General features: G+C 36.1%; 2 protein-coding genes and 1 pseudogene across 5 annotated transcripts in view; 1 reads left to right on the top strand and 2 right to left on the bottom strand.

Moving 5' to 3' along the window:
• Positions 1–49488: 49488 nt before the first annotated feature.
• Positions 49489–83387, bottom strand: LOC100925481 (annotated as a pseudogene).
• Positions 83388–83497: 110 nt separating this feature from the next.
• HPCAL1 (hippocalcin like 1) lies at positions 83498–269786 on the top strand. 2 transcript variants are annotated; one of them, XM_003757869.4, is made up of 5 exons: positions 83498–83772; positions 223058–223149; positions 256000–256402; positions 259927–260032; positions 268809–269786. In XM_003757869.4, the coding sequence occupies exons 3-5, from the start codon at positions 256025–256027 to the stop codon at positions 268904–268906; spliced, it is 582 nt and encodes a 193-aa protein (XP_003757917.1). In that variant the 5' UTR covers positions 83498–83772; positions 223058–223149; positions 256000–256024; the 3' UTR covers positions 268907–269786. The 2 variants fall into 2 exon arrangements, with proteins under 2 accessions (XP_003757917.1, XP_031807160.1); XM_031951300.1 differs by lacking the exon at positions 83498–83772 and adding an exon at positions 178642–178789 and having other exon boundaries at positions 268809–269465.
• A 10865-nt stretch (positions 269787–280651) lies between these two features.
• The window catches only part of ODC1 (ornithine decarboxylase 1), a 7862-nt gene continuing 155 nt past the window's right edge, over positions 280652–288358 (bottom strand). Inside the window, exons 1-12 of one of the 3 annotated variants that reach the window (XM_031951299.1) lie at positions 288120–288358; positions 285081–285213; positions 284402–284534; positions 284042–284215; positions 283721–283893; positions 283313–283447; positions 283139–283220; positions 282812–282895; positions 282132–282294; positions 281933–282045; positions 281631–281845; positions 280652–281132 (exon numbers count right to left, since the gene is read on the bottom strand). The exon at positions 288120–288358 is cut by the window's right edge and continues 155 nt beyond it. In XM_031951299.1, coding sequence (XP_031807159.1) covers positions 280988–281132; positions 281631–281845; positions 281933–282045; positions 282132–282294; positions 282812–282895; positions 283139–283220; positions 283313–283447; positions 283721–283893; positions 284042–284215; positions 284402–284503 — 1386 coding nt within the window. In that variant the 5' untranslated portion in view covers positions 284504–284534; positions 285081–285213; positions 288120–288358 and the 3' untranslated portion in view covers positions 280652–280987. Of the gene's footprint in view, positions 281133–281630; positions 282046–282131; positions 282295–282811; positions 282896–283138; positions 283221–283312; positions 283448–283720; positions 283894–284041; positions 284216–284401; positions 284535–285080; positions 285214–287383; positions 287562–288119 lie in introns of those variants that run through there. The other 2 variants (XM_031951297.1, XM_031951298.1) reach the window with 2 other exon arrangements.

Raw genomic sequence — 288358 nt, 5'->3', positions numbered from 1 at the left:
CACATAAAATGTGCCTCCTCTGCCTATTTTCTGGTGCTTCCTTCATATTATGTCATAATCCTACTAATGGTACCATAATCAATTGCTCTCTAGAATATAGATCATTCTCCTTGCCCCAAAAAACAGAAACAGAAGAAATTGTGCCTGCCTTCCCACTAACATCACTTATTATCTTTTTATATACACCTGTAAACTGTAGATTAATTAAAATATAACCTCACTTCCTATAAAAATATTTGCATGTATAATTAAAGAGGATGGACCATAAAAAGAAAAGGAACCAATGGTCATAAATAGTCACTATGGTTTCATAAAGAACTCTAGACTTATGTTTTTTATAAGATCATTAGATTGGTAGCTATAGATATCATATTTCTTTCTTATATTTAATTTTATTATTTTTCCAATTAATGACTTATTTTCTCTCCCTTTTATACCTTGTCCTCAAGTTAAACAGAAGAAAACCTTAATTATAAATAATCAATCAATAAAAATTTATTAAGTACTATGTGTCAGTCCCATGGTAAGCTTACTATTTGCTAAGTATTGGAAATATAAAAAGGAAAAAAAAAGATAGTCCCTATCCTCAAGCAATGATCTAATAAAGGAGAGAACCTGCAAACAGATAGATAAATAAGAAATAACAGAAATAAGGCACTAGATTGAAGAGTTGTTAGAGAAGACTCGGTGGAAAGTGAGAATTTAATTGGGACTTAAAGGAAGCCAGGGAAGTCAATAATTAAGAGTAGTAGAGAGAGAAAATTCCAGGAATGAATACCAGCAGGATAGTTCATCCATTTCTAAAAAGGTAGCATTCAATTCCATCAAAAGTAAAGTACAATTGAAACTTAGAACCAGGATTCTTGATTCAGTAAGAAGGTAGATGAAATTCAGTTTTATGCTGATAATAACAATCCAAAGCATTTTTATAATGCCTTGAAGACTATTAATGAGCCAAAGACTTACGGTGCATCTCAACTACTTAGTGCTGATGGAGCCACATTGATTAATGATAAGGACATGATCATAGAAAGACAAACTAAACACTTCCATAATGTTCTTAACAGACTGTCATCAATCAATGCTGAAGCTATTGACTATTTACTTCAAGTTGAAATCAATCACTCCCCAGCTGATGTTCCAATTGAAGAAGTAGTTTTCAATGCCATTAGACTACTTTCATATGGCAAAGCATTTGGTGCGGATTCTATTCCATGTGAGATTTACAAGTTGGGAGGTCCATTGCTCATACAAAAGTTGACTGAAATTTTCTGGGTTATATGGCAAAAAGACCCCAGAAGTTAAAAGATGCCTCCATTGTCCATCTCTATAAAGATAAGGGGAATAAATGTCTTGTGACAGTCATGGGGAGGGAGGGCGGGGAGAGTGTCTCTCTCTCTTAGTCATTGATAGCAAAGTTCTTGCCAGAGTTTTCCTTAAAAGGCTGATCCTACACCTGGGAGAAAGTTATCTACCTGAGAGCCAGTGTGGCTTCAGAAGGGGCTGAGGAGCAGTCGATATTGTGTTTACCACCCAGCAACTCCAGGAGAAATTCCAGAAGCAGAATAGATATCTGTATACAACATCTGTAGATCTAAATCTAATCAAGGCCTTTGATGCTGTCAGTTGTGAGAACTTATGGCAAGTTATGTCAAAATTTGGCTACCCAGAGAAGTTCATCAGTCATGTTGCCAAATGTCTTCAATGAGAACAAACAACATCAAAGTCAGCTACTGCACCGATGGTAAATACTTCAACTTGAAAAAGCCACAAGGCAAACCTAAAAAGGAAGGAATATTGTGCATGATTTTTTGTTTGTGAATGATTGTGCACTTAATGCAACCTCTGAAGCTGTGATATCAACAAAGATGAATTGATTCTCTGCTGCTTGTGCTATCTTAGGAAAAAAATGACATAAGAATACTCTCAAGGTCTCTCTCAAGAACTTTACAATTGATTGTATGACATGGGAGAAACTAACACAGGAATACCCAGCATGGCTTGCCTCATCAGAGAAGGTGCTATGCTCTGTGAGCAAAGCAGAATGGAATTAATTCAGAGGAAATGTGAGATGTGCAAAATTAGAGAAAGCACCCCAAATATTCATAGAGACTATTTGTTTCTGAGCTGTGGCAGAACATATGAGCTTGTAGTGGTCTGATCAGCCAGTCAGACAGACTTAACTAAGAGAGTGAGGTCATTTTGGTCCTCTTAGAGAACAAAGGACAACAACCAACTGATAGCCAGAGGGATTCCATAAATGGGTTATTCTGTGAAACCCTACCTCTAACATTTAATAACTGTATAAATTTGGGCACAACTCTGAATCTCAGTTTCCTCATCTGTCATCTGACCCAAGCAGATTGCCTGCCTTGTACCATGCAACTCAAATGAGGTAATAAAACTAAAGCACTTTGTAAATCTTAAAGTGATGCTTACATATCTGTTATTATTCTCTGAGTTACCACATAAAGTGCATTACACCTGCAGTGATGGTGCTCTTATCCACTGTGACAAGTTTGGTAGTTTGCCAAAGTAAAGATATTTCTGTGTACAGCTACATCCTTTTTGTCAAGTATAGCAGCTGCCCTAAGAATGTAATAAATATCTGCCTTTTAGACTTCCTAAAGATTGTATATAGCAAAAGCCTGCCTTGTAAATTTTGGAAACTATAGCTAGACTTCATTTTTTTTAGAACTTTAGGGAAAAATAGTTTGAGATTATTTTTCTGTTTTTGATCTGCCAATTCTGAAGTTCCAATAATTTCTTTTGTAAACAGTTTAGTATTTATATAGCATTTTATGGTTTGCAAAGCTCTTTACAAGTATTATCTCATTTGATCCTTACAACAACCTGGGATGTAGGTATTCTAATTATCCCTATTTTACAGATGGGGAAGCTAAGTCTAAGAGGTTAAATGAGGATCACACAGTTGTGTGATATACACACACACACAAATATATGCAATAGGGAGAAGGGACTACTTTTAAGCAGGGAGATGAAATACTTCTTGTAAAAGATAAGATTTTGGCTGACACTTGAAGGAAGTCAGAGATACTAGGAGATGGAGATGAGAGCACTGCAGGCATAGAAAATAACCAGTGAAAATGTCTAAAGTCTAGAGATGGAATGTCTTATTGAAGGATGAGCAAGGAGGCCAGTATCACTGTATAACAGAGTATATGGGAAGTAGGGGTAGGGGAAGTAAATGAGGTGTAAGAAAACTAGAAAGATAGGAAGGGACCATTTTGAATATCAAATAGAATACTTTTAAAGCTTTCACAAGGTACATTGCAATCTGCTCCCCAGGGGAAGGTACTAAAATGACAGACACTTAAAGACTAAATCATTAACTGATAATTAGCCACTAATTTTTGCCATTTGATTTAGTTTTAACACATTTATGGGATCAGAAGGATTGACTAAGAGAAGAGTAGCAAAGAGTCCCTTCACTCCCAGAAGACAGCCTGATCAAGTTTACTCTAGAGACTTAGAGTCAAGAAAACCCAGTACCTTCTGATTTTGTAGTTCTTTCATCATTCTAAAATTTTAAATGCAAGTATAGTTTAATTTATATCACTTGTCACATATATGTAAAAGATTTGGGAACCCTTTTCCCTCCAAAATAACAAATAAAGACTGAACATTTTTTTCCCCTCCCAATCACTTTAAACAAATTGGGAAGTTTATACAGTACTTTCCTCACAACAAGCCTTTGAGAAACTACAGATAGTACAAATATTATTATTTTCATTCTACAGATGAAGAAACTAAGAACCACAGAAATGAAGTGATTTCATCTAGTAGAATTTGAACCCATGTCTCAAAAAGTCTAGCTTTATTTTCTATTCCACTTCAGACTGAAAGGAAAAGGTATTTTTTCTTTCCTAGAGTACATGCAATCCAATGCTTGATTCCATTGCAGTCTCTACCTAACATCAGAAAGATTTCTAAATATCAATATTCAGTGTTCCAGTGGAACTTCCTAGAATAAAAGACACCTGGTTAGCTTTGTTATCTATGCCCTGTAAAACCTTCATAGAATCACTTGAAGGTCAAGCATCACTATTTTTTTACCTTTTTTTATTATAATAACTTTTTGTTGACAGAACCCATGCCAGGGTAATTTTTTTACAACATTATCCCTTGCACTCACTTCTGTTCAGATTTTTCCCCTCTCTCCCTCCACCCCCTTCCCTAGATAGCAAGCAGTCTTATATATGTTATATATGTCACAGTATATCCTAGGTACAATATATGTGTGCAGAACCAAACAGTTCTCTTGTTGCACAGGGAAAATTGGATTCAGAAGGTAGAAATAACCCAGGAAGAAAAACAAAAATGCAAACAGTTTACATTCATTTCCCAGTGTTCTTTCTTTGGGTGTAGCTGTTTCTGTCCATCATTGATCAGTTGAAACTGAGTTAGATCTTCTCTTTGTCAAAGAAATCCACTTCCATCAGAATACATCCTCATACAGTATCGTTGTTGAGGTATATAATGATCTCCTGGTTCTGCTCATTTCACTTAGCACAAGCATCACTATTAAGAGATCATTTACCCAATCTCATCTCTATGAAGAGAAAACTATGACAGTCTTACCCAATCTTAACTTACGAGGTCATCATCCAGAATTATATTTTGGGGTGTGATTCTCTCTGAACCAATCCTCAAACTAATTAACCAATTCAGATGCTTCCAGACAATCCAGATGCACTCTAAGTTCCAGATAATCTATGAATCTATACTGCTAAAATTATGGCCCATGAGTTCCCATTAATGTGTTTATTTTTTGGTAGCCAGATGATATAATTAGCCTAAATCAAAAGAATTTACTGAAGTGACATAGTATAAAAAGTAATCCAAAAATAATTCCCCCATAAATTTGGGTGGGGTACTTTCACGCAATTATACATAGCATCAATGGAAAAGTTAAATGACAACAGAATTCATGAATGAAGAAGCATAAAAACAAAGAATATGTAACTAAAGCAATTTGTATGTCCACTGCCACTGTCTCTCTGCCTCCCCCTTATGCCTTCCCATAATGCCTTAATTTATCCTCACTAGAAACAGTATTTCTAATGAGTTTCTATAGCTTCCCCATCTTCTGAAACTTCCAAGCGTATGTGTAATGGATAACTGTATTTCTCTCTCAACCCTCAGTAGGTATAAACTAACATCTGAGACCTCATTCTTTGTACATGCATTAGAAATGCTACACGTTGGCTCCATTGAGATCTCTGGTCTAGTTTCAAAGTTTTAAGTATATTCAGCAGGGTGTAGTTGAAATGCTGATTTTGTGAGTCTCCCTGAGGATGGTATGGTATAGTTCTAGACTTGATTCATAGTAAGGCCAATATTTCCTTAATTAATTTGTTTTCAAAATGTCTACCTTGGTCAGAATATATTTCTTGCAGGGAAACCATACACTGAGAAATATTTTTCCCATCACACCCTAGCAACTGCATTAGTTTCTGGTTCCTAGTAAGGCATACTTATTTATATTGGATGAAATAGTTAGTCCCTACATAAGTATATGATTTGTATTCATACTGTTTCCTTCCAGAGACAGAAAGTCAATGACTATAAGCTCCAAAGATTTTCTGTACTCATATTTTCCAGGTAAACATTACAACTTGTTAGCATCTTCCTTTGAGTGCATCAAGTATGGGTAGTCCACTTCATATACATAACATTTGGGGCCAGTATGGTACAATCTAGAATGTGATCAGAGAGGGGAAGAATCCAGACAAAATACTATGAGATATTTGAAGAGGAAGAAATGATTTTTTTAGGAAAGGCTTCATAAGCATGGTGCTAATGAAGGAACTGAGATAGAAGAGATCAAAACGAGGCATGGGAGAGGGAGTAAATTGAATTGGCTGGAAATTTGATTGTATGAAAGGGAATGATATACTTAGACCAACCCTATTCTCCCCAAATCACAGAATCATAAGATTTAGAGTTGCAAAGGACCTCAGAGATCACTTAATTCAATTTTCATCATTTCTTAGAAGAAATAGAAATCCACAAAAAGAAGTGACTTTTTCAAAGTCACAAATAGAAGTCAAAACTGAAAACCATACCATCAGGATTCAAATCTACCATTCTTTTTTTTTTTTTTTTTTTTTTTTTTGACACCACACACTAGTTCCCTTTTTTTCCCCATAAGCCTCATTTATTAAAAAATGCCTTAGTCTCTTGAGAATAGTGTTCATGAGCTCATAGTGCTAAAGAGCCATAGACAAGCAACAGCATCGGGACTTTGGACAGATCTGCCTGGTCATCATCTCTATTATACTTAGAAGAATACAAAGTCCTAATGCAGTAGGGTAGATCTTCTGTCAGTGGTAGTTCTAAATTGTAACACCAATTCCCTAAATGAAAAGAAAGGTACACTTTGCAAGCTATGGGATAGTTAATAGTCCCTGACTTCAGGGAGCTTATATTCAAACACAAGAAACAACATATACACATATATGTACTTAGAAAATAAGTGAAAGAGAAATAAAAGGTAATTTGGAGGGCACCAGCAGCTGGGGTTGTCAGATAGCATAGAAAATAACCAGTGAAAATGTCTAAAGTCTAGAGATGTAGGAGATGGCACTTAAGTCAATCAATAGATTAAGCATTTGTTAAGCACCTGCTATATGCCTAATATCTATGAATCACAGTGGTAGGTGCTTGAAAAAAAAGACAAAATTGAAACAGTCCCTTCCCTCATTGAGATTGAAAGAGAATGTATTTTAAGAGAAAAGAGCAAGGAAGGAGTCCCTTCCAGACATGAGGGATGGCCTTGGAAAGGCATGAACATGGGAGACAGAATGTTGTATGTGAAGGACAATAATCACATGACTTTGGCTAGATCCTGGTGTGCATGAAGAAGAGTGACATGTAAGAAGTCTAAAAAAGCAGGCTGGGGGAAGATGAGAAAGGCCTTAAATGTCCAGCAGGAATTTAGATCTGATCTCAGAAGAACAGGAAATCTATTATTTAACTGGAGTTCCTTAAGCAGAGGAATAACATGATCAGATCATCAATTCCATCTTCCTCATGTTAGAGGCAAGCATCATGGTGTATAGTGAGCTTGTCTGGAAATCTGGGTGCAGATTCTGTCATTCACCCTTCTATTCACGTGACCAGGAGGAAGTTCTATAAATTATCTCAACCTCAAGTTTTTCATCTATAAAATGGAACTAAAAATATCTGTAATTCCTGCTTCACAGAGTTATTGGGAGATTCGAATGAGATATTTATATAAAGCACTTTGCAATTATTTATAGTGCTAGATATATTAGTAATTATTATAATAAGGGGATTGGATTATATTGGATAAAGCTATTTTCTGCCTCTAAGTCCTGTGCTATTATGAAATTCAGGCCCAAAGAGGGAAAATTTATTTTCCCAAAGCCAAACAGCATGTCAGTGATTAAGCCAGGGCTGATTTCAAGCTCTCTGGACTGTCCAGTATTCCTTGCACCATATTAACCTTAGCTTGCACTCTAACATAAGCACAAGGATGACACAAGTAAGTTTCTAAGTAGCCACTAAGTCCTTGACATAATTTCATGGGATGAAAGGAAGAGCAAAGCCTTGATAATTTTTAAGTCTTTCATGGACAACTTGGCAAAAATAGACTCCAAACTAGATCAGGAGGAGCTTTTCTAAGACTGCAAAGGCTTTTGTAAGGAAGATATGACAGATAGTATCCACAAAGTTCCTAAAATTCTCAGTATAAAAGCACTAAAGCTCTGTGAATATTAAGGAATTCTCTTAGTGTTCAAAATCATAGGGCTCCAAGGGAACTTACTGGCTGTGTAATCTTAAATAATCCACTTACCTTCTCTGGCACTTAATTTGTTTAACTGTAAAAATGATCCTTTGAAAATGGAAAATCATCCAGTTGATTCTGATAAGGGCAATATGAAAAAATTTGATATTAATGGAGAAGGAAAGTAATTACAAGATACATACAAGTGCAGAAGAAATAAAATGCACCTATCCTTTTGATCATCAACATTATGGAATGACCAGGTTTTCTTTCACTACCAGGTCAGCCAGATATGGTTATTATTGAGTGGACCAATATTGATTAGCAGTTCAGCCAGAAAATGAGAGGACTTCTATGTCCTGCCTCTTGTCTCTAGTAATTAAATGTTGTCAGAAGGTCTCTGACAATAGATTAAGGCAAATTTTTACAAAGTCCTTTATATAAATATCTCATTTCAATTTCACAACAACTCTACGAGGTAGATATTTTAAGCTCCATTTTGTAGATGAGGAGCTTGAGGGTGGGATAATTTATAAGAATTTCCCATGGTCACAAAAAGTTTGCCCAGATGTTGTACAAATGGGTATTTTTTCAATTAGGGTTAGTTCCTAAGTTGGTTGGTTTATAAAACCATAATAAACATGATTTCATGGGCCTATTATAATGCCCTAGGACTTAGGAGAACCTATTTTTGAATCTCAGTTCTGTCACTTATTACATATATAACTTGGGTCAAGTATCCTTATTTTCTTTTTCTGTAAAACAATAATAATAATAATAATACCTATATTCCCTCCCTCACTGGGCTATTGTAAAGGTAATTCATCCTGAGCGTAAAGCTCTATACAAGTATGATTATTATTTGATCAGCATTAAAGCTTTGTGAAGGAGGCAAGGCAGAGATTCTTAACCCCATTTTATAAAGAAGAAAACAGGATTAAAATCATATTTTACATGACTGGTGCCTGACAGATCTTTCGACTGTAGGGTCAGGAATTGACTGGAAGGTCAGGAATTTTTCTTTCTACTAAACTATGTTGATTCAATAATATGTATACCTGGTCAATTTCTGAATAATTCCCTACAAATTATTTGTGAAATAATAAGCTTCCTGTCACTGAAAATATTTGAGCAGAAACTGGATTCCATTCATCTGTCAAAGATGGTACAGAGATGGTCTCTACCGCATGGGAGAGACAAGATGGTCTCTAAGAAACCATTCAACTAAAGATGCTATGAAATTATAAATGTGCTTTTAAATACTTACATTTTCTTTTTTTTTTTTTAAGTTTATGAGTGGTGTTTAGCCTTCCTGAGTTTTTCTAAGCCCTGTGGCTCAGTCTATCTCTCACAGGAAGCACCTGGTTCAAAGAAAATCCTATTCAGGAATCAAATTGGATCCAATCCCTCTAAAGAAGAAAAATTAAAGATTTAAAACTGCAAAGAGCCTTAGACCTCATCTAATCCAACACCATTTTATAGAGGAGGAAACTGAGGCACAGAGAGGGGAAGTTGCCAAAGGTTGTTCATATAGCAAATAACAAAAGTGGAATTTGAACATAAATCCTCTAACTCTAAATTAATCTCCCCATTCAATCACCTCTTTGATGGAAAAAAATCAGAAGAGGTTTGTCACTTGCTTACTCTGGGCATGCATTGGGAAGATAGAATTTAGGTACACTCAGGAACAAAGCAACTACCAAAAATGAGTTTCTCTTGATACTGATAGTATCTTCATCTTTACAATGGGGGAAAAGTCCCACTCTTCCTCTGAACTGCCCTCTCCTGCCCAATAAAATTCAGAGATGTATGGGAAAAATTTAAAAACTAAAACATTCTGCAAATGTAAGTTAGTATTGTTGTAGTTATAATTATTATTAATAATCATTTCTGTTTCTATAGCATTTTAAGGTTTCTAAATTGCTTTCTCTCTTGAAATAGACAGTATAAGCATTATTGTCATTATATTACAGATGAAAAAACTGAGGCTTGGAGAGAGAGGAGATGACTTACCTAGCACAGTCTAGGCTAATAAGAATCAGAGGAAGGACTCAAAGCCAGGCCTCTTTACTCCACATCTAATACTATTTCCTTTACAAATGTAGGGAAAATTCCTTTTCTGTCTATTCAACATTTAAGTTGGATAATTTTAGAACCCCAGACCCAAGGCCTAAATGTAGCCATCATCAGTCAATCATTTAACCAATAAACAGTTATTAATTACTTAAATCCTAAATGCAGAGAATTCAAAGAAAGGCAGACATAATTCTTGCCTTCAATGAGCTTATATTCTAATGGGGGGAAATAGGTAAATAAATAGGTTCAAACAAGAAATATGTAAAGTAGAAAGTACTTCCTGCTTAGATGAGGACACAAGAAATATGTAAATAAAGAAGAGAAGGAAGGATGGAAGGCTGACCAGTGAGTGCATGTTAAATTCAAATATGACAGTAAATAACTGGGAGAGTTCAGGAAAGGAGAGAAAACAAAGAGCCTCTGTTTCAAAAAAAAAGGGGGGGGGGAATAAAAATAATACTTGTATGCCCTATATCACAGTATTGTTGTGAAGAAGCATTTTCTAAAGCTTAAAGTTCTACAGGAATCTAAACTATTGATTTCATTCATACATAACAGTTAATTTAGTCTTTCAGTTTGAGAAACATTCCAGGATCATAGAATGGATGTTATAATGGAAATACAATGAGAGCTAAGGATCAGGAGACCTGAGTATAAACCCTGGCTATTTGTTGTTATTCCATTTTCAGTTTTCTTTGACAAAGTCACTGGAGTGATTTTCCATTTCCTTTTTGAGATTATTCTACAAATGAGGAAACTAAGGCATAATTAAAGTGACTTACCCAGAGTCACACAGTTATTAAGTATCTGCAGCCAGTTTTGAACTTGGGTCCTCCTGACTCCAAAGCAGACAGTCTTCCACTGTACCCCTCACCATCCTGTCACAAAACAGATGCTGTTATTATCCCCATTTTGCAATAATAATAAGTTAGGAGAGAGACAGTGACTTACTCACATTCACATAGCTAATAAGGGACTCAGGCTGGATGTGAACTCCTGGCCTTCATTACTCCAGATTCAGCAAGCATTCTATCCAGAGATTCTTAAGGTCACCCTTTTCCAGCTCTGACATTCTATAGCTAAAATTAAACAATTCCTTTTATCCAAATAGTTCAGAGACAGAATAAAATATCTCTGGGTGGGTCTGTCCTAGTATCAGAAAATTTTGAAACCATAAGGAATACAGGGGCACAGATAAGGCAGAGACAGGTATTGAGAATGATCCTGGGAGCAAGATGTTTGGTACAGATGCTGAAATGCCAGCTGCCTGCTGCCCCCTCCCTGTCTCCTTCCCTCCCTCCCTCCTCTTCCACCTGTCTCTGATTCAGTGTTTATGCACTGGATCTAGCTGGATATTCAGGGCTCTGTTTATCAGCCCAACCCTTCCTAGGAGAAATTCTTGATCCAGAGCCTGTAAATATGAACTTTCCCAATTCTGGTTCCTAGTGTTTGCCTGGCACTTTTTATGGTCAGAGAAACAAATTTAACCAAGAGGGCTGGGCTCACACTTAGTTTTTTTTTTTTTTCCCCCTGTAATTGAGGGCAGTAAAGCTTCAGGGTAGGAAGGCAGCTAGACTCATTATTAGCTCCTTCCCTGCAATGGGGAGGGGATGAAATTGCCCAGAATCTTTTCTGTTGATAGACACAGAGATTTCCCTTGGAAACCCTTTCACTAGGTGAGGATGGGGTAGTGCAATGGCAGCTGGAGACCAGCCAGAGGAAGCCAGCAGAAAGGTGAAGGGCCCAAAGGCTAAATTAGAATCTGTTGAAAAAATTGAGGATTTCTAACAGAAGAAAAAATATGATCAGGATGAGGGAGATATGACAGGTTCTAGTGTCTAATAAGTTATATGGAAGAAGGATTAGACTTGCTCTGCTTCCTCTCTCCCACACATTCTTCAACCCCTGAAAAGTGAAGAGCAGTATTAGTGCAAGCCAGCAAGAGGCAAAGCTTAAGTGATAGAAGTAAACACTTCACAACAAGAAGAATAATCTAAGTAAAATGGGCTACCTCTGCAAAGGGAATTTTAAGATAGGTCTGGGTGGCTGCAGCCTGGGCTTGACTATATGTAGCCTTCATCTTTAATTTGGTTTGGGGTTAGACTAGAAAAGGCAGAGGAGGTCCCTGTAAATAACAGATTTGGAAGCAAAGAATCCAAGTTGTAATCTCATAATTACTTTACTTCTCTGGGTCTAAGTTACCCTTATCTATAAAATCACATTTATTACATTAGATGATAACATTAGATGATGGGCTTACTTGAGAGGATCTTTTTGCCTTTTTTTGTATCCCAAGGCACTGAACACAGAGCCTGGCACATAAGAGTTTTGATTCATAAATTCTAGCTAAGTGACTGAATAGATCATCTTTAAAATCCTTACAGATCTTAACCCTTCAATTTTCCAAAGACCCTCGGGCCAAAATGTTGGTCTTCAGTGACTTGTTTGCTTGAATTAATGGTACTGTTTAATTTGGACTTTGCATATATCCTAGTAGTCTGCTCCCAGTAATTAAAATGTCAATTTAAAAAACAAAGCATTGTATGTATATATCAGATCTCTGACTTTCTTTATATGAAGCATTCCAAGTGAGAAAGTAATCTTCTCTACTAATGCATATTGGAACTTTCTCTTCAAGTTATTCTTTTTAGAAACTTGCTGAGAAGTTAAGTAAATTGTCTAAGGTCATATGTCCGGTAAGGGTAGTATAGTGGATAGAGTACCCATCCTGGAGTCCTAAAGATCTGAATTCAAATCTAGCCTCAGATACATACCAGGTGTGCATGATACTGGGCAAGGTACTTTACCCCTGGTTGCCTCTGTTCCTTCATTTGTAAAATGAGTTGGATAAGGAAATGTTAAACGACTCCAGTATCTTTGCCAAGAAAACCTCAAATGGGTTTTCTAAAATGACTAAATAAATGACTAAAATAAATTCTGAAATGACTAAAAAAAAAAAAAAAAAAAAAAAAAAAAAAAAAAAAAAAAAAAAAAAAAAAAAAAAAGACTGAAATGACTAAATAAAAACAATGTGCCAGTTAGTGAGCTAAACAAAACAGGCAAAAATAGTCCCTGCCTTCAAGAAACTCACACTCCATTAGGAGAAACAACATGCAAACTGTAAATTCAAGATATATAGAAACTAATGTGTCAGAGATAGGATTTAAATATTACTATAAACTTATCTCCATAAATCACTATACTGACTCTCCTAGAGTATTTCAGGGTTTACAAAGTGTTCACAGGGACTTGTAAGATAAATAGTAAAGGTGTAATGGGTATAATAAAGGGACCCCTTCCCTCAGCATTGACTTGAGCTACATCATTTCCTGTGAAGCTTGCCAAGAGCTAGATCCCTTCCAGTGCTATATTTGCTCTAGCACATATTAGTTCAATGATGGAAGAACAATCGCATGCCCTTCCCCATAAGGAAGTACCAAAGAGAATTATTCAGATCACATGATCTTGAAAGGAAAAAAAAAAAGAGAGCACATTTTTAAGGTTCATCAGGTATTTCGAGTTGAGATCTCAGGCTTCTGTCTGCCTCTCCTGCTTAATATTTCTTTTTTCACCCATACATGCCCCAACAGTGATTCTAAATCTTAGAACCCTATCTTTTTCCTGGCTTGTCAGAAACCTTCACAGAGCTGAGGTGAAAATGAAATGTCAATTCACACACTGTCTCATGATTTGATGTTTTAAATATCAACCTCTTGGAGAGCATAATTTGAGTTACCACTTTATATATGTCTTTATCAATGCACTATAATAAGTATTTTAAGCATTTCTTTGCATCAAGGAAATAAATAGCTTTCCTATAGCTCATTTACATTACACACAGTACTTTTCCACTTCCTTTTTGTGAAGTGCCTAGAGAATAGCATAACCTAAGCTTTAACTGTTTTCCCCCTTTTGGGGTTCTATAGTGGTCTAAAGAGCTAGTGAGTTTGAGAAAAAGAGATTTATCACTCTCCAGGGACCCCCTCATTAATTATTGCTTAATACATGTGAGTCCATGTCTAGGGAATCCTTTCTGGAGCAGAAGGTAAAGAACCCAGCACCCATAAACTTAGCAGTGGTTTTGTTTATTAACCCCATTTTAGAAATTTGCAATCTGAGACTAAAAAGTTGAGTTGAGATGCCCAAGTTAACATAAAAAGAAAGTGGCTGAGATAGGATTCTGAATCACCATCACCTGACTCCAAGTCCAGTGTTCTTTCAATTATATTAGTTCACTGTAGGCACTTATTAAATAAACATTTAACTAACATAGTTTGGTGCTCCCCAACTTTTTTCTGGTGTATTTTTTTCCCAAACTGACTATTGTCTTCTTGTGTTCACTTGGGACTGACCCCTTACATAGTGGCCTGTATGTTGACCTTTCTTTTTTTTTTCCTCTCCCTATAGTCATGTCCCCAACAATGTTCTCTTTCAGCAATTTCACCTTTCCTTTCTCATATATAATCTAAGCCTTCTCAATGGAGAGTGCTTTCCCTGGCATTTGATTCCAAGGATATTAGGAATACATAAGGAAAAAGAATTGTTGGAAGACTGGTTTAGAAAGGAAAGATTGAAGATATTGTAGACAATAAATTTTATGGCCTCAAGAAGTACTTTGAGTATATAGAAGAGGGGTAGTAGTCAGTTGAAGAAGAACAAAGTCAGGATTTGGAATCAGGACACTAAACCTTGAATCCTAGCTCCACTAGCTATGTAACTTGAGCCTCCTGGATATTGGAGTTGTTCATCTATAAAACAAATATAATAAATACTTGTATTACCTCACTTCTGGATTATTGTAGGGAAAGAATTTGGTAAAACAGAGTGTTTTTTTTTAAAAAGGAAATTACAATCAATGGTGATTGTGTATATAAAAGTGCTTTATAGAATGCAATGTAAATGTTAACACTGAAATTTACTATATTATTTAATATTATACTTACTATAATATTCAGATCCATATGAAGACAGTCTAGCAGGCTAAACCTAAGAGCCTTGGAAAGAGCAATGCTTCCAGTCCAGTGTCTGTAGCCACCATTTTGGAAACTGATTTCAAAAACACAGAGTATGGTAACTGTTCTAGTTATGGCTAATGAAGATCAGAAGAGGAGGGTTCTTCTCACCAAAGTCTTTGGCATTGTCAAATGATTCAACCTCAGAAACAGCTATCATTTTATTAGTGGAAATAATGATAAAGAAGAGGCATTACCATCTGCTTTGCCACTACATCCTAAGGACAATGGAACCTTTCCAAATCAGAGTGAAGAAATGATTCGCCAAAGGTTTCACAGGAAATGGCAACTATAGGATTCAAATCTTTCTCTCAAGAGCATTTACAAATTATTTCAAAACTTAATATTTTAAGCAACATAGTGTAGCATGTGGGGGAGGGTGAGAGGAGTTTAATAATAAACTGGCCCATCTCAACTAAGCAGGAATCATTTTGGAATGGAAAAAAAACCCACAATTTTGGAGTCAGAATATCTTGATTACAGTTCCAAATCTGAACCTAAGCTGAATAACTATGGATTACTTTTCTTTGCCCATTGCTGTCAAATTCTTTCCTTTTGGAGGGAAATCAATGCCCTGTTCCCACATGAGGGTTGGAATAGTGATGGTAAAAGTGGGAAAAAGGAGAGTTCTTCCATTTTTTCTGACCATTTTTGAGCTTGACAGTCTCTTTAAGCTCTGCAATCACTTGGAGTGCTTCTGCTTTCAGCTTTAAAAGAGAAGAAGGAATTTGCCAACCCTACTTCAGGTTGCTGAAATAAAAGATTCTGGGAAGAATCTGATAATGAGAGGACCTAGCAATCATCATCATATCCCTGTCTTAAGCTTGATATACTAAAGACTTCAGGGAATTTTCCCTTAGATGAGATGTAGGACTCTTTGTTGAGCTGAGTTATCCCATGCTCAGTGAAAAAGTTTCTTTGCTCTGTATTGTCTGTTATATATTCTCTCATGTATACTTGTTCTGATTTCCGTTTTGCAACCATTTGGATCACTAGGTTTCCTGGCTAAGGATTTTGTATGTTTACTGTGGAACTAATATATGGTGGGAAAGGGATCAAACCTTGGATATAAAGCTTAGGATCCTACTTCTCCTGCTAATGAAATAGAAATCAGATATTAGACTGAATCTGGAAAATCACCACTACCCTCAGACATATAATATTTAAGGGAACAGATAGACTTAATTCTAACCCTGTAACTTCTCTCTCTGAGGAAAGAGAGATATCTAAACTTCTGGTTTCCACATTCTGCTTCCCTTCCTAGCAAAAATTAAAGTCCCTCTTGGAGAATGGTTGGAGAGAGGCAGAAAAGAAACTAGAGATGTCTGTTTCTACCCCACTTCCACTTAAATTTAAAGAAGGACAATCTTCAGCAACATAAGGAAAATGGTTAGAAAAACTTAGAGTAATATCAAAACAACATATTATAATCAAGTGTGTTATGATATGTGAAATAATTTCTAAAGCACTATCTAAATGTAGGGGTTGTTATCAATTTTTTCTGTCTAGCAATCAAGATCTTCCACTCACTAAAACCAACCTTCCTCTCTATCTTTATTTCCATCTCTTACCATCAGACAATCTAAGCTCCATTCAAATAGGACAACCCTCTGTTTTCTGCATGTGACACATGCTATTCTAACTGCATCCTTTTGTTCATATTATTGCCTGGACCTAAATTTCCCTTCATCCTACTCTATTTACTGAATATCTATTTAGCTTTGTTCCATTGTCACAGTCTATATTATGGAAAGCCTTCCTGATCCATTCTTAGATAATAATTTCACATAACACTTTGCTAATGTGCTTAGCCTATAATGGAATATATTATGTTATCCAGATTGCAATCTCCATGAGGGCATGAACTTAGTCATATAAGCCTTGTATCTCATAACATCTAGCATTGTTTGATATAACATAAATGTTTATATAAATCATTACTACTACTAATGATAATAATTTTCACTTGCCTAAGCAGACCATTAGTGTTGGGATCTTAGCTTTAGTCATGAAATTAGTTTTCATGTTTTCCCTCATATGTTTTTTCCTTCTTTTTCTCTACCCCCAGGTAGTTTTGGGGATTAGCTCTTTTGGGATTTCCCCTTTGTTTCTTTCCAAGAGGTTGTCATATCCAGTTGGCAAGTGGGCAAAGAAGACATTTTAGTTCAACAAATGTATCACAAGACTGAGAGCTGGGAGGGCTCTTAAGAATAATTATAGTTTCCTCTTTGGATTAATTTTCTCCATATCTAGTCTTGATTCAGGATTTTATTTCATTGTCTCATTTATTCCTCACATCTCTGCTACTCAGATGTGATTGCCCCCATTTTAGAATAAGGTCAATAAGGCACTGAGACTTTAAATGACCTGCACATGGTCACATTGTTAATAAATCTTGGGAATGGGATTTGACATAGGTCTCTAGCATTTTTTATTTTTTCTGCTATATAGCCTTGAAATCATAATATTGAACTGATTTCATCAAATCCAAATTTATTCATGGGTGATACAACTTCACCCATACAGCTTCTCAGAAGGAAAAAAAAAATCAGTGCCAGAAAATGAAGGTATCTGGGAAACCATCTAGTCTAACCTTTACCCAAACATACTCACTATACCTGTGGTGTCTAACTCAAATAGAAGTAAAGTCATTGAACTATAAAAAGAATTGCTGGTAACAGCACAGACTACACATACATACAAACACACACACACACACACACACACACACACACACACACACTATCTTTCTTTGTTCAATTGCATTTTTATTTATTTTGTTAAATATTTCCCAATTACATTTTAATTTGGTGGCAAATGGGAGTGTTGTAGGCTAGGGTTGGATGTTTGACATTTCTGCTCTTCACCAATTCCAATAAACAGCTGAATTCATTAGGCAAATTTATCACAAAGTAAGGATACCTCCTATCCTAAGAAATAAGAGAAGAAGAAAAAATCAATAGTGATGCTAAGGAATTATAAATATAAAAGGGAAAACTTGCTCTCAATCTGCTCAGTAAAATATGAAGCTAAACTATCAGCTATAAATTGTGGTAAGTCCAGGTAAATTAATTTACCTTTATTCAGGGAAAAGTTTAGCAAAAGCAAAAAAAAAAAGTTGGGAATAATTAGTTTAGGAAGTGAGATAGAAATTAATAAGATTAACAGAAAAGCAAATTTAAGCTAAAAATAAGGGAAAGTTTCCTAGATTTTTAATGTCTAGATCTGCATTTTTCCCTATGTAGAAACTCTTGTGAAGAATCTCTTTCTACATAAGCTTTCTACATAAGATCTTCAACTTATAACTTTAGAGAATTTCTTAGGGTCCCTGAGAAATTGTGATTTATCCAGGACTAATATACAAAATGTAGAATTGAAACTCATCTTCTTGGCACCAAAACCAGATATTATTAGTTTCATATTTCAGTGGGCTGATTGAGGGAGTTATCTCATCTTCCCTTCCTATTTTCATAACTTCTTTTTTTAATTAAAAATAGCTTTGTATTTATTTTTTTTATTATAACTTTTTATTTACAAGATATATGCATGGGTAATTTTTCAGCATTGATAATTGCAAATCCTTTTGTTTCAACTTTTCCCTTCCTTTCCCCCACCCCTCTCCCAGATGGCAGGTTGACTAATACATGTTAAATATGTTAAAGTATAAATTAAATACAATATATGTATACATATCCATACAGTTATTTTGCTGTACACAAAGAATAGGACTTTGAAATAGTACAATTAGCCTATGAAGGAAATCAAAAATGCAGTGGACAAAGGTAGAGGGATTGGGAATTCTGTGTAGTGGTTCATAGTCATCTCCCAGAGTTCTTTCACTGGGTGTAGCTGGTTCAATTCATTACTGCTCTATTAGAACTGATTTGGTTCATCTCATTGTTGAAGAGGGCCACGTCCATCAGAATTGATCATCATATAGTATTGTTGTTGAAGTGTATAATGATCTCCTGGTCCTGCTCATTTCACTCAGCATCAGTTCATGTCAGTCTCTCCAGGCCTTTCTGAAACCATCCTGCTGGTCATTTCTTACAGAACAATAATATTCCATAATATTCATATACCACAATTTATTCAGCCATTCTCCAATTGGTGGGCACCCATTCAATTTCCAGTTTTTGGTCACTACAAAGAGGGCTGCCACAAACATTCTTGCACATACAGGTCCCTTTCCCTTCTTTAAAATATCTTTGGGATATAAACCCAGTAGTAACACTGCTGGATCAAAGGGTATGCACAGTTTGATAACTTTTTGAGCATAGTTCCAAATCGTTCTCCAGAATGGCTGGATGTATTCACAATTCCACCAACAATGTATCAGTGTCCCAGTTTTCCCACCCCCGCCAACATTCCACATTGTCTTTCCCTGTCATTCTAGCCAATCTGACAGGTGTGTATTCATAATTTCTTAATATCATTTTCTCTTTCTTCTCTTTTTTCTCAGAGAAGGTGGTATCCCTACTTTTTGAGAAGGCTAATTAGTTTACCTATGTCTTTGGTGCCATCTCATCCTGCTTCATTAAGGATCATCCCTTCATCAAGGGAATCCTTTAGAGATTTTTCCAGCAGCCATCCTTTCCTTCTCCTGTACTTTCAAGTTCTCTCCTCTGTTTTTTTTCCATTTCCCCACATAATTGCTTAGGTCTCCTCAGTCCTAAGAAATGGGTTTCCTCAAATCTTCATTCAGATTTCTTTCTTCCCCTTCACAAATATAGAAAAATGGTATTTAACTAATACTCTTCCTTCTGCCCTACCAAATCTTTCCTTATCTCATTACAGTCAGACTTCAACACTCCAATGAAAACTCTCACAACAATGACATTCTAATTACCAAAAAACAATGACTTGGTTTCAGCATTAAATTTATTTTGAGTTTCTCTGTAGCATTTGAAACTGTTTACCACCCCTTCCTTACTATTGGAAGGTCTTATTCATTGGCTTCTGAAACACCACACTCTCCTGGTTCTCTTCTTTTTCATAAGCTTCTTGATCTCTTCCAACTCTTTAAGGTGGATATTTCCCTATTATGTTCTCCTTAGTCCTCTTTAATTATTTCTTTCTACTCTTCATTATTGGCCTCATTTCATAACTTCAAGTACCATCCTTAAGGAAATAATTTTTACTTTTAAGTGTATAATTACCACTTCTATGAAGATAAAATATCTATCTGTGGCTATGACCCTTCTCCCAAGCTCTCTATACACCTTCATTTTAAAGTACCTTCAGTACATATCTACTTGAAAATCCCACTAAGAGACAACTAGATGGCTCAGTAAATAGAGTACTGACCCTGAAATCAGGAGGATCTGAGTTCAAATCCCATCATCACTTAATCCCTATTGCCTCACCAAAAAAAAAAAAAAAGTTCTACAAGATTTCCAAACTTAGCAAGCCCCAAACCAAATTCCTTAACCTGATCCTCTTCCTGGTAATTGTTTCTGTCTATGGAATCATTATTTATCCAGCCAGTTTAAAATCTTGAGTTATCTTTGATTCTTCTGTCTCTTTTACATTTAGTTATTAGTTATCAAGTCCCAATAATTCCACTTCTGAACTCTCCATTTCCATGCATTTCTACCTGACCACTTATCTGAAATATTAATAAACATGTATTAAATGCCTACTCTGTGCCATGTGCTATGCTAAATTCTGAGGATAGAAGAAAAGACAAAAGACTGTCTCTATCCTCAAGGAACTCACAATCTAATGGGACAGACAATATGCAACTAAACATATATAAAGCAAATCATATGTAAAAAGAGAAATAATTAACAAAAGAGAAACATTAGAATTAAAAGGGATTGGGAAGGTTTACAGTAAAAGATGGGATTTTAGTTGGGACTTAAAGAAAGCTAGACAGAGTAAAAGAGGAAGAGTATTCCATGAGAGCATTACTACAGTAGCTTCATAACAAGGCTTCTCACCATCACTCTCTTTACCATCCAATACATTCTTCATCCTAATGACAAATTAATTTTATTTATACATAGAACTGAAGTGCCATGAAATTTTTCTTCTAATATTTCATCATGGTGTAGAGGCAATTTTGCATTCTTGAAGGCTATGCCACTGAAATGCAAAACAAAAATGACAGGTCTTTCCAAGCCTGAAGTCTTTCTATCCCCCATTTAAAATCTGGCCCCAAAGCTATCTCTTCCATAAAGCTGCTTTTGATCCTTCCCACCCTAATCTCCTAAAAAGGCTTCCTGGTGACTTTACATAGAATTTTGTTTTGGATCTTTATATTGTATTTAACATGTAATATTATTATCTGAATTTTCCTCACATCCTACTAGTTGTCTGTAATCTTAAGGGTCTTTGTCTTATCTAAATGTTGTTTTCCCTACTGCACTAAGTACAATGCTCTATACATAGTACCTTTACTGAATTTGAAACAGAAGCAGGAATGGCAGCAACACTGGTTAATTTGTGTTGCTGACCATGGTGCTGAATAGGATGAGCTCATTTAGGTTTTGAAAAAATGACTTATTTGTTTCTCTCTTGATTGTGAACGGTAAAAAAAAGTGACTAAGAGAGAATTGAAACTCAAAGTAACTGAGAATATTGTAAGAAAACATCAAGCTCATTCAACAAGTTTAAATTATTGACCATCAGTGATTACATTGTAGATTACTGAAAAAAAAAGCAGTAGATGTGATTGCTGAGGGATAATGTGTAATTTTTGAAATAGTGGATAATAGGGTTGAATAAGAACAAGTATTGTACTAGCTTTTCACACAAAGAAAAGAGTAAAATTGCAAAAAAAATAATAATTTGGTGAAAATGACTTATTCCTGACAAAATTATATAGCAAATTATTAAAGGGATGGTTTGGAAGAATTTAGAAAAATAAAAAGGCAGTGGTCACTGAGAACAAGTATGACTTCATCAAAATTATAATGCTATACTAATTTTTTTTCAAAAGGTCAACTAGGCTGGTAAATCAAAGAGCCACCATAGATATTTTCTCATATTATTCTTGCAGACAAGATGGAGAGATGGAAATCAAGTGAGGGTACAGTCAAGTTGATTTGGAATCATATTTAAAGAGTAGTAATTAATGGTTTGGTGTTGCTTTAAAGAAGAGGTCTTCAGCGGAGTCCACTGTGTTGATTTTTTTTCAGTGACTTGGATGATAGCTTAGACTTGTCAAATTTTCAGATTTAATAGCTAAAAGAGATATCCATCTGAACCAAATCAGTTCCAATAGAGTAGTAATGAACTGAACCAGCCACACCCAGGGAAAGAACTCTGGGAGATGACTATGAACCACTACATAGAATTCCCAATCCCTCTATTTTTGTCCACCTGCAATTTTCATTTCCTTCACAGGCTAATTGTACACTATTTCAAAGTTCTACTCTTTTTATACAGCAAAATAACTGTTTGGACATGTATACATATATTGTATTTAACTTATACTTTAACATATTTAACATGTATTGGTCAACCTGCCATCTGGGGGAAGGGGTGGGGGGAAGAAGGGAAAAAGTTGGAACAAAAGGATTTGCAACTGTCAATGCTGAAAAATTACCTATGCATATATCTTGTAAATAAAAAGCTATAATAATAAAAAATATAAAAAAGAGATATCTATCATATTAGAAAATAGAATCAGAAAGTAAAAGGCTAGAATTCCAATCTGAATATAATAAAATTAAATTTTAAAAGGAAAAAGATAAAGTTTTATACTTGAGTTCATATATTCAATTTCATAATATAACATATTATACATATTTTATTGTTAATTTTATATGATAATATAATATTAATAGGAGGTATGAGCCTATATTATAGTTTATGTGAAAAAATCTCCAAATTTTAGTGGATTGCAAACTCAAATTGAGTCAATAGTATTACAAGACCCCCCAAAAAGGATAATTTTTCCTAGGTTGCATTGAGAGACAGTGATTAGAATTTAACTTGAAAATTTTGCTGTACTTTGAGGAAGTCAGGAATTGATTCTAGATTATTTAATCTTATTGATCAGTGACCTAGAATGATTGCTATTTTGCTCCCAAGCCATCCCTAGTCAGACCATAGCAGGAGTTGGGATTTTTTTGAAATAGTATTTTTTCCAGTTACATGTAAAGAGTTTTCAACATTCATTTTTTTATTATAGTTTTTTTATTTATAAGGTATATGCATGGGTAATTTTTCAGCATTGACCCTCGTAAAATCTTCTGTTCCAACTTTTCCCCTCCTTTCCCTTACTCCCTCCCCCAGATGGCAAGTAGACCAATATGTGTTAAATATGTTAAAGTATATGCTAAATATAATATAGGTATACATGTCCAAACAGTTATTTTGCTGCATGAGAAGAATTGGAATTTGAAATAATGTAAAATTAACCTAAGAAGGAAATCTAAAATGCAGGAGGACAAAAACAGAGGGATTGGAAATGTTTTGCAGTGGTTCACACTCATTTCCCAGAGTTCTTTCTCTGGGTGTAGCTGGTTCTTTTCATTATTAAACAAATGGAACTGATTTGGTTCATCTCATTTCAGCATTCATTTTAAAAAAGATTTTGAGTTTCAAATTTTTCTCCTAGCCCCCAATCCCTCTCCCAAGACTGTAAATAATGTGATATAGATTTTACATATGCAATCATGTCATTATATTATAATGACACATTAGTCATTTTATAGTCATTAGTCATATTATAAAAGGAAAAAAAGAACAAAAGGGGAAAATCATTAAAAGAAAAAAGAATAAAAAATAGTATGCTTTGATTGCATTCGGACTCCATGTCCATAGCCACTTCTCTGGATGTGGATAGCATTTTCCATTCATGACTCTTTTGAAATTGTCTTTGATCATTGTATTACTGAGAAGGGTTAAGCCTATCATAATTGATCATTGTACAATGTAACAATAGGAGTCTTGCATTCCGATTTCAGTGCCATATTTTTGGAAAGCTATTGACGAAGTAAAACATGAAAATTTTAGGACAATAAGGAAAGGAAAAAAATTTAGAAACTGTTTCATAAGAGGATTAGTTGAAGGACTTGATCATATTTAGTCTAAAGGAGAAAAGCCTTAACAGGGACATGAATGTTGTTGTTCATTTGTTTCCATTGACCCCATTGGGGTTTTCTCAATAAAGATACTGGAATGATTTGCCATTTCCTTCTCCAGCTTATTTTACAGAAGAGGAAACTGAGACAAACAGGGTGAAAGGACTTGCCAAGGGTCCCAAGAAGCTAGATTTGAACTCATGAAGGTGAGTCTTACTTACAGAAGATTCAGCACTATATCCACTGCACCACCTAGCTGCCCTCAGTGACACAATAGTTTGTTTTCAAGTATCTGAAGAGTTGCCACGAGTAAGAGAAGTTCAATGATTTCAGTTCAACCCAAGATGGCAAAATAAAGTACACTATATGAAACTTGCAGAGAGACATGTGTCAGCTTAATGTTAGAAAATATTTCCTATCACTTAGAACAACATAAAAAAGCAATGTGCTGCCTCTGAAGATGATAGGCTTTTTCTCCCTAGAACTCTTTAAGAACATGTTAGTTGCCAGTGTTGGATTATTTTATTCAAAGGGGAACATTCAGAGGGGAATTCCTGTTCAGGAAAGGGGTTGAACTAGCTGATCTCTAAAATTTTTCTAACTCTTGAGTTTCTGTGATTCAGTGTCAGTTTTGTAAGCTGTGGCTTTTCCATATAGCTATGGCTACTAAGCTTTGGAGCCTGGACACTCATCCTATCCTAGCAAAAAGATCTTGCACAAAATATCAGATGCTGCTAGTTATCTCTGCCAGTTCACCTTCAGAATGTTGAGCATTATTAAAGGCTTTCAGCTCTGGGTGCATATGTAAGATTCAATGCCTAAAAGAATTTTCCCCATGAAGTATTTGATAATCAGCCTTATTACTTCTAATGGGAGTTCAGTAACTCCTGCCCTTGATCTGGGGCAACTGCTACTATGGAACCAACATTAAGTGTGTACCTGGGAAAGTGAGATCATTTTGTAATTTTCTGATTACTTGTGTATCATTGGAAGCCAAAGGGAATTAATATTTGATTCTAAGTTAATTGAATCACTGACAGATCAGTGGTTTAAAAAGAATGTTACCTCATCTCCTAGACTCTTGTCCAAGAAACAGCATTCTGAGGCCATATTTCATCCACTAATAAAAGGATTTAACATGGAGAAAGTATCAACTATCTCATGGAAGAGAAAGAATTAGAGCATACATGGCTACTTTCTTCTAATATAGAAAGGACAACCACATAGAAGATTTTCAGTTTCATGGGATTTAGCATTAGAAAGACATTAGAGATTACCTAGACCAACTCTATGTATTTAAAATCACTTTGTATATTTTATATTTACTTGTAGGATAGAGAAAATTGGTCCCATACATGAAGAAAGGCCCTCATGTTACAAGAGACCTGCCTTATGACTCCAAGGAAGACAAAATAAACATCTCTAGCTTCTTCTCTGCCTTTGCCCCCCTCTAAGAAAGGGAAATTTTCATTCCTGACAGGAAGAAAAATAGGAGGTTGAAGACATTGCTCTGCTCTTCTCACAGAGAATACTGAACAGGAAGTTTATTTATCTATTCCCTTAAATATTGTTCATCTAGGGAATATGATTGAGTTTGAGCTAGCTTTACCATCTAGGCAAAGTTTCCTTTTTTAGTCCATTTTATAAATGAAGAAACAGGCAAACAAGTGCAGATGACTTGCTTAGAGTCACACAGCTAGTATCTGGTCATACACATCAGAACTCAGATCTTCCTGTCCCTGGGTCCAGGATTCCTTCTTATTATTTGATTATAAGTTAATTAGTTATTTATTCCACTTTCTAGTTGTAAACTTCCATAGAAGCCAGCTCTCCAGCCTGTGAGGGCTTGTACTCTCTGCTAAGTTACCTCTAGCTCTGATTGCCTCTCCCTAAAAACTGAGAAAACTGTCTGTTTGTTTGCTCACTAGAGAATTGCAGCATGTTGCTGTAATTAACATGCCATTCTGCTCTGGGGACTAGCTGTGAAAATGGCCCTGCCTTTCCCTACCCATCTGCTTTGGTGTGTTTCTGGGCCTCCAAGGTTTGTTCCACTGACTCTAAGTGTTGATTGGGTCAATATGAAATACAGCCAGCCATGACTTCTCTGCATTCCCCTGAGGCTCTCTACACAATCCTAGAACTGTCTCTTCTATTGGCCCCTCCAGAGAATTCTTCCAGCCTCACAACTCTTGCCATCACCTATATGCAGTTGACCCCCATATCTGCATATCCTGCCCTCTCTCCCAGCTGTCCTCATTTGTTTCAGTTGTGGGAAATTTAGAGATTTCTATAGAAGAAATGAACTGGCCAAAGATGCTAAAAAGCAAGAGGTTTTTATTTAGCATATTTTAATTCACACAATAGAAAACCTTATCACTTAACTTGAGCTATACAAAGGCATGAGGATTGGGCAAAGGAAGAAGAAGCAGGGATAAATCAGGGTCACAGTGAAGCCAGTGACAAGAATTCCAGGGAAACTCTGGAAATATTAAATTAATCTATAGTGACATCTCATCAGGGAAGTCCAGGCTTTGAGTAGGATAATCTCAAAACCATGGTTGGAGAAAGAAGGGGTCAATAATCATGCTAGGGACTCCCTCTAGACTAAGCACTCAGATTATGTGAGACTCCTGTCTTTCTTCCCAATCCTTTACCTGGACATGCCTTGCTCATCTTACATAATAGGGCTACTCAGTGATAAAGAAGAGGGAGAAGCACTTTAGAGTTAGAGTCAGAATTTTACTTACTCAAGCCTAATTGGTTTTGCACTGCTTATGTCAAAGACTTAGTAAGTACCAATTAAAAGAAATGAAGTTTCCAGATTTAAGGGATCTGGGAGATAAGAGAATAACAAGTAACCAGGTGGGAGAAAGAAATATATGTAGAATAGAGATAGCCTGACAAGAACTATGTGGCCCCAAAGCTCAGAGGATTTTTTTTTTGGACTACTGCCCACTAGTTCAGGATCTAGGTCCATATCTCTAAAAATCTAAAGGGTATCTGTTTCTGGATTCTTGCTGGCATATTTAATTCAATGTGTTTTAAATAAAGCTTATTAATAATGATTGCTTTTCTCTCTCATATATGGGTTGTTCATCTTCTTTCTGCCCTTTTAAAACAGATTCTTTCCTCTGGATCCTTGAACAGATTTCAGAGGATCTGTGAACTTGGATGGGAAAAAATAAATTTTTATTTCAATATAATCGGTTTTCTTTAAAATCCTATGTATTTTATTTCAAATCTTTAGAAACATTATTGTCAGATTTCATAGGCGTCATCAAACTTCCAAAAGTTTCTATGACAGAAAGACAGGTTTAGAAGCCCTTGCTTCCTTGGACTTCTCTTTTTCCATCTATGCTCTATCCTTTGACAATCACTATCACTTCACTTTTACATTCATTATTGGCTTCAACTATCATCTCTTTGCAGACAATTCTCAGATCTAAACATTCTTCTATAGGAAGAGAATTTGCTTCAAAGTCAAAGAACTTGAATTCAAATCCTAGCTCTACTTCCAGAGTGACCTTGAGCAAGTATTCTGCATCCTAAGGCCTTACCTTCTACTTGGCCACTTCCTCCCAGAACTTCCAATTTAGGAAAGGAAGCCCAGGCCTATGATGTTTTTATTAATCTTGAAGTTGCCATTCTGACTATTCACAGGATTTTCTCTGCCGTGCCTCATTGCCAAGTAGCTTTACTTCCTTCCTTTCCCCTTCTCTTGACCCTGCCCATTTTTAGCTCACTTTTATGCGTTATTTTATTCATTAAAATATAAGCTTATTGAGATCAAGAATTGTTTTTCTTTCTGCTTGAATTTGTATTGCCAACACTTAGCACAAAGTAAGGTTTTAAAAAATGCAGATAGAAAGACACTATCACTCTGACTTCAGTTTTCTTTTCTATAAATGAAAGAATTGGGCTAGATGACCTCTAAGATCCTTTTGAAGTCCACCATGACCTATATGTACAATGAATGTCCCACTGTTAACCTAAGACAGAAAATATTAGGTTACAAATCATGATCTTTTCCACAAACTAACCAGTGTTTCCTCCTGACTTAAACTCTGTCTATCTGAGTTTCCTCAATTGAGAAAAAATTGGGTTGTTGTAAGGATCAAATAAAATAATATTTGTAAATCATTTCTCATGGCACCTGCCACATTTGTTGTTCAGTTGTTTTTCAGTTATATCTGGCTCTTTATATCCTTATTTGGGTTTTTCTTGGAAGAGAAAGTGGAATGGTTTTCTATTTTTTTTTTTCTCTAACTTATTTTACAGATGAGAAAACTAAGGCAAACAGGGTGAAGTGTTTTGCCCAGAACCACACAGCTAGGAAGTATCTAAAGCCAGATTTGAACTCAGGAAGATGAGTCTTTCTGATGGCAGGCCTAGAACTCTTATCTACTATGTCACCCAGCTATTCATCTGACACATAGAAGACAACTAATAAAAGATTTTTCCTTCCCTTTCTTTTTCCTACTAACTTATTCATTTCTGTTAATAGTGATATAGTCATGCTCCAAATCATTGATTGTCTCTCTCCCTCAACTCAGCACATTTAACTATTTATCAGGGCCTGTCAACATTTCTTTTTTAGTGACCTTGAAAAAAGAAAGGCAGCAAAGAATATTAGAAAAGGCATTAGACTATGAATCCAAGGATATAGGTTCTAGTCCAAGTTTTATAATAAAAGTTGAATGAAGCTGGGTAAATCATTTAATTTCCCTGAACCTGCTCCTTCATATATAAAACAGGAATACTTATACTGTCTGATTCGGTATGAGCTCACATGAGTGTCAGTGATCATCATTATATGTTATTTCTTCACACTTTTATTGAACTATCTTAGCTCAAGTTTTTATCATTTTAATCAAACTATTATAGTTACCTATGAATTGATTTCTCTGCCTCCTGTTTTTTCCAATCTATATAGTACACTCTGGTTCTATTAACTTTTTTAAAGCATAGCTATCATCTGTCTAGTATGATCAGTAGCTTCCCATTGCCAACAGGTTAAAATACCAATTCTGATATTCAAGACCCTCCATAGCTGTTTCCTTGTCTATGTCAATTTCCAAGATCCAACCCAAATACCAAATCTGTGGTGAAGAGATTTCTCCCCTGACCACTCCAGCTCCAAATAATCTATTATGCCTCCTGTACTTATTGTCTATAAAATGGGATTGGAACTGAAGCTATAATTTCATTGGTTTAGCAAACTTGTTGACAACCTGCTCCTCCATCAACCTCACTATCACCATCACCACCACCACCATGGCAAAAATTCCTTCCCTTTCAACTCCAGCAGACCAGAACTTACCTGTTCTTTAGTCCAATGAGGAATTACCCTCTCACAAACCTAGGTTCCATCACACAGCAAGTACAGAGATGGAACTTGAACCCCATTCTTTCTGACTCAGCCAACTTTGATATCTCCACTGCTCTACTACCTCTGTCTATAATGTTATAATAATGAATAGCTTACACTTCAATAGTGTTTAAAGGTGTTTTGGAGTGCTCTCCTTACAAAAATCCTATGGGAAAATTTATAATGCTACAACAATGAATAACTCACATTTCCACAGTACTGTCCAAAGAGTTTTCCTCACCACAACCACCCAACTATAAACTATCCTCATTTTACAGAAATAAGACTTCCCAGTTCTTTATCACTTTAATATTTATGAAGGACTTTATTCTATAACTCTGTGAAGCAGGGGATGCTAGTATTATTATAAAAGAGATTAGTCCATTATGATCCAGTCCTTAGAGCATATCCCATATGCAAGAAGGACTGAGGGAGGAGCCATTGATCCTTTTTTATACATATTCAGTTCAAGCTCCATCATAAGTTTTTCTGGCACAGCAGCAACCCATCAGTTATTTATGGCTGAAAGCAGTCTAAACATGTTTTCAAGATTTCATGAGCATGTTCTCTATAATTCACCAGGAAGGGCAAATCTAAGTAGAAGAAGTTGAGGCCTAGAAAATCTAGCTAGTTGATTCACCTAAGGTCACTCAGTCTGCAACTATTCTTGATTTCAGATCTAACAATCTTTCTACTATGCTGAAGAAGAAGAAGAAGAAGAAGAAGAAGAAGAAGAAGAAGAAGAAGAAGAAGAAGAAGAAGAAGAAGAAGGAGAAGGAGAAGGAGAAGGAGAAGGAGAGGAAGGAGAAGGAGAAGGAGAAGGAGAAGGAGAAGGAGAAGGAGAAGGAGAAGGAGAAGGAGAAGGAGAGGAAGGAGAAGGAGAAGGAGAGAAGGAGAAGGAAGGAAGGGAAGGGGAGGGGAAAGGGGAGGGGGGTAGGGGAGAGGAGAGAGAGAGGAAGAGGGAGAGGGAGAGGGAGAGGGAGAAAAAGAAGAAGGAGGAGGAGGAAGAGGAAGAGAAAGAGGAGGAGGAGGAAGAAGAGAAAGAGGAGGAGGAGGAGGAAAAAGAAGAAGAGAAAGAGGAGGAGGAGGAGGAGGAAGAGGAGGGGAAGGAGAGGGATGGAGGAGAAGTGGGAGATGAAAGATGGGAAAAGGAAAAAAAGGGGAGGAGGGGAGTGAAAGGGAAGGAGAGAAGGAGGAAGAAGAAGAAGGGAAGGGGAAGAAGAGGAGAGGTTAGGAAGGGGTGGGAAGGAGAGGGATGGAGAAGGAGAAGTGGGAGATTAAAGAAGGGGAGAGGGAGGAAGGGGAGGAGGAGGAGAATGAAGGGGAGTGGGAGGAGAAGAAAGGGTTAGGAGTGGGAGGAGACTTATTAAGTCTTTAGTATGTGCCAGCCACTGTCCTAGGTACTTCTACCTCCTCCTCCTTTTCCTCTTCCTCCTCCTCCTCTTCCTTCTCCTCCCCTCCTCCTTCTTCTTTTTCTTCTTCTTTTTTTTTTTTTTATTAAATTCATCATCTTTTTCTTCTTTTCCCTGTTTCTCTTTCTGCTTCTCTATGTGTATCTCTGTCTCTGTCTCTCTCTTCTAAATAAGGGGTACAGAGGGTAACAATGTAGCATAGTAGACAGTGGAGAGCCTCAAGATATATGAGTGTTAGACAAAGATTGATATATGTATGTGAATCAGTGTCTGTTTTTATCTACCAATTTAAGAGCTTAGGCAAATGACTAAATAAGACTTGAAATAAACCATTATCCTTTGTTGCCTGCTCATGCTTTTCCTGGAGGAGAGGAAGGAATTGGCAAAAAGCCAATGTGCCACAATTCACCAGAAGAAAAAGCTATACATTTTTGCTGCTTGCCTGAGCTTTCTTTGCTACTAGAGAGAGCTAGGGACTTTTATTCAAGGCAGAGGGTAAATACCATTAGTGAATGAACTAATTCATTAATTCAACACTTAACATTTATCTTTTGTATGCAGAGTTGGGAAAAATCTCAAACTTAGATTCAGGAAAATTGCTATCTCCCAGATTATAGTTCATTTAGGAAAATGACTAACAAAAATACTTCAAAAATTGATTTAAAAATACATAAGTGCAACAGAGAAGTGTGAAACAAAACATCGTGGAAGGTCTGCAGGGAAAGGTCATTATCTGGGCCTGGGGAAATCAGAAAAGGTCACCCCGAGGAGAAGCTACTTGAGTTGGACTATATGGGATAAGCAGGAACTGATCATTTCTTTGAAATTTCAGGGTTGTTCATGCCAAGGATAAGGAAGACCCAGCAGTGACAGAGGTATTATTATTTCTCTCAAACAGCCTTTCTGGTGAAAATTGAGGTTCCCCATTTGAGTAGAGAACTATTATTGAGAGCACTTATTGGAACTAATCTATCCAACCCCTGGAGATTGAATTTACCATAGTCCCTCTTATCAGTTGTATAAAAGATATGAATTTTCCTCTTTAAAGCAGATCTTTCTTTAATAGGAATCCCTCAAAACTGTGATAGGCTAATAAGTTATTCATTGGAAAAGAAATCAATGGAAATATAGTTGGCCAAAAAGAGGGTGAAGGATAGATATAGGATTCATAAATTCATTCACTACATCATTTTTACATTTACATCATTTTGTGTAAAACACAAAATAGTGTTTTACATTTTAAAAAAAAAGAATATATTGCTATCGCTTTTTTAATCACTTTATTTCTCAATCTATTCTCACTTTCTCCTCCATCAAGAAAAGTCATCCTTTATAAGAAAGAATAAAAATAGAAAAGATAAAAGTAAAATTAAACAATACATTAGCAAAATCTAACTCTATTTTGTGTTTTACCCTGAAAATTTCTCACTCTTCACAGAGTAGTACCTTCTCATAACTTTTTTATGGGAGCAAATTCATCCATGATAATGACATAGCTTTCAATTTCAATCTTTACTGTTACTTTTTTTTCTGTTATGCTTTTATTGAAATAATTAGAAACAATCATTCATTGGCTATTTTATTTGAAAAGGAGAAAATAATGTTTAGATGGATAGAATTGTATAATGTTGTTGCTACTGCTGAAAAGTGGATTATTTTAAATCAAATGAGGCTATTAAAATTATTTCCTGACATTTTGCAATAGTTATTTAAATCATAGCTATATAGTAAGAGCTACCAAATCCCATGATGAAGTAGGAAAAATTTAAGGCCAGTTAATATTTGTATTCAATTTTTTATGACTACAAGATTTGTAAGACTTTTTCTTTTTTTGTTTCATTTTTTAAAAGCTCAGATTCTTTTTTAATTAATTAGTTTATTTATTTACAAAATATATTCATGGGGAATTTTTCCAACATTGACCCTTGCAAAACCTTTTGTTCCAAATTTTCCCCTCCTTCCCCCTACCTCCTCCCCTAGCTGGCAGGTAGTCCAAAACATGTTAAATATGTTAAAATAATCCAATATATGTATATATATTTATACAGTTATGTTGCTGCACAAGAAAAATCAGATCAAGAAGGAAGGAAAAGAAAAACTGAGAAAGGAAACAAAATGCAAGCAAATAACAGATAGTGAGAATGCTATGTTGTGTGCCACACTCTGTTCCCACAGTTTTCTCTTTAGGTGTAGATGGTTTTCTTTATCACTGAACACTGGTTTGAATCATCTCAATGTTGAAGAGAGCCACATCCACGTCCATCAGAATTGATCATCGTATAGTCTTCTTGTTGCCGTGTATAATGATCGCTCATTTCTGCTCATTTCACTCAGCATCAGTTCATATACGTCTCTCAAAGCCTCTCTGAAATCATCCTGTTGGTCATTTCTTAAAGAACAATAATAATTCATAACATTCTTTTTTTTTTAATTTAATAGCCTTTTATTTTCAGGATATATGCATGGGTAACTTTACAGCATTAACAATTGCCAAACCTCTTGTTCCAATTTTTTACCTCTTACCCCCCACCCCCTCCCCTAGATGGCAGGATGACCAGTAGATGTTAAATATATTAAAATATAAATTAGATACACAATAAGTATACAATTCATAACATTCATATACCACAATTTATTAAGCCATTCCCCAATTGGTGGGCATCTAATCAATTTCTACTTTCTTGCCACTACAAAGAGGGCTGCCACAAACAAACATCCTTGCACATACAGGTCCCTTTTCCTCCTTTAAGATCTCTTTGGAATATCAGCCCAGTAATAACACTGCTGGATCAAAGGATATACACAGTTTGATAACTTTTTGAGCATAGTTCCTAACTGCTTTCCAGAATAGTTGGATCCATTCACAGTTCCACCAACAATGTATCAGTGTCCCAGTTTTCCCATATCCCCTCCAACATTCATCATTATCTGATAGGTGTGTAGTGGTATCTCAGAGTTGTCTTAATTTGCATTTCTCTGATTTGGAGCACCTTTTCATGTGACTACATATATTAACTGTTATTGTTATCTCAATTTATTGTTATAATTACTGTGTATATTGCTTTTCTAGTTCTATTTACTTCACTCTTCATTAACTCATATAAGGAAAGGCAATAGGATTTATCATGTTTGAGGCCCTAGAATAAGTACTAAAGATATAAATACAAGGTAAAAGAGAGCCTTTTCTCTCAAAGAGCTTATATTCTAATAGAGTTGGGTTGGGGATACAACCTATAAAAGAGAACTGAAAAGTGAGCTGAATATGAGAGGGAGAAAGTAGCTGAAGAGGTATAGTGATGAAAATTGAGAATCAGAAGCAAAGTCTGGAGGGGAATGTTCATTTCCTGTGACCCCCTCTAGCTACATATTCATTATTTTTCATGGCACTATAATAATCTTTACGTTCCATATTTTGTTTAGCCATTACTTAAATGATGGACATATTTTATTTCCAGTTTTTTGCTACCACAAAATATGCTTTTGTGAATATTTTGGTTTATATGAGAACCTTCTTTATATTCATGAGTAAATGCTTAGCAAGGTAATCTCTGGATCAAAGAGTATGAATAATTATTAGCATTAATTGCTGTCTTAGCATAATTCTAGGTAATCTCTCAGAATGGTTTGAACAATCCCCAAGGTGCTTACTTCTTAAAGTGTACACAAAATGTCTGTCAACTTTTCTTCCTCTTTTCCCTTTTTCCTTTATCCCTCCATGTCCCTGTACCCCATTCCTTCCTTTTTTGCCATTCTCTGGCTCTGACAAATATATAGAGAGCAAGTGTGTCCATCTGTTAAGTTCTTCAGAGAGCATTCTACTTGAGAATAAAATAAGCCAATGTAATGCTGGAGAAACTGAGGCAAGACAGAGATTAGTATTTTAATAGTGGAGAATTTGGACTGGCAGCCAAACAGGATCCATGTCCAACCCCAGCCTCCCTCCAATCTGGCTGAATGGGACTCTTGTCTCAAAGCATCCAGCCATGAGCAAGTGATTGCAGCGATTTTTATAGGGCTCCAGCAATCAGAGGAAAAAAAAGCAAGGGTGGGGGCAGAGCACTGGGTGAGTGGAAATTCTAGGAAGGACCATAATTCAGTTCTGACAGGTTAGGGGTAAGAAGGATCATAAATTCTGATAAGAAGGTGGTTGAAAAGGAGTCAGTAAGTCTGGGCCAGGAAAATAGAGAGTGTCATCTGGGTATTTGAGATAAACCATCTGTAGATTTATGACTCTTTGGAATGCCAAAGTGGCTAGAGCTCCACAGCCCTAATTATCTCAGTTCTAATGACCAGAAAGGGAAGAGTTGCCACCAGGGAAACTGAGGCAGAACAATTCAAGGAAACTGAGGCAGGGAAGCTGAAGCAGGGAAACTGAGGCATAACACCAAAGAGATATGATTTTGGAGCAACTTTTCATATTTGAACCCACTCTATGTAAGAATAGACTCTATTATGCTGTGCTAAGGGTTATTTGTTTATAAACTGCACTTACCTTAAGCTAGATGTAGAAGGATTATGAGTAAGTAGAGAGGTGTTGACTTGTTGGCTATCTCCCTTGGGGTGACATGTCAAAGAAGAAGCAAGGAAATCCCTGAGGTCTTGAGTGGGGGGCTTTTGGTGAGAAGCACCTTCTGAGAAATGATTTTCAAATAAAGATAGTTACTTTGATCCTCTGAAGGTTCTCATAGAATTTGTAGTTTACCTCCTCCAAATCCATCTAGAGAAGGAAACTGAGACCTAGAAAAGGGAAGGGAACTCCTCAAGATCATATAGAGCTACTAAGTAGGTTTTAAAGGCAATGTTTGAACTTTACTCCACTGACTTTATATCTCTTATGGGGGAAGTACAGAGCTGGGAACATTTTTTACAGCCAGCATTTTTGATAAAAGTCTCATTTCTAAACTTTATAAAAGAACTGTGTCAAATTTATAAGAATACAAGTCATTCCCCAATTAATAAATGTTCGAAAAGTATGAACAGATAATTTCAAATGATTAAATTATAGCCACCTATATAGTCATATGAAAAAAATGCTCTAAAAAACTATTGATTTAGACAAATTAAACAACTCTGAGGTACCACCTCACACCTTTCAGATTGGCTAAAATGACAAAAAAAAAAAAAAAAAAAGATAAATGTTGGAGGGCATATAGGAAAACTGGGACACTAACTCATTATTAGTAGATTTGTGAACTGACCAGACCATTCTGGAGAGCAATTTGGAACTATGCCCAAAGGACTATCAAATTGTGCATAACCTTTGACCCCACAATGCCACTATTGGGTTTGTACCCCAAGGAAATCATAAAAAGGAGAAAAGGACTCACATGTGCAAAAATGTTTGTAGCAGCTCTTTTTGTGATGCCAAAAATTGGAAAATTGCCCATTAATTGGGGAATACTGAACAAGTGGTGGTATATGAAAGTAATGGAATATTATTGTCCTATTAAAAATGATGAGCAAGCTGATTTTAGAAAGGTCTGGAAAAATTTACATGAACTGATGCTAAGCAAAACAAGCAGAACCAGGAAGACATTATACATAATAACAACAAGATTGTGTGATGATCAACTATAAAAGACTTGGTTCTTTTCAGTGTTCAGTAATTCTAGTCAGTCCTAATAAACTTTGGATGGAAAACACCATCTGCATCCAGAAAGAGAACTATGGAGATTGAATGTAAATCAACACATGCTATTTTCACTTCTTTTTTCTGTTTTTTTTTCTCTCTCATGGTTTTGCCCTTTTGTTCTGTTTTCTCTCTCAACATGATTCATAAAGAAATGTGTATTTAAAAAGTTAATATACATATAAAACCAGAAAAAAAAATTTTTTTAAATACATTATGATATTTACTAGATCCAGAGCCATTCTGTAAAAAAAACATTGCCTAAGAAACTTGTTGGTGACATCATGCTGTATGATGCCTCTCCTGGTCATATAAAGCACAGTATGGTTGAGGATAGAGGTGAAAGGGGCCTCTCGAAATGGTGATCATATATCTTCCCAATCAAATTGAAAGAAATAGTCTTTTGTTTTTGCTGTTTTCCTGATCTGTGAATGGCACCAGAAGAATGTATCTGAAACTGGGACTATCTAAAAGAAAATATCCAGGACTTTGATAACAATATTTATAATTTAATTATTTATAGATAAGATCAAAAGATTTAGAGCTGAAAGCAGCCGGAGAAATCATTTAGCTCACTCTGCTTTGATTTGCACATGAGAAGAAGGTTTTCAGTTACTTATCTGATTAATAGAAGTGCTAGAACTATGAACTCCTAAATCCCAATCCAGAGTTCTTTTATTATAACAAGGGGACTCCTTTATCATTCCTACACAAGGGATCAGTGCAGCTAGGTGACATATTGTATAGAGTGCTAGACCTGCAATCAGGAAGACTTATCTTTATGAGTTCAAATCTGGCCTCAGACAGAAGCTGTATGACCTTGAACAAGTCATTTAATGCTGTTTTTCTTGGTTTCCCTTTTTTTTTTTTTAAATAAAATGAGTTGGAGAAGGAAATATTTTTGCCAAAAAAAAAAAAAAAAATGGAGTCAGCAAAAGTCAGATACAACCAAACAACAATAACGACAACAACAATACATAGTACCATAGACATGGTATTAGGAGAAATCTCAAAAGCCTCAAGACTCTAGGAGCCAGGAGAGTGGAATGTGGTACAAATTTGCCTGAGCTTTCCCACATTGTCCTCAAACAACCTTGAAATCATGCCTCAAAACAAAACTTGGAACAGTGAAGCAGTTTTCCAGGTCTGAACAACTTGGAGGGTCTACAGGAAAGGTCTACCTCACTGAGATGGTTTGATGGATGGTACACGAGCACTCTTATAGAAGGTTGCACCCCAGAAAACCAGTAATGAAGCTCCAAGTCACAAGATAAGCCACCAGAGAAATCCCATCCCCATCCCCCTAGCAAGCAGGGAGATCCTGCTACTGAGACAAGCCTACAGTGAGACCCACCTCTGAGGAAAAGCTAGCAACAAGGCCCTACCCCCACAACAAGTAAGTAGTGAGACCCCACTCCAGTGTAAGTCAGCCCAAGGCCTGGTGTAAGCTAGTAGCTAGACCCCAAGCCCTGACACAAGAAGGTCCCAAGATGAAAAACTCCACTCCAGCAGGAGAACCCAAATTTTATATGAAGTAAAAAGTCATGAAATGGGCAGAAAAATGAGCAAAAAGTGAAAAAGAAATCTGACCATAGAAAGTTACTATGGTGATAGGGAGAATCAAGGCAAAAACTTATAAGATTATAATGTCAAAACTGCTACATTCAAAGCCTGAAAGAAAAAAAAAAGTTAATTGGTCTCAAGTTCAAAAAGAATCTCTGGAAGACCACAAAAAAGATTTTAAAAATCAAGTGAGAGAGATAGAGAAAAAGTGGGAATAGAAATGAGGGTAATACAAGAGAATCATGATGAAAGAGTCAAAGGTTTGGTAAAGAGAGAAAAATGGGAAAAGATATGCAAAAGTTCACTGAAGAAAACAACTCCTTAAAAAAATAGAAATAACCAAATAGTAATGGAGATACAAAAACTCACTGAAGAAAATAATCCATTAAATATTAGAATCGAGCAACTAGAAGCTAATGACTCTTAAGAGACATCAAGAAATGAAAAAAAGTGTAAAATCAAAAGAATGAAAAAATAGAAGAAAATATTAAGTTTATCATTGGAAAAACAACTAACATGGAAAATAAATTGAGGAGAGAGACTTTAAGAATTATTGCACTACCTGACAGTGATGATCAAAAGAACCTGGACATCATATTAAGAAATTATCAAGGAAAACTTCTTTGATAGCCTAGAACCAGAGGAAAAGTAGAAATTAAAAGACTCTTCCAATCACAATCTGAAACAGCTCCCAAAATGAAAACCTCCAAGTATATTATGTAGCCAAATTCTCAAGCTACCAGGACAAAGAGAAAATAATGCAAGCAGAAAGAAACAATTCAAATATCAAGGAGCCACAGTCTATATGACACATGATTTAGCAGCTTCTGTATTAAAGGATGACAGGGCTTGGAATATGTTATTGCAGAAGGCAAAAGAATTAGAATTACAACTTAGATTTACTCCCTAGTGAAACTGCATATAATCCTTTAGGAGAAAAAAAAAGAATATTCATGAAATAGAGTCTTTTCAAGCATTCCCAATGAAAAGATTAGAACTGAAGAATTTTGATGTTCAAAATAGAAGACTGAAAAGAAGCATAAAAATGTAAACAGGAAAAAGAAAACATAAGATATTTGACATGGTTTTAAAAACACTGTTTATATTTCTACATGTGAGAATGATATTTATAACTTTAAGAAGTATATCACTATTAAGACAAGTAGGAGTATACATAGACAGAGCATGTAGATATGAGTTGACTATGATGGAATGATATTCAAAAAAACAAAATTAAGGGATGAGAAAGAGCATTGCACTAGGGAAAGAGTGAAGGAAGAGAATGGTATAAATTATCTCAAATTTAAAAAAGCACAAAAGAGCTATTACAGTGGAGAAGACTATGGGGGGAGGCAATGTTTGTATTTTACTTTCATCAGAATTGGTTCAAAGAGGGAATAACATACAATTCAGTTGAATATAAAAAATTTATCTTATCCTAAAGGAAAGAAGAAATGGCAATAAGAGAAGGTGGGGAACTAATAAAATGGAAGGTAAATTGGGGAAGCAGTAGTCAGAAGTAAAATACTTGTAAGGAGGGACATAATTAAAGGTATGAAAGAGGATAAACAGGGGGATAACAGGATGGAGGGAAATTATCATACCTATAAATGTGGATGGGATGAATTTGTCTCTAAGACATAAGTGGATAGCAGAATAGATTACAACCAGAATCCTATAACATTCTGTTTACAAGAAATACATTTGAAGCACAGAGACACACACACATACAAAGTAAAGAGGCTGAAGCAAAACCTATTATGCTTCAACTGAAGAAAAAAAAAAGCAGGGGTAACAAATCATCTCAGACAAAACAAAAGCAAAACTAGATCTAATTAAGGAAGATAAAGAAATAAATTATCTTGCTCAAAGCTACCATGAACAATAAAGTAATACTAATACTAAACATATATGTTAGTATCTAAATTTTTAAAGAAAAAAATTAATGTTATAAGAGTAAAAAGTAAAACTATTCTAGATGAGAAATCACTTTTCCCCACTCAAAACTAGATAAGTCTATCCAAGATGTAAATAAGAAAGAAACAAGGGAGGTGAAAAAAATTTTAGAAAAGTTAGCTATGTTAGACCTCTGGAGAAAACCAAATGTGAACTGAAAGGAATATACCACCTCTTTTTCCTCCTGTTTCTCCATCTCCTTCTCTTCCTTTTTTTTTTTTTTTCAGTACATGGCATCTACACAAAAAATGACCATGTGTTAGGGGATACAAAGCTCATAATCAAATGCAGGAAAATAGAAATATAAAATTCATTCTTTCCCATTAATAATGCAATAAAAATTACATTCAAATAGGGGCAGTAGAAAGATAAATTAAAAATTAATTGGAAACTAAATAATTTAATCCTAAAGTATAAGTGGGTCAAGAAATAAATCACAGAAATGATCAATAATTTCATTAAAGAGAATGACAAGACAACATATTAAAATTTATGGTATGCCGCCAAAGCACCACTTAAGGGAAAATTTGTATTTCTAAAAGCTTATATCAATAAAATAGAGAAAGGGCATATCAATAAACTGGGAATAAAATGAAAAAAATTAGAAAAAGAACAAATTTTAATTTCCCAATTAAATAACAAATTGGAAATGTTAAAAATCAAGTAAAAGATAAATAAAATTGAAAAAAATTGAACTAATAAAACTACAAGCTGGTCTTATGAGGGGGGGGGGAATAAAATAAATAAACCATTGGTTAATTTGACTTCAAAGAAGAAGGAAGAAAGCCAAATTACTAGTACCAATATGAAAAGGGTGAATTCATCACCAAAGAAGAGGAAAGTAAAGCAATTATTAGGAGTTATTTTGCTCAATTATATGCCAATAAATCTGCCAATCTAAGCAAAATAAATAAATATTTACAAAAATATTAATTGCCAGATTAAAAGAAGAGGAAATAGAATATTTCAATAACCCTGTCTCAGAAAAAAATCATCAATGAACTGCCTAAGAAAAATATCCCCAGGACTGAATGGATTCACAAGTGAATGTTACTAAACATTTAAAGAACGATTAATCTTAATAATATATAAACAATTTGGAAAAGCAGACAAAGAAGTCCTACTGAATCCTTTTTGTGACAAAAATATGGTGTTGATACCTAAGTCAGGAAGAACAAAAACAGAGACAAAAAACTACATACCAATTTCTCTAATGAATATTCATGTAAAAATTTTACATAAAATACAAACAAGAAGATTAAAGCAATCATACATTATGATCAAGTGGGATTTATAAATGCAGAGCAAGTTAAATATTAGGAAAACTCAGTATAATTGCTCATGTCAATTACAAAACTACTAGATTTTATGATTATCTCAATAGATACAGAAAAAGTTTTTGACCACAAAAACCCTATTCCTATTAAAAACCCTAAAGAACATAAGAATAAATGGAGCTCTCCTTAAAATGATAAGTAGTATGGGATAAGCTAAAAATCTTCCCAATAAGAATAGGGGTGAAGCAAGGATACTTATTATCATATGATGGTGTATTTAAAGAATCCTAGAGAATCAACTAAAAAATTAGTTTAAAGAATTAATAACTTTAGTAAAGTTGCAGGATATAAGATAAATACATGTAAATCATCAGTATTTCTATGTATTACCAACAAAGTCCATCAGCAAGAAGTAGAAAAAGAAATTCTTAAAAAAAAAAAAAAAAAAAAAAAAAACTGTAGACAATAGGAAAGCTGCTGGTTGCAGGCACTTAGAGAACAGGGAGGTTCTTGGTTTGGAGTTCCAGGTCAGAGGGAAGAACTAAAGAAAAACTGGAAGCCAAAGGCACCATCCTCCCCCCAACTCTAGAAGTAGAAGGAATTATAATATTAAGTTCTTATTTTTTTAAAAAAAATGAGCAAACAAAGGAAAAAGAAACTCAACTACAGAAAGTTACAATGGGAAGAGTAAAGACCAGGATTCATCTTCAGAGGAGGATACTGAAGTAAAAAACAAAAAGCCTTCCCTACCCAAAAGAGTTAATTGTCTACCTTCCTAAAAATAATTTATAGAACTTTTAAAAGACTTTAAAATAAAATGTGAGAGATTGAGGAAAGACTTTAAAAAAAAATCCAAGAAAAAGAAGATTATAAAAAGAAAGTTAACCAACTAGAAAAGAAGATCCAGAATCTTAAAAAAGAAAATGACTTTTTGAAAATAAGAATTGAGCAAGCAGAAGCCAATGAAGATATAAGAGACCAAGAAATAATAAAATATAATAATAAAAATAGAAGAGAATGTGAAACATAAGAAAAACAACACACTGGAGAACAGATTAAGAAGAGCATAATTGGGTTACCTGAAAACTATGACCCCCCCCCTCCAAAAAAAAAAAAAGAACCTTAACACAATAATACAAGGAATAAGCAGAGAAAATTGTTTGGAAATAATACAACAGGAAGGGAAAGTAGAAACAGAAAAAAATCTACTTATCACCACCTCAAAGAGTTCTTACAAGGAAAATATAGAAATATCGGTGCTAAATTTCAAAATTCCCAGATCAAAGAGAAAATGTTATAAGCAATAGCAACAACAAAACCAATTCAAATATGCTGGAGCTGCAATAAGAATTGCACAAGATTTATCAGTGACTCTAATAAAAAACCACAGGCATTATATATCAACAATCAAAATGATTAGGGTTGTGATAAAAAAATATTACATCCATCAAAATTTAGTATAATATTGAATGGATAATGGATATTTTTATGAATTGTAAGATTTTCAGGATTTTATCTCAAAAAACCTGAATTCAATAGAAAAATCAACATAGAAGAGCCAATATCAAAGATCAATTTCAAGAGAGTTAATAAGGACAAATTGTTTATGTTTTATATGTGGAAATATAAACCACATGCCCAAGATCAACATTAGTAATTGAGTAGTCCAAAGGATTGTGGTGGAATATGATGAGTATGAGATGATCCTAAAAGCAAAACCCTTGAGGAAAAGGTAAAAATAGTTATCATGCTATTCAAATGAGATGGAATAGCAAGAATCAACATAGAGGAATTAGGTGGGGGAGGAGGGCTGGTAGTTCTGAAAACCTACTCACATTAGAAATTTATTAAAGAGAGAATCATATCCATATATACATATATACCAAAAAAAGGACATAACCCCTCCAAAATGTATAAGGAAATAAAGGGGGGAGAGGGGGAGTAGAATATAGAAGAGTGTCTGTCAGCAGAGTGGCATAAGATGTGTAAATTAATGGGAAAGGAATTAAAAAGGTGGGGGGGAAGAGGGCTTAGGATAAAGTAGGATATGTAGATTAATAGGAATGAGATTTTTAAAAAGGGGAGGAAAGAGTAGGGGAGCAAAAGATAAGGGAGAAATCCATGGGAGTAGGATGGTGGGGAAGTAAAGTAATAGCAAGGCCAGTTAGCAGGTAGATGTTTTTAGAAGGGATAGGAAATAAGAAATATACACAAACATAATAACAATGATAAGGAGTAGAAATCATTAGAAAAAATTAGGGGTAGTAATTACTGATAACAAAGTCAAATAAGATTCAATCAAGAGAGAAATCTGCATTATATGTCATCCATATTAATAATGTTTTAGGTGTATAAGTATGCATGTGAGTGTATGTATTATGCAGGTATATGTTTGTGTGTATATACACAAACATATTTATATGTGTATGTCTCTGTGCAGAAGTATGTAAGTATATATGTATGTATATATAAATATATCAAAGCTTAATTTCAGCCTGCTTGGGAGAGGTGGAGGTAGGAAGGAAAAGGGAAAAAAAGAAAAAAGAAAAAAGTACACAGCACAGAAAAAAAAAGAAGCAAAGAATAAATGGATAGTTATGAATACAATATTATTATTATATACACTTTCTTGAAATGGAAATTTATTGTTAGATCTTTTGAATCTTCGGATGTCATAATGTTGACAAATTCACATCCTGAGGCCATTGATTTGTTCTTGGAAAGCTGTTTGTTAAGAAAGCATTTTTTCCCCTGTTATTTGGAAAGGAAATAGACCTCTTTGTAACTTCTGTCCTTTGTTTCTAGTTCTGCTCTTTGGGCTAAGTTGGACCAGTTTAAACCCTTTTCCCCAAGCTTTTCCAGTATTTGAAAGCATCCCCATCAAGTGCCCTCCTAATACTTTTACCTCCTCCTAAAGTTGGGATAAACATTAAAAAAAGCTTTTTGTTTCTGCCTCTCTCTCTTATTGATGTAATTAATTTAAGGCACAACATTTCATTGTGTTAGAAGGCAAACTTCTAAAAATCACCTCAGCAGAGAAATACTATACTCCTGTGGCCACTAATGAGTAATTGTGACCTTGATCACCAAGAGATAAAATAAGACATAGCATCATGTAGGCCCTCTAGGAGCTCATAGTCTCGTTTGGAGAGGCACAAAGCACTGGGGAACTATCTCACCCTTGTGCCAAAGACTCTTTTGTGACACAAAAGAGGTCTGGTTCACTTTGGTAGATTTTCTCACTTGAGAAAAATATCCAGATGTAAGAAACTCTGAAAAATGTGCACATGATATTTTCTAGGATACAGAGAGTGACTTCTCGTAAGCATATAGTTCATAAAATCGGAGAAAGTGCTACTAAAAGAAAGATTAAAAAAAATCCAGAAACCCATGGAAACAAAACCATTTATCCCAGAAGTATATGCAAATCTCCAAGTCACTATTAATCCCATGTCTGAGGGCTCTTCTTACAAAGATCACCCCCCGATACACATACACACATATATACATATACATGCACACATTCTGTATTTGTCTTCTGTCCCATGACATTCAAAATAGGAGTGGAGAAATGTCTTTCTCACCTTCTCCCTAGCTCCATAATGCATGCAGTTCTCAGATAAAGTGAAGTCAAGGCTAATCCAAACTTTCAAGATGAGGGCACAAACCAGCCAGGATGATGGAGTAAGATGAAGATGTACAACTACTACATGACAATCCCCAATCACCTTATGACTCAATTCTTTCAGCACAATCACTGTGATCCCTATTACCAGAAGAGAAGGAGGAGACAGTTTAACATCTTAGCCCACAGGGTAAAGAAGAGCTTTAGTATGATAGGTGCTTTATCCAGGATAGGGGAAAAGGGTCACCACAGACTCAACCACAAGACAAAGAAAAGTCTCCCTGGCCAAAGATCTGATCTCTGAAGAAAGGGGCACTTCAGAACCAGCTGTAGGGGAAAAGAGAAGCTCTCAGGGGGAGGAATGAACTTTAACTTAGTAGGTGGAAGAGACCTTGTACTCCATGAAAAGGAAAGTTCCCTGAGGTTAATGTTAGTACCTCAGCAAAATATGATGTCCTGAGAGGGAGTACCTCAGACAGCTGCTGGGCAAAAAAAAAAAAAAACAAAAAACAGTCCTGTGAGGGAAAAGGAAAGGGGCATTATTTCATCCTTTTCCAAAAGGAAAAGCCCTGAGTAAGATTTATATGACCCTGAAATCCATGGAAGAGATCTGTAAGGAGAAAGGCATCAACATCAAAAATGAGTAAACAAAAGAAAAAAAATTAAAGAGCTATTATGATGTTATGAGTTAACAAAATAATCTGGAAGATAAAATAACAATAAAATCTACAAATACAGATATCTTGGCTTCAAGATTAATTAGAATTGAGAGATTTACATGAACTGATGGCTGAGTGAAATGAGCAGGACCAGAAGATCATTATATACTTCAACAACAATATAATGATTAATTCTGATGGACATGGCCATTTCCAGCAATAAGATGAACCAAATCAGTTCCAATAGAGCAGTAATGAACTGAACCAGCTACACACAGCTAAAGAACTCTGGGAGATGACTAAGAACCATTACATAGAATTCCCAATCCCTATATTTTTGTCCACCTGCATTTTTGATTTCCTTTACAGGCTAAATGTATACTATTTCAAAGTCCGATTCTTTTTGTACAGCAAAATAACTGTTTGGATATGTATACATATATTGTATTTAACATATACTTTAACATTTAACATATATTGGTCAACCTGCCATCTGGGGAAGGGGTGGGAGGAAGGAGGGGAAAAGTTGGAACAAAAGGTTTGGCAACTGTCAATGCTAAAAAATTACCCATGCATATATCTTGAAAATAAAAAGCTATTTTAAAAAAGATTAATTAGAATTCCTTGAAGAAATCCTATGTTTAAAAATAGTCAAACTGATATTTTTTTTTAATAAACTGAAATTTACTAATACAAAAGTAAGTTGCTACCCTTGAGTTCAAAAGATCAATAGCATACACACAGATAGGAAAGGTATGGCTAAATAACACTGTATGTGAATACAGACCTGGATGCTTAGTAGACTACAAATACATTATGATTGAACATAGGGGTTTGGGGGGGAGGAAACAATCTTAGACTATTTTGATAGAAGTAAAACCAAAGAAAGCTATAGACACACTGTACTCCCCACTGTTCAATTTATATCAGAACTCATAATAAATTGAGATTAAGAATCTCTTCTGTTACACTCTATAGGGTCAATAGTCAACAATTTGGAGATATTTTGAAAGGAACTTATTGGGTCAAGCAGTTTCTGATTTGTGTATACACTCACATACATACATGTGTGTCTGCATGTATTTTATCTCAGGATCCTATGAACAGGAATCATAACTAGTCATTGAAATCAGTGATCACAGGAATTTTCCTATTTCAGAACTGGATTTTGGTGAAGAAGAATACTGTCCTATCAAATGTGTTTTTTACCATTATAATTCATAATTTGGGGGAGGGTAGTTGTTATGACTCCTGTTTATAGGATCATGGCACAAGATAATTAAAACCACAATAGACTTTGGAGGTCATCCAATCCAATCCTTCTTAATTTGTAAAGGAAGAAACTGAGGCAAAGTCAAATGATTTGCACAGGGTCATACATTTATAAACTAAATTATTAAAGAAATAAAAGAACGGGTGGAAAAACCTAGAAAGAAACAAGATGAGAAACTAGGAAAGATAATTAACTGAAACTCAGAAATTTACTTGGGTAAAGCTCTCTAAAAATTAGAATCAAATAGAAGTTATTAATTCTATGAGACAATAAAAAATATTAAAACAAAGACAAAAATTTGGGAAAAGAGAAAATGAAATGTATCTCATAGCAAAAACAACTGGCATGAAAAATAAATTGGGGGGGGGGGAGGGATTTAAGGATCACTGCACTATGTGAATACCACAATGAAAAAAGAAAAGGTCTAGACATATTTCAAGAAATCTTAAAACTTTCCAGATCTCTCAGAACTAAAGGGCAAAGTGAAAATAATCTATTAGTCATATCTCTAAAGAAACCCCAAAATAGAAATTATCAGGAAGCCAAAATCCAAAGTTTTTTAAACTCTGATATAAGATCTAAGAAAAAAAAAATTAAGCATTAAGAAATAATTCAAGTACTAAGGAATCACACAATTATAATCACACAAGATTTAGCAGCTACCAATGTAAAGCAATATTCCAAAAGGCAAAATATATAGGTTTACAATAAAAAATAGTCTACCTAGAAAAACAATATAATCCTGTAAAGAAAAATATAATCCTTAAATGAAAGAGATTACTGTCAATCATTCCTGATGAAAAAACCGGAGCTAAATTGGAACTTTGAGATACAAACACAAGAGATAAGAGAGCCATAAAAAAGGAACCAAGAAGTGATGATTTAGAAGGAACTTTGTAAGGATGAGCTATTTATATTCTAATGGAAAAGCAATAGTATTAAATAAACCTTTTATTGACCACAATGCAATAAAATTATACTTTAAAAGAGGGATTAGTGAAGAAAGGTTGAAAAATTAACTAGAGGTTGAATAACTAAATTCTAAAGAATTGTTGGGTCAAAAAACAAATCCTAGAAAAAATAATTAATTTTATTTTTAAAATAACAATGAGACATTTAATTTTAGTGCTACAGTCAAGGATAATTAGCAGAAAAGTGATTAAGTGCTTATTTATATGTCAAGTACTGTGTAAATTATAACTAAGGAGATGGAAAAATAACAACAAAAAACAATCCTTACTCAAAAGCTACCTTCTAATTGGGCAAGATGATACATAAAAAAAAGAAATAGAAATAAAAAGAGAGATGCCCAAAAGGGATGAAGGTAAATCACATGGAAATGAAGCAGTCTAGAGTAGACTGGAAAGGCAAGAAGCAGTATGTCTAGGACTTCTGATGCTATGATAGTTTTAGTCAAAGAATCATCAGACATTGAATTGTTATGCCTCAGTTTCCCTAGTGACAACCCCCTCTCCACCTTCCTGGCCATTACGACTGAGATAATTAGGGCTGGGAACTCTGGCTACTCTAGCATTCCAAAGAGTCATAAAACTCTAGATGGCTTATCTCAAATTCTTGACCATCTCCTGAGCCCAGATTTTCTGTCTCCTAGTGTCTTCACTCCCAAAGTGAATTTATTAGAATTTATTATCCCTCCTGCTTTCCACCCCCAACCTGCCAGAATGAAAAAGTTATGGTCCTTCCTGGACTTTCTACTCTACCAGTCCTCTGCCCCCTCCTTGCCTTTGTTTCCCTGATCACTGCAGCCCTATAAAAGTCTCTGGAATTACTCGCTCATCGCTGGGTGCTTTGAGACAAGAATCCCATCCAAGCTGGCTGGTTAATAAAGCTTTGCCAGTCCAAACTCTCCATTATTAAAATATTGAAATCCTCTAATCTCTGTCTTGCCTCAGTTTCTCTAGCACTACAGAGTCAGTCTCAAGATGTAGTGATCCTCAATGAAGAAAAGCAGGAGAAAATTAATATTTCTAAACACTTTCATCAAGTAAAGGAGAAAAAGAACAGATAAATGAATTGGGCATGTAACTAAAAACTACAAATGGACAAATATTTAAATAATTAAATACTAAAATAGATACCCTGACAACCAAAGAGCCTAATAAAATTAAAAGCAATTTTTAAAAATTTAACTATTAACTAATTTGATTTTTAAAAAGAAAAAGCCAAATTACCAGTTCAAAAAAAAAAATGAAAAAAGGAGAATTCATAACAAATGAAAAAGAAATAAAGTATAATATTAGAAAATTTTTGCCTAACTAAATAAATGCCAACAAACCAAAAATCTAAGTGAAATAAGCTAATACTTATATAAATATAAGATATACAGATTAATGAAACAAGAAGTAGATAATTTAAACAACACAATTTCAGAAAAAGAAATTGAACAAGCCATAGATGAACTCCCAAAAGGAAAAAAAAGTAAAACCAAACCAAGTACACTGACAAGAAAATTCTATCAAATGTTCAAAGAACAATTTATTCTGGCATTAGACAAACTAACAAAAGATGGGATTCTACCAAATTCCCTCTATTGTATTTTCATGCTATTATAGAAGCATATTGTTTTGTTTTGTTTTTACTATGTAAAAGGATTAAATCAGGCAAATTTTATTCTATTCTTTGGGAAGAAGAAAATAAGGGAAATAATATAAAATGCCTTCAAGAAATGGTCTTTAAAACTGATATCTCAAACTATTTCAATATTTCATATATTGCTCATACACTAATTATTTAATGCAGCTCATGTAATTTGCTACAACAAATACATTGACCAATGTATAGTTTTCTGTACTGCTAATGTATACAGAACTAGTGAATTACTTCCTTGTATATCATATGCTTCACAATTATTTTATAATCTATTTCACATTTTTTTGTGGTAGAATAGGTATAAATCTTCATTTTATGGAATTTTGTATGTTTGTTTGTTAAATAAACAGTTATTTTTCTATCTAATCTTCCTAGATTCAGCAAAACAATATCCAATAGGTCTAATCTGTTTGTAGTCATGATCATTTTTATTCTGTGAAAAGTATCAAATATATTTATCTGATTCAGTGATTCCATTAGAGTTCTCTGAATTTCTCCATCAACTGAAGTGCACTCACAAAAACAATGGCCACCAATTTCATCCATGAAAATGATGCATGGCTAGTGATCCTTGGCATAATTGAACATTTCTCTGATCAAATGAACACTTTCACCAACATATTTGTCTACAATAGAACTTGATATAATCTTTGAAAAATGAAATCCAGCTGGCTAGCCATAGCTCTTGCCAAAAGTATTTTTTCCTTGTTTCTGGTAGACCTTTGGAGTTATTATCCCTACACACTGGAATAATACAGAATTTATAAGGGGTAATTCTCTCAATTCTCTGATTTATCAGCCAGTTCTACAATCTCAATGTTTAAGAAACATTCCCAGGGTCCTCATGAGATGTAATAAGTCAGTGGATTTTTTTTTTTTTTTTTTTTTTTTTTTTTTTGGCAAATATCTTTGGCAGATATCAAGTATAGTCAAATCCAAAGCAACTCTTGTCCCTGGCTTCAGAATTGTTTTGTTAAGATGACACTGACAACTCACAACATATCTTGGTCTATTTGTTGCTTTAACAATGAATTATTCTTCTGTTTTTTTCTTTAGGCAATACAGACACAATGTTCAACATTTTATAAGACTTTCAGTTCATTTTCAGACTTTTCATATGGCTTCATGAGGTCTTTCAGTTCAGGGGCAGCTAGATGGTGCAATGGGTAGAGTGCTAGTCCTGGAGTCAGGAGGACCAGAGGTCAAATCTGAAGTCATATAATATTGTATGAACCCGGGCAAGTCAAAAAATATCTTTTGGTTCACTATGTCAAAAAAACACCTTTAATCAGAGTTGCTGGAAATGTCCATCAGGTTATCAGGTCATCTGGACATGGGAGGGGAGGGAGAGAGAAGGATAAGGCACAAATATTGTCTTGACTTTTACATCAGGGAGAATGAAAGCAGAGAAAGAAAACTATAGACCAATATCCCTAAAAGCAAAAAAAAAAAATTAAATATAAACAAAGAACTTACAGCAGCATTATCACAAAGATTACATATTACGAACAGAATGTATTTAAATAAAGAATGAAGAGTTGTTCAATATTAGGAAAATTGTAAACATAATTAGCTACATTAATAATAAGAATAATAAAAATCACATTATTCTGTCAAAACTCATGGATAAAAAACTTTTGACAAAATATGATACCCATTTCTGTTTTTTAACATGTTAGAAAACACAAGAATATGTGAACCTTTATTTAAAATGGTAAATATTAGATATCTAAATTAGGAGATAGCATTACAAGTAACAGTGACAAACAAGAGTACCTTAAAATAAAATTAGAGATGAAACAAGAATGTCCATTGTCCCCATTTCTGTATGACATAGTATTAGAAATACTAGCCATAACAATCAGACAAAAAAAGAAACTGAAAGAATAGACATAGGCAAAGAGGGATTTTTTTTTCTTTTTGTAGATGAGATGTATACTTAGAGAATCCTAAGAAGTCAACTAAAATTAATTGAAATAAAAACTTCAGGAAAATAAATACACATAAATCACCAATATTTCTGTGTAATAACAACCCAGCATGAAAATATAGAAAGGGAAATCCCATTGAAGATATCTTTAGAATGTGTAAAATACTTTGGAGCAAATCTATAAAGATATAAACCAGGATTATGTACAACTTTAAAGAATGCTTACAGAAATAAAGACCTAAATAATTGGAGAAATATGCAAGTTATGATGCAGTGGATAGAGACCAGCCCTGAAGTCAGGAGGATCTGAGTTCAAATCTGACCTCAGACACTTAATACTTTCTACTGTGTGGCCCTGGGCAAGTCACTTAACCCCAATTGCCTCAGCAAAAAAAGAAGAATTATTTTATCAAACTAGAGGAAAAAAAACAAAATTAATTTGGAGAAACAAAAAGTCAAAGATCTCTTTTTTCTAAATTTTTATTCATTTTAAACTTAAATAAAAATAAAAATAAAATAAAGAGAGAGGGAAAAAACATTTCCATGTACATAGCAGAACATAAGAAAAATTTCAACAGAAAACAATAAATTTCTAGAAGTGAATAGCATTTTCATAGGTTCAAGGCTTTCTTTCTTCTTCTTCTTCTTCTTTCTTTTTCTTCTTCTTCTTCTTTTTCTTCTTCTTCCTTCTTCTTTCTTCTTCTTCTTTTTCTTCTTCTTCCTTCTTCTTTCTTCTTCTTCTTCTTCTTCTTCTTCTTCTTCTTCTTCTTCTTCTTCTTCTTCTTCTTCTTCTTCTTCTTCTTCTTCTGTCAACGATCTCAAGAAAAATGATGGGAAAAAAAAGTGAGAAGGAAGGGAGACTGGCAATATCATGTCTCAAGCTATATTCCAAAACAGTTATAATGAAAACAATTTGGTATTTGTTTAAAAAAATTAGAGAGAGCAATCAGTGGAACAAATTAACTATGCAACATAGAAAAATAAACCAAAGACCCAAGATGTTGGGATAAGAACTTGCTATTTTGCAAAAACTGCCAGGGAAATGGGACAGCAATCTGGAAGAAATTAGGTTTAAACCAATATTTCATACTAAATACTAAAATAAGCTCTAAGTAGATCCATGGTCTAAATGTAAAAAATAATATCATAAACAAATTAGAGGAACAAGAAACATGTCACTTCTCCGATCTATGGATAAGGGAAGAATTCATGACCAAAGAAGGAATAAAGAGAGCATAGAAGATAAAATCACAATTTTGACACATAAAATTAAAGAGTCTTACATAAGCAAATCCAATGTACCTTAGAATGAAAACAATTATTTGGAGAGGGAGGGGATCTCAAAATTAGAAGAATAAAAGTAATTCCCAAATTGATAAATGATTGAAAGATATAAACAAACTTTTTTTTTGCATTGCCCAGCTCAGACTATTAGAGAACATTATTTCTGGAAAAGACCTTAGAATTTACATCACCTAATGTTAGCATTTAAAAAGGATTTTAAAGCTTAGAAAATTGAATTTCAGAGATGAAAGGGACCTTAGATTCCATCTATTATAATCCCCTCATTTTACAAAGGAGAAAAGTAAGATTAGAATTGAGTAAGAAATTTGCCAAAAAGTCAAGCTAAATTAGTCTATTTGCCTTTTATCACACATGACATTCAATTTCCTGTCTGTGTTTCTCTACAAAGGCAAATTCTTCAGCCCTGAAATGTACCATCTCCTTACCTTTGCCTCAGAAAATTCCTTGTTTTATTCATCTCAGGTACTATATCTTTCGGGAGGCCTTCCCTAACATCCCACCACCCAGTTGCTGATATCCTCCTTATTACCTTTTATTTATATATTTCTCTATAATATTAGCTTTTATTTAATTACCTTGCATATATTTGTATTTGTTAAACTTATCTCAAACCATATATGTACTTATTGCTTTCTCTTCCCATTATAATGTAAAGCCATTTTGAGTAAGGACTTCTTTATTCTTTGCACTTTTTTCTAACTTATAATTTTTTTTATTTTATTTATTTTTTTTTTTTGGCTGAGGCATTTGGGTCACACAGCCCAGGTTCACACAGCCAGGAAGTGTTACGTGTCTGAGGTCACATTTGAACTCAGGTGCTTCTGACTTCAGGGCTGGTGCTCTATATACTGTGCCACCTAGCTTCCCCTCTAACTTATAATTAACATTTAATAAATACTTGTTGATTAAGTGATTGGTTTGGTGTTTATTTTGTTGCTATCTATATGTGTACATGTTACTTCTCCAGATGGAATTTAAGTTCTTCAAGGGACTGCTTTCATTTTTTATCATGAGACACAGGGCTTGGCACATAGTAGGGGGCTTAATAAGTACTTAATTGACTAACAGAAGACACAGGGATAACAAAGTATCTTACACATAAATTCATTTAATAGAATTTAATTTAGGATATCAACAATTGATCAGAACCAGAAAGTACATTCGAGGTACCCCCTTTACCTAATGATTTTTGATTCCCTTTCAAACCAAGTTTATTTCAGGATGGTAAGATGTTAGATAAGACAAGAAGGGTCCTTCCTAGGGGAATCTGAAAGCCTCCTGAAAGCTTCCTCTAAGGTAGTGAGAAAAAAAAGGTGTGAAAATAGATGTTTATTCATCTGGGAAATGGTCTATAAATGAATTATAAGTTCTGCAAAAGATAAACATGATGAATTCAGAGAAGTTTTGAGAGACTTTCATGAACTGAACAAAGTAAGCAGAGCCAGGAAAACAAGATAAAAATGACTACATCAGTGTAAATAGAAAGAGCAGTAATCACAAAACAGTGGAAAACGAATGAGGCAAAATTATAAAGAATAAGTTTGGTCCCAAAGAAGAGATATGAGAAAGCATCTCAGCAAAGGAACAAAAATTGTTGATAACATCAGGAGTTCCACCCTCCTCCATGTGTTGACATTGATTTTTTTTTCCTCTCTTCTCTTCTCTATCCCTTAAAAAGCTATTTTTCATAAGAGATGACTTCCTGAGAGGGGGAAGGGTTGCGGGAAGAAATCAGAGCAATGTAAAAATGAAATATAGCAATTTTAAAAATCTATTAAAAAGAAATAAAGAGCATGTGGGAAAGAACTTGTAAACTCTCCTGAAATTGCAAGCATCTCTCACAGTTCTTGCAATCATCAGGCTGGGGGTAGGGTTGAGCTGGAGAGGTAGGAAGGCAGAGAAAATTCAGAGAAGGGGGCATTATTTTATAGAACTGGAGAGCTGGTTTCAAGCTCAAGTACAAAGCAACATTGTACTCTGTGATGGGCACTAATGGACTTTCCAAGTGAGGCTAAAAACAAGATTGTATCTTAAAAATACTTTGCATCTAATTAAAGTCTAACCCAGCTCCATTAATGGCACACACAGCTACTCAGGCTTGAATAAAGAGCCACACCCCACCTGGAGACTCTCCATTATGCTAGAACTCCCACTGGTGGTAGTGCTAACATCAGAGGACCCCAGATCTGGGACAGATCCTCCGTGGCCAAGCAGTCTACCCAGCCCCATCCTCCCCCTCCAAAAAGGGCTGGATCTATTAGTACATCGTGACATTCACTGTCTCCTGTTCTGAGAGAGAGCTGGAGAGAGGAAAAATACTTGTTATTTGTGCTATTTGTCTGTGGATAAAAACAAGCTTTTTTTTTTTTTTTTTTTTTTTTCATTTCTATAGTACTTTCTCATTTACAAAAAAACATATCTCACTGAAATAAGATATACTCTTAATTCAGAGGATTATAAATAGGGCTCAACAGGATTGTGGAGGTCTTTTAGTCCTACTCCCTCATTTTACAACCAAAAAATCTGAGGTCTGGAAAGGTTAGCACTTATCCAAAGTGTTCTAGGTGACACAGTGGATAGAGCACCAGCCCTCAAGTCAGGAGGACCTGAGTTCAAATTTGACCTCAGACACTTAACACTTTCTAACTGTGTGATCCTGGGCAAGTCACTTAACCCCAAATGCCTCAGCAAAAAGAAAAAAAGAAAAAAAAGAACTTATCCAGGGTCACACAGGTAACAACTTGCAGTCAATCACTCCATAAACATTTATTGAGCAAAAGAAGCTAGGTAGCACCATGAATAGAGTGTTAGGCCCACAACTTTCTGAGTTCAAATCCAGCCTCACTTATTATCCATGTGGCTCTGGACAAAATATTTCCTCTTTTGCCTCAGTTTCCTCATCAATAAAATGAGTTTGGAATTTTGCCCACTTCAACAGGAAACTTTGTCCCTTGACTTGCATGTGGATTCAAATCTACAAATTCTATGACTCCCAACCTTTTAAGTCCCCAACCTCAACAAAACCATCAGAAAACAAATACTAGCTTCTGAGATATGAAATATAAATATAAGAGGAACCCTAAAACAATACAAATTCTGCATAGGTGAGCAATTAATCAGTCATCAAGAAGCATCTATTAAGCACTGAGCCAGACATTGTTCTAAGAGCTAAGAATGCAAAGACAAACATGAAACAGTCCCTGCCCTCAAGGAGTTTACATTCCATGGCAAGCTGGAGAGAAGAACAATAAGTATATAAATAATTATATGCAAATATACTTTTTCTAGGTGGAACAAAGCTCTAGAGTTAAATGCTATTTGAATAGATTGCTAAACAAACTTTGCGGTCAGATCAGTTTAAATCTAGCTTCAGATACTTTTTAGCTGAGTGCTCCTATTCAAATTACTTAATCTGTCTTCACTTTTCCTATCTATAAATTGGGGATAATAATAATACTTACATCCTAGTACTGTTGTGAGGTTAAAATGAAATTATATTTTAAAAATACTTTACAAATCTTAAAACCCTATGTAAATGTTACTTATTATAATTATTAAGCATGTTTAATTTACACTTTGGAGAGATAGGGTTCTATCCCAGGTGATATTTCCTGTTCAATTTACCTCTGAGCCTCAGTTGTCTCACCTACAAAAGGGGCAAAATCATATCTGCACACCCTCCTCATTAGATTGTTGTGAGGAAAATAATTTATGAACTTTAAAGAGAAATATGTGCACATATTCTTTGACCTCTGTGGTACATTGTGGGTTAGTGAATCGGAACTTTCTTGGAATAGATAACAATTGAACAGAGCTTTGAAAGAATGGTGTGGGTTTAGATGGAGAAGATGAAAACTGTCCACAGCCTAGATTACATCATGCATAAAATGCATGAGAATGAGCAAGGTTTGTGGGAGAAAGTGATATAAGACAAGCCTGAATAGAGTAGAGGTTGTATGGTAGGATATTGAAGTGTACAGGAAAGGGCATTGAAATGGGAATCAAAAGATTTCAGAATCCCACAGCCTATGCCAAAGTTTTCATTTTCTCTGAGCTTCCCTTTCTTTTTTCTGAAAAATAGGGACAATAATGGTGTCAATGTTCAGTCCCTTGGGTGGATATGAGTAAAATATTTCATGAACTATAAAATTCTATACAAAATGGATTTTTGCTGTTATTCCTCTCAAACCAAGGATAATCAAAATACTTTGAAATATATAAAACATTTCAATGTTTATCTCATTGGATTCTCACAATAATCCCATGAAGTAAATAGAGCAGAATTTATTACTCTCAATTTACAAATGAGAAAACTGAAGGTCTGGTGTTGAAGTAAGACTTACCAAAAGTCCCACTGTTACATAGCAACAGAGATAGGGCTAGAGCCCTAGCTTTCCAATTCCTAGTTCAAGTGTACTTTCTATTCCATTATGGCATGCCTTTCCTAAGGGTAGTATGCCCCAAACCTTGGAGCAGGAGTACAGAGAGCTAGAACCTATAATAAGATAGAAGGGGGAGGGGGGACATTAACTTGATGCAGATAATCTGACTGAAAATGCTGAATCATTCTGCCTTTGGAGAGATGAAGAAACTTGAAGAGAACAATTGCCCATGGTCACAAAACTGAAGTCAGCCTTTGCTCAAGCCTTTTGGTTGTGTAGTATTTCTTGGCACCGGTTCTAATTTTTGATTCATATCTATCAGCAAGCCCTGCAAACTTTTGTGGGACTTCACCTGAGACCAAGGATACTACCGTTAGCAATTTCCTGGCTCCAATTTAACTCTCTTTAAGAGATTGCATAGAGGGGACATTTAGTTGCCCTAAGGAAACAGCCTGGGATTGAAGGGACTAAACCTTTTATAGAGGTATTTTGTTCATCAAATCAGATTAGGAACCAAATTCGGTAAGAGATATATTGTGTCCATGGCATCTACCATGAACACCGTTTTCAGAAAAAGGGGAAAGTCTCAGTTGGACACAGCCAAGGAGCTTGATATGTATTTATTTGTTCTATCAGTGTCCTTTTCCCTGACTCTGTGCTGACCATTTTCACAGCTCCCGGCAGACACAACCAGTTGCAAGTACACTTCCCACAGGGAACATCTGTTCCAGCTGACTCAAACCTTCAGAGAACCAAGGAAACATACAAAAGAATAAAAAATCTCAGTTCTCATCCTCAAGAAAGACTACTTTCAAACCTCACCCTAATTTGAATTTCTCTGCTCTGTCCTCTGTTCAAGCTGAAGTCAATTACTTTCTTTTCTTTGTTAAATTATGAATTTAACAAACACCAAATAAAATGAGCATTTCCATACATCAAAAACAGAAAGAGGATTCTTCATAAAATTGTGTCTCATATATTTATTTGTCTTGCTTTTACTTTTAGGAATATAATATATTCAATATGTAGCTTTCAAAGATGTCTTGCTTCTTTCCTTCTGTTTTCTGTGCATTAAAAAAAATGCTTCAATGACTCTTCATTTTTTTAAAGTAGCCCTCCTTCCCACCCCACCACCCTTGGAAAAAAGAAAGAAAAAGAAAATCTTTGCATTAAATAAGTATTCTCAAGCAAAAATTCCCATATAAATCATATTTAAAGATATATTCTTCACTCTTCTGACTCCAGAATCAAGTGACATTTCCATGATATTGCAATGAGGAAGTCTGAAAAAGTTAATGGTTCAAGAGCCCATAACTAGAAATCAGCCAACCTGGAATTAGAACAATGGTCTCATGACTTCCAAGTTCCTTTCTCATAACAATGAAAAAGCAAAAATATCAACATGGAAATAAAGAGAGAAAGGGAGAAAGGAGGAGAGACATAAAAGAAGACAGAAAATGTGAGGGGTGTTGGAGCAGTACTTCATGTACCTATTAATAAAAGCTTTCTCATTTAGTATTATGGAACCATACCTTGGATCTCAAGTCAGAATTTCAAAATGATGCATATATCTTTAAATGTGGCCAACGTGGAAATTTGTTTTACTTAACTGTGTGTGTGTGTGTATGTGTATATGCATCTAAGTATATGTAAATTTATAGGTGATGGCGAGAGAAAGAGTATGTGTGTGTGTGGAGGGAGAGAGAGAAAGAGGGAGTGAGAGACAGAGACACAGAGACAGAAAGATAGACAGAGACACAGAGACAGAAAGATAGACAGAGACACAGAGAGAGACAGAGACAGAGAGAGACACGGACAGACAGACAGAGATAGACAGAAATAGAGACAGAGACACAGAGAGAGAGAGATGGATTACTTGATTTCAAATCAATAAACCAGGGGTAAGGAATCGTCTAGCCCACAGATCATATAAGGCCCACAAAATAATTTGCTAAGGCAACCACAGGTGATGATGACCTGAAAACTACATACAACAATTTCTCATTACTTGAGTTCTATAAGTTGATAATTTTGTATGGTCTCTGAATGATGTTATAAATATCCAAATGGTCCGTGGCATAAAAAAACTCCTACAATAAATATTTTAAAAGTACATCTAATACCTAAGACAGAGGTAGTTACAGCATGGTCAAGAGAGAGTTGGTCTCAAAATCTGGGAGACAAGTTCAAATCCCCTCTCTGACATTGACTAGCTATTTGATCCTATGTGAATAACTTAACCTTTGAATTCTCTAGGAAACTGCCTAAGACTAAAATTTGGTTGAAAAAGGGACACTCAGCCTTAGAAGATTATGTTTCCTCAATAAGAGTCCTTATGCCAATGAAATTACAGGTTTTGTCCCCCTAAAAATACGTATAAAGAATCATGACAGGTGCTGGGTATAATAAAAAATAAGTCTCCTAACTAGGAGCTTATCTTTTTATGGTGGGAAGGGGGAAGGAAGAGGACATGGGATATAAGTAGGTAAGTAAATATAATTTGAGGAGGTAGAGTTCTAAAACATGGTCTTTCTAAGATAATATACATTTGTAACATATCCAGGTGACATAGTTGTGCTACTTTTTCTGGAAGCATTCAGCAGCATACAAAATAGTGGATTTTAAGGGTGGAAGAACCCCAGAGATAATATTTGGCAAGTTACAATTGATGATCATATCATAAAAAAGGCAGCAGGAGATTTGAGGGAAAAGAAGAGTATATAATGGAATTGATCAGCCATGGTGTCAAGACTGTGGAAAGAGGAAATTGAGGTCACAGCAGGGGTGCTGGACTGGGAGATTCTGGAGGAAGAGAGGGATGAGAAGATCATAGAGAAGACAAAAATAGGTTTTCTCAAGAGTAGGGAAAGGGGGGCAGCTAGGTGATACAGTGGATAGAACACCAGCTCTGAAGTCAGGAGGACCTGATTTCAAATGTGGCCTCAGACACTTAACTCTTCTTAGCTGTGTGACCCTAGGAAAGTCACTTTACCCCAATTGCCTCAGGGGGAAAAAAATAGGGAAAAGGAGATAGGAGACAATAATAGTAAGTTATGATGAGAAAGAGGAATTTCATAATTCAGGATTATTAAGATAGCAAAATTATGGGTGATAATGAGATAAAGGGGATGACCATTGCTAAGGGTGATTAAAGTAAGAGGGAGGTATAACGTAGAGTGATGAGATGAGAGGACAGAGAACTTGAGAGGATATTAATGTGTATATTAAGATATCCAATTATGAGGATGGAAAAGGTAGGGAAATGACTTGTAAATGTGCCACAATTCCCTTTTATTGTCTTGACTCAGTTTCCCTAATTGTCCTGCATTGATTTCCCTGAATTATTCTGCCTCATTTCCTAATTGTTCTATTCAATCCTGCAACACACCCTTCCCTCCTTATCATGATGATCCAGATAAGAAGACCTTCTATCTTAGACATCATCAGAATGTTGCATGCCTCTCCCCATTCTGTAATCCCAATTTATCAGAATGTCCCATGCCTCCCTCCACTCTGTCAGAACAGGATTGATTCCTGCTCTCAGTGCTCTGACTCTGCCCCTGCCTGGGTCTACCCCTGTAGCTGACCCACTTATATATATGTCATTGAGAACTCACATTGTTTGCTGGATTCTTGGAGATGATGGTCTCATTCAATCCTGGGACCAAACCATGGATCCATTTGGTAAATCTCTCCCTTTCAAATAAAACATTAAAAACTCTCTAATCTTTATCTTGCCTCAGTTTCTCCAGCATTATATAATAATGATGCCCCAGATACTCACAGCCTGTGAGAGCTTAGGCAAGTCACTTAATTTTTATAAACATCTCAGTTTCCTCATCTATAAAATGATGACTGGATTTGATAACTTCTTATAGAGGATGCCTGCAGCACGTTATGTGGCAAGATGGCCAAAGTAGATAGCCAGATAGTATATGAAGCTTGGTCTGGAGCCAACTAGACATAGTGGGCTAGGGATATTTGGACTAATTCTGCAACCAATCAAGATGTTTCAGTCAATCTTCTACACATGGGAACTAGAAAGATCTCAGTATCCAATCCTGGAGATCCTGCAGAAGTTTTTAGTCCCTTTGACAAACTGAGGATAGAACTGTTTTGTGTATATGAGCCCCCTTCAGCACAGGCTCTCTACATACATGACCATTCATGATTTTTTAATAGAACAGTTCTATGTGATTTTTTTTAAACATATGGGGTGGGGAGAGAAGGGTCACAAAGACAAACTTGTGAAGAAGCAATGTCGCAAAGTGGAAATATCCCTGCATTTGGAGGCAGAGTACCAGCTTTGGAACTACTTGTGTGAATATAGGAAAGTCCCTCTGCCTCTTAAAGCTTCAGTTTCCACTTCTATAAAAAAGGTCTGGAACTAGCTGACCTCTGAGGTAGCTTCTAGCTCTAAATTCCTAGGAATTACAAAGTTTTCTTCAAGCTTACCTTAGGCAGAGCCCTTTCATATTCCTTCCCAAATTCAGTGTCAACATGACCTTAATTTTTATATTCATATGAGCTTGTCTCCTTATTCTGAGCCATTTTCATTCTTACCAGTATGTGACTCACAGTCAATGTCATGCAGTCTACAAAGAAATTCTTCTTCCCGAGAAGAAGAAACTATATAAGAGAAGCAAGATGAGAGGTAAAATAGGCTGCAGCACAATCTCATCTAAAAAATAAAGCTAACATCCCCTGGGATCATATTCTGCTGAAATTTTAAGTTTCCCCACATGGATTGTATAATGCTATATTTGGGCACAAAAATGAGAAATAATGAAGAGAAGGCTTCAAACTTACAGCCCAAGGTATTGAAAACAGCAGTGAATGAGAGAAGTAGGGCTGATTTGCTACCAAATCAATCCAATAAATGTTTTATTATGCCCTTACTTTGTGCCAGGCACACAAAGACAAGTCAAAACAGTCCCTAACTTCAGTAAGATTACATTATACTTGGGAAATAAATATGTATATAAACAATTACTGTATAAAAATGGAGGAAAGAGCATTAAATAGGGGATCAGGGTTAGAGGTAGCTCCTAAGTAGAAGTTGAAGGAAAGCAAGGTTTCCTATTGACAGATGAGGAGAATGGGAGATGCCTGAAGGTTAGAAATGAATTTGGGGGTTCAAGGAATAGCTACTAATGCAATTTCACTGGAACACAGTCCATTAAAAAGAAAAATAATCTCTTTTGATCCTCAAACAAAAAGCGAAAATACCATGTTTTGGTCCATATTGCTTCTATAGTTTTTTTCTCTGAATGTGGATGGCATTTTCCATCCCAATTGAAATTAAAATTGCCTTGAATCACTGAATTGTTGAGAAGAGCCAACCCCATCACAGTTGACCATCACATAATCTTGTTGTTACTGTGTACTATGTTCTCTTGGTTTTGCTTAAACGGAGATATTCTTAAAGATGGAAATGAGGAGGGAGAGCATTCCAAGTGAGGGAACAAGTCTGGTAGATAGACACCCTATTGTGTAAGAAGGCCAATTTGACTAAACTGTAGAGTACATCAAGATGGGAGAAGAGGGTAATATGCAGTAAGACTCAAAAAGTAAGTTGGAGTTAGGTATTATAAATAGGTTCCTCTGGCCCCAAGAATGACCTATTCCACTTAAATAACTTTTCTGGATAATTGATGTTTATCCCTTCCAATACTGAATTAGAGTCATCTAGGTGGTGCAGTAGATAGAATATCGAGACTGGAGTTAAAATAGATCTCAGTTCTAATCCATAGTTCACTCTTACTAGCTGTGTGAATCTGGACAAGTTACTTAAGTTTTCCTTAACTGTAAAAAGGGAGATAATAATAGTACCTCCCAGAGTTGTAACACAAGAAATAATATTTGTAAAGCGCTTTGTTGTATCTGGAATGTGGTAGGCAATAAATAAATGCTTATTCTCTTCCCCGTGTTAAAAATAATTAAACTATTTTTCATGGAAAATTTTCTAAAAAGACATAATTTCACAGATTCCTTTTCTTGTAAACAACACAATTTGACCTGTTTTCTTGGTGATTCAGTTATAATTCTGAATATCTATGACTGTTCTGGGCAGTAATCCAGTGGTAGCATCAGGGACTATTGAGAGATGTATGATTGTTTGCCTCATCACTCAAGATCCCCAGACTATTATTGTTTTTTGAGTTCCTGTGAGAGTCTTTTGTCATTCTACTTTTTCCTCTGCTGTCAGCTGTCAGCTGAGGCAAATTTCAATTTGATATAAGGAAAGTCTTCCTAACAATTAGAGCTATTCCGAAGTGGAATAAGCTGTTTCTGGAAGTACTGAGTTTTTTTAGTAGAAGTCTTCAAAGAGAAGTTTCCAAATTTATTTTGCATATACACAAAATAAAATAAAATCCTTCAAAAATTAGATTTTGAAGACAAAAACAGAAATTTTTCCAATTAGGAAGAAAGAAAAGCAATTGTCAATGTAAAGGAATCTGAAGTGTATAAATTAAGTTTTTAAAATATATTTTTTCATAACTGTTTAAATATGATCATTTTCCTATTTAATCTTGTGTTTATTTTATTTTACATATTTTGACACATTATTGTGAGAAGGGAGTCATAGGATTTATTTTAGCTTACTCATTTATTTATTCATTCATTCAATAAGCATTTATTGAATACCTACTTTGTTTAAGACACCATTTAGGCACTGGAGGAGATAACAAAAGAATCTTTAGAATTAAAATATATGCACAAACAAGGGACTAGAGGATTTCACTAAAATGTCTAAGTCATCAATGACACACAAAAAGAGACCTAAAAGACCTAAACCTAGGCCACTCCCCTCCTCAAACAATCCCTGCCTGCTGTATATTGGATTAGTTTTTAAAAGTAATATTATCTAGTTCAAGACATTCTCCAATTGATAAATGGGAAGAGGCAATTTTTAGGTGAAGAAACTGAAACTATTTGTAGTCACATGAAAAGGTGCTCCAGATCACTATTGATCAGAGAATTTAGACAACTCTGAGGTACCACTATACACCTGTCAGATTGGCTAAGATGACAGGAAAAAGATTATGATAACTATTGGAGGGGATGTGGGAAAACTGGGACACTGATGCATTGTTGGTGAAACTGTGAATGGATTCAACCATTTTGGAGAGCAATTTGGAACTATGCTCAAAAAGTTATCAAACTGCATACCCTTTGATCCAGCAGTGTTGCTACTTTGGGATATAATCCCAAAGAGATCCTAGAGGAAGGAAAGGGACCATATGCAAAAATATTTGTGGCATTCCTTTTTGTAGTGGCCAGAAACTGGAAACTGAGTGGATGCCCATCAGTTGGAGAATGGCTAAATAAATTATGGTATATGAACATTATGGAATACTGTTGTTCTATAAGAAACGAACAGCAGAATGATTTCAGCGAGCCCTGGAGAGAGTTACATGAAATGAAGCTGAGTGAAATGAGCAGAACCAGGAGATCATTATACACACATCAACAAGACTATATGATGATCAATTCTGTTGCACATGGCTCTCTTCAACAATGAGAGGATTCAAACCAGTTCCACTTGTTCAGTGATGAAAGCCATCTACATCCAGAAAGAGGATTGTGGAAACAGAGTGTAGAACACAACATAGCATTCTCACTCTTTCTATTGTTATTTGCTTTCATTTTTTTTTCTTTCTCAGTTTTTCTTTTCCTTCCTTCTTGATCTGATTTTTCTTGTGCAGCAAGATAACTGTATAAATATGTATAGACATATCAGATTTAACATGTATTTCAATATATTTAACATGTATTGGACTACCTGCCATCTAGGGGAGAGGGTGAGAGGAAGGAGGGGAAAATTTGGAACAAAAGGTTTTGCAAAGGTCAATGTTAGAAAAATTACCCATGTACATGCTTTGTAAATGAAAATAAATTTTAAAAACCTTCTTTAAAAAAGAAAATAAAAAATAAAAGTAATATTATCTATATTTTATTGTATTTTTATTTTAGTAAATATTTCCCAATTGTATTTTAATAGAGTTTGAATAACCCTCAGGTGTGTTGTAGACCACATGTGACCTCATGTTTGACAACTCTGGTCTAAAAAGATTGCCATAGTTGAACAATTCATATTTTAAAAGGTCACATAGAGATGACAGAGGCAAAGTCAGGTAATGGTGCGTGAATTCAAAAGAAAGGCATGATTTTATAAGATTAATGTCAGGAATGCTAAACCCCAAAATGATGGAGATACAGGATGCAGACAGAGGATAATAAAAAGAACATCTTTAGCTATCTTGGGGGCAGAAGAAGGATCAAAAAAGGAATAGGACAGGACTGATGATGATCAGGGATAATGTTGATAAAATAATGATAATGGTTGACAACAGCAATGAAGTGCTACCCAACTTCTCTTTTTTCTTCCAAGGAGAATGACCTTTGGACTAGGAAAAACAAACTAACTGATAAGGTTTAGGGAATCAGAATTCAAGATATGGAAGGAGATTGTAAGAAAACATCTAACAATATTCAATTAATTATTGTTAGCTCTGATGAACTTCATCCCAGAGTACTAAAAGAACAATATTTTTTTTGATGACTCATTATTTCTCATTTTTGATAAACACTGGAGAATGAGCAATGTGGTCTAGTGGAAAGAACTGATTTTGGAATCACTGACCTGTAAAAATGTCTTCAGGTAACAAAGCATCTCTAAGCTTTGGCTTCTTCATCTATATAGTCAAGTGCACTATATGATCTCAAAGGTCTCTGCCAAAGCTAAATTAATTGCTCTCCAAGTTACCTCAGGATGAAAAAGCACAAATTTTTTTAAATTTTCAAAAAAAAAATAAGAAAAAAAAAGAATATGGAGCAAACTACAGTTCAGTAAATCAGCAAACTATATAGGCTAATGATCTTGGCCTTAATTTCTGATTTAATTAATAATAATTAAGGTATTTAGAAAAATCAGTAAAAAAAAATCACAAAGAATAGTCATAGTTTCACATAGAATAAGTCATGTTAGTGTTGTTTCTTTTTTTTTTTGACAGAATAAATAAACTGGTAAATCAGAAGAATGATGCCAACATAGCGTGCTTGGATTTCAGCTAAGAATTTGACAGATCTCATACTATTCTGGTGAAGGGAACAAGATGGAGTAATATCAACAGGAAGCAAGAATTGCCTACTATGCATCAAATATTGAGCTAAGCACTTTACAAATATTACCTCATGTTTCATACACATCACACCTCTCAGAGTGGCTAAGATGACAGGAAAAGATAATGATAATTGTTGGAGGGGATGTGGGAAACTGAGACTGATACATTGTTGGTGGAATTGTGAACTGATCCAGTTGTTCTGGAGAGCAATTTGGAACCATGCCCAAAGGGGTATAAACTGTGCTCACTCTTTGGTCCAGCAGTGTCTCTGTTGGGCCTGTATCCCAAGGAGATCATAAAAAAGGGCAAAGGACCCACATGTGCAAAAATGTATATAGCAGTCCTTTTTATAGTGGGAAGAAACGAGAAAATGAATGGATGGCCATCAGTTGGAGAATGGTTGAATAAATTGTGATATATGAATGTTATAGAATATTATTGTTCTGTAAGAAATAATCAGTAGGCTGATTTCACAAAGGCCTGGAGAGATTTACATGAACTGAGTGAAGTGAGTAGAAAATGTACACAGCAACAACAAGATTATGCGATGATCAAACTGTGATGGATTTGGATCTTTTCAAAAGAAAGGTGGATTCAGGCCAATTCCAATAGATTTGTGATGGAAAGGGCCATCTGCATCCAGAGGAAGAACTGTGAAAACTGAATGTTTTCATTCAAAATGATCAAAATATAGTATTTTCATCTTCTTTGGTGATGGTGTTTGTTTGCTTGTTTTTCTTTCTTGTTTTTTTTCCTTTTGATTTGATTTTTCTTGTGCAATATGATAAATGTAGAAATATGTTTAAAATAATTGCATCTGCTTAACCTATATTAGCTTACTTGCTGTCTAGGGGAGGAGGAGTAGGGAAGGGAGGGAAAAAAATTTGGAATATAAGCTTTTGAAAGGGTAAAGTTGAAAATTATCTTTACATGTATTTTGAAAAATAAAAAAGTTTTTAGTATAAAAAAAAAAGCAAATATTACCTCCTTTGAATCACCAGAAGCTTGGAAGATAAGTGTTATTATTAGCTCTGATTTGCAGTAGAATAACTGAAAGAGGTAGAAATTGTGACTTGCCCATGAGTTACATACCAAGTAAGTGTCTTAAGACAGTTTTTAAACTCAATCTTGTTGAGTCCAAGTTCAGTGGTCTATTCACATACCACCTGACTGTATCTAAATATGGTAAATATGTACAATTAGATGGATTTGAGATAGATTAAATGACTGGATCTAAGAAGCAGTTATTGACAAGCTGATATCGAGGAAGAAGTTAGAAGCACCTCTTATTGTTCATACCAAGCACATCCATTCAGAAAAATAATGGGCGATGGAGATGGGAAGGCAGGAAACATCTTCTTATAATAGTAAAGAACTGAAAATTAAGGGATTACTCATCATTTTAAGATGTCTAAACAAATTATGGTCCATAAATGTTATGGAATATTATTGTGTTATAAGAAATGATAAAAAGGGGTGCAGATAATCTTGGGAAGTTACCTAGATGAATTGATACAAAGTTAAGTGAACAGAACCAGTAAAATGACTTACACAATGACAACAGCATTATAATAACAAACAACTTTGAGAGACTTAAAAAGTACCAACAACCGTTCCAGAGGAATCACATGCTACCCATCTCCTAAGAGAGAGGTGATGGATACAAGATATAAAGTAAGACATACAATTTTGGATATGGCTCATGTCCAAGTATTGCCTACCTATACCTATACATATTTGTTATAAAGGTTTTTTTTTAAAGCCAGTTAAGGAGGGAGTGAGGGGAAAGAGAAGATGAGGGGGAGAGAGAGAGAGCAAAAAATAATTTTAAAAATTAGATTTGGAAGAAAAATGACAAGCTAAATGTTCTGGCTTGGAATAGTCTCAGGCAAATCTTATTTTATTTGTTTAGCCTTTGGATTTTGTGCCTTAATATTATTTTATGCAACCAGGTTTTCTTTGGATTGCTTCCCTCATCCTTCACTGACATGAAAAAGATGTCAGACCTGCTGTGCTTTGTAGTGTGAGTTCACCAGGCCTTATGTTTTACATATGGGAAGCCTCAGTGAGTCTTGAATGAAGAGCCCATCTCTGCTCTCCTTCAGGACCACTGAAAGTCAGCAAGGGGGTTCCTCTTTCTTCCACCCAGGCACATAAAAACACGAGTTTGAAACCCAGTATTTGGATCACTTAGCTTTGTTGCCATCACCGGTTTTTTTCTCTGGGTTTTTTTGTTGTTGTTTTTTTGCTAGCACTGGCTTGAGTCAGAAAAACAGCCTGTACCAATGACCAGCAGAGAGAGGGAGAGGAAGATAGCTCCAAGCCTTGGTGGGGGATCACCTCACTCTTCTGATGCTCCTGTCATCCCCACCATCTGTCTTCCTTCTGATACTGCCAGCAGAAGCCAGGAAAGGCTCCTTTAAAAAGTACCTGAGAATGAAGCAGTCTTGCCATTTTGGAAACAGTCAGCTGTCTCTGGCTGTGGCGACTTGCAATCCACAAGGCTGTTAGTGGGCTCTCTTCCTGGGAGGCAATTCTTCTCATGGTCACAATGGAAGCAGAATGATTCCCATCTTGTTTGCACCATCAGTGATCTCACATTCCTTTCACCAGTACATCTTTTGTTATGTGTATAATGAGAATGTCAGGCCTGGAAGGGACCTTAAATAATTAGATTTTATAGAAGCAACTGAGTCTCAGAGGTTGTGGCTAGCTTAAGGGCACATGGGAATATATAATATAAGTAGGGCTCGAACTCAGATGTTCTGGCTGGAGATATGTTGTTCCTTCTACTACCTCACACTGCCTTACCTAATTCCTGTTTCATGGCTTATCCTGCTCTCTCCCCACCAAAACCGCAAACTAATTCTGCTAGGATGTGAATAAGTATTTTCTCAGATATAAGACTTTTATTTTTAATAAAGCCTTCTAGAGATATTACCTTATTTCAAAGGAGTGATACAAAGCAAAATCAAAGGGATTTCAAAATCCAAGGCAATCTGAAGGGGGTGAGGAGACAAACCCTTTCTTAGATTATTATAATACATCTGTTCACTATGATGTGAGCCGGATGGTTATTTTAGGTTCAGCAAATCAAGTTTGTGATGCTCAGTTTGAGAAAAACCAATGTGGAACGAACTATAGAGAGTTAATATTAGGCATGATCCATGGTCCCCAGAAAAAATCAGAGATGTTTGAGTCTCTAAATGACTGGTCTATGGGAAAGAACAGAAGATTTTAAGACAGGAGAGAACTGAGTTCAAATAACAATTTTTACATTTATCAGCCATGACCTTAAGCAGAGTTAAAAGAAAGTTTACAGTTATGACCATAAAGATGGATAAAATCATGCAACAAGTCTAATGGTCTATCACAAACTTATGTTATATATGTAATGTTAGCTGGGCCTTCCCTGTTACTAGGAAATCTTAGTACATTCCCATAAATAGTCATTATCTCATCATAGCAGCTCATCCAAACCTTTTCAACCCTCCTCAAGTATTCCAAAGCTTCTGCTTCTTCCACTTTTTCAGCTGAGAAACATATTTTAATTTTTTTTAACAATACCTTTTTATTTTTCCAATACATTCAAACATAGTTTTCAACATTCACCTTTGCAAACTTTGTGTTTCAGATTTTTCTGCCTCCCTTTTCCCCATCTCCTTTCACAGACATCAAGCAATCCACTCTAGGTTAACATATGCAATTCTTCCATACATATTTTCACATTTGTCATGCTGTATAAGAAAAAATCAGATCAAAAGGGAAAAAAAATGAGAAAGAAAAAAAACAAACAACAACAAAAAAGTGAAAATACTATGCTTTGATCCACATTCAGTTTCCATAGATCTCTCTTTGGATATAGAAGGCTCTTTCTATCACAAGTCTATTGGAATTGCCTTGAATCATTGCATTGCTGAGAAGAATCAAGTCTATCACAGTTGATCATCACATAATCTTGTTGCTATGTACAATGTTCTCTGGGTTCTATTTACTTTATTCAGCATCACTTCATGTAAATCTTTTCAGGCTTTTCTGAAATCAGCCTGTTGATTGTTTCTTATAAAACAATAATATTCCATAACATTCATATACCATAACTTATTCAGCCATTCCCCTACTGATTGGTATTCATTCAGTTTCTAGTTCCATGCCACTACAAAAGGGTTGCTACAAACATTTTTGTATACGTGGGTCCTTTTCCCTTTTTTATGATCTCTTTGGGATACAGATCCAGTAGAGACACAGCTAAGTCAGAGGATATGCACAGTTTAATAGCCCTTTGGGCATAGTTCCAAATTGTTCTCCAGAATATTTCGATCAGTTACAACTCCACCAACAATGTATTAGTGTCCTAGTTTTCTCACACTCCCTCTAACACTTATCATTATCGTTTCCTGTCATTCTAACCAATCTGAGAAGTATGAAATGGTACCTCAGAATTATTCTAATTTTCATTTCTCTAGTCAATAGTGATTTAGACCATGTTTTCATATGACTAGAAATGGCTTTAATTTCTTTATCTGAAAATTATCTGTTCATATCCTTTGACCATTTATCAATTAGGAAATTGTAATGTTCTGATTGGTTTTTCTGGAGGTCTCTGGACCTCTGTTTCAGAAGATTAATCACCATGAGAATAGCCAGGTGTTAAAGTCCAAAGTCCAACTTCTTTATTGTCTCCTTGCCTGGGGTCCAGTTAGCTTTCTTGAAGCCGTTCAGACAGGCCTTGGTCTCAGTGGGGGGGAGCAGGAGGACAGACCAGCCACCAAGAGGCTGATGAAGATGGAATGAATGTCTCTCCTTGGCTCTGAGAGCTTGAGCTCCCGCCTCCAGTCTTCTGTCTTCTCCGAGTCTGACCCTAGCTGAGTTTGTCCCAGCTTACATGCTCTATTCTAATTATGTTATCATAGGTGTGAATTTTGTAGAATAGGTGTCAATCTTGTGGAACTATATTAAGTACTAAGTACATGTACTGAACTAGAGAACTATTAATCACCATGCTAAACTAGATAACCATTGTCTTATCAGTTCCACTGAGTTAGTACCTTGTAAGAATCCTTGTTTTAAATACAGAGTTGTGGCCCATAACAGGGAATGGCTTGTATTCTTATAAATTTGAGTCAAATCTCTATATGTTTTAGAAATGAGGTTTTATCAAAACCCTGAATATAAAAAAATTTCCCCCAGCTTTCTGCTTCCTTTCTAATCTTGGCTGCATTGGTTTTGATTGTACAAAACCTTTTTAATTTGATGTAAACAAAATTATCCATTTTGCATTTCATAATATGCTCTAGTTCTTTTTTGGCCATAAATTCCACCCTTCTCCACTCCACAGGTCTTAATCTCCTAATTTGCTTATAGTATCACCCTTTATATCTAAATCATGAACCCATTTTGACCTTATCTTGGTACAGGGTGTTAGGTATTGATAAGAAACATATTTTAATGAAAAATTGAATTGAAACAGTTTGTTGAGAGTTCCCTTTTCTCCCCTTTATCTCATATCACTTGGATTCCTTCTGTCACTATTTCTTTTTTCACCCTACGCCACATGATGAAGTAGCCCTTCTCCTTGTCAACCACTTTTCATACACAAATGATCCCATTCCATTCTGTGTCCTTTAATAAATTGCCTATTTCATAATTCCTACATTGTTACTTACCTTAAATCTCTTCAAATCTATTGACTGCTTCCCTAGTTCTTCCAAACATGCCTACATCTCCTTTATCTTCAAAAATCCTAATTTAATCCATCTATCCCACATCCAATCTGTTGTCAATGCCAATTTCACCTTTGTAACATCTCTTGAATATGTCTCCTTTTCTGATACACACTGATAAAGGCCCTCATCTCCTCACACGTGGAGTTCTGCAATAGTCTCCTGGTAGGTTTTCCTGCCACAATACTCTCCCCAATCCAGTCTATCCTCCATTAAGTGGCCAACATGGTTTCTCTAAATTACTTTGTCAACCACATCACCCCCTACTCAATAAACTCTAATAGTTCCCTGTCATCTTTAGGATCAAATATAAAATCCTCTGGCATTCAAAGCCGTTTGTAACCTAGCTTCACTTCCCCTTCTAGTCTTCTTACATCTTAAACCTCATCAACACACACACACACACACACACACACACACTTACTCTTTGAACCAGTGACACAGACCTCCTTGCAGTTCCTCAAACAAAATATTTCATCTGTCAATTCTGGACATTTTTGGTGGATGCCTCTCATTCCTAGAATATTCCCCCTCCTTATCTGTACCTCTTGGCTACCTTGGTTTCCTTCCAGTACCGGATAAAATCCTACTTTTTACAATAAATCTTGCCAAATCCCTCTTAACTCTAGTGCCTTCTCTCTGTTGATTATTTCCTATTTATTCTGTGCATAAGTTGTTTGTATATAGTTACTTGCATATTATTTCCCCCATTATATTGTGAATTCTTGAAAAGCAGGAACTATCTGTTTTGTCTATCTTTAACACACAGCATAGTGCCTATCACATAGTAGACACTTGAAAAATATTTTTTGACTGACACACATATACACACACACACACAAACACACACACAAGATTTATATTGGGGAGAAAGGTAAAGAGAAAAGTGTGGTGTAACTAATAGAATTTCAGAGTTGGAATAGATTTCAGTGGCTGTCTAGTTCAAGCCATACTTGAGCAAGCATTCTTTTCTACTATATACATGACAAATTTTTATCCATCCTTTTTTTGAAGTCCTGTAATGAGAGATAATTTACTCCTTCCTGTGATTATCCATTTTATTTTGGACTATGAATCTAATTATTATTTTTTTCCTTATATTAAAGCCAAATATTCCTCTTTACACTTTCCAGCTCCTGTCCCCCCAGCATTCTCCTTTCCTCATGAATTCAGTGCTTAATTCAAATTTTCCTCTTTATCTTAACTCTTGTCCTTGAAATTTTTAGGGAATTTTAACATATGTGCTGATACTCCTTCAAACCTTTAACTTTCTAGTTCCTTAGTCTACCTAATTCCTATGACCTTACTCCTTCATGCACCTCAGTTACACATAGAGATAAGATGGTCATCCTTGATCCTTGATCTTGCATCACTTTTAAATCTTCCACTTTTATGTTCGTGAACTCTGAAATTCCTTTGTCTAATCATAACATTTTATCATTCCATCTTTCTCTCTGACTTATGATGGCTAACCCTTTACTTTTTCCTTATAATAATCTTTAATTTCTTTACTTCTTTCCTCTACACTAGTTTCTTTTCCCTTTCTTATCTCTATCCCTTGGTGAAACAATTCATCTCTATACTGTCCTCTTCACTGAAGTCCCTTGATAACTTATCCTATCTCCAATCATATCTTGCCACAACCCAACCTTAGATAGCTCCAACTCTGTCACCTTTATGCCTCTTCACTTGTGCTGAATGCAGGTGGAGAAAATCACCAAACTTTCTGACTACATCCATAACAAATTTGTCTTTTATAATCTCAACTGAGCCATCATTCTCTAACTGAGTCATATCCAAACCATAAATATTCCAATTTTTTTTATTTCTTCTCAAAATTCCTACGGCATCCTCTCTTCCTATTCTCTTAGCTAAAGATTTGGACTCATAATTCATAGGAAAAACTGAGGCTATTTTGGAGAGCTCCCTCTTCTTATTCTCCTGATTTTCTATCCCGAAGATGCCTTCTGTCACTATATCCTCCTTCACTCCATCTCACATGAAGAGATAGCCCTTCTCTTTGCCCATACAAAATCCTCTACACATATAAGTGATCCAATTCTATCCCATTTTCTTCAACAGTTGCCCTATCACTCCCAATTTTTCACTAACCTTCCATCTCTTTTTACTACTGGTTATGTCTTTGATGCCTCCAAACTCAGCCCTTTCCATTACAAAATAAAAAACAAACAAAACCCTACGTGATCCAACTATACCTGCTATCATTCTTAAATCTTTCCTCCCCTTCCTGACTAAACTCCTTGAGAAGACATCTATAACAGGTGTCTCCACTTATCCTCTTCTCAACTCCATGCTGTTGGGTTTCCTATTTCATTCAATTGACATTCCTTTCTCCAAGGTTACCAGTGGTCTCTTAATTGACAAAGCTAAGAAACTTTTATGAATCTTCAACTTTCTCTGCAGATTTTGACACTGGGAATCAGCTTCTTCTGAATATTTTCTTTTTTTCTAGGCTTTTGTGACAATGTTCTGTAATGACTATCCTCTTACTTATCTGATATATCTTTCTTAGTCTCTTCTGTCAAATCTTTCTCTAGGTCATACTACCTGTGGAGGCCCTCCAAGAATATGTCCTTGGTTCCAGTCTTTTGCCTCTGCTTATTATTTTCCTTATTGATCTAATCATATCTAATGGGTTTGATTATTTTCTCAATGCAGATGATTCTCAGATTTATTTATTTAACTGTAACCTCTGTCCTGACTTCCAATCTTGAACTACAAACTGTCTATTTTATACTTACATTAGAATGGTAATTTCACATTCCATATGTCCAAAACAAGTTATCATCTTTCCCCCTAAACTCTCCTAACTTCCTTACTACTCTCTCAGGGTACCACCATTCTGGCAGGCTCCCTTTCTTACTATCATCCTCAATTCCTTATTTATATTCACCCCACATATGCAATCTATTACCAAGCCTACTTCCATATTACTCATTCTTCTCTATCTACTAACACAACTACCACTCTAGAGCATGTCTTTAATATATAACACCTGGACTATTTCAATGGCCTTTTTATTGGTCTCCTTGCTTCAAGCTCCTCCTCACTTTAGTTAGTCCATTCTCCATTCAGTTGCTAAAGTGATCTTCCTAAAGTGAAAGACTGACAACATTATTCAGTAAACTTTATTACTTATAGGATCAAATAGAAAAATCTTTTATTTGGATTTTGAAGTCTTTTACCACTCTATGTCTTCCCACCATTTCTGTATTATACTTTGCTCCCTTCCCTATATACTTTAATTTATTGACACTGGCTTCTTGCTGTCCATCACACCTAACACTTCATCTTCTGACTACATACTTTATCACTGTCTGCACTCCCACCCCAATGCTCTGCTTCCTGGATTTCTTCAAGATTCATCTCAAATATTATCTTCTACAAGAGGTTCTTCCGAGATCCCTCAACCCCCTCCAACTCCCATGTGTTCAGTATATACAAAATTATATATAAGCTCCTTGAGCACAGAAGCCTGGTTCATAGGAAACACTTAAATGAATACTTGTTGACTGAATCCACAATTTGTTCCTAATTTTTCCTTCTGGACCTAAACAGATCAAGGCAAAGTCTTCTTCTATTTCATAACTCTTCAATTTCTTGAAGACAGCTCTTGGGCCATATAAGTTTTCTCTTTTCTAGGTAAGGAGAAGGCCATTCCTTAATCCTTCATCTGAGGCCCATTACCAACTTTATTACCCAGATACTCAAGTTTATTAATGTCCTTCTCAAAGTGTTATGCTTAGAATTAGACCTAATGTAGCCTGACCAGGTCTATTATTTCCTAATAATTCCTGGTTATTAATCCTCTGGGTACATTCTAAGATTAAATTTTTTCTTGGTTGTCAATTTATAAGTTTCATTTTTTTAAACAAAAACATTTTATTGAGGTGCTAAGTACTATGAGGACACAAAACTGAATCATACATACAAATAATCATAATACAGCATATAGGGTAAAAGGGAATGAGAGGCACAGAGTGCTGTTCAGAAGAATTCAGAAGAAGGGGAAGTCATTTCTCATAGCAGGGGATGACACTGGCACAAGGAGAGCTCATAGAGGAGGTAGCTTTGAAGCTGGGCCATGAAAGACAGACAAGACTGGCATGGGGTTTGGAGGGAGAGGAGAATGGTAAGATTTACAGATTTTAGAATTTAGAGTTATAAAGAACTTAGAAATCATCTATTGAGGAGTTCCCAATCATTCTGGTTTTCTTAGTTCCCAGATCCCTTGGCTTTCAGTATAATTCTACATACTCTTTAACCTAAAAGGAAATCAATTCTAAAGTTTATTATTCATAAGCACTTAAATAATACTAAAAATTCAAATTATTTCAATGAGAGATCTTTTCTTTCTAGAGAAAAATAAAACAATACAAGTTTAAGGGTGGTAAGGAAGTCTATGGAGTTAATCATTTCACCCCCACTTAGTTCTGATGCTTTTATTAGGTGACAAAAGCTCTCACTGAATATATTAATCAGAGGTGTAAACTAGGTGTGACTAAACCTAGATACCTCCATTTCATCAATCAAAATCATTTCAACAAAGCATGACAGGAAGTCTGTTCAGATTGGTTGAGGGATTAGTTATGGCCTGTAAGGCTTGATTAAAGCCATCAAGCTAATTTGGAATAGTGGACTGGAGCATATGGCAGGCTAGAGGAAAAAGAACACCTTCAGCCCACATTTGAAGGGAGAAGACTATCTTGCTGCCCCTCCGCTTTTCCAACTTTGACTAGGAAAAGACATTAGGAACTTTGAAGGATATAGAATTTTGGACTTATCTGTATTATCTTAAGTATATCTTTACAGATATACTTATCTGTATATCTAGTGGTATCCCCAGAACAGTTGACATATATGAGCCAAGGACAAACTAGTCACCTGAGAAAAGGAACTTTAGACTTTTTAAAAAGCCCAGAAGTTACACCATGACTAAGGGCAATTTCATGAATACCACAAAAAAAAATAAAAGAACATTAAAGAAATCAAGAACTGTGAGTTACCCATTTGTATGGATATGCTGGCAAATGTCTAATAATTGGATTTCTGAACAACAGCAACAACAAAATATACATGTTATATTATTAAGTTTGATTTGCTTTATTAACATTTTCCCATCATTTTCTTAAGTCTGGATACTAAAATAAATAAATAAATAAATAGATAAACTCAGCTCAGATTTGTAGCTTTTGTGATTTCTGAGGTGTAAATTCTTGCACTGGAAATTTAATAACTGGCTCTTTGAACCCTAACATACTATAAATTTTGTTCTATGTGTTTGCTAAACTTGAGACTATACTGCCTTCATTCTATGTGTGTTAGTTGGAGAGTGATATAAATTTTGAGGGAATGTTTATGCTAACTGTTCTTAGAATATCACCTAAGTAGATAACATCTTTCTAAAACCTAATTATGGAGAGAAGCACATTGGTAGAAAGGCTCATGATTTATAGCCCAGTTTCTTAGACAGTGGTTCTTGACCCTATAAGGGGTATCATAACTGAATATGGGGGTCTTAAAAATATGATTTATTATCAATAGTCTGATTTGTATATCCATTTTATATACCTATATACCCAGTGTTTACATTAAAATTTGTCAGGCGAAAAGAGTCATGAATGGGAAACATTTAAGAAGGCCTGACTTAGAGTATTAGAAAAATACCTCCTTAATTAATTAAGATTTGAATGTTGATGGGAGATAGTGAACCTCGCTCTGAGGACTCAATATACTCCTACATCAGTTGGGGAATGTCTGTACAAATTGTAGTGTATGGTTGTGCCAGTTATTTCTAGTGGGAAAGATGAATATATGAGATAGCTAAGGGGTAACTATATAGTGCAGTGGATAGAACACTGGACCTAGAATCAAGAAGATCTAAGTTCAAATTTAACCATCACTGTGGAATGCTGGGTAAGTCGTTTAACCCAGTTTGCCTTGGTTTCCGTCTCTGTAACATGAGCTAGAGAGGGAAATAACAAAACCACTCTAGTAAATTTAACAAGAAACCCCCAAATGCGGTCAAAAGAGTTGAATGAAACTGAAATGACCGAACAACAAAACAGTTAAGAAGATGTTCTAGATTCATGACACTAATTCCAAGGGCTAGAGGGGTGATCAGTCTCTAAATTATTTATGTGGTTTAGACAAACGCTATCCCTGTGCTATTAAAATTTGAGAAAAAACAACAACACACAATCCATATATTTCTGATATGATTTATTGAAGCATATAAACTATAACAAGAAATGAATACTTTGAACAACATCTTAGTTGTACAATAAGCCTACCGAGGCTACCCCAGCTGGTGCTTTTATGGATAGAGACGCACTCTCCTCTGGACGAATATCACTTTAGTTGTTCCAACAGCCTTCTCCAAACTGATACAATCCTGAGTATTTGCATAAAGATAGAATTCCAAGTTTTTGACAGTAATGACATTTGAGGCTAAATTGCGCTAGCAGAGGGGGAAAAGATCTACTTCTAATATCATTTTTTAGCAGAAAGGTTCCCTTGTTCTCAGGTCTTCTTGAAGTTCTGAGAATGATAAAATCCAGGTGGCAAATGTTTGAGTTTAAGAATGGTATTTTCTTTATGCTAATTGGTCAGGGCACTTGTGGATAATCTTTCTACACACCTGATTGGTATTTCAGACCATCTGGCCTAAGCTCATATGCAAGACTTTCAAAGGCTTTAGATGTAGATGCTTCTGGTTTAGGGGGGGGAACCTAAAATAGATTGGTTCTTGTACAATCCATAATATTGGAAGATGGCAGTTATTTCAGGATGTGGAGTTTTCTAAATTTGCATGCTAATAAATATCTTAGGGATAACCTTGATAGAGGTTACTATTATATCTGAATGAAAAGATAAGTACAGAACTTTTTGCAAGTTGGAAGAAAAAAATCTTATTGCACTTTTGACAAGCAAATTTGTGAGTTTACAAGAGGAAATGCTTCTTAGAAAATAATCGTTGTTAGCTAATAGCAACTAGTGGTGAAGTACAGACTCTGAAGACCCCAAGTTCAAATTTTGTTTCAGACACTTGTTAGTTGCGGAATGCTACATAAGTCAATTAATATCTGTCTATTTTGATTTCCTTCACTGTAAAATGGAAATAGTAGTAGTTATTCTAGAACTAATGAGATATTTGCTTAAAAAAAGAAAGAAATCTCAGCATAGTGATTGGCATATAGTAGGTGCTATATAAATACTTATTCCCTTCCCCATTTGTATAGAACTTCAAGCTTTGCAAAGTGCTTTACAAATATTACCTCATTTTATTTTCATGGCAACCCTGGGAATAAATACTACTATTATCCCTATTATAGTTGAGGAAACCGAGGCAAACAAGTTAAGTGATTTTTGAAGGCAAATAGCTAGTAAATGTCTGAGGTTCAACCTGAACTCAGAACTTCCTGATTTCTGGTCCAGCTCCTATCCAGGACTTTTAACAAGAAAGCATAAAAGGATTATAATAAAACAATATTAATGTTTCTTCAATTTGGGAAAGAACCCTCCCTCCTCCCCCCACCCCCCATTGGAGGTCAAACTTGCACTTTCAATACAGAGTAAGTTGTAATTATAACAATAATAAAAATTAAAATACTGGGTATGAACCATCACTTAGGGGGATGGGGAGATCTTTAAACATTAAAAACTCCTCATATCATGAGATAGATCATAGCACCCAAACTAAGATACTGACTGATAAAGAAAAGCAACCCAGAGCAGTGACTTCATAACGGGTTGGCTGAACAGACTTAGTGAATTGTCATTCATGGCTTGATACCAACCTGTAAGTAGATCTCTAGTAGTGTCCATAGGCTGATTAACATTTTTGTCAGGGACAGAGATGATATAAGCATCAATGATAAACTTCTCAGATTTTCAGATGTCTTAAATTGAGAGAATTAACCAATATGGTGCCTGACAGAATCAGGCTGTGTTATTTGCAGGAATCTAATAACATGAAATTTAATAAGGATAAATGTTTTACACTTGAGTCTGAAGAATTAACTTTACAAAAATAAGATGATATATTTGTCTAGTTAGCAATTCATATTTTTTAAAAAAGAACTAGAGGTTTTAGGAAACAGAAAGCCCAATGTTATTCAATAGTTACTATAGTTGTAAAAAGAGTCTATGCAATCTTAGACTACATTAAGAGAGACTATCAAGGAGATAGTATCATTATACTCTGTCCTGATCAGACCATATCTGTAGCACTGTGTTAATTTCTGGCACCATGATTTTGGGTGTACATTTCTAAGGCAGAGTTTCTGGAAGAGGATATCCAACATAGTGAAGGACTTTGATATCATACCATATGAAAACTGTCTGAAGAAAGTGAGAATGCTCAGTTTGAAAAAGACTTATGAGATATAACAGCTAACTTCAAGTATTTTAATGACTATCAAGTGGAAGAAGATTTGGCCCCAAAGGAAAGAATAAGGAATAAGGCTGGATATTGCCAAAGTAGAAACTAATTTCATAGAAAGAAAACATCCTAGTGATTAGAAGTATCCAAAAGCAGAATGGAATGTTCCAGGAGGGGGTTGGTTCTCTCTTACTGAGGATCTTCTAACAAAAAATGGTTGATCATTTGTTGAGTGTGTCATAGAGTAAATTCTTACTTAAGAAAGGGTTGGGCTAAGTTTACATTAAATCTTTCTTAAAGACTCTGTGATTCTGAAAATATACTGAGTAGAGATGCCATAGATCAATACTAAAGCAGCCACAACCACAGCCATAATATCTGCTAAAGACAAATATCAATTCTTTTTTAAAATTATTTTTATTTATAGCTCTAATTATATATCTGTTCTATAACTGTTTTATATTTATCTGTTCCAATACTATAAGACATTGGAAATAAAAGTAGCCCATGTAAACAAATTGATCACAGACCTTTCCAAATGCTTGGCTTGTGTTTTTTTCTAAGAGCTTCATAGCCTCTTATGATTTAGTGCTGGAAGGGCCCCCTTATAAATCATTTAATCCAAGTTGCTCATTTCCAGATGAGGAACCCAAGGGCTTAGGGATTTCAGGGGACTTGCTGAAGGGTATAGATATATAACTATCTTGTCTCCAGATTCAGTGATTTTTCCATTATATCACACTGATTTAGACTGAGTGAATTTATTGAATTTAATCATAGTGTTATAACTATTTATCAAATAATACTTATTTAGGTGTTTGAGTAAGCTATAAAGAGCTGGGAGCCTGGATTCTAGTTTGGGGTCTGTAGTTATGTCACCCTGGGCAAATCACTTAATTCAGCAAATCAACAACTATTCACGAATATGCTTTCCAAAGCTTTCTGCCATTAAGGATATAAAAATAAACTCCAATCTCCGTTCTCCAGGAGCTCCCCTACTGTGGCAGAGGAGACACAACTCCTACACAAGTGATTGGAATATATCGGCAGGCTACAAAGTCCTATGAGAGTTCAGAGAAGGGATCGAAGCCAGAAGGATTGGGGAGGATTTCATACAAGTAGATCCACACCTTGAAGAATGCACTTAATTACATTCTTCTTTGTATTTCAGTTCTTTATTGTATATCACTTTTTCTCCTCTACAAGACTGTTTGTAACCTCAAGGACAGCAGCTGCTACTTAATTCATCTTTGTATCCATCAGAGTGGATATGAAGGTGACCCAGGGTCTTGAATATAATAAGTCTTTTAATGATTTAAAAATCAAAAAACTTGAGTGTGTCTATCCATCAGAGGCTTTGCAGAAGGAGGGGAGTCTAGTATGATTTTCTCTAGAGACACTAGAATGGTAACTCTGAAGAGGTATCTATCTCATGGAGTGAAAACAGTACTAGATTGGCATTCTTTGGTAATCTTGGTTAGAATCCTGTGTCCCTTACAGTGTGATCCTGGGTAACAACACCTTACTTCTCTAGCTTTCAATTTCTTATCTGTAAAATGAGGGCAGAAGTTTTTCAAGTTTTTGTGTGTATGTGTGCTGTTAATTTTTCAACAATTTGGTGAAGCCAATGGACCCCTTCTCAATATTTAAAAATTCATAATAACTAGGATTACAATAGAAAGCAATCACTTTGATAGAGTTAACCATATACATGTGTGCATCTACAAATTGTATGTATGTATGTAAATCTATACATACATATACACATATGTGTATATATCTAGGTTAAAAAATCCTGAGATGATCTCCAATTTTCCTCGTAGTTCCATGTCCACAAAATTTGAGCTTTTTTTTTTTTTTTTTTTGGTCGAATAATAAACTCTGGAATTGAAACTTTATTCAGAAACTAAGGCAAGGGTAATGTATGAATTTTGTTCTCTCTGAAGAAGACAAACCTAGTTTTCCGAGTGACAAAAGACTCTGGAAAGGATACGTTTTAAATGTCTTGACCAATATTCCCACAAATGACTCATCCATTCCCTTTTCTGGGAAATGGGGAGAAAAGGAAAATTCATCTTCTGAAGACACTTTGCATGTCTCTTAAGGAAGGGGAGATGAGGATGAGAAAGGGGTCAACAGAGCGAGGTAGCATAGTGAATAGAAAGCATCTTCCTACTGCCTTTAAGTCACCAAACGTATTCATAATAGTACACCTTAACATTCACAACAGTCCTGTGAACTAGGTCGTGAAAGTATTAGAACCAATTTACAGGTTAGTAAAAGAAAGGATCAAATTAATCTATGGGGGCGTGTGTAAATATCTGAATCAGGAGTACAATTCATTCATTCACTCCATTCTTTCAAACAGGCAAAAGAACCATTTATCCAGCACCTACTATGTGCAAGGCTCTTAGGGATGGAGTGAAAAATGAAAGTCCGTCTGACTGCTGGTACGCAACGGTCTACGATCATTCTACCTCTTAAGTCTAATAATATAGTTAACATAGAGCGCTTTAAGTTTTGAGCAGCTTTTTAAATCGCTTTTCTTATTGGATCTTATTGTGAAATAGAAAATAAAATGACCTCCGATTTATAAATGAAGACACTAGACACAGGCAGGAGTGATTTGTCCAGGGGTCACGCCGCTAGCGTTGTGCGCTAGGATTTAAACCTGAGTTACTGATCCAAGTTCATGCAGGGCACTAGGGATGCAAACCTGGAATCTGAGGAGGACTGCGCTCCGGAGAGCTCCGCTGGGCGTTCCTTGCTTTCTAGACCCAAGGAAGCCGCCCCTCGCCCAGCTCCCTAGGCCAGGCTGCTCCGGACTTCCTGCCTGCTGCAGAGGCTGGGGACTGGGGCGGGGCAGGGGCGGACCGAGTGACCCGGCGCTACCAGAATTCCCCGATCGCCCCCCCAACCTTTTCCCTTGCCTCTTGCTACCTCCCTCCTCCGCGGTCCTCAGGTGAGGAGTCGGAGGTGAGAAGGCTAGAGAAGGGAGAGGGAAGGTCCATAAGGCGCGCTGTGGTAGGAGGTGTCCAGCCTTGGTGCCTCCTCCATTTCGGCCCCGCCCTCGTAATAGAATCTGGTCTGCGAAGGGTGGAGGCAGGAATGACGGGCCAGTCCCAGGGCTCTCGGCTGGAGGGGCGGGTCACTGAGGGGGATCTCTGCCTGTCCCTTCCTCGCTCCTAGTCCCCTGCCTCCCCTCTCTCCCGCGTCAGCGCCAAACTTCAGCGCAACGTGGTCCATCTCTAGCCTTCTCCAGCCCCCTTAGGTAGCTGCTCGTCTCCCCTATCCCCGCCCTCTCGGCCATCCCTCCCGCCCCGCAGCTGCCGCCGCCTCCTCCTTCCCTCGCTCCCTCCCCCTTCCCCATGCGCCTCCACCTCGTTTCCTCTTTTCTCTCCGCCGGTTTCCTTTTGTTTTCCTCGGTGGCGATGAGCGCAGAGTTGGAGCGGCGGCTTGAGCGGGAGGGGGGCCAACGCTGCTAGCCTGCTGGCGAGGCGCTCAGCGGACGCCGCCTCCACGTCGCCCGAGGAGGAGAGTCCCGGTGCCGCGGTCAGAGAGCCGGAGCCGGAGGCGGAGCGGGAGCGGGAGCCACAACTTGGGGGACCTGCTGCCTCTTCGTTAGGATCCGGTAAGGAGGTGGAAGCAAAAGAGGGGTGTGTGTGTGTGTGTGTGTGTGTGTGTGTGTGTGTTGGTTTAGGCTTCGCTATTTCTGAATATCTGTCACCCCTGTCTTGTCCCTCCCTAAGCTTTCACAGGCTCAGGGGCATCTTTGAGACGGAGGGTTCCCACACCAAAATCAGTAAGTCAAAGATCTGTATCCTCACAGGGTGCATTTCACTGCCTGGGAACCTCGCTAATTCACTCTGCATGAAACATTGTGAATTGGAGTGATCTGCGTCTGTGTCTCATCCCAGGACTTGGCAGTGAGCTTCCCGAGGGCAGAGAGGGTGTTTTATCTGTGGAGAGCTGGATTTAAAGTCAGAGGTCTTAGGTTTGAATCCCTACTCTAACACTAACTAGCCACGTGATCTTGGACTAGTCGTTTCTCCTTTCTGGTCCTCAGTTTCCCCATCCAGAAAGTGAGGATTTGTGACTGGACAATCTCTAATGTTCCTTACAAACATTAACACCGTCTGATACGAACTGAGTGTCTTTCTCTGCTCCCGGTACCGGGCTCTGCTCCCAACAGGCATTCCCCCAGCATTTTGCTGGTGGAACAGAATTTTTTGAACGCCCCTCTCCGGGATGAGTCCTCTAACCTGGCCTTACCCTACTGTTTTGTGCACAGTGCAGAGACTTGAGGGACCCCTCTCCTAATCACCGTTTGCCTAAGCTAGGAGACCAGTGAATCTGAGGTTGCAGCGCAGTTTGGTTGCTGAGTTTGTGCGTGCAGGTTCCCTCCCCTAACCTCCCAGCCTTGTGGGAATTTCCTTAGTAGTGGTGGTGAAAGGGACCGTGATCCTCGGGTGCTGCTCCTGATTCCTTGATGAGGAGGCGATTTTCGCAGATCTCTCTTGGTTTCTTTAAGATTTGAACGCGGCAGGTGGAGAACGATTTAAGATTCTGAATTCTTAGGCAAAGGGGAGGGGACGCTTGACTGCAGTTTATGGGGTCGGGAGCTAGTACTGCCACCTTGCCTTCGTATTCTTGCCTACTGGAGATCTTTGCATCTGGGGGTGGGGATGAGGGAGTTTATCACAATTCTTTCTGCTTCCTTAGTCTATTCCCCAGTGCTCCCATTTCGGTAGGGTATATCTCAAAGCTAAACTTTACTGACCTTTATTCATTATTTTCATTTTTTTAAAGCCTATTTTATTTTGCTTTATGGTGACTGGATGGTTCTGGGATTTTCATTTTTGTTTTGTTTTTATTTGGTAGCTTCAGCTTCTTTGATTTAATGGGAGGGCCCAGAATCTAGGAAACTTAAAGCCCTGGTTAATCTTTTACCTCCTGGTCCACTTTCAGCCTGGGCTTAAAACTGAGAAACTGTCCTCTGGGATTCTCAAAGCTTAGCAGTGGAGTCACAGCGTTGACTCTTCCTGGAGTTATATACATCCCTGGAGTAAGTAAGCCATGCTATCGAGGGTCTGGTGTGTTTTTTTTAGGGGCTAAGTGGGAAAGAGGCTTCCCTTCCGTCTGGAGGGCAAACTGCTGTAATTCAAAAAGCCTTCTAGCTCAATAAATGCAAATGCTTTCAGGCTTGTGAAATGTCTGAGACTTGCAGGGAGTGACTGTAAGTAGGACTGTGATTGCACAACCTTGGTTCCTGGACTCAGCCCTGCCTGAGCCCCTCTCAATTCAGCTTGGCCCTAGTTCTTAATCATAGTTGAATGCCCTTCCTATTTCCTCCCATCCAGTATCAGAATCCTTGCCCTGCACAAAACTGTTGAACAGAAAATTTCAACCTTCTTTCTGTGCTTAGTGACTTTTCATTACTAAAATCTCCTTTGTTAGGAATTGTCTTCTAGTCTACTCTCCATCCCTAAAGCAGGTCTGTCTCACAGCTGATCAGCAAAGGGGTGATGGTAGTGATGACTCCCCCCTCACCACCCATATCTTCATATTTCTTTATGTATTTGTTTTAAATCTTCAGTTTTAAAACCTCCCACTCACAAAATTACACTCTACTGAGTGTGTATGTGCCTCAAACCATTACCAAGATTAGCTCTCTCTCCTCTCTCTCTTACACACACACACAAGCTCTTGCCAACTCTGCTTCACTGTTTCCTACTGTCACTGGAAAGTAAAGCTATGGTAACGATCTTCCTCAGCTTTGAGGTGTGCCTCTCCCTTGAGAACTCCTACCACCTGATGCTAGCAGGGGACCTTCAGTGGCTTTCAGGGATAAACTGTTAATCCCATTTCCACTGGCCCTTCTCTGCCTTCATCCCAACAATTTCAAGACTAATAGCAAAATATTAAAAATCACCCAAATAAATTATATTGGATCCAGGGAACAGCAGACCTTATCTATGTTTGAGACAGCTTCAAAATGATCTGTTTGTCATCTGTTCCATGACAAGTTGGAAACTAACAGCTTGGTTCTGCTGGAGTATCAGATTTGATTCCAGAGTCATAAGTATCCCCATAGTAAATGGTTTCAGGGAAGCTGGAATGCTTTGTGGCTTTTGAGACTGAAAACAAAAATCTCTTCTGTTAGCTTTATGTAGTTTAACTTTGGAGTGGATTGAAAAGCTTTAGACTGTAGGTGATAAATTTGAACCCACTCCTTGATTTTTCTTGCAAACTTGGTGACAATGACATATCTAGAATTCAACTTATTTCCGATTTCTAAAATGATTTTGCATCTTTTTGGAGAAAATTGGGCTTGCATCTGTGAGTCTTCCTTTTCAAACCCATAATCAGATAATCAGATTCAATAATAATAAAAATTTAAAATTAGCTTGTCTTTCATAGCACTGAAGACAGACCAAGGGCTTTTTTCTTGTTTGAAACTAGGCTTTTGTTTCAAGCAAATCAGTATTTTGATCCCAGATCCATTTCTATTCAACTGTAGGCTCTCTTGGAAAAGAACGCGTAATTATAGAGAGGGTTGGTGGTTTCAGTAGATAATGTACCAGATTGAAAATCCAGGGAGCTGTGTTCTATTCTTGGCTTTGCCACTGACTTGTGGTGTGACTTAGTGCCCCTTTCTACCAGTATTCTCTGTCTTAATCAAGTTTTTTCCTCGTTATAAAATAAGAAATCAGCTTGGTTGTGAGGACATTCTAAGAATATATTGAGTGTTGGTCTGCTCTCTATGTGAAAAAGAACAAGATAAATCCCTGTAAAGCATTTATCAAACCTCTCTATAACAAGGTTAACCAGAATCCCACTCATTTTCAGCAAGATCTTCAGCAGTATGGTTTTAGTATAGTCCTTTTGAAATATTGTCACTTTAGTAGAGCTCAGTGCTCAAGTAGAAATATAAAAATCTAGAATATAAAGGCTTATAGTTTCTGTTTGGCCTGGCAGGTATGGTTATATATATTGGAGTGAATGGAATATACTTGTTGATCCAGATCTTTCTTTTGGTTTATGCAAACTGCATCAGGAGATGTTTTCTTGTCACTAGAAATACTTAGTGACTTTGTAGACGAACTTGGTGAAAGTGAAGGTGTTTGTGGGGGATTGGAGATTTACCTTTGGGCAAGAGATGACCTCTAAACATAACTAAGGAGTCTAGTTGCAGTACAGTCAGAAGATCATTGGATTGGCACTTAACAATCCTGGGTTCTAGTGACTTTGTCATTGATCATGTGACCTTAAATATATTACCTATAAATAAGTTTTTGTGACTTTGAATAAGTCATTTCCTTTCACTAAACCTCTTTTTCCTCATATGAAAAATTGCTAGTTTGAACTAGATGATTCTAGGTCCAAGACCCACTTTCCTTTCTTCCTCTTTCCTAGAAGAGGCAGCTCTGTTTTCTCACAGTATGTCTTTCAGCAAGCCAGGTTATGAATGATTTAAGAAATTGGGGAGACATCATTGTGGTGAGATACTGAGCTTAGGTATGAACCAATGATGATGAAGAATCCTTGTAGAAAGATCCACACTCTAACAGGTAAGATACACTTTAAGCTACTTAAGTTAACCTTTAGATTGGTATGCTATTTGTATTAGAGCTGTTCACTCTGAAGTATACCTAAATTGTATGTATTTAATTGTGGAAAAAAACTTTAATTTCATGAGCTGCAAGTATAAACCTGATGAGGATTATATGTTTTTAAAATAATTTGTCGGTACAGTTTGATGCTATTTGTGTCTAAAAGTTATAATGTAATGAGTATGGGCATTTTGTGTTTTTTAGGGATAAAACTCTCCAAAATATCTACTAGATTTGCCACATATTCAGATGTATGTATTTATATCTTTGTGTATCTTCCACAAATCAATGTAATAAACATTTCTTAAACCTCTGATTTGTATACAGAGGAAGACAGGCAGCATGGTATGATGGAAAGGATTTGTTGGAGGACCTGGGTTCAAATTATGGCCCTGCCAATTGTACCTATGTGACTTCAGGCAAGATACTCTCACCTATTTGGTCTTTAGTTATTTCTTATGCTTCTAAAAACACGATGAAAGAAACAAAACAACATAAACAGTGATAACTAATACACTGAGGTCTGGAATATGTATTTGGTCCAGGGAGAGAGATTAAAAGATTGGCAGGTTTATACTTTGGTCTTTATGGTTGATCATTCTCTCTCTCTTTGAGTGTGTGTGTTTCTTTTTCTGTCTCTCTTTCTCCCATCTTTATGTATATCTGTATGTGAACGTACATATATGTATCTATACATATTGATTCATATATATATATATATATATATATATGTATCTCTATATATATAATGAAAAGTTGAAATAATTTTGGCTCCCTAACATCATATCATTAATTCTATTTTAAGTTTATAATAAACTAATGACACAAGAGGTGGCACAGTTGATAGAAGCATTGGGATTGAAGTCAAGAGTACCCGAGTTCAAATTTGATTTTAGGCTCTTTCTAGCTGTGTAACCCTGCATAAATCACTTGCCTCAGTTTCCTTATCTATAAAATTAACTGGAGAAGGGAATGGCAAATCAGTAGCTTTGCCAAGAAAACCTGAAATAAGGTCATGTCACAAGTGAACATGCCAGTCAGTTGGGATAGGATAATAAACTGAACAAATGACTATGATTTCTTTCTTAAATATTATTTTATTTTATTTGTTCCCAATTACAGGTAAACAAATTTTTAACATTTATTTTAAAAATTGAGTTCCATATTTTCTCCCTTTTTCCTTGCCCCATCTTTGAGAAGGCAAACAGTTTGCTATAGATTATATGTTTACAGATGGAAAGTATCATCCGCATCCAGAGGGAGAACAATAGAAACTGAATGTGGATCAAAGCATGGTGTTTTATCTTTTTGTTGTATTGTTGTTTGTTTGCTTGTTTTTTTTTTCTTTCTCATGTTTTTTCTTTCTTTTTTTGATCTGATTTTTCTTGTGCAGAATGATAAATATGGAAATGTGTTTAGAAGAATTGTACATGTTTAATTTATATTGGATTGTTTGCTTTGGGAGGGAAGGAGAGGGAGAAAAATTTGGAACACAAGGTTTTGCAAAAGTTAAGGTTGAAAACTATCATTGCATTATATATTGCATGTATAAAATACTATTAAAAATAAAAATTGATTATATACGTGCAGTCATATAAAACATTTTCATATTAACCATGTTGTAAAAGAAAACAAATACAAAAAACTCAAAGAAATTTTTTAAAAAATATTATGTTTTGATCTGCATTCATACTCCATCATTTCATTCTCTGGCGTTGGATAGTATTTTTCATCATGAGTCCTTTGGAATTGTCTTGGATCCTTGTAGTGCTGAAAGTAGCTAAGTCATTTAGAGTTGATCATAATCAAATAGCTGTTACTGTATACAGTGGTCTCCTAGTTCTGCTCATTTCACCTCTCATCACTTTGTACAAATTTTCCCAGTTTTTTCTGAAACTGTCCTGCTTATAATTTCTTATCGCGTTATAGTATTCCATCACAATCATATACCACAACTTGTCCAGTCATTCATCAATTCATGGATATCTTTTCAGTTTCTGATTTTTTGCTGTTGCAAAAAGAGCTGCTATAAATATTTTTATGCATATAGGGCCTTTTCTTTTGATCTGTTTGGGATACAAATTTAATAATGGTATTGCTAGATCAAAGGATATGCAGTTTTATAGCTTTTTGGGCATAGTTCCACATTGTACTTCAAAATAGTTGACAATTTCACAACCCCATCAGTGGTTCATTCATGTTCCAGTTTTTCTACATCCCTTCTAACATCTGTGATTTTCCTTTTCGATTATATTAGTCAATCTGATAGATGTCTGGTGGTATTTCAATTGTTTTATTTTGCATTTCTTTAGTCATTGGTGATTTAGAACATTTTAAAAAATATGATAGCTTTGAGTTTTTTGTATGAAAAATCATTTTCATATCCTTTGACCATCTATCAGTGGGAGAACAAATTACTACTATTTGACTCAGTTCTCTATACATTTGAGAAATAAGAGTCTTTATCAGAGAAATGTGCTGGAAAAATATAATTTCCCCAGTTTTCTAATTTCCTTACAATCTTGGCTACATTGTTTTTGTCTGTGCAAATCTTTTTAAATTTAGTATAATAAAAATTATTAATTCTTTATCCCATAACGCTATCTCTCTTGTTCTCTAGGTGGCTAGATGATGAAGTTGATGGAATAATTAATGGTAGAGTCAGGAATATCCGAGTTCAAATCTGACCTCAGACATTTACTAGCTAAGTAATCCTGGGCAAGTCATTTAACTTTTGTTTGCCCTATTTTTCTCATTTCTAAAATGGGAATAGTAATAGCACATATCCCAGGATGTTAGGTTAAAATGCAATATTTGTAAGAAGCTTTAAAAATCTTAAAGTTACATATAAATGCCATTATTATTAATCCCTTTCCAGGATTGTTGTGGGGATAAAATCAGACAGTATTTGTAAAGTGCTTTGTTAACTTTTAAGTACCATATAAAAGTTAGTGATGATGATGATGATGATGATGATGTTTGTTGAGGGGTTTGGCTAGAAGAGATAACCAGAATATTTGAGGTAGGGAAGATAGAAGTGTCTTTCATAAGTTGTAGAGCTGCCTCAGGACACATAATTTTCTCTTCCAAAATGCAATTTCTTAGTTGAAACTCCCTAATCCAGATAATATGCTTACAAAGATTTATGGCACTGCTTACATGATAAAATCTCCTTCAACCTGTGCTCAATAGTTATTAAGAAATACTCCACCTGTCAAAATGTACTACTGGCTTGAAGGTATACTAAACCTGCCATTTGAAGGTAATCAGAATTTTCTGAAGTTGATGTGAAAGGAACAGATTTTCTCTATAGCGTAAGGGAGCAAGTAGTGGAAGAAAGACATCTACTAATCTCATCAAATTGGCTCCATAGACACAATATGAGAGACATCTAAATCCAGAGAATAAGAAGGTAATAGAAGGTAAGATCCTTGATGGCCCCAACAGTTTAATGTGTTCTGGTATCTCCTGCCATTTTGGAGAAGTACAAGGGATCATAGATTTAGAGTTGGAATAATTCTCTAAATTTCCCACAACTGTCATTTCTTACTCTCCAGTCATATCCTATTTTATTAATATCCCATAGTTTATTCAGCCGTTCCCAATTTGAAGGATATTGTTTTTGTTGAGTTCTTTCATTTGTGTCTGATTCTTGGTGACCCCATTTGGGATTGTTTTTGGCAAAGATACTGGTGTAGCTTATCATTTCTTTCTTCATCTCATTTTACAGATGAGGAAACTAAGGTAAAGAGGACTTGTTCAGGATCACATAGCTAGTGTCTGAGGCCAGATTTGATTCCAGGCTGTGTGTTGCATGCACAGTGCTACCTAGGTGCTCCAATTTGAAGGATACCCACTGCCTTTTTCTTTTCAAGAGACATTGTGATGTAGTTTTTTAATAAAAGGTTTTTTTGAACTTACAATCAGGAGATCTGTATTTTGAGTCCCAGTCCTGAAAGCTAGCTATGTGATCATGAGCAACTCATTTAATCCCTTTGTGCCTCAATTTTTTCATGTGTAAATTAAGGTTTATAACACTCTTATAGCCTACTTTGAGTGGTTATTTTGTCATTTTAAACAAAAGAGAAATATGTTGTTAATAGTAATAGTAGTAATGATCCATGACATTTTGTGTCTATTTTGTCTTTCAAGAAAAAATATAAACAGTTATATAGATGAGAAAATTGAAGTACCTAAATGAAGTGACTTGTTTAAGGTAATTTAGCTATTGGTTGATTTAGAGAGGCCTCTTTAATTTCTTTTGGGATTCAAATTTACTGTACTCTGAATCAGACTTTGAAGTAAAGTCATTATTTATGGAAACCTAATGACAGAAACTTGCAGAAAGCCAAAAGGGTATCCCAGAGACAGCTTTTATTTTGCACTTTGGAAAGCTGCCATTTTGTAATATAGGAAACTCAGAACACATCTGTGGGTATCTCTGTACTTTTGTCCTTAGAATCTCTCAAAGAGACTTAGAGGAGTGATAATTCCAAATTTAGGTATGGAAATGGAATGAATATTCAAATGGGTCTCATTGTAATTCATCATCAGGAACTGAACAGTGCTCATTGTTATGGAATCTTGATTTCCCTCATTTTGGTGAATGGAGAGCATTTATTGAAATTGTTGTAAGCATAGACTCTTTGGCTAAAGTTAACTCTCAAGGGCTACTCTCAAAATTAATAATCCTACATAGAATTAAGATTAGAATCAATTGGTGGGGAGATTTTTTTAGGATTAGGTTTAGAATTGACAGGCCCATAGTTGTCCTTCCTCTGTGAGTGCTCAGGGCCTCTGCTTTCCTTTCTGTGCATGAGACTGCAGTTTCCAGGATAACAAATGATCATTTTAATGGTGCTCAATCAAGTCCTCCATTTTCCAATTTTAGGTCCTTTCTTCATTACAACTTTATGATCCATTTCTATAGGAAATTTAGTATAGCATTTGCCTGGGGCATTTTACTGTATTTTATGTAGGGAAGGTGTATTCAGGGATGAGTCACTTTCTTTCCCTGGGTCTCAATTTCTTCAATTGTAATTGGAAAGGGGTGGTCTGGATCTTTGAGGTCTCTTTTAGCTCTAAATCCTGAGATTGTAAGTCATATCCATGATGATTGCATGGCACTTTTGCAGCCTTGCTAGATAATGTTATAATAGCTCACATTTTTTGCAGGACTTTAGGGGTTATAAGAGCATGTAGGTGGCACCATAGTGCACAGAGTACCAGACCTAAAGTCAGGAAGATTCATCTTCCTGAGTTCAAATGCAGCCTCAGACACTTACTAGCTGTGGGACTCTGAACAAGTCACTTAACCCCTATTTGCCTCAGTTTCTCATCTGTAAAATGAGCTGGAGAAGGAAATGACAAACACTTCAATATCTTTGCCAAAAAAAATCCCAAATGGGGTCACCAAGAGTTGGGCATGACTGAAATGACTGAACAACAATAGGGTTTAAAATTTTGGCACAATGATCTTGTGAGATGTTATTCCAACTTTACAGAATGAATAAATTAATGTTCTGAGAAGGAAAATGATATATTTGTGGTCACACAGACATTAAATTACAAACTGGGATTCAAACCTAACGTTTCCATGGGATCTAGAGCCAAAAGGATCTTGGAGATCATCTAGCCCAGCTTCCTCATTTTGACTTTGATGGATCTCTGCTCTCATGGCTGTGATAATAACGATATCTAGTATTCATCTATCTGAATATCTGTCTATTTATCTGTAAAAGGACTTTTAGTTTTGCAAGTGTTTTCCATTTGTTATCTTATTTGATCGTCACAACAATTCTGTGTGATGAGTACTTTTTATCAGCCCCATTTTGTAGATGAGAAAACTGAAGCTGAGAGAGGCTGATTGATTTTTCCAGTGTGAGTCAATTAGTCAATATATGGAGTAGAATGTTTGTAATAGCCCTTTTTGTAGCTACAAACATTTTTGCACATATGGGTCCTTTCCCCTTTTTTTTATGATCTCTTTGGGATACAGATCCAGTAGAGATAACTGCTGGATCAAAGTTTGAATAGTCCTTTGGGCATAATTCCAATTTGCTTTCCAGAATGTTCACAAGTCCACCAACAATGTATTAGTGTCTTAGTGTTCCCACATGCCCTCCAACAATTATCATTATCTTTTTGTATCATCTTAGCCAATCTGAGAGGTATAAAAGGCTACCTCAGAGTTGTCTTAATTTTCATTCCTCTAATCAATAGTGATTTAGAGCATTTTTATATGACTAAAAATAGTTTTAATTTCTTCATCTGAAAATTGTCAGTTTATATCTTTTGACTGTTTATCAATTGGAAAATGGCTTGTATTATTATAAATTTGAGTCAGTTCTCTATTTTAGAAATGAGGCCTTTATCAGAAACTTTGGGTGTAAATTTTTTCCCCTGTTTTATGCTTCCCTTCTAATTTTGGCTGCAAAATTTTGTTTTGTTTGTACAAAAACTTTTTTATTTAATATAATCAAAATGATATATTTTGCATTACCTAATATTCTCTAGTTCTTCTTTGGCCATAAATTCCTGAAAGGTAGACAATCTCTTCTTCTAATTTGCTTATAATATCACCCTTTATGTCTAAATCATGAACCCATTTTGACTTTATCTTGGTATAGGGTGTTAGGTATTGGTCAGTGCCTAGCTTTTGCCATGCTCTTTTCCAGTTTGCCCAGCAATTTTGTCAAATAGTGAGCTGGAAGTCTTTGTATTTATTAAACACTAGATTACTAAAGTCATTGGCTATTGTGTCTTGTGGACGTAGCCTATTCCACTGATCAACTACTCAATTTCTTAGCCATTACCAGATGATTTTGATGACCCCTGTAAAGCTTTTTTTCTTATTCTACTTCACAGACCCCTTGAAAATGTTTTATTGATGAACCCCACATTAAGAAATCCTGCTCCAGATATTATTAGGAACATGTAGGCTGCATCAGTTATCCCTTGTTCTTTTTTTTCTAGTCACACATTTCTCTGATGATATCTTTCATGACATTTGTCTTGTGCAATTCTATATTGGTAGCTTACTTTCAGTGGCTAACATGTATTTCTCCATTATTTTCAATGCTTCAGTTTTTTGTAGATTCTTGTATCTAAACTTGCAACATTACCATATTGTTAAACAAATGGTGACTTTAAAGAGATAATTTTTTGTTTGCTTATTGTCATGAAAAATATTCCCTTGTTTCCTGATAATCTAGTCTGCTGTAATCATTTTTACAGACTGATAGATTTAGAGCTAGAAGAGACCTTAGAAGCCATCTACTCCGAAATCTCTTCATTTTACATATGAAGAAAATGAAGCTGAGATAAAGATTAAATCTCTCCACCACAGTCAGGGAGATAGTAAATAACAGAGCCATGTTTTGAATGCTAATTCTCTAATTCTAGAACTAGTTGATCTTTCTCCTTCACCTCACTTCTGGGTTCACTTCAATAATGATCAAGAGCTTCCCCCATTTATTTGTTCATTCATATATTTACTTATTTATTCATTCATCCATCTATTTATTTATTTACTCATTTATTCATCTTTTTATTTACTTTTATAGATGAAGAAACTAAGATCTGGAGAGGGTAATTCTGACTTTCCCAAACTCTCAAGGGTAGGAGCAGAAGAGCCTGGAAGTAAAACCAGGTCTTCTGACGGCAACTGCAGACTCCACCTGGCTACACCCTATGTCTCCTTCCAGGTTGTCTAATTCAGAGTTTACCATCTTTTTTTTTTTTTTTTTTTTTTTTTATTTCATAGCTTTTTATTTACAAGTTATATATATGGGTAATTTTACAGCATTGACAATTGCCAAACCTTTTGTTCCAATTTTTCCCCTCCTTTCCCCCACCCCCTCCCCTAGATGGCAGGATGACCAGTAGATGTTAAATATATTAGAGTATAAATTAGATACACAATAAGTATACATGTCCAAACTGTCATTTTGCTATACAAAAAGAATCAGACCCTGAAATAGTGTACAATTAGCCTGTGGAGGAAATAAAAAATGCAGGTGGGCAAAAATATAGGGATTGGGAATTCAATATAATGGTTCTTAGTCATCTCCCATCTTTCACTGGATGTAGCTGGTTCAGTTCATTACTGCTCTATTGGAACTGATTTGGTTCATCTCATTGCTGGAGATGGCCACGTCCATTAGAATTGATCATCATATAGTATTGTTGTTGAAGTATATAATGATCTCCCGGTCCTGCTTATTTCACTCAGCATCAGTTCATGTAAGTCTCTCCAGGCCTTTCTGAAATCATCCTGTTGGTCATTTCTTACAGAACAATAATATTCCATAATATTCATATACCACAATTTATTCAGCCATTCTACTATTGATGGGCATCCACTCAGTTTCCAGTTTCTGGCCACTACAAAGAGGGCTGCCACAAACATTCTTGCACATACAGGTCCCTTTCCCTTCTTTATGATCTCTTTGGGATATAAGTCCAGAGAATGGCTTGATTTCTTATAAATTCAGAGTTTACCATCTACCTACAGACAGAAACAAAAGACCCCTGAGACGCTCAATCTTTGTTCTCTGCTCTTGCCAAAGAATTTCCCAATCACCCTCCTCAATATAGTTTATTAAAGATTTCCTAATTGTTTAATAGGAAACCAATTGCTGTAAATATAACAACACTATGAGACATTGTAATGTAAACTTAGGATGGAAAGAATAGGAAGGGTAGACACCACTAAACAGTCCTTTTTGTGCTTATTTATTTCCTTTCTGAGTTCTTTGTTGGTTGTATTTTTCTAGGCCCTTATTTGGGGGGGTAGGGGGAAAGGAATAGGGGTAGAGTAGCTAAAGAGAAAATTGTAGCAAAAATAGAAGCTTTAATTTTTAAAAAATAATCAGGATGGCTTAAAGGTCATTGTGGGCCCTAGTAAAAAGATCAGTACTCACATTCTATTAGAAAGATATGATTTGACCTTGAGTAATTATCTTAAGCTATTTTGCCTTCATTTCTTTATCTTTCAAATAGTTTGAACTAGATGAGATTGAATGTTTAAAATTCACACATACACACCTCCTTTAGTTTTGTCTATATTTTTCCAAATCAATTTTCCAGTGTAATGTTTTTCCTCCCATTGTTTTTTGCCAATTCTTTTCACAGAATCTAGTTGTCAGTATAGTCTTCATGTGTATTTCTAACCAGTTCAACTTATCTTATCCTAACATTCCTTAGTTTCACTCTGACACCTCTTTTTCTTTTTGACTTTTTTTCTCATTTGATTATATCTTAATAATTCCTTTAGTATGGAAAATACCAATTTTACTTTATCTTAAGGAAATCAATTGATAATGTTTTGTTTTTGCTTTTCCCCATATTGTTGAAGGTCATCTTTATCAAGAGACAGTTATTTAACTTTTCTGAATCTCAGTTTCTTAATCTGTTAAGAATAATAATACTTATACTATGTCCTTCTTGGGAAATGCACTGATGGAAATTTCTTTGTACATATTCAATCACTTTTGGAGAGTGCATGGTTATTCCTGGTTTTCTTATTCATTTCTTGATTTTAAAACTTCTTTCAAGCATTTATGGCAGTTTTGTTTCTTTTCAGTTTTTCTCTTGCTACTTTTTTTGGGGGGAGGAAGGGGGAATTTTGAAGATATTTATTCCCTCCTGACTTCTCATTCTGCCATAGAGTAGACAATAGGCAGGGTCAGAAAAACTATTCATTTCCTTATTCTGTCTTCTTATATGACCATGGGCAAGTCATGTAATCTCTCTAGGTTTCAGTTTCCTCATCAGTAAAACGAGACAACCTCTCTGTCTTTTCTGATCCCTAATTTCTGGACCTGTGATTTTCATTTATCTTGTATATAGTTTCTTCATACAAGGTTGTGTGTATGTTGTGTTCCCCATTAGGCTGCAAGCACCTTGAAGGCAGGAACTGATTGATTTTTGTCTTTCTTTGGGTTCTCGGCACTTAGTGCAGTGCTTACCACATGGTAGACACTTAATAAACATTGACTGATTGGTGTCACAATTTCTTTCGTCCTTCTGTGCCCCTACTTTTATAATGAATGATATCCAACAATTTAGAAAGATTTTACTGTATGTTTTTCTTATTTGATCTGCAAACAGACATAGTCTGGGTAGGTGGTTTTACTTCCACATTCCAGATAAGAAAACAAGCTGAGATGATAAATAATTTGCTCAGTCACATAGCTACTGAAGGGAGAACTGGGACTAGAAATGAAGCTTTCTGACTCTTATTTAATTCAGTATTATTTCCAAGAGTCTAGAAGATTTCTAAAATATGGAGTCTAAAGCTTTTTTGTATCAAGGACCCCTTTCCCCCCTTCACCCATTCTCAATGATATTTTTGAACATACAAAATAAAATGATTGGATTGCAAAGGAAACAGATTACATTGGAATACTATTATTAACATTTTAAAAACAAGTTTTTAGATCCCAGATTAAGAAACCCTGCTCTGTACTGGTTTTGATGTCAGAGAGCCAGAGTTAGTGTGCTGTATTTGTTTTCTATTGGTTGTGTGATCCTGAGCAAATCAATAGACTTTCTGAGTCTCAGTTTCCTTAAAAAAAATAAGTAAATAAAATAGAGATTATGATACTTTTAAATGAAATTATGGATATAAGGTACTTCTTACCTTCAAGACTCACATAAAATTATTATACAAATATTATATAATATGCAAATTATTAAATTTTACAGTATAAGGTATTATCCTCACTCTTTTTCTATGAAATCAAATAGAGGAGTGATGTATTTATTCAGACTAGAATTCAAAGAAAGTTTGTTGTTAAATTGACCTACAAATGAACCTCATAAATGAGCGACATTCATGTAATGGTATCATTAAGGTGGCATTTAGGAGACATAGGTAAAGGTTTTTTTAATAGAAGTATAGAGCTGAACCCAAAGAAGGAAGCAAAGAAAGTAACTGAGCAATCTTTATGACTTGGCTAGTTGATGACCGACATTTTTTAGCTACATTATTTAAGTGCTGTCTCTTCACTCACGAGGTAGTCTGGTATAAGAATAGAAAGAACACTGGACTTAGTACCAATAGAACAGATTCAATGCAGGCTCTGCTGCTTTCTGGCTATCTGATTCTCCCAATATTAATGTTTACTGTCTAGGTAACCATGGGCAAATGACTTCATCTCCCTGGACCTTATCTAATAAATGAGGGGGTTGGACCAGAAGGCCTCTGAATTCCCTTCCAAATCTAGATCTATGAAACTATGATGCTGTGGGCACTTACTAGTTTATAAAAATGATTCGGTATTTTTACCTCTTATCTAACAAGGTATTAGTGCACTTTATATCCTTAATTTGCCATAGAAATGTGAGTTGTTTCTGTTATTCATAATGATAGAGGAGTCAGTTTCCATATTCCTTCTCATTCTAGTTAGGTACATTTGGGAAGGGGGTCTTATCTTACTTCAATTTTATATCTTCCTCAGCTTAGCATAGTGCTTTGTATGAAGGAGGCAATTACTTCTGTTGAGCAAGATGCCTTTGAGAACCCCGGTGTCTGTTAACTAAGTGGGGTAAATAACTTTGCCCGATTCCAAACCTATCACTCTATCACTGTGCCATCCAGCTGTCACAACCTTTTTTGAGTAAGGTAGCATACTCAGATGCTATCAATGGACAGTTAGTTAGGTCCTGAGTTGAACTAGAGTAGAATGGCAGGGTTGTCTTTAAGAAATTGTTAAAATTCTTTTAATGGTTCTAAATTGTTATTTGAACAATCTCCTTTTTTTTTTTTTTTTTTTTTAATCTAGGCTATGGCAATCCTGTAGTTTAGATATATTTGCCAATATATCTAAACTACAGTTTAATTTAAAAATAACTATTCAAATCAACAAGCATTTATTAAATTACTATCAGTAAGACACTGTATTTATATTATAAACTTGATAGTCAGCAAAAAACAGTCAAATGAGCATTTAAGAATAAAAATCTTAGCACCAGACAGTTTGTCATTAACAAGAAAGGACTGAACAAATTAATTAAAAAATTAAGGTATTCCAGATGTTCCTCTTTGAGGACACCAATATGCTGAATTTCCTTAATCCCTGAACATTGTTGAAGTACCTAAGATGATAAATAATAATGGTATGATAAATTTAAAAAAGCTCAGTCACACCACTACCAAAAGGGAGAACTGGGATTAGAAGCCAAGCTTTCTAACTCTTATTTAGTTCAGTGTTATTTTCATGGGCCTAGAAGATTTCTAGAACATGAAGTTCTGAAGTTTTTTTGTATCAAGGACCTCTTCGCTCATCTCAATGATATTTTAGAACATACAAATTGCAAAGGAAACAAATTATATTGAAATGCTGTTATCAACATTTCTTATACAAGTTCTATATAAATTTTGTATTCACTCAAAAAAAATTGATCTAAACATACAAACAGAGAAAACCAAGTAGATGAAGAATACCTAGTGTGAAGTGTGGGTTGGACAACCTGATTTTGTTCAGTTGTTTTTGAGTTGTGTTCAACTCTTGGTGATCCTATTTCAAGTTTTTATGGCAAAGATACTGAAGTGGTTTGCCATTTCCCTTTCCAAATTATTTTAGCAATGAGAAAACTGAGACAAACAGGGTTTAATGATTTGTCCAAGGTCACACACAGCTAGTAATGTCTGGGGCTAGATTTGAACCCAGGAAAAAAAGTCTTCCTGACTCCAAACCTGGCATTCTATCCACTGTGCACTATAGCTGCTGAACTATTGAGAGAACATTTATGTCATTCAGATGTTACCAGTGGATGAGTTAGGTCCTAAAGTTGGGGTCGGGGTCCCTTTGAAAAATTGCTCAATTCTTTTAATACTTTAATACTTGAACCAACATCTCATGTTTAAAAAAAAAATTACTAAAGCTTTCTATTTTCAAAATATATATAGAAAAAAAACAAAAAAAAAAACCCATAATTTTTTTAGCATTCACCTTTGCAAAGACTTGTGTTCCAAATTTTTTCCCTCCCTTTCCCCACCTCCTTCCCTAGGTGGCAAGTAATCCAATATATGTTAAATATCTTCATTTCTTCTATACATATTTCTATAGTTATCATGCTGCACAAGAAAAAATTTGTTCACAAAGGAAAAAACTGAGAAAGAAAACAAAATGCAAGCAAACAACATAAAGAGTGAAAATACTGTCTTGTGATCCACATTCAGTTCCCACAGTTCTTTCTTTGGGTGCAGATGGTTTTCTTTATCACTTTGGTCCAATAACACCACTGGGAACTGGCCTGAATCATCTCATTATTGAAGAGTCAAGTCCATCAGAATTGATCTTTGTATAATCTTGTTGTTGCCGTGTATTATGATCTCCTTCACTTCATTTAGCATCAGTTCATGTAAATCTCCCCAGGCCTTTGTGAAATCATCATGCTGATTGTTTCTTATAGAACAATAATATTCTATAATATTCATATACCACAACTTGTTCAGCCATTCTCCAACTGATGGGTGTCCATTCAATTTCCAGTTTCTTGCCACTATAAAAAGGCTGCTAGAAACATTTAAAAAAAAATTTAATAGCTTTTTATTTACAAGTGATATGCATGGGTAATTTTAGAGCATTGACAATTGCTGAACCTTTTGTTCCAATTTTTCCCCTCCTTCCCCCCACCCCCTCTCCTAGATGGCAGGATGACCAATACATGTTAAATATATTAAAGTATAAATTAAATACAAAATAAGTATACATGTCCAAATCGTCATTTTGCTGTACAAAAAGAATCGGACTCTGAAATAGTGTACAATTAGCCTGTGAAGGAAATCCAAAATGCAGGCGGGCAAAAATATAGGGATTGGGAATTCAATGTAAATTGAATTCTTAGTCATCTCCCAGAGTTCTTTCGCTGGGTGTAGCTGGTTCAGTTCATTACTGCTCCATTAAAACTAATTTGGTTCATCTCATTGTTGAAGATGGCCAGGTCCATCAGAATTGATCATTATATAGTATTGTTGTTGAAGTGTATAATGATCTCTGGTCCTGCTCATTTCACTCAGCACCTGTTCGTGTAAGTCTCCCCAGGCCTTTCTGAAATCATCCTGTTGGTCATTTCTTACCAAACAATAATATTCCATAATATTCATATACCACAGTTTATTCAGTCATTCTCCAATTGATGGGCATCTACTCAGTTTCCAGTTTGCCTGAAACATGTTTGCATATAATCTCATATTTTTCATAGTCAGATTCCTCTGGTTATATTATGTGACTCTGAGTCAAGCCAGATTAACAGTTGAAAAACAAGCAACAAAATTGCATTGCTTTGTATCTTCCTTTCAGGTCTTTGGCAGTCTGGCCATATTATCGTATATTCTTTTATTTTCCAGTACCTGAACCAGTAGTTTAATGATTAACCTCTTTTTTTCCCCTAAAGGTCCTGCCTGAAAAAAGACCAGCTAAGGTTCTTTTGGAATTAACACATGAATTGATTGTATGCAAATGTGCCATTGAAGCCTGACTCTTAAATACATTTAGTCTCTAATCTTGTTTACACAATTAATTTGCTTAGCAAACTTCTTTCATAAATCCATTTAACGGTAAACTTTTAACCCTCTTGTCCTTTACCTACCAGTTCCAAATTAGTAGTCAATCAGATAGATATTATTTCATAATCTTATATATAAAAGACCTTGCTAATCCATGCTGCGTGTAAGGAACTTTAACCTTGAGAGGAGAAGCCGTAGGGGAAACAGGTCAGCCATCTTCAAGTATATGAAAGGCTGTCCTGTGGAAATGGGATTAGACTTTTTCTAATAAGCCCCAAATAGCAGAGCTAGAAGCAGTGGGTGAAAGTTAAATATATATGGATCTTAATAAATGCTTGTTGAAATATGAATGTATCTGGTCTTTGGAAATGTTTTTGACTACTGCTATTCTTTGGTAGAGAAAAATAGTAGAATTGGGAGCTTCCCAGATCTTCATCAGGTCCTAGTAAATAGAAAGCCTATCTTGGAATATGACTTCAGTTTTTGCCTCTGATAAATATTGCCTGTCAGGCAATCAACATTTATTAAGTACCTACTATATGCCAGACATTGGAGATAGAGAAAGAGGTGAAAGGAAGCATAAGGAGGTTATAAGCTAATGAGGGCAATGAGAGGCAAACACAAATATATTAACAAACTACATACAGTATAAATAGGAAATAAAAGAAAAAGCTGGGCAAGTCACTTAAACCTCTCAGGGTCCCTGGCAACTCTATTAGAGTATTATTATTTTTTAAAATATGTAACACAGTCTTTAATAAAGCATAGTCAATAAAAATCCCAAGCTTCTAAGTTTTTTACACTTATTATCCTAATTATAATAAGAACCGTTACCTAAACCAAGAGTCTATGGCCCTGTATCTACTCATTTTTTTTTTAAGCTTTTTATTTACAAGACATATGCTTGGGTAATTTTTCAGCATTGACCCTTGTAAAACCTTCTGTTCTAACTTTCCCCCTCCTTCCCCCCACCCCTTCCCCAGATGGCAGATAGACCAATATATGTTAAATATGTTAAATGCAATATTTGTATACATATTTATACAGTTATCTTGTACAGAGTATTTTCTATTTTGTGTTTATAGAAAGAATTTCTGTTACTGGGAGTTCCCTAGCACCCCTGAAATCAATGGTCCAGAAGAGAAAGGAAAAAGAGAGGGGTTGTGTGTGTGGGAGAGTCTCTTTTATTTGGAGTAATAGAAAGAGGATTTAATCCTGGATGTAGAAGACTTTGGCCCTAGTTCTGCCCCTCCCTAGCTGCTCTGTCCTTACCTAGCTGCACAACCCAGAAAGGGTAGTTAATTGGTCTTTAGGTTTTATTTTCCCCTGGGGAAAATATTTGTTAGGTTCATTTCAAATCTGAAATTCTTGTAGAGGACCTATATTTGAATTCCAGCTTTGCCACTTACCCTTGTGATCTTAGACAAATCACCCCACCTTTGGGGGCCTCAGTTTTTTCATGTTAAGTTAGGGGGTTTTAGTAAATTACCATTCCTGCTCTAAGACAATGAACATCAAATATTTTTTGTGTTTCAGATACTTTGCTTATATGGAAGGAATAAGGAGAAAAGGGGGTGGGGAGGCATGGGGCAGAGAGTGTCCTATTTAGCAGTGTAAACTGTGACATAGAGGAGAGCCAAATTATCCAAGTCAACAAATATTTATTAAGTGTTTACTATGTATCAAGAATTATGTCAAGGTCTGGGGATACAAAGAAAAGCAAAACAGTCCCTGGCCTCAAGAAACTCATATTCTAATGGGAAGAAAAGCATGTTCATGATACACCTGCACACACACATTCGTGCATGTGTGGATGTGTGTAATTGAGGAGGAAACAGAATAATTGATAAAAATTAATGTAAAGGGGAAGTCTAGGCAAAATGCTATGAATTATCTAAGAAGAAATCACTTGCTTGGGGGGGAGGGGAATGTATTCAGGAAAGGTTTCTCTCTTTTTTTCTTCAACTATATTATTTATTTTTTAACATTCATTTAAAAAATATTTTGAGTTTCAAATTCTCTACTTTCCTCCCACCCTTTCCTCATCCATTAAGAAGGGAAGAAATGTGATATCAATTATAGATGTGAAATCATGCGAAACATTTCCATTATTAGCTGTGTTGCAAGAAAAAGCATGGCAAATAAAATAAAAAATAATTGTTTTAATCTGCATTTAAACTCCATTACTTTTTTCTCTGGAGGTAGATAGCGTTTTTTCATGATAAGTCCTTTGGAATAGTCTTGGGTTATTGTATTGCTGAGAGTAAATAAGATCATTACACAGTATTGTTGTTACTATGTCCTAGTTCTGCTCACTTTTCTTTGTCAGTTCGTATAAGTCTTCCTAGGTTTTTCTAGAAGCATCCTATTTGTCATTTCTTATAGTAAAACTCTATTTCTTGTGCTAACTTTGGTCTAACAATCAACACCAAGAAAAATAGAAGTTCTCTACCAGCCAGCACCACATGGTTCTCATGTGGAACAATTGGTTCTAGCAAATTGAATGCTGTGGAAAAGTTCACTTATTTTGAAAGTATACTTTCTAGAAAAGTATACCTAGATGATGAGGTTGATGCCAGATCTAGCTTAGTGTTTGGGAGGCTCTGGGAAAGAGTCTCTTCTTTCCAAGACTTTCCTTCAGAGCCTCCCAAACACTAATGAACAGATCTATAGAGCTATTGTACTAACTTCATTGTATGACTGTGAAACTGGTGCCAGGCCAGGAAATAGAATTGCCTCCATTTGAATGGTCTTAGGAAGATTCTGAAGATCCCCTGGCAAAAGGAGGTGCCAGAGACTCAGGTCCTTTCTGAAGCTGAACTGCCAAGTATTCAAACTCTATTGCAGAAAGTGCAACTGGAATGGGCTGGCCACATTCTTTTTTCTTTCTTTTTTTTTTATTGAAGCTTTTTTTTTTTCCCCAACACATATGTAAGGATAATTTTTCACCATTGACGCTTACAAAATCTTGTGTTCCAATTTTCCCCCTTCTCCTCGCCCCCACCCCTAGATGTCAAGTAATACAATATATGTTAAACATGGTAAAAATATATATGAATCCAATATAGGCATACATATTTATACAATTATTTTGCTGCATAAGAAATCAGGTCAAAAAGGGAAAAAAATGAGAAAATATAAAATTCAAGCAAACAACAACAAAAGAAATGAAAGTGCTATATTATGATCCACACTCAGTTCCCACAGATCTCTCTTTGGGTGTAGATTGGCCACATTCTTTACATGCCAAATATATATTTACTTAAAAGACTTTTATTGAGAACTCATACAAGGCAAACACTCATGGAGGTCAGAGAAAGTGAAGCAAGGACAACATCAAGGGTCTTTCTGAAGAACTTTGGAATTGGTTGTGAGACATGGAAGAACTTATCTATGGCATGCCTGCAACAAAGAAGATGTTGTATTCTATGAGGAAAGCAGAATTGCAGGAGTTCAAAAGAAATATATGATGTGCAAATTCAGCGACATCTCCCCTCCAAATATTCATATGGAGTATTTTTGCCCTTCCAAGCTCATATTAGTCTGATCAGCTACTGCTGGACACATTGTACTTTGTTATTGTTTTAGATGACATTTTCAGTATATTCTGTTGTTTTTTCCTGAATAGTATTTCATTTTTTCCAAATACATGTAATGATAATTTTTAGCATTCATTTTTGTTCCAAATCCACCCCTCCCCCCATTACCTCCCTCTTTTCCAAGACAGCAAGCACTGTGATATAGGTTATACATTTACAATCATTTTGAATACATTTCCATATTAGTCATGTTGTGAAAGAAAAATCAGAAAAAAAGAAAAAAAAAAACAAATCAAAAAAGAAAGTATGCTTTGTTATGTATTGTTTCCATAGTTCTCTGGGTACAAATAATTTCCATCCCAAATCTATTTATATTGTCTTGGATCACTGCATTGCTGAGAAGAGCTAAACATATCATTATTGATCCTCACATAATCTTTAATTTACTATGTGCCATAATCTCTTGGTTCTGCACATTGCACTTAGCAGTAGTTCAAGTAAATTTTTTCTAAAATCAGTCTGTTCGTCTGTTCTTATATGACATATGAATGTAATTGAATATTATTTCATAAAATATTTAGCCATTCCAAAACTGATGGGACATCCATTCAATTTCCAATCCCTTGCCATCACAACAAGAGCTGCTTACAAACATTCTTTGCACTTGTGGATCCTTTGTTGGATCAGTCCACAACTCCACCAACAATGCATTAGTGTCCCACTTTGCCCATATCAGCTTCAAATTTTTTTGTTATTTTTTCCTGTTTTCTTTGTCAATCTAGAATATATGAAATGGAACCTCAAAGTTATCTTGGTTTTAATTTCTCCAATCAGTAGTGGTTTGGAGCCTTTTTACATTCGACTAGAAATGGCTTTTATTCCCTTCATCTGGAAATTGTCCATATCCTTTGACCATATATCAATTGAGGGGTGACTTATATTCTTTTTTTTTTTAATTAAAATTTTTTTTATTAAAGCTTTTTCTTTTGAAAACATATGGATAGCTAATTTTTCAACATTGACCCTTGCATAGCCTTGGACATACTGTACTTTGATTCTAACATAATTATATTATTTTGGTCCTGTCTGAGAATGAAGGCTAGTAACCAAGCACTTGCCTCTCAAGGTTGTTGGGAAGATCAAATGGGATAAGTAAACTCTTAGCACAGTGCCTGGAAGATAGTAGGTCCTTTACAGCTAATAAATGCTCCAGGCTGAGGGAGACTTGAGTTCAAATCTCATATCTGACTTGCTAGCTATATGACTATGGGCATATCAGTTAACTTCTTTGTTTACTCACTTGTAAATTGGTCATGGGACAGCTACTTGTTGCTGGGCCTGGAGTTTGAATGATCTTAGTTCAGACATTTACAAGTTATGCCCCTCTGGGCAAGTCACTTAATCCAGTTTACCTCAGTTGAGGGAATGACCTGAAGAAGGAAATAGCAAAACACTCTAGTATCTTTGCCAAGAAAACACCAAATGGGGTCACAAAGAGTTGGATGTGACTGAAACAACTGAACAAGAACAGATTGGTCATAATGATACCCTCTTGTGAAAATCAAATGAAAATGTTTAAAAAGCACTTTGCAAACCTTCAAGTGCTTATGTTAGCTATCATTTTTATTGTCTCTTATCAATAGTGTCCTATTACAGTTTACTGGAACTTCTTGGTGCATGGGATAGTAATATTGTAGCAGTGCTGAATACAATACGTGATATATCTCTGTCTCAATAAATTCTACTAGAGGATGATAGAGATACAAAGTTTAAGAAAGTCTCCATCTTTGCCTGAAAGCAAATTACAATTTAGTAAGAGTTAAGGAATACAATAGAAAGAGCCATCCTCATTCAGAGAGAAATATGGTGACTGAATATGGATAAGAGCATAGTATTTTCACTTTATCTTATTGTTGTTGTTGTCTTTTTCTTTCATTTTTGATCTGATTTTTCTTGTGCAGCATGACAAATAGGGAAATATGTTTAGAAGAATTGCACAAGGTTAACTAATATTGGATTGCTTCCCATCTGTGAGAAAGGATGAGGGAAAGGAGGGAGAAAAAGTTGGATACAAAATTTTAGAAAGGTGAATGTTTAAAACTATCTTTGCATGTATTAGGGGAAATTAAAAGTTATTAAAAAGTGTGTGTGTGTGTGTGTGTGTGTGTGTGTGTGTGTGTGTGTATGTGTGAAAAGTTAAGGAAAAAAAACCATCCAATTCAACTCATAGTCATTGATTATCTTAGCCTGGAAGACTAACACCCAGAGAAGGGGAAGGAATTTGACTAATATCAAATAAAAAATTCATAGTAAAACTGAGGTCTGTTACCAGAGATTTACATCCCCCCCTCCAAAAAAAAGCAAGTAATATGTTATGCTAGTAGAATTAGGTCATTTTAAAATTTATTTTTAACATGATTTATATAAATATATGCAAATGTTGTTTATATAGCTGTGATGCTGCTGACATTCAGTCTTAGAAATAGGCAGATTAAAGCAAAGTAAATGGCATATTATTGAGCCTAATCAAGTACAATGAACTGGTCTTACATCTCTAGGTCTAGGCTGGAACAGAAACCACATGTACCATGGTGCTAGAAGAGAACCTGAAGGACATCTAATCTGGTCCACATTAAATGGAGGGCCAAAGAGATGACCTGATTTAGCCAGCCAGTGTGAGACAGAGCTGAGGTTAGAACTTTGGGTCTTCTGGCTATCACTTCAGGGCTCTCTATTCTGAAACACTGTTGAGGGGGAAGGAAGGGGTTGAGGTTAAGAGCAGTGGCTATGTTTAATGGCTAGTTTATTGGGGTAAGTCAAGAGTTTAGTGCAGTTGTGTTTGGGATGTACACCTTTTGTGTCAAAACAAAAACACATCAGGAAGCCATTATTAGCTACTGGTAATAGAAACTTTCTATGCAAGGATGACTTTTTACCAATTGAGAATAGAAACTAAAAGCTGGACAGAATCTTTAGTTGGATGACCATTTTCTTTATTCATTGAAAACTAAATAACAACTTTGAGTTTTTTGGTATAGTAGCTTGTCCCAAAAAAGTGTGACCTTGGACAAGTCATTTAACCTTGTTGTACCTAATTTTCCTCATTTGTAAAGTGAAAAAATGAAACTAGATGGCACAGTTCTGAGAGGTAGGTACTTAATAAATAATTGTAGTTACTTGGCCCACTAAAATGATGCTTTTCAGCATATGTGTCCATTTTGAAGTCATATTGAAAATGTACAGCATTGAGTGAAATGAGCAGGACCAGGAGATCATTATATACTTCAACAACAATACTATATGATGACCAGCTCTGATGGACCAGGCCATCCTCAGCAACGAGATCAACCAAATCATTTCCAAAGGAGCAGTAATGAACTGAACCAGCTATGCCCAGAAAAAGAACTCTGGGAGATGACTAAAAACCATTACATTGAATTCCCAATCCCTATATTTATGCCCACCTGCATTTTTGATTTCCTTCACAAGCTAATTGTACAATATTTCAGAGTCTGATTCTTTTTGTACAGCAAAATAACGTTTTGGTCATGTATACTTATTGTGTATCTAATTTATATTTTAATATATTTAACATCTACTGATCATCCTGCCATCTAGGGGAGGGGGTGGGGGGGTAAGAGGTGAAAAATTGGAACAAGAGGTTTGGCAATTGTTAATGCTGTAAAGTTACCCATGCATATATCCTGTAAATAAAAGGCTATTAAAAAAAAAAATAAACTTCTTAAGAAAAAAAAAAAAAAGAAAATGTACAGCATTTGTCTATTGGTAATTTTGATTTGGGCAAAGTTGGAGCTTTGATTTAAAAATTCAACAGAAGTGGCTACAACAAATTTTCTACATTAGATAATTCTCTCCAAGAGCTTTCTTGAACTTTGATCCAAGATCATTCTTCAAAAGGAAAGAATGTTATGATAAATTATTAGTTTATTAAAGAAGAAAAGAGGAACTCTTTATTTGACTTGGCCAATAAAGAGCTTTAACTTTTTTTTCTCAATCACCTAAATTCCACAAATAGTCTCCAAAACAAGGTACAGAAAAAGATCCAGGAGCTTGGGTGAATTAAAAAAAAAAAAAAAGAATAGTATGTATATGATACTCCCTTTCCCCACTTTCCTTCTGTTTATAAAACATTTTCACTAGCAAGGGGCAGAGTGCCACTCTGTCATTTCTAGTATATTCAAATGTCTAGCAAATGATAATTTCAACAGTTTATCACAGAACAGTTTTCTCTGTTTATGAAAGGATTTTGATGGATAATATGCTTGTGAGGGAGGCCCCTTTTCCCCAAATGGTGGAGAATGGATAGTTGAATCAAAGAAATTATAGAATCCTTGAGTGAAGCATTATATCTTAGGAATATCTCCTGAATCCAGTGATTGAGTTGATGCCTGAATATTGAGTTGATGCTTGTGGTGGAAGCAGAGTTTACATTATGATAATGGGCAAGAAAACATAAAAGGTTTCAAATATCATATAGCACACTAGAATTCAGAATGTGTTTTAGTTCTATAAAGAAGTATCTTGTCTCTGCTATCCAAGATACACACACATACATACACACACACACACACACACACACACACACACAAATGAAATTGATTTAAAAGCATAAGTAGAGTCATTCCCCAATCAATGAACTGTCAAGATATGAACAGGTAGTTCTCAAAGTAAGAACTATCAATAGCCATATGAAGAAAAATTTCAATTTCTAATACTTAGAAAGAAAAAAAAAGAAAATTAAATCAACTCTGAACTTCCATTTCCTACTTATCAAATTGGCAAAGAAAGATGACAAAAAAGGAAAAAACAATTGGAAGGGCTGTAAGAAGCCTGACATCCTAGTGCATGGCTAATGGAACTGTGGATTGGTTCAACCATTCTGGAAAGTAATTTGTAATTATGCTCTAAAAGTCAATAAACTGTGCATACTTTTTGACCCAACAATACCACTCTGAGTATTATGCCTAAAAGAGATCAGGGGGGAAAAAAAGACCCATATGTATAAAAATTCGTCAGTATTTTTTTGGTAGCGTCAAAAAACTAAAAGCGTGCTCTATTCAGAGAATGGCTACAGTATATGAATGTAATGAAATATTATTCTCTAAGAAATGTTGAAAGGGACAATTTCAGAAAAAGAAGTCTGAGAATACTTACAGGAACTGATGCAATATGAAGTGAACAGTACCAGAAGAATAATTACATAACAGTATTTTAAAGAAAAACATCTTTGAAAGAATTAGTTCTGATCAGTGCCATCATTCCAAAAGACTGATGATGAAGCATATTAATCACTTCCTGACAAGGTGATAGATTCAAGTTTCAGAGTGAGATGTATATTTTTGGACATGGCAAGTGTGTAAAATTTGTTTTGTTTGACTATGCTTTTTTTAAAAATTAAAGCTTTTTATTTACAAAACATATGCATGGGTAATTTTTTAACATTGCCGCTTACAAAGCCTTCTGTTCCAAATTATCTCCTCTTTACCCCCACCTTATCCCCTAGATGGCAGGTAGTCCAATACATGTTAAATATGTAAAAATACATGTTAAATTAAATATATGTATATATATTTATACAGTTATCTTGCGCACAATAAAAATCGTATCAAGAAGGGAAAAAAAAACTGGGAAAGAAAACAAAATGCAAGCAAACAACAGAAAGAGTGAGAATGCTATGTTGTAGTCCACACTCAGCTACCACGGACCTCTCTTTGGGTGTAGATGGCTCTCTTCATCACTGAACAATTAGAATTGGTTTGAATCATCTCATTGTTGAAGAGAGCCACGTCCGTCAGAATTGATCATCGTATAGTCTTGTTACTATGCTTATTTTTTTTTAATAAAAATTGTATTTTCCATTCCTTTAATAATTTTATTAACAAGTGATGGTATTGCCAAAAAGAAGGCAATGAAAATGCCCAGAAGATAACAAGGGAAGTTCAGAAAGAAAATACAAACAGATCAGTTTCAACAGCAACATGTTGAATTCAGTATTGTACTTTTAAAAAAGCAAATTGTATGTAATAGAGGTTAGGAGTGTGAGAGTGTGTGTGCATGTGTGTGTGTGCGTGTGTGTGTGTGTGTGTGTGTAAGTAGGTATACACACATGCACTCAGTCTTTTTTCTACTTTGTGGAAATTTTTGTGTCTTCAGTAAATTCAGAAGAAAATTGTTTAAGAAAAAAAAAGGTAAGAAAAAACAAGAGAAGACCCAAGTGATAATTACACATAGAGGTCAAAATAGATGAAAGGCTAACTATTGTAGGTGGGGAAAATGAGGTATCTTATCTTATATTGAATTGTGATACCATCTTAGAGATACTGGGGGATTGTTAGTTTATTAAAAAAAAAAAAAAAAAAAAAAAAGACTAACAGTTAATACTTCTTTCCTCCAAATACAGATTGTCAATTTTCATCAATTTCCTGTACATATGCTACAAAGCTCTAATTATAAACATCATGCTATTGCTTAAAGTTGTCTGTACCCCTTGTTTGACTCTTAGTCCATATCATTTGTATTATTTGCTTTTTATATGCATGTGTAACCCAACCAATGGGATTAGAAACCTTCTTAGGGAAGGGTCTCCTTTGCCTTATGCCATTTTATTTTCTTATTTGTTAGGACAGTGTTGTCTTCATAATAAATAATTAATGCATGCATGTAGTTGTCAGTGATGATTATCAATTGATTTTTTTTCAGTTTCTATTAATATTGAATTGCCTAATGCCACTGAGTTACAGAAAAAAGCTTGAAGGAATCTCATTGTCCATCTGTACAACCATCATGTGAACAAGAATTATTTGTTTTTTAAAGGAATCCCTTCCACAATGTTTGGGAAAAATGATTCTCTAGCCTTTGACTTTTGTTGAGAACCTCCTAGCTCCATAGTGGGACTTCCTATTTCATTTTTACATTAGGAAATTTTTCTCATATCAAGCCTAAAGTAGATTTTTAGTTATGCCATAGTAGCTCATGAAAATTTGGTTCCATATATTTTACTTCCTAATCTGTCATAGATCCAGGCCCATAGATATAGGAAAAGCACAGTGATTTGTTTGGTTTTTCTTTTTTTTCTATGCTGGAGAATTACAGCCTTATTTCTCTTAGTAAAGCTAGTCTAGCTATACTGAAGAGGCTGGGAGAGTTTCTCTGCTACATCTCTCAAAGGAAATGGGAAAACATTTACATAAACTTGCAAGGCTTCCTGGAGTGTGCTATTTCTGCCAGAATTTTTTTTTCTTGATAGTAAATTTAGGCAGGAAAAAAATTACTTTGGGGGTTCTGAGCACCAGCTGGCTAGAAATGTGAGTATTAGATTAAAACACTTGTTCAAAAACCATCCATAGAGTTTTGCTTATTTCAAAGTGTATATTTGGAATGTGGTACTCTGAAATTATATTAAACTTTGTTGCCAACTTTTTATAGAATGGTGGAGACAGGAAATCTTAAAACTCAGTAAAACGTTTTTTACTCCCCATATCTGCCTTATTTACCGGTAGCAGCTGCTTTTATCTGCACGTCTGGCAACAAAATTTGGTAACTTGGTTTGATTATTAGATTTTGAATTGTGGGGAAAGAGGTCTAGTTTTTGGAACATTGTATATCATTATTTTGTAATTTATTACTTCTTTCTTTCTTTCTTTTTTTAAAAGAATTGTGTAATAGATTAGAACTGACAGAGATCTAAAAGAGCATCTAAAGTAAAGTCCTCATGAGGAAACAGGTCCAGAAAAAAGTGACTGGCCCAAGCTCATTTAGCTAGAGAGTAGAACTGAGACTGAAACCCAGAGTATGTGACTCAAAGTCTAGTGTTTTCTGCTGTACCATGTTGCTTTTTTTTCTTGTATTATATTGTTTTTTCCTTACAAATAATACAGTGCTTTAGATTTCAAAACACTTTCATGCACCTTTATGTGCAATTGATCTCAGGATTTTGTAAAGTAAAGAAGGCATCTTAGGTTGTAAAAGTAATACAGATTTTCTTCCCAGGTTATTTTTACCTTCTGAATCCAACTATCCCTGTGCAACAAGAGAACTGTTTGGTTCTGCACACAATATTGTATCTAGGATATACTGCGACATATTCAACATATATAGGACTGCTTGCCATCTAGGGGAAGGGGTGGAGGGAGAGAGGGGAAAAATCGGAACAGAAGTGAGTATAAGGGATAATGTTGTAAAAAATTATCCTGGCATGGGTTCTGTCAATAAAAAGTTTTTATAATAACAACCAAAAAAATGTAATACAAAGTATGTTTGGTAGATACTGAGTGCTGCTCCTACTTTCTTTAAAATCTAGTCTCCTAAGGCTGCCAGCAGATATAAAAAACAAAGGGATAATGGATTTTTCTTTCATAGGTAATTCTGAAAATCTTTATTAATTGCATAACTGGAGAGTGATGAAATGTGTCTTTCTACTGGTATGGGTTTACAGGAGACTTCTGAGAACTAATGATTTGTTTCAGCATTGGTACCTAGGAAACTTGGGATGCTCTAAGAAGCTTGGGAATTATGTATATTAGGGCTCAAAGGTTGTTCTGAGCAACTTCTAGATTCTGACCCTCTTTAGAGAGAGCTATTAGTACCTAAAAGAGCAAATTAAGGGACTGGTAAAAGGAAAAGTAGAATGATATTCTGTAAACTTAAATTCTAGTTTGTCAGCTAGTTGTTGGACCTTAAGCATCGATATCATTCCTCTCTCTTTTTGGGTGATTCTCCATAAAAAAGAGGGAGTTTCACTAAGGGTCCTTCTAGCTCTAATATTCTATGACTTTCAGAAATTACTTATTTTAATTAATAATAGATGATGATGTTATTTCCTCATTTTTGTTTAGGTTTTATGTGTGAGTATGAAAATGTATGGGGAAGAGAGGTTGCATAGCACAGACTTGTCTTCCTGAGTTCAAATCTCACCTCTGACATCTACTAGCTGTGTGAAACCCTGAGCAATTCACATAACTCTGCATCAGTGTCTATAAAATGAGTTGGAGAAGGAAACCATTTCAGTATCTTTCCAAGAAAATCCCCTATGGGCTCATGAAGAATGAGACACACCTAAAATTACTGAACTGAAATAAAACTGTGTCTGATTCTAAGTAGTCATTGCATTATGGGACATCAGCTTGTATGTGACAGAGGTGTACCAGAGTTGCTTACATAAGGAGAAGAAAGACAGCTAGAAGGAAAGACTATGTGAAGATGACTGATTAATCTGCCAGTGACATTTTTTATGAGCCATTGACTTTTAAGGAGGCAGGAATCATTTGAAGGGAAAATTAATTTTTTTAAGGATTAATTTCTGGGTGCCTCAGCTTTTTTGTTTTGGAACTCTCTGATGGAAAACTCACTGATCAGCTTCTTGTTAGAGTACCTTTTCCTCTGGCAGTTCTCCAACATGTTAGGGATGTGGAAAACTTGGGGAAAGTTTGTTGGAAAACCATCAACAAAAACCCCAACCTGACCAACAATCCAAACTAGACTGCTTTTTGTTTCTGTCCACCTGTTTTCTGACTTCTGTGTCTTTTTTTAATATTGTTCCCAATGTCTGTAATTTCCTCTTTTTCTTCCCTTTATTTAATGAATTTCTATTCATTCTTTAAAGACCAACTCCTGTGCTATCTCCTCTAAGAAGCTTTGCCTTGTTGGTAATCACTTCCCCTCTGACCTCAGATTGCACTGTGCTCTCTCTCGGTCTAATGCACTTTACCTGCAATGTGTATTTGGTAGGGTTATATAAGATAATACAGTATTTAGAATTGGAGAGATCTTAGTGTCATCTTCCTGATCTCCTTATGGGGTTAGTGTATTTTGAGAAATCATGTAGCAAACTATGAGAATTAAAAAATTTAATTTAAAAAGGCCTTTAGAGCGTTTTATAAGCTGGCTCCACCAATGCTTACTTTTCTAGGTTTATGGATTGTCTTTCTAATACATTAAGGCACAACTAAACTGGCTTAGTTGCTATTTCTTGTACATGACATTCATCTTCTGTATCTTTGCCTTTGAGTCCTTGATCTGTTGTAGCTGGGAAATTCTTCCTCTTCACCTCTTCCTCTTGGAACTTCTAGTTCCTTTCAAAGTTTAGTTAAATTACCATTATCTTTGACATCTTTTTCCTGATTCTATTTATTCATATGCTGTATCCTGCCAATAGAATATAAACTTCTAGAAGGCAGGGATTGTTTGGTATTTCTTTCTGTATCCTCAGAAATACCTGGCGTACCCCTTGAAGTCATGTTGAATGCCTTGCGCTGAGTAGGCCCCTTAATTAGTGTTTGAATAAAAGACATCACTGAATAAATGGAAAATGAATTTTGATCTTTGTAAAGGCTACCTGAATTTTAAATCCTAAAATAAATATACTTGGAAGTTATCTTGACATTTAATTTTAGAATGGCCCTGCAGAGTTACTTCCTAACACATTAAATAGTTTTTAGAAATTATGTGCTGAACCCTGAAGTGCATATTAGACATCTGCTTTACAAGTGTCAGCATGCTGAGAGAGCAATTTCTTTCATATGTGACTGCTGGACTTGTTCATAACCCATTTATATAGACCACAGAATTAAGCCCAATTAGCATTTCAGTTTCTATTTCTTTTACATTTATCAATTGGATTTTTTTTTTCTTTCCTAAGTGAGAAATGGTCAGTATTCACCTTTTCCCTACACTATTCCCTTCCCCTTCTCCAACAGGATGTCAATGCTGGGAAATGAAGAAGCAGTGGGGGCTGTCTGAAGTTCAGTTTAGGAAATGAATTGTAGCACTTTGATTTAACTCACCACTCATGAGTTTGAAATCCACATGTCTAAGGTAAAATGAAAGTGAAATGATACAGGAGAATGGAGTTGGGCCATTTTCATATTTTATTTCAAGATTCCATTTGGAATTCTAGGTATCTTAGCATCTCACAAATGCTTATTGAGTTTAATGAATCCAGAAGAGCAGAAGATAAAGTAGCAATGAAAAATCAGACCCTGACATTGCTTTTGAATTTGGCCAAGCCATTAATTTAAACATTCTGTTTTTTAAAACTGATTTTTTTTTTTTTAACAAAAATTCATTTTCTCTCCTTTCTCCCTTCTCCTCCAACCTTCACAGGAAATGAAAAAATGAGACCCTTGTAGCAAGCCTACAGAATCAAGCAAAATCAATTTTTATATTGTCTATGACTATATATGTGTGTGTGTGTGTGTGTGTGTGTGTGTGTGTGTGTATAATGTCTCCTCTGCACTTTGATTCTATTATCTGTCAGGAGTCATAATTGTCCTCTAGAATAGTGGAATTATCATGCTGATCAGAGCTCTTAAGTATCTTAAAGTTATATTTGTTTTTACCATATTGTAATTGTATAAATCATTCTCCTGGTCTTCTAATTTAACTCATTAGTTCATAAATTATTCCTAGTTTTCTCTGGAAGTATCCCTTTGATCATCTTATAACATATGGTATTTTACAATATGTATTCTTACTTGTAATATTCTTTCATATGTCATCATTTCTTCTTAATGCATACCTCTTTAGTTTCCAATTCTTTTCTACTACAAAAAAGAGTTACTATAAATATTTTTATACAATGAGGTCCTTTCCCTTTTCCTTTGATCTCTTTGGTGTCTATAAGCATAATAGTAGTATTGCTGAGTCAAATATACAATTACTATATACAACACTAAATATACAATGTAGTGATTTTGGGGGACAACATTAAAAATTGCTTTTTAGGATGGATGGACCAACTCATGGTTTCACCAACAGTGTGTTAAAATTTCTATTTTCCCCCAATAAAATGCCTGTTTCTCCAACAATTACCATTTTCACTTTTGTCAGCTTTACTATCTAATGAGCGTGGAATAGAGCTTCAAAGTGTTTTAATTCTCATTTCTTTAATTAAAAGTGATTCAGAGTATTTTTCATTTGACTATTAATAGCTTAAATTTCTTAGAAAACTGCCTGATCATATTCTTTGTTTATCAACAGTCAGAATTGGGGAATGGTTCTTACTCTTTCTTTTTTTTTCCCCCCTGAGGCAGTTGGGATTAAGTGACTTGCCCAGGATCACACAGCTAGGAAGTATTAAGTGTCTAAGGCCAGATTTGTACTCAGATCCTCCTGACTTCAGGGCTGGTGCTCTGTCCACTGCATCATCTAGCTGCCCCAATGGCTCTTATTCTTGTAAATTTAAATCAATTCATGATTTATCTTATAAATGAAATCTTTATCAGAGAAATACTGGAAAGGTGTTTTTTCTCCCATTTAGCTGCTTCTGATATAAAAGCAATTTTACCTCAATTGGTTTTTTTGTGCAAACCTTTTAAATTTATTTAATCAGAATCATTTTATCTTCTTTGGCCCTTTCTGTCAGAAAGATAATTTCTTCCTTGATCTTTCAATTTGTTTATAACAATTTTTTTGGTCTAAGTTATGTATTCATTTGGAGTTTATCATATTATATGGTATGAGTTGTTATTTTTGTTTCTGCAAAACTGCTTTTTACTTTGCCTAACAGTTTTTGTCACATAGTGAGTTTCTACCACAGTGGGTAGACTTCTTTCAGTTTATTGCACACTAAGTATTTGTATTTATTTGCTACTATAGAGCATTTCTATTTTGTTCCACTGACTGGCCTCTATTTTTGTACCAGTACTAAATAATGTTAGTTTTGTAGTATATTTTAAAATCTGGTATTACTTGTCTCTCTTCCTTCATAATTTTTCATTATTTCCTTTGAAATTCTTAATTCTATTTTTTCAGATGAATTTAGTTGTTTTTTTCTTTTTCCCCAGTTCTGTAAAATAATATTTTGGTAGTTTGATTGGTATGGTGCCGGGGGAAAAAAATCAAACTCATAGGTTCTTTTGACATCTCTTTTCTAAATGGTCATCCTGAAAGTAAACTCCCCTTGCTAATAGCAGAACTATCTTGGGAACAATGACAAATCTTGCATAGCTGGGAAAAGGAGTAGTCCAGGGATGCCATAAAGAACTGTCTGAAGGTTGGAGATGTGCTGATGTCTGTCCTGATTTGACAAAAATTGTTTCTTTTTTTTTTTTTTATTATAGCTTTTTATATACAAAACATGTGCATGGGTAATTTTTCTACATTAACCCTTGCAAAAACCTCTGTTTCAACTTTTTCCCCCCCTTCCCTTTACCCCCTCCCCTAGATGGCAGGTAGTCCCATACATGTTATATATGTTAAAGTATCTGTTAAATACAATATGTGTATTCATATTTATACAATTATCTTGTTGTACAAGAAAGCTCCTATTTAGAAAGAAGGTAAAAATAACCTGAGAAGAAAAATGCAAGCAAACTATAACAGGGTGGAAATGTTATGTTGTGGTCCATACTCATTTCCCAGTGTTCTTTCTCTGAGTGTAGCTGGTTCTGTTCATTACAGATCAATTGAAATTTAGATCCTCTCATTGTTGAAGAGAGCCACGTCCATCAGAATTGGTCATCATCTGGTATTGTTGTTGAAGTATATAATGATCTCCTGGTTCTGCTCATTTCACTTAGCATCAGTTCATATATGTCTCTCTATATTCATCCTGCTCATCATTTCTTATAGAACAATAATATTCCATAGCATTTATATATCACAATTTATTCAGCCATTCTCCAATTGGTGGGCATCCATTCAATTTCCAGTTTCTAGCCACTACAAAGAGGGTTGCCACAAACATTCTTGCACATACAAGTCCCTTTCCCTTCTTTAAGATCTCTTTGGGATATAAGCCCAATAGTAACACTACTGGATCAAAGGCTATGCAATTTGATAACTTTTTGAGCATAGTTCCAAATTGCTCTCCAGAATGGTTGGATCCATTTACAATTCCACCAACAATGCATCAGTGTCCCACCAGTTAATTTGCATTTCTCTTGCAAATTAAGACAACTCTGAGATACCACTACACACCTGTCAGATTGGCTAGAATGACAGGGAAAGATAACATGGAATGTTGGAGGGGATGTGGGAAAACAGGGACACTGATACATTGTGGTGGAATTGTGAACACATCTAGCCATTCTGGAGAGCAATTTGGAACTATGCTCAAAAAGTTATCAAATTGTGCATACCCTTTGATCCAGCAGTGTCTCTACTGGGCTTATACCCCAAAGAGATACTAAAGAAGGGAAAGGGACCTGTATGTGCCAAAATGTTTGTGGCAGCCCTGTTTGTAGTGGCTAGAAGCTGGAAAATGAATGGATGTCCATCAATTGGAGAATGGTTGAGTAAACTGTGGTATATGAATGTTATGGAATATTGTTGTTCTGTAAGAAATGACCAGCAGGATGAATACAGAGAGGATTGGTGAGACTTACATGAACTGATGCTGAGTAAACTGAGCAGAACCAGGAGATCATTATATATGTCAACAACGATAGTGTATGAGGATGTATTCTGATGGAAGTGGATTTCTTCGACAAAGAGAAGAGAAGATCTAACTTAGTTTCAATTGATCAAGGATGGACAGAAGCAGCTACACCCAAAGAAAGAACATTAGGAAATGAATGTAAACTGCTTGCATTTTTGTTCTTCTCCCCGGGTTATTTATACCTTCTAAATCCAATTCTCCCTGAGCAACAAGAGAACTGTTCGGTTCTGTACATATATATTCTATCTAGGATATACATATTTAACATGTATAGGACAGCTTGCCATCTGGGGGAGGAGGTAGAGGGAGGGACGGAAAAATCGGAACAGAAGTGAGTGCAAGGGGTGATGTTGTAAAACATTACCCTGGCATGGGTTCTGTAATAAAGTTATTTTAAAAAAAATTTGCATTTCTCTGATCAATAATAATTTGGAAGACCTTTTAATATGATTACAGATAGTTTCAATTTCTTCATCTAAAAATTGTCTGCTTATATCCTTTGATATCAATTGGAAAATGGCTTGATTTCTTATAAGTTAGAGTCAATTCTCTATATACAAAAATTGTATGTCTGTGATTCTATGCAGTCCTTTCAGCAGCATTGTGAGGTAGATATTTGGATGGCTCTGTGGGTCTCATATATGGATAGTCTCTGAAGGCAGGACATAGGATCATAACTCTGGAACCAAAAGGAACCTCGGAGACAATCTAGTCCAATCCTCTCATTTTATAGTTGAGAAAATGAAGGCTCAAAAAAAGTAAGTGATTTGTTCAAAGACACACAACTATTAAAAATTAGAATCAACTCCTTTGATTCTAAACTCTGTTCTTTTATCCCTGTACTTTGTCCAAATCACAGTCTAGCTGTTTCTGTTAATCTTGTATGACATTGTTGCCTACGATACCCAAGAATCTTCCATAATAGATCTATTTTACATACTAGGGGATCAAATGTGATAATATCTGTAAACTGTTTACCACATAGTAGATCTTAAAACATACCTGTTCCCTTCCTTTCTGTATATCTCCTGATGTTGGATGGATACCATTAGAGCATTCAAGTTTTCCACTGGTAATTCCTCACTCATGATATATGTCTACCCCATATCCTTTTCTAGTCATATGTCTTTTCCCTTCCTTTCTCTAAATTTCTTGATGTTGGATGGATACCAGTAGAGCATGCAAGCTTTCCATTGGTAATTCCAATGGAAATGTGCAATGGATATGTGACTGACCTATATTCTTTTCCAGTCAAATGTCTCTTTAATTTGCTTGCTATATGTAATTCTTAATTGGTAATAATTTTAATTTAGCAATGCTCATCATGCATCTTTCCATTATGTTTTGGGTGATCTGCAACTTTAGCTCACTGGATACTATGAAATTTCATGATTCAAAGTCATTTTTCCATCAGTGAAATGTTTAAAACATGGGGTTTTGTTTCAAAGAGAAACTTGGGATCATTGAAACCAGTATTCACTTTCCTAGAAACAATCCAGTCTGTTCTCTTATTCAATTCTAGGTCAAACCATTGGCCATCTGCAATGTCTCCCTAAGGTGTGTGCACTGATGGATTAGCTCTATGGGCTCTCCATTCAATTACATTCCAAGCTGGGACAACAGGCATTTTTCATCCACTTGGTATTTCCTGTGTATTTGTGTGTATATTTTTATAAGTAGATATCGATGTTGTGTTTTGTGTGTGTGCGCGCACACATGCATACATGTGTATTTCAAAGCTTTAATAAATTAAAACTGGGTTGACTTTTGAGTCTTTGTCTTTATGTATGTGTATACATACACATAGGCAAATAGAGTTGGGAAGAACTCTTGATTATAGCTTTCATTTAAGAAGCTCTGGCGTGTTCTGGTGCTAGATGCAGTTAGAAAATAGCAAAAAGTCACCTGCAAACATCTGGAAAGCCTTTTTATTTTGCATATCCTTCAGGAAAATATGGCTAACCCCTCTGGCTTATGTTTGCTTGTGTTATGCTTTGCTGATTTTAATAATCAGAGTTTATAAAAGTTCTTCTGTTACATATTTGAATGAATCTTATATGGTTTTGACATTTACTTGTGACACATTTTTGGAGAAGTAACCTTAAGATGGCCTTTTTGTCCCCCACTGAACCAAATACTTTTTTATAGTCAGCAAATTGTAAACATGATGGAATTTTGTACTATCTGCAGTTGTGTGATTGTAAAAGTGTCATCTACTCTTGAACATCATTTCTGAAAACTTATCTATTCTCATATCCTTATGCAAGATGCCAGTGTTGAATGTACATAAATATTTTTAGAGGGATGGGAAAGTAAGTGTATGGATTTATGGTTATTTACATTTCAAATACACACACACACCTTTCCCACACACAGATCAGCAAGATTTGTTATTTTTTTCCCCTTAAGTTATTTGATGTTTTTCCTTCTTTCAGTCACCTTGAGAATTGATCAAGCAATACCTGAAAAATTATGCTGTCTCTAATATAGACTTTTTCAATATCTATTGGGTATTCTCCACTTGGTTTTTTTCATTTTTGTTTTATTTCATTTCTGTTTTTTCTTGTAACATATCAAAATCTATAAGGCTAACGTCCATTCTTGAGCCATTTTTATAGATCCTTTCTATTTTTTTAATTTGTTCATTGTCTTCTTTCTGGTTTCATTCTTAAATGATGCCAGACTTGGTTTTCTCACCAATGAATATTTTTAACATGAACTTTTTATTACCCCATGTACTGCCTCTTATTGGATTTTGAGGCAATATTGCTGTTAAGTATTATTTAGGTTCATTTAACAGGAGAGGCTACTAAGTGTGAGCAAGTAAAGTGACTTCCTCGGTCTGACAGCAATCTTTTATAACTTATATTTATAACCTGGATTTTATATAGCATTTTAAAGGCTTCCAGATTACACGGCTAGTAATCAAGTCAGAACTCGAACCTGAGGCTGCTGGTCCTAAAGAAGTCCTAGGCTCTTTTCATTTCCCCATGTTATTTTTTTAGTGAATCATCCATCTTGGTTGGACTTGGTTGATTTATTTTTGGAAATTATTGGTAAATTTTGTTTTTGTACCACTGCCCTTTCCAAATCAATACCCCAATAAATCTTGGTGCAAAGTTCAGTTCCTAAGAAATGGTTAATTTACATTTCTGTTTCTCCATTGGTTCCATAATTCCTGTAGTTAATTTCTGCAGTAGAATAGATTTACATGTTAGTGAAAATTTAGTTTAATGATGGATTAATGTATCCACAGATACTTTATTTAGTGGCCTCCATTTCTCCCTTCCCTTTGTATTTAATTTTTCTTACAATCAAAAGTGCAAATATCAGTACTGAGACATAAATATTTTCCGTATGTTTTGTTCTTGTTCTTCATCATTTCCTCAAAGAACAGAGATGCTAACCACAAACTCTGGCAGATAAGGATCAGTTTCCTAGCTAAGGGAAAAGAAGCTCAGAAAAAAGGCTGACCACTAAGTAATGGAACATTTTAGCTTCAGCAACTTATGAATATTGTCAACTGGAGTAGTACTTGTTATTGGAGAGAAATGTCCACATTGATGAAATCACTGATGTTTTAAAGTATTGTAAAAGAAATTGGTGATCTTACATAGTTGTAAAGTGCTTAGTACGTTATGTGGCACATAACAAGCATGAAATACATGTTAGTTATTATTATTTTTATTCTCTCCTCAAAGTTCCTATTACATCCCTCCTATTTTATTGAGAAAATAGTTTTCCTTGAATTTCCTCTTCTCCCTTTCCTTATGCTACACAAATCTTTGATATCACTTCTCTATTCTTTTCACCTATACTCCAATTTGTAATGAAAAGTTGATCTTTTGGGGAGCTCAAGGCTAACCATTCTATGTTACCTTTGTCCATCATCTCATCTTTTTTTTTTCTTCACTTAATAGTATTTTTTCTCCATTTGTATGTCAAGATAGTTTTCAGCATTCACTTTTATAAGATTTTGAGTTCCAAAGTTTTCTCCCACTGTCCATCCCTTTCCTCCTCCCCAAGACAGCAAGCAATCTGATGTGGGCTATGCATGTACATATTGATCATATTTCCACATTAGTCATGTAATGAAAGAAAAATCAGAACAAAAAGAAAAAGCAAAAAACCATGAGAAAGAAAAAACAACAACAACAACAAAAAAAAAAAGATGAAAATAGTACACTTCAATCTGCTTTCAGACACTATAATTCTTTCTCTGGATGTGGATGGCATATTCCATCTGAGTCTTTTGCCATTGTTTTTAATCACTATATTGTTGAGAAGAGCTAAGTCTATCTTAGTTTTTATGCTTCTCTTGAGTCTTGTATTTGAAGATCAAACTTTTTGCTCAGTTTTCACCAAGAGAGTTTAAAAGTTCCCTATTTTGTTGAATATCCTTCTTTTCTCACTACTAGGTAACTGATTCTTGATTGTAATCCTAGCCTTTCGGAATATCATAATCCAAGTCTTGCAGTTCTGTAATGTAGAAGTTGCTAGGTCTTGTGTATTCATGACTATGCCTCCTTAATATGTGAATTGTTTCTTTCTGGGTCTTTGCAGCATTTTTTGCTTGACCTGATAATTCTTGAATTTAGCTTAAATATTCCTTGGAGTTTCCATTTTGGAATCTGTTTAGGGAATGATTAGTGGATACTTTTGATGGCTATTTTAGTTTCTGGTTCTAGAGTATCAGTGTAGTTTCTTTTGATATTTTCTTGAAAAATGTTGTCCGTGCTTTTTTTTTTAATCATGGCTTTTGAGTACTCCAATAATTCTTAAATAATCTCTCCTGGATTTTTTTTAGGAGGTCAGTTGTTTTTCCAGTAGGGTATTTTACATTTTATTTTGTTTTCATTCCTTTGATTTTGTTTGATTAATTCTTGATGTCTCATAGAGTCATTAGTTTCTACTTGCTTCATTCCAGTTTTTAAGGAATTTTATTATAACGAGTTTAAGGAATTATTTTCTTCAGTTGGCTTTTGTACCTACTTTTCCATTTGACCAATTCTACTAAGCAGTTTCTTCAGTGGATTTTTTTTTCCTGTTTGCTCAATTAATTTTTTTAATAATAGCTTTTTATTTTTCAAAAAATATATGCAAATATAGTTTTTAATGTTCACCCTTCCTAAACCTTATATTCCAAATTTTTCTTCCTTCCTCTCCTCCTGTCCCCTCCCTTAGGCAGCAAGTAATCCAATATAGATTAAATGTGTGTAATTCTTCTAAACATATTTTCATACTTATCATGTTACACAAGAAAAATCAGATCAAAAAGTGAAAAAAACACAAGAAAGAAAAAATACAAGTAAACAACAACAACAACAAAAGATGAATGTACTGTATTGTGATCCACATTCAGTTCCTATAGTCCTCTCTCTGGAAGCAGATGGCTCTCCATCAAAATTGGCCAGAATTGGCCTGAATCACCTAATTTTTGAATAGAGCCAAGTCCATCACAGTTGATCATCACTTAATCTTGTTGCTGCTGTGGATTATAGTTTCTTGATTCTACTCACTTCATCTAGCATCAGTTCTTACAAGTCTCTTCAGGCCTTTCTGAAATCAGCCTACTAATCACTTCTGTAGAAAAATAATATTCCATTACATTCATATACCATAACATTCAGCCACTCCCCAACTGATGGGGATCCACTCAGTTTCTAGTTCCTTGCCACTACAAAGAGGGTTACTACAAACATTTTACATATGCAGATCCTTTTTCCTTTTTTTAATGATCTCTTTGGGATACATATCCAAAGAGTATGTATTTGGATCAAAAGGTATACACCGTTTTATAGCCCTTTGGGCACAGTTCTAAATTGCTCTCCACAATGTATTGGATCAGTTCAAAACTCTACCAACAATGCATTAGTGTCCCAGTTTTCCTACATCCCTTCCAATATTTATCATTATCTTTTTCTGTCAACCTAGCCAATCTAAGAGGTGTGAAGTGGTACTTCAGAGTTTTCTTAATTTGCATTTCTATAATAGTTATTTAGAGCATTTCTTCATATGACTAGAAATGGCTTTCTTTATCCCAATTATAGTTAAGGAATTGTTTTCTTCACTCAATTTTTGTATTTTCTTTTACATATTTTTGACTTTCTCTCAATTTTTCTTTCACCTCTTACTTGATTTTTAAAATCTTTTTTGAGGAGCAATAGATGGTGCAGTGTATAGAGGACCAGATCTGGAGTCAGGAGGATCTGAGTTCAAGTGCAGACTTAGACACTTAATCCTTCCTAGCTGTGTGATTTTAGGCAAGTCATTTAAATTGTCTTGCCAAAAAAAACAAAAACAAAGAAAATCCCACTTTTGTGAGCCCTTCCTAGATGGCTTTTTAATCTTGAGACCAATTTATCTTCTCCTTTGAGATTTTACTTGTAGGAATTTTGACATGATCATCTAAGTTTGTATTTGGATCTTCCCTGTTACCATGGTATCTATGGTCAGAGCTCTTTTCTGTTTTTTGCTCATTTTTTAAAAAGTTGAGCTCTGCTTCTGGGGCATAGAGGGCCCATCCCTTCTCATGCTGGGGGTAACATTTTTATAGTTTTCACTTTTTACTACTGTGTACAACACAGCTATAACCACATTGGTACAAATTGTTCTTTTTAATTAGTTCCTTGACCTATATTCCCAGTGGGATCGTTGGGTCAAAGGGTATGTATGTATATGGGTAGTTTTATGGCTTTGTACGCTGCCAGCTTGGTCTCCCGAAAGATTTTGTCCACTGTGTATGGCCCCCAGCTGTGCAGCCAAGCCAGGCTCTGTGACCTTAGGCAAGGCACTCCACTAGTGGGGATCTGATTCCTTATTTGCAAGTTAAAGTTTAGCCTGCCTGCCTCATAGTGATTTTTTAAAAAACCAAGATAGTGTGAAGGAAAGACTAGAGGATTTGGTAACAGAAGAGCTGTATTCAAAACCTGCCTCTGCCACTTCTTTCTTGTATGATTTTAGGCAGGCCAGGCCATCTCTTTCTTTCTTTCTCTTTAAAATGAAGAGGTTCCTTTTTGCTGTAAATTATGATCTTTTGACCTAAAAGGTCCTATAGAAAAAGACATGTTTGCCTATAGCTCTGTGATGTGGAAAGGGGTTTTGGATTTTGGAGTCAGGGGAGAGGGTTTAAATATTAATTTTCATACCAATTGCCCATACATGTATGTAGGTATATGTATATGTAGCCACATATATATATATGTGTGTGTGTGTGTGTGTGTATATATATATATATATATATATATATATATATATATACAATACATACATGTGTGCACATAATACACATATCTACATTTATGTCTATATCAATAATCAAGTCTTTGTGCTTGGTTTAGCTGTTAAAGCTTAAAATTGATGCCCTATATAATTTTAAATAAGCCACTTAAATTCTCTAAGCCTGTATTCCTATTTGGTAAAATAGAATTAGGCAGATTGTTCTGGGGAAAATCCTTTACAAACATGAAAGTGCTCTAGATATGTGACTTTTTCAGCATTAAACATGGAGAGGAGTAAAAAGATGCCTTTCCATATCCACAAGAAACCATCAACCTAGCTGAGGAGCTAAACTATGTACACATGAGAAATAATACTATGAAAGAGCATTTGCTAAGTGCCATATGGGTGGTATTTCATGTAACAGATTAATAATGAAACCAAGTTTCTGTTGTAATGGGCATGACTATCTACTTCCATATTGCTCAATTCAGAAATCTTGTGACTCAAGGTCCCAAATTTCTTAAGCTGAAGCTCCTTTCTTGTGTTGCCATGCCCCATTACCTTAAAACATTCATGTTTGCTCCATCTCTACTGTGTCCCACCTTTCCATTGTGACTTTTGGGACCCACCTGTCCTGTTGTTAACCAGCTACTCTAATATTTAATTTATATCCTCCCACCTGAATATTACTTTATTTTTAATTTTCTACTTGTTTCCCCTAACAAAATGAAAGTTCCTAAAAGGTGTGATTGTTTTCTTTTTGTCTTTATATTTCTAGTCCTGAGAGAGAGAGAGACAGAGAGAGATAAGTAAGATTTAGTTCTTCCCCCAATATAACTTTGAGGTAGGAGTTAAAAGGAGAAAAATGAGCAAGGTTAGATCATCAGGGAAAGTTTCATAGAAAAAAAAAGGGGGGGGAGATTTAATTTATATATTGCGGAAAATGTTGGATTTAGCTAAGTGGAAGGAAAAGAGGAGAATGTTAAAGAATAGAGGTATAGACAGTGAAAATAGAGGCCCAGAAGTAGAAGCAAACATGTTAGTATATAAAAAATAATAAGTACTCTAGCTGATGAGAAGAAAGCACTTGGTAGGGAAACAGGGAGAAAAGCTTGGAGAAGATCAGACTGAGATGATGGAGGTACTTGAAAGTGTATGTCCATTAAGGAGTAATGATATTTCATTGATATGGATGGTCCTCCTCTTCCTGTGGATTCTCATCTCATATTATTCTTATTTATGTTGGTGCATATATCTTCCATGTGGGACTTACTCTGCTCTGGAGGCCTTGTTATTTTATTTTTTCTTTTATCTTTCATGGCTACCAGGACAGAACTGATCCTATTTTTATAGTGCTTTTAAGATTTCTAAAATAATTTTCTTACAACATTATCCTTCAAGATTTTCTCATAGCATTACCCTTCAATACAGGCAGTGCAGGTATTATTGTCCACAGTAGTTAGCAGAATTGTTTGGCCATAGTCACTCAGCTAAGGAGTGTGGAATAGGTAGTTAAGACATGAATTCAACTCAAGCATTTTTCCCCAAGCATTAACTCTCTTCCTACTCCATCTTTCTTGTCATCTTCACTTTCATTTCCAATCTTCCAGTCTCTTTGACAATGCAGCATAAAATACTTTGACTCTGAGAATAGTAGTAATACCCAAATGGCTATTACTTAGTGAGCATGGGAGTTCCATATGCATTATTTTTTTTTCTTTCAACTTCTCCAGTCTGCTGCTTTGGTTGCAAGTATCATGGTTCCTGGCCAACTTGACTCCTATTAATGATTGCTCTAATAAAATCTATTCAGAAAAGCAGCTGATTATATCTACTGTGTTCTAAATTTGCGAATTTTGAGAGAGCTGTTTTCAGAATAAGTGACAATGCCAAGGGTACAATCTAATTGTGCTAATTGGATGAACATTTCTGTTGCAACATCATGGATAAGATACTGAGAGAATGACTCTTGGAATATTCTTGCTATCTGAAAAGGAATGAATGTACCTGTCACACCCACACAATTGGTCTTGGCAATGCTCAAAACACTTCACATTGTTTAAATCTGTCCTTTTGAAAAATCTTAAAAGCTCAACCTTAGATATTTCTGTTTGAAGACTGGAAGGTGGATTCAGCAATTCATTTTTATTTTCTTTTTCAAAATATATAAATGTTTTTTGTTGTTCCATTGCCTAGATTTCCCTTTTATCCCTTTCCCCTCATCACAGGAATTTATCAAAGAATTGTTTTTAAAAAAAAAAAGGAAGGAAGGAAAGGAAAGGAAGAAAAAGAAAAATTCAGCAGAATTAATGCACATATCAAAAAAAAAATCTAACAATATATAAAATGTTCCAATTTTGTAGACTCTCCCCCACTCTATCCCTTCTGGGGGATAACTTCTCATTTCTCTTCTTTGGGATTGTTTTCTTTTTTTATGGCATTATTGTATTATTGTAATCATTGCATACTATTTTCTTGATTGTGGTTATTTAATTTTTGAATCACTTCATGTAAGTCTTTCCATGCTTCTTTGTATTGATGATATTCTATTTTTTTCATAGCACCATAATATTTCCTTATATTCATGTAACATGACAGTGTAGTCATTTGCTAATTGATGGTCATATATTTGTGATTCAGCAATTCAATATCAAACAGATGTTTGTTACATGTGCCAAGTACTGTGCTAGATGCTAGGGATCTAGAAGCAAAAATAAGGTAGTCCTCTTTGTAGATACTGACTTTTGCTAGGTGGAGAAGGATTGTACATAAATGACTGTAGTATAGGAAAAATTGAGAATGATGTAGGTACTAACAGCTGGGGAAATCGGGGAAGCTGTGGTGCAGTAGAGTTCTAGATTTCGAGTCAGGGGCTTTGAGATCAGATCTTGACTTTGCCACTTACTATCTTTGTGATAGTTTTCTCATCTGAGGCACTATAGAATGAGAGCACTGGTCATAGAGTCAGAAAGTTCCGAGTTCAGATTTGCCCTCAGGTACTAACTGTGGCAGTAGTTGTGTGTCCAGTTGGACGAACTACTTACCCTCTTTTACCTCAGTTCCTCAAATATAAAATGGGGATAGTAGTAACAGCCATCTCCCAGGTTTGTTGTGAGGATCAAATGGGATATTCGTAAAGTGCTTGGTTTTTTCTTTTTTCTTTCCTTCCCTCCTTTTCCCTTCCTTCCCTCCCTCCCTCCTCCCCTGTCTTCTTTATGAATAGTGTTTATTTGATGATTTCTTAGAGTCTCTTTTCAGTTCTAAATCTGTGACCCTTATTGGCCCATTGAAACAGTTGCCAATCAGGTCAAATCTTGAAGGAAGGTAAGTATTCTGAAAGGAGATACTCAAGAAACAATAGTATGTTCCTGGCACGGAAAATAACTTGTGCAAAAACAAAAGATGGAGAATCTTCCTTAGAGATTACATAGTAATCTAGTTGACTGGATTATAGTGTGCATGAAATGCAGTGGTGTGAAAAATGGCTGGAAAAATAGGATGGAGGCTAATTGTGCTGAGCCTTCCATGCCACTTATTTTTTAATCATTTTGGTTGGAAATTTCTCATGCATGGATGGGGGAGGCGGGTAGAGAGAGACAGTGAGAGAGAATATATCCCAAAAGTTTTGGTGCAGTTTTAATAACCTAAAATTACTATGTACAAATATGTGTATATATATGAATATGTACATATATGTTTACAAGTATATGTGTGTGTGTTAAATACTTTCTTGCCAGAGTAGCTAGGTGGTGTAGTGGATAGAGCACCAGCCCTGAAGTCAGGAGGACTTGAGTTCAAATCTGGCCTCAGACACTTAACATGTCCTAGCTGTGTGACCCTAGGCAAGTCACTTAACCCCAATTGCTTCAGCAAAAAAAAAAAAAAAAAAAAGTACTTTCTTGTCCTGAGAGTTAGTAAATATAATTAGCTTTTAAAAAATCATCTCAGGGTACCTTTTAGAATATTCATTATCTTTCTGTATTCTGTAACACAGGAAGGTCCTTAGGTGTATTAAGGCTATTTGTCCCATTACTCAATTTTTCTGGACTGCCAGATTTTGTATCTTGGGGCCATTTTTTTATTTTCCCAATTCCTCTTTTACTGACAAGTTCTCATAACTACCAGGGTCCCAACTTATAGCAGCTGCTTTCACTTTGTCATTTGCTGCTTCTAATCTATGAGAACCTATAGTGTTTTCCTACTAATAATGAGCATGACCATTTAGTTCATGTTCCACATGCAACCAACTCTGGTTCCTTTTTGCTTTTTAAAGGAGAGGCGTGGTTGGTAAATTTAATGAGCGTTTTAATGAACTTCAAGCTCAATATAAGAGACATGTGATAAGGAGGGAAAATGGCAAGGATCCTAGCATGTGCTAAGAGGATGAGCCTAGGGAGTTGTTCACCCCAGGAAAGGAAATGCTGCCCTATCCAACAGGGCAGGTATTCCTCTTAAAAAGAAGAGGACTGCCCTGGGAATGAAGGCTTATGTATCCTGGGGAGAGGAAGTAAAGTGATCTGCAAGTTAAGGTAGGGAGGCAACAGTAGCCTTTGAAACCCTTTTCACCTCCTAACTTTTCCAGGGATGTCATGTTCCAAATGAGACTTCAAATGTCTCCTGATGCTTTCAGTTTATTTACAACATTGACAGCAGTCTTTCATTTAATAAAAAGGAAGGCAATATTTAAAGAGCCCTGGACTTAAAACCAGAAAGCCTGGTTTTAAATCCTGTCTCTGACGATTCGTACTGATGGTTTCTTAATTTAGGAAGCCCCTTATCTTTGCCTTACTTTCCTCTTCTAGAACATGAGGATAATATTTGTTATTTACCTCAGAATTATTATAAGGAAAGTGCTTTGTAAACTTTAAAAGCTTACTCAAATATAAATTTATTAATTATTTGCTTAATAAAAATATTCTTCTTAATCTAGAGAAATAGTGAATGATTACCAATTTCTAGTAAAATGTAGGACTCTCTCTCCTCCCCACACCTTCTGAATTTCTATGGGCTTTTTGCTGTCATCATCCATCCTTTATTCTTCATAGTCAGTTAGTACCTGGACAGCTTATACTTGACAGGGATCAATGCTTTGTCAGGTGGGCATTCAACATTTTGATATGCTAACATCCCCTAATGAACATCATAAACTATCAGCTAAGTAAATAATTCATTAGTCTGGGAGGAGAGTTGTTCAAATGCAGCTTGATTTGGTGACATCAGATATCCTGTAGTCAGATGATTCCCAGCAAAACTCCCAGCAGACATGATGGCGGGCCTCTTTGGCCAAGCTGGGATTGGGCATTGTGGTCTGTAGTTTCTGGTATTGCTATCTCTTCCAATCCTTGGATAGTGTAACAATTTGGACAGGTGTCTAGAAAGAACCCAGTGAGTTCAGGTGACAGGCCAAGTGCAAAAAAGGTAGTAGAATGACCTTGGATGGAAAGTTAAGAGTGTTAGGTACATAATAGGTATTCAGTAAATACTTGCCACTTTAACTCATTCCCCCTCCCCTCTCACTTCAGCCCTGTTTCCTAGTGCACCAAATTCAGTCTAAAAACTGGGTTTAGAGCCCAGTTCAGGATGAATTTACACATATTACTTCTTTCTTGTTGAGTCTCAGTTTTTTTTTTTTACCCATCAAATGAAAGAGTACAACTGGATTATGGCCCAAAGGCTATCTAGTCTAATCCTCTTGTTGGACAGAGTTTTTCATTTTCAGAATATTTCTTCTTAACACTGACTACTTACTAGAGCCTGGCTGGCCCTTTATGGTTTTGCACCACTAAATAAGTATCCTTATTCTAGCAATCTATCTTATTCTATCTATAGTGGTCCCCTACTATATTCTAAACTCAAGTATAGGAGTCCTTAGCATAGACTCCATAAAGTTGTTTTTTTTTTTATTTTGATAACTTTATCTCAATATAACTTTTTTCATAGACCTATAGATGTTATTTTGTGAAACATCATTCAGAGTAAGGCTCCAATGGCTTCATCATATTGCCAAGGAAGTCATGACACAAAGTTAAAGATTCTTGGTTTAGTCAAATGGGATTGCTTTTTATTTTGTGCAAATCTATCTCTTTTCCCTCTTATTTTTTTGTTTATGGTGTTCCCAGCCTCTGGAAATGTGCTACCTCCAAACTTTAGCTATTGGATAAAGGGGGGTATGTTGAATAAATGAGTGAATGAATTTATTAAACACTATGTGCAAAGTACTATGTTAAGTTCTGGGGTTACAAATAGAAATAGGAAGACTATCTCAAGGGTAGATAATGCATGTGGAAGTTTTCAGCTGCAAGTCAGATGGAAAAATCTCATGCCCCTTGGGGTACAACATCAAAGTAAAGGGATATCTTCTTTAATGTCATTTCTACTGATAAAATGATTTCAGTGTCTAATGTTGAGCCCTAGAACAATGCCAAAAGCCTTTGATGATAAGCACTTTCTTTTCTGGGTCTTCAGTAACTGTGGCTATTGAAGTAGTTGCCAGGCTACTTCTCCATAGGTGTCACTTTCCAGGATTCTGTGCTGAAGCTCTCCGCCTGTAAGTTCTGGGCTGTCTCCATCAGGATTTGAGGAGAGGTAGTGGTCAAAGTGGAGTGGGATGGATAGACTTTGATTTTCTTGGCATTTGCTGCTTTTTGTCTCTCCCCCAGGATGCTTCATATAGGCTTACTTTTCTTGTGGCAATTAATATATGGCGGTATGTAGTAGTATATGGGGATGGCTTGCTATTTCTCAGTGAGAATTAATTTCCTGCATGATGATTTTGAGGGCTAGGCTAGAAGCAATATGGGTGGTCTGGAAAATGCTTCCCCTTCCCAAGGCTTTTGTGCTTATTTATTCAGAAATGAATTCAGAAGTGTTATCAAAGCTAACAGTCTCAATAAAAAGTTTTTGAATAAAGAAAGTTCCCGTCTTATTCCCTGCCCTCCTCTTCCTTACCTCCCAGTTCTTTTTCTTTGGTGCTGATTTTGGTGTGCTTTTTTTTTTCTCCTCTTTGTTGCATGTAGTTTTAATGCTTTTGTGGAGACTTGAGTACAGATGGGATTCATCCATCTCTGGCCTCCATTGATCTTATATGGGACCAGTGCTTGTCTAGCAGTGGCACTGGGAAGATTACAAAGCATTATCCTCCTCAGACTGACAAAGGCGGTGCTATATTGGGTTAATCCGTATTAAAGTATCATTGCCCCCTTCTGTTCCAGGGGGGAAACTAGGATTTGCTATTTTTGGAATAACGTTCATGTAATTTCATAAATCCCCTTATTCTCAAGAACTGAGAATAGGCCATTTTAAATTTGTTTATTTGTTTTTAAGTCTGCTTTTCTCCTTTCCCTAGTCTTGCAACACATGTGATGACAGCAGACATTTAAAAAATTTTTTTTAAACCTATAAGCTACAAAGATGCACGGGTACTGTCTTCTGCAGTAGCTAGTGCTTTGCCCTGAGATTAAACTACATGATCCCTTTCTCTGCATTTCTTTCTGACTCTTGGTGCTTGTGCTTTATATTTGGGATGGGGTGATAGTGAAGAAACAGTAAATTCCTTTTGCTGTGTATAGTGTACTAATCTGGGATAAAATTCAGATGCTATTTTCCTTACAGATTTTTACAGTCTAGTATGAGTATAAGATTCTATGTAATAATAGTAATTTGCATCTTCAATCAATATTTAAGATTTTCAAAATGCTTTTCTCACCATTTATTCTGTGAGGGAGGATATTATTCTCATTTTACAAATGAGTAGCTGTGGCAAATTCGATGAAGTGACTTGTCCAGAGTCACACAGCTACTAAGTACCTAATATCACACACACAGAAGTAATAAAGGCCACAGGCATGATTTTGACTGACTCTAAAGCTATTGTACCCTTTGGTGTCTACAGAATTCCTTTATAATAAAAGGGATTTTAAAAAGATTAGTTCTTATCTCACCTCCCTTTGTTGTTTAATAGCATGATATAACTGAATAAATCAGCCCTTACACTTCACTTCACTGGCTTAAAACCCAGTTCTTTACTATTTGAGCATGTGCTCTAAAATTTAAAACTATCTCACATAGATAATAAATACTGAATAAATCTAATAACTCATTTCATTTAAAATAATTCCAGTGATATCTCTTGAAACAGATTTATTTTGAGAAATTTTTAAAAATTGACTCTTCTATAAGATTTATGCTAAGTCTGGACTTTATACCCCAGGGATCTGGATTTAAATGGAAATTCTGAGCAAGCCGGAGCTGCTTTGATGATATGGGAGATACATTTCTAGGATTTGGTTTGAAGAGTAACAATGGTGTTAAATGCTGCCTGGATAAACAAAGCTGGAAACTTTAAATACAAATGAGTCCTTAAATTCAGAAAATTGCCTAGAGATTTTTATTAAGTAAAAGACATTTTCATGTGTTCCACAAAGGCTTATTACCTTTTTTGTAAAATTTGAAAATTACTTCATTATTATAATTTCCAACTTTCTTTATTCTGAAGTACCTTCCAGATTTGAAATTCTGTAACTGTAAATCTTTCTTTGCTTTCCATTTTGAAAGCTTTTTTCTCCCACACATGTGTTTTGCAGTCTTAATATACCTTCTAGTCTGAGTCTTGAAATTAAAGACATACACTTGTATTCATAAAATAAGTTTCCAATTTTGTAAAATGGCAACAGTCCAGAATGGGGAAGGAATTGACTCAAATCTTACAACCCCATGACAGCATGGATCTAGTGTCTCCCTCCATTGATTGTCTCTAGTTGGTCCTGTATATAAATTGTTTGTACATTTTTTTTTCCCCATCCCCTATTAGACTGTAAGCTCAGTGAAGGCAGGGACTATCTTTGCCTTGTATTCCCAGCTCCTATAACAGAATCTGGCACATGGTAGGTACTTAATAAATGCTAATTGACTGATTGATCATCACCCATCAATTTTTGTACCTCTGAAGTGCGTATCACAGAAGATTAATAATCACAGCATTGATGACTGTATCTTATTTAAATTTTCTATCTCCCACAACATTCTTGTACACAGTTAAGTGCTTAACATTTTTTGAAATGAATGAATGGGGACTATGGGAGTTGGTGCTTTCAGAAAAGGTAGATTTTTCTTGCTCTTACCATGTACATGATTACATTAAAGCCAGTATCTCTGGATTTTGTAGAGTGATCATTCTTTTGCTTGAAGCTGTTGGGATTAAGTCTGAGTGTTTTAGGAAAACCAATTGTTGATATCCTATAAATACTGAATTTGGGGATGCTGTTTAGCATAATAGAAAGAACTTTGGGTCAGGAGTTGCGAATCTTGGCTCCACCACTAATTTGCTACATGACTTCATATAAGTCACTTCATTTTCCTGTGACTGGACTAGATAATAAGTTATAATTCTGTGGTCCTTAAAACTTTATCAAGAGCTATTTTTTTTTTTTTGTGAGTAGATAGTGAAAGTATTTCTCTTTTTACAGAAGTTGAAACTCAGAGAGATTGAAGAATTTGTCCTGAGTCACAAAGATAACAGAAGTTTGGAAATTAGGCATTGTGGAAGTAGGTCCAGTATGCTTTAAACTAGACCATGTGTCACCTATGGCTGGATATCCAGAGCTTTATTCTAAGGCATCAGAATTTAGAGGGCAGCAGCAACACTTAAAGTTCCTCCAATACTCTAGGAACAAGTGAGTTTAGCACTTAATTAGCAAGAATAATTAACCCAGAAAGCGCCTTTTGCTGTGTGTTTTCTCCTTTAGGAGCTGCATGCCAGGGAGCTTCTTCCCTAGCTTGACAGACCATCTATACCCACAAGCAGCATATGAGGATACCCTTCATGTTGTTTGCCCCAGCCATAAAAAATTCCAATTACAGCTCTGACCATGCTGCCTCCCCTGGATTATTTTAGCATTCCTTCCAGTTTTAACATCCTCTGAGTCTAATTAAATGGCTCTATGATCTCATTAATTTGAAGAATTTGGGCCAATAAAGTGGATCACAGCCCATCTGTGCCTGCCCATCCTTGTTGGCTCTTATCTATGTTCTCTCCAGTCTTCCGAGGATCCACCCAATATGCTAAAGGACTTCCCTATTTTTTCCCAACATCACAAGGGTCCCAGAGGAGCATGTCGGTTCTCCATCTGTCTTCCATGTGACTGGCTCATCTTTTTTTTTTTTTTTTTTTTTAAATAATACAGTTCCTTGATAATAAATTTACCCTAGTTCTTCAGAATTCCTCATTGGTTGTATATTGCAGCCTGCTCACACCTACCATCTGTTTCTCCATTGCCTTCCATGTGATACTCATCTATAATTCTTTAGAGACAATGGTGCTACATGCCTCAGTGCCATATAACAACACCAGTAAGGTGTTAATACAGTATTGAAAAGAGGCTTTTGTTTTTATGGAAAGCTTGGAGTCAGTAAGAGTATTTTATTACCACACACACACACACACACACACACACACATTTTGCCATAGTAGTCCATTTTACCTTTTTATATTATATTTATTTAGCAGGCTGAGTAAATTATTGAAGGTTTAAAAACAAGGAGAGATGTGAGAGAGCTCTGTATTAGGATTATCATGCAAGTTGAAGGATAGACTCTCAGCAGAGATAAGAGAAGATTGTTGTAAAAGTCTAGGAGAAAATTTGATAAGAAAGAGTCAGTACAGCATAGTGGAAAGAATGCTGGATTTGGAATTAGAGGGCCTTAGTTTGGATACTGGCTTTGCTTCCTACTACCTATTTGACCTTGAACAAATGACTTCATCTTTCTGGATTTCAGTATAGAAGAAGGTAAGCATTTAGATATGTAAGGTTCCTTCCAGCCCTAAATGATGAAATCCTATGATCTTATGACTTGGATTACAGAGCTAGAATTGACAACACTTGGAGAATGATTATATCTATGAGAAAATTGAGGGAGAAGAAAAGTCAGAGCTGTTGTTGTTTGGTTGTTTCAGTCATGCCTGACTCATCGTGGCCTCATTTGGGGTTTTTTTGGCAAATATATTAGTGTTTTGCTATTTCTTTTTCCAGTTCATTTTACAAATGAGGAAACTGAGACAAACAGGGTTAAGTGACTTGCTCAGGTATTCCTTACTCCTTCCCATTAAAAATGATTCCAGTGTTAAAGGCTCATCTAGAAGAATGGGGATGCAGGAGAAAGAAGCAAGGGAAACAGAAAAAGAAAAATAAGTAGCTTTTACGGAGAAATGATCATTTAATCTTAGATAGCTGAGGTGATGGTGGAATCTAAAAGTGGGTATGCTTAGGAGAGAGAAGAGAGAGTCTAGAGATTTAGAGAATCTCTGGGTCAGAAATAGAGATTATAAATGAATGAATGAATAAATAAGTAAATATATGAGATTATTAAGAGAAAGGAATAATACATGTACATATATGTGCAGGAGAGAGAATAAGACAAAAAGAGAGATAATGAGAGACAGCAAGACAGAGAATGTGAGAGAGACAAAGAGATAGAGAATGAGAGAAAGAGGGAGGAGAGAGATGAAGAGAAACAAAAAGAGAGGAGACAACAGAGAGAGGGAGCGAGCCAGCGAGAGACAGAGAGAGACTTAATGACCTTCAAATTAAGGCATGAAGAGAAAGGCTCAAAACAGGAATATGGAATGACCCAGAATCAGGGGGGAAGAAGATAGTAATTTGGCAATATCATGTAGTCTAAAAAGTCAAAGTAAACAGAGAAAAGGCTATTGGATTTAATGATATGTATGTCTTTGGCAACTCAGGAAAGGGTATTTCATTTGAGTGGTAAGGTGTAGTGGATAAAGTGCCTGGCCTGAAGTCAGGAAGACACATTTTCCTGAGTTCAAATCAGGTCTTAGATACTTCCCAACTGTGTGACCCTGGGCAAGTCATTTAACCCTGTTTGCTTCATTTTGCTCATCTGTAAAATGAGCTGGAGACAGAAATGGCAAACCACTCCTGTATCCTTGCCAAGAAAGTCCCAAATGGGCTATGAAAAGTCAGACATAACTGAAAAAGGACTGAACAACAACAACAACAACAACTTAAGTTAAAAACAAGATGGCAAAGAATTGAGGAGTGGGTGATTGGTAAGAAAATGGAAGTAAGAAATTAATAAGAAAATGCAATATTTTTCATAGTTGGACAATTAAGTGGGTAAGATGTTGATGAGATGATAGTTTGAGAAGGTAGAATAATTGAGAGAAAGTTGTTTTAGGAAAGATTAACACCTGACTACGTGTAGACAGAAAGAAGTAACAATTTATAATTTATTCAGTTTTAAAATTTATAAAGCATTTAGTCCATATAATTGCATTTGAGCTTTAGTTGAGTTTTTAACTAACTATCCCCATTTTACAGATGAAAAAATGAAGGCTTTTAGAAGTTAAGTGATTTGACCGTGATAACCTAGCTAGTGAAATGCTAGAGTTAATATCTGAATGCAATTCCAGGTCTAGCAATCTCTCCGAAGATTGTTTCTCTACAAAGGAGTCTCTAAAAAAAGAGAGAGAGAGATTAGAAATTGTCCTTTAAAACTAAAAATGCTTTGTCTTCCAGAAAATGTTTTGAATGGTAGTGAGCTTCCCAGGCTAGTCCACAAAAGCCTTTTATGCTGATAATATAATTGAACTTAGTACCACTAGTATGAGTCTGTATTCTTTGTCCAGGAAACAAGTGACCACTCATTTCAAGAGGCAGGAGGAGGAAGAAGAGTTTCCTTCCCCTTTCTAGGAGGAGCGGGGCCAGCCCATAAAGTACAATTTTAAAATAAGGGAAGTCAATCTTTGGCAACCCGGCACTCCCTCTCTATGCTCCTTCTAGCCTCCCAGTGCTTATTTTCCTTGGCCCCTAGTTTCCCAAGCCCCTACTGCTAGTATACCCCATCCAATCCCATCTTGCTCTTTAAAATGTTTTCTGTCTCCAGGTTCCTGTGCTTTCCCCTTCTTATATACCAAAGTTTGCATCTCCTCTGTTTAATGGGATCATAGATTTAGTCCTGGAAGAAACCTCAGACTTCTACTCTATTCATTTTGCGGATGAGTGCACCAAATCTCAAAAGAGACTAAGTAGTTTAACTCAAAGTCACACAGGTAGCCATGGTCGGAGGCAGGATGGGTGAATCCAGGTTCATTGACTCTCTCCTGCTAAATTCTGGGGAGAAAAGTATTAAGATTAGTATGAGCTAGAGCCCTTGAACATTCCCCAGAGTATTGCTACCACTTTACTGAAGACTACTCTACCTCATACCTAGATTATTGCAATAGCCTGCTGGTGCATCTGCCTGCCTCAAGACTTCTTCACTTTAATCCATCCTCCAGTTAGCCACTAAAATGGTTTGCCCAAGCCTCAGGTCTTGACAAACTCCAATGGCTTCCTGTTCTCCAAAACACTGTTTGGCATTCAAAGCCTTTTATAACCTAATCCTTGTCTACTTTTCCAGTCTTCTCATACCTTATCCCCTGGAAAGTATTGTTCCCTTTAGTTCAGCAACATTGGCCTCCTACCTATTCCATGTACAAGGCACTCTATCTCTCAGTTGTAAGCATTTTATCTGATTTTTCCTCATACCTAGAATGTTCTTTCTCCTCAATTCTGACTCCCAACTAAAATTCCACTTTCTATAAGGGAAACCTTTCCCAACCCTTCTTAATTCAGTGCCTTCTCTCCATTGATTATTTTCTGTTTATCTTGTATATAGCTTGATTTCTATATATTTGTTTTTGTGTTGTCTCCTCTGTTAGATTATAAGCTCCTTGAGGTCAGAAACTGTCTTTGCCTCTTATTGTATCCCTAGCACTAAACATAGTGCCTGACACATATTCGGCAATTAATAAAATGTTGATGTTTGATATTTATTTATAAAGAAGATACTCATTAAGACAATGAATTAGGAAATTTTCAGATCACACTAAATGCGCCAAACACCCAGAGACACTTCTCACTCCCAACATATAAATGAATGGAATTCAGTACTTCTTACAGTCCAGAGAAGATTTAGGAAAATAAACCAGGAACATAAATAACTCTCCTACTAAAGAGAAGATGACAAAATGTATAAAAATACTAAACTAATATCCTGAGAAATTTGAGAAGGTATAGTTTACTTTTTCTGTGGCCAGTTAGGGAAGCAGCAAAAAAGGCCATAGATTTGGAATAAAGAGGACCTGGTTTATCTTTGACTGACATTTACTGTGTGACCATTTCTTCCTCTCTCTCTGGGTCTTTGGATCTTAATCTGTAAAAATGGAGATATTCATACTTTTTATTTTCTGTCCACCAAAGTTCTGTCAAGGAAAACCTGCAAACCTAGAGAACTATGAGGAGTTGATTTCTTTTTTCTTCCCTGATATGGGCTTTAAAGGAAAGAAAGGATTTCAAAATTCAGAAATGAAAGAAAAGATGATAAGAAGGCAAGAGAGCATGCCCAGTATGAGAGATGATTGAATAAAAGCACAGAGATGGGCTGAGAGATGATAAAGTGAGAAAAAAAAATTTGGGGGGGGGTGGTGGGAATGGGGCATTATCTAGACAGGATTGCCTAGAAATTTGTCCCCTGCCTTTCTTCCCACCCATCTCTGCTGATGGTCAGCTATTCTAGGGATACTACTTTTCACATCTTCATTCCCACACACTGACAGTTTTAAAAGACATCAAGATTTTTATTTCTTCCAAAGGTAGCTTTGGAAAGAGCACTAGATCTAGTTTGAATCTTGCGTCTTACTAACTTTTTAGGGCCTCATTTTCTTCATCTTTAAAATAAGGGGGGTAAACTAGATCAAGGGGCGCACTCTCTCTCTCTCTCTCTCTCACACACACACACACACACACACACACACACACATGAAGTCTGTTGATATATTTCAGGAGGCTCTATAAACTTGAATGGGAAATGAATTACATCTTTATTTTCACTAAACTCTAGCTGAAGTTTAGGGCAAACTAAGTGGCACAGTGCTTAGAAGGCTGTGCCTGAAGTCAGGAAGATTCAACTTCCTCAGTTCAAATCTAGCCTCAGACACTTATTAGCTGTAAGACCCTGGGCAAGTCCCTTCACCCTGTTTGTCTCAGTTTCTTTATCTGTAAAATGAGCTGGAGAGGGAAATGACAAACCATTCTAATATCTTTGCCAAGAAAATCCCAATGGGGTTATTAGACACAATTGAAACAAGTGAACAAAACCCCAGAAATTTGGTTGTTTTCTTCAAGTATGAATTTAAAAAAAAAAATATTTTGAAAAGGGGAACATAGGCTTAAAGGAGAGCCCAGGACACCAGAAAGTAAAGAATTCTCAGGCTAGTTATTCTTAGGGCTCTAGAATTCTCTAATCCCATAGATTTAGGAGACCAGGAATTCAAGTCTTATATTTAGTTACGTAAGCTATTAAAGTTATATTGCTTCTCTGACCATGAATGTCCTGTAGTGAGGAGGCTGGACTAGGTGATTTCCAACATTGAAGATTGAGATGACCTTCAAGCAATCCTTAATACCCTGTGAGTCCTAGTTCTCATTGCAACAGCATGCCCCCCCCCCCCCCCCCCCTGCTTGTAGTTTGGGGTAGGAAGGGTTGGGACAGCTATTTATAGACATGTCTTATTTGTAGGTAAATGAATCTCTATAAATCTACAAAGTAGCATTTTTTTTTCTTGTGGAATCATAATTCAGAGTTAATTAGTTACAATTAGTTACAAACTGCCTTTCCCAGATGTCCAGCATGATTTAGGGATTGGAGGAGAACCTTTATTCCTTTCTTGGGGGGGGGGGGAGTGAAGGGGGTATGTTGGTGACAGAGACAGAGAAGGGGAAAAGAAGAAGACAAAGAGACAGAGAGAAGAGAGTGAGAGAAAGAGGGAGACAGAGAAAGACAGAAAGAACTTAAGACTGTTTTTGCCTTTCTGAGGCCTGTTTTCTCTTTTTGAAAAAATGCCAAATTTGTCTTCACAGACATTCTACCCACTCCAAGCTACAAAAAGGATCAGCACTTCTCTTCATTATGAGAACTATCTTTTTTTTTTTTTAAGATCTACTTTAGACATTACAGGGGGGAGAAAAGAGGATGATGGCTTATGTAGCTGCCTCACACAGGGAAGAGTAATGAATCTATTGCTGGTTAACTAGGTTTTTGAGATATCAAAGGACTTGCTGGCTGGGCTGAGAAGAGGTTTTCATGTATTTTTTTTAAAAATTATTTCTTTTGACAACTACTCAGAGAGCTGGAGTGAACCCAAAGACCCCAAAACTTTGATCTTGGAAACTAATAGTGTCTGGCTCCCTGGAGAAGACAACTGATGCTTTTATGTTTGGTCTTTCGAAGCACACTATTATTTCAAAATTGAAAATGACATGACGAATGGTGTCCCTTCACTTGGGCACAGAGTATTAATTACTTAACAGGGCACTGTTCCAGAGATTTTCTTGTGTGCTCTTGGCATGTGCATTAGCAAAACTACACATGAATTTTAACACACCTATTTGAAGTACTGTCAGACACCCTACAGTTCAAACAAGTGTTTGCTTATTTGACAAGAAATTGCCAATGCAAATGCCTTTTTTTTAAAATGAATATTTTCAAAGTTGTATGTTTCTTAAGTGATTCAGTTATGATCTTCATCTATAGCTTCTTATCTTTCACTGTTTGGGCCACTGAAATCGAAACCCATAAAGGAGTTAAGAAATGTTATCCGTTTGTTTGTAACAGCTATTATATCATCTGGAAACTCAAAATATTTTATAATGAAAAGAATGACTCACTTTCCTCCCTCCTAGCACTATTCTATTCCCTTTTCCATTCCCTTCTTCAAACATATAATGTGCTTGTATGCATACATTTTCTATCATTGAGGAAAGCCAGAAAGGTGTTGGTCAAGGAAGTATTCTTTATTCCAGAAGATTGATATTCTAGATCTAAGAAGATTTTATAGTCTTTGGAAGATCTTGGTCTTTTGAAGACTTTTGGATTGATTTGTCCTGGCTTGGACATTTGGATTGATTTATAAACGTTTCAAAACTTACCTTTTTGTTGCTGATATAGACATCCATGGGATCTAGAGTTGGAAGGGATCTTAAAATCAGCCAGTTCAAACATCTTAAAGAAGACCCAGAAAACTGAAGTTATTTGCATGAGCTATATATAGCAAATGGTAGAAGGGAATCTTGAATCCAAACACTCTGACTTCAGATTTAAAGCTCTAGAATTCCTGATTTCATTGGTGTGGGTATTTGGTTCAGCAACAGAGTATCACCCCATTCTTGCCTTAGTTAAGAGAGACATGTTGCAGTAGCAACAAAAATTTATCCCCTGGTGACCAGCTTTCTTGTGTTGAGCCTCTAAAGAGAATTCTATCCTTATAATTTTTTTAAATGTTCCCCCCCCCCCCCACGGTGAGAATTCTACCATTTGATGTAAATCACCTTGGAAAAGTCAAACTTTAATTATTAAGCATGCTCTACTCCATATAACTATTTATCATATTATCAGAGATTAGTCTACAACCCCTTTAAAGCAAGAAGACAGGCCAATAAATGGGCAATGACAGACAGACATTCCCTACCTTCCTTTTTTGCTAAGGGTCCACCCAGCCATGATACTTAGAAGCATCTTGTTGAGCTGTGCTATACATATATATGATAAAGATTTCATTTTTGTAATTTTTATAAGATTCTTGAGAGGCAACTTCAGATAGTAGATTGAGAGCCAACATTGGGAGTTGGACTTAATGATTTCTACAATCTTTTCCAGCTCTAAATGATCCTTTTGAGGTTACTTTCGGTTATAGAATTCTGCTGAATCTCTCTAAACCCTGGTTTAGAATTGGGGCAGAACCTAAAAATGACATTGGTAGATTCATAATTTGGGATATGAAAGAAACTCTAATGGTCATCTTGAAGCATTGTTACAATGGATTTGGAGGCACAGGACCTGGAGTCAAATTCTAACTTTGTAATTTACTTTGGGCAAATTAAAGCTTTTCTTGCCACTACAAAAAGGGCTGCCACAAACATTTTTGCACATATGTGTTCCTTTCCTTCTTTAAGATCTCTTTGGGATATAAACCCAATAGAAACACTGCTGGATGCCCATCAGTTGGAGAATGGCTGAATAAGTTACGGTATATGAATGTTATGGAAAATTATTGTTCTATAAGAGACAATCTGGAGGATGATTTTAGAGAAGCCTGGAGATGTAAAATATCATTTTATTACTTAACCCTGGGCAGTCATTTCATCTGTGAAAGCCCTAACGTTACCCAATATATCACATTGCCATTCTCTCCTAATTCCCAGAGCATCAGGGTATCTCTGGCCACTGACCTTTGCAGTGTGAACTAATTCTACCTAGCTCGCCTCCTTTGAGACCTTCAGAGGTCTCTGACTACGATTTCTTGAATCGTAGTATAATAGCCGATAGTGCACTCAAGAACAGCCATGTGCAAACTTAAAGCCTTTATTATACTTGTTCACATAATGCCCTAACCTGTTAACTCCCTAGTGAATATGTGGTCTGGAGACCCACTTGTTCACTACTAAGCTCCTTATTTCTCTTAGCTATCCATCCACCCAGCTCAGCTACCCCAAGATAAAGAAAGCAACCTGCTGCTTGCAGTGGGCTTAAAAAGGATTTGTGATGTCACACAGCCAATCAGAGAGGAAGCTGTCTCCCATTAAGAAGCTATCTCGATATGACAAGAGACCTGCCCATGGAGCAGTCCTTAGCCACAGAAATTACTTCGCGGCCGCTCAAACCTCCTGTTGCTCTGTAGCAGTCCATTTAAAGAACCTTTACATAGAGAGACTTACATGAACTGATGCTAAGTGAAGTGAGCAGAATCAAGAAATCATTCTACACAGCAACAACAAGATTATACAATGGATGAATTCTGATGGATGTGACTCTTTCCAGCAATGAGATGAATGATGACCTAAAATTCCTCCATCTGGAATGCCAGTAATTACAATTAGGGATGCTTCTTTGATCAATGCCTCTCAGACTAAGATGCGGAGAAGGTACTGACTTGTATTGGTAGAGGGAATTTCCTACACAAACGAATTTGCAGGTCCTTTCTCTATCCCTATCTCTATAAGAACTTACATTTATGTAAGCACTTTATAATTTGTTTCAGGGGGGTAAAAGATAAGTAATCCAGGTGTTAAAATAATGTCCCTGACCTTACACATAGTAGGCACAAAATAAATATTTTCTGAAATAAAATGAAATGAGAGTAGAGCAATGGACAATGGAATGTCTTGAAGCAAATCACTTGATCCTATTTGCCTCAGTTTTCTTATCTATAAGATGAACTAGCAAAGTCCAATATCTTTGCCAAGAAAAGTCCAAATGTGGTCACAAAGAGTTAAACACATCTGAAATGATAATTTCAACAATAATACAGGTGTTATTATACTCATTTTGCAGATGGGGAAATTGGTTCGGGAGTATGAATTCATTTGTCCAATATACAACTAGTAAGTGGTAGAAGCCAGGATTTCTACTTCTGACTTCATGTCCGGTCCTTTTTCTACCACATTAATTGCTACTTAATGAAAATATCCTTCATGTCTGTATAGAGGGAGGCTTTTGAAGGTGGAGTAGTCATTTATATCAAGTAGAACTAAATGTACTGTTGTGTGTTCAAGGTGATAAAAACCTGAAGTACTTCAACATATTTTATCTCTGCTCTTTGCCCACCCCCATCCCTGTGTGTCTCTTCTCCTCCACACCCCCTCTACCCCAACCACCTCCCCCACACTGATTGAAAATAGATTTTTAATCCAAATGAATAAAAGTCCAAGATAATAATTTTAAGTTATGGTGTTGCTTATATTCATGTTGAGAAGGTTACAACCAATTATGTTCCCTTTCCCTCATTTCAACCTGTTTCTAGGAGACTAGTGTTTATTTGGGAAAGAGGGAGAAAATCTTTTTACCCCTAGAAGAATGTGGGAGATTTTAGGGAGTGCCTGAATGAGGAGTTCCTAGAATTGGTTTCCAGAATTCTGACACATTAACAGGGGTACATCTTAGCCAAGACAAGAGTATACTTTGATCAAAGCATGGGACTCTTCATTCTGAATATCCTTCCTTCCTTCCTTTTCTTTTTTCTGATAAAGCACGCATATTCAGACATACACTTGCCCCCTATACTCAGGCATATATAACCTCTCCCTTTCCACCATTTCTCTATCTTTGATGTATTCCCTATCCTTTCCCTCTCTACTCTCTCATAAACACATACCTTTTTCTAGCCTTATTCTTAGCATCTTTTCCTCTGTCTTCCTAATTACATCCTCCTTTACGTATATCTTCTTTCCTTTCCCTATCCCACCCTCAATTGTTGGCACTGAGTTAGGTATTTAATAACTGTTGTTGATCTGAATGAAATATTCAGTGAAAGAGGAAATTCTCTGTAAATTAAAAAAAAAAAAAAACACATGGCTGACTCCCAAGTGAAGGGGTGGTGATTAGCTTCAGGGTCATAAACCTTATCATCAGTTCCAGCATCTTATTCCTCCCTAGTCAACATCCTCAGATGTGTATTGAAGAATGGTATCATTAAAAGCTTGTGGCTGGGAGTCAGAAGACCATGTTTCTAGTCTCAAGTCTGCCACTAATCTGATTTCAATGAAGGCATTTGACTTCTCAGATTTTTCATCTATACTGAGGAAGAAACTGATAATCTATAGAGTGGTTGGGAGCCATTGAATGAATACTTGTCTTTGAAAATGCTTTGTAAACTGAAGGGTAAAATTGCACATTATGTTTGTACTTTTGTACATCTTTATTGAAATCCTTTGTTTTTGTTCAGTAATTTTTTTTAACTTGATGTTCAACTCTCTATGACCCTGTTTCAGGCTTTCTTGACAAAGATACTGGATGATTTACCATTTCCTTCTCCAGCTCATTTTACAGATGAGGAGACTGAGAAGAACTCACAGGGTTTGCCTAGAGTCACATAGCTAATAAGTGTCTGAGACTAGATTTAAACTCATGAAGATGAGTCTTCCTAATTCCAAGGTTAGTACTCTATCCACTGTACCACAGAGCTGCCCATTGAAGTTCATTCATTCTGAACCTATTTCGTTATATGGAGGTGAGCTTGTATTCTTAGAGACTCTTCTAGAAGAAGAAACTCTAGCAATCTTGGAAAGATTTCATGTACAGGGAGGATCACAGATTGAGTGTATGCTATGACCAAACAGCCTAGGTCAGTATGAGAAAGTTGGCTCCTAGATGATGTCATTTAAGCCAAAGCAACTCTGAAAGACTTAAGAAAAAAGAAATTGGCACATGTGTTGATAAAGGATATGTACACACTGGTGAAATCATAGGTTTTTTTTTAAAAGAATCTATCAGCATTATGTTCTACAACATGGTAGAATAGAATGATGGTAATCCTGCCATTATATCTAGCACTGCCAAAAGCTGACCAAGAACTTCCTGTCTAAAAATTGGAGAGAGGCCCAGAAGAAAGTCACATTAGAGCTTTGGAAAATAGGTCCACTAAGACAAGGACAATGGACCTGTGGTTATATATCATAGAGAACACAAACTGAAGAAATATAGAATTATAAGTTGGTAGAGCTAGTGGAGATCTTAGAAAATATTTAGTCCAAATCCTTCAGTTTACAAATTAGGAAACTGAAGCTAAAAGGGGAGATGACTCATCCATATTTCAGACAGTTAATTGGTGGCAGAAGAAGGAGTGGAACCCAGGTTTCTTGCATAATAGTTTAGTAGGGATCTTTCCCTCACCATACCAAGATGTCATATTATTGTTGTTTTTGTCATTTTTAAATTTTTGTCTATTATAGTTTTTCCTCTTTTCTTCCTTACTATCAGTCTCTGCTGTTATTATGCTTACCAATTGTAGCATGAAGCCAAATTGTCTTTTCCAATTGCTTATTTTATGTTTCTAGTCAATGTGGACTGAGAAACTAGGTACTTTTACCTTGAGAGAATTATGTCTAAGACTGAGTACATAGTCTCTAAGGAAGGGCATGAAGGACTAACCTATAAATTTAAAGCATCTTTCCATGTTCCCCTCTCTGTCCCTTAGATAATAGATTCATAGACATAGAACTGGAGGGCTCTTAGAAGACATATATTTGAATACTTCTTTTTATTGATGAAGAAACTGAGGCCCAGAAACTCTAAGTTATTAAGTAGTTGAGCCAGTATTTAAATCCCAAAACTTGCGGTCCTAAATCCAACATGCTTTCCAGTATATTTATTTCACTGTCATTCTGTTAGCTGATGATATATGTGGGTAATTTATGAGGCTACCTTCCATAAACTCTGATTCTATCAGAGATATATAACTTTGAGGTATCTAACATCTATTGGTGTCTAACATACCAATTTTTGGTATTTTATCTTGCCCCTTAGAATGTAAACTCCTTGAGGAGGGAGGACTTGCCTATCTTAGTACTCCCAGTACTTAGCAGAATTCTTGATCAGTAAAGACTTAATTAAATGCTCAATTGAGTGATCCTATGGAACCAAACTGAATAAAATGCCCTCATGACAGTTTATGAATGATTAAAAAACAATTAAGAAGATTTAATCACATTAGAAAAAGGAAAAGTCCATATTGCTTTCTAACCTGATTTTATTTTCATTTCTTTCCACAAAATATTAAATACCTCTTGTGTGAGGTTCATTGTGCTCAAATCCAGCTCAAAACACTACTTGCTCTATGTGGCCCTCCATGATGCCCTGAAATGGTCATCTCCTTCCCCAAATACTCCATATCTCTTTGTTTACCCTCTTCTTTATTGGATTTACCAAGTAATATTGTATATTACTGTTATTTGTTTTTGTGTCTTTACTCCATGAGGCAAAATTGGTATCTTTTGTGATATAAGCTTCTTCCTGACTCACTGAGTATCTAGCTCAGTGCTTGGCAGATAACTTTTGAAAAGTATGAATGAAAAGGTAAAAACTATTAATCTCCCCTCTTTAAAAGTACTATTTTTAATAGAAGAAATGATATGTACAAATAACTATAATGTAAGGTAGATTAGGATGTTTGTAGAAGTCCAATTATAGTAATAAGAGCTAGTATTTATGTAGTGTTTTAAGGTTTGTAAAATGCTTTATAAATATTACCTGATTTGCCCTTTGCAACAACCTTAGGAAGTAGGTACTCATTTTATCCTCATTTTACAGATGAGGAAACTGAGGGAGACAGTGGTTTGCCCAAAGCCATATGGCTAGTAAGTATCTGAGACATGATTTGAATTTTAGCTCACTCCAAGTCTAGTGTCTTTCCAAGGTCCAAGAGAGCAATTTGAGAGAATTTAAGATGGGAAAGATGTCTTCTGCCTGGACAAGGTAGCATTTGAATTGGGGTTTGAAGTAAGAAAAGGACTGGAAGTGAGACATGAACATCCATTTTAGGAGTGGGGGGTGATCTTTGTGAATATGACTGGAAATAAGTATAGCAGGATTTTAGGACAGGTTTTGATTGGATCATTAGAGGATACAAAGAGAAAAATGTGAAATAAAGCTGGAAAGCTATGTTGGATCATCTCATTCACATCACATAGAACATTCTGCTTGAATTGTATTATACAGTAGATCACAAGTACCATGAGGACAAGGATGTTGTCCTTATCAATCTTGTATCTCTTATTCAATTGTATCGCTCAATAATTTGCATCTAGAAGACACAACAAATATGTGTGTGTGTTCCATTGCAAATAATCTTGAATGCCATGCTAAAGAGTTTATATTTTTAAATATACATGATATTATAGATTATTTTAAAGATAAATTATAGATAGTGGGAAAGCACTTAGAATTTTTGATCCATGAGAGTGCCAGTGATTAGAGTAATACATTCAGATAATTCCTCTATTAACCAAATGGTGGAAGAATTAGATTAAAATAAATAAACCAGTTAGGACACTATTACAACAGTCTTAGAGTAATAGCTATTGAAGGGACAGATGCAAGAGAAAATAGGGAGGTAAGATGAGGGCAACTGGAGATGAAGGAAGAGAATAGAATCAAGAAAACTGAGTTGAATAGTTTGAACAACAATTAGCACCCCAGTGCCTTCACATCAGTCTTCCAAGTTATGAGTGTTGTGACTAGACTAAAATCTAGTGGGAAAAACTCTGGTCCCTTGGCCTGGCTCCTCCATACAAAGAAGCTATTCCCTGCTTACTTTATTGGGCTTTAACAAAATTAAGTCATTAGTTTGCCCAGACTTCTGCAGATAAGTGCCCTGTCTGTGGACAAAATTTGCTATGCAGATAAAGAATGACCTCATTAAGCTTTCTTTTGGTCTCTAGCTACACGAAAGGACTTCGCCACAGGAGATGTTTGAAACAAGTTCATATAGTTTCCTCTTATTGGCAGAAGTGGGGATATAACCAGAGAGACTTATTATATTGTTGATTTTTTTACTTAAGCCTTTTGGAATTGTGTTTCTCTTCTCTGGGGGAGGGTGTGTGTGTGTGTGTTTGCTGGAATTTGAAAGGAAAAAAATCAGTCATTTCAAATTAATTAGCTACAGTAATTGCACTTAGCCTGGTTGTCTGCATCGATTTGCTCCATGTTTTTGCCAGATTAGCTTATAACTGGCAACTGAACAGAGCTACAGTGATAATTACCACCCAGAATGCTTTTATATGCAGAGGCACAAATCAGATTCCACTCATGCTGTCCAGTGGATCGAGCCTGTCTTGTTTTTTTTGTTTGTTTTAGAGAAAAGAAAGTGGCCCTTCCCTGCCTTTGGATTCAATTACATGCCCGGGTTCTTGATACTGGGTGACCTTGAAGAAATTGCTTGAGCCTCAGTTTTCACATCTGCAAAATGAGGAATATAGTATTTATACTCTGTGTCTTATTTTCATGGGGTTGTTGTGAGGGAAGCATTTTGCAGACCTTAAAAATTTTTATTAAAGCTTTATATTTTTCAAAACATATGTGTGGACAATTCTTCAACATTAGCCCTTGCAAAAACCTTGTGTTCCAATTTTCTCTCTCTTCCCCCACGCCCTCTCCTAGATGGCAAGTAGTTCAATATATGTTAAACCTGGTAAAATATCTGTTAAATCCAATATATGCATACATATTTATACAATTATTGTGCTGCACAAGAAAAATCAAATCAAACCAGAGAGAGAGAGAAGCAAAATAAAATGCAAGCAAACAGCAACAAAAAGAATGAAAATGCTATGTTGTGAACCACATTCAGTTCCCACAGTCCTCTCCCTGGGTGTAGATGGCTCTCTTCAATACTGAACAATTGGAACTAGTTTGAATCATCTCATTGTTGAAGAGTCACGCCCATCAGAATTGATCATCATATAATCTTGTTGTTGCTGTGTAGCATGATCTCCTGGTTCTGCTCATTTCACTCAGCATCAGTTCATGTAAGCCTCTCCAGTCTTCTCTGTATTCATCCTGCTGGTCATTTCTTACTGAACAATAATATTCCAGAACATTTATATACCACAATTTATTCAGCCATTCTCCAATTGATGGGCATCTACTCAGTTTCCAGTTTCTGGCCACTACAAAAAGGACCGCCACAAACATTCTTGCAATACAGGCCCCTTTCCCTTCTTTAAAATCTCTTTGGGATATAAGCCCAGTCGTAACACTCCTGGGTCAAAAGGTATGCGTACTTTGATAACTTTTTGAGCATAGTTCCAAATTGCTTTCCAGAATTATTGGATCCTTTCACAGTTCCACTAACAATGTATTAGTGTCCCACTTTTCCCACATCCCCTCTAACATTTGTCCTTATCTTTTCTTGTCATCTTAGCTAATCTGAGAGGTGTATAATTGTATCTCAGAGTTGTCTTGATTCGCATTTCTCTGATCAATTGTGATTTAGATCTCCTTTTTATATGACTAGAGATGGTTTCAATTTCTTCATCTGAAAATTGTTCATGTCCTTTGACTATTTATCAATTGTAAAATGGCTTGAATTCTTATAAATTTGAGTCAATTCTCTATATGTTTTAGAAATGAGACCTTTATCAGAATCTTTGAATGTAAAAATGTTTTCCTAATTTATTGCTTCCCTTCTAATCTTCAGACCTTAAAATCTTATAGAAATGTGAGTTGCTATTTTATGCATCCCAGAAGATTGATGTCAGAACAGTATTCTCTGAACTTCAAATCACAAAATAAATATTAGATATTACTGTAACTTAAGAAATTACTTTACCTGCAAAATCTTGCCTTTGAGGGAAGAAGGGCTATGCTACATGAAATCACTCCCTGCCTAGTAATAAAACACCTAGATCAATCCTAGGTTACTTATAGCATTAGAAATGAGGTTTATGGTAAACCTATTTCTGTTGTGGTTCCATTATTCTACAGGGTTTTTTTTTTGTTTGTTTGTTTGTTTGTTTTTGCCATAGACAAGTCATTTTGATTTTCTAAGCCTCAGTTTCCTTCACTGTGTAATGAGGATTAATAACATTTCTATTGATTTCATGTGTTTGTGGGAATCTACAACTCATGATTATATTGTACATTCACTTTTGCTAAGGACTTTCCTTACAACTCTGAAAGCAGACTGTATATGTTGTTATTCCCAAATTACAAATGAGGAAACCTCAGAAGTTGCGCGATACAATATCACAGAACTAAATAGATAGAACATTTGTTAAGTATTTACTAAGTACCGGTCAATATACCAAATGCTGGAAATACAAATAGTAATAGGTAGTATTCATATAGTGCTTTAAGGTTTGCAAAGTGCTTTACAATTATCTTCATGCCTCACAACCACCCTGAGAGGTAGGTGCTATTATTTTCCCTTTTTAATAGATTAAGAAACTGAGGCTGATAGATTAAGTGACTTGCTTTCAATGGGGAAGATAATATCTAAAGGAGAATTATGAGGCATTAGGAGTAGATAGTGAGAAGGAATGATAAAGAACTGGTGAGGAGAAAGATGTTGAGGAGGAGGAAGGAAAGATGTGTGAGAAGTAGAACATTTCTGGTGTCCTCTTGAAACGGTGATTCAGATTGACAGTCAGTCAGGAGCGAGTGAGGTCAAAGTGGAAGTTTCTCCAGGCTATTTTATGCCAAGCAAGCACTGAGCTAAGTACCAAGACTACAAATAGAAAAAGCAAATCCAGGCCTCTAGATGCCAAATCCAAAATTTGCCTCTTGACTTTCTAGGTGAAATAATGTATGAGAAAGTGTTATGTGGTATTCCCCCTTCCCTAGTAGAATATAATAAGATCTTGGGGGCAGATGCTTTTTTTTTTTTTTTTTTTGGTCTTTGCTGTACCAGTAAGTAACACACTCCTTGCAAGGAGTAGGCATGTAATTGGCTAGTAGATAGCTCAAAGCACAGGACTTGGGATCAGGAAGACTTGAGTTTGAGTCCTGTTTCAGACACTTATTGACTATGTGATGCTGACTACTTACCATTGTAAAATGGGGATAATAGCCTCTTGTTTCACAGGGTTAAATGATAACATATAATTGCTAGCTCTTACTAATGATTTTTGAATTGGATTGGATGTGAAGTAGTGTCCTGGAAGAGGATGTGATTTGGAGTCAGTGAATCTACATTCGGTACAATCTTTGCTACTTATTACTTGGGTGATCTTGGATAAGACATTTCCCTGCTTTCAGCCTCAGAACTCTCAGCTATAATGTGAAAGAATTGGACTAAATCAGCGTTACTTAACTTAGTCCATGAGCTTTAAAATTAAAAAAACAAAAACGATTATAATATAATTGATTGCTTTTGTAATCTATGTTATTTTTTGTGTTTAAAAACAGTCTGAGAATCAGTGCACAAAATAAAAAAGGTTAAGAACCCTTGGCTAGATGATCTCTAAAGTCCTAGTTAGTACTAAATTCTGTGTGCTATTACACATGGCTTGCATATAATAGGCAATTAATATTCTTATTTTTCCATCCATTTTTTCTCCTTTTCTTTATTTTCCTATCATCTGTAAAATGGAGGTAATAATAGCAGCTGTGAAGATAAAAAGAGATAATAATTGTAAAGATCTCACCATGGTGTCTGGCATGTAATGAACACTATATAGAAATGTTTTTGTTACTCAGTCATGCCCCACTCTTCACAACCCACTTTGAGATTTTCTTTGCAAAGATAATGGAATCATTTGCCATTCCTTCTCTAGCTCATTTTACAGATGAGGAAACTGAGGCAAACCAAGGTCAAGTAAGTATCTGAGGCTAGATTTGAACTTGAGGTCTTCCTAACTGCAGATCAGGCACTCTTATCCACTGCTCCACTTTGGCTGTCTATTCAGCTTTTGTTATAAACAAGAAACCAGAGTAGACAAATAAAATGACATGCCCAGGATCACTTCCCTTGTAACCACATGAGGCCAGATTTGAATTCACCAAGTACTTTTTTTAGGCACTAAGGGATATAATAAATAAGATGTGTAGTATTTTGTGTGTAGCTGTCCTGGAAGATCTGGCTTCAGGTTCTATCTGTCCCATCCTGGCTGTGTGGGCCTTGTGCAAAGCAAGTCACCAAGATTATCCTAAAAAGTATTGATCTGCTTTGGGAAAGGAAGCTTCCCCTTGAGGAATCCATCATATCAACAAAATCACAGGCCCAGCCCATGACTATGCCTTAAACTTCTTGGTAGAGATTGTAGCTATTGTGTGGCTTTTAGAAAAAAGAGCCTTGAGGCTCCAGTCTTACCCATGAGTGTATTGAGTATCACTGAGCCAGGGACTCTGGCGTGATTAGGAGGACAGGAAGATGTTTTGAGTCACCCTTTGTAGACAGGAAGCCTGATTGATGTACTGGAAAGAAGTCTGGATTCAGATCCTGTCTCTGCTTCTTACTCCCCATATTTCTCATAGGAACAAAGGACCATAAAATGGAGAGTTGGATGATATAGTCGTTTGTCCCAGGGTTATTCCCAGGTACTAAAGAGATGTGTTTCATCCCTGGATTATCTAATTTCACCATGGAATCTTTTTGGATTAGCCACTTCACCTATTTGAACATATCTCCCCAATACAATGCCAAGAAAGCAGCAAATGCCCAATAAATGGCTTAGAAGCCAGTGAGAGAACTAATGAATTCTCCTGGGTTACATTATCACTCAGCTCCCATTCTCATGTCTTTGCCTTAGTCTTTTGTTTGAGTCTAAGTTCCAAATGATCTCTGTGTGGATTATTTATATACCCAAAGCCTGGCTGCCTTGATAAATGAGTCCATTGGCCGGGGGGGGGGGGGGGGGAAATCTCAAAAAAAAAAAAGCAAGAGGGAGTTTTTGTTCTAAAAATCTGGTCTGTCATTTGCTTTTCTTTGCTGTCACAGCATCTCAGAGGTGGAAGAAGCCTTAGAAGCCTTCTCATTCAGTCACTAGCAAGTGAACATTCAACTTCATACTGTAGGTATGATATGTATGTATCATACATATACAGTATGTATCATACTGTAGATCCTAAGGGATGAAGGATCCATTAGCTCCCAGATGATCCATCCTATTATCTACCCTTCCTCTTCCTCATCCCTACCCTCAGCTCCTCAGAGAGGGCATTTTCCCATATCTTGTATCAAAACCTGTTTCCCTGTAACCTCCATTTGTTGGTCCTGATTCTTCTTTTTTAGGACCAAGGTAGAGGAGATAGATGGTGCTTGATAGTGAGTAAACCTGACCTTAAATCAGGAAGACCTGAGTTCAAATATTGCCTCAGAAACTTACTGGCTGTGTGAGCCTGGGCAAGTCATTTCACTGTATTTGCCTCATTTACTTCATCTGCAAAATGAGCTGGAAAAGGAAATGTCAAACCACTCCAGTATCTTTGACAAGAAAACCCCAAATAAGATCATGAAGAGTCGGACATTACTATAAAATGACTGAACAGATTCTAATTCCTCTTCCACATAATGGCCCTTCTAATATTCATTGACATCAATAATATCCCCATTAAGTCTTTTCATAGGATCATAGATTTAAAGCTTATAGCTAATAGTTTTAAAGCTTTAATGTCCTTATAAGGTCATTGAATCCATTCCTTTCATTTCTATAGATGAGAATAATGAGGCCATATTGATCAAGTATATTGGCTAGAGTCACATAGCTCATAGGTATTCAAGGAAATATTGGAATTTACATCTTCCCAATTGAAAGTTTTGTGCTCAGTCTACCAGATTGCTGCCTTTTCTACTTTAGACTTCATTCTGTTTGGGGCACACTTTTTCAGTTTTTTCATCTGTGTCTGCTTGTGTGACAGAATTTAACCCAGAGGTTAAAATGGCAACACTATCCCAGTTTTCATTTCTGGTATCTCCATGCACTAGTTACTGCGTGACTTGGTAAGAAACCAGCCTGAGGTATCAGATGAGATTTGTTGGAAAAGTAGCATAATATTGTAGAAAAGAATAGTGAATTTGAAGCCAGAGGACATGGGTTCAAATTTTGTCTCTGTCATTTACTATTTTTCTGATTTTGAGACATTTGCTTCTCTCTGGGGTTCAGTTTCTTCATGATGAAAATGAAATGAAAACCAGAAAGAGTGGGCTTAGATAATCTCCAAGGCTCCTCTCAGCAATAAATCCTATGAGTCCTTCAGGAAGCACCATTTACTATTAGGAAATGGGCATCAAAGTAATTCATGTCCCAGCCTTTCAGCAGAGAGGACTGATTTCAGTCCCTTTGGTTTCTGCCTAGTTATTGGGATGAGGTGAAACAGTTAGTCTTTTGAACAGCAGTGGAAACTGAGGTCACAGACTAAAATAAGATGACTCATTGCTGTTCTTCTCATTCTAATCAAAGTGACCAGTCTAAGCATTTTAGAGATGGCACAGAAAGCCAGATGGCTCAGTGGATAAAGTATCAGATCTACAGTCAGGAAGACTCATCTTCATGAGTTCATCTATGATCTCAGACACTTACTAACTATGTGACCCTGACAAGTCACTTAACCCTGTTTGCCTCAGTTTCTTCATCTGTAAAATGAGCTGGAAAAGGAAATAGTCAACCACTTCAGTATCTTTGCCAAGAAAACTCCAAATGGAATAATGCATGATTGCATGGGCAGAGCTGAACAACAAAAACAACAGCAAAAGAGATGGTGACCTCATTTACATACAACACAGCATACTTTCCCTTTCTCTTTCCTCTTGTTAGCACTTTTTTTTTTTTTTTTTTTTTTTGTAAGGCAATTGGGGTTAAGTGATTTGCCCCGGATCACATAACTAGGAAGTGTTTGAGGCTGGATTCAAACTCGGGTCTTCCTGACTCCAGGACTGGGTGCTTTTTCTACTGTGCCATGTAGCTGCCCCTGTTAGCACTTTTACAACCATGAAGATATTTAAACAAAATCAAAGTGATGATAGGAATTATGATACAAGAAAGGGAGCACAGGTCTGGATTTTGAGAAATCTGAATCTAGTCCTAAACTTTGTCACTTTCTCAATATGTATGATTTAGAACAAGTCTCTTCCCCTCTCTAGATATCAGTTTTTCTCATCTGTAAAATAGACTTGGATTAAATGTTCTCAAAGAGCCTTCCAGCTCTTATATTTTGTGTTCTATGGTCCCTGGAAGCTCTGTTCCTGTTTCTGCTTTAAGGTCCCTCCAAGCTATGATTTTCTGTGTCCTCAGGCCTCTTCCAGCTCTGACATTCTGTACTACTGTGTAATTCCTGGCCAGCCATTGTACATTCTGAATCATTTGTTTTATGGAAAGGGCAGTTACTCATTTCTGTTTCTGTGTCTATGTAGTATATGTATGCACTTATTCTGTCTACACAGGCACTTTGTTGCTACACAGACAAGTTGCTTGTTTGTACTTCCAGAGTTTCTTAAGTTTTTCTTTTTCCTCATCACAGGCTTAACCAGTTTGGGAACTGAATTGTAGAGTTGTCCTAGTACCTTTCTGCTTGGTACTTATAAATGAGAATATTTAGGATTCAGGAGTGTCACATTCCTAAGAAACTTTGTCATAAGTGCTTTGACTTAAGTAAAACTTTTTATCATCTATTGCTACTTATGAATCTAGATGGAAATGATAGTAAATATCATTTTAATGTTCTCTCCCATCATTCCGGGCAAAGTGGGCTGAATCTTTACGAATATTAAGTGACTTTCCTCCATAATTATAGTGAATTATCTGTCCTATCCCCTCCTTGTATGCCTGCACATGCCTGTGACTCTCTTTAAAACAATTTTCTGGGTTATTTCAACTGAGCCAGCTGGTAAGTTCCAAGGGTGTGGTTTTGGATCTCAAGCTATTTTCTTAGTCACTTGTGTTTGTTGGTGGTTTTTGTTGTTGCTGTTATTGTTGTTTTGCCATTTCAAAGAAATTTGAAACAAACCAAAAAAGAGGATAAGAAATTATAAGGAATCGTAAAATTTGAGAGCAGGAAAGGAACTCAGAGGTCAATCTTGTCCAGTCCCCTCCCTTTTTTCTGAATGTTAACCAAACAGTGATAGGGATTTAAAAACAGAAAGAATAACATTTTTCTTTAAAAAACAAATCTGCATAAGCTTTAAAGCCTGGGTATTGGGTCAGGGATGAGATAACAACAAACCTTCCTGGGAAAAGCAGTTCCCTTGCCTTTAATATATCAACATGCATTTATTAATCCTTTGTTATGTGCCGGGCACCATGCTAAATTCTGGAGATATAGACAAAACTGAAACAGTCTCTGTTCTCAAGAAGTTTACATTCTTCTTGGGGGAGGTACTTCGTACATATGCAGCACCCTTTGTGAAGATGGTCCCCTCCCTCTCCCTCTTCCCCAATTTGTCACTCTTAAGTTCAGGTTAGTCTCAGGGGGTTGGCTATTCAAAAGTCATTTGAGTCCATTTTCTAAAACTATAGCTCATGAGCCTCCCAAATACATTTATCTTTAGTTGTTAACCAGTAGATAAAATTAACCAAAAACACACTTATAAAATTGCATTGTGATGTCCAACTAATATAAATAATATAGATACAGTATCAGTGGAAAGAGTGAATTTGTAACATTGGAAGTGATGCATAGTAGCAGGCACATGGAGAATACATGTGGTCGGTCAATTTATATCTTCAATACTAAAGGAACCTTTTCTTTTCATAGTGATCTGGCACTACTCCCCACTGGGATCAGTGTTTTTGCTGGAAGGTTGGCCAGTTGGGCTCCTGGTACTGCTCTTCTTTATAGCTCAACTACCAACAGCCAATTTAATTTTTTCTTGACTCCTTAGTTGGTTCTCTTTTCTTCTCAGAGCATCCATTTCTTGGAGATGCCTCTATTAAGGAAAGGTACAAAGTAACCCCTTCTCAAAAACTAGGTTATTTTTTTCCCCATACCTCAAGTTCTTCCACACTATTGCCTATATCGCCCTCCATAAAGGTCTCTTTACAGTCTCCAGAATGGCAAGCAAACTTTTTAAAGCCCCCTCAGTTCCAAGCAACGTTTCTAATTTTATCAGGCTTGCTAAAAGTTTTTGGAGTCCTTCATATTTCAAACAAGAGTAACAATGAGCACAAACATTTATTTGTTCTTTATATAAAACCATAATCTCAGTATTACATTACATTACATTACTGATTTAGGAGAATCAATTGAGAGAAAGAGATCTAAATATTGTTCACAAAATGTTAATTAAATAAACATAAGGTAATTTTTTTTGGGGGGAAAGCACTAGAATGTAAACTCTTTGAGGCTAAGGGCTATTATCTGAAGTTCCCTAGGTCTCCTAGTTTCGGATCTTATACATAGTACAATTACTATGTAGTGGTTAAATTCAAATTTGGAAAGTACAGTGAAATTAGGGTTTAGCTTTAGTTTAGTTTTCTTTTTCCCTATAGTAATCTTAAAAATCATCCCATGGTTTATTAAAAAATGTTTATTTTGATAAATCCTAATACTATCAAGTTGGATGGTAAGCTGGGAAAAAGAAAAGATAGACATTTTCCCATCTCTGCACTGTGTTACATGACAGTGATGCCCAGAGGCTACATTTTTGCTTGTCTCCCAGACATAAATCAGACTTACTAATCCCAAATAAAGATTCAAATTAACTCACATGGAAAATATCAAGAAGGCTATAACTATTTGTTATTATCCATAGGATAATAAGATTAAAACTAGGAAAGTTCCCAAAAATCATCGAATCTAGGGGACTGGGGACTGGAGGGTCCCCAGAATCCTTCAAAACTTTGTTATGATTCAGAGCCAGAGTCTTTGAGTCCAAATCCCTTTTTTTGCAGATGAGAAAACTAAGGCCTAAAGAGATTAAGTGCTTTGTTTAAGGTTACACACATAGGAAATGAGAGAACCAAGCTTCAAACTGAAATTCTTTGATACCAAATATAAAATTTCCACTAAACCATGTCCAGAGGGGATAGTCTTATCCAAGTGGTAGCCAGTTATGTTTTAGGTACGTGAGGGATGTTTTCACTAAGTCATAGTCTATGAGACCTGAAAGAAGGGATCTTAAAAGTCATCTACTGTTTTTCATAAATGAGAAGACTTGCCTAAAATCCAGCAAAATAATAATAGAAGAGAAGAGAACCCAGCCCAAAGCTTTTGTGTTACACCTGGCTGCTATCTTAAATAGCCTTCCTACTTCATATAGTTGTATATTTGGCAAATGCATGGGTCAAAAACTTTCAAAAGAATCATTATTAATCTTAGACTGAAGTTTGCTTTATACTTCGTCCAGAATTCAGGGTTCTTAACCTGGATCCATGAACTTTTTTTTAATGTTCTAAAAACTATTTGATATGTTTTTTTCATAATCCCGAGAATTGTGATTTGTGCATTTAAAACATTCTTGAGATGAAATTCCTAGTCTTCACTAGATTGCCAGGGGAATCCATGGCAGAAAATAAATCTAGGTTGCCAGACAATGGCTTTAAAAAAAATGATGATGAACCTGGTTGGCCACAGCCCTGATATTATAGTTTTCATTTGCAGTTAGTCAGAACCTTTGATGTTTTCACCATTATGAGACCACAAAAGTATTGAATAAAATCCTTTTCTTCAAGAAAATTGTAAATTAGGTAGAGAAAGATATCTGAAAAAAGAAAAAAAACAGGTTCAAAAGTCTAAGTTATATGGTTAGCAAAACCCTAGTACTTTAATAATTCAAAGGAATTTCTCAGATTCTAAGGTGACAGAAGAACTATTTAGAGGAGGCAAGCAGACTAATCTAAAAGACTGATTATATAAGCTCATAGAAAGTACATAAGTTGTTTTGATTCTCATTTTAAGACTGAATTGAAGTCATGATTCAGAGCCATAAAGTGTTAACACAGTCTTGGTACTGACAAGATGGGCTCCTGTGCCAAAGAAAGAAATCTAGGATTGTTAAAAAGTATCAGTTTCCTGTATGTGAACCTGCATACCCTCTAAACTTTCACATGTTGATGAAAGTGTGTCCAAACAATTTTTTCAGATAGATTTACTGCCTTGTGTGATTACCATGTTGAAAAGTATTTTATTTGAACATAAATGAATAAATGTAAATAGTTTTTCAGTGGGGTTCAAAAATAGATTTCACAAGTACAAGATGGGGGAGGTTTGACTAAACAACTTGCCTGGAAAAAGACTTGGGGATTTTGGTGGAATGCAAGCTCACTGTGCATCAATATGAGGCTAAAATGGCAGTTGAAAAATTGATCTTGAATGATATATTGTAGCTTCCAGGAATAAAGAGGTGGTAGTCTTAATCTATTCTGCCCTAGTCACATTACATATCATCATCATCCTGTTTGTAAAGTGCTTTAAGGTTAACAGGGTGATTTACAATTATTATTTCCTTTTTCCCTCATACTCATCTTGGAAGATAGGAGCTATTAATATCTTCATTTCACACATAAAGAAACTGAGGCAGATAGCTGTTAACTCCCTTGCCCAGGGTCACATAGATAGTATTTGAGGTAGGATTTGGACTCAGACTCGATCTATTCAATGAATCTCTTCTAATTGTTCCTAACACATCAGAAGTTCAGTTCTAAGTATTATAGTTTAGCAGGGATCTCTATAAGTTGGAAAACTTCCAGAAGAAGAAAAAAGGAATGGTAAAAGGACCTATAGTTTATATAACATGAGGATGGCTGAAATGAATGGGAGAACAAGAGATTTAGAAGGCCATGTGATGGGTATGTTCAGGTGTGAAAAGATGTATTCATCTTGCTCTGCTCAGCACTAGAGGACAGAAAGGAATCAAAGAAACTGCAAAGAGGCAAAATGAGGCTTGATTTCATGAAAAAGTGTTTTAATACTTTGAGCTGTTTACAGGTGTAATAAATTGCCTCAGGAGGTAGTTATTTCCCTTCATATAAGAGTCATTAAGCAGTGACTAGAAGATTACTTACTGAAGTTATTGTGCTATAGATATTTATTTGTTTGTTTTGATGAGGCAATTAGGTTTAAATGACTTGTCCAGCTAGTAAATGTTAAGGTCTAAGGTCAAATTTGAACTCAGATCCTCCTGACTCCAGAACTGGTGCTCTATCTAACACGCCTTCTAGCTTCCCACTGTATATATTTTTAGGGAGGGTGTGTTGGACTAGGTGGTCATTCAGGTCTTTTTGGACTTATAAGTTTCTAGGATTCTATAAATTTGAAACACTTGTATGCACCCACCAATAATGCCGGTAGTTACAGCCCTTTCCTTGGCATATATGTGATCAAGTGCTTTGGATATATTTTTTAAATGAAAAAGTTTCTTTTCTTTATAATTCATCACCATTTCATGATAAAGCATGATAAATAGTAGACCATAAACTTTCAGTAAGGACATCATCAGCTCATATTTATTTATTTAATTTGTTTTAAATTTTATTTATTTTTTTCTGGTTACACATATATATTAACTTTTTTTTTTAGTACACATTTTTTTTTCTCTTGCTGAGGCAATTGGGATTAAGTGACTTGCCCAGGGTCACACAGCTAGGAAGTGTTAAGTGTCTGGGGTCAGATTTGAACTCAGGTCCTCCTGACTTTAGGACTGGTACTCTATCCACTGCACCACCAACTTGTCCCTAGTACCCATTTCTTTATGAATTATTTAGAGAGAGAAAAATCAAAACGAAAGAGAGAGAAAAAAAAAAAACAGACAGAAGAATGAACGTAGCATGTGTTGATTTACATTCATTCTCCATAGTCCTCTTTCTGAATGCAGGTGGTATTTTCTATTCAAAGTTTATTGGGATTGCCTTGGATCACTGAAGCATTGAGAAGAACCAAGTCTTTCATAATTGATCATCACATAATCTTGCTGTTACTGTCTACAATGCATATTTGGCTCTGCTTGTTTCACTCAGCATCAGTGCATGTAAATCTTTCTAGACCTTTCTGAAATAAGCCTGTTCATCATTTTTTATAGAACAATAACATTCCATTACCCTCATGTGCCACGACTTATCCAGCCATTCCCCAAGTGATGGGCATCCACTCATTTTCAAGTTCCTTGCTACCACAAAAAGAGCCGCTACAAACATTTTGCACACATGGGTCCTTTTCCCTCCTTTGTGATTTCCTTGGAATACTGTAATGGTACTCCTGGGCCAAAGATATGCACAGTTGCAAAGTCCTTTGGGGCATAATTCCAAATTTCACCTCAAATTTATTGTTGTTGTTATTATTTTGTTCTTTGTTTTCAAAAAGGACCAATGAGGTAATATCTTGACTTGCAATTGAATTAGATAGGAGTTTCTGCTCACTCTCTCCTCCAGTCTTGAAGTTTAGTTTCAAAACAAAGGTCTAGAGCGCCAGGATGCAGCGCGACCTTGGCCTTTTTGAATTAAAGTTTTTACCAGGTCTCAGTTTATCTGAAGCCATCAGATTCAATGATGGAGAGCTGACTTTTATCCTGCAGTTCAAGAAACAAGGGTAAAAGGAGTAGGGAGGAAAAAGAGTATCTGTGGTATGGGACACAGGAGAATATATTTGGATAATTGAAGGAACTCTAAAATAAATGGGTGGGGGGGGGAAATAAAAGAAAAAATAGTTGAGCTATATGCCTACGATTTTATAAGCTTTACTTGTTTAAAATTATACTAAGACTTTTGGCTGTGTGTGTGTGTGTTTGTGTGTTTGATGTTGTTAAATAATTGATTATTGGATAAGGTAGGTGGTGTAAATGTCAGTAGGTTCAGCAAAGAACAAAGGTGCTCATTGCACAAGTTAAAAAGAGTGATGAGAGAGGTCATTACGAACTGAACACTGGTATCTTATTGCCCATTCTTTCTTCTTTTGCTACTCTGATGAGTGACTCTTTGCTGAGGCTAACAGCACTATTTATTTGTGCTTTTTATTCTGTCCTCTGAAAACTCTGAAAGTTTGTCTCTCAAAAGGCATTCCCTCTTGCTCATGTTCAGTCTCTCTTCTCCTTGCTCTATTCTCTGCTGCCTTCAAACAGACCTGACTCCCCTGCCATCTTTAAAACAAAACAAAACTTTCACTTGACCCCACCACCCCTTCAAGCTGTCATCCTATTGCTTTCTTTCCATTCACAGCCAAATTACCCAAAAAAAAAAAAAAAAAAAAATCATCAGCACTGTACTGATTCTACTTCCTCACCTCCTACTCATTTCCCATCCCTTTATAGTCTGACTTCTGACCCCATTATTTGACTGAAACTGCTCTCTCTGAGGTTGCCAGTGATCTCTTAATTGCTAAATCTGATCTTTTCTCAGTCATATCCTTCTTTGTCTCTTGGAAGCTTTTAACATTGTGAACCATCCCCTCTCCTAAATATTCTTACTCCTTGACTTCTATGATGGTGCCCTTCTTTTAGTTCTTCTGCCCCCTTTACTAGATCATCATTCTTTTTCTGCCCCCTAAATCCATTTATTCCTTAAGCCTCTATCCTTTGCCTACTTCTCCTTTATTCAATGTACTTTCCCTTAGTGATCTTATTCGCTCCCATCAATTCATTTATTATTATTATGAAGGTGACTCTCCAATTCAGAAGGCCAGTATAATTCCTGAATTCCAGTCATACAGAAGCAGTTGCCCATTATGTCTCATCCTGAATGTCTCATAAGCATGCCAAACTGGGTGTACAAAGTAGATATAATTATCTTCTTCTGTACTAATAAATTCCCTCTTTGTTTTTTCAAATGGGCACCACCATCCTCCCGGTCACTTGAGTTACTGTTAGATCTTTCTTTTACTTTATCCCCCACCACATCCATTAATCTCTGATTGGGTCTGTCTTCACAACCTCTCTTCCCTTTTCTCTACACAAACACCATCTTTGAGTAGGCACTTAATGCCTCTAACTAGACTATTAGTATGACATTCTAAATGATCTCTCTGTTTCTAGTCTCTCCCTACTCCAATCCCTGCTCACAACTGCTAAATTAATATTCTCAAAATCTGTCACTTTCCCTACTCAAGAATCTTCTGACTTCAATTCAAACCCTTTTGCTTAGGATTAAAAGTCTACCAAAACCTTCTTCCACTCACCTTTCAGGTCCTGCTTTATAAGACATTAATCTTTATGCTTTTATACAGTTTGTCTCTCATACCTGAAATTTCCTCCCTCTTTGTCTTTGTCTCTAAGAATTCTTACTTTCCTTCAGAGCCTGGCTGAGGTACTAACACTTTGGGAATCCTTTCCTAATTTCCTTAATTGTTAGGGATCAGTCCCTCCTCAAATTATCTTATATTTGTGATCTATAAGTTGTGGCTCAACAGGGATTTACTGTGTTTTGTATTATTGACCCCTTTGACAATCTGATGTAAATGATGGACCTCTTCTCAGAATAATCTTAAATGCATAAAATAAAATACATAGAACTTACAAAGGAAACAAATTATATTGAAATACAGATATCAAAACATTAAAAAAAAACAAAAAAAAAAGTTCCAGGTTAAGGCTCTTTGCCCTAATAGGAATTCAAGCTCCTTGAAGTCAGGGACTATTTTATGGTTCTGTTTTATTTTTTTCTTTATGTCTCTAGTGTCTTGCACAGTTCTAAGTAAATAGTTGGAATTGTTGAATTAAAGAGAGCTTCCTTGAGAATTGGGAATTAACTGCTTTACAAGTTCTGATTTAGTAGCATGGTTAGGGTTAAAGCATGACTTGTTGTTTACAGCCCTGACCTGTCGACAATGTATGTTTTTGTAGTTTCACTTGATGATGTTCTACCTACCTTACCAGGTCCTGAGGCTAGACAACAGTAGATCTCTTCTGTAAGAACAGGTCATGTCAACTCTGAGATACCACTACACACCTGTCAGACTGGCTAGAATCACAGGGAAAGATAATGCGGAATGTTGGAAGGGATGTGGGAAAACAGGGACACTAATACATTGTTGGTGGAACTGTGAATACATCCAACCATTCTGGAGAGCAATTTGGAACTGTGTTCAAAAAGTTATCAAACTGTGCGTACCCTTTGATCCAGCAGTGTTACTGCTGGGCTTATATCCCAAAGAGATCATAAAGAAGGAAAAGGGACCTGTATGTACATGAATGTTTGTGGTAGCCCTCTTTGTAGTGGCCAGAAACTGGAAACTGAGTGGATGCCCATCAATTGGAGAATGGCTGAATAAATTATGGTATATGAATGTTATAGAATATTATTGTTCTGTAAGACATGACCAGCAGGATGATTTCAGAAAGGCCTGGAGAGGCTTACACAAACGGATGCTGAGTGAAACGAGCAGGGCCAAGAGATCATTATATACTTCAACAACGATACTATATGATGATCAATTCTGATGGACCTGGCCATCCTCAGCAATGAGATCAACCAAATCAGTTCCAATAGAGCAGTAATGAACTGAACCAGCTACGCCCAGCGAAAGAATTCTGGGAGATGACTAAAAACCATTACATTGAATTCCCAATCCCTATATTTTTGCCCACCTGCATTTTTAATTTCCTTCACAGGCTAATTGTACAATATTTCAGAGTCTGATTCTTTTTGTACAGCAAAATAACGGTTTGGTCATGTAAAAAAAAAAAAAAAAAAAAAAAGAACAAGAACAGATCATGTTCCATTTCTTGTGCTGGAGGTTCTTGGTGATGACATTGAGGTTAGTGGGGATATTTTACAAACTATCTCCCAGATAGAAAGATAATATCAATGACATGAGAAAAAGTAAGTTATGCTATCTATTCTCATTATTTCAGGAACAAATTCCTTTAAACCTTAAGTAGTTCTCAGCACAAATTATGCTGCTTCATAGGATTTCAAATTATAAGGGCCCTTATATAAGTTATCTATTCCAATCACTCATTTTTCTCATTAGGAAACTGAGGCCAGGGATGAGAAGTGACAAGTAAAATCATCTAGGTTGTAGAGAGCAGAAAATGGAGTTGAGTCAAATTCTCTGGCTCTCAATCTATTTCTTTTTCTACAAAACCATGTCAAAGTATTCTGGAAGGTCTTTAAAATTGCTTTGCAATGTAACCTGTATTTTCTTTGAATTCTCCCTCTTTCTTGAAATAGAGACATTTAAACTTTAAAAATTTATCTTTAGAACTTGGTATTCTTTGTTTTTTTAAGTGATACTCCCAGAATGATCTTACACTTATCTCTCCTACTAAAGTTACCATGACACTGAAGTTATTCTGAGAAAGTACTTTACTAACTGTGGAGACTCCCATGCTATTAAAACCAGATATGGATTTTTCAAACTTTGTGGATGATGTCACTAGAATAAATACCAGTGTGGACAGAGGTCTCTAGTTGAGTACCCAGGAGATCTGTCCTGGACCAAGGTGTTGTACTGTTCAACATTTTCATCAGTGACTCTGATAGCAAACATCTTGGACAATAGAGTCAGGATCCAAAAGATTTTGAAATGACTCTAATTAGATAAAATTTAGTAGGTATAAAATGCTCTTAAAAGCTTTTTTTTTTGAGGGGGTGGGGGGAGGAGGAATCTCTAAACCCTCTCAAGATATCTTGGAGTCTACTGCCTACATTTCTTTCTTAAGAACCATACCTTAAACCAAAACCACTCTGAGTCTCATTTATTGGTCAGAATAGGTCCCTGGTCAAATCATATTTCATCATTATTTGGGTGCTGACTGACTCTGATTGAATGTAAATAGCAATCATTTCTGCTTTAAACAGAAACCCAGAAGGTATTCCACTCTTAGCTTTATTTATTTATTTAGATGATTTAATTTTTTTTTTTTTTTTTTTTTTTTTTTTTTGGCTAGGTAAAAGAGGAGATTCTTTATCTCAGTTCCTGCCGAGACTTAATCTCTGAATGGGTGCTGGCTCTGCCAAACTGAAATCTGTACAAGACGTAAGCTTAAAAAGACTAAGATCTCCTATTGCATCCAGGGCCATTTCCAGTGATGCTGGTCTATATCTGACCACTGGACCCAGATAGCTTTGGAGGGGAAAATGCACAGCCCTCACCCACTTAAATCCAATTCACTTGTATGCCATAATAACATCTTCCTGATGTCATGTCCTCTAAGAGAACAAAAGACAAACAACAACAGTAGGTATAACTGTAAAGTCTTACATTTTGGATCAAAAAATCAATATACAATTCCAAGATGGGGAAGGCATATCAATAGATATATAAGAAAAGAATATATCTATGAGACCAAAAGCTCCATATGAATCAGCTTGTCAGACATAGCAGCCACACACAAAAAAGAAGCTAATGTAATCTTAAGCTATTTTAATTAAAATGTCATATTCAGAATGAGGTAGGGGCTCTGATGAATCTATTTCTAGAACACTATATTATACATTGTGGAATTTTAAGGACTTTTACAAGCTGACGTATGTCCAGAGAGAGGAAAATAGAGAAGCGTACTGGAAACTTTGCCATTCTGCCTCTGTGATTAATTATGATGTCATCTTGGGCAAATTATTTCATCTCTCTGGGTTCTGGTTTTCTCATGAGAGGTTTTGACAAGATGGTCTTTGCAGTCTTTTTCAATTCTATGTTTCTGTGATTCCTCTACTGCTTCTACAGAAAGTCTTTCCCAACCCCTCTAATACCTTCCCTGTTAATTATTTCCTATTTATCCTGACTATACCTTGCTTTGTATATATTTGTTTACATTTTGTCTCTCCATTAAATTACAAACTTCTTGAAGGCACGGGCCATCTTCTGACTTTTTTATATTCCCAAAATTTAGCTCTGTGCCTCACACATAGTAGACATTTCATAAGTATTGGTTGGTTGGCTGATTGACTAGTTACTAATAAAAAGATTGTTAGAAAAATCTGGGAAATTTTAGCCCAGAGATAATAAGGTTAAGGTGGGTCATGCTAACTGGCTTCAAGTGTTTAAACAGAAAGTTGAAACATTCTCTTCAGCAGTCGAGTTAAACAGATTTGTTCTGCTTGTCCTAAGAGCTCTAAGTTAGAAGCAATAGGTTATAGTTTCAGAGGAAAATTTCTGGAAACATAACAAATTCAAGTTGCCCCAAAGTAAAGAGGGTTGACTTGGGAGATCATGTGATCCTTGTCACTGAACATCTTTTAGCAGAATCTTGATGAGTGTTAGTCAGTACAATTGTCAGAAATGAATCCTGAGCATGTCTGAAGTGTCTTTCAAAAATTCTGTGATTCCTTTGCTCACTTTAATTTCTTCCTGAGCCTGAGCTGAATAATATTTAAATTCCATGGCCTATGATTCAAGACCCTCTAGGTTACCTGGCCTGTTAGCCTTATTCCATATTACTTCATTCTATGGACACCTCTCTCCAGGCAATATCACATATTACTTCACTCCATGGGTACTACTCCAGGCAAAGAGGATCCTCTGTTCTCTACATGCACTGTATACTCCCTAGCTTCCTTATCTTTGCTCAAGCTGCTTTCCAAGCTTGTCTTTCCTCCCCCACTTCATCTGTTTAATTACTATTTGTTCTTTGAAGATCTATTCAAATCCCACTCTTTGAACCTTAACTGATTCATCATCTCATAGTAATCTTTCATCTCAGACCTCATATAAGGCTTGGGTTTTTGGTGGTGGTGATAGTGTTCTTCCCTCTCCATGCACTTAATGATGTGACTGATGTAGACACCAGATGGTGGTAGGTACCAAATGATGAGCTTTGGTAGAAGCACCAAAAGTTGGGGTTCGATCATGTGAAGATTTCACAATGGCCATTCTCTTTGGCAAAAGGCAAATTTATTTAGGGAAGAAGTTACTGACAAAATGAAGGAATACAATAGACACTAGGAATGGTAAATATGAAATAGAGTGGGAGAGCATATGAAAGACAAGTTCCTCAGTGAATCTCACAATTACCCAGTAGAAAGGGAGCACCCCATGAAGTTGGGGCTTGACTTTAGCTGGCAGGCTAAATCCTGAAAGGGACTTAGACCCCAAAAAAGTTAGTTAGCTGTAAGGAAGGGAAGTGGGGTTGAGAAGCACAGTGGAGTTACGAGAGATATCACATGGCATAAGGAAGGGAAGCACTCTGTGAAGCAGAGTGCCAGTGGCAGACTGACCCACGTATCAAAGCCATGGCCTATAAGGTGTTTTAGGGGGGAAATTTAGCCTCAGGGACTTGACATAACTTGGATTTCTGACTGAATTATCTCCACAGAGAATGGGACCATGGAACTAAACTGATTTCAATTATTAAATACTTCTTGCTTGCTCCAAGGAACAATTTAATTTTTAACAATTCTTCAGTTTCTCTCTGCTAACTACACCTCATCACTTACTGTGTTTAAGTTATAAATCCCATGAGAGCAAAATCATATCTTATTTTTCTTTCATACCTCCCTTACACATAGTAGGCACAAAATAAATATTTTTAGAAATAAAATGAAATGCAAGTAAAGCAAGGGACATCGGAATGTCTTGAAGCAAAGATCAGTCAATCACCATGTATGTGCCAGGCACTATATTAAGTGCTAGATTTAGGCCATGTAGTCAATCAAAGAGTATTCCTCCTAGAAAGCATTATCTTACTGCTTTTCAGTATATACATTTGTCCTTACATGTATTTTTATATATTCTCATAGTACATTTTTTTTCTCAGTGAAATAAAGCCTATCCTGGAAAACCAGGTCATATATATGGTCACCATAGATTTAGGAAATTGATAAGTTTTTGTTTATAATTGTACCATGGATTGGCCCCCAGACTGTCTCCCCTTGTGCCCTTGATTTTGGGCTTTAAAGCCTTAATTAGTCCTTCCATCTTGAACTCGAAACAATGGCCTTCAAGTTAGTTAGGAAAACTCCAGGAGGAATAGAGTTTTTCCATTCTTTTCCATTCCAGCACATGCAAACATGTGCATGTGTTGGACATGGGGCTTGGCGAACCATTACTGAGCCTGACCAGCTAGCTATGTGCAATGAGAGAAAGCAGACTCCAGAGTTGAAAGGTGAAGAGTATAGAATGGCATGGAATGTGATTTCATGGAAGATAAATCACCAGCAAGATGTGTGTATGGCTGAAGAAGAGTCCAATCAGATAACTTGAGGCAGGAAAAAGCTCTTCCTTGTGTCTTGGGGAGTACGTTTAGTGTCTTTCCATAAATCAGATAAAATGGAGAAGGCATTTCCATGGAGAGTAGGGCACTGGGAATTATTCAATGGAAAATATGCTCCCTCTTCTTTTTCTTTATACTAATTCTACCTGTCTTTTCTTGATACTTTCTTTTCTCCCCAGGTCTTCAACACATTCAAGCCCAACATCTAATTAAGTCCCTATTGTGTGCACAGCAGTGTATTAAATTCTGGATAGAGAGTTAGAAAATTTACTAAAATCTTACTTAATTTACTAAAACTTTGCCCTTGTGGCAAAAGGGGAATAAATTACAAAACAGATAATGGCAATATAAGTTTTACATATAAATGCAGAAATCCAATACAAAAAAGTACTATGTGAAGTCTGAAGTGCAAAGTTGTTACCTGTTTGTGGTTCAGGGAAGAGACAGACTTCCCTCCTTTGAGACAGACTTTGAAGAATGAATAGAAATTCCAGAGAAGAAGGGGAGGGAAAACATTCCATGAATCAGGAACAGTGTAAAACAAAGGCAGGGAAATGTAGGCTATATTTGGGGGGACAGAACAGTCCATTTTAGCTAGACTATAGATTACATAGAGAAGAACAATGTGTCATCAAGTTAGGGTAGAAGGGCAGCAGGTTGTAGAGAAAAAGCTTCTTTTTCTGGTTGGGATCAAAAGGATCATAGAGCCATAGATTTAGATCTGGAAGGCCTTCTAGTCCAACCCTCTCATTTTACAAGTGAAGCATCTGAGAACCAGAGACATTAAACCTCTTGTCCAAGGTTACACAGGCAGTGAGAATCAAAGATGATATTTAAGCCCTCCAGAGCTAGGCTATCTCCATTGTATCATGCTTACTTCCAAAACTCCCTTCTTTCTGGTTAAACACTATCCAAAACTTCTACCTCTTCATAGAGATTTCTCTGAATAAAAAGGAATAGTTTTAATAATAATCATAACCCACATATTCTCTTTCTCTCTCTCTCTCTCTCTCTCTCTCTCTCTCTCTCTCTCTCTCTCTCTCACACACACACACACACACACACACACACACACACACACTTTATTATTTATAAAGTACTTTTGACTTGGTCAGCAAGCATTTATTTCTTTCTTCCAGGCACTGTGCTAATCAAAGAAAAAGTACAATAATCTTGAGGTAGATAGTATGGGGAATGATTACTAATATCTGAAACCTAGGCCCCCTAACTCCAAATAATTCCTTTGTTTTTCCTAGTGTGCCATTCTCCCTCTGTATCTCTGTCTGTCTCTCTTTCTTTAGCAACTTTTACATTCTATTGTGAACCTCAGAATCCCAACTAATTTACAGTGTGAAGATTTCATGAGTTTGTACCCCTATAGTCAAATTCTTCATCCTTTATGAGCTACATAGTTGGTTGAGGATGTGAATTTCCACCCCAAATCCCCTTCAAGATACAGATTCTGATTAAGGAGTCTTTATTCTTCAATTCTATGCCCAACATCTACCTTGTGAGTGCTTGAGCATAATGTGGTTGTTTCTTTTTTTTTCTCAAATTCTCACATTTTCTTTTTTTTTTTTTAATAGCCAGATGGTTTTTGTTTATGAGTCTATAATTGATAGGTAAGTCTAAACAGCTGGTTATCAAGTTTATGATAAAAGAGCTGGGCAAGCTTTATAATCATAGAGTGTCAGAGTTGTAGGGACCCCAGAGACCATCTAGTTCAGGGACATTTAACCTCAGGGCTGTAACTGATTTTCAAAAAAAAAAATTAATATTTATTATATTTTTTTAAAGCTTTTTTATTTACAGAGCATATGCATGGATAATTTTTCCAACATTGACCCTTGCATAACTTTTTGTTGCAAAATTTCCCCTTCTTCCCCTCACCCAATCCCCTATTTGGCAGATAGTCCAATACATGTTAAAATATGTTGAAATACATATTAGATCCAATATGTGTATACATATTTATACAGTTATCTGGTTGCACAAGAAAAATTAGATCAAGAAGGAAGAAAAAGACAAACTGAGAAAAAAATGCAAGCAAATAACAGAATGAGAATGTTATGTTGTGTTCCACCCTCTGTTCCCATGGTTCTCTCTCTGGATGTAGAGGGCTTTCTTCATCATTGCACAAATAGAACTAGTTTGATTCATCTCAATGTTGAAGAGAGCCACATCCGTCAGAATTGATCATCGTATAGTCATCTTGTTGCCATTTACACGTGTTATCTTAATATAATTGGCTTCCTTTGTAATCCTATGTGTTTTGTGAATTTAAAATTATTATTTTATGCACTTAAAATTATTCTGAGTAGGGCTCTGTAGGCTTCATCAGACTGCCAAAGGAATCCATGAAAAAAAAAAATTTTAAAAAACTCCTGAATTCTAGTTCAACTATACTTAAACAGGAATCCCCTTTACAATATCCCCTATTCAGGGATTATCCAGCTTCCTCTTGAAGACCTCCAAAAATGGATAATCCACCAATTTTTAAGACTGCCAAGGCTATGTCTATGTGGCCCATCAAGATGAAAAGTGAAAAAATTCAATCCACCAAGATGTCATATCTATACACCACTATATGTTCAGGAATTTGGAAATAACTGCATGATTTTTTCACTTTTTATCCAGATATTTAGGCATCATGTTGACTTAGCTTAAATTTTAGTTAATCTTTCTTCCCCTTGAGAAGGGGAGTGGGGTGGGGGGGTGAGGGAGGAATTTTGTAGGCCAGCTGCTTTTCTCACACTGCACTGCTTAAGTAAGATACTACCACAGTATGGCTGGTGGAGAAAATAATTTATTCAACTTAATGTTTATTAACCTCAGTAGTGGCAGTGGAGATGTATGTTTTAATGGGAGGAGGATTAAACAAAAGGATCAAGAGACTTGGATTCTAATTTCAGCTCTGCCACTGATTGGCCCTGGAATCTTTAGGCAAATTACTCTGGGCTTCATTTTCCTTAGATGTATAGGTTATTTCTCTCTTCTTTATCCATACATGTTAGTTTGTAAATTCTTTGGCAGCAGGAATTATGACTTTGAATGTGTATATGTGTACACATATGTGTATACATGGGCTAGGGTTGGGAGGGGCCTCCATTTATAGACAATCTTTAGTACCCTCTGACCACCAATCCCTTTTTTTATACCACAGAATTTTTTTCATGGGTTGCCATGGCCCATGATGAATTCATCGCCAACAGGCCAGCTTAGTGTATTGAGCTTCTCTGTAATTCACTAGACTAGTCCTAGAAAAGCAGAGTAATTTCTTGGTGAGTTTATATTTTGGACTTTCCTTGGAATGAACATAATAAATACTAAATAAATATTTAAGTTGAGAATCAAAATAACTTTTATATTATAAGTACACATAAATACACACATGATACTCAAGAGTTGCAAAAATGGGCAAAAGAATCTTTAGCATTCACCTGCCACTGTGGGCTCCCTCCTTGCAGAGGTGCATTCAGTATTTCTCCTGTTTCCAAAGGAAGGTCCACCTGCCCAGGCAAATTGCTTACTGGACATTTAAAAAACAATTGGGATTATGTTTATGAATTTTAACCTAGCTCTAAGCCTTACCCATAGTATGCATTTAATAAGTAGTTATTGAGTTGAATGGAATTGAATCCTGATAGATTTACCATGATCTCCAAAGACAATCTCAAAGGATAGATTTGGCAACAGAGCTCTATCAAAGGTTGTTGAGAGGAATTTTTCAAAATATATCAAAACATTTTAGCATATTTTCCAGTTTTTTAAATGTTACTCTCAAATTGAGACTTAAGAATAATTTTAGTCTCTGAATTAAGTGTTGCCTGTAAGCAGATGTTTATCCAGTTTTTAGAACAGAATACAATGTTTCATTAGACTAGGTTCAATTTATATCCTCCAAAAAATTTTTTTTCTCCCCCCACTTCAACTGATTACCTTTCCAGAGGTATTCATCTATACCTCTCAGCTATACTTGTCAAGGAAGTCATAGAACATTAGAGCACAAAATGATATAGAAGTTGCTCGTCTAATCATCTCATTTAAAGATATTATAGAAGTCATAAGCCAGATTTTAATCCCTAGTCTTCTGATTATACATTTAGCCCTCTTTTTACCTCACCACGACTTCTTTTCTACCCAATTAATATTCATTAAACTATGTGAATACTTCTTCACAACTCAGAACACATTGGTCTTTATATTCTCTTGCAATACATTTTGTTGGTACCATTTCTATAACCTTGTACATGTAGTAATAACAAACCCAATGTCCTTAATTGGTTCCCTTAGGTGAATCAGTGCAGTGCAAGAGAAGGAGGTGAGGACAGCTTCCAACAAGGTGGAATCTGATCCCTTCCACTTTCTCTAGAATGACTTTATAGTGAGATTGGACTAAAAATGAGCTGAGGGGTTGAATTAGAACAGAGACTCTGAGTAACTGGGAAATTTATATAGACTCCACTATCCAAGTGGAAGAGGAAAGGGGAACCATTTTTCCTATATTGCACTTGTAATGTTCCTCACTCTTTCATTATAATAATACTGATGTATATAACATATATTTACATTTGTTTGTGCATGTATATTTATGTGTGTATATATATGCATATATGTATACTATATGTGTATTTTATTTTTTGTTCTTTTTAATTATAATTTATATTTATTCTATTATAATTATATACTTATAAGTTAAATTTTATTTATAGAGCTTTTCCCTTAAAAATTGCCTGGTAAGGTAGAGATGGTAATTAATACCAACTTGATAAATGAGGAGACTATGGTGCAAAAAGGTCAGTTAGTTGATTAAGATTTATTAAGCACTTACTATATGTGAGGCTCTATGCTAAGTACTGGGCATGCAAAGAAAGACCAAAGTCCATGCTCTTTTCTTCCTTCCTTCCTTCCTTCCTTCCTTCCTTCCGGCAATTAGGATTAAGTGACTTGCCCAAGGTCACACAGCTAGGAAGTGTTAAGTGTTTGAGACCAGATTTGAATTCAGATCCTCCAGACTTAAGGGCTGGTGCTGTATCCACTGTGTCACCTACTGCCCCAAAAGTCCATGCTCTTAGGTCTGCTTTGAAAAGCTGGTAAGTAGAAAAGGTAGAAGTGGACTTCAATCCAAGCATTCTTAACTCTTCCAAGTTGCCTTCCTACCCTTGTCCATTCTTCTTTGCCAAGCTGCCAGAGGGCATTCATTTATATAACCCTCAGTACTTAGTCAAAAGACCTTGAACACAGCAGAATTTTTTTTTACTTATAGATTTTAAAATTAAATAATATTTTTAAGTTTTATCCTTGTGTTTTATACACAAAATTTTATAAAACTAAAATTAAAAAAAAAATTCTCCCTTATCATTTGCATTTCCTAAATGGCATTTTGGGAATTGGATTCTTTTAGAAAAAAATTATACTCATTAAAAAAAAAAAAGACTTAATTGATTTTTATCTTTCGAGATTGTCACAAGTGACTGAGTTTTTTTTAGCCAGTGTCTCTGCTCTGTAATCTTGTGATTTTCCACAAGTTCCATCATCAGCCAAAGGAGGCTGATTGTGGGAACTGGCCTGAGTTTTTAGTACCACTTGCAAACAGAGTTCCAAATTGTCATTGTGGTGCTAATCTGGAAGCATTGTGGTCCTGCCATTATCATATGCCCCAGCCCTGCTGTTAGTCCCACTCTATAACTCTTTTAAGCGCTAGACTGGCATTTAAAAGGCAGGTGAAGATGCAGATTCTCTCAGCTCAGCTCCTCTTGGGCTAGGGAACCCACATCCTCCCTGCTGATAAGGAGGCATGTAATTCAATCTTTTAAAGGTCTAAAATGCATTTGGTTTGATTTTCTGTGTCCAACTCTTGGCTTTTAGAAATTGTTCATGCTGGGCAACTACCTCATTTCACTGGGCTAAAGGAATCATCATATCATTATCATCTTCTACCATCACCACCACCATCATCATCACTTACAACTGTAGAACCAACTAAAACGTACTTTTCTCAAAACTATCCTGTGAGGTAGGTAGTTCAAGTATTATTGACTCCATTTTTATATAGTTATGGAAACTGAGGCTCTGAGAGGCTTGCACACAGTTAAATGAGCTACTTAGTGTTATGGTGAGACTCATACTCATGTCTTATGATGACTAAGGTCAGCACTTTTCCCACAATACCTTAGCATGGCAGTGAATAGAAAAAGAATGTATGCTATTTAGTCATGTATATAATCTTACAATACACACACACACATCCATATAGTCTTACATTTCAGTCATTACAATCAGATTACCAAAACAACCAATAGCCTCAAAAAGGGATGATGGGGGAATAAAATGAGGGTCAACTAATCAAGTCTCATCTTTCTTGAAAAAGACATTTCCTTTCTTTGGGTCTTATTTTCCTCTAAAGGGAATGGGTTAAATAAAGTCTAATGCTTATTATAGCCCTTACATTTTGTGATTTATGACTTGTCCCTCACTACCTCATCAAGACCATTTCCTGCCTCTTGTGCAACTTACATTTAAATTCACCCTCTTACATAAAAAGCCTTCCCTGACTACTCTAGACTTAAGTGATCTCTCCTTTTCCTGTACTCCTATACCACTCATTTTCTGAACCACAAAATTTAGTATTCAATTACATATCATCTTTATCTCTGATTGTTTAATGTATGCAAGTTTTGATGCCTTAATAAGATTGCTTCCTGAAAAACATTTATTTGAGGATAGAGAACTATACTTTCTGTCTCTTTATGCTAATATACAATATTACAATAAATATATATAATATATTTATACATAAAATATACATATGCATAAAATATACAATAAACATTTGCTAGCTTGACTTACTGACTCAAAAAAGTATTAGATAAAATAAAGATTCAAGCAGCTCCCTCAGAAGACATGGATTTAACCTTTTTTTTTTTATCACAATGATTTCCTCAGTTAAACTTGAGCCAAAAATCTCTGCGTTATAACCTCTCACCTGAGTGGGTCCTTTTTTCCTTCTTTCTCTATATTTTCACATCCTCTCAGCTCCCATGGATTCAATTATCATCTCTCTGTGTTAATGGTTCTCAAATCTACTTATCCAGTGCTAACCTCTCTGCTGATTTCCAATTCCAAATCTTCAGTTGTCTAGTGGACATCTCAAAGTAGATGTCTCATGAAAATCTTAAACTCATCATGTCCAAAATGGAATTCCTTATCCTTCCTTCCCTTCCCAAACCTTACCCTTCTAAATTTCATTATTACTGTCAAGGGCATATCATCTTCCAGTTTTCAATCAAAATCTGGGTGTCATCACTTCCCACATCATATATGTTGCCAAGGACAGTTAATTTTACCTTGATAGCATCTCACATATGTCCCATCAACCTGGCATAGACCCTTATCACCTAACATCTGGACTACTTTAACAGTCTTCTGGTTGGTCATCCTGCCACAAGTCTCCCCCATTCCAGTCCAGCTTTCATTCAGAGTCAAAGTGATCTTGCTACAAAGCAATTTGGTCATGTCACTTTCCTTCTCAATCAGCTCTCTTGGCTCCCTATCACTTCCAGGATCAAATATAAAATCTTTGTTTGACATTCAAAATCATTCATAATCTGCTTCTACTTTCTTTTTATTCTTTTTACCCCTTACTTATGCACATATTTTTAAAATAGTATTTCATTTTTCAAAACATGCAAAAGATAATTTTCAACATTCACCTTTGCAAAAATTTTTCTCCCTTTCCACTTCTTTCCATCCTCCCTAAGAATGCAAGCTGTCCAGTATAGATTAAATATGAGGCACATATTCTTCAATCCAGTAATGCTGTACTCTTCTTCCTTTTCCATGACCAAAATCTGCTGACTGGGCAATTTCACTGGCTGCTCTCTATTCCTGGAATTCTTTCCTTCCCTTTCACCACCTCCTAACTTGCCTGGCTTCCTTCAAACCTCACCTAAAATCACTGAGAGGTGAAATGACCTGACCATGGTCAAGCCACAGCTTCTGTGTTCCAAAAGAAAAATTTGAATCCAGAGCTTCCTGCTTCTCTGTCCACTGCTTTATACTGTTTATATTTTAAGAGAAAAGACTTAGAAAGACAGGGTCGACACAACATAACATTTCCACTCTTTCTGTTATTGTTTGCTTGCATTTTTGTTTTTTTCTTCTCAGGTTATTTTTATCTTCTTTCAAAATCCGATCTTTCTTGTGCAACAAGATAAATATGTATACGAACATTGTGTTTAACATATACTTTAGCATATTTAACATGTATGGAACTATCTGCCATCTAGGGGAAGGGGTGGAACAGAAGTTTTTGCAAGGATCAATGTTGAAAAATTACCCATGCATATGTTTTGTATATTAAAAACTATAATACAAAAAGAGAGAATCTTCACTTTTGAAATGAATCATTATAGAATTCATATAAATAAAAAAGATGTCTTAGTCTTAAAAAAAAAAAAGAAAGAAAGAAGGAAGGAAGGAAAGAAGGGAGGGAGGAAGGAAGGAAGGGAGGGAGGAAGGAAGGAAGGAAGTAAGGAAGGAAAGAAGGAAGGAAGGAAGGAAAGAAGGAAGGAAGGAAGGAAGGAAGGAAGGAAGGAAGGAAGGAAGGAAGGAAGGAAGGAAGCAAGGAAGGAAGGAAGGAATCAAGCAGTTGGCATTCTCATGTTCTGATTTTTGTCACAAAGAGGAAAATGAGTAGGATTATAAATTACCTGTTTTTGGTGATGAGCCATGAATCTAGGTTGACAAGTTTCTTTGCTATCCTCTAAGAGGCCCAACTGATTTTAATTTTTAAAAATGCAAAAGAAAACCATTAACTAACCTAATGTCTAGTAGACATTTGAATATCCCTTTGAATATCCTTGAAAACTATCTATTTCTTCAAATATGTTCCAAAACATTTTGGAAAAAAACAACTTTCTACTTCTTTATTTATATAACCCTTATCTCAATGCTATGGCACACACCTGGTGTATTATCTTCCAGAAGATATTGAGTTAGGCCCCAGGGGCAAAGAATAATCTAGAGATTAAATACTTTTAATCAGGATATGAGTACTGGATTGTCCTAACAGTATTGGAGTTTCTCATCCTTGGATCAGTGACATTGAAGTGAAGCTTTGAGGACTCTTCCCTCTCCCCGCCTTTCTGTTTTTATTCTTAATTTTCTCCTGCCCTTTTCACTTAACAATAGCCAACCTCCATTTTTCTACTCAGGAAAAAAAAAAATAAAAGCTTCAATTTTAATAGTACTTTCAGATTTATTAAAAAGTTTCCATATCAAACCACTGTAAGATTAAGTAATGCAAATATTATCCTCACATTTACAGATCAGGAAATGAAAGCTCAAAGAGCTTCAAGTTTTTCTCTCTATTTCAGCTCCTGTTCCTCAGTTTCTTAAGATTCTACTTTAAGAGAAAATATATATATTGGATCTTAGGTTAGGAATAGAGATGTCAGACATTTCATTTTCCATGTCCATGCCTTTGCGTAGCTTCTCTGTCCCCCAGGTCTGGAATGTATTCTTTCCTTCCCTCGATTTCAAATCTCTAGTCTTCTTGAAAAGATCAATTTAAATGACTCCAAGACAATGTGAGATAGAGATTTTATTCATAAAAAGAGGGAGTTGGGCTAAATGGACTAAGGCATTTTCTAGCTCTAGCATCCTATAATGAAGTCAAGATCTCTGGATTCTAATCCTGTCTCTGTTCCTAATTTGCTTTCAGTTAGGTCTGTTATTTTCTACCTGTAGGTTCTGGTTTCTTAGAATTGAAGCTATTGAGCTGATGATTCCCAACTTCCTTCCTGCCATTAGCTTTCTATGATTGTTTGCACTGAGTTCTGCTCTTCATGTGATTGGCTTTATCCTGATTCTGTTGAAGAGAAGGGCTGGGATGTGCATGACATGAATATATTAAAGAAAAGTGAAAGGGAAAAACTCAGAAAGGGAAACTAGACAAGAGTGGGCTCCAATAATGATATTCCTGTGAGAAGAGAATCCATATCAGAGAAAGGATGAAAATATGGATCTTATTGATGTTAAATTCATCTTCAGTGGATGTTTTGTAGTTAGGTCTTATAGTGGAGACAGCTAGGTGGAATAGTGGATAAAAGTGCCAGAGTTAGAATGAAGAAGCTCTGTTTTTCAAAGTCTACTTGATTCACTTGCCAGCTGTGCAACCCTAAACAAATCTCAACTTCTCTGAATCTGTTTTCTCATCTGTAAAAGGGTTTATAATAACAAGACCTACCTTATTGAATTGGTTTAAGAAGTAACACATGTGGGGAAGCTAGTTGGTGTAGTGGGTAGAGCACTAGCCCTGAAGTCAGGAGAACCTGAGTTCAAATCTGGTCTCAGACACTTAACACTTCCTACCTGTGTGACCTTGGGGCAAGTCATTTAACTTTAATTGTCTCAGCACAAAAAAAGAAGAAAAAAAAAGTAATACATGTAAAACACTTTGTAAATCTTTGCATGCTCCCAATACAGTGTTTAATCTAGAAGTGTAAGGCCTATTTGGTTAGAGTACTTGAAAAAGCCTAATCTCTATGCTCTTAGAATTAGTTTAGCCCAGAGAGAAAATACTGCCATGGGTGTACCTTTCCTGTCCTAGCCAGACAACTTTCATCTGAGACGGGATCAAAAAGATGACTAAGGTTTTTCCTGATTTTCTCCAACAATCAATCCTTCCTACCCCATATCCCTTTAAATTAGTTGGTAATTTTTTTTTCTATATGTTTTATTTGTGCTCTACTGAAATTTCAGCAAAAGTTTAAGATATGTTTGCATATCTTAAAATGATATTAAAAGACTGAGGCCTTGAAAGGTAAAGAAGAAAGCCTTCAAATGCAAATAGACATTCTCCATCTTTCCTTAAAAGACTATAGTATAGATTCCTGGGCTTAGCACACAGCCTTTGTCCTTTTAGCCTTGCAGCTATGTAATATTCCTCTGGGAGGAAGAGAAGTAAAAATGACTAAACTAAAAGAAAATATCCTGAGGTAATGGGGACTTTTAAATGATGCAGAATTTGTTTTAAAGCTAAGGGTCTTTACTTCAGTTAGAGTCAAAGAACTCAGAAACTCCTGAGAGCCCACTTTCTCTAGCACAGCCAGTGACTGAAAGTGAGATGAAGACTACCTCTGCCCAGAAAAAGTGATCTGGGAAGATCCAGGTTTTCATCCCTGCATTAGAAATGCCATGAACTGAGAAGAATACAGAAGAATCCAAGTCACCCAGCTTGGCCCTGTGCAGCAGCGCTGGAAACAGGTGAAGAACTAATACAAGTGACCTGCTCTACGCAGCCTAACAGCAGGTGGGCCCAAGAGATTGCCCTTTGGGAAGAAGCTGGGAGATATAAGTGTTTTACAGTCATGTCAGGTAAACATCGGAGCAATTCATAGCAAAGATGCTGGGATACTACAGAGAAAAGACATCGAGGTGCACTAATGCCTCAGTACTATTTTATGTCTGCTCTTTCCTATCTTGGACTCTATTTATTTATGGGAGAATGTGCCTTTAGTGTTGGGGAAAATGCTTGGTAACTATTCTTCCTGATTTGGGTGGTTTTGTTTTTGTTTTTGGTTTTTGCTATTCTTTGTTTCAATTTTATCCAATTCTTCATGACCCCATTTGGAGGTTTTTGGCAAAGATACTGGCATGGTTTGCCATTTACTTCTCCAGTTCATTTTATAGATGAAAAATTAAGGCAAACAGGGTTAAGTGACTTGCCTAGACTTTATCCCAGGCCAAATTTGAATTAAGATCTTGACTCCAGGCTGAGTGGTCTGTACTTGCACCATTTAATTGCTCCTTGCATTTGAAGAAATACCTTTGTTAATTTAGTCAGTGTTGATTAAGGGGAGGCTTACTGGTTGGAGCTCTTGAGCTATCATTTAAAAAGATAATTACCCATTGAGTTACTTCTACAACTCTAGGACCCAACCTACTATTGCTATGAGTTGGGCAAGTTAGCCATAAGGAGATATTACCTGTGTATGTTATTTTATCTTATAGTCCCTACCTTCAAGGAGCCTACATCACTTAATTTTTTTGATTCCTATGCCTTGAGTGCTTGGCACAGTGCAAGGAATGTTCATATCATTTAATTTTTTTTTTTTGTCCTTGTGTCTTGAGTGCCTGCCACAGTGCAAGGAATGTTCATTTAGTATGTGCTTATTAAGTGCTTATTTCTTGATTTACTGATTTGCAGGAAACCAGTCCCACAATAATTCACCAGTGGTTGGTCAATAGCATGGTCTTTGTATCTTTTGGCAACATGCCTGAAGCCTCTTTGGATAAGGGCCCCCTTTTCTTCTCAACTTTCTCTCTTAAGTCTGAAGATTTAATTGAACTGATATATGAGAATTCAAGTATTCTGAGTGTCTCCTGTCCTAAATTCCCCACTTTAGTCCACTCCCAGCTAAGAGTAAATTTAGAAGCGATCTCAGTTAAGTCAGGATACTTAGCACTCTTGGAATTCAAAATAAAATTTCTGGGCAACCTTAGTAACTTTGAGACTGAGTGTTGGTTTTGTGACTGTTAAGAAAAATATCCTTAAAGATAATTAGGTAATTTCAATCAACAAGAAACCCCCTTTGTTTAACAGTCTATGATTAGGTTGTTTAGGGTTTTTGTTTTGTTTTTCAATTCTTAAAACAACCAAAGAGGGATGACCATTGTATATTATTCTAGGACTGGCTTAAGTACAGAGAATATCATCTGCAAACTTGAGTTGCAAGGTAATGGATTTGGCAGGGGGGGTGGGGGTGGGATAGAAGGAGGGGTAGGAGGGGGAAGGGAGGCACTGTGATTCACGAAGGCCTGACTCCTAAGGCACATAGTGAGTTATAATCTGCCAGGATCGTATTGATCATTTGAAACATTGAAATAAGAGCAGTAACTGCTCTTTGACTTTTTGTTTAATGAATACTGAAGTGTTGTTATTTGATTTTTAAAATTCATTTTTATTGATGATGTTTGTTTATCATCACATACATTTCTTACGATCCCTTCCTACTCTACATTTATCTTTCTATAATCCCTTCTCTCTTTAAGAGAGCCATCTTTCTTATAAAAGATTTTTTTTAAAAAATGGAAAAAAAGTTAACCAAAGTTAATCAACATATCAAAAAGTTTTTTATATACCATACCTATAATTCCACACTTTTTGCAAAGAGGATTATCTTTTCATATTTCTTATTTAGAGCCAAGCTTCATCATTATCAATAAATCAACCACCATTTTCTAAGTGCCTGCTATGTGATAGGTATTGTACTCACTGCTATATTGGTTTTTTTTTCATTCTGCTTACTTCAATTTGAGTCAGTATTTATCTTCCTCAGCTTTTTTGTATTCATCATTTCTATCACAGTAATACAGTAATATTCTGTTATATACATGTGACACAATTTAGCCATTTCCCCAGTAAACAGACATCCTTTGTTTCCAGTTCTTTGCTACCACAAAAAGCACAGTAATAAATATTTTAAGAGCAGATAGGTGGTGCAAAGCATAGAGTGCCAGGCAGGCCTGCAGTCAGAAGAACAAGTTTGAATTCAGTTTCAGATGCTTACTAGTTGTTGTGTAACTTTGGACAAGTCATTTAAACCTATTTGTCTCAGTTTCCTTATCTGTAAAATGAGATAAGAAAGAAGTAGCAAGCTATTCCAGTATCTTTGTGAAGAAAATCTAAATTTAAATACTCAAAAGAGATCATTATGAGTCAGACGTGACTAAAAATGAATAAACAGCAATAATATTTTGATGTATATGTTTTCTTTATTTTTGTCACTTGACCTCTTTTAGTAATGGCATAAAAGAATATGGACATTTTAGTATTCTAAATGTATAATTCCTAATTGCTTCCTAGATGATTGAAACAATTTACTTGTACCAACAGTGCATTAGTGTGCCCACCAGAGAAACATAGTGTTTTCTGTAACTGCCCAAAATTTTCTTAAGAGATGAACTAAACACTTCCTTCTATATGATAGCTATAATATTTCAGAAACATTGCATGTGTTTAATTATTATAAATCAAATCCTATTTTCTCATTGACTTGCAATAACAAAAATGGTTTATCTCTAGTTCTGATTCAGTCTAAAAAATATTCATTAAGTGCCTTCTATGAGCAAATCTTTATGTCAGGTGATTTGGAAACAAAAGGATGAATGGATCCAGGGAGATACAATTGTCAGATACAATTGTAGCAGACCACCAGCATTTGCAGAAGGCACTGTCTTGTGGTATAGTAGGGCAAGAATGAAATCTAACTGATGGAAGCTTGAAAAAGTAATTATCCACTTTAGAATCAGACAGAGGTAGGAGGAGCTTTGTCTTGTTCAGACTCTTCATGTTAGAGAAGAGAAGTCAGAGATTCAGAGAAAGGGTGATTGAATTTAAGACTAGGGAAAGGAAGTTCACTGACCCCTACTATAGGAGATATAATGTAAGGGACAGGGGAGAGGAATACAATTAGCTTACTACTTACTTAGTCCTGGATTTGGGCTCAGAAAATCCAAGTTCAAACTAAAACTTTGCCACTTACTTAATATGTAATCTTTTTATATACTTCTTTATGTCTGAGAATGTTTCTTTTTCCCCCTTCATAATTTATCAGCCTCATTCCTTTCAGGCCACATATTGCCCATTAGTAGAAAAAGTACAGACTTTAGGAATTAGAGTCTGAAGATCACAGTTAAGAGTCATGAATTTGCTACTAATTAGCTGGTGACCTTGGTTGCCTGCCTTGACCTTTCTGGGCCTGAATTCTTATATGATTTCTAAAGCCCTTTTTTGGCCTTAATATTAGATGATTTCTTTCTTTCCTCAAAGATAGAGGTTCATTGTAACTTAATTTTGCCTGCATACATTTGGGGGTGGGAGGAAGGGAAAAGAATTTTAGAGGTGTTAGGAACCATATGTCCCAGGCTTTACACACAAGTCATTGAATGTCCAGATTTATTCATTCTTGGGTCTGATGATTTTCCCTCCCAGTTTGTTAGTTGTAAAGAGGAGAAGTGGGGTTAATAAGCCTAGTGGAATTAAGGGAAATACCACATGACATGGCGATGGGGAAGGGGAAAGACACTGAGAGGCAGAGTGCCTTGGAGGACTGACCCAAAGGAAGGCAGCAGCTATGGAATGGCCTATAAGTAGATTTTATGGGGAAATATAACCTCAGGAACATGACAGAGATTTTTGATAGGACATGGCTCTGCTCTTGAAAAAGAACCAGAGGAAGACATCAGGTAGATTTTCTAAAGGAGGATGTATGAAAAGAAATGGGTAATAATTGCATAAGATCAAATATGTTGGATTTTCCACACCAAAGGAGTCAAACTCCTGACGTTACCACAATAGCAAAACTATCCATATTAAAATATAACTGGGAAAATTGTTAGAGACTCCTAAGAGGGTGGGTCTCAGGGTTTTGACATAATTTGGATTTCTGACTGGATGACTTCCTCAGAGGGTATAACCATGGAGCTAAACTGATCTTTATCAGAGTTTTCTCCCTACTTACTTCAGGGATCAGTTCTTTAGTTTCTCTCTGTCCAACATATCATTCAAGACCTCATCAAACAAATAACTTTCTCCTCTTGGCTAGAGATTGGGGGATTAAGGAAATATTCCAGATTTGGCACAACTTGATTTCAGTGATTGTGTGATAGAATAGTTAGATAGATCCATAACTGGTTAAACATCTGAAAGTTGAAAATATTCTGATTGATCTAATGATATCATGTTGAAGGGAACTCCCTAATGGAATTCTATAGGTTAGGACTCTTTTACTTGGCTCTATTGGTTCAATGATTTTTATCAGTTATGCTTTTGTTCCTATTATCTTTCCATAATAACAGAAGATGTCCTTATAGAATTTATAAATAACTTGAAGCTGGGAGAGGAATAGCTAATGTATTAGCTGAAAGAATTGCTATCTCATAGAAAGCCTATAGATAAAGCTGAAACTAAAGCAAAATAATTAAATGTAAACTCATAAATCTGAAGTTTGATGATTCCAGATGCAGGGTTCTTTCTATATTACCTCTAATATACTTAGGCTAAGCAAAGGCAGTTACAAATATATGAAGATGTACAATCACTCCAGGTCTTGCCTGTCATCCACTTTAACAATTCAATCGATCTGTCTCAATATTTTGGACCTCTCTCTATTGGCATAGAACTAGTATGTCAGACTTAAATAGATGAATATCCCTGTGGGCTTTAGGTTAACATAGAAAAACACAAATTAACATTATCTATGTTTTCTCATATTTGTATTTATTTTGTTAAACATTTCCCAATTATATTTTAATTTGGGTAGTTTTGTTATTATGTTGGTCAGGAGTTTGACTCCTGTGGTGTAAAAAATCCAATATTTTTAAAGTTATGCTATTATTAACCGTTTCTTTTCATAAATCCTCCTATAGAAAAATCTACCTGATGCCCTCCTCTGGTTCTTTTTGGGGAGCAGAGCAAGTACATATCTTCTCCTATATTCTTTTTTTTTTTTTTTAATAGCCTTTTATTTACAGGATATATACATGGGTAACTTTACAGCATTAACAATTGCCAAACCTCTTGTTCCAATTTTTCACCTCTTACCCTCCCCTAAATGGCAGGATGACCAGTAGATGTTAAATATATTAAAATATAACTTAGATACACAATAAGTATACATGACCAAAACATTATTTTGCTGTACAAAAAGAATCAGACTCTGAATTATTGTACAATTAGCTTGTGAAGGAAATCAAAAATGCAGGTGTGCATAAATATAGGGATTGGGAATTCAATGTAATGGTTTTTAGTCATCTCCCAGAGTTCTTTTTCTGGGCATAGCTAGTTCAGTTCATTACTGCTCCATTAGAAATGATTTGTTGTTTCGTTGTGAGGATGGCCTGATCCATCAGAACTGGTCATCATATAGTATTGTTGTTGAAGTATATAATGATCTCCTGGTCCTGCTCATTTCACTCAGCATCAGTTCGTGTAAGTCTCTCCAGGCCTTTCTGAAATCATCCTGTTGGTCATTTCTTACAGAACAGTAATATTCCATAATTTTCATATACCACAATTTATTCAGCTATTCTCCAACTGATGGACATCCATTCAGTTTCCAGTTTCTAGCACTACAAAAGGGCTGCCACAAACATTCGTGTACATACAGGTCCCTTTCCTTCTTTATAATCTCTTTGGGATATAATCCCAGTAGTAACACTGCTGGATCAAAGGGTATGCACAGTTTGATAACTTTTTGAGCATAGTTCCAAACTACTTCTCCAAAATGGTTGGATTCCTTCACAACTCCACCAACAATGAATCAATGTCCCAGTTTTCCCACATCCCCTCCAACAATCATCATTATTTTTTCCTGTCATCTTAGCCAATCTGACAGGTGTGTAGTGGTATCTTAGAGTTGTCTTAATTTGCATTTCTCTGATTAATAATGACTTGGAGCATCTTTTCATATGACTAGAAATAGTTTCAATTTCTTCATCTGAGAATTGTCTGTTCATATCCTTTGACCATTTTTCAATTGGAGAATGGCTTGATTTTTTATAAATTAGAGTTAATTCTCTATATATTTTGGAAATGAGGCCTTTATCAGAACCTTCCTATATTCTTAAAATATAATAAATCCATCTACTTTTCTAGAATCACCTTGGAGCCAGGAGTTTCTAGTCATCTCTGAGTCATATTGGTTCAAGCAGACCCTCCTGCCCCCTTCCCTCTCCCCCCCCCCCCCAGAAGCTCTGTAGCTAGAAATTGTACAACAGTTGCTACCGTCAGTTTCCTCTCCGAGATTTTCCATATAAAAGAAATATTAAATGATGATAATGATGATAATGATGATGATGATGGCTTTACTTATGTCTGTGTCTGTGTGTATCTGTGTATGATGGTAACCATCTTAGGACCAGGTGGGAGGAGAAGGATGGGGGAAAAGAGGAAAAAGGAAAAAGTATGATAACTTTATTATATATTTAAAAGGAACATGTACATAATAGAAAATAAATAAATTTAAAAATAAAAATGATGATGATAATTTATATTTTAATAGTGCTTTCAACTTTACAAAGTGCTTTCTTTACTCAAAGCAGCCCTTCTATCTTGAAGATTCCAGATGCTATATAGACATAATATTTAATCACCATGAGCAAACCTTAAGGATTTTAATTTGCATGAATGCCTAGAGCAGTAAGATTTGAAGAATTTGTTCTACAGCAGTTGGGTAAAATGTTTATTTGCAGCTTTCACTTTGCAATATTAAAGAGAAATGAAATCTAGCTCTCAAAAAGTGTCCAAGTAAGTACTTCCTGGAACCAGGTGCTCCGAATGTATAAGTACAGTGACTAATTTAATTGCTTATGAAACTGCATCTGTGTTCTATGGGCTTAAACCTTGAGTGAGTTTGGCTGGCCAGGGTGCTTCTGCTGGTGCTCTGTGAGAACTTGTAGAAATTATCTTAATTGTATTTATATAAGATGATGAAAGCCTGGGGGAGGGGGCTGTTTATTTTTAATTGCCTCCCTTAAGTCTCCTGTAGCTTCACTATGATTCAGAGGTGACACTGGGTTCTCCAATGCAAGTTCTAGCAGGTCCTACCCAACTAGAAATTCTTCAGATTGGGACCCAGTGACACACTTTATGCCTGTTATCCAAATTATCCTAGCTAAGTGGTGAGGGGTTCATCACCAGCAGTTTAGACAACCAATCTACCAATCCATCAAGATCTATCTATTGAAATTCATAGAGGGATTGCAATTTGCACTATTGGAAGTGTTACTGAAACTAACGAATCATGAGCTTTTAGGAATATTTTTAATGGCCAGCCCCCTACTTCTTTATAATCAAGTCCAACTGACTATAAATGTGCCCTGAACACCAGTAAAATCATGGTCTGTTTAGTTTGATTTAGTAAAATTAAAAATCTTGAATTTGGATTCAGAAAATGTTCAAACCTCAATCTTGCTCTATGGTCTGTGTGACATAAGGAAAGACATTTCAACTTCTTGGTCCTTGATTTCCCAAATAAAAGTTTTGCTAAGAATCATATTGAGGATTTCCACTAAGACAATATAACAGTAAGTAACGTTAAGTCCACTGGTGATCTTGGGCTGTTATTACACCCTCATCAAAACAAAGGACTTAAATTTGATAATGCCTAAGGATTCCTTCTAGCTATTAGTTATATGGGCTTTATAATTTTTCATTGAGTTTTTTTAACCTTTCTTCTTTACAAGAGCTCAGGAGACCTGTGTCCTCAGTTGTTCCTATAGTTAAGACCGATGTCCAAAAAGCTTGTGTCTAGCTGGTGCTGTTGACTGTGGTTTCCACAACAAATGAGTCATGAGGTATTTTACCTCTTCCTGTTTTCCAATAGTGCCCGAACTGAAACTCAGAGGACTTTTCCGGAATGCTTGGAACTTGGTTTCCTAGGACTTCTTCCTGTTTAACTGTACTTTATGGAATATTTCTTTAGAAGTAAGAAAAATTCTTTCTTCGAGTGTTTTGTAGGCTACTCCCTGAGCAACCTGAAGGATGTTTTCTTCCTATTTTGGAAAATATCAATAAAAGGAATGTTAGTAAGCCAGTCCCTTAAGCCCATCACCCCTAAAGTGATAAATAAATTACATTCTGTATCTGCTTAAATGTGGTTGTTTAAAGAGACAGTGTCCCAAGAGACAAGTTCAGGTTCCCAAGTTTTCCCTGAATTTGTGATGTGAGTTCTCACTTTGCAATGAAAAGAGACTTTTCATCAGGGAGAGCTTCTTGAGGAAAGTGATTTATTTGAACTGGCCTTGGCATTCTTAAATCTAGAGAGATCTAGAGCCTCCTAACTTTTAAGGACTTGGGCCATTATTCAAAAATTAGAGACTGCAAAAAAAAAAAAAAAAAAAAAAAAAAGGCATGATTTTAGTGTCTGTTTATTTGGTTATGGTACTTTGGATAGCAAAAGTCAGCATTCTAGCTGGGGGTGGGGCATGGGGGATAGTTCCAAAGACAACAAAGCACATATTTCCACGACATTAGCTGAAGACGACACTCCTTTGACATTCAACTGGAAATAACTACAACTACAACAACAACAACAATAATAAAAATAGTGATAAGCCCTTGCAAGCAGGGGTATACATTAGGTTTACATCTGACACTGATTCTGTGACAGAGGAGAAGTTACTTACCCAATCTAAGCCTCAGTTTCCTCATTTATAAAATGGGAGTAATTATACTCTAAGTCAGAGGGCTATTATGGATAATAGATATAAAGTACTTTGCAAGTTTTTAAGTACTATGTAAATGTCAGCTACTGTATAATTGCTACTATATCATAGTCTTTTTCCTCCCCACATTGGGAATGAATTTAATGGAATGGGCAATGGCAAAAGCACTGAATCATGAGTCAGGAAAAGCCGAATTCAAATCTGGCTTCAGATAATTATTGGCTATGTGACCCTGGACAAGTAAGTCATTTAACCTGTTTGACTCAGTTTCCTCCTCTGTAAAATGGAGATAATAATAATACCTGCCTCCTAATATTGTTTTGAGGGAAAATCAAATGATAATTACAAAATGTTTAGCACAGTACCTGACACATATGTAGCAATATATAAATGTTATTATAATTATTGTTATTATGGAATGGTATCAAATGATTTGAAGAATGCTTAACAATCAGTAAATGCCTATTATACATGCCTGTTGTTGTTTGGTTATGTCTGACCCTTCATGACCCCATTTGGGATTTTCTTGGCAAAGATACTAGAGTGGTTTGCCATTTCCTTCTCCGGCTCATTTTACAGATGAGGAAACTGAGGCAAACAGGGTTAAGTGATTTGCTCAATCACACAGCTAATGAGTGTCTGAAGCCAGATTTGAACTCATCTTGCTGATTCCAGACTCAGCACTCTATCAGTGCATTACCTAACTGCCTTATATATACACACACTTACTACAAGCAAGATTCTGTGTTTAACTCTAGGAGATACATGTAAAATAGGACATAGGACTTTGCCCTCCAGAAGAGATTTGGTCTTAAGAGAAAGAAAATAGGTACCTATGACATCCTCATAATACAAAGCAAGTTCACTTTGGATTTAGAATCAGGATATTGGTTTTAGTCCTAGGTCTATCATCTGCTTGCTACTTATGTGACCTCAAGTGGCATCTATTCTATAACAATACTAATGACTGGCATTTATACTTCTTTTAGGGTTTAAATCATTAGCTTGCTTGATCCTTGCAATATCCTATGATGTCTAGGCATTACAGATATTATTAGTCACATTTTGCAGATAAGGAAGTTAGGTTTAGAGAGGTTACATGATTCACCCTTGGTCATCATTAGTGTCAGAGGGAGGATTTAAACTCAGATCTCTCCTGACTCACTGTATGGCACACTTCCTACTACCTCATCCCATCTCTAGGATCAGCAAATCTTTAAAGCTGATTCACAGATTTAAAATGCTTCAAAACCTAGGATCCAAATAAGTAATAGAGAAAAAAAAAATTAAGCAATTGAAAGGTGGGAAATCACCGTTAGCAGTGGTAATCAGGGAAAGCTTCTTGAGGAAAGTGATATTTCAACTGGCCTTGGCATTCTTAAGTCTGGAGAGATCTAGGGCCTCCTAACTTTTAAGAACCTGAGCCATTATTCAAAAATTAGAGGCTACCAAAGAGAGAGAGAGAGAGAGAGAGAGAGAGAGAGAGAGAGAGAGAGAGAGAGAGAGAGAGAGAGAGATGATTTTAGTGTCTATTTAAATCTAGCTTATTTTTTTCAATTCTTTTTCTCTGTAAAAGAAACATGAACAATTTTTCTTGTTTCACTGGGACATAAAAACCATACTGGATTACATTGTCACAACTGAAATGAGGAACAAGGGCAAACCTGTTCAAATGTTCTTAGAGATCACAGATTTTAAACAGAGTAGACGTTATAGCTCATCTGGTCTAACTCTTTCATTTGACAGATGAGGAAGCTGAGGCTCAAAGAGGGAGATTATTCAAGGTCAAGTCTCTAATTAGGAGCAGAACTGATTTGATCCCAGGTTCTCTGACACTGATTACAATTCTTTAATACGTACCTTGTAGTTCTTTCTCTCTCTCTCTCCCTCTCTGATTTTCTCTCTCTTTTTCTTGTTCTGTCTCTCAATATGGGCAGTTGAGGAACGTATGGCTGTTTTATTAAAAGATAATAGGTTTCAGAGTTAGAAAGAAACTTAATGATTATCTAGATAACAGGAAAAGGACTAAATCTGTCATTTTATTAGAGAAAGAAGGGAGGCAGAAAATAGAAGAAGAGAGAGAAGAGAAAAGAGATTGTACTAAGTGCTAGGAATCCTAATACAAATAAAAAACAAGATATTCACTGCTATCAAGGAGGAAGAAAGTAAGGAAGTACCTGGTTACTAATGCCAAGACACAGTTCAAAAGGAGTTTGGGAAGCCATGAGCTGAATTAGATGTAGCGTGAGCAAGGCTGGCATGGGTGTTTGTTCAAATGGGAAATTCCCAGTTGAATTCCCCACCAGAGAATAAGGTTGTTCTCCTTTGTTCTCAAAGAGGACCAAAATAACATTACTATGTTGCAGTCAAGGTATAGTGTGTCCAACAGTGGCTGATCAGACCACTATGAGTTCAGCAGACTCTGTCACAGGTTGGGCACAGATAATCCCTATAAATGGGGTAGATGCTTTTATGCATCTTGTGTTGATTTAATTCTGCTTCTAGAGCACAGCACCTTCTCTGATGAGGGCCAAGCTGGGTGGTCCTGTGCCAATCTCCCATGTCTCACAATCCGTTCCAAACTTCTTCAGATATAACTTGAGGATGTCCTTGTATTATTTCTTCTGACCTCTGGGTGAGCACTTATCTTGTGTGAATTCTCCATTAAATAACATTTTTGGGTAAATAAACATTTGATATCTGAACAATGTGGCCAGCCCATCAGAGTTGTATTCTCTGGGGTATATTTGAATACCTGGCTATTCAACTCGAGAAAACTTCTGTGTCTGATGTCTTATCTTTCCAAGTGATCTTCAGAATCTCCCTAAAACAATTCAAGTAGAAGTGATTCACTATTCTGGCATGGTGCTGATATGCTAGCCAGTTTCTTAGGCATACAACAATGAAGTCAGCACAGTGTCTGTAGACCTTAAGTTTGGTTAGGTAGCTTAATTTCTCTTCTCTTCCAGACTTTCCTTCAAAACAAAGCACTGAGTCAGCTCTGACAATGTGTGCATCAACCTCATTATCAATGTATACATTTCTGGAAAGTATGTTGCCAAAGTAAGTAAACTTAACTACAACATTCAAAATTTCTCCATTTGCTGTAACTGCTGGTTTCACATATGAATAGTGTGGTGCTGGCTGGTGGGAAACCTGTTTTTAATTTTTATTTATTTATTTTTTTTTTTAGTGTTAATTGTCAGGCCAAAATTAGCACAAGCAGCAAAGAATTGATCCCTACTTTGTTTCATCTCAGACTTAGAGGAAGCACTTAGCACACAATCACCTGGGGACAAAAATTTGCACAACTCTGCTTCCACCTTAGTTTTGTCTAAAAAATCTTAGTCTTTTCAAGCTAAATAATTCGCCATCAGTGCTGTAGTTAATGTTGATGTCATTTTCATCCTCATTGAAGGCATCTAATATCACTGAAAACATCATGCTAAAACTAGACAACTTCCAGTGGAGAATACGTTATTTTTTTGTAACATCTCAAAAACTTCAAAGAATTGGTTTAGGCACAGAGACATTAAGTAACTTGTCCAGGTCATGACCAGTACACTCAGCCAGGATATGTTAGAGGCAGAACCTTAACCAGTTCTTCTTGGTTCCTAAACTGACTTTTTCTATTATGTTCTGTGGTCACCATTTGAACACTTTCATTTTACAATGAATTATGTAAGGCTCAAAGAAGGGAAGACATTATCTTAAGATCATGTTGATAATGGGTGACACATCCAGGATTCAAATCTATATCTTTAAAGGGTGCAAGTTGCTTTAAAAAAAAACAAAACAAAACTTTCCCTGGAATGATTCTACCATGTCTCCCTTGGACCAAGATAGCTACTTATGGTAATAAGCTTAGTTAATTCCATTGTTTAGTACAAAGCCTGAACAGATTGATAAAGAGCATGTTGTAGTATGATATAAAACCAAAGTCCTGTGCTTTGCTCTCAAATAACAGTTAATCAAATTCTCTGAGCCTCTGCTGATGGGCTTTGGGACATTTGTACTGATTCCTGAAGCGGTAACCCAGATTCCTCTTTATTTGTGGGGAATGAATACTTTACTCCTTTTTTTTTTTTTTTTTTTAATGAATGATTTCTTCTGCAGATACTGGAGATTAGTCCCCTTAGGTCTGGTAAATTGTGTGTTAAGAAAGCCATTGCCCAAGAATCTCTCACTCTTGTACCTCTTCTGAGAGTAACACTTTTGACTTCTTGACAGGCTTTCTTCCAAGTGCAGTCTCACAAGTTCCTCTGCTTTTGTGATGTGAGTCCTCAATTTGCAAAGAAAATGATGGCTTTCATTTCTGGTAAAGTTGCTCTGGGGAACAAAGATCAGATTATTAGCCTATTCTGGGAGTTCTAAGAATGACAAAAATCTTTAGAAATTACTGACATTTTGAGAGTCTACCTAGAAATAAGGGTAGCTGGCAGTTTTTTTTTATTGCTGGAAGGTTTACAAAGCACTTTATTCAATTTAGTAAACATCTGAATGCCTACTGTGTGCTGGACACTAAGCTAAGCACTAGGGTTACAAATAAGAAAAAGACAGCCCCTGCTCTCATCCAAGGGGCTTTACAATCTAATGGAGGAAGACAACACATAAAAGAAATCTGGAAAAAAGATGGAGGTGACACTAGGAGATACTTGGGGGTGGTGGGGGTTCTTTGCAGTTGAAACCAAACAGAGCTGCAGATGGAAAGTGGGTGGAGTGAGCTAGAAGTCCAATTTTTGTCCTTTATAAAGTAAGGTTTGGGGAGGAGTTAAATACTCCATGCTCTTGTCAGAGGGGAGAGGGGGCGGAGAAAGGTGGGAAGGTGTTGAGTATCCAAGGCTGAGTTGGTATAGTAGCTTGGTGATGAGATATAAAGGTATCAGCTTATCCTGAGAGGAGAATCTTGTTCCATAGAGTTGAAATTAAGCTGAAGTATAGATGGAATACATGCATATACATACATATTCACATACATTTGTGTATGTGTGTGTATATATGTTAAGCAGAAGTATAAATGGAATGTGTGTGTGTGTGTGTGTACATTTCATTTGGTCTTCATAATAATCTTTGTTATTCTCTCCAACACTCACATACATTTTACAATTGAGAAAATGAAGTCTTAGAAAAGTTTAGCATCTTGTTCAGGGTCACATAACTATTAAGTTTCTGAAGTTAGATTTGAACTGATGTCTTCCTGATATCAGGTCCAATTTACTGTCTCCTGTACCAACCAAGCAGAAATATAGTGAAAAAGCATTGGATTTTGGAAGCAAAGGATTATAAATCATAGGATCATATATTTTAGAGCTGGAAGGAAGCAATTAAATCCAAAACTATTTTAAAGATTAGAAAACCGATGTCCAGAAATTAGATAATTTGCCCAAGTCACACAGCTAATAATTATAGAGCAGAATTGGAATCCAAGTCTTTCTGACTTGAAGTTCAGTACCTATCCATTACATTATACTGCCTTTAGCGAGATGGGGACTGCCATCTATTGTGACTTTGGTGAGTCATTTAATTTGTCTGAAGCCCCATTTCATCATCTATAAATTGAGAGAATAGACTAGATGGATTTTTGAATGGCTCCTCCAATTGCAAAGCCTAATATCCTATGACCACTTGATGAGGATACTGTATAGGGGTGCCTTTGCTTGGATACAGTTTTGATCAGATGTCTTCAAGTCTCCAAGATTTTATGATACTATGACCCCTACATCTTATAATCAATCATAAGATTCTAAATAAGCTAAAATTCCTGATAGCAAAAATCAGTACAGCCAAGAAATCTTATCTCCAAGTGATCAAACATTTGTGATGTTTTTGAGATGAGAGTTTAACAGTGTAGCAAACAAATAAAAAAAGAACCGGTTTCTTAAAATGCCAAGAAGTGACTGGGGTCTTAGTTGAAGATTAAACAAACCACAGAATGGAATGGGGCAGAGCTATTAGGAAGGTGAGACTCTGAAAACCATTCAGTGATTGATACCTAAGTATTATTCATCCTTCTCATGAGTTTCATCTCATTTCCCACTACTTGCCACCATGGAACTTCTAGCCCTATTAGGTCATTCTCATTATAATCCTCTCTAAATGTTATGTCAATTTTGTTTTCCTCCATCCTCTTTGCCTGCCCTTCCCTCTTTAAGGCTTAATTTAAATGTGACCTTTTCCAGGATATTTTCTTAAATTCCTTTTGCCCATATGGAACTACTTCACTCTTTGAATTCCAGTAACACTTATCATTTGTGTCCTAGCTTATCATCTATATATTGATTTATATTATTTTCTTAGTTCTTGAGGATAAGTAAAATGTCTCAAGAGTTTCCTGTGCAATGAAAAAGATAGTAAATACTGACTGAATGGAATGCAGGCTAGTAATAGATGTTTATTCATTGCTTTCTGGTATTGCTCTTTCATCCTTAAAAATATGCTAAGTGTTGGCACTTTCAATTTTAAAGTTGGACACAATAAGAATTAAATAATAAAATATACAGTGTGCAGGGGTGGGGGACTATTAAGAAAATTGAATTCTCAGGATTCTAGGTTTATATACTAGATTTATATATAACATTATATATATATAACCAATATCCTCATGGTGAATTATGTTAGTCCATTTGGCATCCAGAAGTTGAAATGGAAACATCTTGAAATGGGAACTATATTCATTTCTACACATGACATTTTAAAAATCAGCCAATCAATAAATATTTATTAAGCATTTACTATGTGTCGGATACTATAAATGTTTGGGATAAAAAGACAAATTGAAATAGTTCCTGTTCTCAAGAGTTTTCATCATATTGAATGACTTGGAGCACATTCAGTGGTGGGCAGCTAGAATGGTGAAAGTACTGAAAATGAATCCCTGTGAAGATTATTTGGGAGAAAATGGAAATATTTCATTTAGAGAAGAGAAAACTTATGAGGAACATGATAGCTAGCTATGAATATGTGAAGAACTATCATAGAGAAGAAGGATTATATTTTTGGCTTGGTTTGGCTCCATAGGCAGAAATTGGAGTAATAGATAGAAACTGCAGAAAAAGGAGAAATGCAGCTTGATATATAGAAAATCTTACTAATAACTAGAGCTGTCCAAAAATGGACTGAGTTGCCTTGTGTGGTATTGAGTTCCTACTTCCTAGAAATAATTTGGGAATAACTATACCAGTAGTATAGGATAAATGTCACCAATTTAATCATACTACAGATAAAACTCCAGAGTAGTCTGCAGTATTTTGGTGCCATCTTGCAAGGGTGTGAATGAGTTTATTCATTTCAATGACAATGACTGAGGAGGAAAGCAAAGTCGGTCAGAAGAGCTAGATTTGATGGGAGGGCATCTTGCTGTGTTGGCTGGGTGTGACTGATGGGTCTGACTCACAGGAGAGCTAATGCTCCTCTTCTGGTCTTCTAGTTACTGCAGTGTGACAGAGAAGCAGCAGATGGTGGTAGTGGCTCAGCAGAGAAGCCACAGATGATTCTAGAAGCAAACTTACTGTCTTATTGATTGAGAAAATCTTTTTTAAAAAGATAAAAATAAAACAATTTTGGTAAATCTCTAGAATATTTAAAGTATATGAAAAAATAGAAATCCTAGATGAGTTACAAGTAATAGAACACTACACACACACACACACACAAACACACACACAATTATCCCTGAAACTATATGAAGATTTAAATTCCTCTATAGGCTACAAATATCCAAAATAGTTCGAATACATATGAAATATTTTATGGAGACAAAAAGGCATATTAGTTCTCTGTCTCTCAGAATAATAATAATAATAATAATAACAACAATAACCTCTGCTTTGCAGGGTTGTTGTAAAGATTAAATGAGATTTTTTTAGTGCTTAATGCGGTACCTATCGTGTGGTAGGCAGTATATAAATGCTTTTTCCTTTTACCTTCCATCTCTCCCTCTGTCTCTTTCTCTCCCCTTACTGCCCTCTCCATCCCTTTCTTTTCCTCTCTCCTCCTTTGTTTTCTTCCTGTAGACTGGACAAGTCATTTTTCCTAGAGTTGAAGCCAAGCCAGAACACTCCCTGCCTCTGCAGCAGCATCTTGCTGCTCCTCAGCAGAGTTGCTGATGTTATCTGACAGGCTGTTCCTATTATCTTTTGCTCCTCTATTACACTGCTGTTGCTACTGTCTCTTCTAATCGTGAATCTTAATAGTTCTTTTGTGTTAGCTCCTAGATCCAAGGTTTTTTTAGGGTTTTCTTGTCAGAACAATATTTCTACTCAGTCAATAATGCAAGAGGAGGAAGAGAAAAAGAAGAAATACAGAGAGGGAGAAAGAGGAAAAGGAAGGAGGAAGAAAGGAGAAAGAGAGAAACATCAATAGTCTTTCACCTCGTCTTCACATCTCAATCCAAACAAGAATTCTTCATACAGTTTTCTCTCCAAAACATTGAACCTAAAACTTCTGTACAGTCCAATTCCCATTACCCAGGTACTCTTTACTCTTCCATTAGGAAAATGCCTTGGTATGCTCTCCTTAGAAAGTTTACTGTAATATTTATAGACTCTTTCCCTCCATTATAAAACAAGAATTGAGAGGGTGGGATATGTTTCAAGATGGTGTATTTTATTTTCCCTTCTGTCTAATAAAATAATTTCCTTCCTAGGAAAATCTGGAGAGAAAGCTGCAGTGGGAAGGAGGAAGGGGAGGGTGAGATGGCTGTCTCTAGAAAGGTTTATAGTAGGGCAAATAGGGAACATTAGATATCAAATCAGAAGGTTTGGGTCTATAACCTGACCAAGCCCTTTATTCAGTACATGAACTTGAGACAAGTTCTTTTCTCCTTTCCAAGCCCGTTTCCTCTTCTGTCAGATGTAGATGTTGTGCTAAATCACTGGAGTGTTCTCTCCACTTCTAAGACCTAAAAATCTAGGAATAAGTTAGTGTCCCCAAGAACAGGAAAACTAGTGCTGGGGTGGGGTGAATCAAGAAGCACACTGCCTGCCAGCAAGCAGTGGAAGCCAGGAATTTTTTCCTCCAAAGGAGCCCTAGGGACAGAGAGGTAAAGTATAATTAATTAATTAGAATATGGCTAGAACACAGGTACTCTGACATGTTGCTCTTGCAGAAAGAACTTCCAAAAACAGGCTTTTCAGGTTTCAGAGAGGCAGTATGGTAAAGTAGTAATATCCCTCCTTGTGTGTGGAGTAAGAGGACTGTAATCAGGATCTTGGATCCTTTATTTGCTTGCAAGGAGTTCTTGCTCAACCTACTTAACCTTTGGGGATCTCAGTTTCTTTTCTCTAAAATGCAGAGGTTAGACTAGATGATCCATAACAGGGGTGCTTAACAAGCATTTATTAAGCATCATGTACCATACACTGTCCTAAGCATTTTTCAAATGTTATCTCATTTCATCCTCATAACAACCCTGAGTAGAGAATGCTATTATTATCTCATTTTATAAATAAGGAAACTAAAGGTGACATAAAGTTGTATCTAGGGTCACACATCTAGTGTCTGAGGCCATATATGAATTCAGGTCTTCTTGACTCTTGTCCAGTGCTTCATGCCTTTATATCATTTAGTTATACCTTTTTGTGTATGTCATGGACTCTTTTCAGTCTGGGAAAGCCTATAGACCCCTTTTAAAAAGGGGTCTATTTTTTAAGATGCATAGAATTAGAAAGGAAATGTATTATTGTTGAAATGCAATTAATAGTTTTAAAAATAAGTACACAGAAAATCCAGGTTCAGAACCCTTAATCAATAAAGTACCTTCTTTCTCTGAAATTGTGTTCTGAAACATCTTGCACTCTGATAGTCTGGGGACTTGAGTCATTTAGCTCCAGTTCTTACCATTTTCCATTGATATCCCAGAATTGTCTTTGAGTGTAAGAAGGAAGACATTCTTCTATGCCAGAGGAAACTTATTTTGGGCATTTTTCTGCTTTCATTTTAAATGAAATGGCAATGATATCCTAACAGATGAAATCTACTCCAGTGGATAGGGGTTGAGGAAGAAATGAATGCTTATTTATTCTCCTCAAAACTCTTCTCTAGAGAGTTTTGTAAAAACAGAGCATTATATTGACTAGTTTGACCAAATTTACTGTTAGAGTTTGATTCATTTTCAAAACTTTACAATAAAACAAGGATAGGGATAGGGTAAAGATGTATGAGTTCACTGATATGAGAGTTCATTGAAACCTTCAGGGGAAGAACATCCCCTATGTCAATATAAGTTGGCACTTTTTCTATAACTTATAGTTCTAGAGATAGTACTAGGGTACTGTTGGTAGAATCATGAATTGATCCACCCGTTGTTGAAAGCAATTTGGAACCACACCCCCAAAGTCACTAATTGTACATAGCCTTAAATTACCAACACAGTGAATAAGCCCCAAACAAGTCAAAAAAAGAGGAAAAGTATATACATATATGATTATGCACATACATATAGTTTAACATAATTTAACATGTACAAAAATATATACATTAGGTTTTTTGGTGATAGCCGAAAATTGGAAATTAAGGGGTATCCTTCTCTTAGGGAAATGAAATAAGTTGAAATGTATGAATGTATTAGAATATTACTGTGCCATAAGAAATGATGAAGTAAGCAGTTTTTCAGAGGGAAGTTGAGAAGACTTTTATGAGTAGATGCAGAGAGCAGAACAAAGAATGATATATACATTGATAATGACATTATTGAGAAATACAAAAAGAACAAATATAAAACATGTCATTCATCTCCTGACAAAGAAGAGGTGATGGGACTTAAAATTTAGAAAGCAATATACATTTTCATTGTGGCTAATGTGAGAATTTTTATTTACTTAATGGAAAGGGGTAGTAGGAAGGAAAAATTAATTTTTAAAAATACACATTATTTAAAAGAAAAAATTAAAAAGAGAGTTATTATGAAGTTAACTAACTTGCCCAGGATCACATAGCCAATATGCGTATAATAGTGTTTGCAACTTATGTTATCCAAAGAGATTTCTCTCTTGTGGGATAATATGTGTCTCTGTGGACAAAATTTCTTTTCTATCTCTATTCTTGCCCTTTAGGCAAGATCTTATCCCCTTACTATTACTTTTTTACTCCAACTGGGATTCATATAGGAGACAAATGATGTATGCTGGAGGCTTTTCTGGGAGGCATATGTATGCTCATGGGGTTTTTACTGTTTCCTGTCCATCCAACAAACTGAAGAGCACAATTAAAAGAATTCTGGCTGTTGTGTGATTTTTGAGGAAGTTACTTTGCCTCTGTAGGTTTTGACTTCATTCAATTCATCTCAATCCAATAAATGCATCAGCTGCCTACAGGGTTGTTATGCTGGGCACAGGAAGTACAAAGAGGTAAAGTCAAGATGGTAGATTAGTAGGAAGCAGTACATCAAGCTCCCCTAACCCTGAAACTCATCCAAACAGAGCCAGAGAATGCACCACACGGATTCCTATTAGGAATCCAAGAAAGTGTCATAATAAGTCTTTTTTTTTTTTTTCCAGCCCATGTGAGCAAAAAGAGACAGAGAAAAACAAGAACACTGAAAATAGGGTTTATCCAGGAACACACGACAAAGAGCACTCCAGCTCCCAAGAAGAAACTATACACCAGGACCAAATGAAATCCCAGATCTATACTGGGTACTGCAAGGGGAGGTGTCATATGGCAGTTCCACTGCCCACTTCTGGGTCACAGATGCAGGGTGATGTCAGGAGGGGACTTCTGACCAGAGGTCGTCAGGATGAGGAGTAGTAACAGTGTACCAAGAGAAGAACAAAGTTAGAAGCCAGCAGCCGCTGTGTTGTTCAGACTCTAAAGAGCAGAGCAAAGTCTCAGTTCCAGCTTCTAGCCCAGTCTGAAGCCTGAAGAGAAATAATCAGGGCAGATCAAAGGGGAACTTTTATTTCTGTCACTCTGAACCAGTAGAGCTTTCCAATTGGTTAATAGTGGCTGAGTCCAACAGTAATCTACTATTGCTAAGACCCAATCCAAGGCAAGAACTTGCTGAGCTCAGACTAGATCTGGGGAATGGGTACAGCAATCAGATATTGCCCAGGATCAAAACACTTTGAAAGCATTGAAACAGTCTCAGCTGTCTTTGAGATTCTAGAATAATGCAGCACTCAATACCTCCTAAAAAGCAGCAACAGGACCAGTCTAGAACTTCCTTCCAGAAGTATACAGAACCCAGTTCTTAAATCAAGTCCAAGATAGGAAGTAGGCTAGAAGAATGATCAAGAAAAAGTAATCCCAGTAAAAAAGTTTTATGGTAACAAAAATGCTAAAAATACAAACTCAGAAGAAAGACTCAAAAACATCTGTAGACAAAGATAACAAGAAAAACACAGCTTGGCATAAATTCAACTAGAATTCCTGGACAAATCAATGCAAAAATTTTTCTAAAAAAGATTTTTAAAAATTTATAAATGAAATGAGAGTGTTAGAATTTTAAAGTTGGGGGGGGGGGGGAATGTGGGAAAAGATTGAAAAAGAAATTAACAGCTTGCCACAAGATTTTACTCAAGCAACAAATTTCCTGAAAATTAAAATGAACCAAATAGAAACTAGTGACTATGAGGAAACAACACATAAAATTCAAGTCAAAATACTGAATAAAAAATAGGCGAAAAGGTAAGGTATCTCCAAGTGAAAATAACTGACTTGTAAACAGTCAAGAGGAAAAACATTAAGAATTATTGGACTAACCATATGCTAGTTCATGACCAAAACCAACTCTTTGACAACAAGAAATCTTAAAACTGCCCAGAACTTTTAGAACCAGAAAACAAAGTGAAAATAGAAAGTATCCACTGATCATCTCTTGGGGAAAAAAAAAAATGAAAACTCATAAGAATATTGTCACCAAATTCAGAGTGTCCAGGCCAAAGGAAAAAATACTGCAATTAGGGAAAAAAAAAGAATTCAAACACAAAAGTCATAATCAGGAACACATGTGATTTAGTAGCTATAAGTCTAAAAGAATGGAGAGCCTAGAGTACAATATTCCAGAAGGTAAATCTAGGTTTACAGCTAAGAATAACCTACCTGGAAATTTTTTTTTTTTCTTTTTTACTGTGACAACAGTAAGCTAAAGACAAATAACTCTGAAAGAATTAAGAACTCTGATCAGGAAAATAACCAGTAATAATTCTAGCGGGCTAATAATGAATAATGCTACCCATCTCTTGATTAATAGCTGAAGGACTCAGAATGCCAATATATATATATATATATAAATATAACCAATGCAGAAATTTATTTAATTTACTTATTCATTCTTTCAATCATGTCCAAATATTCATGACCCTATTTGAGTGATTTGCATATCTTTATTCAGCTCATTTAATGATGAGGAAACTAAGACAGACAGGGTTAAGTGACTTGCTCAAGTCACACAGCTAGTGAGTGAGTCACATTTAAACTCATGTCTTTCTGACTTCAAGCTTAGCATTCAATATCTATTATGCCACCTAGTTGCTCTTTACTTAAAGATGTTTTTGATGAATTTTGTTTTCATTTGGGAGAAAGTGAGAGAAAGGAGGCAAGTTTTTGCGAATTTAAAATATATATAATTTTAGGTTTAAAAAACAAATGAGGGAAGCAGAAAGAATCTGACATGTATCCAAACAGATATAATACACGATCACTCTGCCACCTTGCTGTCTATTACTTTTAGCTCAGGAGAAGTAGAGAAGACTTTCATGATAAAGTACCACCTGGGCTGAGCTCATCTTTATGAGGAATTTTTGTAATAAGGTAAGGAAAGAATCCATTTCTCAGTTTGGAGACCTTTGTAACAGTACCTTGTTAGTAGAAATAGGACCAGATTAGGAATCAGCTAGCAATGGGATTTGACTAGTATTTATACAGTACATAAAGGGGAATAGAGTGAAAAGCTGCAAATGTAGATTGGAGCCAAGTTGTGAGGGAACCTAAATGTCAAGCTAGCTTTTTAGTTGTCATTTCATCTTAGAAACAATAGGGAGGCATAAGATATTTTTGAATGAGAGTGAATGATGAGCTCTTTAAATTAGAAAACTTGTTTTGGTAGATGTATGAAATGACAGGTGGAGTGGAAAGAGATTGGAGGCAGAACAGACAAAGGCAGATGGGCTCTAAGGTCCCTCCCAGCTATAACATCCTATGATCCTGTATCTAACCCAAAAAGATGCAAGAACAAGGATTGTATTCATAGGTGAAGGCTTCCCCAAAATAGCAAAATTGGATCTGCATTTATTGTTCTGTTTCTCCAGAAGGGCTTCTTGTCTATTTCATTGTTTACTGTGGAGAAGGGTTTGTTGGTTCTTTCTCCATTTTAATCCCATGTGAGAGAAGGAACTTTGGAATTATCCAAAGGAAAAGAACAGAGCTGGGGTGGGGGTGGGGGGGTAAGCAGCTCTGTATATTAGAAGCAAAAGAAGGAAGGAGTGGGAAGAATACCATTATGCTTAAAATAGTGGCCAGAAGCTTAGGCGATTCCAAGAATTCTGTTAATATACAACTAACTATTTCATTCGCTCTACTGTCTGCCAGAAAGTCTTGAATGAATGGGGTTTTATGTCTCATTCAAATCCAACAACTTTGGCCAAAGCCCAATTCCTGTAGGCCCTTTGGGGAAGGCTGGCTGATTTGGGTGCTTGCAGAGAGCCCAGTACTTCAGTCTTCTCCTGTTTGTTTGTTTGTTTGTTTGTTTGTTTGTTTGTTTTTTGAGAGATATCACAGTATAACAGAATGAACCCTAGGCTCAGAACCAGAAGATGTGAATTGCAGTATCCTATGTGGCTGTGAGCAAACCTGTTTCTTCATTTGTAAAATAAGGATTTGGGGCAGCTAGGTAACAAATACCTACCTTAAACTCAGAAGGACTCAAGTTCAAATCCAACCTCAGATACTTACTAGCTATGTGAACTAGGTGTGTACAATACCTAACCCTGTTTTGCTCCAGTTTCCTCATCTCTAAAATGATCTAGAGAAGGAAATAGCAAACTGTGTATCATTGCCAAGAAAACCCCAAATGGAGTCATGAAGAGTAACTGGGAATTACTAGAATGATTCAACAATAGCAAAAAAAAATTAGAATTATCATACTTATAATCTAGTTGGCACAGTAAGCTCTAGTGCTGGGCCTGGAATTATGAGTTCGAATCCATCCCCATGAACTTCTTAGTTGCACTATCCTGGGCAAATCAATTAACCTCTGTCTCAGTTTCCTTATATGTAAAATGGAGATAATAAGAACATCTACCTTCCAAGATTGTTGTAGGGATCAAATGAGATTATATTTATAAAATGCTTAACATAGCGTCTAGTGCTTATAGAGTCTTAACAAATGCTTGTTTCAAATTTGGAACGCAAGGTTTTATAAGGATGAATGTTAAAAATTATCTTTGCATGTGTTTTGAAAATAAAAAGGTTTATATAAAAAAAGCTTGTTTCTTTCCTTTCTTATAACATTTAATAATGATCATTATCATTATTATTATCATTGCCCTGCTAGCAAGTTCAGCCTCCACAAAAGCCCAACTGTATTGACTTTTGGCATGGAGACTTGAAGGGCTCTGTGTATATATGTATTTGTATATGTGTGTGCATACATGTGCACACACTTGCAGTGCAAGCTCAGGCAGATTGTAACATGCTAGAAAGGCTTCAAGTATGGCCCTAGGAACAGACCAGCTCTATTTTCTTGAGACCAGCCTTGCTGATCACAGGGCAACACCTCGCTAGCAAGTTGGTCATACCTAATAATGAAATGGTTTTTTGGCCAAAGCAACTTTTGAAATGGGGAAAAATGAAATATGACCCTTGGTCCTGTGTGATCTGCAAGGTGGAGAGGAAGAGATAAAGAGCAATAAGTATATGTTTTTAGGCTGCCAAATGAACTTTGATTTTGATTGTGAGTACTCTAAATGGGAAATCCTTGACCAGTGATATGTGTATGAATATATTGCTGAAGGAGCCGAATCTTATCAGTTGAGATTTTTGTTGTATACTAAACCAAAAGAAGGGGACCAATTAAATGATTAAGTGGATAACACACTGAGCTTAGAGTTAGGAAGACCCAAATTTAAATCCAGCCTCAGACACCGACACTGAGCAAATCTTTTACCTCTCAGTGGCAGATATCTAGAATTTCTTTGCTAAGAAAACTCCAAATTGTGTTACAGAGAGTCAGACATGACTGAACCACAACAACTACAACCACAACCACCACCACAACAACAAAGTAAAGTTACAGTGAAAGAACTTACATTACTCCTTACAGAGGCTGAGATAATGGAACAAGTTTTATCATATACTCAAAAGCTACATTTCTAGTAAAAAAAAAAAAAAAGGCATCTGATGCTTTTATACTAATAATAAAGTATTTGCAAAAATATCACTCACCATGAAAAAAATTAGTTATTGGAACTGTGCTCCAAAAGTCACTAAATTTTTCATACCTTTTGATCCAGTCATATCAATATAAAGCCAAGGATACAAAGAAAGAAGGAAAGGAGCCAGTCAGATACAAATATTATATCAGCTCATTTGTAGTAGCTGAGAACTGAAAACTAAGGAAGTGCCTATTTATTGGAAAATGAGTAAGCAAATTATGATATATAAATATAATGGAACATTGTGTGCAATACAAAATGAAGAAATTGACGATTTCAAAGAAAATGGAAAAGATCACCATGAACTGATGCAGAATGAAGTGAGCAGAACTAGAACAAATTGTGCAATGACAAGAACGTTATGAAGGAAAACAACTCTGAACATTTTCTCTGCTGTCCCTCATTCCTGGAGTGGTATCTCTTCTCAACTCTGCCTACTGGCTTCCCTGATTTTGTTAAGTCCCACTCTCTTCTATGAGAAGTCTTTCCTAACCCCTCTTAAAACTAGAAAATTATAAGGAAAGAAAAGAAAGAGAATTGGAAAACTCTGAATATAGTAAACACCAAACAACATCAAAAAAGAATTAAAAGACTTATTGGGGACATGAGAGTTATTCCTCAATCAATTATCTGTGTACCTCAGATCAATCAGTTAATATTTATTTATCACTTACTATATGCTAATGGCTATGCTAAATGCTAAGGATACAAAAAGAAGGAAAAATAGTCTCTGCCAATAAAAGCTAACAATCCAATGGGAAGACAACAAATATATATGTCCAAATTAGTTATGTAAGGGATAAATAAGAACTTATTAACCCAGGAAAGGCACTAATTTTTAGAGTGGTTAGGAAAAACCTTTTCATAGAAGAGAGGGGGACTTAACAAAATGATGTACCATTAAGCAAAGAAACTTAACAAAACCAGTAGGTAGAGTTGAGGAGAGATAACACTCCAGGCACAGAGGACAGCCAGAGAAAATGTCAGGAGCCAAGAGATGGAGTTTCTTGTTCATTGAACAGACTAGAGGCTTGGATCAATAGCTATCAGAGAGTATCTGTCAGGGTATGAGGTATAAGAAGACTGAAAAAGTAACTAGGGAGGGGCACTGGGTTCTAAAGGGTTTTATTGCCAAAGCAGAGGATTTTGTATTTGATCCCAGAGACAACAGATAGCTACTGGAGTGTATTGATTAGGAGGTTGATGTGATTGGACCTGCCCTTTAAAAAAAATCACCTTGATGGCTGAATGGAGAATGAATTGGAGTAAGAGACTTGGAGCAGGCAGACCTACCAGCAGGCTGTTAAGGTAATCAAAGTGTGAGGTGATGACTGGAGCTTCCACTGGAAGTAGTGACCTTGTCAGAGGAGAGACATTCCAAACCTGAGATGAATAGGTTTTGGGAACAGATTGGATATGGGAGATGAGAGATAATGAGGAGTTATTATTTCTTGACTTGAGGAGTCAAGGATGCCTCTTAAATTATGAGCTGTCAATATATCAACAGGTAAGTGGCAGAGTGAATCAGGAATTCAACTCTGGCCTCAGACATTTAGTAGCTGTATGACCCTGAGCAAATTACTTCATCTGTTTGCCTCAATTTCCTCATTTACAAAATAAGGAGAAGGAAATGACAAACCACTGTAGTATCTTTGCCAAGAAAACCCCCAAAGAGGTCACAAAGTCAGCCTCCACTGAAAATGACTGAACAGCAGCAGCATATCAACACTAAAATCAGAATTAGTAATAAATAACAGTATTCAGAAAAAGATATGACCTACAGTTGAGTGTAACTCTGAAATATTTAAACAAGCTTTGAAAATATAAAATGAGAAATGGAAAAAGGCATGGGATCGACATTGATCATAATAATTTCATTTAGAAGTTAATTGCTACAAGTAAAACAAAAGGGCTTCAAAAGGACATTAGTCAACAAATGTTTGACCTACTTGCCAAACTAAAAGTGATGAATGCCAAAGGTAGCAATAGTTTACAATGTAATATCATCTGTTAAATATTTCAAAAGAATTATGGTAGATAATTATAAGGACGTTTTTCTCATTGAGCAGAGAAAACCAGTAGAGGAAACAATCACCTTAAAGAAATCTTGGTGAGATGTACCATTAAATAAAGTTATCCAAGAGCTTTCAAGGATATAAATGGACAGAGGACTACAAACAAAAAATGGAAAGGGTTTGCAAAAATTAGAACAAATTATTTGTCCCTCAAAGATATTGGCACTATCACACTTGGATCCTAACATTGTAGTCCCTACCACATTTATAAAGTAGAAGTGTCATTAAAGAGAATGAAAATTAGAAAAACCCTTGGATTGGGACAAGTATTTGCAGAAGAAATCTGTTTTGGAGGTTATACAATTGTGAGTATATTGAGTGACCAATGTGATATGATATGTAAAGGTGAGAAAGATACCAAAAGCATGGAAAAAAATCTTGAGCCTTACTGATTCCAAACAAAAAGATGACTAAAAACATCAATAGCTATTGGCCTATCGTGGACCTTGAGAAACCATCATATCCATTTCCTGATTTTAAAAAAAGCAGGCAAATCTCTACCCCAGATTTACTACTATTTCTGGTATTAAAATATATTTTCTGAGGTATCTACATTGATTTTTCAGAATTCTACTTTTTTAGCTGCTGAGACAGAGGCAATTGCTTGGGACCTGAACTTTACTTCTGGCTATGTCCATAGCTGTATGACTTTGGACTGATATCTGTATCCTCGGGGTCTTGCTCTCCTCTTGTATATAACTAAGGGAGCATTCTGGGCGATTTCTAAAGTCTCTTTCTGCTGTGCCATTCCTAATTCATCTGAAACAATCAGCATAGACATTGTAGAATCCAAGGGTAAAGACAATATTACATATTCTTTCTCATAGTTTCATATTTTTCCTGTTTTAGTTCCTTTAACAGAAAGGAGGAGAACGCTCAAGCCTCTTCTTCAGTCATGGGGCTAATTCATCACAAAAATTCAGAAGGAAAGGATATCAAAAAAATGTATTTTAGGAAGAAATCTAGATATCCCAAGAATGATTAATCACAAAGGCATTTAGCCTTTGTGCCCCCCACACACACACATAGAGATTCACCTGTTGTTGATTTATTGGAAAAGTTTTGTAATTTGTGTCAGGAACAACCAAACTTATTTCTCTTACTTTCTACTCCTCTGGTGTGACCTGAGTTTGTTTGGAGGAAAGCAGTGAAGGAATTTTAAATATGTCATTTTGTCCCGTGATGGGATAAAATAACCATGGGAGAGGAGAGTGAAACTAAAGCAAAGTTTAAAAAGATTTAAACATAACATAAATGACATAAAGCCTCAACATATCTGCTCTACCCCCATCCCTGTTTGATGATCAAAAGTTGACTACAAATGAATTTAGCTGTAGATTCAATTTTCAGTTCATACATCAGATATATTAAAATTCCTTTTCCAGCTCAGCTCAGGCAAAGTTTTGTTTTATCTATAAGTTTATGATTACCGTTTTTGTTTTTTGGGGTTTTTTTGAGAATTAGCGAATACTTGGGATGAGGATACTTGGGCTCTGGACTTGACTTATTCCATTAGTTGTGTGACTTTGGGAGCAGGTTATTTACTTCCCTACATCCTCATAAGGAAAAGGAGGATTTTGGAAGCGTTTTTATCTTGCATTCAATGAGTTTTTATTTTCTTTTTCCAGCTCTACCAGGGGACAAATGCAAAGTCCCATATTTGGCATTAAAGAATCAATTTTACAAATACAAGATAGAGAAATGTAGCAACCAAAAATAGATCTAACAGTTTTAGTGACTGTAAGATCAAAATGAAAAAACAACACAGTAGCCAACATGTGTGTGTATGTGTTTGTGTAGACATACATACATATACACATATTTATATATTTATACACACACATATATATAAAATCTTAGCGTGATCTGAGAGATATACATTGTTCAAAAGGAGAGAAGAAATGTCCCATTGTACTCTGTTCTGGTTAGAGCAATTTTGTAGTATTTTATTCCATTTTGGTCATCACCTTTTAGGAAGGATATTGATAAACTGCGGTAAAATAGTAAGGGCATTGGAAATTACATTTATAATGTAAAAACTTGCTTAAGGAACTAATTACAGTGGGAAAAAAAAAGAAAAAGGGACTGGGGGGGACATGAAAAGCATGACAGTACACTGGGGAGAGCTTTGGATTTGAGTTCAGAGCCCCAGAGTTTGAAAAACAGTGTTGAAACCTTTCCTTTTCTAATTACTTCCAGTTTTTTACCTATATATGACTTGTTTGTATATAGTTGTTTAGATAATGTCTGCCACGCCAGATTGGGAGCTCCTTGAGAGTGAGGACTGTTATTTGCCTTTATATCATCAACTCTTAACACAAAATAGGAGTTTTGTAAATTCTTATTGACTGACTGGTATAAAGTAGTCAAAGTTTTCATTTAAAACACAGCCTCCAAATGAACACAATCCTCAGATAACCCTTTTCTAACTTTGGATTGTAATCTGTATGTACACACATGTATGTGTATGTCTACACACATAAATTTATATTTATATATACATATATTTGTATTTATGTTCCCTACCCACACTAGACTTATCTTTTTTATTAGATTTGGCTTGAGGTAATAATGAAACAGTTTGTCATTTCCTGAATGTATACCTTCACTCCAAACTAGGGCAGGAGTAAGGAGGAAAAGGGGCCCAGGAGTAGGAAGAGATGAGAAACCTGCCTGGAATTCTAGATCTGTCGCTCCTATGTCAGAGTTGTCTGCATAAAATGAGGCATTGTGGGCAGATTTTTTTCAGGCACCTCTCTCCTCCCCCTGCCATGACAGAAAGATGTAGATTTGAATCCCAGTTTTGCTATTTACCATCTGTGTATACTTGAGTATCTCACTTAAGTTTTTCAGACATTAGGGTCAGCTTCTGTAAAATGGGAGCATAAGAATACTTGCCTGGGTGTCTGAGGAACAAATGAGATAATGTAATAGCACTTGGGGGATATGTCAATGAAAACATTTCTAGACTTCATGCATCTGGGCCTTCATTGGCAGGAATATTTCCTCTATATTTTAGGGGGAGTTTTACTGAGTTATTCTGGCCAAAAATCCATCGCCTTGAGGCAAACCTAGTGAGGAGTCTCTTTACATTTTACTAGGATGTCTCAGATGCCAAGCACAAGTTTGTTTCCAGGCCTATACTTGAAGGCTTTGTAGTTTGGGTGAGCCTGTCAGAGCCTGTGTTTTGTTTGTATAGCTCTTGGGAGCCCAGGTCCCCTCTAGTCCTAATGAAAATTCTGATGAAGACATTAATAGAGGTGTGCAAATGAGCTATTATTAATTAATTAAACTTCTAATAACCACTTTAAAGATTGGTTCAGAACAGTCTCCATTTATCAAAATTACCTAGAATATTTTATTGCATGGAATTTTCACCAGTATAATTATCATCTGTGATCCAAGGAAAGTCACACACTATTATAGACATTTATTGCATTTACCTTTCTCTTTCCACTGCCTTCAGTACTGGGCTCCCCCAACTCTCTCTATGAAGCACCTAGTACTATCCTCTTGTCTACCTGCTCATTCTCTGTTCTCAGCTAAATCTTACTTTATCTGTGTGAATTTTAGGCAAGTATTGTCCTTTCCTCAAAATAAACTTCCATTCAAATGTTTATCCTCCATATTGTTGTTGTTCTGCTTCTTTTTTGGGAAAAGAGTTATATATGGTTAAAGTAGTTTAAAAAGTGGTGGTAGTTTTTTTGGGGGGGTGGTTATTTTTTATTTTTATGTTGTTGGGGGATGGAGAATGATACATATTCCCTGAACCCTTTTTTCTTTGTGTTTTATTTGTTTTAAAATATAGAAGAATCATAAAATGAGAATCAGAGCTCAGTGACCCTCTGTCTGTCCTTTTGTGGAAAGCTGCAAAATTGTATTTGGTTGATTTATTTTTCATTCTGAGGCCTCTGAATTTTTATGCTCCATGAGGAAAAGGCAGAGATAATTTGTAAGACAATCACTAGACAAAAATCGAGAGCAACCAGTCGTAACGCAGCATAATTATTTCTGTGTAATGACTTCTCCTTGATTCAGTCCAGAACAACGCCTGTAATTTTTATCTGTCACAAGAAAATTGGCTATTCGGGAACCCCTGTGGTTTAGTGATAGAGCTTCTAGGAAATTTGCAATTCGAGTTAATCTTGTGTTCCCAAGAAGCTGAGGAGGACAGGTTAGCTAAGTTCTTTTTGATGATGGGAGCTTTTTCCTGCTTAGAATTGTTCACTTTCAAATCCCAAAACATTCATCAGTGTCATTGAGTCAAATTCTCTGATTTTCCAGGAGGAGGAAACTGAGATCTAGAGGGGAAAGGAGGTTAACCAAAATCACAGAACTAAATAGCAGCAGAGCTGAGGACTAGTAGCCAAGTGTCTTGATTTAGTTTAGCATCATAAAATTTAACAGTTAGAAGAGACTCCCAGAAGCCTCTTTCACTATGACAAACTAAGACAAATCCTTCACTATAACATTCCCCATAAATGGTCAACCATCCTCTGCTTGAAGTCTCCAAATCCAGTGAAGCTACACAGCCAGTAGGTATCAAAGGTAGGATTTGGATCCAGATTTTTATTGTTGTTTTATTGTTTTTTATTGTTGTTTTGGTGGCAATCAGGGTTAACTGACTTGCCCTGGATCACACAGCTAATCGGTATCTGAGGTCACATTTGACTCTAGGGCTAGAAAAGTTTTTTTTGTTTTTGTTTTGTTTTTGACCAAAAAGTGGTTCCTAATACAATGATTAAGGTCTTGTCCCTGAAGAAAAACTTAATGTAAACTCTACACAAAGTAGACCTATTGAAATTTAGTTGTCATAATTAGGTCCATGAAAGACAATGTATTAATAGATAAGTTAGCTAGTCTTAAGGTCAGGAAGTCATGAGTTTATGTCCTAATTCTAAATTTATTGATTGTGTGATCTTGGGGCAAGGCATTCAATCTCATAGCACCTCAGTCCATGCTCCAAGACTGTAATACTAGAAAGTTCTTACAGCATCCCATTTTCTTTCCTGTCTGCACTGAACATTTAAGTTGGCAACATTACTAGAGAATCAAGAACTTGTGTGTGTATAGTTTCCCTTCAATAAGAGCCCCCTCCTTTTTTTTCTTTTTTAGTTCTTTATGAATTCAAATTCTAAAAATATTTTAGGTGAATTCTGTTTTTGTGATTATTATACTTAGGGAGAAAGAAAAGGATTAAACATTTATTTATATAGCACCTACTATGTACCTAGCACTGTGCTAAGTGCTTTTTGATCTGTCAGTTATTTGATCCTCATAATAATTCTGTGAGAAAAATGTTGGCCACAGGCTGTATGCTTTTAAAGGAATAATTTAATTTAATAAATATTTCTTAAATGACTTTTTGTTGTTGCTGCTACTACTTAGCTGTTTTAGTCATATTCAACTCTTCATGATCCCAATTTAAGTTTTCTTTGAAAAAATGGTTTGCCATTTCCTTCTCCAGCTCATTTTACAGATGGGACAATTGAGGCGAACTGGGTTAAGTGACTTGCCCAGGGTCACACAGCTAGAAAGCATCTGAGGCCAGATTTGAACTCTGGAAGATCAGTCTTCCTAACTCCCAGCCCAACACTCTGTGCACTATAGCAACACCTAACAGCTCTTATTAAGAACCTACCATATGCAAGGTACTCTGCCAAGCTGGGAGCAGTCTGGACAGACCCAGAAGGGTTCATCACTAGAAGGTGGGTCACTGGGTGCATATCTATTGCTGAGAAAATTCATGGAGATTATTTATAAGAATTGGAGATAGGGTGCAATTTGTAATAGGGAAGGAACCCCCTCAATAATGGCAGAAGTCCTTGGAGCATGAAAGTATGAGCAAGCAAGGTTTTTAGTGGCTGTTATAAAGATCTTCCTGAGGACTCCCAGTGACGTGGTCTGTGCATAGCACCAAGGAGAGCTCTATGCAGAGTGAGAAAAAGGAGCCATTGGTTCAATCCTTGGGATACCTAATGTTGAACCTGAGAATTTAAGTGGGGCATTTTTTAAAAGGAATCCTTCTTGTAAACAAGTATGCTCTTTGAAAGGAGGTATGAAAAGGTATTTGGGCTTTCTAGTTCTGGCTTTGATTCCAGATGGTGTAGTGCTTGGACAGATCAGAATCAGAAAATCTTCAAGTTGGAGATTTACAAGTCATCCACTCCAGTTGTTACTTGAATAGGAATTCCCTCTACTAAATCTCCATTAAGTTGTTGTCTATGTTTGGTCTGATGACCTTTCAGAAAGAAGAATCCACTCCTTGCCAAGGCAGCCACTGCATTTTTAGAGAGCTGAAATTGTAAAGAAATTGTTCCATTCCTTGAACTAAAATCTGCCTCTCTGCCTCTTCTACCACTGTTCTTAGTTCTGCTCACTGGAACCAAGGAAAAAATGAACATACTAATCTTACTTGACACGACCTGGAAAAGTTGAAGATTTGTTGTTATTCAGTCTTTTCAGTCATATCTACTCTCTGTGTAATCCCATTTGGGGTTTTCTTGGTAAAAGGCACTGGGCTGCTTTGCTATTTCCTTCTCCAGCCTATTTTACAAATGAGGAAACTGAGGCAAACAAGGTTAAGTGACTTGAAGGAATCTACAAAATTTTCTCCTCTAGTCTCATTTCCTTCAACTGATAAGAGAGATCTCGATGTCCTTTGTTATCATTTTGGCTTTTCTCTGCATCTTCTCACAAATGATTTAACATTTCTGGAATTCAATTATCTTATCTATAAAAGAGGGGAAATCATATTTGCTTGACCTGCCTCTCTGAATTTTAGGTGAATCAGTGAGGTAATGTTTGTGAAAGTGTTTCACAAATTCTGAGATATTATATACACAAAAGAGAGATTATTTTTAGCTTTAATTTACGTTGAAGAATTTTGAAAGGTATTAAATATAATACAAATGTAAAGTTCAGTTACTCTGGGAATGTCTACATAATAACAACTGACTGCACATTTATCATTTGAATCTCATGATATTCCTGCGAGGCAGATCCCACCAATATTATTATCCATGTTTGACAAGTGAGAAGATGGAGGCCCCAAGATGAAAATCATAATCTTATGTTCTGCACCTTTGGCTAAATATATGTCAAGCTTCTTTATCTTATTGTGCTCTGTATTCTTTCTTGCTCATCTCATCAGTTTTTATGAGTTTAACCAATATCTCTGTGCAAATGATTCCCAAATCTATCCTTTCTCCTTAGTCCCAATATACACATCCTCTTTGCTAGACATGTGCATTTGTCAAAGCTCTGTGTGTGTGTGTGTGTGTGTGTGTGTGTGTGTGATTTGTGATTAGCTGACTTGCCCAGGTTCACACAGCTAGTAAATATCAAGTATCTGAGGATAGATTTGAACTCAGATCCTCCTGACTCCAGTCCAATACTCTATTTACTCTGCCACCTAGCTGCCCTCAAAGCTATTTTCATAATAATATTAAGATATTTAACTTCTATTAGTTTAGATGTTGGCAGATATAACCCACATTAAAAAATCTTTGGGGGATGTCCTCAATAATTTTTTAATTCAATAGTATTTTATTTTTCTAATTACTTGTAAAGAGAGTTTTCAACTTCCATTTTTGTACAATTTTGAGTTTCAAATTTATTTTTCTCCCTCATTCTTTTATCTCTCATCTCCCCAAGAAAGCAAGTAATCTGATATAGATTATATATACACAGTCATTTTAAGCATATTTCCATATTAGTCATTTTGTGAAAGAAAAATCAGAACAAAAAAAGGAAACCACAAGAAAGAAAAAGTAAATTTAAAAAAGAGGGGGTGACAATAGTATGCTTCAGTCCTCATCCAGTCTCTCTGGTTGCAGATGGCATTTTCTTTTTTTAAGCTTTTTATTTTCAAAATATATGCATGGATAATTTTTCAACATTGACCTTTGCATAGCCTTGTGTTTCCGATTTTCTGTTCCTCCCCTCCATCCCTTTCCCTAGATGGCAAGCAATCCAATATATGTTATATATGTTAAAATAGATGTTAAATCCAATATTTGTAAACATATTTATACAATTCTCTTGCTGCACAAAAAAAAAAAAAAATCAGATCAAAAGGAAAGAAAATGAGTAAGAAAACAAAATGTAAGCAAACAACAACAAAAAGAGTAAGAATGTTATATTGTGATCTACATTCAGTTCCCACAGTCTTCTCTCTGGGTGTAGATGGTTCTCTTCATCACAAGATCATTGGAACTGACATCAATCAGCAAATGGCACTTTCCATCCCAAGTTGATCTTCAATAATTTTTTAAGGATGTAAAGAGGTCTCAAGCTTCAAAAGTTTGAGAATTGTTTTTCTGAACAAACTGACCTACCAGGTATCTCCTAGTTTCTACTTCTGAATCTTTTCAAAGACTGTCCCTTAAGCCAGGAATACTAATAAAAATCAACATTTAACTTTCAAAGTTATCTTGCTTATCCCATTTTAGCCCTCTTCTCCTTTCGGGTAAGCATTCCTATCAATAATTTTCTACTTCCCACCCTTACCCATTGAAAAAAAGAAAAAACAAAAACTCTTGTACCAAATATGCATGAATAAACACACAAAAAAATCATCCTTCCTTATCTTTGTCCAAAAAAGTAAGTTTCATTGTGTATCTTGAGTCCATTATGTTTCTTTTAGCAGATGAGTGCCTGCTTCATCTTTAGCACTTGAATCTTGATTGGTCATTGCATTGCATTGTTCAGTCTGGGAAGAAATCTTAGCGATCTACCCAATCTGATTCCTTTAGAGATGAGAAAATGGGTTCAGGGAAATTATGTGGCATATCCAGTGCCACACATATGGCAAGTAAGAGAGTTATCTCCTCCATGTTCCCTACCTGTCTTAGGCTCCTATCTCGTAGTATATGGGAATTCTATACCAACTCTCATTCCTTCCTATTCAGAGCACTTGGCTTGTAGAATTCAGAGCAGAATTTCAGCCTGTGTTTATTCATTACTATCAATATAATTTGCTGCATGTATGTTTTAAGCTTTTAATACCTTCCTAAGGGAATAAGGCCATTAAGCAGAAAGAAAAGAAACCTTATTGCCATTCTTCAGGTACATTCTTTTCCCTGCTGGATGAAAAGTTAATTAAAAGAAAACATTCAAAGACTGGGATAGGTGATCTTCCATTCCTTTATCCCTAATATTGGGCCTTGGGAAAGGAATGGGGTACATAAAACTTCATGAGGTTTCATACTTTTATTAACAAATCCTTATTGGGTGTTTGTTGTATGCAAGGCTTTCTTCTGAATGTATTTTTGAGTTCGGTTTTTTTTCAGTTCTTTCTGATTCTTTGTGACCTCATTTAGAATTTTTTTGACAAGGACACTGGATTGGTTTGCCATTTCTTTCTCCTGTTCATTTTATAGATGAGGGACCTGAGGGAAAAGGGATTAGGTGGATTTGCCCAGGGTCACACAGTTATTGCCTGAGACAATATTTGAATTCAGTAAGATGAGACTTTCTGACTTCATGAGCTGTACTCTATTCAGAGCCACCCAGCAACCCTCTGAATGTATGGGGAGAAGGAAAAAAGGAAGAAATCCACAATTGAGTTTCACCCTTTAAGAAACTTATAAACCATGTTTTACATGACAGCACATGCCTAGTATATGTCAAATTGTTTGCACTCTCAATGAGGGATATAAGGGACAGAGGAAGTAAGAGAATTTCAAACTAATTTTTTTTTAAAATGTTAAAAAAAATGTTGGGGCAGCTAGTTGGTATAAGTGGGTAGAGCACTAGCTCTGAAGACAGGAAAATCTGAGTTCAAATCTGGTCTCTGATACTTAACACTTCCTAGCTGGGTGACCCTGGGCATGTCACTTAACCCCAATTGCCTCAGCAAAAAAAGAAAAAAAAGTTTACATATAATTGAAAAAAATAAAACATTTTAAAGTATGTGTGTGAGAGACAAAGAGAAAAAGAGGGAGAGAGAGAGAGAGAGAGAGAGAGAGAGAAACTAACTTATGAAATACTTAAGGAATTGAATCTAGAGTACTAAACCTGGAGTCAAGGAGATCTGAATTCAAATCTGGCCTCTTATACTTAACAAGATATGATTGTGGACAAGTCATATAGGGATATCAATATCCTTTACTTCCTAGGGTTGTTGTGAAGCTCAAATGAGATTTGTAAAGTGCTTGGCATAATGCCTAGTAAAAAGTAAGTACTTTATAAACAATAAATATTAACACTGAAATGAGTCAGAAGGACTGGATTGGAATCCTTCCTTTTTTAATTTGGAAAAATCACTTCTGGATCTCAGTCTCCTCCTTGGTAAAATGAGGCATTTGGACTAGATTAGGAGGTTTTAACCTGGGATCCATGATTTTTTTTTTTTTTTGGAAATATAGTTATATTAACTTTGATAGTCAACACAATTTTATTTGATTTTTAATATTTTATATTTTATCTGCATTTTAGAAACATGATTTTGAAAAGGGCCTATTTTATTTTTTTTATTTTTTTAAAATATTTTTTATTATTATAGCTTTTCATTTACAAGATATATGCATAGGTAATTTTTCAGCATTGACAGCTGCAAATTCTTTTGATCCAACTTTTTCCCTCCTTCCCCTCACCCCTTCCCCCAGATGGCAGGTGACCAATACATGTTAAATATATTAAAGTATAAGTTAAATACATGTATGCATGTCCAAACAGTTATTTTGCTGCACAAGAAGAATCGGACTTTGAAATAGTGTACAATTAACCTGTGAAGGAAATAAAAATGCAGGTAGACAAAAATAGAGGGATTGGGAATTCTATGTAGTGGTTCATAGTCATCTCCCAGAGTTCTTTCCCTAGGTGTAATTGGTTCAGTTCATTACTGCTCTATTGAGGGTCTATTGTTTTCATTAGAGTGCCATGCAGTCTATGAAATAAATATGAATAAAGAACCCTTGGACTAGATTATCTCTAAGGTCTTTTCTAGCTCTCCCACTAGAATGCAACAAGCTTATTAATAAATGTATAATACTACAAGACAGAATAGTCAATTCTGTGAAAGAGGCAAAAAGGAAGTACTATGAGAATTCATGTTATCATCAAGGCCGACAAAGGTAAAGTGCCTTGCTCAGGGTCACCCAGCTCAGAATTAAGCATTTGAGATCACACTTGAATCAGAACTTTGTGACTGCACAAAGTTCCATCCACTGCACCATCTTGTGCCCCCAGAGCTCAGGTTGTTTTTTGCTTTGTAACTCCATTGACGGGGTTGCCCTTGCTCCACCCATCCCTCTCCCCACTCTCCTTCTCCCACCCACCATCTTCCTTGTTACTATGCAGGGCACTTTCAGAAGATGAGGCTGGCTGCTCCTTTTCTCAAGAAGGCAGCTTCTGATCACAGCCTGCCCGAGCCACCTACTAGAAACATCTAGCAATTAAAAGCTTGGGCTTTGGCCAAGAACTGATTTTTATTTATTTCAGTATAGGGTGGCAGAGTCTTCACAGCTAGCAGGCTGAATAAAAAACAAGCCGACTCAAAAAGAAGTTTGCAGCCTGGTATACACACTTGGGGCTTCCACTCCAGAGCCTCATTAAACCTTCATTGACAGGTGAATGACAGCAGGTATCTGCTTTCTCTTTCAGGGGCATGGTCTAGCGGTTTGGCCTTAAAAGTTGGAATCTGGGAGCCTGGAAATTTTCACCTCAATTCTGATTCTGAATTCTGCTGGCCTTGGGTAAGTTATTTTATAAGGACTGGATTTGGATGGGAAGAATGGTCCAGTAGAGGTAGATAGTGGAAGAGTGGAGATAAGGAGTTTAGATTTGATGACAATTCAGCTTCTTTTCAGCTCTGAATCTATGAACTTATATCCCAGTGAAAAGTGGAGATGGGATGACATCTAAAGAAAATTGTATTCCCCTTCTCTAGGAAAATAGGTAAAATAATAATAACAATATTAAAAGTCCCTTACATTAGTCCAACAGAATGATTTCTTGGACTGTGAAGTAGACAAGGCTGGTGTTATTGTTTCCATTTTACAGATAAGGAGACTGATTCTCAGATTTGAAGTGACTTGTCCTAGATCCAGTTGGTAGGATGGGAAGAGAATTAGCTCTAGTTCAAATTCTGCCTCTGACTGATACTTAGCCTTTTTGAGCCTTGGTTTTCTCATCTGTGAAATGCTGGTATTGCCCGAGATGAAATCTGAAGTCTCTTCCAGTTCTAAATCTACTACACTATGATTACGTGAGCAGTAAGTAGCAACATCAGGATTGGTGCCCAGATCCATCCCACAATAATGTCTCTCTTCCCTTCTCCGAGATTCTAAATGGCCACAGGCCTGTTAGAAAAAGTTGTCAGTATCAGATTCTCTCTCTGAATTCCCTGGGATTTACCAGACCATTTACCCTTTTCCCTTAGGCAGCTACATGGCACAGTGGAGATAGAGTGCTACATCAAGAATTAGAAAGGCATGAATTCAAAAATGAATTCAAATTCAAATTTCAAACACTTAGCTATCTATATGATGCTAGACAAGTCACTTAATCTCTTGTCTGCCTCAGTTTCCTCATCTGAAAATTGGGGATGATTAAAGCACTTACCTTCTGGGATTATTGTGAGGACTATATAAGATTTATAAAGCATTATGCAAGCCATAAAGCACAATATAAATGCTAATTATTATTATTCCTTTAAGCAATCTGAGACCAGAAAGTAATCTTTAGTAACTAAGAACAATAGCCATTAACTTATTTATCTGTTTCTTCTTCTAGTGAGTTTATAACTTTCTGCAAATGACCTAGTAAAATTTAATGATTTAGTGATTTGCTCAGAGGCTGTATCAGAATATCAAGCTGTTCCATATTAGCTAGGGGCTGCCCAAGAGGATAGAACAAGAATTTTTTTAATTAAGTTAAGGAAATGTTATATTTTCCAAAAATAGTGGTGACATTTAAATGAATAATCTCTCCAACTCTCCCCTTCTTTCCATTGTAGGCAGTTTTTGTCTATAAATCTTCTATAGGAATTTATTTGCTTGATTATGCACATGTTACAAGGAAGTACAAAAAAAAAATAGATTTTCATTAGTTGAAAAGATGAAATTTTTAAAAAGTCCCCTCCAATGGCCCTGACGCCTTCTCTTAATTTTTTTGATAGTTTGTGGATTCCTGTAGAGCAGTTTAGAACATCCATTATCCTTTATTTTCACATCATGAATGGCCCTTCACCTTTTTACAATCTTTTGTAAATCGGCATTACATAAAAAAAAAAAATTAGTGAGAGAGATCCATCACCTATCTACTATGCTATCCTTTATATTTTACAAATAAGTCACTATTGATTATGGTAGAGAAATGAAGGGAAGTGAATATAAGTAAGCATTCATTAAGTGCCTAGTATATACCAGGTAATGTGTTAATTGCTTTACAAATATCATTTCATTTCATCCTTACAACAATTCATTGAGACAAAAAGAGGTAATAAGACTGCCGAGAGTCACAGAGCTAGTAAGTTTCTGAGAACAGAATTAAATTCAGGTCAGCATCCTATCCACTGCACTGTACTGCCTGCTTAGATTCATCCTGTGTCTTTCCATTGCCCTTTGGGAGATCTGCAATTTTGATTCTTCTAAATCCTATCATAATTACAACATCACTAGGAGTACGTTGCTTTTGAAAAGAAATACTTTGACAGCAGTGAGCAGTGCATGGAATCATATTGAAAAGGGATCTATAATTTCTTAATTGAGATCTATTTGCTTTTATCTTATTCAGTTCTAAGTTCAGCTGATTATCGCAGTGCCCATTTTAGTTTATTATCAGTTTACAGTGCCTCTCCCAGGGAAGGGACTAAAGGCTTGATTCTGTCAGCAGCTGGTTCAGCTTGATTTCCCTCTGAACAATGTAGCCTCTATGTCCACATGTGTTTTTTTCCCCCAGGTGTGAATGACAAAGCCAGTTTTTTGAATGACAGTAGATTTAGACAAATGGTCACCAAGCAAAATGTTTCCATTTCCATCGGTATTAAGAAATAATCTGAAATAATAATGGTGTAGTACATAAAATTAGTTAGATTAGTAATGGAAGTTTGTGAAAAGGAGGTTTCTTTTTTGCCATTATCTCATTATGGGTCAATGTAAAGCAAATTATCATATTATATATAATAAGTTTCCATTTCTCAATGATAACAGTTCTTCAGTTCTACCAGCCTGAGTTCCCTGAGTACCTTGCTATCGGTGAATATGTATATTTTGCATTATTAGTATTTAGTCATTTTTGATGAACTGAATCATTGATTTCCACCAAAATGCTTACAGCAGAACTTTTTCATGATAACTAAAAACAAAATAGATGCCAATCAACTGGGAAGTGATTAAACAAATTGTGCTGCATGAATGTAATGAAATAAAACAGTATTCTAAGAAACAATGAATATAGGGAGTCATAAAATGACATGAACAGATGCAAAGTAAAGTAAACAAAACTGGGAAAACAATATACATAATGATAGTGTTAAAAAATGGAGTTAATTGAATTAATGTCATTTGGTAGCATGATCTCCATGCACTTGGGAAAAAACTTCCCAAGTAGAGATGAAAGGATCAAAAAGACCTAAATTTAGGAATAACAGCTTCCCAAAAAAGGGGGGGGAAATTATAATATCCCTAAAGGGATATTATATTTTATATATACTCTTTAGAATCCCCAGAAGTCCAAAGAGACAAAGCTAAAAACTGATCTATCATTGTAAGTCAGAGGGGAAAGTAGGGAAATGGGAATACTGAATATCTAAATATAACCATGTATGGGTATAGAAACCGAGTTAGTTTTGGTTCTGCTATTAGGATGAGGATATGGACTGCACCAGTGATTTCTTTGGTAAAGGAAACTCCCTTTGTAACCTGTGATGGATGTCCTGTCATGGTTGCTCCATGTTGTGAACTTTTATATAATATTCTTTTTACCATCTATTGCTCTCCCCAATATATTTTTTTCCATTTACCACTCCTGGTGCCTCTTTTACCTCATCAATACTATTGGTATCATTGTTTAAGAAAATGCATACTGAGAAGTATCTATGAATTCAATAAGTGAATTTGTTTTAATAGTCATAATAACTTTATGTACATTTAACAAATTATGATACATATCTGTGTCCTTTTTTTAACCTATAGAAACTATATTTATGTATTTTGAGATTTGCAAGCCAGTCAATGGGAAAACCACTGATTTAATTCAGGTCCTTGATTTTTACAGATGAAGAAACTGAGGTCTACAGAGATGAGGTGCTTTCCCTTGGGTCACACAACAAGCTAGTGACAGAGCTGAGTCTAGAAATCAAGTTTTAGGTGACCTTTGCATTCATATGCAACAACCAAGGGAGGAGGCAAAAATAAATGCTATAAACTTCATTTGGTGAAAGGGGAGAAAGAGATGTCTGGGAGTTGGGAGGAAGATTCTGTTTTTGTCATTAGTTGGAACACCCCCCAGCACTTGTGATTTGTGATGCAGTAGAAGGAGCATTGCCTGGACTGAGAATTAAGAAAACCTCAATTCTAGTTCTAGTTCCCTTATCTTGGAAAAGTTACTTCCCCTCACTGGGCCTCAGTTTCTATCTGTGAAATGGACAGATTGAACTAAGAGGCCTATGATCTATAAAATGAAAAGGTTGGATGCATATAGCCACTTAAATCTTTTCCAGTTCGAACATTCTAGGGTTCTCTTTGGTGGTTGGGCTGAGTTGGCCCAATCTCTCCTGATTCAGCCTTAAACCTTAATCAGTCATTAAAACTGTAGACCAGGTGGAATAAGGACATACTCTCCCCTGGCAAATGGTCAGCTGCCGTACCTACAACAGGACCCTGGGTACTTAATGTGTTTGTGTTTTCTCCCACGTTTTATTTCTTTTCATCAAAGGCTTTTAGAAATGGATTTTATGTGTTTGTCATGCCCTGAGCCCTCAATGAAACTGGGGGTTAAATAGGAGGCTTCCCATGGCACAGGAAGCAGATAATATGTGTTTGTTTAGATTGCTAGCTGATTTATCACTTCATAACATGACAGAGAGACATCAGTAGTGTTCTATTTAAAAAAAAAAAAAAAAAGCCGGATCTAAATTCAATAGACCTCTGGCTCCAACTCCAAGTAATTTTATGATCTTGGATAAGTCATCTCTGTCTTTCAGTTTCCTCATCTGTAATATGAGATAATAAATCTTGCCCTTCTCACTGCTAAGTTGTCATAAAGAAGGGACTTTGTAACCCTTAATGTGCTAAAGAATTGAAAATACTTACTGCTATCACTTCTAACTAACTTTTATAAAGGTTGCTTCTTCTTTTAGAGCCCTGACACAAGGCTAAAAGACTAGTGTGGAGAGGAAGAGGGAGGATGAGGGGGAGGGTGTGTGTGTGTGTGTGTGTGTGTGTGTGTGTGTGTTTAGTTGCATGTTTTAAGTGTCTCATGTTTATTTTTTAGAGCTCATTCTTGGATGATTCCTACCCCAGGGGCATTGCCAAAAGTGGATTGGTTGGGCAGCAAATGTGCTGCTAGTTCTAGGGTCTCGGAGCAGGAAGAATTGGGGGCTGGGCTGAGATGACAAATTACCAGTTCCATTTTTGGACACCGTGCAGCTGTATGATTATCTCAGTGGGTCAAAAACAACAGCCGTCTGTGCAGATTCATGGCTAATTGCTTTTATGCAGGCTTTTTTATAGTCGGGTTACCTCCAAATCTGGGTTTCCAGGAAAATGTGTGTTCTCTCCCTATTCTCAGAATTTACTCAAATCAAGCTTTCAACCTAATGTGACAATCCCAATGATGGGGATGGCTCCCTATTTCTTGAGTGAAATTTTTCTGTGCTTCTCATTAAAAAGCAGTTGGAATGTTTCTGACCTAGTGTTTCCCAGACCACCATTTCCTTTCCATTCTCTACCTTGCTTTGACTCTGAGAGCCAGGAAGAAATATAGAAATCATCTAGTCCAGCCCCTTTCCTTTTAGCAAGCAGACTGACTCCCTGAGAGGTGACTCTTGCAAAGTCACACAACTTTATAGTAGCAGAGCAAAGGCTAAAGTCATAGTCCTTTTCCTTGAGTTCATGCTTTTCCCACTTTATCACAGTGCCCTACTACCTCAGTAGTTATTTTTCCATCTCTTGTCCCTAAGAGCAAATACCAGCTCTCAAGTTTAATAGTCATGACAAATTCAGGGTTCTGCCCCAGTATTTCTGTTTGTGATATATTTTTGTAATATCTGTAGGAGGTTGTGTGTAGATGATGTTTTCCACAATAATTTAGTTCCTTTTGCGTGGAACTGCTGGCTAGAGATGAAGAAGAGAAGAAAAAATATGTGACCTAATATAGAAAAGGCCCAGATTAAGAGTCTGAACATCTAGGTTCTAGGATTTACCTGGGTGATTTGAACATGACTCCTTCTCTGATGCTCAGCTCCTTTCTAAAAAATAAAATGTAGACATTAGACTACGTGGTCTCCAAGGAATCTTCTTGCTTAGAATTCTGTTCTGCTGTGTCTATTATTAATGAAATATAATATCATTGACATGCATTATTCTTGTTTTTCCCAACCATTCAAACAGATATTTAATTGAGTCCTTACAGTGTGCAGATACCTTGTCCTGTTCTCTAGAAAAAAAGACATAGTCTGACAATAGTGATGAAAAGTGAACAAAAAGAACAGTAATACTTAGGACATAATAGGCGTGTGAAAAAGTTACCAAAACGAATAACGTTTTCCTGTGGGATTTGGATAGAAAAATTTCAAGTTTTTACAGTGTTCTAAATGATTAGAGAAGGGATAGAGAACATTTAACTGGGGAAAGGCTTCTAGAGGAAGTGACATTTAACCTGGGCCTTGAAGATTTTATTAAGATATATATGTGTGTGTATGTATGTGTATATATATATATATATATGTGTGTGTGTGTGTGTGTGTGTGTATGTGTGTATGTGTGTGTGTGCATATGTATTTTATATGCATATATATGGATTTGAGTAGAATTATTGTATGTATGTATGTATATTTGCTTGCTTAATATATTACCAAGTAATACACTGCTTAATTTACTCTGTATGTGTGCATGTGTGTGTGTATATATGTGCACATATTTGTCTATATATGCATGTATGTGTGTATATATGGATCTGAATAGAATTATTGGAATTGAATACACACAATTGTCATACACACATAAGTATGTGTGTGCATGTATATTACCAAATAGTATACTGATTAATTTATTCTGTGTGTGCGAGTATAAAGTATGTTTTGGGAACAGTTGTGTGTGTGTATATGTATGTATATACACATGACTTAGTAATACTATATATATATATATATGCATATATTTGCATACATAAACATACTAAATATACTTTTTTTATATAAAGGGACAATTATGTATACAAATATGTTTATATACTATATACTATTTAGTATGCTTTATAGACATGTATCTATAAAGCATACATAATAGTAATATATGTGCATGTATGTATGTAAAGCATATTTATTGCATAAATATTTATAAATATACTTATAACATTTAATATATTTATTATATTAATAGAAGATAATGATATTATTGTTTAATGAGATATTTTTATGTATCTGTAAATATATACAACTGTACTTTTTATATAAAAATATACTAAGTAATATACACACACACACATCACTTCATCACTCTACCTAAAAGGTTAGAGCAGACAGGCTTAATGAGCATGTAATTCTGTTCAGTGTTTTTCTTTGTGGGATATCCATGTATATTAATTCCCAGTTGTGTTCTTTGTACTGTAGAAGTTCATACAAATCTTTGTAAGGTAGTAGGATATAGTTGAAAGAACATTGGTTCTGGAGTCAAAGACCTAGGTTAAAATCCTTCTTCTGGTACTAATTACCCATGTGACCTTGAGCAAACCCCTCTAGGCCTTCAATAAAATGAAGGGGTTGGACTAGATAATCTAGTATACTTTTTAGCTCTACATCTGTGGTCCTAAATTTGTCTGAAAACTTTATATTTGCCATTTCTTAGAGTGTAATAATGTATCATACCATTTTTATGCCACAACTTGTTCATTCTCTTGCACAGTCATTCTCCAACAGGGGCACTTCCTCTGTTTCCAGTTTTTTATTCCCATAAAAAGTGTTGCTATAAATACTTTTTTCTGTCTATGAATTTTTGTAATATATGCCTAATTGGAATTTTGCTGGGTCAGATGGTAAGAACAGTGACCTCTTTTTTTTTTTTCATCTCTTAGATAATTTCAAAGGGAACTTCAGCTCTGGAATTTTATAATAGGTGATGAGTTTGATGTGGTACATTTTTAGTTTGTTCACATTCATACAGAATAACAATAATAGTTCATGTTGATAGAGAACTTTAGTTTTCTAGAGCACTTAACATGCATGATGATTTGATCTTCACAGAATCCTGAGAAAGGTACTAATATTAGCTACACTTTATAAAGGAGAAAACTGAAATTCAGAGAGGCTAATTGTAGTCAGAAGACCTTGATTTGTGTTTTTGTTCTACCAATTTCTGGCTGTGTGACATTGGGTATTTCTTTGTACTCACATTTCCTTCTTTAACAATAATACCTTGCCTCAAATAAGGAGATGGGACCAAATAATTTCAACATCTCTTTGGTTCTAAAGTTCTATGTCTCATGTCCTTTGTCATGGAAGATCCAAAATTAAAATTCCAATCTTCTGAATTCCCAGTCATTGTTCTTTCTCCTATATCAAGGTTCTTTGCTTGCCTCTTCTGGGTCCCCTAGGATTTGAGAATGTCCACTCCTTCTCACAAGGCAAAAGGGATCTGCAGAGGCATGACCTGGGTGGGTAACAAACTCCCAGGACATTGCAGTCCATCTTAGAGAAGAGGAAGAGTAGAAGACTATAGCCATTAGATTTGGAAGGGATCTAATACATCATCTACTCCACCTCCTTATTTTTGAGTGAAAAGGAGCTTAGAGATCAGAAAGAGAAAATGATTTGTCTAAGCATGGAGTAAGGGTCAGAGCAACAATTGGTTCCCAAATCCTCTGACTATAATACCAAGCACTCTTTCAGCTATATCAGAGCAGATATTTACCTCTTAGATACTTGGAACATGGATGACATCAGTCTTATAGCAAGCAAAGATGATAATAACTGCCTCTCCTAAGCTATGGTCCCAGCACCAGAGGGAGCATACTTCCATTGTGTGGATGGCAGATAGAAGGTGGGCCCCAGGAAAACAATTGCCTCTTTGGCAATGAGTGAAACTTAGGCTATTTTTCTGACATTAAAAGAACTGAAAGAAGTCACCATCAAGTTTTCTACAAGTCAGATTGTTGGGATTCAAGGTATTTGCATAGCATCTGGCACATTGCAAATATTCAATATTTTTTGACTATTGATTTTGGTATGGAGAAACCATGGCTATCTTCAATTCAGTAGTTATCATCTCTATGCTAATGATTGTCAAATCTACTTATCCAAGACCTAACCTCTCTGCACATCTATAATAGTTTCTTTCTAATGAACATCTCAAACAGTATGTCCTATAGACATCTCAACTTAAACTCATTATGTGTAAAATTGAATTCATTTTTTTATCTCCCCCAAATTTTCCTTCTCTTCAAACTTCCCTATTTCTATCAAGGGCACCACGCTTTTCTAGTCTCCCAGACTCACAGTTTAGCTATCATCAAGTTCTCACTTTTTTGCCCCCCTCCCATATTCAATCTGACACTGCTACCATTCTGATGGTAGCACATATGTCTCCCCTCAAATAAATAAATTTCAATGGCTCTTTATCACCTTCATGATCAAATACAAAATCCTTTTGCATTCAAAACCTATCACAACCTGTCTCTCCTAATTTGGGAAGAGGGGAGAACAAGTATTTATTAAACACCTAACCCATTAAGGTAGGCACTGTGCTAAATGCTTTACAAAATAATCTTCTGCCCCCTACATGTACTCTCAAATCCAGTGATGTGACAGCTTCCTTGTTCATTGAACAAGACACTCCATTTCCTGACATCAACTCTTTTCACTGGCTGTCCCCTATTCATGGAAAACTCTCTCTCCTCATCTCTGCTTCCTGAATTCTCTGGCTATCTTCAAGGCTCAGCTAAAATCCCACTTAATTCTATTCTCCTTAATTGTAGTACCTTCTTTTCTGTTGATTTTTCCTGTTTATCTTATTCTTAACTTGTTGGCATTTGACTATTTGAATGTTATCTCTATTACTAAATTATAAACTCCTTGAAAGAAAAAACTGTTTTTTGCCTTTAAAAAATATTCCTGAGGCTTAACACAGTGCCCAGAACATAGCAGATATTTAATAGATGTTTATTGAATGAAATTGTAATTAACTGAAATGTCTTCATTAAGTCCACTACCAATATGATAAGTTCAGGAAACTATAGGCCACCAAAGTTGCCTGAGAAGGGGTAAATGAGCCCAGGTCAGAAAAATGAAATTTGTTGAATAATAATAATAATAATTTTTATTATTGTTATTTAATTCTAATACTTGCAACAATAACAATAGTGTTTATAAAGTGATTTGATGCTTGTAAAGCATTTTACATAACTCATATGATCCTTACAGCAACCCTGTGAAATAGGTGATATTATTATTACCATTTTACAGATGAGGAAATTGAAGCAAAGGGAGGTTAAGTAACTTGAGCAGAGATCACAAAGCTAATAAGTTCAGATTTGGTCTCAGGTCAGGTCTGACTGACTCCTAGATCCAGTGATCTATGTACTGTGTTTCACCTAATGATCTAGCTTCTCTGTGAGGTTGAGGTTTGTGAATGGCCAGTGTGCTTCCAGCTTAAAATAATGAGATGGTAAGAGAGGCAGAGACAGATAGATAGAAGAGAGAAAGAAAAGGAGACAGAGGCAAGAAGGGAAAGAAAGACAGGAAAAGGAAGTAAATTATTACCCATATATAAAAATATTTTCTCATCTCCATTACTTCACCTTAACTATATTGGCAGACTGATTTACTTCACCACTGCATTTCACCAACACTGCTCGCCTATTTTCCCTGGGTGGGTTAAGTACTCTGGCTGAGAAATGGTTCTGTCATAGAGTTTGACTCCCAAGTCAAAACCAGTTCCCTTTCAATGTTAAGCAGAATTATTATCCTATGTTCAGGAGAGTATACTGGCTTTATACTCAGGGCCATTGTGTTGGGTTTTTTTCCCTTTTTTTCTTTTATTTTCCTCTTTCTAACCCTCAGTATTTCACTAGCCCTGAAAAAAGAGCCAGATGTATATAAGGCTGTGTGATCCCTGGCATTTTTGCCAGTCTTAGTTATATAATGCTTCCCAAGTTCAAAGCTGTGATTATTGACATACTGAGCAAGAAAAGTACCTGTGAGAAGGGTAGGGAGTTTCAGAGTATGGACTACAAAATCCATGGTCTGCTGCTTGGAAATCATTGAGGGAATTTTGCAAAAAAAGTGACCAAAATGTCCATGTCTTCTAATCTAGATATTCCACTGCTAGGCATGACCCTTAAAGAGACCAATGACAGAAAGAAAGACCCTGTTAAAAACAAAAACAAAATATTTGTAACAATACTTTTTTGATAACTGGAAAGAAAATGGTTGCCTGTTAATTAGGAAAAGGCTTTACATATTGTGATTCAACTTGTTAAACTTCTTATAACTCTTTTATGATCAATTAAAATCAAAGACCATTTATTATAATAATAATGTATAAAAAAATAGTATTTCTTTTTTTCTTTAAAATAAGGTTTTGTTGATAATCTTTAGTTTTCACATCATTTATATTTCCTACTATAATTCTTCCTACTCCTTTCCAGAGAGCTATTCTTTATAATAAAGCGTGGAGAAATTAATAAATTTGAAAAACATCAACATAAAAGTGAATAACATGTCAAAAAGTCTGATTGTATATGCTGTATCCCACATCCCTACTTCTGCAAAGGAGCAGGGGCAACTGATATCACTCATCTCTTGTTTGGGACCAAATTTGGTCATCATTATTTTGAAGCATTCTCTTTTGATTATTTTCCATTTGTCCTTTTCATAGTCATTTATATGGTTTTTCTGGCTCTGCTAACTTCATTTTGTGTCATTCATCTAAATCTTTCCATGCTTCTCTGTAGGTGTCATCTTTTTCATTTCTCACAGCACTGTAATATTTCATTTTGTTAATGTACAACAATTTGTTTTGGGGGAATGATATGGATTATAAAGCAAAGGAGACAGAGGAAAAAAACCAGTTATGGGGAGGGAGAGGACTAGATGAGAAAGGAGGAAGTATCTAATGGGGGGCGGGGGGAAGGGAGGCAGGAGCAGATCATGCAGAGAGATAGGAAAGAATAAGGACTGGAGAAGAAAAGGCCATTGGATTTGTTGATTAAGAGATGTTGGCAACTTTTAAGAGAGCAGTCTCAGCTGAGTGATGGGGTCAAAAGCCAGACAGTGAAGGGTTGAGAAGTAAGTGAAAGGAGAGGAAATGAAGGAAATAAGTACAGCCTCTTTCTACTTTGACATACTTATTTTGGCCCCAGAAAATTCCTTTTTTTAAAAAAAAGGGAAATAGAATGGCATCCAAAAACAAACTTTTTTTAAAAAAAAATGTATCTTAAATATATCCATTTTGTTTTAAGGACCTTACTATCTTCAGAGTAGTTTGTGTGTCTGAGATACAGATGCAATAAGAAATAATTTATCAGTTTACTACTATGAGCAAAAATTTATGGTGGGTAATGATGAGGTAGGCATTGCAAAGATTAGATAAGATAAACCCTCTGCTCCTGAGGAACTTGAAAGTGTAGCAAAGAGAGAAGAAACAAACAATTGTGATACAGTGTTACTTGACAAGTGTATTAGAGAGATACCAAACAAAGTACTCTGTGAAATCTGATCTGAGTGAGGAAGGTTACCAATAACATATATATATATATACGAGTTAGGTGGAATCACTAAAGGTTTGGTTTGGTTTAAATTGGGCTTTAGAACTGGCTAAGAATTCAGCAGGCAAAGAAGGAGAAAGTCTGTACATTTCACTCTTAAGGAATGGGATGGGCAAAGGCACAAAGCTGGGAAGACTGAAAAGGTCATCTGGTAGACATAAAATAAGGAATGTGTTAGAGTAATTGGAAAGAAAATATTAAGAGGTGCCTATTGTGACTTCTGTTGAGTGTTATCAGTCTTGTATCATTCAACTTCTCAAACATATCTTTCCTCTTTTCTATAAGTTGGGCCCTGAAAAGTTATAATAACAACAAAAACTAGAATTAATATAGCATTTTATGGTTTGCAAAGCACTTTATGCATTGGCTTATTTGATCATCACAATAACCTTGTCTGGTAAATTTTATTATTATCATCCCCATTTTACAAATTAGGAAATTGAGGCAAATGTAGTATAAGTGACTTGCTTAGGGTCACATAGCTAGGAAGTATCTTAAGTCCAAGTCCAACATTCTTTTCTCTGTGCCACCCAGCTGCTTCTGAAGAATGTGGCCATGTTCATATCTTGGGCTTCAGGTTCCTGCAGGGTGGGGGTAGTTATTGAAAAAGTTTGGCTGCTTCTGGTGTTCTCTCCTGGTTGTGCCCATCCAAAGCAGAGTATGTTTGTTTTCCTTTAGGGGAAAGAGTGTTACTCATACCCAAGTGTCATACCTGAATTCTGAACTTGATTCTCCTGCTTGACATGCTCTCCCCTCAAAAGTCAGCTTTCTTCAGTAATTGAGTCATGTCAGGGATGGATGCAGATAGACTGGAAGTAATTCACTTAAAAGGCAAAAGGAGAGTATACTTCTGCCAAATCCCAGCTTTAAATCTCTGATCCCATGATGATCCCTAACAAGTATTGTGTCTGGGGCAGCCTGGTAAAGCCCTTAGAAAATTAACTAGGTCTTGCCCTTTTCTTTATCATACAGAATGATTGCATTGCATCCTTCTCCCATTTGAAGCAATTCTGAGTTTTTCCATATTTGGAAATCCAATGTGTTTCCAGCCCCAGAATCTCATGTGGGCTTGGCTTTGGGGGAAGAAGATGTATGTTAGAGGCTCAGCTCTGCTGCTAATTGAACTGTGTGATGTCAGACAATAAACTTTTATTAAGAGCTTAGTATGTGCCAGACACTATGTTAATCATAAAGAAAGGCAAGAGAAAGTTGCCACTTTCAAGGTGCTCACAATGGGAGCAGATAGCAGCAAACAATGATGTACAAACAAGATATATACAAGGATTATTTGAAAATAATCAACAGAGGGAAGATACTAGAATTAAAAGAGGTTTAGAAAGGGCTTCGTATAGAAGTTAAGATTTTTGCTGAGACTTGAAAGAAGCCAGGAGTAGAGATGAAACAGAGCGTTACAGACAAGGGGGATTTCCAGTGTACAAGTACAGAAAGGGAGGTAAAATGGAGTATATGGAAGGGAGTTATTTGTAATCAAATTGGAAATGAAGGTTGGAGTCAAAATTGTGAAGACCTTCAAATGCCAAACAAAAGAGGCATAAACAATAAAATTCAGTACCAGATTGGATGTGTGAGAGATATGAGAGAGGTAGAGGTGCCATGAGAAGAGAATGGCCATTACTACTGAGTGCTTTAAAGAGGCCAAGAAAGATGATTTATAAAAGGTGGCCATCAGAATTGGCAATTAAAATATTGTTGGTAACTTTGGGAAGGACAATTCCAGTTGAGTGACAAGATCAGAAGCCATATTGCTGAGGGTTTGGAAGAAAGTGAGTGAGGAGGGATGTGGAAGCAGCAAGTATATACAGTTGCTTCAAGGAATTTGTTTGAGGTGAGAAAAGGTATATGACACCTAGAAGAGAGAAAATCTATGAAGGGTTTTTATTTTTGTTTTTTAGAGGCTGGAAGTGATGTCGATGTAGGGACCAGAGAAGAAATCAATACTATAGGTTAGGGGTCAAGGGTAATGCTGGGGACTATCTGCTAGAGAAGAAAGGGGATTGAATAAAGAATACTTGTAAAGGGATTGATCTTGTTGGTGAGGAGGACTACCCCTTTGTTAAGAAAACTGGACTAAAAGTAGAGCAAATTTGTCCTGAGAGATAAAAAAATATCCAAAAGGAGAATTTGCTGATTGTAAGATAATGAATTCCCTATAGTTAAAGTCATTGAAATGGAGGATTAATGACCATCATGACTATCATCTGAATTTTATAGAAGGAATTCCTGCTTCAAGTATGGGCTGGTCAAATTGACTTTTTTTTAAATAGCTTTTTATTTACAAGTTATATGCATGGATAATTCAAATTGACTTTCAAAGTAACTTCCAAATATGAAATTATGTGTTTCTTGAAATCATAAAATTTATGTGAAATTATGGATGGGGGCATAAGTATAAGCTAAAGAATGAGGCACCTCATTTAGGAATCATAAGCAAGGAAAAGGAAGAAAGAAAGAAAAGATTTTAAACAGGAAGCTGACCTAGGCATTAAGACTTCATACTACCTCAAAAATAGACCCAGAAAGGAAATCATCATTTTACAAAGGAATTCAGTGACTGGCCTAAGGTAAGATGATGAAATAGCAGCAGACCCATGACTAGAACCCAGATGACATATGCTTGTCTTTGTTATTGACTGAAGGCATAAAACGAGGTGCATTATTTGGCCATTTGGCAAATGACAATAGAGTAACAGAATCCAAAAAAGAAATCTCAACATGTTAGAGCAATAGGCCAGTTCTAATAAGCTTCAATTTAATAGGGATAAATATAATTTTATCTTTAGGCTTGAAAAAAATCAACTTCACAATTAAATAAATGATAGGGGAAGTATGGACAGACAGCAATTTCTCTAAAAAATTGCTAAGGAATGTGGTGACTGCAAGCTTCACATTTGTAGTATGTCAACCAAGAAGTTCATGTGTCCAGAATGAGGGAGGAAATATCCACTGTCCTGGTCAGAGCACACTGGAAAGGTTTCAGTACCATATTTTGGTAGGGAAACAAACTGGAGCATATCTAAAATAATGGTAAGAGTATAGGAGGCCATGCCACACAAGAAAATATTCTTGACCTTTTCTGTGTAATGAACCCCTTTGTTTGTCTGATAAAACCATGGATGTTCTCAGAACATTTTTAAAAATCATAATTAAAGGAATTGCTAAATTTCACTTAGATATTAATGAAAACAAAAATGTTTAAAAAAAAAAAACTTGCTGCAGGAGGGTCAATTGAAGAAATTACTCTGGAGAAGAAATTTAGAAAGTACATGATAAATTTCTGTAGGTGTTTGAAGCACTATCATATGATTGGATTCTTTTCTCCTTTGACCTTTTTTTGAGTAATAGGTAGAACTTTGTGGGGACATAATGTTTGAACTGAGAAAAAGAGAACAAAAATGTTTAAGAAGGAGTTGAAACCTAAGATAAGTGAGAAAATAGTAAGAAATCACCTTATTGTTCTCAGAAATCAGATCATCAGCCTAATTGAATTACAACCCAATGTCATAAAGGAACTGATAAATGGGATTGTTGAACCACTTTCAGTAACCTTTGAAAGATCATGGAGAATGGGAAAGATTTCTAGTTTTAGAGCAGTACAAATGTCCCAATTTTAAAGAAAAAGATGGAAATTAGAATCTGCAAATTAAATGATGGGTTATGTGTGTTTAGAAAGGGAAGCAGGATAACCAAGAATCATTATATTTTCAATAAGAAAGGGACATACCCAGCTAGTGTCATGTCTTTACCCCCTTTATCTCCCCACCCTTTTTTTTTCCTTGCTAGATAAGTAGATTAGGGGCATGACATGGGATTTTACTGAATTTCAGTATGTCTTCTCACAAGGAGTCTTATGCTGTTCTTCCCTTTTTTCCTCTTTTTTTTCCTCTTTCTCCCTCCTCCTCTTCCTCTTCCTTTTCCTCTGCCTCTCTTTTTTTGTCTCCCTATTTCTTTCTCTTTTTCTCCCTCCTTCTTTCTTCTTCCCTCCCTCTGTTCCTCTACTTTTCTCTCCATCTCTCTGGTTCTTTCTGTGTGTCTGTGTGTCTTTCTGTGTGTCACTGTCTCTCTTCCTCTCTCTCTCTCTCTCTCTCTCTCTCTCTCTCTCACACACACACACACACACATACACACACACACACACACATACACACACAATATAAAAATAATGTGGGTTACCAGTAACTCTGATTTAATTTTTTAAAAAATCTGCCCCCGCTCAAAAGTCTTTAATTATTCTAGATAAAATATTCTGTTAGGTCTATCTATGTTTCTCATTTTATTTCACAATTGCCCCCTTTATATACTTAGTCATATCTTTATCTTTCCTTTCTTGTCTCTATGTCCTTTGCACAAGTGGTTCCCCATATCTTCAATACTCTTTACATCTTAGAATTCAGAACTTCTGTTAAGGCTTAATTTAGGTGCCACTTTTTGAAGACAAAACAAAATAAAACAAAAACTTACCCATTCAATTTTTGTTATTCTGCCCCTTCCACCCAAATTATTTTGAGTTGATTTATTTGTATATAAGCTAAATCCTTCCCCTCATAAGAGAATGTAGGCTTCTTAAGAGTTAATACTGGTTTATTTTTGTCTTTGTATGTCCAGTACTTTGTACATAGTAGGTGCTTTATAAATGCTTAGTTTGAAAGTTGTTGGGATAGATTTCAAGCTCAATGTAAGGAGTATGTTTCTGTGAGAATTGTTGAAATGTAAAAAAATGACCACTAAAAGCAATAAGACTCAAAAAGTCCTAAAGGCCACAGTCTTCTTTACAGAAGATTTTATGGAGAGGCTCTGTGACAACATATACTCCTTACCTCTTTCTTCCCTTCAGAAGGGATTCTTGTTCTGGTATAATTTGGATGACTGCTGAGATCTCTTCACATGCTGAAATTCTGGGATTCTGAGAATTTGATGGTTGTGAAATTTGCTAACCACATCATTACTCAGCAGTTGGGTTTTTTGATACATCATTACATGGTCACATTAAAAAAAGAAAAAAAATTATATAAAAGTATTGTGCTGTCGTATATTATTTTATATGAGACATGTTTGCCATGACAGCATGAAATCGTTACTTCACCAGGGTCTGTCTCCTCCTGGTCAGGTTAGCTGTAAGATGAGTTCCTCAATGAAATGACAAGAATAAAGACTTGTTGTAGCCCATCTCTGCCTTGTGCTTTAGGGAATCATTTATACATACATAGACTCAATTCCTTAATATGTATGATAAAGTGTTTTAATTAGCACATCACTAAGGTTCTCTCCAGCAGTAAAACTTTAGAACTCCAAATATATTTGATATTAGGCACCCTAACTCTGAGCAAGTCAGTTAATTTCTATGATACTCAGTTTCCTTATCTACAAAATAGGGATAACCTTTCCTCTCACCTTCCTCATAAGTTTGTTGTGAGAGAAGCTTTTTTATGATATGATAAACATATGATAGAGATGGGAGTTATTGTTCTTGCTCTTATTTTCCTTTGTTAGTGAGCCATTGTGGTGATGTATAGAACCATGGGATTTTAAAGGTGCAAGGAGAATTAGGAATCAGTTGTTTTAATATCCAGCTTCCCTAGGCCTATCTTGTCTTATTAATCTGCATTCCTTCCCCTCTTTTCTTTCCTACATTCCTCCTTCTGGAACTAGTTTAGGTAGAAATCAGGCATAAACTGTGACTGATTCCCATTATGGTTTAGGGAGGTAGGGGGAAGTATTTGGTCCATCTGCTTCCTGCTAAGTCTTCCCATGGTGGACTCCAAAGATACTGGAGTGGAAAAAAGACTATTGGTTCATCATCAACTGTTTTTTTGAGAAAGTGCCTATTCTGTACCAACCCTTGTAAGATATACTGAAGAAACAGGAGGAATGTCTTATAGAACTTAGAAAGAGGAAACAGTCTGAAAGCAAGCAATGAACACTCCATTTCCTTGCTTTTAAAATTAGAGATTTAGACCAGGTGATCTAAAAGATCTCTTACAGCTCTAAAAACTGGGAGAGAAAGAGATTAAATTATGCCAGATTAAGTTAATAAACAAGATTTATTAAGCTCCTACTATTTACAATGTATTTATTTTTAAGTGATACAGTGATAAAAACAAAATAATCCTCATACTCAAGGAACTTAAATTCCCCTGGGTAGAACCAACATGTACACAGGTACAAAAGAGAATTACAATCACCTTTACTTTTGGATAACCAGACTGTTTGCTGGTGTTTGGAATGCATGTTGAAGTGTATGCTGCCTTTGGAAGTCAAATCACCAAGGTGGCATGTCATAGAGTTGCAACCATTCGCAACCATTCTCTAGAGGAAAATTTCCTTCTTGTTTTCCTTGCTGCTCCATATAAATTTATGCACTGGTATCTCTGCAGATATTTTTCGCCGTAGTTAATTGCTCTTTTTACCATGTTGTAGCTCACAAGTTATATTTTTCCCCTACTGTGGTATTATATGAGTTTTATGAGTATAGTTTGTTAAACTATAGGATCTTTAATCTATTTATTATCTACAGGATCATAGATCAATCTTAGTTTTAATTTCATTTAACATACTAGTAAATGAATATTCTGGGAACTGAAATCTGTACTTCTTTCAGGAAATGCAAGCTTCTGCACACCCTCTTACCCCTTTCATTCCCACATTTCCTAATCTAGCCTACAGAAGATATATAAATACCCCTAGAATTGGTACCACATTAGACATCTTTCTTATTGTGGGTGTATTGTAACTGGTGTCCAGATAGATTCTTTGGCTGACTTCTGACTTCTTGTTGCTGTCTCTTTCCTGAAGTTATTGCCCTGGTTCCTGACCAACTTTATCTAAACTTCCAGACTTCCTGGCTCCTTGATTCCACTTCCACCTGACCTGTTGGTATTGTACAACTTTATCTACCTGATACTAATTCAAAGCTTTTCCTGAACAACCTTATTATCTATCTAGTTTTACTCTACCCTTTCTCAGCTCCCACATAACAAGGGCAACCCACTAATCACATATAGCCTCTGTAACACTTTGATAGAAACATAGAAGTAGGTATGTATTTTTTCCTTTAGAACAGTAATCCATGCATGAACTCTGTGATCTCATATACTTTCCCTGCCCTGCCCTACCCTGCCTTTTTTAAAATTAGCATCTATAAGGAAGAACTTGTTTCTTTTGGGAAATTTTCATTTCCTTTCTACCTTTCTCCAGAGGCTCATTTATGCTCTTTCAACTAGCTCACCTTAACTCCACTGGGATTGCAGTTCAAAGTTTTCCTCTTCAGAAGGACTCAAGTGAATTTCTTGACTTTCTTACAGAGTATATAAGGAATGAACTGATTGACTACTTTTAAGATGAGAAATGGAAAGTTGCTGATGAGCTCAACTTTTTAGTCTTTACCTCCAAATATTTAAACTATTGCCATATGTATTATTGAGGAGGATGAAGTAAGATGGGGAGAACATGTAACTTATTTTTGAATCTTGACATATGCCCTAACCTTTTTTTTTTAATAGCTTTTTATTTACAAGATATATGCATGGGTAATTTTTCAGCACTGACAATTGCAAAACCTTTTCTTCCAATTTTTCCCCTCCTTCCCCCACTCTCTCCCCCAGATGACAGGTAGACCAATATATGTTAAATATGTTAAAGTATATGTTAAATACAATATATGTATACATGTCCATACAGTTATTTTGCTCCACAAGAAGAATTGGACTTTGAAATAATGTACAATTAATCTGTGAAGGAAATCAAAAATGCAGGTGGACAAAAACAGAGGGATTGAAAGTGCTATGTAGTGTTTCACACTCGTTTCCCAGAGTTCTCTCTCTGGGTGTAGCTGGTTCTATTCATTATTGAACAAATGGAACTGATTTGGTTCGTCTCATTGTTGAAGAGGGCCATGTCCATCAGAATTGATCATCATATAGTATTGTTGTTGCAGTATATAATGATTTCCTGGTCCTGCTTATTTCACTCAGCATCAGTTCATGTAAGTCTCTCCAAGTCTCTGTATTCATCCTGCTGGTCATTTCTTACAGAATAATAATATTCCACAACATTCATATGCCACAATTTATTCAGCCATTCTCCAATTGAGGGGCATCCACTCAGTTTCGGTTTCTGGCCACTGCAACCTGACCTTTTTTTTTAAATAGAATTTTTTTCCCAAATACATGCAAAGATAGTTTTCAACATTAACCCTTGCAAAATCTTGTGTTTCAAATTTTTCTCCCTATATCCTTTCCCCAAGACAGCAAGCAATCTGATATAGGTTAACCTTTTAATTATAACATATCATGTATGCATAAATAGGAGACATCTCATATGGAATGTTGGAGCAAGAAGAGACCTTAAAGCTGATGGAGATGGGTCCTTTCATTTTACAAAAGAGGAAACAAACTACCCACAAGGATAAAGTGATTGAATTAGTAAACTGAATTTAGCCTTAATGAATTGAAGGACTCTTTCTCCTGCACTGTTACCTGTCAAGGATCCCTTGCTTTTGTGTAATACATGGAAGTTTCTATAAAATGTATTTTTTTTGGAGAGCCCTAAATTAAAAGAAGCTCAAGCAGTAAGCAAGAAAGTTTAAGTACAGAATACAAACTGTCAAAGACAGTGTTCAGTCCAGATGATAACAGATTTAAACCATGATGGATTGCCATGGCTAAGTATAAGCCATTGAAAGGGAGGGGCTAATTGTACATTTCTGGGAGCTAGGAAGAAATCGTTAGCATTAAGTCAGCCATGCTGTTCAATGACGAGGAAGTAAACAATTTTGATAGTATCATTCTAACTAAACTATATAGTCTGATTTACTTCCAAATTAAGATCTTTAAAAGTGACCTCCTGAAGATTATGAAGCTTTCTTTAGAATAAAGGAAATCTCTCTAATTGTTGATTATGGAATTATTCTTCCCCAATTTTTTAATTAAAAAAGGCATATGTAGACCAGGTGTTCTTTACTGGGGTCTATAAATTTTTTTATTTAATATTTTGATGACTATATGTCAGTAAAATTGCTTTTCCTTGTAACTAATGGATTTTGATTTGTACATTTAAATTCATAATTCTGAGAAGGGTTGTGTAAGTTTCACCAGATTGACTATCAAAAGAATTCTTGCCACATAAAAGGTAAAGCCAACTCTCATAATTATAAAAAAAAAAATTGGGCTAAATCCTAAAAATCCTATTCATAATTACTTCATGAAATTTAAAAAAATTACCTTTAAACTGTTTTTAATTAAATAAAACCTTAGATTTTGGTAGCATTTGTCACTAAATTTGGTAGCACTTGAATTGACAGCTATATTCACTTCAATGGAAGGCACATAGAGTTCACATATAATTGTGTGATTCAAATTCCCTTATAGAATAATGAACTTTAATTCTAGAAGGGACTTTAAAATGTATCTGGCCCAACCCTTTCTTTTTTTTTACTAGGGAAGAAATTAAGTCCTAGAGTCTAACTTTTCCAAGATCATATCAGTATCAGCCAGTTCCCTTGACTCAAAATCTTATAGGAACTACCTTAGGTCCAGTGTAAATAAATGTTTACAGTTAGGTAGGGAAGAGGTAGCCATGAAACCTTGAGCTCAGAAAAACTAGGTTCAGATCCCTCTTACCCATTTACTAGATGTATGATCCATCGTCAGTTACTTAATCTCATTTGAAAGATGGAAATAATATTACTTATATTATCTTTGATATCTTTGATATCATTAATATTATTTTGATATCTGATATCAGATATTTTGATATCTGATATCAAATATCAAAATAATATTATAAAGAAAGTGCTTTGTAAATGGTCAGTTTTTATGCAGAGGTGAGTAACTACTTTTGTAAATGCATCCAAAATTTCTTTCATTCCCTCATTGAGGATTCCAATTCTGAAATGTAGCCCTGTAGTCAGGAGTCAGTTACCTTTACTTCTGGACTCAGCAAGAAATTTGAAGAATACCATATAGAAAATAATTTTCATGGGTTCAGTCTTTTGCCTAAACTAGCCATATTACTCAAGGACAAATGTGTATTAAAATTGTAAGCATAGCCTATCACAGCAGGGTTGTGTTTCTTTATATCCCTTGGTAATGGTGCTAAGCAAAAGTTATTTCCTTTCATATGGAGGATTAATGGGAATTTTGGTCTGAGTCAACACTATTCTTTGGATCTGGAATGTTCTCTGCTCTACCTATTCAAATACTACAATAATAGCTGGCATATATAGCACTTTGAGATTTGCAGAGTGCTTTACAAATATCTCATTTGATCTTCACAACAACCCTCAAAAATGATATTATTCTCCTCACCCCCTTTTTACTGATAAACTCAAGCAGAATAAATCACAAAGCCTGAGGAAGGATTTGAATTCAAATCTTCATGACTATAAGACCTTAGAGTCCCTCCTAACCAATTTGGCACCTAATATGTATTAATAATAATATAAACTTTATATTTTTCTTGATCTTTGTTTCATGTCATCTCCCTGACTAAATCATATGTCATAAATATTCTATATATCTTTTGTATAACCCTGACTGCACTCCCTAGGATAGAATTAGGCATATAGTTGGTGTTTAGTAAACACTATTATATTGACTGTTGATTGAAGATTTTCAAAGACTTTCACAAGACTGTCATAAGTGGATCAAGAATAGGAGAAGGGTCTGTTTCATAGCAATCATCTGGAGCATCTTCAAGTGAATCAAGTCCATGAACTTGACTGGTCATTCATATGTCCATGATCTGACATTTGCCAGAGCCTTGCATTACAGGCCTCTAGGGCAAAAGCCAAATGGTAAGCCAGAGAATATTTGGACCATAGTACTATGTGTAGGAGAAATGTTTTTCTAAACAATTTTCAGCTCTAACGTTTTAAAGTAAGCAAACCTGGATTCTGGAAAATATATTCAGATCTTCATCTTGCTATGAAATGACTGCACCTGGAAAAGTTACTTGTCTGATACATCAGGGCAGGAAGATGAGTGTCTAATTTTCCTTAACAAACGTCAGATTGACAAAATGACAAAAGATGAAAATGGTAAATAGTAGAGTAGTTCTGAAAAGAAAGCAGTAAGTTAACAAGTATTCATTAAGTACCTCTGATGTGCCAAACATGTGAATGCATTATAAATGTAGCTATGAATTGGTCCAAAAGTTGTGAAAAATAATGTAGAATCCTACCCCAATGCCCCATAGCACTAAACCACACTTAGTCTTTGATTCAGCTATACCACTACTAGAAATGTTCCCTGAAGATGATAGACAGATGGAAATAATCCATGTGCACAGAAATTTTGGAGCTGCAAAGAACTAGAAACAGAGTATCTTCTTATCATTTAAGGAATAGCTAAATAAGTTAGAGTCTGTGAATATAATGGAATATTATTGTACCAGGAGAAATGAAGAATTCAGGAAAACTTAGAGAAAAATTTATATCAACTAATACAGAGTGAAGTAAACAGAATAATTTACACAGTGACCCCAACAGAACAAAGGAAAATAAGATTGAAAGACTTTGGAATTGTTCGATATAGTACCTAAGTATAACTTTGGAAGACAAATGGTGGGGATTTAAAAAAAAAAAAAGGACTGATAGAAAAGTATGCTACTATATACCTCATAGCAGAGAGGTGGTGGACTATAGGTAAGAAATGAGACATGTATTTTTAGATATGATCAGTATGTTATTTCTTTTGTTTGATTATTCTTGTTACAATGGAGAACCTTTTGGTATATGCCAGGGAGAGAGGCTAGGAAGAGGAGGGAGTGTCATTAGGGGAAGATTTTGATGTAGGAAAAAAAAATAGGGTATCAATAAAACATTTTTAAAGAAAGGAAGATAGAAGTCTGGATACAAGGAAGGAATATCTTGAACCTCTTTTTTTCTAAATTCCTCGTCTCTCTTAATTGCCTATGTATTTTTACTCCTTTTGTGATATTGAGATTTAGACATAGTTGGGGCTAGCTTTTTCTTACTCTGCTATCTTACTCCCCTGTCATGGACATTTTAAGGCAAAAGTTTTTTTGTTTTTTTTTTTAAAAAGGGGGGGTTGGATAACCAATTTCTACTGAAATCTTTCTCCTCTTTTAGGACTTCCACCTACCTCCCTTTATCACCTCCCATCTCTCTTTAGCTTCAATTGTTTCTAAGCCTGGAGTGGCCATCAGGCTTCTGAAAAATGTATTGAAATGTCAATTGGGAGCCATCAACAGGGTTTTCTGTTGTGATTAACAAGCTATTTGAGCACTTTATTGGGCAAGACCATCAAAATCAGAGAGGCAGGAAGCCTATTTCGAATCATAGATAGGAGCAAGGCTTTAATTTTGAGGTGACACAAAGTTTTGGCTTTGTTGTTTTTAAATGGTGTTCTCTTAATGCAAGTTTCATGATAATAATTCAACATTTGTATACAGGAGCTGACAGAGAGGGGCATCTAAGATGTGAAAACTACTTGGCATATTGGTAAAATTATTGATCTTGAACTCAGAAAAATTGAGTTCAAGTCCCTCTCTCCCATTTACTAGATGTATGACTAGATGTAAGTCACTTAATCTTATCCAAAAGATGGGAAATAATATTACTTACATTATCTGACTTGTTATAAAGTGCTTTCTAAATGGGTCAGTTTCTATGTAAATGTGAATTACAGCTTTTTATTGTAAATACGTCTAAAATTTCTCTCCTTCCCTCTAAACATGTGTCAAGCTAGTATTTTTTCATTTATTTTTGCTCTCAGAAATAAATTAATTATAAGTTTATAATCAATTATAAATTGATTTGGATGGACCAGGAGTTGAAATCTAGGTTGTACCAATATTACCCCTAACTGGCTATGTGACTTTGAGGAAATCTGTTTAAAAAAGAAAGAAAAAAAGAAAAATTTTAAACCAGGCAATCTCTAAATTTCCTTCCTACTTTCACATTCATTTTTCTATGTTCTGAGGTCTCTTACACTTCTAATAGTCATTGTTCTTTTTAATGTCCCTTCAAGCTCTGACATATTCTGTATTCTAAGAACTCTTCCAGCTTTTCAGTAAAGGTTTTTAAGCAAATTATAAGATGGATTTCACTCTAAACAGCCCATGCCTCCGATCCCCTCCCCTCTCCTCCATTAATAGCTATATATACACTCCTCTTTCCTCAGGGTGCTGTCTTCCTCAGAGATGAAAGTAATACATTCTAGGAAGTAGAAAATTGTAATTTATTTCTAATGACTATATTAGGGCAATAATTTCTTTGATAAACAGAGCTACAGTTTTTCTTTATTGCAGAAATATTTGCTGTCTGGAGTCAGATTCCACCAGTAAGCTGAGAAACTTGAAGGTTCAACCCAGTTTTTGTTCATTAGCTTGTTTAATTAATGAATGGCAGAATGAATGGTGAAAGGCATCCCATCTTATGTCTTTCACTATCTCTTCTCTTGGCAAGGTTGTCTGACTTATGTCTGAGAAACTCCAGGAGAGATTGAAAATGAGATACTTATTATTAAATATTTCATACAGGCCCTTTGTTAAATGCATGCAGGCTGTTCCCTCTGGGTGACTGGGAGTGAATGGGAGGCTGTCTGGTTTATTTGGCATGCATGGATTCCATTAATGACTCCATAAAAATTAGAGTAGGTCGTTCATCTCACAAAGCTGCTCTGGTGAGGAGATTTCAGTGTCACTTAGGAGATAATTCTAAAATGAACTCCGTCTGAAAAACCAGCAACAGAATCCATCATGGAGTACAGATCACTAGCCATGGATCTTAGGTCTGGGAAGATATATGAGAGACCATCCAGTCCCACCCTTTACCTTCAGGCCAGTTTATTTGGCACACATGGACTCCATTAACAGCAAAGCATTATTATCACCAGTTAAAGATGAGGCCAGTAAAACTCAGAGGAATTCAGTGATGTTCCCAAAGCTACAAATCTTTGGCATTTCCCTTGACTCCAGCCAGATTCATCTATTCTCCTTTCTTCATTCTCCATGCCATTTTTCTTGCCCGGAATACTCTAACTAGTTCATTTTACAATGTCAGTGTAATGGGAAGATCATTTGATTTGAATTTAGAACATGTGGGTTTGAATCACTTCCTTGGACAATGAAATTCAGCCACAAATATTAGTGCCCACTACCCAAAAGGAACTGGGTCACAAAACAGAAACAGTCTTTGGCCTTAAGGATCTTGGGATGATGGGTGGAAAGGGGGAAATAAAATAAGTACACAAATAAATAAATATAAGATGATTAGAAATAAGGGAAAGCACTAGCATCTGGGATGATCAGGAAAGGCTTCTCAGAGGTCACCTTAAGCCACACCTTGAAAAATGCTAAGAATTCTAAGATGGGAAGGTAAGAATATTTCAGTTACAAGAAACAGCCTGTGCAAAGGTATGGAGATGAGCGACCACAGAAAATTCAGGTAATTTCTAGAACATTAGTTTGACTTTAACATAGAGTACATGAATGGGATTAATGTGAAATGACTAAAACGGTATAACTAAGATGCTTTCTGATACTGAAGATACCTTCCAGTTCACACTCATTTGCTATTAATCCTATTTCTCCTCAGGGTCTGGGCTCAATTATTCATGCTCTGAAGCCTTCTGTGATCCTCCCCAGTCCACAAAAAGTTGATTCTGTTAGCATTTATTGCCTCTACCAGTCTTTTGGCACCTAATGTATGCTTCTGTTGACATCCTTTATATTGCTTTCTTTATATTTTTACTGAATTCTTGCATTATCTAATTTTACATACTTGTTTAGTCATGCTAAGTGACAGGGTATGCATGGTGGATATTTGTACCTAAAGCAGCATCTTTCATATTTATCCCCTTCTTTTTCTATCCAAACAACTAACCTTTATCACTACTTGCCTATATTCCTAATTGATCGCCCTACTTCAATCCCACTGCAATCCATACTTCATATCTTTGCAGGATTATTTTCCTAAAGAGCCTTTGGAGTGTCAGTTTCCACCCCAACCACTCAGGCAGTTTCCAGTCTAACCACAATAGTCATTATTTAAGGAAGCAACTTCTGGGGAGAAAGGTCCAACCATCTGTACCACTGTTTTAGCTGCCACGTTGGGACAGACAACCCTACCTACCTAAAATATCAAGGGATCCAAGGGATGCTACCTGACAACTGCTTCTGTGGGTGCGGTAGCCACTGCTATTTAAAATTCTTGCCAAAAAAGTACTGTCAAATGGTATAAGAAACTGATAGGATTTTATCAGTGAAAATGATAGTATGGCCATTACTATCTGCTTTGCCAGTGTACCCTTGGGACTTGGAATCTTTTCCATCTGACTTGCATCTGACACCTTCCATATACATCATCCTCTCATAAGAATGTGAGTTCCTTGAAAGCAGAAACTGTCTTGATTTAGGATCAAACCTAAACAGAGTTGAATATGTGAGCCCATGTATATGACCCTAAATGGGTAACTAAAGGAGTTCTTTTTATCTGTTCCTTGAGAGATGGCTCTCTATATATGGGTAAGAGCATTGGATCTGGAAGTCATGACCCTATGGTCATAGATTTTTGAATTGGAAGGGATTTTTGAGACCATGTATTCCAACTCCATCATGTTACAGAATAAAAAGAATGAGACCCTGAGAGGAATGATTTGCTCTAAGTCACACAGGTAGTAAGTGACAGAGACAGAATTTGAAGCTCTCTATCTAGTATTCTTTGCATGACTCCATGCAGTCAGAAATCTAGACGAACTGTAAAATCTTAGACAGGTAGCTACTTTCCTGTGCTTTAGTTCCCCACCCCCACCTCTATAAAATAAGATTTTATTAGATGAGATTGAAGGTCCCTTCTAGCTGTAAAATACTATAATGCAATGATTCTGTGTGCCTCCTGCTTCTTCTCATTAGCCAGATGATGGAGAGTCAACTGTGAAAATAGAATGCAAAGGCATTCGGAGAGCCCAAATCTAAACAGTTTGTGTCCATAATCTTACGCTTTCTTCAATTTGGGATGCTAATGGGAAGTAGATGGAAGAACATTAATCTCCCAAGGTAGAAGAAAATCCACTCAACCTATTATTTTCTGTCAGCTGTGCACCTTGCTTTGTACTCTAATTTGATCTTTTCCTCTCTGTAAACACATGTAATTTGTGGGGAAAGAAGGCTGCACAGCCCTGACTGCTTAACATGCTGGGTAAGAAAAGAAACCTGACAAATGCATTTTGAAGGCAAATTGATCTGTGCATTCAGGGGAGTGATTTAGTTTCCAGCAAGGATGAGTGGATTATAAAATGAACAACTAAGCTCTCATTGTTGGGTGAATCTCTGACGAATGGTTCTCCATTGATGTAAAAGCATGGAATTCTGGGTAGGACCCTTAGAGGGATGTTTAACACAGGTTTGGATGATAGAGGGGAGGCTTTTGCTCCAGCCTGCAGACTCAAACTCTCCCAGGAGGTCCTGTCTTTATAAATGAAAGAAAATTGGTTCTGTTTCTAGTTCTCCTTAGGATTTATCAAATACTCAAATTAAAAGAAAAAAAAAGTTGAAGACCAAAGTAAAAAAAAAAGATTTATAGGACACCTTCCTCACAACAACCTCACAACTAAGTGGGCTGAATGTTTTTATCACTGCCTTCAGCCATGAGAAAACAAGCTCACAGGTTATCACCAAGACCACTTTTTTTTTATTTTTTTTTTCATTTAACAAAGCATTTATTTTATTTCCTACTCACTCCCTTCACATTAAAGATAACAAAAATGAAACATTTATAACAAATGTCCATAGTCGAGCAAAACAAATTCCCAAATTGATCATATCCCAAAATGTGTCTCATGTTTAAAAACCCAAGTCCATTATCTGTCAGCATAGAAGTAGCATTCTTCATCATTAGACCTTTAGAACCATGTTTGGGCATTTCATTTATCACAGTTATTAAGGCTTCAGAGTCAAAGAACTGGCACTTCTCTATAGTTTTAGGCTTCCAGAAAATATTCTTCATAGCAGTCCTATGAGGTGAGGAATACTAGTAGAGTGAGCTCCTGATTTCGGTCTTAAACTATAGGATATTGAGACAAGCCTGTAAGTTTTCAAAGCCCCACCAGTAATAACACATTTCTGTTTGACAGGTTAAAAAACATATCAGGGTCAGTTTGGTATATGATAATTATGATTGATTGCCATTAATAATGGTGATGACAATGATGATAATGGCTAAACAAAAAAATTTGCAGGGGAAAAAGGGCCTAGGACAAAGACTTAGGGTAAATGATGATCCAGCAAAGGAGACTAAAATGGAGAAGTTAGATAAGAAAGTGTAATTCTTGTACAGGAGATACATATTGATGGATGGTTCTACTACATACATGTCATGATCTCTTTCTAATTGTTTTGGATACTAATGAGCTTTTGTAGTGTTCTGAAAGCTTGAGTCACTTAGCAAAAACTTCACACTTCACCACTAAAGAGTTCTATTCTTTTCTTGGTGCTCTTTCTCCTAAAACAGATCTTAGCCCTGCTAAAATTTAGTAAATGTTTTTCAAGAGTTAGACAAATTCTTCATCCTACAAACAACTTGGTAATGAGCCTCTGTGAATTTATCTGGGTAACAAACATGCAGTTCATTTTAAGACCTATACTTAAAACCTTCTTCATTCAATAGGACTTGCCAGAAATTATGTTCCATTGGCATAGCATTCAGAATACAGGTTCTTCACATCACAATAAGACAATAGGAGCAAAAATACTATAACTATCCAGTATTGGGTTCTTTTTAATTCTCCCCTACCCATACGTCATTATTGGGATGTATTAAAATATGCTGGATGGAAAGATACCCTGCTCATACATGTCTCCAAGATTGCCTAGGATCTGCCTGAATTCTCAATTTTTATAATAAATTCATTTAGAGATTACTGATTCAAAATAGCTTTTTTTTATAAGTAAAGAAATTGAGAATCAACATAAGAAAAGTGACCTGCCAAGATCTTCTAGCTGATCATTTTTTCTGAGTTGGAAACTAGAACTCAGGTTGCTTATTTTCAAAGCCAGCTTTCTTCCTTTTCACACCATAAGGACTCCGCTAGTGGATGTGACAAACAGAGTCAACTGGACAACTGGCATCTCAGGGCATGCCGGGAGCATTGAGTTCAAGTTCCCTGAAACTAGGAAATTATGTTTGTTTAAACAGCAAAGCTGCAACAGAGAATCAGACGTGAATGATTGATGGAGCAAGAATAACCCTGGGGGCTACAATATTGGGAGCTGCCTCCTTCACAGAAGCAGCTAATGGCAACACACCCTGTCTAGGGCTCAGCCTGCTGTAAATATCATTAATGAGCAGCAGCTAGTGTTATTTTTTCCCCAGAGCTGAATGAGGATTGATAGAGAGGTTGGACAAAGAAGGAATAAATGGACTGAATTAGAAAATGAAAAAGAGAGCAAGAGGCTTGCAGGTTCTCTGGCCATATGGTGGTTGGGGCCTCGCCTTTGAGATGCTGAGTTTTCATATGTAAAATAGGTGTTTGAAGCCCAGGTAAAAGTGTGCTTGATTCTTATCTAATTAACTTAAATCCCCATGAGGTTTGCCAGCCATTTTAGTAGCTTACTCTGCCAAAATTGCTCAAACTATCATGTTTATATTTTATCTTTATGCATACTATACTGTGCCGAAATGGGGACAGAGATCCTCCCCTACATTCACTATGACTGTGTTCTATAAATATTTACCTCTGGTTTAGTCTTTCTGTATCTAAGGTTATGATTTGAGGATGGAACCATAAAATCATAATTTGGCATTCACTACAACCTGGCTTGAATCCCCTATCTTTGACCTGACATTTCCAACTTCCTTTCATAAATTCTATATTAACTAAACTAGACTTTGTGTTCCCTGGATGCATACTCTAGCCTTTCTTATGTCTTCTTTTGTTTTTTTTTTTTTTTTTTTTTTTTGTTATGCTCTCCCCTATATATAGAATGACTTTCCCATTTCATCTTCTCCCCCTTTGAAATCCTGCTTATTTTTCAGAGTCCAGCTCAAATACTGCCCCTCCCATGTCCTCCTTCCTGATGCTACCAGACTTTACATTCTAATGGCATAGCATTTGATAATTAATAATAATGATGATGATAATAGCATTTATATAGAATTTTAAAGTTCTTAAGCTGTTTTACAAATATTAATCTCATTACATTCTCACAATCACCCTGGGAGGCAGATGCTTTTATTATCCCTGTCTTACTGATGAGGGCAGGCATAAGTCAAGTGGCCACATAGCTAAAAAATGTCTGAAAGATAGGATTTGAATAAGTGTTCCTGGCTCCAGGTCCAGGACTCTGTTCCTCCCCTATGCCACCTAGCTGTGGGATTCCTGTTCATTTGTAGGTTGGATTAGTTGCACAGAAGGACCTTTCCTGTTCTGAAATTCTTGTGAAATAAAAAGTGTAGACAAGTCTTAACCCCTGTCCTCTTGAAATATTCTACATGGAGGCCGTGCATGAATATGTATAACTGTAGCATACAGTATTACATAAAAAGTATATTAAAGGGAGGGGCAGAGGATGGGAAGTATTATGGAAACCCCATGGGCAAAAAGTTCATTATTATCAAGAGGGGATCAGAGACAACTTTATGGAGGAGTAGAATTTAAGTTAGACCTGATAGAGTGAATAGCAATTAAGCAGGCAAAATGAGGGAGAATCCAAGAAAAATATGGAGGTATATGTCCAGGGGGAAGAAAGCAGACCAATTTGGCAGTGTACAATATGTGAAGGACAATAATAAAAAATAAGACTAGAAAGGAAAGTCTTAGATTGTCCAAGAGTTGAATGCATTGAACATTTAGGGTTTAAACATTAGGGAATTATTGATTAGTTTCAAGAAAAGGAATGATATAATCAAATCTGTATGTAAAGAATGCCAGCCTTGTAGAAGCTGGAAAGAGAAAGAAAATGGTGACTGGAAGACATTTTAGGAGGCATTTATGATAGTTCAGATGGGTGGTATCAAGGGCTAGAGAAATTAGAACTGAAGCAATAGGACTAGAGAGAAGGGATAATTCAAAAGATAGTAAAAGACATAGCTAATCTAATCAATACATTGATCCAAAACAATTCCATAGAATTCATGATGGAAAACGTTGTCCACCTCTAGAGAGAGAACTGTGAAATCTGAATTCAGACTCAAGTATAATTTTTTTACTTTCTCTACTTTTCTTGCTTTGTTTTCTACAGCAAGGCTAATATAAAAATGTTTTACTTCGTTCCACATGTATAATTAATGTCATATTATTTGCCTTCTTACTGGATGGGGAAGAACCTAGAGGGAAGGAGAGAATTCAAAACTGAAAATCATTTTTAAAGAATATTAAAAATAAATAAATAATTTTTGTTTTGGAAAGAAAGAAAACTATTGCTGAGATGGACTCAAGCTGGAAAAGTCTTTTAAAAGAGGAATGCTTTTAAGGAAAGAGTCTTTAAGAAAAAAAAAAGTTGTGAATATATTAGAGGGAAAACTCTCACTTGAATATTCGAGATTCTGGGCCTTCCCACCCAATATTAAAAGGTGAATAATCTGGATGCTACATAAATTGACTACGATAGCATTTGATAACTGAAGACAGTTCTATGTTTTCCAGGTTTTAAGTTCCCTGGGACGACAGAATGGGGAAGCAAAATAGCAAACTCCGTCCTGAGGTGCTCCAGGATCTCCGGGAGAACACTGAATTCACTGACCATGAGCTGCAAGAATGGTACAAAGGGTTTCTAAAGGACTGTCCTACTGGCCACTTGACTGTCGATGAGTTCAAAAAGATATACGCCAACTTCTTCCCCTATGGCGACGCCTCGAAGTTTGCAGAACATGTCTTCCGCACCTTCGACACAAATGGTGATGGGACGATTGATTTCAGGGAATTTATCATTGCCCTGAGTGTCACCTCTCGGGGGAAGCTGGAACAGAAACTGAAGTGGGCATTTAGCATGTATGACCTTGATGGTAATGGCTATATAAGCCGTGGGGAGATGCTCGAAATTGTACAGGTGAGGACTCGGGGAAGCTCATGTGCTGTGCCTAGAAGGGGCGTAAGAGAGCATCCAGTGTGTGTGTGTATGTGTGTGTGTGTGTATATATATATATATATATATAATCTGTTCATTCCAGAGAGAAAGCTAAGATCTAGAAAGGTGACTTGTTCAAAATCACATAGCAATGAGTGGTTGAGCTGGGACTAGACCTCAGGGCGCTTGTAAAATTCCTTAAGCATGGTGTTATTTAAACTGACATCAATTTAGCTTATTTGCTAAGGGAAATTGAAGGATATCTTTCTATTATCATTTTTACAAATGGGATTTGCCTGCTTTTCAGGCCTAACTTCCACCATGATATAATAGAAAAAGGACTGACCTTGGGGTCAACAAGTAGCCATTCCAAAACTGGTTCTATGATGCTGGCCAAGTCATTTCACTTTTCAGAGCCTTAGTGATACTTGCAACCATTCCCTCAATTATATCAGAGAAAGCACTTTGTAAAGTTCATAGTGCTTTTATAAATGTGAATTATTATATTATATAAAATGATTTACATGTAGTAAAGGAGTTTAGCTTAAAACATATAAATATGATGGTAATGATGATGATGATGACATTTCTGGGAGGCAGGGAGAGAGCTGGACTTGCGGACTTCTAAATGATTCTTCTGTTCTGAGATCTGACAGCCTCTGAGAAATGATAAAGCATTGCTTCCTCCTCACCCTGTGTTCCAAGCCTTATCTGAGACACATGGCCATTTTTTTCTTCCTCTTCAGCTAGAATTGAATAATTGAAGTATCTTCATGATGGATTGTATGGTATAAGCACATGAAAATTGGGAAATCTATAATAGTAATAACAGTTAATCAGGTGAAGGCTAACAAGACTATAACTATAACAATAAATTTAATAGCTGACTTTTACATAATGGTTTAAAATTTACCAAGGATTTCACTGAAGAACTCTAGGAGGAACCTGTGACAGCTAGTATTATACCCATTTTCCAGGTAAAAAATTGAGTCTCAGAAAGGTAATGATTAGTTCATAGTTGCTTAACTAGTAAGGATCAACATATATATGTGCCTGTGTGTGTAAAAACTGTCTCATTTCTTGTTTTTTGACTTGCTTTTCTAACCCAATAATCTTAGGTTATTTCCCCCTAAGAGCCGAGCATAGTACCTGGGTTCAGGTACCAACTTTGCCAATTCTGCAACATTCAACAAGTTTTCAGGCCTCCCTAAGCTTCAGTTTCCCCATCAGAACAATGAGTATAATAACCATTCTCAAACTTTATCTTCACAACACCCTCATGGAGTTGTGAAGATCAAGCGGAGTACTAGCTGTAACCCCTAAAGCATTATACAAACATAAGTGGTTATCAGGATTCTGCGCTGACCCCAGCAGCTGCTTGGGTTGGTTGTGTGGTAGGACAAGCCCTAACACTGAGAAAAACATTGCCTTAGGACACGCATTGGCAGTCTCTCAGAGGAAATGTGCCAGTCTTTTTTCATTCACTCCACCCTTGGGATTGGCAAGGAGGTGATTGAGCCCTATGCATAAATAACACCCTGAGAGAACAGTCTTAGCCCCACAGCAGCTAATGCGACTGGTCAAAAGATAAATGCAAATAAGCCCTATGAGGAATCATATTTAAATCATCATTTAAAATGTATTGAGTACCTACTGTGTACAATCACCTTATGAGATACCAGGCTATCATCAATTCCTGTGGTTTTAGTAATTTGTTAACTCCTTAACAGGGATAAATAAATGGTCTGTTATCTAAAAGCAAGAATAAGCCAGGAACTGTTAGACATCTAGTCACCAGAAAGAAAAGAAGGAATTAAAACATGAGAAAGGACCATAGCTATCATAATTCAGTCTTCCCATTTTAAAGAAAGAAGGAAACTAAAACTCAGACATGATTAATGAATTGCCCCAAATCACCCAGCTATGCAGAGCTAGGAAAGGACTGAAGACAAACTGATTTCCCAGTTTTCTTTGGGACTGATCCTATCTGTCTTAGCCCAGATCCTATTAATGGCATGTCATCTTCAGCTCACATGCTATAGATCATCCACCTTTTCTTTGAAAGGAGGAGGAAAAAATAATAACAAGAAGAGTTGTAATTGATATTTACATTCTGCTCTACAATTAGCAAAACGGTCTCTCAATTATGACAGTAATACAATTAAATTTAGATCTTTAATTTCTGAGTTCCAGAGGAAAACTATTTCTCTTCATGGATTCATCTCTCTTCTATGCATGCAAAAAGTTGAGATGAGAGTCCTGGCCTCCTGGAACCTATTCAGAACCAAGAATATCATGGCAGAAAGATACATGGGAACACTTTGGACTACCATCTTCCCTGTGCATCTCTGGGGGAGGAAAGGATGGGGAGGTACCACTACTGTGAAAGACATTTTCATTCTCTTCAGGATAGATCAATCGCTAATCTGTTCTATCATTCCCTCAAATAGGTTGAATTTAACATGCAGAAATTAAATTGTGGGACATCTTTATTTTAAGGTTATGTTTCAATTGCCACCTATCTCTTTCTTACTAAGCCTAAGACAGAAAACAGAGCCCTATTTTCTGTGAGCTCGTTTATATGTTATAGCCTAGCTTATATATAAAAACTGATCTCTTTTCAGATGGATACTTCTATAGCAAAAGACTCAGTTATCACTGCCAACCATTGAGGTATTTGGCTCTGACTCCAGATGAGGGAAAACTAAGGTTCACCCAAGTGGGACTTAATTCAGCACTGTTCTATCAGCATCAAAATCCTGAAAATCTGATCAGTATCTTCTGATGTTTTCAGTGGGCCATGTTTATCACTAGGTACATAATTATAAATGGTTATGATACTTCTTTTATAAAAGAACAATTATTAAGTACTATGTGCAGAGCTCTGTGCCAAGACGAGTTAGATAAGACATTTTCCTTGCCTATATGGAGCTTACAGTCTAGAAGGTAAATATGAGAAAGTCCAGTATTACTGGACAAGTTCACGAAACTAAGTACTTTTGCGAGACTACAGGAGAAAGTGGTTATAAGCCTTAGATATGACTCAGCAGGATTTTAGAGATCCTCAAATTTATGTGTATTTGGTTATAAAAACCCTAATGATGTTAGTCCCATTCTTTTATGGTAAGCTCTTAACTAGCTGGCAATTAACTAATCCCTGCTGTGATATTAGAGACCTGATAGAGAAGACTTTAGTTAATGATAACCTGAAACTCTGGTAGCAGCTAGTCACACCAGAGACCCTTCTCTAAGTGGTCCAATGATTAGTATATTGGGGAACATCTCTCACCCATCAAATTTTGCTTCCAAACCTTTCCTTTCACCATGCATCATTAGAGTAGTGTGGGTGGTAGGAAGGGATAGAAGGGCTTAACTAGCTTTTCCTTTTTTCATTCTGGCTGTATAAAGTTCCAACTCATCGAGTACTGTGTTTGCAAACTGGGTAATGATCTTAGATCTTTTTCTCGCCCTGGAGCCTTAAAAACTTCTTCCTTGTACTTTTCCAGGCCATATACAAAATGGTATCCTCAGTAATGAAAATGCCTGAAGATGAGTCCACTCCCGAGAAGCGAACAGACAAAATATTCCGGCAGATGGACACGAACAATGATGGTAGGCTATGGGGCTATCTATTGTCATTGCTAGAAACCAAAATGTATTTATTTATACCACTGGTTTCTCTCTTCCCTCCTCCAGTCATCCTGTCTAAAGTCAAACCCCCTGAGTAGGGGTCTCCAGGGGTGGGAAGTTCCAGTAACTGAATCACCTACAGACAGCAGAGAAATGTACGGCAAAGGAAGAAAAAGTCAGAGCCGTGGCTAAAGTCACCTTTGGAGCTGATTAAAAATACTTTTTCCTATGCTCAGATGAAACCTGGGTAACTTAGTAATTTTCCGCAGCAAACTATACCCTACAGCCATCTCTGTTTGTTTTCCTATCGTCAGATCATATTGACTATATTCCCTAATAAACACCTTCAGTCATCCAGCCCAGCTCTAAATACATTTGGCATTCTCTGCACTTTGTAGATTAGAACAATGTGTTCCACCTTCTAATTTATCCTCTGGGGCTAAGAATTTCCTTCTTAGGACTCAAAGGAATTGTTGGCCCCTCCCTGTGAATTTAGAAAAGTCTGAAAGGACCTTGAGCAATAGTGACCTCCTCCTCCCTCTACACTCCCTGGTATCCCTTCTCTAAAGAACAAGAGAGACGGAATATTTCAGAGTCTCAGAGACTCAGTTAGTCCAACCTGTTGCTGAGTAAGAATCACCTCTATCCCATCCTAATACCTGCCATCCAGCCTCTGCTCATAAAACTCCAGGGATTAGGAACTGCAAAGAATAATGGACTTGGGGCAGCTAGGTGGCGCAGTGGATAGAGCACCATCCCTGAAGTCAGGAGGACCCGAGTTCAAATCTGGCCTCAGACACTTAACACTTCCTAATTGCCTCAGCAAAAAAAAGAAGAATGGACTTTGAGTTAAAGAGGGGTTTAGAATTAACTAGCACAGGGATTCTTAATCTGGGGTTCATGAACTTCTTTTTAAAAAAAAGAAACTTTGATAGCTATTTTTCAACATAATTGGTTTTCTTTGTAATTCCATATTTTATATATATTTTATATTATGCATTTTAAACTGTTATTCTGAGGAGGCCCATGAATTTCACCAGCCTTCTAAAAATGCCCATGATACCCTAAAAATGGTTAAGAATCCCTGCTCTAGTCATATTATACTTACCATTTTACAAATGAAGAAACTGAGTGATTCACCCAATGTTCCATAGGTAATAAGTATTCAAACTGGCATTTGTTTCCTATCTCCAAATAAATACTGAAATCCCACTTCCTACTTTCCAAACCTGGGGTGGTGGATGGGTTCAAGAAAACTCATCTTTCTGAAGTTAAATCTGGCCTCCGAGGGTTAATAGCTATGTGACCGTGGACAAGTCACTTAAGCCTGTATGCCTCAGTTTTCTCATCTGTTAAATGAGTTGGAGAAAGAAATGGCAGACCCCTCCAGTATCTTGGCTGAAAAAATCCTACATGGAGTCATGGAGAATCAGACATGACTGAAAAATGACTGAATAACAACTTTCCAACTCAGGCCATTTGACTTTGGTACAGTTTAAGTAAGAAAGTTACTTTCTTGATCCTAACTTGTGGCTATTGAGATGATCTGGGGTTAAAAACTCCTTATTCCAAAAATAAATAAAATTTAAAAATCCTTATTCTATGCAATTAACAAAAATAAAAACAATAACTCCACCCACATCTCATTAAAGAAAACTCCAAGGTCTAATAGTGGTCCTTTAATTCTGAAGAGTATCCTAAAGGAATGTTCCTCAGAAGCTTGGATGAGTCATTACCTCTCTGAAAAATGAGATTGTTGGACCAGACAACCTCTAAAGTCCCAATTAATAATGTATTTATTAAATGTCACTGAACTAAGTGCTGAGGGAGATATGGAATATTTTAAATTATATGGTGTTAAAGTTTGGGAAGAATCTTGCATGTCATCTAGTAAAACCTCATTTTAGGGAAGGGAAAAACCAAGGCCCAGAGAAAGTATTTTCAAACCCAGATCCTCCATCTCCAAATCCAGTATTGTTTTGCTACAGTCCTTGGCTTTGTTGTACTGTGAACCTAGGATTTAGGGGGCTAAGGCATAAACACATGGAATAGAAGTCACCTAACAGTATTACATGATAAATGGGGGAAGGAAGAAGGAAGGGAATAAGTATATATGACCAGGCACTGTGCTTAGCACTTTTACAAATATTATCTCATTTAACCCTCACAGCAATCTTTTTTTTAAATTTTTTTTTTTTATTTAATACCCTTTTATTTACAGGTTATATGCATGGGTAACTTTACAGCATTAACAATTGCCAAACCTCTTGTTCCAATTTTTCACCTCTTACCCCCCACCCCCTCCCCTAGATGGCAGGATGACCAGTAGATGTTAAATATATTAAAATATAAATTAGATACACAATAAGTATACATGACCAAACCGTTATTTTGCTGTACAAAAAGAATCAGACTCTGAAATATTGTACAATTAGCTTGTGAAGGAAATCAAAAATGCATGTGGGCATAAATATAGGGATTGGGAATTCAATGTAACGGTTTTTAGTCATCACCCAGAGTTCTTTCTCTGGGCGTAGCCCTCACAGCAATCCCACAAGGAAAAGACTGTTATTACTCTCATTTTACAGATGAGGAAATTGAGGCAAACAGGGTCACACAACTAGTGAGTCTCTGCAGCCAGATTTAAATTCAAATCTTGATGTTTCCAGGCCAAGAGGCCAGCAGCTGCCTCATGATGAATACCTTACTGAAGGGTCATATGAGGTCTGAAGTAGAGAGTCACTCCAGTGGAGGAAGGGGGGTGACAAGGAGAGAAAGGACATTGGCTCTGACATTCTAGGATTTCCTAACTTTAATTTAAAATAATGGGAAGTGGTGACTAAGGTAATTTGAGTATATGCTGGTAGAAAGAGACCTGTCTGTCTGGTAAAAAGATAGGCTATTTGTAAAAGCAAGCATTCAGTGTACCCAGCCCTCCCCCTTTTAAACCCATTCCTGGAAAACAAATGGCTCTGTCCTGGATCACCAGTTGCTTGGTTTACTGAAGGCCCACTGAGTTTATGTGCTCCAACCCCAGGACATTTACTGCATCAGGGAGAGTCAGACCTGCTTCTCAACCACCCACCCTTTCCTCCCCTCCTGAGAAGACAACAGAGACATTGGCTGCACTGAAGCCTTCTTAAGCATTTTCTTAAAGTTCTTTAAGAACCAAGGCCAATGCTATAACACCATCCTCAAGCGCTGACTCTCTTATCCCTCTTCCTCATCCAGACTAAATAATGCCCATTTTCTCTGCCAGAAATTTATTTGTGAGGTGAAGAAACTTTGTCTATTCAATCTTTGCTCCCCTCAGGCTACCTACAGCACAGCCTTGAACAGGAGGAATAGGCCATCTTTAAGTCTTGTTGATAAGGGCCAACTGGGCTGGGCAGTGCCCAGACTGCCAGGGCATGAGAGTTTATCATCGTCTGTCATAATCTCTGGCATTCCGGGAAGCATCTAGACACGACGAGCTAAGTAGACAGCTAAAGAGATAGGTAGGAAACTCAGTCACTGGATTCCAGTTCTGTCTCTGGCCCTCAAGTGACATCTCGCCTACATATGAGTGTCTAATTACTGACTGGCTCAGTAACACTAGTTCTCAAGAACCGGGGGTGGAGTGACAGAGGGAGCAATGGAGAGCCCATAATAACACCTAATTGTCAGGTGAGAGGAAAAGAAGCTATATGCTTATCTTCCTTTATTATTTTTTTTAGCACAATACTTCTTTTATTATAAAGCAATTTCCAAAATACTTTGCAATATTTTCAACATGTAAAAAAGTCAAATGCTAAATAGCAGTGGATTATTGTTATTTTACATAATTAGAAGCAGCACATGCACTATATGCTATTTTATCCTAATAAGTCACAATACACAGGAGATGGCCTCTTCTTCCTGTCCAAGGCTGTGCTGTAGGTAGCCTGAGGGGAGCAAAGGTTGAATCAGGCAAAGTTTCTTCGCCTCACAAATAAATTTCTGGCAGAGAAAATGGGCATTGTTTACTCTGGATGAGGAAGAGGGAGAATCAGTGCTTGAGGATGGTGCTATAGCATTGACCTTGGTTTCCAGATCTACTTTTTACCTTAGTTCTCTAAGTGACTAGTTCTATGGCCTTAGTTTCCCCATCTAGAAAATTGGGCTGGGGAAATTTAATAATCTCAGAAGTTCTTACTAGACTATTTTAGATATTCTGACTCTTGAGTATACTAGAAAAGAAGAAGTTTTAGACTTAGAAGCAGAAGAGTTGGGCTTAAATCATGATTCTACTCCCTGCTTGAGTGACCTTGGATATGAGGGAATCAATAGTAAAAAGACCTATCCTGAGACAAGAGACTTAAAGCATTTTGCAAGCCTTAAAATGCTGGGGAGAAAAACGTCCATTATTTTTGCTTCTACTCCTATATTGTCTTTTAGAACTTTTTCAGCTGTAAATTCTATGATCTTATAAATGTCCCTAGGCAGTCATCCTGGTCCCTGTGTTTACCAGGGACAGAATAATAAATGAAGTTTTTATTCTCAAAAGAGTAGACTTAAGGGGAGAATTTCCCAACTTAACAGACTTTTAGACATTGGAATAGATTACCCAAAGAAATTTGAGTCTTTTCCTTCCTGAATAGGATAATGATGATCATGACGACAGTGACAATGGTGATGATGACAGTGGTATGATAATGATGATCTTATACAGCAATTTAAAATTGCAAAACACTTTTACTTGAATTATCTCAGGAATTTGCCTTAAGCAGTCCTAGAAAGAGTGCCATATTTAGAATTGAAGCACTTGGCAGTGAATTTTATAAACATTTTCTCATTTTATCTTCACAATTTCCCTGAGCAGTAAATATCATAATTCTCATATTACAGATGAGGAAACTGAGGCAGGGGTCATATGACATGCCCTGTCATACACCTAGGAAGTATCTGCATCAAGATGTGAACTCAGGTCTTCTTGACTTGAAATTCAAAAGTTTCAGTCGTGTCCAACTCTTCATGACTTCATTTGGGGTTTTCTTAGCAGAAATACTAGAGTGGTTTGCCATTTCCTTCTCTAGCTCATGTTACAGATGAGGAAACTGAGGTAAACAAGATTAAGGGACTTGTCCAAGGTCACACTACTAGTACGTGGCTGAAACCAGATTTGAATTCAGGAAAATGAGTTTTCCTGCCTATAGGCCCAGCATTCTGTGCATTGTGGTGCTACTTAGCACAAACTTGGACAAATCATATTAACATTTAATTTTCATCTCAATTGCTCCACTTACAAAAATAAGGGGGTCAGACTGGGGGACAGGTAGAACAGAAGTTAGACTAGATAAATAGTATCCAACTCAAATATAAACAGATATCCCCAAGGCTGCATATTGACTCAGAAAACCACAAATTAACATTGTTTGTGTTGCATTATATTTTTATTTATTCTGTTAAATATTTCCCAGTTAACTTTTAACCTGGTTTGGGCCTTTTAGTTTGACACCTTATAGGATCTCTACAGTCTACAGGAGGGGTCCTCAAACTATGGCCAGCAGGCCAGATGCGGCAGCTGAGGACGATTATCCCCCTCACCCAGGGATATGAAGTTTCTTTATTTAAAGGCCCACAAAACAAAGTTTTTTGTTTTTACTATAGTCTGCCCCCCCCCCCGATAGTCTGAGGGACAGTAAACTGGCCCCCTATTTAAAAAGTTTGAGGACCCCTGGTCTACAGGATCTCTAATGATCACTTCTCACACTAAGTCATAGAATCAGAGCTGGGAAAGGTCTTAAGAGGTTAAGCAACTTGTTCAAGGTTACATGGGTGGGAAATAGGGGAGCTGGTAGATAAACTGAGGTCTTCTAATTCTGGGCCCATCGCCCCTTTCCACTGTGCCATGCCAACTCCCACTAAAATTTAAACTATTTAATTTATAAAATTTTGCCCCCCTTTTTTCTCTTTATTTCTCACACGGGTCTACTGCAAGGTTTCTCATTTATTCATAACTACTGAGACAATTGTCTAGGCATTGACATATTCAAAATCACACAACCTGGATTTCTCAGATGTGGTCCTTGAACTCAGGCTAAGACTCAGAATTGTAGTTGCTGATCTGTATTTGCAGAAGACATCCCTCACTCTAGATTCCTAAATATTAAAGATATTTAATTAAGTATTATTTTACTCATTTTATAGTCAAGGAGAGTCAGACCCATTTTAGGGTTGAGTAGTAAGCCAAGATCACAAGACTAGGTCTCAAACATAGTTCTTCTAATAATTAGTACTGTTTTCTTTCCACTAAATACTAGGGTGTTGTGAGGCTCAAATGAGATAATGGATGTAAAGCACTTTGTGAACCTTAAAGCACTATATAAATATCAGTTATTATTGTTGTTATTACTTTATTTTTATAACTATTCTTATTAACCTGTATTCACCAGGCCTCAGATAAGATGATGATTTCATTACATGAATCTTCCTTTGCACTCCCACTGAACTCAAGGAATGTTTATAGAACAATACATAGATGTGCTGGTAAATGTTTAACAACCAGGATCTTCTGGGGGGGGTGGGGAGGAAGTAGCAATACACAATTTGATGTTTAATCTGCCTTGTGAACACTTTTTAAGTCTACACAATCAGCAGAACAACCAAGCCCTGATTTGTAATGATTGCTAATTTCTGAGATAAAATGCTCACAAAGAAAATTTAATAATTGAAAACCTGTTAGAGCTGACTCCAGCATGTCCTTTGACTTCATTCCTTTCTACTTTCTCTTTAAGTTGGAAGTATGATATCCTCCTTACCATGGGAACCCTCAGCCTAGAAGGAACAACTAGTGAGGATTTCTTTTATTTAAAAAAGAGCTCTTTTCTTCACTGAGAAGTATTCTTTTTCATTCAGGCATTCTGAATGGTTTACTATAGTCCTGGATGAAAGCAGATAAGAAAGTGAGGACCATTGTATCTAGATCCCATTAGCAAGAAGCTGGGAGATGTACCTGGAATCAAAGGGCCCTGGATTTGAATCTCAGCTCTTAACGTTTTTAAATTCTGTAACCAGTCTGTCAGTCAAGAAGGTATTTATTAAGAGTTTACTATGTACTAAGCACTGGAGATAAAAAGAAAAGCTTTAAAAGTCCTTGCCCATGGGGGCAGCTAGGTAACACAGTAGATAGAGCAGGGCAGAATAGGGCAGAATCTGCCCAGGATCAGAAAGACCTGAATTCAAATCTAGATTCAGACACTTATTTACTGGCTATGTCATCTTTGCCAATTCACTTAACCCGGATTGCCTCCTTGGGGGAGGCAGCTCATATTCTAATGGTGGAGACATCATGCAGACACATGTACATACGAGAAACAGAGAAACAAATCGGAAGATATAGATGTATGTATAGATATTTATTATATATCTCTATGCATACATACCTATATAGATGTATATCTGTTTTTATAGAGACCCCATTGATCTATATATGATTATATAGAGATATATCTATATAAATATATGTAGAAAAATATGAACCCATCGATCTATGTGTGTGTGTATGCTCTTAGATATATATGTAAAGATATATCTACATACATTTGTGTATGTATATGTACATGTATATGTAATATAGAGATCTGTGTAGGTTTATATATCTATATAAATATGATAGATATTTAGATCTATATAGTTACAAGATAGATCTATAGAGATATGAGAAATGGATAGAGATATATATATATATATATATACATATAACTATATACACATATGTACAGATAGCTCAATGAAACAGATATAGTAGATGGAAGGTAATTTCAGAAGGAAGATAAATTATATTAAGGGGAGGAGACTAGGAAAGGCTTCTTGAAGAAGTTTTGTCCTGAAGACCTTTAAGAAACCAGAAAAGCCAGAAGATGGGGATGAACAGGTATAGGGGATAGCCAGTGAAAATTTACGGAGTTGAGAGATGGAATATCTTGTGAGAAGAAAAACAAGGAGGCCAGTGCCGGTGTATTTCAGAACTGGTGGATGGGAGTAAAGTTAAAAAGATGGAAAAGTAGAAAGGACATGAGTAGAAGGGCTTTAAAAGCCAAACAGATTTTCTCTTTAATCCTGAAGGTGATGGGGAACTGTTCGAAGTTATTATTGACTTCCTCTCTCCAAATTTTATTTATCCCAGTCTATAAAATGAAGAAGTTGGAATGTGTGATCTTGAAGGTCTCTCCTAGTTCTTTCATTCTGTGATTCTTTGGCTCAGTGGTGTCTGTGATGTCAGTGGTGGAAGCCAGCGGTAGGAGGCTCACTTTGATATAGTAGTTCCAATCAGTGAGAAACTTATTCAGATTGTTCCCCATCTAAGTACTATCTTCCCCAGTTTGGGTTGTTCTATCTTTTTTTAAGTTACTAACATCTTGAAATTTTGAGAATTAAAGCAGATTTTTATAATAATTCACAAAGTTGTTTAGCATTTGCTGTAGTTACCATATTGAACCTTCACACAATTTACAATGGTACTTCATCATGAAAAATGAAGAACATTTTTTTAAAAAAGACTCAGTTTTAACTAGAGAGAGTATTATATTTTTCTTTTTCCAAGAAGCCAAAGGATTAGGTTTGAAAAGTGAGCTTATTAATTTTGAGGAGGGTAAGCACCTTTTTGGAACAGCTTATTTGATTAGAATTTGGTATCAGGTTTCTGTTTGGTTTGGTTTCTTTTTTTCTCTTTTCTCTTTTTCTTTTCTCTTTTTTTAAATTTTTGGTTGTCTTTTCTTGTTGTTGTTGTTCCCTTCAGGCAAGCTGTCACTGGAAGAATTCATTAAAGGTGCCAAGAGTGATCCTTCCATTGTCCGGTTGTTACAGTGCGACCCAAGCAGCGCAAGTCAGTTCTAATTCCACCCACACTTGGACAGTTGCAAAAAGCCACTGGCTTGTCATTCCAGCTTTGCTTACAGAAATGGATGCCTTCTCAAACCATTCCTCTGCTGTTCTCGGATAAGGTTCCTTGGTCCGGTGGTCTCCCTCCATGCAGCAGCATGGCCAGCCACAGCTCCCCCCATCATCCACGCCAAGACCAAAGTCTTTTGGTCATCCAAAATTATTTTCAGTGTTCCTTCTGTCATCCTGATTCCTTTTACAGAGCCCTGATATCACTTAGAGATATGTTTCATGCAGACAGCAATAGGGGCTTAGGTCCTTGGGGTGAGCGACATCTCCTTTCACTTGGAGAATCTGTATGAATATGTTCTAATAACCATGAGAAGAGCTGAGATAGGACTTTATAAAATAGAGCCAACGTTAGCTAATTTATTTTGCTTTGAAAATGACTGTTTGAATAGTTGGGAGCTAAAAGCAGACAGAATGAACCCTTTCCTGTGCATGATTTTATTCTTTTTCTTTTTGTTGAGAAAAAATGGCTTGTACTTATCCGATGATGGTCTTTGCTTTCTTTTAATATATAAATTATATATAATATATATATATATATATGGTGAAGTACAGTTTCATGGTAAGGTCACCTACTTAATGCATCTGATAGCTTTTCCAGCTTTTTCCTCCCTTAGTGGCCTGTGATTAACCTAATGCTGGTTGTTTTGTGGTATTTATGCATCTACAACTTGCCGTCTTTCAAAAGAAATGCATGTTTAGCCATTAATGTGGCTATTCCACTGTCCACTATCTGAATGCACATATTTGTTCAAGGTTCATTTTTACTGTTGGTTGGTCCAGAGTGTCCTCCATTAAAATCATGAAATAAAAGGAATGATCTGAAGCTTGCATTTTTCCATCAAAGTTTCCCTCTGGGAGATGTGGCTTCTGTGGTCAGCATCCCCTGAGGCATAGTTACTCTATTTACCCTGCTCTTTGTAAACATTGCCTCCCTCCCTTGTCCCTTGCACCGTCACTGTGTTGATCAATCTTATGCATTCCAGTGTTATTTAATATCTGCCTAATGCCAAGAGATATTAATTGAAATAAACAATGACTTTTCTTGTCAGCTGTTTCTCTGTCCAATTTTAATCAGTATAGTAATTAAGGAGACAAGATGCTTAGCAGGGCCCAGGGCTAATGTGAACAGGGATAGGGCAAGCATGAAAGCCCCCGCATGTGGTGCCTATTTGGCACCTGGAGGTGACCCTGTACTCTTACAGGCCACACCATTGGGGTCCTACCTCTGGTAAGTTCTGCTACTCTGTAAAGTGAGCTCATGCCCAAGCCAGGTGATGGATTACATGTCTGGCATTCAGAGATCAGTTTATTCGGGAAGTTTAGAAAGCCTCATCACTAGGCTGGTTACACAATGATATTTTTTTCAGCCAGACAATTCTCAAACATAGAGAAGTTTACCCTGCATCTACACTGAGAGTTGCAGGATTAAAAAGTTCCCAGATTCTTGAAGTATCCCAGTAAGGTGGCGTATCTTGGGGGTTAGGGTATTCACCCCACATGCTACTTGAAGGACTTGGCTATCTATCATTGACCATATTCAGTGGAGAAAAAAATAATCTTTTAACTAAATTATTTTGCTACCAAAAGTTCAGATAATGTACTTTGAAATTCACTGGAGTCCACGTAAATTGCCTATTACATGAAATAATTAAAAAGTATGAATGGAGATCCACTCAGTATCATCCAAGAGGGGAAGATTGAAGAAAAATATATTCCCTAAATATAAGATCAGGAATGACTATTTACATATAAATGGGGTAAAAAATATATCCTCAGGTTCCTGGTGAATTTTATGTGAAATGTATAATTCAATTAAGGTAAACAAAAAATGCTGCCAGAAAGCCTCTCCAGAGGAAGACCCCACTAACATACAGCTTCCTCTTGCCATTTGTGGCCCAAAGGGTTTCCAGAAACAGTGCTGATGTTCTGCACATGCTCTGAGTAGCTCAAAGAAACTCCAGCTTGGCCAAGTTCCTGAAGGTAAGTATCAGCTTCAGAGCAGCTGGGAAACAAATAAAAGAGTAATGGGATTTCTGAGTAAGAAAGGTTCTTAGAGGGTATCTAATTCAGCCTCTTCCTTAATTCCCTCTCACAACCTCCCAGACAAACCCTCTAACCTCGGGGTTTTTAACCTAGAGTCTGTGAATTTGTTTCTTAAATATTTATTTCAACATAATTTGTTTCCTTTAATCATGGATATTCCAATTTATGAATTTAAAAACTTTGGATAGGGAGTTCATGGGCTTCACCAGATTGCCAAACAGAGCCAGTGACACAAAAGAAGCTAAGAATCCCTGATCTAATCTCTTCTTGAAGAATTTCAGTAGTAAGAGGCCCACTCCCTACTCCATTGGGTTCAAATCCCAACTTTGAGACTCACCAGCTGGATGATCTTGAACAAATCACTTTCCTTTCCTCAACCTCAGTTTTCATCAGTCAAAAGACAAGTTTTTTTGAACTAAGTATTTCCTACAATCTTTTCTAATTGTTAAACTATGAACTTTCACACCTAGGTCCTTAGATTCCAGTCAATAATCTTTGGGTTTCCTGATGTCAAAGAACTAAGATCTGTGAGAATCATTGGCTCTTTTTAGAACAAAACCCATTCTAGAAGAAAGAGGGAATGAAGAGAGAGTGGGGGCATCTGGAATCTGTAAACCAGTGGTCCTCAAACTTTTGTTCTCAATATCTTTATCCTATTAAAAATGATTGAGGATCTGTCCAGAGTTTTTGTTTATGTGGGTTATAGTTATAGATATTGATCACATTAAAAATAAAAACCAATTATGAATTTCTAGACTCTCTGAAGGATTTCAGAGATTCTGAGGATGCTATGGACCAGACTTTGAGAACCACTGCATAAACATTCTTTTAGGATTTTATGTTTTGATAGATTTCCCCAGATGGGAATGGGAGATGGAGGGAACAAGGGGAATGCTTCTAGGACTGGGGCCCTTCACTTTCCCACCTTGTCCTTAATTACCCAGACCTTCAACTAACCCAAACTGGGATTCTGGGAAGTCTAGGGGTAGTATCTAATCAATGAATTTCTGGTCTCTTTGTTTTAAAGATCTTAAAACACATGAAATTATTTCAGTTTAAAAAACAAGGAAAGAACTACAGAACCTAAATTAGAGGATGGCAGTATTACAGGTGGCAGCTAGAGAGAGCAGCAGGTCTAAAATCAGCAACATTCTTCCTGAGCTCAGATAGTTACTATGTCACCCTAGACAAGTCACTTAGCCTCACTTGCCTCAGTTTCCTTATCTGTCAAAAAGCTGGGGGAAAATATGGCAAACCACTCTAGTATCTTTTCCAGTAAAACTTCAAATGGGATCAAAAGAGTCAGATAAAACTGAAAAACAACAAACCTCATTCCCAAATACAGATGAGATAGTTAATGGGCTTATTTGGTCCTTAAAAAGAAAAGGAAAAAAAAGCTGACATTTCCCAAATAGTAAGATTTCATCTTCCAGATGGCCCATTGGCTCTGCCTTCATCACAATCCACACTTAAATATTAATCTATCTTGAACTATCCCTGTCTTAGTATTTCTTTTTATTTTCTGCTTCTACCCCTCTTCTCCACCTCCCCTATTTCTCATCTCTCTATCTCTTCTCCTTTTATTAGTAGGATCATAGGATACAGAATTGGAAAAAAAGCCTTAGAGATCAACATGTCCAACACCTGCATTTCACAGAGGAGAAATGAATAATCCAAGACCCACAGAAGGGACAGGAATATGCCTATAAGTGGTAGGTAAGTAGCTGAACTGGAATTTTCATTCAATTCCTTTGACTCCAAATTCAGTAATCTTCCTGCTACCTGGTCAAAGAACTAAAATCTGTGAGAATCATTGGCTCTCCTTAAAGCAAAAACCACTCTAGAATAAAGGAATATTCCCAGATAGGAATAGGAACAAGGGAAATGATGCAAAAATACCCAAAGTCTAAAGTCTATCCTAAATATCTTTCTAGAACTCCAGCCCCTGCCCTCCCCACCTTATCTCTGGTATCCAGACTTTGTAACTGCCAACAGGCTCACTTCTGGCTGCCATTTACATTGAGCCAAACTCAAACTCAAGATCTCCAACACCAAATCTAGTTCTCTTTCCACATTCTATAAAAAAATTCTGTTTTAGAAAAACTAACCTATGGACTTTGCTCAGAATAAGGTTTTTTTAAGTAACTGAAAGAAATGTTACATTTCAACTCAATGTTAGTGAAAATCAGGATGTGATATTTTTTTTTTCTCATTCAATTTCTATTTGTGGACCCCTACAGAGAGAAGAATCCTTGACTTAGGTGGTCAGAGGAGAAAGCAATCATGACAAGCTCAAGACATGCTTCACAGAGAAAAGTTGGCCTTTGAGGATCAGGAGAGGAGGGCAGAAGTCATTTCAGGCAGGGGAAACAGTTGAGCTAGTGTACCAAGATAAAAATGTTTAAAATGTTTTTCTAGGAACAGTGAGTAGGGTTATCCGGGCTGGAGCAAGACTGGAAAGTCTTTTGCAGTGCACTGTCCTCATTTTTTAGATGAAAAAAACAGGCCCAGGGAAATCGTGTTTGTTGAGTGAATGATTGATAATAGGCGATATTGTGGAGTATGAAAAGAGCATTCACCTTAGAACCTGACCTGGGTTATCATCCCATTCTTTTGCTTGCTGGCTCTAGTAAATACCAGGGAGGAGTGGCCAGGAAGAGTGTTTGGATAGTTAAGCCAAAAGGAATAATCTTTAAAATTATAAGGCAGTTGAATAGAGTGTTCTTTCCAGGAAGCTGGAAAGCCAAAAGAGAAATAAAAGGCCTGCAGTAGTCTTGCAACTCCCCTCTGCGGCCTTTAATGGGTGAACCTCATTCTACAAGGATGACCAAGGCTAAGGCACAGAAAGGTTTCTTTCTTCTTCCATCGCCATTCTTCTCTTCATGTGAGGGAGCAGAGCAAACCAAGCCAGGATGAGTTCCTCTCTTCATCCCATTTCCAAACTTGTGTTTTGACCCTGAAGTGCCCTGAATGATCAGGGCAAGGGCAGCTGAGCAGACATTAATGGGATGTTTTCAACACGCATTGTCAATGATCTTCCCATCAATCAGCAGGAGGGTTCTGTTCAGTTTCCATTAGAAGACTTGTCTAAGAGGTTTTATTTGGGTGTTTTCCAGTAACACTATCCAGAGGGGAATGTAGCTGTCCCCCCCCCCAGCTCTCTGTAAGGGTAGCTGCCATTTGGAAGCCAGGCAGCTCTGCCCCGATCAAATGGCATGTGACTAGGAGGTGTTTGATAGATTCCCTTGCCCTGCTCATTCTCTATACTAAATCCACTTTAGATTGAGAAAAAGCAAATTCTTTAATAAGGCTTGATGCTTATAAATTTTTGCTGGGTAAGTTTTGTTTTTTATTTTAAAGAAAAAGGCAGAGCAAGTTTCCCCAAATCTGAATTAATAATAGATCAGTAGTAATAGCTTAACATTTATATAGTACTTTAAGGTTTCCCAATATCATATCATTTGATCCTTATAAAAACTATATGGGAGATAGGTTCTATTTTTATCCCCACTTTACAGATGAAAGGAGATAGAGGTCAAGTGATTTATGCAGTGTCACACATCTAGTACATGTCTGAGGCAGAATTTGAACACAGGTGTTCCTGGTTTTAGATCCAGTGAGTGGTTTAACTACTGTGCTTTAATATACATCTGTATAGCATTGTCCCATGTATCATCATCTCACTGGATCATCCCAACAGGTGTCCTTTCAATTTTAGGAGCAGGGTGAAAAAGGATATTTCTTGTCATCACAAAGACATCAATGAAGAACCTGGGCTGTCCTGCACCTATTGCCACATGACCAGCTCATCTTCCTATCTGATCATGTTTCTTTGCTGATATCCATTCCACTGATTTCCCTGTATCATTTCTGTGTAATCGGTAACTGCTCAGAACCACACTGCACCTCTCCATTGTCCTATGACCAATGATTCACTTCCCATCTATAGACACAGTGGTGTTCCATGATTCTCAGGTAAACATCACTGGGAAAATGTTGGTATTTGCTGAAGAGAGAAGCTTGGGGTGATTAAAATAATTTTGAGTTTTCCAAAGGCGATCCAGTCTGTTCTCCTGTTCAGTTCTGGACCCAATTCATTAACGATTTGTCAAGGCTAAGATAATACATCTTCAAAGCTACCTTGTTTCCAACACTGAGACAAAGCTTCTAATTGGTATGCCTCTCTTTTGATCCAAATTTGTGATTTTATTAGTGTTGAAAAACTTTTGATGTAGAATGTAAACTCATTTATTAACTTAGAGTCAATGTTTCAAGGGTTGGATTTGAACTCAGACTTTTCTGACTCAGAAGCCAACTCTTATTTATCTACTATACCATTTTGCCTGTCTAGTAGGATTTATGTAATCAAAGAATTCCAGAGTTCTGATCATCTAATCTAATTCCCTCTTCAAAGATTCAACTAGTGACTATCCAGCCTTTGCTTCAAGACCTCCAATGAGGGAAGACCTACCACCTCTTAAAGCAGTCCCCTTTTATATAGCTGTAATTGTGAAATTCTTCCCTATACAACCTTCTTCCTCTCAAAGAAACAGAAAAGATTCATTCTAAGTTTTTCTTCACATCTCAAAAACCTTTTATACTATTATTCTCTTTTGGAGAGAAGTCTATGAAGAAGAGGAGACCTTTTTTGCCAAAGCTAATCTCCCCTTACTCTTGAACCTATCCCTCTCCTATCTTCTCTGGGACCAAGCCATCTCAGTTATTCCCTCTCCTTCATTCCTTTTTTAAACATTGGCTCCTTCCTTACTGCCTACAAACATGATCGGAAAAAAAAATTAAGAACCTCTATTTGGGGGGGAAGACAATTTTCTCTTTTCTTTTACCTCCCAATCTTGAGAGATGAATTTAGAATTAAAAGTAGGCAGGTCTTGTAAAAGGAGAGCCAAAGATGAGAAGGAAAGAAATTGAAAAGTCAAAGGGGAGTTTTTGGCTCAAACAATTTGGTAGTAGGGAATTCCCCTTTATCCAGAGTTGAACGATGTATTTACTGGATTCAAACTGCATGGGAGCTGTTTAGTGTGCAAGCTTGTATAACCATAGCTCTTAGGGATTGAATGGGGATCTCTAGGAAGCCTTTCTGTTCTTTTTGCCCCATCTCCCCGTTTTCTCCCTACACACACAAAAACTGAACAGGCAGTGAAGGATGGCACATAATGTGCTCTCCTCTGCCCTCTGGTGCCTGATCCTGCACCTCCTCTGAGCAAGCTTTGTAGCTCATAAGTACCCCATATTTCTGCTTTTAAGATGGCAGGGGACTTTCCTAACATGCCATTTGCATCTCCTCTGTGGGATAGCCAAGGAAAGGATCATATATTCATACTCAATTTATGCAGAGAAGAGACATTTTCAGGGAAGCAGAGAGACTTTGTGCAGCTATAATTGTGATTTTCTAATCAGGATTCCAGTCTTTGTGATCCAAGGTCTTCCAGTAGGAAAGTGCTAAAGCCAGGACTTGAAATCCAGCTCTTCCAACTTCAGTCCAGTATTCCTTTGCTGTAACTTTCTACCTCTGATTTTAAGCAGCAGCTGATTATTGACCCTACATATGCTAGGCTCATCTGAAGAGTTGGTCAAGGGGGTACGTCACCTTGCCAAAGTCAACCCCTCCAATACTTTCCATCCAAATCCCTTTCATACAAATTCTTCTTTGGTATTTAAAGCCATTTGTGATCTGAGGTATCAGTGTAGTTGATTTGGAGTCAAGGGAAGTGGATTTAAACCCCAGTTGTACCATTGACTATATGCACTTGGGAAAATTTATCAGCCTTTCATCGATAAAATGAGATATCTTCATCTGGAAAAGTAGGAGGTAGTGTTATTAGTAATTCAGGGTAGCAGAAAAGTCATTGGAATTCTAGGTTCGAATCATGGTTCCAGCATTTAGTAGTTTTACTTAATAGGCAAGCCATTTAACCTCAGTGAACTTTTTTTCTTATCTGTAAAATTATGTTGGTAAATGTTTAACAACAGGCTCTCTGGGAAAATGTTTGCATGACATACTTAAGTTTAATTTGCATTATTAACATTTTTATCTACCACTTTCTTGGGTCTAGATAATGAACAAACAATAAATCGAGTCCTGGCTTCTAGTGTTCTACAGTGTAAATATACATTTACCCTTAAATTTTAACAATGGGCAAGAACTGCATAGCCCTTACTACCTGCCTCATATAGCTTTTAAGAAAAGATCTTTCTATAGGTATAGGAACCCTTCTTAATAACTTTTGTTTCTTTTAACTCTTAAAAATCCTATCATTTGTCATTTTCAGATTCCAGAATCACAATATTATCCTGCCACCTAGTGGTATCTTGTGGCAGTGCTGCCGATTTCATGAGTCCCACAAGCCCCAAAAAGCAGACTTGTGTCCTATCACTGCACTTTATACTTTGCAAAGGGTCTTCCTCAATATGCCCCTTTGAAATGATTAACTAGAACCAACCCCCACCTCTATCGCTCTCTGTGTGACTTTGGACAAAGTACTTAAATTGACTCATCTCCTTATCTATAAATGAGAAATTTGGACAAGATAGTTGACCTCTGAGTAAGTGCCTTCTAACTTTCTAAATCAAAGATTCCGTGGACTGCTATAAAATACTTTTATGTAACAGTGTTTCCTTACATTAATGTACTTTTCTAAGCTGTGCAAATCTTATTAGTCATTTAAATTTGTTCATTTAACAAATAAATGGAAATCCAGAAGTAATTTGCCCAACGTCACACAGCAATAGACAAGATTTAAACTCAGATCCTCTTCAACTGGTAGTAGCATGTTTTACCATGAGGCCCAAAAATAGCAAACAAGTGCAATAAGGTAGGAAATTATAATAAATTTACAATTTCCCACCCCAAGATTTTAATGCTGTGCTGGTAATATTACCTATTTCCTTCACAAACATAATACATGCATTATTTTTTTAGTTTGCTAAATAATGACAGTTCAGCTATCCTATTGTGGTTTTTTTCCCCAAATTAAGCTCTCTCCCAGCTCGGCAAACTATCCAATGGATATTCAGTGAGTTCAAAGTTCCATCAGTGAATTTCCATAGGCAGTGACTTTATTTATTCCTTTTCTCTCTGCCTCACCTTTCCCTTTCTTTCAAAATAATGGTAATATATTTCTTGGAAGGCAATTTTATCTTCAACTTTGGCAACGAATGCCCTACCATGTACTTTACCACGTACTTTATAAAAATTGAATGACTCGATCCCTAGAATTGGACAAGTCCGATACTGTTTTGGATTTATATTTGGAGAAAAAGTTGTCTTTGCAGTGAGTACAAGGAGGACCTAATGATATAATACATTTGAATATCCACTATCTCATATGATCTTCCCAAGATACCTACAAAAATGAAAGCAACATGGACTGAAGTCTCAGCTCAGTGTGACCTTCAACAAATTAATTACTTGCTTCTCAGAGCCTAGGTTCACAGTAAAATGGGAACTATATCCTCTGCCCTGCCCATTTCACTGTTAAATGAAATGCATCTTGTAAATTCTGAAATGCTTTGCAAATAACAAGAGGTTTTCTTCCACATGCACAAAACTATACTCCTAAGCCCAGGCGATTCCAAAAGGGAGTGACCAATAAGGAAACAAAGTTGAAGATTGATTGGCCAACAGGACCATTTCCAATGACATAGCTTTCTGATAATTTATAAATGGTGCAAGAGAAAGAACTGGAAAATGGAAATCTGGTCCAAATTCTGCCTGTAGTAATGTCATGTGATCTTTAGGGAAATTCAGATTTCTAGCTTAAAATTTTCTTGGGCCTGTATTAATGAATTGATTCTTTTTAAAAGGCAAATTTACATGACTAAGGCTAAATAAGATCTGTAATGGAACTAGCTGGATCCTAGAGATATAGTCAAGATAAAAGAAACCTCAGTGTTTTCTTTCCATCCTCTGCATCCATATCGATTTCCTTTAACTTAACTCCTTATAAAATAGCATTAAAGATAGTGATTGCTAATGGATGGATTGAATTGGACAATTAGCTGACTTTTAGTGATGGCCAGACACGCAAGTCAAAGCAACCTTCCTGCTGTCTCGATCTCATTCCCCTTCAGAGTCCTTTTGAGTTCTTATTCTCTTTTGAGTTCTTATTCTATTTGGTGTTCATGAAAACCCATCCCTTGTTCTCATCTTCATGTATGAGTGATTTATGACAATTCCCACTGCTTGTAAGTTGCTAGGGTCTGTAGATTTTTAACTTCCTGATTTCAGGCCCAGTGGGCGATAAAGCAGACCATATCTCTCAGTTAACTTAGCTACCTGAATTAGCTTACTCACTTTGACCTAACCCAGCCACACAAAGTTGTTTCCTCTCTGGCTCAATACATATTTTTATGGAGGCAGAAGAATATTAAAACCATTTCAGCAATTCAATTTGCTAATTGCTCTAGATCCTTAGGGATAAAAGGCCACCACCAGATTTGCCCAATACTTTTTCAGAAGATTTGTGCATTGTGACTACCTAGGTTCTGAAAAACTCCTTGTGGAAATAGATTGTTTTTCTTGGAGTAGCCAAATGATGGCTTTTGCTTGCTCCCTAAACACAGTCCAAAGACCAGGTCTTCAACATCATTGTTAAAATTCTGCTCAATCACATTTTATCTGTTGTCCAGTGATAAAAAGCTTTCTATCATTAACATCCATGTAATTATCTGGCTAAGTGGCAATAAAGCTAAAGAGTGGCAAATTAAAGAGTTTAGGACTTAGTAGGGAAATTGTTTAGGTTCTACTATGTGAAATACATAAGCTTTAAAGTACTACCTAATTAAATTAATTAAAAATATATTTTGCTAGTTTGTTTTTTATAAGCCCAAGTTTGGATTTTGGAAACTGATTTAGAGTTTAGTCCAGAATTAGTTTTCCTTCACTAAAAATTGAAAATAGGAAGTGAGAAATAAGATGCAATGAAGGGTAAACACCTACAACACCAAAAAAATTATTGCTTTGAATTTATTGATGTCACTACTGACATTTTATACATTCCTAATTCAATTTGCAACTATACTTCATTTCCCAGTAGCAAAAACGGGGAGAATGGAGAGAAAGAAATGGAGTTTAAGGTCTAAGCAGGCAATGATGTAGTCATTATGCATTTTCTTTTGATGCATTTTCTTTTGTTTTAGCTAAAAGATAATTTCAGTCAAAGTTGTCCCATTACCTCAAAAAGTATGCAAGGACATTAGACATTAGATAATAGTCAATTGGCTTTGGACAATGTTTTGACCTATAGTTAGAATGACTCTGGTAGCAAAAAAGGCTGGAAGTTAAGTACCTCACTTGATTATGTCTTGATTATGTTATCCTTCTACTTTAGCCTTTCACTTGATAGCTTTTTCTCAATCTTGATAGCCTTCTTTCCTAACCATAACTTACAAAAATGGCAGGACAGAATTGCACTCATCCTGACAAGTACAGGACCTTAAAATAGTAAATAGAAATACCTTGGACCTTGGACCACTACAATGGGAGTTCAAATTTTATCCACTCCCTATATATCTCCCAACAAGTATAAAATCCTCGGCTGAAACCTTCAATTGAAGAAGTATTCATGGTTACTTCTCTTAATGTGATTATATTTTGAATGACCATAAGAATTTCCCAATACCTAATTATTTCAATACTTTTATTTTAAAACAGGTCACAACACTAAGCTCAATCCCATTCTGCTATTATACAAGCTACAAATGCTTGCTTAGCAGCTTAGGGGCAATCTTTAGAAGCATATTTGAAAAGTGAATAAAAATCCATATAAAACAAATATTCAAATAGTTTCCATAGGAACACAGATAAGTGTGACCCCATCTCTTACGTCTTCCATATTATTGTTGCATTTGTGCCAATCCTATTTCTTAAAACATTTAAAAACTCTAGCAGGAATTAAGTTAATGGTCCCCCAAAATGCTCTAATTCAAGCTAAATTTGCAATTAATGGCTACAAACAGCTTCTATACATTAATACTAGCTGAAGTACAAGTTGTCGAGTGATGTTCCATTCCACTTTCCCAAGCGCAAGATAATGGCAAAGTGTTGATATCCTGATCCTCTACTTCTGCGGGAAAACCTTGATTCTTCATTTGTTGCATACATTGCCTGAGAGACACAGAAGCAGAATTATTAAGAATTGCCTGAGAGACACAGAAGCAGAATTATTAAGAAGTCATACTGTATATGTCTCATTTCAGTTGCATCTGACTTTTGTGACCCCATTAAGTTTTCTTGGCAAAGATGAGTGGTTTGGCATTTCCTTCTCCAATTTATTTTACAAATGAGGAAAGTGTGAGGCTGAATTTCAATATTTCTCGGGACTATAGGCCCTGCATTCTATCCCACTTGTGCCACCTCGCCATCCTATTCTGACAATATGGCTTCCTATATTTCCCTCCTCTCCCCCCCCCCCCCCCCCCCCCCCCCCCCCCCCCCCCACAACTGTATTGTGGCAAATACAGTTGCAAATCTCTTAATGCAGCCATTTCTTTAATACCAGGATTTTTCCAAGAACACAAATCCTGAAAGGTATCCATTTACCCCATTTTTGTATATATATTGTCATTTATACTATTATGTAGTAAAATCAACCTTAAAACTAACCATGCTGGCCCAGACATCACATAATAGATAGTGGGTCTCTGGAATCCATTAAAAGTGGAAGCAGCAGCAACAGTGTAAGCACCCATGTTTTCAAACAGCATCCAATCTCCTACATGCATTTCTGGTAAATCACAGCGTTCAACAATACGATCAAGGCCATCACATGTTGGTCCCCATATGCTAGAAGAATAATACTTCTCATCTGGTTTGGGTCTCTGGGGGAAAAAACCAAAACATGAACATAAGCTATATGCCGCCCCCTCACCCAGCCCTTTACTTGTCCTATTTCTTAAATGAATTACCTTTTGTAGAATAGGTTTAACATGTGCATGATCAAACAGGATGCAATTAAATGATCCATATACTCCATCATTTACATAGTACATAAAGGTTTGGTCATTTGCCTCATCTTCATCTACAAAAGGGAAAAAGGAAATCCTAGTGAGTTTTTGTATTAGTCAAACAAGCTTATTTACTTCAGTACTATAGACTGTTACATACCATCAGAACCTGTCTGTTCCTTTAATACGAGTTTTTTGGCAATGATATTAACTGCAAGCGTGAAAGCTGATGCAACATAGTATCTGCCTGGTTCAGCTATAATTCTCACTCCAGAATCAGAAGGAAAATACTTATCCAATGCTGGATTGACTACACTTGAGATCTAAGTGAGAGAATAAACCATGAATTATTTACAGGAAAATTGGGAGACAAGTTATTTATTGCTGACTAATTGTCCATGGCATAGGGGTCACTACCATTTAAAATGAATTCTAAATTCCAAAACAAATAATAGAGCTATATTCTTACTCCCAGACACTTATACTCTACACAAAAATAAGTGTTTTAATGTTTGTGAAGAAGTTCCAGTTCCAAAAACTAATCAGGGGCACCAGCGCCCTGAAGTTAAAATCTGGCCTGAGACATTTAATACTTCCTAGCTGTGTGACCCTGGGCAAGTCAATCCCAAGTGCCTATATATATATATCACTAGAAATGTTTTGGATATAAACCTTCACAAATCAAGTCATGCATATTAAAACCGAAGTTAGAGAAAGTAAAAATGAAGCTCTGCAAAATTTCAAAGATCAATTAAGAGTATATCATGGCAGGGTTGAAACTTGAAAATTCTTTCCTAGTAATCCTACATAGCTTTTTAAAAGTATTTAAGAATTAAATACCTCTTCAAACTTAAGCTTTACATCTTCAGAACCAGGAAAGCCACCACCAATATCAAGAAGATACATGTTGAAACCAAATTCCACCTATGGTCAAAGAAATTAAACTGTCACACAACATAGCTCACCATTGTCCCAGACACCCTTATAATCTTATTATAGTGTTTGTGAAACATTTTAAGAAGCTCCAAGTTTTCAGTGGTATATCAAAATTAAATAAGCTAGGGCAAGTAGCACCGTTATTTTGACAATTGTAGTTAATTTTTTACTGCGGACTAGCAATGGTAGAGTTTTTTATATCCCTGTAAAACCCTATTACTTATTACTTACCCCCATATCAAAGACACATCGGGCATCAGAAACTGCTTGGACAAAGGTTTCTGGATCAGTGCAACCACTTCCCACGTGGAAACTAAGAAAAGAATATTATTCACTTATTTCTGACCAAGGAAAAAAAGGAAATTTTAACACCTTCCCATAAAATTCCAAAATAAATGAGCTTACCTAACTCCAATAATATCAATATTCAGTTCCTTTGCTCGCTCAAGAAGTAGCCTACTAGTTTTGAGAGTGGCACCAAATTTAACACTTAACCGACAGACAGCTTTGGAGTCATCAGTGGCAATCCTCAAAACAAGCCTAGTGGATCAAGTAAAATTCAGTCAAATTTCACCAACACTATTAGGTTTCAAGTGAAAAAATTTTTTAAATTTTATCATTTCTGAAATCCCACCTTACCACATATTTATATTTAAATAAGATGGTTTATCCTATTTTACAAAAACATTTTTTAATGCGATTGTCAAGATTGATGGGATTATTTTCAACCCAGATACTAAAGTATATCTACAGAAATGTAAGCTATGTAGTGAATTATCCAATCCTAAAATACTGAAATAGTTAAATACTTACTTTGCCTTTGGATGAGCTCTGGCAACTTTCATTAGCTCTACTTCACTATCAAAAGTCATCATTTGTACTCCATTGTTGGCAGCATACTTAATTTGTGACACTTGTTTGCATGGATTTGCATAAATTATCCTCTCTGGAGACACCCCAAGACTCTGTACTAATTGTATTTCAGTCTGGGGAAGAGAGAAGCAATTTATTATGAGAATGGAATGAACAAAACCCAGAATATACCAGAGGCTACTTAAGCCATAGGATTTTTTAAGATTGTTTTCTATACTTAAAATAGATATGAGCAATTTACTATATACAAATAAAACTTACCTTGCTAGCACAATCAAATCCTGCTCCTATAGTAGCAAGTGTCTTCACTATAGCCCTGCTGTCATTACATTTAACAGCATAAAAAGGAGTTACTCGAGGAAAAGCTTTGTACCATCTCAAATGTTTTTTTAGGACGTCACCAAGGTCAGCAACATAGAAGGCATCTTTATCATCCTGAAATAAGTTAGTATGGAGATTAAGTTATCCTTTCTTCAAGTCATTTTTTTATATCTACTTTACCCTATTTAATGATCCCAGACAGGAGAAAGTGACTAAGACTTAAACATTTATTAATGTTCTTTAGAAACATAAACTTTGGCTTTTTTCTTGTACTTAATATATGCTTAGCTTAATACTTACAGAAGAAGAAACTTCATTAATTTTCTGGTCCAGAATATCCTTTGCAGTAAAGCCTTCATCAAGGAAACTGAAGTTAAATTCATCATTGCTAAAGTTGTTCATGGTTTCTTGGTGTTCTTTAAAGTGCAACAAACTATAGTAGGAAAAGCAAAAATTTATCCAAGTCTGAATATTAAAGATCCAAAAGCTTTAAAAATTCAATTTGAAACAACAACATTATACAAAAGGATCAGGGATACTTCAAAAAAAAAAAAAAAAAAGATCTATTGTAGATAAAAATAAATAGGCAAGCATTTATATAATAGCTATTTGTAAGAAACATTGTCTCATTTGTTCCCACTAACAGCCCTGGAGATAGCACCTATTTCATTTTAACAGGTTCAGAGAAATTAGGGGAGTCAACTAGCTAGTTAGTACTATGGCAAAATCTGAATTCAGCTCTTCCTGGTGAATTTTCCAAATCCAATCAATACTCTATCCACTCTGACACCTAGCTGCCTACAATAGATAATACAAAGGAATGTCAAAGGCAGAAGAGTACATATAGGTTGTTTAAAGACAGTATCACAGCTAAGACTTAAAAAGCATGAATTTCAACTTGGGGGGGTTTGAGGAGGAGAGAAAACAAAGCCACAGGCAAATAAAAACCCAGAAATGGCATGTCAAAAATTTTACTTACACGGAAAACTAAAAGATGGAATTTAAAGACAATTTTCAGCTTTACACCAAAGGTGCTTCTCCAGGAGGATAAAGTCCTGTTAAATACAAGGCTACAAATGTCCCTTCAGTACAGCTGTTGCACTGGACGTTCTCTGTGAAAGACATACAAAATGTACAATTCAAAAGATCATATATATCCTTCATGATAAATTAGTTTTCAGAGGCTCAATGATTTTGATTTTAATTTGATAAAAAGCTTTTGATGTTAATTTTAAGGGAAACCATTATTTAGCGAAACCCTAAAGTGAGGCAGAGAAAAGTACTTTTGTCCAAAGTCACACAGGTAGTTTTTAGCTAAGTTTCAAACAAGTCTTACTTCCTCAGTTTTTTTTAAATGATATATGTATGGTTCTTCAAAACACATCTAGGGATAGATAAAATTCAATTTCAGATTACAAAAACTTGTTTATAAAACTTTTATGCAAAATGTTTTGATGAGTGAAATTTTGATGCACACCAAATTGCCCTTTTCTAACACCCAATTCGCCGTTTAGAAATGTTTCAGCCAACCCCCAAAACCAAAATGAAATTTATAGCTTAAGTTCTGAAAAGTAGTCATTTTCATCAAAATGCCTCAAAACGTCTATCCCTAATTACATGTAGAACAATTTTAAGATTAAGTTTAATATGCAATTTTGAACCAAACTAATTTCAAGAATACTGTTTCCTTGTTTTGTTTTTTTTTGGTAACTTTGCAATAAGAAAGTAATCTTTACTCTTTAATAGCTGATCATAATAATAGATATCTAAACACACCATTACCTTTACCTTCTTCAAAAATCTTTCTACAAAATTTATTTTGGGATTCTATCACCAGAATATATGAAAGATTTTTCAATGTTTATAGGAAAAAACTTTGTTGCCAATTCTAATCTTTATGAACAAAAATAAAACAGCAATTAGGGTACAATTTGCTAGACTCATTTGTTCTTTGGGGCGTCATTTCACAAAAATGGATGAGTAAATGAAAAATAGACCAAGAGTATTTGAAATCAGCATTTTAAAATACAATCTTAAAATTTTCTTCCAGCCTTGACAAAACTTGTTCATTTTTGCTATGTGAAAACAATCAATGAACAAAAACAAGGTTTTAGTTAAAGATTGTTTTTTTCCCCTGTAAACTTTGGTAAACTTCAAATTCAGGTTGAAATGGTCTAATCCTTCAGCCTTTGTACATAAGTCTGTGATAAAAGATATGCAAGATATTATATTTAATAGCTGAAGTGCTCTTCTTTATTTCCCATCTAACCAAAAATATAGGCAAATCAGGCAAATGCAAAAACCCATTTTTAGTTGTAATGGCAAGAGTTATAAAAAGAGCTGGCTGGTTTAAATATTAACCAGCTCTTCCCCACTTGAGAGGTCCCTTCACTTTCATAAATTCCCCATATCAATGAACTCACAGGTATGTGTCCCCTTAACCCTTTGATCAATTTCTGAACTATATTTAATATGCATTTTGAGATCAGCAGACCCAAATTTGTCTCACAACCAAATTTTACTTGAAATTTAATACCTTTTGTGCTTAATGTTCCTGAAAATCTATAACTTTAAACGCAGCTGTCAACTTTGAATTTTGTTTCATTATTGTCCGATACCAGCACAAGTTTTGCTAGCCAAGATAGCTTTAAGGTCTCTTTCTGGGTTTAAAATTCCATAGTCTTTAAGGTATTCATGTCTACTTCTAAATCTTTATAGAATTACCATTCACGAACCAAGAAAACTTTAGCCAACACCAACTAAGGAAGTTGCTATTTCTCAGGTCATTTTAGCTCAATGTTTTTATCAAAACTACAAGGCCATTTCAGCATGATGTATTAGTAAAGACAGGAACAACTCTTTTAACAAGTTTCTGTATCAGGTAAAATACTCATGCAACCACTTGATACACACCCTCCTCCCCCTGCAAGAAAAAAGAAAGACGTCTCAAGGCTATAATCCGAAAAAGGGCCACCTGTTGGCAAGATTGGCTGGAAAACACAGAGGAAATCATTTATTATCACAGCTTATACTTGCTACAGAATGGCTTACAAGCACTTCCTCACAACTACCACATAAAAATGAGTACTAAAACCGATCAGAAGATTTAATAGGATCTCTAACACTAAACTAAGTCTGAAGTTGGAATTAACTTCGCTTTCTATAAGGAAAAAATTAAAATGACTTTGGTCATTTTTAAGGTCACAAAACCTTGTCAAAAAGGGAACCTTAAGTTAAGGACCCTCCCTTCCCCACAGTCTTTGCAAATCAGGTCAAACGGACCTGTGGATTGATTTTTGCTTTCAGTAGCACGGAGCTGGGAGAGCGTGACGCGACGACCCGAGGGGAAGGTCACAGCGAGTACAGGGGCCGAGTTCGCTCTACAGGACTAGTCCCCGAGCAGCGCACCACAGACGAATTCAAAAGGGTTAATCTGGAGCGCTTAGTTTCCTATCGCCAGCCCCCCTTCAACGTCCCTACAACTGAAGGTAAAAGAAGAAGTGAAAGGACAGCTGCAGCTCTCGCCCTCCCGCCTCTCCGGGCCTGGCGTAGTGTAAGAAAGCGCCTCCGGGAAGAACCATCAAACCCCAAAAGCGTCCGTTACCTGCCGCACTAGCTGGGCCTGGGCAGGGTCCGGGGGGGGGGGGGTCCCCAGATGCTCAACTCCAATCCGTCCGCGGGGAGTGGGTCGGACCTCCCGCCTCACTCTAGCTATAGGCTCCCCCCACATCGATAGCAGGGTGGTCTCAACCACCGCTTCCTCCTCCCCTCCTCGCCCCCCCCCGGTTCCCGGCAGCATCCGGGGTGGTCTCGCCCACCCGCCCCGGGAGGATGGGGTAGGGTCCTCCCTCGCCTCGCCCACCAGCTAACCTCCCAGGGCTAGGAGTCGCCACGTCCCTCCCCGACCGGAGAACGGAACCGGCTCCGGAGACACGTGGCCGCTCAGACCCGTCACAGGCGCCAGTTAGGTGCTGTCCCGGGGACAGAGAGCGGCGCCTCCCCACCCCCAATCCCTCACCTTAAAGGGCATGGACGGAGTGGGCAGACCCCATGGAGATGCTCTGCTCAAGATGAACGGAACTCGACGGCTACGGCGCCTTCCCCCCAACCTCCGCCCCCGTTCAGCCGCCTCCTGCCCAGCTGGAGGAGCCGCGCCGAGCCGCCGGCCCGAGGTGGCACGAGAGCTGGTGGCAGAGGAGCTACCGGCGGCGGAGGCTGAAGGGGTCTGACAAAGCCCGACGGCGCCGCGGCACGGCT

The sequence above is a fragment of the Sarcophilus harrisii genome, chromosome 2 (genome assembly GCF_902635505.1).
Source record: "Sarcophilus harrisii chromosome 2, mSarHar1.11, whole genome shotgun sequence".
NCBI lineage: Eukaryota > Metazoa > Chordata > Mammalia > Dasyuromorphia > Dasyuridae > Sarcophilus > Sarcophilus harrisii.
Note: the sequence above shows the minus strand (reverse complement) of the source record. Positions and strands in the feature narration are given on the sequence as shown.

What these genes read in the sequence shown, in the direction of transcription:
- HPCAL1 (XM_003757869.4), top strand. Translation starts at nt 256,025, where the DNA reads ATGGGGAAGCAAAATAGCAAACTCCGTCCTGAGGTGCTCCAGGATCTC. An exon ending in AGATGCTCGAAATTGTACAG is followed by an intron (nt 256,403 to 259,926) that starts GTGAGGACTCGG and finishes GTACTTTTCCAG; the next exon opens with GCCATATACAAAATGGTATC. An exon ending in GATGGACACGAACAATGATG is followed by an intron (nt 260,033 to 268,808) that starts GTAGGCTATGGG and finishes TGTTCCCTTCAG; the next exon opens with GCAAGCTGTCACTGGAAGAA.